The sequence below is a fragment of the Schistocerca nitens genome, chromosome 8 (genome assembly GCF_023898315.1).
Source record: "Schistocerca nitens isolate TAMUIC-IGC-003100 chromosome 8, iqSchNite1.1, whole genome shotgun sequence".
In the NCBI taxonomy this organism is placed as follows: Eukaryota; Metazoa; Arthropoda; class Insecta; order Orthoptera; family Acrididae; genus Schistocerca; species Schistocerca nitens.
This window is the reverse complement of record NC_064621.1, coordinates 287834029-288122386: the sequence shown is the minus strand read 5'-3', so window position 1 is coordinate 288122386 and position 288358 is coordinate 287834029. Positions and strand designations below refer to the sequence as shown.

General features: G+C 41.9%; 3 protein-coding genes across 3 annotated transcripts; 2 read left to right on the top strand and 1 right to left on the bottom strand.

The window, feature by feature from the left end:
- Positions 1-68005: 68005 nt before the first annotated feature.
- On the top strand, positions 68006-118382 carry LOC126198618 (peroxisomal membrane protein PEX16). The gene is made up of 6 exons (XM_049935073.1): positions 68006-68236; positions 68315-68555; positions 93993-94177; positions 116126-116244; positions 117099-117202; positions 117763-118382. The coding sequence occupies exons 1-6, from the start codon at positions 68113-68115 to the stop codon at positions 118010-118012; spliced, it is 1023 nt and encodes a 340-aa protein (XP_049791030.1). The 5' UTR covers positions 68006-68112; the 3' UTR covers positions 118013-118382.
- Positions 118383-152398: 34016 nt separating this feature from the next.
- On the bottom strand, positions 152399-156226 carry LOC126199527 (proline-rich protein HaeIII subfamily 1-like). Its single transcript, XM_049936448.1, has 2 exons — positions 156097-156226; positions 152399-153033 (listed from the first exon to the last, which is right to left on the bottom strand). Exons 1-2 carry the CDS (start codon positions 156224-156226, stop codon positions 152399-152401), a joined length of 765 nt encoding a protein of 254 aa, XP_049792405.1.
- Positions 156227-163799: 7573 nt separating this feature from the next.
- LOC126198776 (cathepsin O-like) lies at positions 163800-286994 on the top strand. The gene is made up of 7 exons (XM_049935339.1): positions 163800-164061; positions 223566-223801; positions 234623-234758; positions 258084-258232; positions 274451-274495; positions 284591-284859; positions 285034-286994. Exons 1-7 carry the CDS (start codon positions 163870-163872, stop codon positions 285069-285071), a joined length of 1065 nt encoding a protein of 354 aa, XP_049791296.1. The 5' UTR covers positions 163800-163869; the 3' UTR covers positions 285072-286994.
- Positions 286995-288358: the final 1364 nt, after the last annotated feature.

The window sequence follows — 288358 nt, the reverse complement described above, 5'->3', positions numbered from 1 at the left end:
ATAAATGCTGAACGTAATACAAATGTGTAAAAATAAATGTACACCAGTGGTCCAGAACTCATTTTAATGAAAATAATGCGAATCAGAGTGGTTCTTTAAAAACAGTGCTCATAGCATGATCGTTATAACAAACTTTTCTAACTAATGTATGGAGCCGAAATTAATTACGCACGAGTTGCGAAGAATATTGTTTCAGGTAACATATGTCACTGTTGTGCGCGGCTGATATTCTGTGGTTTTAATGATCATTTTGCTAAAGGTAACTGTTTCCATCATAATCCATAGTTGTATGGAATCTGTTGTATGAACTGTGATTTAGTGACACTTACATAACTTACAGACAACACTTTAACACGACGTTAACTTGGAGTTCTTTAGCAGCTTGATCAAATCTTTAGCCGGGAGAAAAATTATTTAGTAATTACTCAATGTAATAAAATAAGAATATCATTTCCATTTACAAATTAGTTAAATACCAAACAACTGAATAACACAGCAAACGCCACACTATGAACCAAATTAAGCAATAATCTTTCTTGGTTTTAAAGACTCATGGTTTAAAAACGTTTTTGTCAAAATATCAATTGCATACATAGTATACTAAGGTCTTCCTAGCTTTTACTGTGTAGGAATATGTAATCTGTGAAGTATTGATACTACAATGTTCAACATATTGGATCTAATTACTAGCGAGAAGGCGGCCGAATAAATTCATAAAAACTCCAATATTTCGACAAACAAAACCCTGTCATTTTCCATTTACGTATTGGAAAATGCTTTAAAATGAAAGGAAAGGTTACCTGTCAAGATATCGGTGGTTTTCGACGTTATCAGTCTTGAGTTATTGACAGAAGATGGTTAATTTTTTGCTTGTTCAATAAATCATAAATGTGTTCTCCCACTGTAATGTCGAATGAATCAGTTTAAACTGATAATGTCTGTTGACAGCGAAAAATATGATAATGTACTGACAGCTTTTATAATACTTTTTTTGCACTAGTGATTGCTTCCAGTAATTCTTTTTTATGCATCGTTTTTTACACTGAACTGCAGTGAAACACTCCCACATAAGCAGATTATACACATTTAAAAATTATGTGGAGTAGAAGCAGTTGTCAGACAAATACAATGATTTCGGTTTCGGTTTGAAGTTTATTTTGTTGTGTATCACATTTTTACTTATAATATAACCCAAATCGCAATAATTGGCAATTATTGCAATTATTTTCGATGATCTTGTCGTTACACAATCGTCATTTTGAAAAAAATAGTACTTGAGATAGCTGTGTCAGCTGTTCTGACGTTACACAGATTGCTGTAGAGCAGTGGACACAACCTCAGTGAAGTGTAGTAAAATTTCTCTCCTGTAGAAGACTGATTGATATCGGTTTTAAAATGTATATTCGTTCATAAATTTGAATGTATAATACGATGTACCGAAGGCAGATAACCTGATTATTGTCTGCAGCATCACATTTCGGCAGTCTCTGCCGCCATGCATGCACAGACCACACCCTCCAAACTTCCCCATTACTCTGCCTCTGTGCACAGAAGCGCCATCCTATGTGATGCAGGCTGTAGCAGCCATTCCTGCAAACTGTTTGCAGCTGCCGACATTCTACATACGAGCCACATTAATTTTGTAGGTTTTGATGACATTTGAGACAGACTGTTACAAGATAATGACACCTGTGAACATACACTCGTACGTCCATTTGTAAAAAATTTCCATAGGAAACGTTTCACTTTCTACTGTACTTGATTCTGGTAGCCCGGTTAATGTGTTCAATCATCTATTTGTCCAACTTTGCCACTATTAAGAACTAAATTAGAAGGAGTGATTCAAGGAAGGAGTGTAGATGTACTTGATCAAAATTGTTAGTTATCATGAGTTAGGTGCACAAGTTTTCTGCGAATTTTGTGATAGTTCCTCTTTTGTGAACAGAAGCAATTTTGGGTGTAGAGTTTCTGTGGGAATATAAAGCGATGCTAAATTTTTGCGATACTGAAGTAGTGTTACAAGTACATCATGTATCAGTATTGCTTGAATTTCAAGGATGGTTGACAAATAATGATGAAGATGTGAACTGTTTGTGTTTTCTCTTTCTGCTCAAGGCACAACACACAGTGAATTTGTCTGAGCATTGCATGAACGACATAACAGCATTTCATTGTAAAGTTGAACAATCTATTAGCATGGAACAACCAATTAAATAGAAAGTACTCAGAGATGAAATAGATTCTGATGCAGACACATGTGTATTATTCGAAATTTTAAAATCATATTCTGAAGTTTTTTCCCCACAAGACAGGAACTATACGAAATTTTCTTTATGAAATCAAATTTAAGGAACATAATAAATTTGGTGTCCATCTTACATTATTACATTGACATATAGAAAAAAAGTTAACAGGACATAAAATCGATACTAGATCAGGGAATAATTGAGCATGCTGTGAGTTCATACAACAGCCTGTTACACATTGTTAAAAAGAAGAATAATTCTGTTAGACTTGTTCTCGATTCCAGACAGATCATCACTATAATACAACCAGAAATAGATCGACCACAAACATTAGACGAATTATTACAGAAATTTCATGATGTAAAGATAATGTCTTCTCTAGATTCACGATCTTGTTTTTGGCAAATTGTATTACATCCTGAGTGTAGGAAATATACAGCCTTTCTCTGTTCAGTTCCGAAAATTACCATTTGGTCTCAATGTTTCATCAGGTTCATTTATCCAAGGTCTGAATACTATCTTACCAAAGCATTTGGAAGTCTGGATCACCACCTTTGTTGACGATGTTTTGAGTGCTGAAATTAGTGGACAGAGTACTGAGTGAACTGTTACAGACAATTCTTGAGCAAGGCATTACAGTCAATTTAGAAAAATCAGACTGTGGTAAAACGAAAACTAAATTTCTTGGTCATATTGCCTGTACAAAAGATATCTCACCCATTCCTGAAAAATTGAAAGTAATTGAAGAAATGCCCTTGTCTACAAGCAAATGGCAGCTTAGAGGATTCTTTGGCCTTTTGGATTTTTATCGATGTTTCATCAGCTTCGAGAAATTGTCTATCCCTAGACTATGTCAACTCACAGGTAAGAATACAGGTTGAGACTGGGATAATGTCGTCTATACCGATTATGATGAACTGAAAACTGCACTACTTAATGCAACCATATTATCACATCCCAATTTATCTCTTGATTTTTGCCTTTCGACAGATTTCTAAAAATCTGGTCTTGGTGTACACTCGTTTCAAGAAGTTGTGGAAAATGAAATTCTTATACAGGAAAGTATAGCTCTTGCCAGCTGGTTCTTAACCAAAGCCAAATGTAACTGTTCTGTCACTGGGCTTGAAACATTAACCATAGTTCGGGCATTTGATAAATATCATTACTTTCCATAAGGTAAACAAATTAAGGTACATACTAAACATTGGACACTTCATTTTCTTAAGAGAGCTAAACTAAACCATGACCACTTAAGACACTGGGTTTTGTTCCTTCAGGAATTCAGTTTCACTGCGATTTACATTCCAGTTCAGAAAACGTTATTGCTGATGCACTTGCAAGAGCACCTGTTGCTTTAGTCCAGAGTAATGAGGCAATAACAAAGAAAATAATTTTGGTTCGTTACATATGCATAAGGTTGCAAGGGGGCTTAATTAAAAAGAAATATTAATGAATAAATGCAATCATTTTACTAGCTGTGTGACCGGTTACGAATTACCGTAACCGGTTGGCCCTGACTAGTATTAGCATGCAATCTGGCTACATAAAATAAAAATAAAGAATGACAAGGAAATTCCATTAACACAATTGATTAATTAAGTCCCCTGCAACTATGAAAGCTAAGAAACAACAAAGCACAAGTTTAACTGCTCTGTGTGTGGTAGTGTGACTCCACGTACATGTATCTGGCGCAGTTCTTTCTCTATACGACAAAATATTGTAAACACCATTTACAATGAACTAATTGAGAAAGCAGAAATACTATAATTGCACATAGAAACCAGAATTACAAGTCTAATAAATGATCAAGAGCCAGATGCTTTGTTGGACTGTACCTGTGAGCAAGAGGGATTGTTATTAAAGAAGACTGTAATACCTTTTTACCTCATTATATATTGACAAAAATATTCCATTAGACCAGCATCATAAATCAAAAGCCCATCTCCTTTCTCAAATATATTCTGACAATTGCATCTTCTTCCATCTATACATTACACCAACCGAACAGTACAACATTTCAGTGAACACTCAGATCGTTTACTTTCTCGCCCAACAGAACAACGACTGCTCTCAACATTGTCTGAACTACTACTGCGCCTAGTGGAGGCGGCGGAATAATAATCTTTGGCGCAATCTCTGGCGCTGTGACTCAGTGTAGCCATTTCATATGCCCCTCCCCCACGGGCTAGAATTTGGAGGTAATTTTGTGAGCACTGGTGGTGAAAATACCACCAAATTCGTCCAAAAAACACAGACAAAAATAAAAGATGATATTAATAAGTAAATATCACCTAACTAAATAAATTTTGGTTTTGCACTGACCCTTCAATAACCTAATACATAAAAATACATAAGGAATACAAATGCTTACATAAATATGATTTTACATAATAGTTTATGCAAGTATCACATCTCGGAGTAGTTACACAGTTCAATCAATAGCACCAGCAATGACGAATAGGTGCAGATAAGAGTCTCATAACATTTCATAAACAGTAAATAAATCAGTTTACATAAATATTCACATAAAATCTTTGCAATAGTTCAATAAACAAGTAGCACTCCTCAGAGTAGTTGACAGTTCCAACAGTAGCATCCAGCAATGGTCAACAGGTGCAAATAGCAGTCCCATAAAATTTCATCAGCAGTATTTGAACAGCTCCAACAGTGGCACCCAGCAATGGCGAGCAGGTGCAGGCAGGAATGAGTGACATCTCGTCAGTGGTTGCGCAGTTCCAACAGTGGCACCCAGCAGTGTTGAACAGATGCGGACAGCAACAAGTTACATCATCTCAGTAGTAGCAGTTCTAACAGTGACACCCGGCAATGATGAGCAGGTGCAGGCAGGAATGAGTGACACCACATCAATAGTAGCAGTTCCAACTGTGTCACCCAGCAATGGCGAGCAGGTGCAGACAGGAATGAGTGACATCACATCAATAGTAGCAGTTCCAACAGTAGCACCCAGCAATGGCGACCAGGTGCAGACAGCAGCCCCATAAAATTCACCAGTAGTAATTAAACAGTCCATCACATTTTATCAGCAGAAATTAAACAGTTTGTCACATTTCATCAGCAGAAATTAAACAGTTCATCACATTTAATCAGCAGAAATTAAACAGTTCATCACTTTTCATCAGCAGAAATTAAACAGTCCATCACATTTCATCAGCAGAAATTGAACAGTTCATCACATTTCATCAGCAAAAATTAAACATTTCCAAGTGGCACCCGACAATGATAATAGGTGTAAGCACGAACAACAGTTTGATGCACACACAATTTCTGTTACAAAATCATTATCAATGCTCTTACACTAAACATACAAATTATAATAAATGCGCAAATGATATCAGATAATTATCATATTAATTATTACAAATACACAAATACCAGTAAACCAATAATATTTATGGGTCTCAGTACAAGCCACAACAAATAAGTAAAATAATATTTAGGAGGTAGGTTGGTACCAATTATTTGGATTAGGAAAGGAAAACACACAAAACACACTCACTCATCTTTCATCCACATACTAAGTACTATTGTGTAATTGAATAGTGTTAACTGTGTAAATGCAATTCTGTCAAATTTCGATGTGTAGCACATTTATCAAGATTAGTAGTGGCAGCAGTGTATAATAGTCAATAGTAGTTAGTCAACATCATAGTCATCATGTCAAGACCAATGTTGGCCAAGCCACATCAAAATATACGGTTGCTGAACAGTTGTCAGTTTGCCAACATATGCAAATACTTCTTCCCCCCCCCCCCAAAAAAAAATATATACTGCTTATTGATTTAACAATATGTGTGTGTAGACAATCTTCCTTCCACTGGAGTGTTCGAGTCTGCCATCTTCATCCTTCTTGTTCTATATAAACCAACAACAAAAAAATATATGCTCCTCACTTACCTTACCTCTTATCCACCAAAACTCCAATAATCATCAGCATTGCACACTCTCAATACTTCAATAATATCTCTTCAATATGTCGATATGTATAAACCTTATCACCAATATCATTTCACTTCCATAACAACTCTTTCCTCTAGTCAGTCTCCTCAAACAAGTATAGATAAAATCCTAGTGCAAACTCAATTCATCATCCCATACAATCCGAAGACACAATGTCCACACACAACCTGTGTGTAATCCACCTGAGCCAAATCTTCTACTCATTATGAATTATAAAATATACTTTGGTTATCTTATCCATCATAAAATAAAAGAAATGCATACATGACCTCTAACAGCCTTCAGTTTGAATAACTTTTAGTAAATAGGTGTGAGTATACAGTGTTAATGATCACATAAGAATTTGAATGAATAAATCGTAATATTTCACAGTGTGTACACTACTTCAAGAATCATGGCAAAACAGAAGCAAACATGTGGAGTACTTCTTTGTGTCAAGTGTCACTTGTTATTTCAATTGCTCACGAAGCATGCAGTGTAATGAATGTCAATAGTCTAAAGCTAGTGTTGGTATTTCATGTCGTCAGCTTCCTCTCTATAATAATGAATTTATACAGCTTCCATAAAACCTCCAGACCATGTGACTTCAATGAAGTTCAAGTACCAACGTAGTTCATAGAATTATAACAGTTCATTTTTTATCTTAAAATGTAAAGCACTGAGTGTAAGCAAAACATGCAATAGGGAGTAAATATACCAGTAGAGAATAGAATGTCAACAAGTCGATGCAGCACAATCCCTACAACAAGGCTCTGCCAAGCGAACAACCTATAATTAGTACCATAGTGTAACCTAAAGTCTATGTTTGTACACAGTATATAAGCATTTCTATATACTAAATTAAAGAGTAGTTATGACAACAAAACAGAAATGTGTAAATATGCTAATCATATGCAAAGCAGCAAGTATATATCTTACATAATAAATAAGTCATTAGCATCATATCAGAATAAGCAAATAAATGTTCATATTTAATCTTAATAACTAAACACGAAGGCACAAGCAGATAAATCGCAAAGTATAACTTACATAGAAAGCCATATCAGCACAACTAATCAGGTGATAAATATAATTTAAATAAATAGGCACAGCAGGCACATAATGAAAAATATTACATCAGTGAATAAGCATAGCAGCCAAGCGATGCATAATATACACAAGTAACAACCCTGTTCATTAATAAAACATTGTCAAAATCAGCAAATGTACGAAAGCATGTCGCTTCACAAGTAAATTCATAGAGCATAAAACTTAACACAAGGTATAAATCACATAATCCCGAGCAGCAAATTATGTATAAAGTACGTACCTAAGCAAAAATATGTCACCTGAACAATAAACTCAATTAATAGTTACCTTTTTAGTTTATTACTTTCTTCCTTGAAATTACATTCTTCCTGAAATTTTCTCGATAACAAGTCTTCTTAATGTCGGACACGCAGAGAATTTACCTGTAGTTCTTAAAGATTTTATACAACGGTATCCTGGAAAAACTGAGCATTAATAACATGATAAGTTATCAAGTCACTATAGCTTTATACTGTATTTAACCGGAGAAATTAGATTGTGTATTTGTTTACGGCTGTCAGTGCATTTGCACTGAGTGCTCGATCAGCTATAGGCAGGCGTGACACAGGAAGTAATTGTTTGCGGTCAATGGTTCCCTTGTGCAGCGTGCGGACTGATTGTCGCTTTGTGTATGTGCTGCCGCTAGAACACGGCGCGGTATCCCTGTGTTCTCTGCATGTTTACGTGTAACTGTTAATTTTCTCAAAAGTATGTCATTCCACAAAAAATTTAAGGTTCGATATTTGATGTATTCCCTTAGAGCGCCGTGATTTAAGAGTTTCTACTTGAACAGTGTTATCATGAATAATTTTGCGAACTCTATATGGACCGTTATAAAGCAGAAAAAATTTGCGACACAAGCCTTTTCCTTTGTGAGACAAGCGATGAGACTTAATTAACACCTTTTGACCAACTGACAAAGTTTTAAAACGACCAGGACGTTTAGATGATTTCTCTCTTCTAGCAGCTGCAGATGCAATATTTAGTAGAGCCAGGTTGACAACTTCAGAGTGCCACAGTTTCCTTGTAGGTGGAAAAGGAACGATTTCAGAAATACGATTTGTCGGTGCTGTATTTTTTAATATCAATATAGGTGGTAAAGAAGTTGAATCATTAGGGAGTTCATTCAGAATGTTTTGAAAAATATGAAGATACTGATCCTACGTTCTGTGATTATGATGACAATAAAACGACACAGTTTATCAAATTCCTTCATCCATCTCTATGATGTGTTAGATTGAGGGTGAAAACGTGAAATGAAAATTGGTTTAATCTTACGACGCCATAGAGTACGAATCCAAATTTTAGAGCGAAACTGTGATCCATTATTTGATATAACTTTATCAACATGACCCACTTCTTTAAGTAAATGTTTGATGAAGGCATTAGATACTGAACGAGCTGTTGCTTTTCGTGAAGATGTAAAATACACATATTTTGATGTCAATTCCACTACTACCATAATGTACGCAAAACCATTAGTAGAACGAACCACTGGACTGAACAAATGGGCTGCAGCCACCTCCTTTAATCTCGCTGGAATGGTAGGAAACAATGGTGCTCTGTGAGAAATAATTGGCGGCTTAGCCTTTTGACATAATTTGCATTTAGCAAGAACAAATCGAATACGTTTTCCCATGTTACTGAAGTAGCATATTTCTTGTAATTTATGAAAGCATTTTCTGGGACCAAAGTGTGTGTAGCTGAAATGTGTATACCAAATCAATTTATTAACGAACTCATCAGGAATGCAAACTAACCAAACAGAGTTGTCAACCATTTTCGTTTAAAAAGAATGTAATTACGAACTAAATAATACTGTCTAATCGCTATGCTTTCCTTTCTCCTCCACTTCTCCTTAATGTCCTTCCAGATTGGATCCTTGTTTAGCTCCTTAGCGATGTCCTGGCGCAAAGACGAAATGAAATCTACAAACGCAACATCTTGAATATACATCAAACATTAAGTGTTTTCTTTGCAGTCCTCCTCGGCACTTTGTTTCAAACCCATAGGTGCATGTGATAAAGCATCAGCAATAATATTAGAAGAACCCTGGATGTAAACAATACCAAAATCAAATTCCTGTAGATACAGTGCCCATCGCGATAATCTTCTATGTGTTAATTTTGTTGACATAAGAAATTCCAGAGCTCGATGATCGGTGTAAACCTTAGTATGTCTGCCATACAAAAAGATGTGAAATTTTGTGAAAGCCCAAACAACAGCCAAAACTTCAAGTTCTGTGATCGAATAACTCTTTTCTGATTTAGAGACAACACGACTTCCAAATGCAATAGTTTTCTGTACTACAACGCCGTTTTCTTCTATCTATTGAAATAAGTGTGCACCTACGCCTTTGTATGATGAGTCCGTTCCCAAACAAAAATCTTTAGATAAATCCAGGTGTGAAACAAGTGGAGCAGCAACTAAAGCATCATGAAGTTGTTCAAATTCTAATTGAGCTTTCTCATCCCAACACCAATTAGAATTCTTTACAGAAAGTTCATATAAACGAGGTATTTCCAAATTGTCCAACATAACAAAGCGTCTAAGAAAATTACAGACACCAAGGAAACTACGAACATCACGTTTAGTAGTAGGAACAGGATCAAAAGAATACCTTCTGTTGAAATAATATAGCCAAGAAATTTCACTTGTGAACGACTGAATTCAGGTTTTTCCAAGTTCGCTGTAATGCCAACTCTTGCAAAAATACATAATAATGAATCAAAAATTCTGTTATGCTCACTCCAAGAATGTTTAGCAATAAGAATATCGTCAACATATGAAGTAATATTGTTACAAAGATGTAAAATTTCATTTACGCCACGAATGAATGTTGCTGAAGATACAGTAAATCCAAATGGTAATTTCCGCAATCGATAACAGTTACCAAAGGCTAAAAAAGCAATGTATTTTCTACAATCAGCGTGGAGTTCAATTTGACAAAAACTTGCACAGAGATCAATTGTGGATAAAACTTTAATTCCATGGAAATATTGCAGAAGTTCATCTACCTAACAGATCAAAACGAAAATTTATGTTCCGACACTGACAATGTTGAGTGTTTATGGTAAAAGTTTTAGGCAATTGTAAAATGCGTTTTAGACAGGTACGTGCCGAGTAAAACTGTGAGGGACGGGAAAAACCCACCGTGGTTCAACAACAAAGTTAGGAAGCTACTGCGAAAGCAAAGAGAGCTTCACTCCAAGTTTAAACGCAGCCAAAACCTCTCAGACAAACAGAACCTAAACGATGTCAAAGTCAGTGTAACGAGGGCTATGCAAGAAGCGTTCAGTGAATTCGAAAGTAAAATTCTATGTACCGACTTAACAGAAAATCCTAGGAAGTTCTGGTCTTACGTTAAATCAGTAAGTGGCTCGAAACAGCATATCCAGACACTCCGGGATGATGATGGCATTGAAACAGAGGATGACACGCATAAAGCTGAAATACTAAACACCTTTTTCCAAAGCTGTTTCACAGAGGAAGACCGCATTGCAGTTCCTTCTCTAAATCCTCGCACAAACGAAAAAATGGCTGACATCGAAATAAGTGTCCAAGGAATAGAAAAGCAACTGGAATCACTCAACAGAGGAAAGTCCACTGGATCTGACGGGATACCAATTAGTTTCTACATAGAGTACGCGAAATAACTTGCCCCCCTTCTGACAGCCGTGTACCGCAAGTCTCTAGAGGAACGGAAGGTTCCAAATGATTGGAAAAGAGTACAGGTAGTCCCAGTCTTCAAGAAGGGTCGTCCAGCAGATGCGCAAAACTATAGATCTATATCTCTGACGTCGATCTGTTGTAGAATTTTAGAACATGTTTTTTGCTCGAGTATCATGTCGTTTTTGGAAACCCAGAATCTACTCTGTAGGAATCAACATGGATTCCGGAAACAGCGATCGTGTGAGACCCAACTCGCTTTAGAGCCTGCGAAATATCAGACCAGCTGTGTGGCTGGATTGAAGAGTTTTTAGCAAACAGAACACAGCATGTTGTTATCAATGGAGAGACGTCTACAGACGTTAAAGTAACCTCTGGCGTGCCACAGGGGAGTGTTATGGGACCATTGCTTTTTACAATATATATACGAGGTGTGGCTAGAAAAAAACCGGACTAGTACTGGTGAAACAATAAAACGAATGCAATAAGGCTGAAAGTCGCGTGGCCTGTCACGTGACTCTCGCTCCGCCTACTGCTCGAGTTTCATCTGCCTCCTGCACTCAGTCTGCCCGTGGCGTCTGTTTTAAGTAGTTGACGTTTTGTCTGTGCGTCGGAAAATGTTGAGTGTACAGAAAGAACAGCGTGTTAACATCAAATTTTGTTTCAAACTAGGAAAATCTGCAAGTGAAACGTTTGTAATGTTACAACAAGTGTACGGCGATGATTGTTTATCGCGAACACAAGTGTTTGAGTGGTTTAAACGATTTAAAGATGGCCGCGAAGACACCAGTGATGACACTCGCACTGGCAGACCATTGTCAGCAAAAACTGATGCAAACATTGAAAAAATCGGTAAACTTGTTCGACAAGATCACCGTTTAACAATCTGCTCTGATTGTTAAACGGAGATCTTGTCGAACAAGTTTACCGATTTTTTCAATGTTTGCATCAGTTTTTGCTGACAATGGTCTGCCAGTGCGAGTGTCATCACTGGTGTCTTCGCGGCCATCTTTAAATCGTTTAAACTAACACTAACATTGGTAGCAGTTACTTCTGTAAAATATCTGGGAGTATGCATGCAGAACGATTTGAAGTGGAATGATCATATAAAATTAATTGTTGGTACGGCAGGTACCAGGTTGAGATTCATTGGGAGAGTCCTTAGAAAATGTAGTCCATCAACAAAGGAGGTGGCTTACAAAACACTCGTTTGACCTATACTTGAGTACTGTTCAACAGTGTGGGATCCGTACCAGATCGGGTTGACGGAGGAGATAGAGAAGATCCAAAGAAGAGCGGCGCGTTTCGTCACAGGGTTATTTGGTAACCGTGATAGCGTTACGGAGATGTTTAGCAAACTCAAGTGGCAGACTACAAGAGAGGCGCTCTGCATCGCGGTGTAGCTTGCTCGCCAGGTTTCGAGAGGGTGCGTTTCTGGATGAGGTATCGAATATATTGCTTCCCCCTACTTATACCTCCCGAGGAGATCACGAATGTAAAATTAGAGAGATTCGAGCGCGCACGGAGGCTTTCAGACAGTCGTTCTTCCCGCGAACCATATGCGACTGGAACAGAAAAGGGAGATAATGACAGTGGCACGTAAAGTGCCCTCCGCCACACACCGTTTGGTGGCTTGCGGAGTATAAATGTAGATGTGGATGTAAATTTTGTGGACGGTCAGTTTCAGAAATGATGATATTATTTATCTGTCTGGAATCCAGAACCAAACGAATTGACCCATCCTTTTTAAAAACGACGTGTAATGGGCTGGTATAAGGACTGACTGCTGGCTCAAAAATGCCTTGATCTAACATGGATGGAAGTTCATTCTTAAACTTATCTCTATAAGCCAAAGGAATAGGGTACGTTTTTCCCCAAAATGGTGTGTGTTCTTTAACTTTAAATAAATATTGTAAGCCTTGTATAGTTCCTGTGTGCTGACTAAATGCTGTAGCATGTGCAGTCAAAATTTGGTGTAATTACTCTCTTGCAACGTCATCTGTCACTTCAGCTTTGTTAGCCTTTTCATTAATTAATTCTTCACTATTAATCACATCATCCATCGCGTTTCTGTATCTATTGTCGTCATGAATGAACACATTGTCGTCATAATACCCAGCGGAAACATCAGAAGTAAGAAACCTTAAACAATTTGTGTCTGATTAAGATTTCGTTACACACTCGAAAAATTTCAAACACCTCGCCATTCCGCCAACAGTCAAGTTCACACGTCCTTCCTTAAAGTTTAAAATTGATTTATATGTGTTAAGAAACTCCATACCTAATATATTTTGTGTACTAAGTAATGGAACAATAATAAAATTAGCAGAAAATTCATATCCTTGACAAATGAAATTTAAGTTGGTCTGTTGTTTGAGTTCCACAATTTTTCCAGAAATAGCTCCTCGAATTATGGTTTTAGAAACAGGTAACACAGGACAAGGAATAGTTCTTACACATGTATGAAAAACTGATTCAGTAATAACATTCAATTGGCTCCCAGAATCTAAAACCACAGTTAACTTATTCTTACTCACACATACTTCAATAACAGGATGTAAAAATGCGTCTACATTATTTTCCTTAAGGTCTAGCAAAATATCTCTCATGTCTTCCAAGCGTACGTAGTGTAAAGTCGTAGTGTCATTATTTTCTGAACTGTCTGTATTGCTGCCAGAAGCCGAAGCTACGAGTCATTGTCGATTGTTTACGACATGTCTTTGATTATTCGCGTCACTTCGCTGATCAATTTCTACGATTTGCACTTGTCTCTCTGAATTTCTGTCATGTGCAGGATGCCAATTAGGTCCTTCCTGTCTGTTAGATGTAAATTCTTGGTTGTGTCTGTTAATAAAATTTCTATTTTCATGGCTATCTGCATGACTACTTCTTGTGTAATTTCGACTGTCACTTCCGAAATTATTGTTAGGTCTACTACCCTGGATATTTCTGTAGTAAGAATTTCTATTATTGTGTGAATAATTTCTGTCTTGATGATACCGATTACTGTTTCCGTATGATTGATCATTCTGGAAAGAATTTCTGTTATTATAATTGTCTGTGTAATTTCTGTTAGAACGTCTGTTATTTTCATAAGGCTGGTATCTATTGTCCTGACTGTTTCGTCTGTCATTTCCAAAACTACCGTTACAACGTCCGCTCCGATCATTATCCCTTTTCTCTGAAAATCTATTGTGATCACCGTTACTGAAAAAATTACAAGAAGTTCCATCATCGTTGTCATACTCAAGTTCTTGTAGCAACGTCTTAAAAGCTTCAATGTCGTCTGTACATCTTCCGGCTAAAGCAATGTGTCTTATCGATTGTGGCAGCTTAGCTAAGCAAATACGAATTAATTCAATCGGGCTTTAAGGGTTGGAAAGGAATTGATCCCTCGAATCACGTCTTCAAGGTATTCTGCCAGCGTGCGGAACTCAGACTGCATAATAAGACTATGTTTGACTCTGTCTTGCGTGTTTTCAGACCAATATGCCGATGGAAATGCATGATGAAAATTATTTAAATTATTACAATCTCTAATAAGTGCGCCCATGCGCGTCGCCGGTTCGTTTTCTAAATATCCACACATAAATTTCAGTTTGTGACTTAGTGGCCAATTTGGCGGAAGTGCGTACATAAATTGATCTAACCATGAAAATGGATGTATGTCATTATTAGAATTGCGAAAGATCTTAAATTTCCGAACAGTTAAAAAGTGTTTATAGTCAAAGTTTTCGCCTCGTGGCGGCAAAGACCTACCGCGTCTGTCCCAGTCCGAATGTCGATTATTGTCAAGTTCGCACGCCTGGCGCTCTCTTGTTGCATCTCGTAAATTTAATAAATTGTTTTCTTCAAAACCCCCCGCTATCGGTGATTCTAAATTTCTTCTACTATCTTTTCCTATGATTTCGCTTTGTTGACTGTACCTGTGAGCAAGAGGGATTGTTATTAAAGAAAACTGTATTACCTTTTCACCTCATTATATATTGACGAAAATATTCCATTACACCAGCATCATAAACCAAAAGCCCATCTCCTTTCTCAAATATATTCTAACAATTGCATTTTCTTCCATCTATACGTTACACCTGCCGAACAGTACAACATTTCAGTCAACACTCAGATCGTCTACTCCCTCGCCCAACAGAACAACGACTGTTCTTGACATCGTCTGAACTACTACTGCGCCCAGTGGAGGCAGCGGAATAATAATCTTTGGCGCTATGACTCAGTGTAGCCACGTTTCAAGGTAACTTTTGAAAACCTATTTTTACCTCTGTTATGTGTTACTGGTCATGAACAGGACAAAGAGCCAATCTGGAAATACATTAGGGAGAAATGGCATCAGAAATCAAATACTATAATAAGACAGTTTTACCATGTACTTAACAACATTTTATTCAGATGTAGATATGTAGATGTTCTGACAATCCTATTTGGGTATTGCTCAACCCAGATGAACACGTCAACAAACTCATTTGGCACACATCTCAGTTAGACACACTTTGGTGCTAAGAAATGTTTTCAGTAATTATGGGATACATGGTAATTCAATAATTTGGATTAGTGAAATTGTATTCTCTTGGCAAAATGAAACTGTGCCAAAATGCAAAACCACCTACTGTTACGCACAGAACACCACTATTTCTAGTCATTCCCATGAAACTAAGAGAATTAGTTGCTGTAGACATTTGCAGTCCAGTTATGAGATCTAAACATGGTCATTCATTTGTTTTTGTGTCATTCACACATTTAGAGAAAGCAACTGCAAAATTTGTTTCTACAGCATTCCTAAAGAATTTTTTGAAAGAAAAATGTCATATTGACAAAGTAATTTCTGATAATGGCCCACAATTTCGTTCGAGTACATGCCTAAAAAACTTTGAGACATAGAAAAATTAATCCAATATTTATATCACGTTTTATGCCATCTTGTAATTTCAAACTCTTTATGAAAGAATTAGGTAGATTTACAGATTGCTAGTGTCAAAAGAGAAACTGGGATTTTCACTTGTCAGATTCCAAAACTACCAAATGATTCTACAATTTTACCTCCACTTCTGCATACTGAAGAATAAACAACCACTAGATTGTATAGAACAATAAAACAATTAATAGCCTTCCCTAAACAAAGAAGTTTAAGATGCAGTGAAGTAATCAATTTAATATTGAAAAACACCAAGAAAAGTAGAGAATAGAAGAAGCTATAGAATACACGAGTGAACATCAAAAGCTTATAGGTTGCTCAAAATGTGTTGCTTAAATCTCATCGTTTACCTCATAAAGGAAAGTCTTTAAGTAGCAAGTCTTTCTTTGTGTATGAAGATCATTTTGCATACAGCGAAACGCACATGCAAATACTGCAGACTTGAAACCTTACACACACATAAATCACAAGGTCCTCATCATGTATCGAACATCAAAGTATACAAACAATAGTTTGTTATGGAATTCACTGTTCTTTGGTAAGCATATGCAGTGGCGAGCACAGGTGCTCCGACTGTTGCAGTGTATTTTCTTACTTTAACTTTCACCACTGTTTCATACATTTCAACTACCCGGAACATCTGTTAATTTATCTTTTACTGTCACTCTACTTAATAGGGAATTGTAATAATAGCGATGATCTATGATTTGTGTTGCCTAGAAAGAAGTACTTTGAATCCGCTAAGCATAGTCTGACAAGCTGATAATACAGTGGAAGCAGACAATTCTTTGTATATATATTAGCGCTATGGCAATATGGAATCGTAAGCCATCTATGAACAATTGCATTCAGGTGGTATTATTCTGAGTTCACTGGTGAAATCTCTGATTGAAATGTAATACTGTTATCTTATTTCATGAGTTTAGAACTTTTCTTTTGAGATCTTGGTACAGCAGAGTGGATTTGGTTTTGAGGTTATAAGATAATCATTCCTTTTTTTTTTACACTTTCATGTTTTGTATGAGGGACGACAGGTACAATCAATAGCACAAGTGTGGGCTGTATACAGAAAAGGGATAAATGTTGATGTTGTATGTGTAGAAAACTAGGGTGTATGATTTTATGTTTTTTAGAACAAAGATTCTTTTATTACCAATGTATCTAATAGATCATACATGTAATCAATGAGTATTGAAATACTGTAAGAATATCCTTTTGTCTGTAATGTTGCGAGATGCACGGAAGGGTCTGACTGATTGGGTGTCGTAGCGCTGAGGTGCTCATGCAGAACGCGCCAGTACCTGCATAAGAAGGCGGGAGGGCGAGCTGACGTCGCCATGGGAGAGGCGACAGAACCGCGGCACTCCCCACTCCACTGCCGGTCGGGGTACACTCCACGCGCCCGCTACAGCAAGTCAACGGCATGGGGCGACACGCACGTACCACTGGCCATTCATAAGTTCCGCCACCCTTACGACTGGGGAAAGTATCCCGCCGAGGCAACGGCGGGTGGTTTCTTCTGCTCAACAGCTCACGCGGCGGTGCCATGGCAGAATGAACGACGCGGGGCAGAGTCCGGCGGGCATTTGTTACCAACAACTATTAACTAGTACTGGACTGTGGAGCCGTGAAGCAAGATGACTGCTCGTATGTCTCCATAAGGTGGAAAGTGAAGGACTGGTGTTTCCAGGTTGTGAGTGGTGGAAAAGATTTTGTCTTTAGCAGACAGGACGACCGTTTTGTTTTGTCTTGACCACTGAACGGTGGGATCCATAAACTTTTGGCAGTGACTTGTGAAGTGTGCTTTGCGAATTGCATGTGGGACGCTTGGTATACTTAAAGAGGACAGTTGTCGTTTGGTGACTAATTATTGTATGAACGCAACAAACTAAAGTGGGACATTGACATTTGCATTTGTTGTAGGAGACATTTCTTTAATTGGTGTGGGAATAAGTGCTGTTTGTTGGAACTTACGACTTTTAATTACACCATGAACTGAAAGGACAGAACCGTGGGTAATAGTAGTTGTAGGGCCATTTCTGGACGACCAGATTCGTGTGGATGGTACTCTGAGAGTGACTATGACATTTGTGTTTAATGTGAGATACAGTTTACTGTTCAGTGGGTGTTCAAAATGCCGATTTGAGTGACTTAAAGACTTTCGTCCGGGTAACAATGCGAGAGCTTTGACACCGAGACAGCGTTTCTGGGGAACCTGTCAGCAACTTTTTTGACCCCAAGAAAATCACAAAATGAAATGATTCCATGTGACTCGCAAGATATGGAATAATGTATTTGTACTTGTAATTGAGTAAATTTTTTTATATGTTTCATTCCTGAAGGGACATAAGTGTAACTGTATTTCATTAACATTTGTGTTTAGAATAGTTAGTGTTTTTTTTTGTTTGTTTGTTCTGGGCTACCAGTTCACGTAGCATGTTTATTAGAAAATTTGGTACAATGATGCTTTAATTATTAGCCAGTGGCGTAATACTAACGTAGCAGCTCTTGTTGCATAGGTCAGTAAGGTTGTCACAGGGGACAAGAGTTTGCATTGCACAACAAATATCGGAATTAATTGATGCATTTTGATGTCGTGGACAGTAATGATCTTGTTGGTGTGTTGACTGAAGCCACTTATTTTCATTATCACAGTGGTGATATTTCACATTAAAGTGTAACGAAGGCTAGTCGAAATGCAAGTTCTTGTCGTCCAAATGTGTAACAACAGAGAAATGAGCAGTAGAGTAAGATACGAGAGCTACTGGTGGATTCAAGCACTTATTGCTAAACTATTTACTGCGTGTATTGATCAAAGTTGATGGACTGGCTGGCTCAGCAGCAGGTATTTGTACTGGTGGACAAGGATAATGTTAAACTCACAGTCGAGTAGTGGTGGCAATTGCTTAAGTGATGATAGTTAACGAGGTATGACATGGTGTCTTAGGTTGACTATATTACGTAACCAGTATGTAACTTGTGGTATATTTCATTGTTTTTCTTCTCAGTTTTATTTCTCTGTAGGTTTGATGTATATTTTAGAGTACTGATATGGAGCCTGACTTCTACGTGTAACTAGTGTATGCAATGTTTTTCTTTTGTTGATTTTGTTTTGTATTTAGACATTGCCGTGTAAAGATTATTACAACGCAATTTATGAATGCCAGATTACTTGTTCTGTGTTTGGACGGTGAGCTATTTAAAATTTCATGAGTACAATTAGTATTTTTTTATTTGTCATAGAATTAGTGAAGTTTGGATTACACATAAAAATAATGAAGATCCCAGTAACTAAGCAAATTTTTATCTCAACATTATTTTTTATTTGTATGATGTAATGTTTTATTTGTCATTTGGATTGATGTAAATTTGTATGTGTATGGTACTCCGGATTGTGGAGAGTACAATAATGGAACAACTGTGTCAATAATTTGGTAAAGTAACAGCATTTGGTCGTCTATTTGAGGTCACCAGGGGCTAAGGTCTCCTCCTGGTTATTTTGATGACTTGCTACGTTTGTTCTAATACAGTTTTCTTAAAAAAATGTTCGGAACTACCCTCGCATTGCAAGGATTGTACCATGCCATTTTTTTCTGCATGGGTAGCCGGTGGTGAAAGGGTACAGTACCGTCCGACATTGAAAATAGGTACAACATACTTCATTATTTTTGTCAGAACAACACATTTTTTGTAAAATAACTCAATTTCAATTAATACAACGAAGCCGGGTACCAGTGTGGGAAAGAATGACAATTTATTTATTTAATTGATCACATGTGCACTCCCACAAAGTAAATCCCTACATCCAATTTGGTGAGATCTGTGAAATGAATGAATGCATGGTCGTCTGCTAACCGCAGATAGTGAATGTGAATATATGATCATCTTTGAGACGATCCTTTGGCCACCTTTGGTGGGACCGAAGAGATGAAATTTACCTTAGCTTTGAGCGCCTGAAATGTGTTGACCAATACGGTAGCAAGGTGCTCCCCCACTTCAGCAGAGGTGCGAGAGGACCTGAAGAATGGCCATGTTTCAGCACTATGCCACTGGATCTTGTGTTGTTAAGACCTGTCTTAGGTGTGCTCCGTAAAGACAAAAGAGTGGAGACATGGTATGCATGTGGAATATTTAAGAGTAGTTTGAAATAATAATTTCTCTATTTCAGGAACTTTTGTGGGGAGAATTAAATGTCAGGCAGGTAATATTAATGGGATCGTAGTAATCTTTGGAAGTGACCAACGGTCACAATGAAACCACGTGTAGCAATAAGTTGAAATACTTCTGTGTGCTTAAGTTAAGCTGAATTACTAGCGTGTGTACAATAAGTTGAAATATTTAAGAAATAGCGTGTGTACCATAAGTTGAAATATTTAAGAAATGGCGTGTGCAGGACTTGAAATTAGAGACGAGTACTTCCACGTGGTGAGTACTGTGTGAGTCTCAATCTGTGTATGAGACAAAGGATAAAGAGAAGTACTCGTCCATGGTATCAGTTGAGGACTCGCGTGTGTGATGAATATGTTCTTAATATTACTTTGCGTGATATGATTCCGTGTGACGCTAGATTCAAACTCTGAGAGAGAAGCAAGGTGAGTCGGCCGTCTATCCAGCAACGCCACTTGACTTGCATTGCACAGGAAGACGTGCATATATCTCCAGAGTTCATAGTAGGAAAGTAGAATTACAAAGTGGGGCAGTGTCGTGTGAAACTGGGATAAATACTAATTGAAGTGGGAAAGCTGAAAGTGATAGTGTTGTGACTATTTATTGTATTGTATTCCATGTTGTAGTGTGGTGTATGTCATGTAATTTGGGTATGTGTGGTTTGCATGGGAGAGTAGCAAGGTAGTTTCAAAAGATTAGTGGGTTTTGCTTGTTCCTTCTGCACCGCTCGATCTGGAGGAAGGTTTCGTGATGATGATTGTGAGAGTCGAAGTGTGAGATATAATAAAAGATCCACCATCCTATCCAGAAAGTGCACTGTAGCGTTAAATAATTACGAGACCATAAGGTAGAAAATCACCAATGTAAACCCATGCCCACTGGGCGGAATTACTCATGTGTTATTGTTGTAGGTTATAGAATTTGTGTGTTTAGGTTATAGTATTTATCGGAATAAATAAGATAGTGAAAAGAAAAAGATTGGTGGACTTTTCCTTCGAATTGTATGTTGTCATGATGTCCCGAATTTATAATGTGTGCGCCATTCATATTCAGTGCGGTGGCCACGTGTTGATAAAAGCCGTTAAATAAAAGACAAAAAGAAAATGTGGTATTGCCAGTGCGTAGTGAACAGTCAGAGTTCTGTAAATTACCGATAGTCAGATGTGCGTTTCCGTTGCGTATTATTCATACAGGAGGATAATTTGTAACTTAATTGTGAGTACGAGAGTTCACGTTACTCGATAAATAAGAATGAATCCACTCGCTTGGCAGACCACTCATCTTGCAGGCCTGACTGCTTGATGCCACAGTATGAGCAAGGCATGTGGGTGCCTCTCACCACATGTTTTTGATAGTGCTTGAAACAGCTCAGACTTAAATTGTCTGCTATGATCAGTAACTATTTGATAAGGTGTGCCAAATCTGGTAATCCAACAACTGTAGAAAGCTTGAGCTACAGCTTCTGCTTGTATATCCCGAACTGGTATTGCCTGTGTCCAATTCGTAACTCTGTCGATGCAGGTTGAGCAATACGTATATTCATCAGAAGGAGGCATTGGCCCTATCAACTCCAGATGAATTACTTTAAAACGTTCATCAGTGTCGGGAAAGTGTCTTATTGGTGAATGCACATTTCGAGATACCTTGTTTTTTTGACAAGCGTTACATACTCGTGACCAATTTACAACGTCCTTTTTCATTTTCATCCAGACTCATCTTGATATAATCATTTTTACAGTTGTCTTGATACCTGGATGAGACAAATTATGATAATGCTAAAAAATAGTATAACAGAATTGTTCAGGAATATAAGGTCGAATACTTTGTGTCGAGACATCACACCACAATCGCTTTCCTGTCTGAGTCAAATAGTATTTTAATTCAAGCGAAGTATTATTGCCAGATTGCAGTTGATGAAGTTCTTCGTCCTTTTCTTGTGTTTGGGCTATCTCTTTTTATTTATTTGGAACCAAGTCTTCAAACCTTGAAAAGCTATCAGCCACAACATTTGCTTTATGAGAAATATGTCGCAAATCTGTTGTAAACTGTGAAATATATTGGAGATAATGTAATTGGATTGACATTGCTTTCTCATTCTTCTGCTTGAATGCATATGTTATAGGGGCATGATCAGTATAAATAACAAAGTATCTACCTTCTAACGGATATGTGAAATACTTGACAGCTATATACAGGGTGGTCCATTGATAGTGACCGGGCCAAATATCTCACGAAATAAGCGTCAAACAAAAAAACTACAAAGAACGAAACTTGTCTAACTTGAAGAAGGAAACCAAATGGAGCTATGGTTGGCCCGCTAGATGGCACTGCCATAGGTCAAACGGATATCAAGTGCATTTCTTTAAATAGGAACTCCCATTTTTATTACATATTCTTGTAGTACATAAGGAAATATGAATGTTTTTGTTGGGCCACTTTTTTCGCTTTGTGACAGTTGGCACTGTAATAGTCACAAACGTATAAGTATGTGGTATCAGGTAACATTCCGCTAGTGCGGACGGTATTTGCTTCGAGATACATTACCCATGTTAAAATGGACAGGTTACCAATTGCGGAAAAGGTCGATATCGTGTTGATGTATGGCTATTATGATCAAAATGCCCAACGGGCGTGTGCTATGTATGCTGCTCGGTATCCTGGACGACATCTTCCAAGTGTTCGGACCGTTCGCCGGATACGTTATTTAAGGAAACAGGAAGTGTTCAGCCACTTGTGAAACATCAACCACGACCTGCAACAAATGATGATGCCTAAGTAGGTGTTTTAGCTGCTGTCGTGGCTAATCCGCACATCAGTAGCAGACAAATCGGGGGAGAATCGGGAATCTCAAAAACGTCGGTGTTGAGAATGCTACATCAACATCGATTGTGCCCATACCATATTTCTATGCACCAGGAATTGCATGGCGACGACTTTGGACGTCGTGTACAGTTCTGCCAATGAGCGCAAGAGAAATTACGGGACGGTGACACATTTTTTTCACGCGTTTTATTTAGCGACGAAGTGTAATTCACCAACAGCGGTAACGTAAACCAGTATAATATGCACTATTGGGCTACGGAAAATCCACGATGGCTGCGACAAGTGGAACATCAGTGACCTTGGCGGGTTAATGTATGGTGCGGCATTACGGGAGGAAGGATAATTGGCCCCCCTTTTATCGATGGCAATCTAAATGTTGCAATGTATGCTGATTTCCTATGTAATGTTATACCGATGTTACTACAAGATGTTTCACTGCATGACAGAATGGCGATGTACTTCCAACATGATGGATGTCCGGCACATAGCTCGCGTGCGGTTGAAGCGGTATTGAATAGGATTTCATGACAGGTGGATTGGTCGTCGAAGCACCATACTACGGCCCGCACGTTCACGGCATCTGACGTCCTCGGATTTCTTTCTGTGGGGTAAGTTGAAGGATATTTGCAATAGTGATCCACCTACAATGCCTGACAACATGCGCCAGCGCATTGTCAATGCATGTGCGAACATTACGGAAGGCGAACTACTCGCTGTTGAGAGGAATGTCGTTACGCGTATTGCCAAATGGATTGAGGTTGACGGACATCATTTTGAGCATTTATTGCATTAATGTGGTATTACAGGTAATCACGCTGTAACAGCATACGTTCTCAGTAATGATAAATTCACAAAGGTACATGTATCACATTGGTACAACCGAAATAAAATGTTCAAATGTACCTACGTTCTGTATTTTAATTTTAAAAAACCTACCTATTTACCAACTGTTCGTCTAAAATTGTGAGCCATATGTTTGTGACTATTAGAGCGCCATCTGTCACAAAGCGAAAAAAGTGGCCCAACTAAAACATTCATATTTCTTTACGTACTACACGAATATGTAAAAAAAATGGGAGTTTCTATTTTAAAAAACGCAGTTGATATCCGTTTGAACTGTGGCAGCGCCATCTAGCGGGCCAACCATAGCGCCATCTGTTTTCCCCCTTCAAGCTAGACAAGTTTAGTTCTTTGTAGTTTTTTAGTTTGACGCTTATTTCGTGAGATATTTTGCCCGGTCACGATCAATGGACCACCCTGTATATACTAAGTAGTTCTCTGTCACATGTGGAATACTTTTTTTGTGCATTCATGAACTTCTTTTGAAAAGAATCCAATAGGTTTCCATTGTTCATCTTGCCACTGTTGCAATGCAGCACCAGCTGCAATATCGGATGCATCCACAAATAATGCAAGTTGTCTGTCCAAACCCAGCAATGTTAAAAGTGTTACATTTGCGAGATCTTTCCATTTTTGGAACTGAGCAGTTGCCTCTTCTGTCCACTCACTATGTCTTCAGTGATTTTTAGTTGTTCCTTTTAGGTAATCATTCAACAAGGCTTGGTTTTCTGCAGCACGTTCTAAATATCTATGATAAAAATTGATGATTCCTAAAATTTTTCGAAGTTCGTGAGCAGTCTCAGGTTGCTTGTAGTTCATTAGCACAGACACTTTTTCTGGATACGGCTTAGTTCCTGAGGGTGTGATTAATTGTCCCTAGAATGTGAGTTCTTGCACTCCAAATACAGATTTTGCAACATTTATTATTAGACCATACTGATTCAATTGTTTAAAGAGTAAATTTAGACTCTCAATATGTTGTTCAGGAGATTCTGATGTTATTAAAATATCATCCAGATAGGGAAAGCAGGAATCCAGTTCTCTCACAACTTCGAGTTTAAACCTCTGAAATGTGCTAGGTGCATTTCAAAGTCCGAAGGGCATAAAATTAAATTCATACAGACCAAAATGAACAACAACTGCTGACTTTGGTTTGTCTTCTTCAGCTAAAGGAATTAGATAATATGTTTGTAGAATATTTTCTTATTCTGAAGCATCAAATTTACGTCATCTATTCGAGGGACTGGATACTGGTCTGGGAGAGTCTTGTCATTAATACAACAATAATCTTCACAAACTCGCCACTGACCATTGGATTTCATGGACTAGGCCATTGTGATTGTGATGGACATATAATACCATTATTCAGCAAAAACTGAAATTCTTTCTTACCTTTTTGCAATTTATGTGGGTCCAATCTACGAGTTTTACTATACACTGGTGGACCACTAGAAGTAGTTATATAATGCTGCACTTTATGCTCAGAAAATTTCTCTAACAGCCTTGAATACTGACATTTTGTATAGAGTGAGCTTACTGAATCTTTAGCATCCACAGCAGTTACCTCTGCAGGAATTTTTAACTTGGTAATGTTATCTAGAAGCTTTTTATTTTTCAGATCTATTAACAAACCAAAATGATGAAGAAAATCGGCTCCAAATGTTCCTTCTGATACTTCTGCTACAATAAATGACCATTCAAACTTACGTTTAAGACCTAAATCAATGTTTAAGATCTTTGACCTGTAAGTTTTTATTTCAGAACCATTTGCAGCATAGTGACTAAATTCAGAAGGTTCAAGCTTCTTAGTTTTTGCCGCTGGTATAACAGGCAAATCTGCACCGCTATCTACCAAATAAGATCGTCCACAAGTTCTGTCTTTAGCAAATAATCGATATTGATGGCATACTGTAGCAACCAGGGTAGAACATTCAGCCGCTTTTGAATCTACCCTTCCTTGTTTTCCTTATTTTTCCCATTGGCAAGGTTGTACACACTTTTCAGGTATACACCGTGAGCCAAATTTGAAGTGATTATATGGTCTAAGGAGCTGCAGTCATGGACTGTGCGGCTGGTCCCGGCGGAGGTTCGAGTCCTCCCTAGGGCATGGGTGTGTGTGTTTGTCCTTAGGATAATTTAGGTTAAGTAGTGTGTAAGGTTATGGACTGATGACTTTAGCAATTAAGTCCCATATGATTTCACACACATTTGTTTTGAAGTGATAATAACAATATTTACAATTTTCTTTAACTGTGTTCTCTTTCTACTTCTGCTGCATGACCTGGATCTATTTGATTCTCGGAGCATCCTAACTTCATTTTCTAAGTCATTAATTTTTACAAGAAGATCTTGGACTGATAAGGAACTGATTGGGATGAGGTAATTTGAAGCTCCTCAGCATATTGCATCTCCACTATACAATTGGCAATCTGTGCGATGTTGTCCATCGTTTGTTCCTGTATCACTATACTTCGACTATTACTAGGAAGTTTATTGAGCCACAATGTTTTTAAAGCGTTCTCCGACAAGTTGGTACCAGCATAGTTCCGCATTTTTCGTAATAACTGGCTAGGTTTCACATCACCAATTTTCAACCTACTCAGCAGTTTTTTTATTTTACATTCTTCACTTTCCTTGAAAACTGTTACGCGAATATTCATTATTTTCATCAATGATTACCAAATCCCAGATGTTTTCGACATATTTCGGTTCAGACTGGGCCAGCACGTAACTAAACTTAGTTGCTTCCATTGCTACGGCAGCGATTGTAAACTAAACCTTGGCTTGGCAAAACCAAATATAGGGCTTTTCTGCCCAAAATAGAGGAAGCTTTACACTTGCCTTATTGATTTCTGGATTTCGTAGGATTGTCCCCGTCAAGTCCACTTCCTGATTGCATCTTGAGTATTTTATTGAACTGAATTGCGCCGAATTCCAGCAAATTCCGCACTGGACAATTCGCCGATAATTACGCTGCATGGTTTGTTTTGTTTTCTCGCCGATCGCCTCGGGGTCACCCATTTGTCGCTGGTGTCTACCACAGGTAAACACACACACAAATAAGAATAAAACTTCTTTATTATAACATTTAATAAGACATGAATCGGTATGTTGCTTAGGCAACGATACACTTTACAACTCTCAAAAACAATACAATCTTCTTTTGTCTCGTGTGATATCACAGAACATATACACTCCTGGAAATGGAAAAAAGAACACATTGACACCGGTGTGTCAGACCCACCATACTTGCTCCGGACACTGCGAGAGGGCTGTACAAGCAATGATCACACGCACGGCACAGCGGACACACCAGGAACCGCGGTGTTGGCCGCGAATGGCGCTAGCTGCGCAGCATTTGTGCACCGCCGCCGTCAGTGTCAGCCAGTTTGCCGTGGCATACGGAGCTCCATCGCAGTCTTTAACACTGGTAGCATGCCGCGACAGCGTGGACGTGAACCGTATGTGCAGTTGACGGACTTTGAGCGAGGGCGTATAGTGGGCATGCGGGAGGCCGGGTGGACGTACCGCCGAATTGCTCAACACATGGGGCGTGAGGTCTCCACAGTACATCGATGTTGTCGCCAGTGGTCGGCGGAAGGTGCACGTGCCCGTCGACCTGGGACCGGACCGCAGCGACGCACGGATGCACGCCAAGACCGTAGGATCCTACGCAGTGCCGTAGGGGACCGCACCGCCACTTCCCAGCAAATTAGGGACACTGTTGCTCCTGGGGTATCGGCGAGGACCATTCGCAACCGTCTCCATGAAGCTGGGCTACGGTCCCGCACACCGTTAGGCCGTCTTCCGCTCACGCCCCAACATCGTGCAGCCCGCCTCCAGTGGTGTCGCGACAGGCGTGAATGGAGGGACGAATGGAGACGTGTCGTCTTCAGCGATGAGAGTCGCTTCTGCCTTGGTGCCAATGATGGTCGTATGCGTGTTTGGCGCCATGCAGGTGAGCGCCACAATCAGGACTGCATACGACCGAGGCACACAGGGTCAACACCCGGCATCATGGTGTGGGGAGCAATCTCCTACAGTGGCCGTACACCACTGGTGATCGTCGAGGGGACACTGAATAGTGCACGGTACATCCAAACCGTCATCGAACCCATCGTTCTACCATTCCTAGACCGGCAAGGGAACTTGCTGTTCCAACAGGACAATGCACGTCCGCTTGTATCCCGTGCCACCCAACGTGCTCTAGAAGGTGTAAGTCAACTACCCTGGTCAGCAAGATCTCCGGATCTGTCCCCCATTGAGCATGTTTGGGACTGGATGAAGCGTCGTCTCACGCGGTCTGCACGTCCAGCACGAACGCTGGTCCAACTGAGGCGCCAGGTGGAAATGGCATGGCAAGCCGTTCCACAGGACTACATCCAGCATCTCTACGATTGTCTCCATGGGAGAATAGCAGCCTGCATTGCTGCGAAAGGTGGATCTACACTGTACTAGTGCCGACATTGTGCATGCTCTGTTGCCTGTGTCTATGTGCCTGTGGTTCTGTCAGTGTGATCATGTGATGTATCTGACCCCAGGAATGTGTCAATAAAGTTTCCCCTTCCTGGGACAATGAATTCACGGTGTTCTTATTTCAATTTCCAGGAGTGTAGCTCTGAAGCCAACCTTATCGATGTCAAAACAGTCACTAACACACCAAAACACTATATGGAAGAGCATCCTGCTCCCACAATGGTTCCCATTTTTAAAAAATCACTTTAACCTTGTAATCTCCCCTCTTCTTCCTAATTCCAGTTATTGTCCACAATAAGCAAAGACCTTTATGAAAAATTTTAGAGGAGCGAAGATTACAGTGAACGTTCTAGTTTACTTAGCTTTTTGTGTAGAGTCTGCTGCAGTTCTTCTTGTCTAGTGATCTGATTCTTGAAGGTGAAATTCTTACATTTTAGGTCCTCATGATTGAGTTGATCTAAATAAATTTGAAGATTGTTGTTGCAGAATTTTTGTTGTTGCATTGATATATTTTGTCACATTTTAGTATATCATACAGTCTTTTGAATTTTCACATTAAAAAAGCTGAAATTACATTGGCCAAAATACAAAAATACGTCCTATCACATCATAGGCATGCTTACCACTACTTCACTGTGCAGTAATAATCATATTCCACAATGTTTACAGTTTTTCTTGACAAATGAATTTCTATTGATTTCGATTATTATTTCATAAATGAATCCAGAAATAAACAAATAAAGAGTACAAGATTGCAAAATTAATAATAGAAATTGTAAGTGTGCGAAATAATTCGTAATTTCAAGTGTTTCTAAAAAAGATTTAACTGTACATTCAGATTGTAACATCGCAAATAAAGTAATACCTTTTCATAAAGTTTAGCTTGAAATATAACATATTGTGTATAAAATTATATGAAAGTTTTAAGAAAAGCAGCTGTGATGGTACTGACCTATCCAAAAATGGAAAAATATTACTAGTATCGACAACTACTGTTAAGGAAAAGTAGTGCTAGAGGAGGATGTCCCATTACAACCTCCAAATCACCTAAAAAATCAGTTTCGGAGTCATAACGATTAATAGCAATGGGTGACCCTCTTTGCTACCTACAACTTCTATCCAAAATATTTTGCTGTATCTCACACTGTATACTTATACATTTGCATGTAGAATATAGAAAATGTGGAAGATATAGAAAGATATGTAAACAACGAAAAATATGAAAAATGTGTAAAACATCGAAAGACAAGCAAAAATTAAAAAAAAAATCTGGATACCGAATGGTATTAAATGGTATCTGTATTTATGCAAAGGAAGTAGTCGTAATTTGAGACATAAGGAAGAAATCAAAGTTCCAAAAGCATGACATGTTACATTACTTATGTATATGATAGCTGCAGCTGATCGGTATGTCGAACATTATTTTCAACTTGTATCTTTAGAATATATACGAAGCTTTGAGCCATAGTTGGCTGTATTCTGTGTTATTAACAATGAGCAGGTGTGGAATACTTTTTTACCATCCATCTCCGATAAAGACTCATCACCCTGTCATAGTATCTACAAAGTGAACTTCTTCCAAAATGTGTACCTGAAAAACTCCTGTAAACAATCATTGCTAGCTATCAAAAGCCAGCCCTCACATCGAGAGGTAGTGCAGTTATTAGGACACTGGACTCGAATTTTGGAGGATGATGGTTCAAATATGTGGCCAGTCACCCTGGTTTAGGTTTTCCATTATTTCTCTAAATCACTTAAGGCAAATGCTGGGATGGATCCTTCAGAAAAGAGCGCTGCTGCTTTCCTTCTCCATCCTTTCCCAATTCGAGATTGTGTTTCATCTCTAATGACTTCATTGCCGATGGACACTGATCTCCTCCTCCTACAGCCAGCAATCACATATACATTCAAACTCTTGGGTTGAAAACTCAGTTACAGTGCAATCTTATTACAGGAAGCAATGAGTCTCCCAATATTTACTGAGCCAGAATGTACCCTGCATATCCATTATGGTGTTGTGCAAGTTTGCGGTCCTGCACATAGTTCCTTATACATATTTGTATGACATGACTAATTCAAGTTGTAATTTATTAATCGTTTAGTTAAGGGCTGCTATAATTTGACATTTTGCATTCATTGCAGCACACTATATTTCATGGAGATAAATTTGGGCATTATTAAAATTTTTATCATGTAACATCTTCTCATTTATTATGAAGACTTAGAATTCGGTGGTAATATTAGTCAACTTTTCCTTTACTCATACTACTTTTCTATATAGTCTCCATCACATTTTGTGGCCTTACGTCTTGTTCTGTAAGAGCATATATTCCCTGCCAGTAAAGCGATATTTTCACTAGATGAATTATTCTCTGATCATCTTCAAAGTGCATCCATATAGAGAATCCTGAAGCGGTCTAAACAGATGTAAGTCCAATGGCACCAGGTGTGGTACATAGCTCGTGGTCATGCGGTAGTGTTCTCGCTTCCCACGCCCGTGTTCCCGCGTTCGATTCCCGGCGGGGTTGGGGATTTTCTCTGCCTCGTGATGACTGGGTGTTGTGTGATGTCCTTAGGTTAGTTAGGTTTAAGTAGTTCTAAGTTCTATGGGACTAATGACCATAGATGTTAAGTCCCTTAGTGCTCAGAGCCATTTTGAACCATTTTTGTGGTACATAGGTGAATGGAGCAATGATGTCCAACCCAAACTGCCGATATATTCTCCAGTTCTGTGACTTCTGTGTGGGCCTGCCTTGTCATATAGGAGCGAGATTGCTTTTGGAGTCTTGTCAGACTGAACATGTTGGTAACAGTATTTGAGTTTGTTCTGAGTCTTCACATATGCTTCTGAATCATTGTCTGACCCTGTTGAAAATATATCGATGAGAATGACTCCATCAATATTCCAAATAACCGTCATTGTGACTTTGCTAGCAGAGAGAACTGTGTTGAATTTCTTCTTTTTCAGTGAACACAGGTGGTGCCATTGCAGTGGCTGCCTTATGTTCCTGACTCAAAGAGATACACACAGATTTCGCCACCCATACCAGTCCATGACAGAGAGGCCTCTCCAGTGGCCTCAAACAGCTCCAACATCTCAAATGAACAGGCTTTTCTCTGAATCTTGTGATTTATTGTGAGCATTCGTGGAACCCAACTAGTGCACAACTTTGAATATCTGAGAGTATCTGTCATTACACATGCATCTCTGATAGTCACAGATATCTGTAGAGCCAACTGTTTAGCAGCGATGCGCCGGTCTACACGAATAATGGCACCCTTGCGTTTCACCATGTCAGAAACAGACGTTGTGATAGGTTGTCACAAATGTGGCCGATCACGGAGCATAGTTTCTGCACTCCCCGACACTCTGACTCTAACCATCGCTCAACAGTACTCCTATTAACTGCATCATTACCGTACACTTCACACAAACTGTTATGGATATTAACCACAGTTTCTTTTTACTCATCCAAGAATCGCATATAGGATGTTGCCATGTTGCTTGTAACAAATGTCTTGCATAGACACCATTTTGATGGTTCACAAAGACTCTGCTATCTGTAGGAATTGTTTGAAAGCTCACAAACATGTAAAAGAAGCGTCAGATTTGAACCAAATAAAGGGATAGTGTCCTATCTATATACACTACCTGACAAAAAGTGAAGCATCCAGAAAGAGAGGAGAAAACGAAATGAAACTTCATACTTTGAGAGGGTATGTGATGATATTTCAATGTTTACAAAGTCGAGTCAAATTCATGAACATCTCAGAAATATGCGCCCACTTATCTATATGACGTTGCACCCCTTCTGACCTGGGTGCATGCATTGGTGCGGTTGGAAGGGGTGTGATGATGTCGTTGTATCCTCTCCTGACACGACCAGGTCCACACAACTGTTGTAACTGGTCCTTGATATTCTGCATACTGGCACTAGGATAGGGTTGAGGTCTGAGATTCTCCTACACATGTTCTTATTGGGGTCTGATCTAGGGATCAAGTTGGACACAGGTGTACCTCAGTATCACACATATGGTTGATAGAGACAAGTGGCATGTGTGGACGAACATTGTCCTTTTGGAAAACGATACCATGATCTGGTCACATGATAGGACGGAGGCTGTCTGTGATGTACCATTGCGCCATCAGAATTTCGTCAATCACTACTAACAGTTACCTGGACTCATATCTGATGTCTCCTCACACCATGATGCTAGAAGTAACACTGCAGTGCCTCTGCAGATCATTGGAAGAATGGGAGTTCTACCCAGGTCTTTGCTATATTCACAGACAATAGTTATCTATAGTAGTACAGTTAATCACTGAATACAATGGGACACCATTCACATCAGCGGTCTGTGCTTCCCGGTCACAACATCACCACACACACAGTTTATTGTGTTATGGTGTTACCAGCAGATTACGCATGGGATGGTAATTCCCTAGTCTGTCTGCTACTGGTCTCCGACCAACGATGCAGAATGACACAGGATGTTGCAGAGGGTCCGTTACTTGTTCTCAGACACCTGACACAGATGTGATGGAGTTATGATGTGCTTTGTGCACAATACAGTGATACTCTTTTGTGATGTTGACCAGAACCTTGACAACAAGAAGTATGTCTGCCCTCATGTTCCCAAGCAGACCAACGTTGGGTTACTGTCACGTTAAAGTGGTCAGAAATCTGGATAGTGCACAAATAGACCAGCTGATCAAATAGAGACGCACAATGAGGCCGATAACGCTGTCTGACATGATTGCATGACATCTCCGTGTCCTTCAGAATGATCACTATACATCTGAAGCTGATTCACTCCCTTTATATGACATACAATGTGTGGTAACAACACTAATGGAATCTGGTCACCACTCTAACTGCCACAGGGAATTCCAATTCTAATAATTTACACTTTTGCCGATAATGTTTATGTGTCTGAGGTTACATTAACGGCCATGTCTTCTGGGTGATTAATTGTTTTGTTAGTTAGTGTTTATTAAGGCCTGTAAAAAATTTGGCGCATTGTTTATTGATCAGTACTCATACAAATGAGCAATAGTGGTCTCATTACACCTGAAACTATTTCTCTCTCTATGATAACTCTAGGATCCAATTGCAAACCTGGTTGAATATCTCGTATAAACGTAGACATCAATGTGGCACTGAAAAAAAATTTTCTAAAAAAGCACTGGATCTACTTTTTTATCTATGTAAATGACTCTTATGACATCATGAGTGAAGAACACATAGCATTATCAGTTATGCCAAGTTCTCCAGGACACTGACAGTTCCAGCAAGTGAACCTGTTCTACAGTTGAAAGCTTTTTTTGTTGATTTTAACCATAGCAGAAACCTATATTCCTTGCAGATCAATTATTTGTTTGCTGTTTACGATGGCTTCGACACCTGATGATATAACGAAAGTACGTTAATCCTGGTTTAACAACATTTTTCTGTCATCGTCTTTAGATTACATTTGTGTCGACTGTGAGAGCTGCTATCTACATCTGTTAATGCATCTCATAACATATCGTTTTCTGAGCGTGCCTGTAAGCAATTTCCTGTGGCTTTTATTTCTTCTAAAGCTAGTTTGCGATAGGTGTGAAAGCAGGTTTTCTCCAGCGTGGTGATGATGGGCTGGTGCTTACCTAAACCTCCTAAATAGGTTGTCTTGGAGTCCTATCTAGCCAACTGAAGAGCGAGTGGCCCCAGGATGGTTGCTGTTTCCAAGCACTGGTTGGAAATAAACATTTGAAAAGCCTGGCAGAAGCAGCATTTTGCAGTGGAGTGATTAGTGGTAGTAGTAAATGGACAATTAAATTATTTGAATGTGTCTGTTGACTCTGCCTGGCCGAAGAGCCTGCAGTGTTGAATAATTTAGTGAAGTTGTTGGGAACTCACGAAATCGGTGAGTCGACCGGTAACCCTTACGGATTTGAGGTGCCAAGTCGTGGGTCGTGGAAGGTGGAGCGGTTCTTCGAAAGTGTTTAACAGACTTCTCGAACTAGTGTTATTTCATGATGAACACAGCTACTTTTCATATATGGAAGGTCTAGAAGAATCTGTAGGGCATTCCTGTCCACAGGTCTGATAAGTATTAACTTTTATGGTCTTCTAGGTGAATATTGACTTTTAGTGAGTGTGCATCTACTTGATAGAAAAAGGTCTTTTATATCAGAGTGTGAAGCCATTAGGTGACAAGACGTAGCGATTACTGAGCAGAGTGTACTTGGAAAGGTTTAACTGATGCAAATAAACCCCATTTGTTTGGATGGCAAATTGAATGAGTCTTTGTGTGCCTTTTGACATACTGATGTTGAACGGCATTTTTGTTTTGCTGTTGTGGAGATTATCAGCTGAAGTTGCAAGGAACCACTTGGAGGCGGTCTACGAACTTTAGCGGTGTGTATATTAGAGAACAGTTCTATAGCTACAAGGCTTCGAAATAGTGAGAAATTTAATCTGTCTGACAGACACGGCCAATTCAAGAACATTTTCTCACTCAAGTAGCTTATCATCTGATGTCCCCCTCTCCTTCTTTTTTCTCGTATGGTTTCACTTTTGTCAATTTTCGCTACTAATTGTGATAAACATTATATACAAACCTTGCACTTGAGTGTCCCTCTCAGCTTGGCACCCAATGTGTCTGCTGCTAATTGAGACATCTAGTGAATAGAAACCTTGCAGTTGTGCCACTTGTGGTGATTCTTTCAGCTTGGTGCCCCCAGTGGCGGCTTATGTTATTTGTACCTTAAACTGGTCCTACTCGTGGGTCAAACTGAGGCAGAAAAATCTTATTTTGCTACAAATACTCACTTGGATGCCAGTAATAGCCTCGATTTAAATCTTTCAGGCATTGTTTTCCTGTATAAGAATCGCCAGATTAGTATTTCTGTTGGAGAGACAGCCTGTTGTCGACTTTCTTGGTTCATTCACCTTCAAGTGATTTTCTTTAATGAGAGCAAATTTTTTATGCCTGTGTTTTCTTTAACATGTAGCGATTCATGTCATACGAGAGTAAAAGATACATGCTCGAACAAGATATTATTTGAAGAGTAGTTGCGCGCAACTGACTGCGAGAAAGCAGCATTATCGCTGACGCTCTCTCTATTCCTTGAACTAAGAGAGTCTTGGTACGATGTTTATTGTGGAAAGATGTAGTCTAGCTTCTGACCTTAATGAGTATGGACGAAAGTATTACGGATTAAGAGAGAAGTCATTGTTCCGACACCGCTATCTTTAATTGCAAGCCATTTTCTGACTTTTTGCCAGAATAATAAGCCAATAAACCAGTTTCTCTACAGTATAAACAAGGTGTTTATTGCATAAATTATTCTCCATCTTATGGTTTCACATTTTCAAATATTTATGCATGCCTATCAGACATTTCTTTGAACTGTGGAAGCTCGAACCTGCAAACTCTATACAGTCATTAATTTAAAGACTTTTAAACAGATCCACTTCGACATACAGGCTTCCATAGGAAAGAGAATTGAACTGTAGTTAATGTAGACTAAGATTCCCACAGATTCGGCACACAGTTCTATGATCGGCAGAGACATCGGATACAGCTTACAGCCAGCATGCAGCAGCAGATCTCTACCTTGCACAATCCCCGGAACGTAAACATCGTCTAGTGAGCTATGTTAAGTTATTTATCCATTTCAAAGACCTATACTCTTTTCTTAGAGAGACTGAGTACTAAAGAACTAATTGCTTGAATCAGTAATAATAATTAAACCAAATCAGTAATTAAATGAATAATAATAATAATAAGTGCCCCGGGAAAAGAATAGGCCTTCGGTATGTTCTGCCAGTCGTAAAAGGCGACGAAAAGAACAAACCACTAATAGGGCTAACCTGAATTTTAGTGTGATTAGTTGGTTCAGGACAGAACTAATGAAGCCTTGGACAAGCGCTGTCATGGTCGGGGACGACGCTTGAACCATATGCCCGTCCACAATGGTAACGACACTGCTAGCCACATGGAAAATGATTTAAATCCAAATAGAGGTGTTTTGCAGGATATGCTTCCTGCAACCACTCTAGAAAGAAAGACAGAGGATGAGATGGTCAGATGAAGTTAACCGACACTTCATGTTCTGTTATTACCAAGCAACAAACTTAGGAACCAACACAACTGGATACAGATCACAAGTATCCACAACATTTATTACCAGATACCCAGAATTAAAATTTTTAACAGAACAACGACTAGCTGATCAGATACGTGTAATAATCAAAAATAACAGGATACCCCAGTCAGAATCAGAAAACATCAAACAACAAGTACAACAAATGCTGGAACAAAATAATGTGCAATCAGAAGAAGAGGAAAATACAGTAATTGACTCAAACATCCCAGAACAAACAAATAAAGAACACCATGCATCAATTAAACAATCAGAGGAAAACGAAATCTTAACGACAGCCACAAGAACAAGCACAAATAGAACATGAAGTGACACACATGTTAGATATAGAAGAAAAATTTCAGCTAACATATATAGAATACAAAGACACAAATACAGACATTAGACCATTCTTGCATAGACCACCAAATAACCCACAAGTCGAAACAACAATAACAACTATCAACACAATCATACACAACAAAATAAATGAAAATACAACTATGGAAGAAATACAACTACTGGTTTTTGTAGGAGCACTCACTACACTAAATATACACACTAGGCAGAGATCAGAACCAACCAACACACAGAAGAAACCCACAAAACCAGCATGGCAACACAGGCTACAGATCAGAACAGAAAAACTGAGAAAAGACATTGGACAGCTAACACAATTTATAAGAAATGAAATATCAGACAAAAAACGAAAAAGGTTAGGTAAAATCTCACAACAAAAAGCGATAGAGCAATTAGATGAAAAGAAGCAGAAATTACAAGCATTGGCCAAACGACTTAGTAGATACAAAAAAAGTGAAAATAGAAGGAAACAAAACCAAACATTCAACACAAACCAAAAGAAATTTTATCAGACAATAGATAACACACACATTAAAATAGACAACCCACCAAACATAACAGACATGGAACACTTCTGGAGCGACATATGGTCAAACCCGGTACAGCATACCAGGCATGCACGGTGGATACAAGCAGAAACAGACGTATACAAGATGATTCCACAAATGCCTGAAGTGATAATTTTGCAACATGAAGTCACCCAAGCAATTAATTCTACTCACAATTGGAAAGCCCCTGGAAAAGATAAAATAGCAAATTTCTGGCTAAAGAAGTTCACCTCAACACATTAACATCTAACTAAATTATTTAACAGTTACATTGCAGACCCATACACAATCCCTGTTACACTTACACATGGAATAACTTATCTGAAACCTAAAGATCAAGCAGACACAGCAAGCGCAGCAAAATATCGCCCCATAACATGCCTACCAACAATATACAAAATATTAACTTCAGTCATTACACAGAAATTAATGACACACACAACACAGAACAAAATTATAAATGAAGAACAAAAAGGCTGTAGCAAAGGAGCACGAGGATGTAAAGAGCAACTGATAATACATGCAGAGGTGACATATAAAACTAAAACTAAACAAAGGTCGCTACACTATGCATACATTGATTACCAAAAATCTTCTGATAGTGTACCCCACTCATGGTTACTACAAATATTGGAAATATACAAAGTAGATCCTAAATTGATACAGTTGCTAAACATAGTAATGAAAAATTGGAAAACCACACTTCATATCCAAACAAGTTCAAATAATATCACATCACAGCCAATACAGATTAAGCGTGGAATATACCAAGGAGACTCATTAAGTCCTTTCTGGTTCTGCCTTGCTCTGAACCCAATATTCAAAACGCTAAATAATACAAATTATGGATACAATATTACTGGAACATACCAACACAAAATCACACATCTGCTATACATGTTGATGATCTAAAACTACTGGCAGCAACAAATCAACAACTCAACCAAATACTAAAGATAATAGAAGTATTCAGCAATGATATAAATATGGCTTTTGGAACAGACAAATGTAAGAAAAATAGCATATTGTTGTTGTTGTTGTGGTCTTCATTCCTGAGACTGGTTTGATGCAGCTCTCCATGCTACTCTATCCTGTGCAAGCTTCTTCATCTCCCAGTACCTACTGCAACCTACATCCTTCTGAATCTGCTTAGTGTATTGATCTCTTGGTCTCCCTCTACGATTTTTACCCTCCACGCTGCCCTCCAATGCTAAATTTGTGATCCCTTGATGCCTCAAAACATGTCCTACCAACCGATCCCTTCTTCTAGTCAAGTTGTGCCACAAACTACTCTTCTCCCCAATCCTATTCAATACCTCCTCTTTAGTTACGTGATCTACCCACCTTATCTTCAGCATTCTTCTGTAGCACCACATTTCGAAAGCTTCTATTCTCTTCTTTTCCAAACTGGTTATCATCCATGTTTCACTTCCATACATGGCTACACTCCATACAAATACTTTCAGAAACGACTTCCTGACACTTAAATCTATACCCGATGTTAAAAAATTTCTCTTCTTCAGAAACGATTTCCTTGCCATTGCCAGTCTACATTTTATATCCTAAATAGCAAAACTCCTTTACTACTTTAAGTGTCTCATTTCCTAATCTAATCCCCTCAGCATCACCCGATTTAATTTGACTACATTCCATTATCCTCGTTTTGCTTTTGTTGATGTTCGTCTTATATCCTCCTTTCAAGACACTGTACATTCCGTTCAACTGCTCTTCCAAGTCCTTTGCTGTCTCTGACAGAATTACAATGTCATCGGCGAACCGCAAAGTTTTTACTTCTTCTCCATGAATTTTAATACCTACTCCGAATTTTTCTTTTGTTTCCTTTACTGCTTGCTCAATATACAGATTGAATAACATCGGGGAGAGGCTACAACCCTGTCTCACTCCCTTCCCAACCACTGCTTCCCTTTCATGCCCCTCGACTCTTATAACTGCCATCTGGTTCCTGTACAAATTGTGAATAGCCTTTCGCTCCCTGTATTTTACCCCTGCCACCTTCAGAATTTGAAAGAGAGTATTCCAGTTAACGTTGTCAAAAGCTTTCTCTAAGTCTACAAATGCTACAAACGTAGGTTTGCCTTTCCTTAATCTTTCTTCTAAGATAAGTCATAAGGTCAGTATTGCCTCACGTGTTCCAACATTTCTACGGAATCCAAACTGATCTTCCCCGAGGTTGGCTTCTACAAGTTTTTCCATTTGTCTGTAAAGAATTCGCGTTAGTATTTTGCAGCCATGACTTATTAAACTGATAGTTCGGTAATTTTCACATCTGTCAACACCTGCTTTCTTTGGTATTGGAATTATTATATTCTTCTTGAAGTCTGAGGGTATTTCGCCTGTCTCGTACATCTTGCTCACCAGATGGCAGAGTTTTGTCAGGACTGGCTTTTTTCAAGGCCGTCAGTAGTTCTAATGGAATGTTGTCTACTCCCAGGGCCTTGTTTCGACTCAGGTCTTTCAGTGCTCTGTCAAACTCTTCACGCAGTATCTTATCTCCCATTTCATCTTCATCTACATCCTCTTCCATTTCCATAATATTGTCCTCAAGTACATCGCCGTTGTATAAACCCTCTATATACTCCTTCCACCTTTCTGCCTTCCCTTCTTTGCTTGGAACTGGGTTGCCATCTGAGCTCTTGATATTCATACAAGTGGTTTTCTTCTCTCCAAAGGTCTCTTTAATTTTCCTGTAGGCAGTATCTATCTTACCCCTAGTGAGACAAGCCTCTACATCCTTACATTTGTCCTCTAGCCATCCCTGCTTAGCCATTTTGCACTTTCTGTCGATCTCATTTTTGAGACGTTTGTATTCCCTTTTGCCTGTTTCATTATTGCATTTTTATATTTTCTCCTTTCATCAATTAAATTCAATATTTCTTCTGTTACCCAAGGATTTCTATTAGCCCTCGTCTTTTTACCTACTTGATCCTCTGCTGCCTTCACTACTTCATCCCTCAGAGCTACCCATTCTTCTTCTACTGTATTTCTTTCCCCCATTCCTGTCAATTGTTCCCTTATGCTCTCCCTGAAGCTCTCTACAACCTCTGGTTCTTTCAGTTTATCCAGGTCCCATCTCCTTAAATTCCCACCTTTTTGCAGTTTCTTCAGTTTCAATCTGCAGTTCATAACCAATAGATTGTGGTCAGAATCCACATCTGCCCCAGGAAATGTCTTACAATTTAAAACCTGGTTCCTAAATCTCTGTCTTACCATTACATAATCTATCTGATACCTATTAGTATCTCCAGGATTCTTCCAGGTATACAACCTTCTTTTATGATTCTTGAACCAAGTGTTAGCTATGATTAAGTTATGCTCTGTGCAAAATTCTACAAGGCGGCTTCCTCTTTCATTTCTTCCCCCCAATCCATATTCACCTACTATGTTTCCTTCTCTCCCTTTTCCTACTGACGAATTCCAGTCACCCATGACTATTAAATTTTCGTCTCCCTTCACTACCTGAATAATTTCTTTTATCTCATACATTTAATCAATTTCTTCATCATCTGCAGAGCTAGTTGGCATATAAACTTGTACTACTGTAGTAGGCGTGGGCTTCGTGTCTATCTTGGCCACAATAATGCGATCACTATGCTGTTTGTAGTAGCTAACCTGCACTCCTATTTTTTTATTCATTATTAAACCTACTCCTGCATTACCCCTATTTGATTTTGTATTTATAACCCTGTAATCACCTGACCAAAAGTCTTGTTCCTCCTGCCACCGAACTTCACTAATTCCCACTATATCTAACTTTAACCTATCCATTTCCCTTTTTAAGTTTTCTAACCTACCTGCCCAATTAAGGGATCTGATATACCACGCTCCGATCCGTAGAATGCCAGTTTTCTTTCTCCTGATAACGACGTCCTCTTGAGTAGTCCCCGCCCGGAGATCCGAATGGGGGACTATTTTACCTCCGCCGGCCGCGGTGGTCTAGCGGTTCTAGGCGCTCAGTCCGGAGCCGCGCGACTGCTACGGTCGCAGGTTCGAATCCTGCCTCAGGCATGGATGTGTGTGATGTCCTTAGGTTAGTTATGTTTAAGTAGTTCTGAGTTCTAGGGGACTTATGACCTCAGCAGTTGAGTCCCATAGTGCTCGTAGCCATTTTTTTTATTTTACCTCCGGAATATTTTACCCAAGAGGACGCCATCATCGTTTAATCATACAGTAAAGCTGCATGTCCTCGGGAAAAATTACAGCTGTAGTTTCCCCTTGCTTTCAGCCGTTCGCAGTACCAGCACAGCAAGGCCGTTTTGGTTAATGTTACAAGGCCAGATCAGTCAATCATCCAGACTGTTGCCCCTGCAACTACTGAAAAGGCTGCTGCCCCTCTTCAGGAACCACATGTTTGTCTGGCCTCTCAACAGATACCCCTCCGTTGTGGTTGCACCTACGGTACGGCTATCTGTATCGCTGAGGCACGCAAGCCTCCCCACCAACGGTAAGGTCCACAGTTCATGGGAGCATAGTCAAGGGAAAACACACTAAACAAGAAGATTACATATTGGATAACCACAGCGACTGCATAGAAGCGATGGAAAAAGCATCTGCCTATAAATATCTAGGAAACAGACAAAAAATAGGAATAGATAATACAAATATTAAAGAAGAACTAAAAGAAAAATATAGACAAACACTAACAAAAATACTGAAAACAGAATTGACAGCAAGAAACAATACAAAAGCTATAAATACTTATGCTATACCAATATTGACCTACTCATTTGGAGTAGTGGAATGGAGTAACACAGACCTAGAAGCACTCAATACACTTACACGATCACAATGCCACAAATATAGAATACATCACATACATTCAGCAACAGAAAGATTCACATTAAGCAGAAAGGAAGGAGGAAGGGGATTTATCGACATAAAAAAACCTACATTATGGACAGGTAGACAATTTAAGAAAAATTTTTCTAGAACGAGCAGAAACTAGGAAAATACACAAAGCAATCACTCATATAAATACTTCGGCTACACCATTGCAATTTCATAACCACTTCTACAACCCTTTACATCACATAACATCAACAGATACGAAGAAAGTAAATTGGAAAAAGAAAACACTACATGCCAAGCACCCGTATCATCTAACACAGCCACACATCGATCAAGACGCATCCAACAAATGGCTAAGAAAAGGCAATATATACAGTGAGACAGAAGGATTCATGATTGCGATACAGGATCAAACAATAAACACCACATATTATAGCAAGCATATTATTAAAGATCCCAATACCACAACAGATAAATGTAGACTTTGCAAACAACAAATAGAAACAGGAGATCACATCACAAGCGGATGTACAATACTAGCAAATTCAGAATACCCCAGAAGACATGACAATGTATCAAAAGTAATACATCAACAGCTTGCCTTATAACATAAACTTATAAAACAACACGTTCCTACATACAAATATGCACAACAAAATGTACTGGAGAATGATGAATACAAATTATACTGGAACAGAACCATTATAACAGATAAAACAACACCACATAACAAACCTGACATCATACTCACGAATAAAAAGAAGAAATTAACATAACTAATCGAAATATCCATACCCAATACTACAAATATACAGAAGAAAACAGGAGAAAAAATTGAAAAATACATCCAACTGGCTGAGGAAGTGAAGGACATGTGGCATCAGGATAAAGTTGACATTATACCAATTATACTATCAACTACAGGAGTCATACCACACAATACCCACCAGTACATCAACGCAATACAGCTACATCCAAACTTGTATATACAACTAAGTAAATATGTAATTATTGATACATGTTTAATTACCCGAACGTTCCTAAATGCAATATAACATATACTGTACAGTTAAAAGGAAGTTACGCTTGATCAAGGTCCGCGTCACTTTCCATTTTTGACCAGACATAACGTCTGCGAAAAGAAAGAATAATAATAATAAGAGCAGTCAATTGAAGTTACTTTTTGTCTCCGAAAAGAAATTTTCAATTTAATACTATAACGATAACTGGGTTCAGGGTGAAATAATTACTCATCTCATGAATCATTACATCTCAGTAAAATTATAACAATTTACCTTTCATATGAGAGGGAGTTACAAACAATAAGAATGCACTTTAAGACTGTGTCTTAAACACACCACTTTTTTAAAATTTTCTTTACCTATACATGTATTGGTAATGTTTTATCCTCATCAGGGTTTTTTTTCTGAACAATAGGTAAATATCCCCCCCCTTGCCATTGGTGGGGAGGCTTGCGTGCCTCAGCAATACGGATGGCCATACCATAGGTGCAACCACAACGGAGGGGTATCTGTTGAAAGGCCAGACAAACATGTGGTTCCTGAAGAGGGGCAGCAGCCTTTTCAGTAGTTGCAGAGGCAACAGTCTGGATGATTGACAGATCTGGCCTGTAACACTAACCAAAACGGCTTTGCTGTGCTGGTACTGTGAACGGCTGAAAGCAAAGGGAAACTACAGCCGTAATTTTTCACGAGGGCATGCAGCTTTACTGTATGGTTAAATGATGATGTCGTCCTCTTGGGTTAATATTCCAGAGGTAGAATAGTCCCCCATTCGGATCTCCGGGTGGGGACTACTCAAGAGGACGTTGTTATCAGGAGAAAAAAAACTGGCGTTCTACAGATCAGAGCGTGGAATGTCAGATCCCTTAATTGGGCAGGTAGGTTAGAAAATTTAAAAAAGGAAATGGATAGGTTAAAGTTAGATATAGTAGGAATTAATGAATGTCGGTGGCAGGAGGAACAAGACTTTTGGTCAGGTGAATACAGGGTTATAAATACAAAATCAAATAGGGGTAATGCAGGAGTAGGTTTAATAATGAATAAAAAAAATAGGATTGCTGGTAAGATACTACAAACAGCATAGTGAACACATTATTGTGGCCAAGACAGACACGAAGCCCATGCCTACTACAGTAGTACAAGTTTATATGCCAACTAACTCTGCAGATGATGAAGACATTGAAGAAATGTATGATGAGATAAAAGAAATTATTCACGTAGTGATGGGAGACGAAAATTTAATAGTCATGGGTGACTGGAATTCGAGAGTAGGAAATGGGAGAGAAGGAAACATAGTAGGTGAATATGGACTGGGGTTAAGAAATGAAAGAGGAAGCTGTCTGGTAGAATTTTGCACAGAGCATAACTTAATCATAGCTAACACTTGGTTCAACAATCATAAAAGAAGATTGTATACCTGGATGAATCCTGGAGATACTAGAAGGTATCAGATAGATTATATAATGGTAAGACAGAGATTAAGGAACAAGGTTTTAAATTGTAAGACATTTCCAGGGGCAGATGTGGACTCTGACCACAATCTATTGGTTATGAACTGTAGATTAAAACTGAAAAAACTGCAAAAAATTGTGAATTTAAGGAGATGGGACCTGGATAAACTGAAAGAGCCAGAGGTTGTACAGAGTTTCAGGGAGAGCATAAGGGAACAATTGACAGGAATGGGGGAAAGAAATACAGTAGAAGAAGAATGAGTATCTCTGAGGGATGAAGTAGTGAAGGCAACAGAGTTTAATATTTTTTGTGTGCGATCTAAAATTTAAAAACCTCTCTCACACTGGCCTGATTTAACTTCACTGATCAGGATAGTAAAAACATGCGTATGTTAAGGGAATTTTCATTCACAAAGCAGGCTCATCACATTCACACAGTTCAATACTGTTCTATCCTGATTAAATTGAGCTTAACTTAAATTCCATAAGGCAGTGAAGTAGTTTCGAAGTCTCGGTGCGACGAAAATTGTCAGTCGATCTCCTGAAAACATTTGTAATAATTATTAACTTTCGGTGATCACATGGGGAAGACCGGAGATCTGCTGGTAAGATCGTGTCAGCCTATTTATTTGAAGTAACTGGATATCTTGAGCATACAAAACGGCAGGTTCGTCCAGTGTAAATCAGATGTTCCCCACTGATCCCGTGCAACACAGCGTAGTAAGCAGACACTGTCAATAATAATCAGTTAAAAAATATGCGAACACACTTACTTTAGTTTAATTAATGTATTAAATTCCTTCTCATACAGAATCTCATCAAGATGGCGACTAGCTCAACAATACATACATATACATCCTCCTCCTTTCACAGCTAATCGGCAAGAAGTCCTTCATTCTTTTTCATAAGAGAAAACATAGATAGCAGAGAAGCTATTCCATGGAGTAAATGGACGCTCCAAGGAATAATTGGGCTTGAAACTACTTTGCATTGATAATCGGTAAGATAAGAAGACATATTTCGAGATATGTACTGAGTTATATAATTTATAAAATTTCTGAAAATATCTCGGAGAGACCGCTGCAAGAGACATTACATCGCCCCTCACAGCGAGCAAAGTTGATATGTATCCACTTTGTGAGCTAACTATTGGCTTAGCTAACTCGTTAGAATTTGTGGAACATACGTTCCTATAAATTTTAAGAAGTTAGTAAGATATTTTTTTTGATTACAAGAATTGAAAGAGATTTGGTATCTTCGTTACCTAGATACCTAGTTGTTGCTTTCACGTGTACTGGGGCATACCCGCATCCCACGTGCACAACCAGGGAAGATGGACTTATATAGTTGTTAATCAGGTCTACGTATTCAGGAACTGGCCTTCACAGGGAAACACCGGAAAACCTGGAGGCTTAGACCCCCAACTAGGTATCACAGATGATAGGAAAGACAGAATAATTTAGAGATTTGAGAGATATTCTAGAATTCATAGGTAAGATAAAATCTGCCTCATAGCCAAAAAAAATCTTTACACATGCAAATTTTTTACAATCTTCTGAAAAATTTTCTTCATCGATGTCTTGCTGAACTGCGGTGAAACTGATCAAACAGGAACATGGGACCCGGGACGGACAGGCGTCGCATTGGCGTACCAGACAGGAGACATAACGGATTTGAGAGACCAGAAGGAACCTCAGGAACAGGTACTCAGGATTGTGGCATGAAACAATCGAAATTCGTCTATGGAATGGTCAACTATTAAAGATTCCTGGAAGAGAAGGGTTAGTCGAATTTCTCCAGATTCATTTTGAACTCAAATATGGACCTGATCCATCCAATCTTCCATCTGAGGAATGGGAAAGTCCATTCGTCTTATACTTTCCACACCTAGGTGTCTTAATCGATACTGTAGTTGCACAATATCACAACTCCAGATCGGAAAATAATTTTGAAAACATGGATAATTTCATACATCTTCTTGAGGAAGCCGAAAGGTTCTAATCCTGGTTTTAATTATGTATTTATTTTTTTTTTTCGTTGGCTTTTCCAGGTGGAAGTAGATCTGAATCTTTCCTAATTTGGTTTCAAGTTCGAATATGGATAGCATGTCAGAATGTTTAAAACTTTATTATTTGAGACTATTTCCAAAAAAATTATATCTTACTCATACACGACAGAAATGAAATTTTGCTGAAAGAGAATGTTTAATTAAGTCTTGCTGCATGACCTCTCCAGCTGAAATTAATCTATGTTAGTATTTTGATTGACGATCAAATTTTTCTCTTTTATACTCCGATTGCCGCATTTTCTCATGAACATATATGAATGCAATATAACAATAAACAAATTCAACTGGAAAATGACACATTATTTTAAATTCAATGAAGAACTTTCTTATTAACTCTAATTTTATAAATACACACTAAGCCAGTTAATTAAATTCTCTTGAATAGAATTTAGCTTGCGCCAAAAAACACCAGCTAGTCTTTATATCTGTGGACAGTAGCAATCGATTATAATTTCCTAACGCAGTTCATTTGTTCTCCTGTGAACTGTCAGTTTACAAGCACTAACTTCACAGGCAAGCGCCTATTCGATCACATAGTTTCAGTAAACTTATTCTCACTGGAGAATGTATATTATTTCTCACGCACAAACTTCTTTGGTGATCATTGTGTAGACAGATAATCAATAAGTCTTCACAGCAGCAATAGCTACAGTTCCACTTTTCTAAATATTCCTATACTATCACAGAAGCAATCGCTTACTGTTCATTAAACTATCACAGATGCTTGGCATGCTGTCATTTAACCTATCACAGTAGCTGCGGCATACTGTCTGATGTGTTGGTGAATGTGCCAACACCTTGTAGATAGAGGAGGCCGAAATGCACGCTATCTAACGCAGACGGGCGTGAATTCTGGAACAGGATAAGTAGTGAATTCTAATAAGAAAAGTATGCAGCTCCTCTAATACATAACTTTTATTTATCCTTGTTGTGAATACAGCATTCTTGATGAGACATTTCATACGATAACTATCAAACTATGTAAGGCTAATGGCGCCTTGCTAAGTCGTAGCCATGAACTTAGCTGAAGGCTATTCTGTCTCTCGGCAAATGAGAGCAAAGGCTTCGTCCGTATAGGCGCTAGCAACGTCGTCGTACAACTGGGGCGAGTTCTCGTACGTCTCTCGAGACCTGCCGTGTGGTGGCGCTAGGTCTACGATCCTGACAGTGGCGACACGCGGGTCCGACATGTACTAATGGACCGCGGCCGATTTAAGCTACCACCTAGCAAGTGTGGTGTCTGGCAGTGACACCACACTGTCCTTCGTACTTCATTTTTTTTAACACCCAAATACTTCATACAGACTTTTCATTTAATTTGAAACACTTTCCTTAAAAGTACCTCTTTAAGTCTACATGGGGAAATAATCCTTTTATTCTTCCAGAATCCGGATATGCTAATAAGTACACACCAGGATTCGGCATATCAACTATTATATATGGACCTGTATAAATTAGATTCCATTTTCTGATGGTCTTCTTCAACCTTGATGATTTGATGTGTCTTCTTAAAAGAATTTTCTGTCCGATATTGAAAGTCTGAATCCGTTTGAAGTTTCTATCATGGATTTCCTTTCGCTGTCTTGCTTTCTACGTAATATTAATGAGAGCATTGTGAATTTTTTCTTCCCATGACATTTTGGTGTCCTCGAGTTTAGGAAAGTTATCTACCCAAAAGTTTCTTTCGTTATCTCTGAACATCAGTTCATTCGAGGTAAAGTTTGTAGAACTATGAGGTAAATTATTATAAATCTGCTCAAGCTCGGTCAAATAGTTTATCCAGGTAGTTTGTTTATCATGACAGTACGTTCTCATCAATCTGTTTTGTTCTCGAAAAACCCGTTCAATTAAATTCCCTTCTGGATGATATAAAGATGTAAATATTTGTTTTATTCCTAGTTGTGATACTAATTTTCGCCATAAGTATCCAGTAAATATCTTCGCATTGGCAGAGATTATAGATTTTGGAATCCCTGCATGAGGAATGTAGTCATTTACAATCTTTACTGCAGCAGCTCTTGCAGTTGTTGATTTTATAGGATATAGTTTAACATATGTTGTAAACACATCACAGAATCCAATAATGTACTTAACACCACCTCTGGCTCTAGGAAGTGGTCCACAAATATCACATGATATAAGTGATCCTGGTGCTTCAGGTATTATTGAGTGAAGTGCAATTTTATTTCCCTTGTTCCCCGGCTTAGCCTTTTGACAGAGAACACATTTATATATGACTTTGTGCACTTTTCGCCTTATATTTGAGAAGTAACAATAATATCTAATCTTATTAGCACACTTTACAACACCAACATGACCCCAGGTCAAATGTGTAAACCAAATTAATCGTTCTTCATATTCTTCAGGTATGCAGACACACCACTTTGGATTCTCAGCCTTCCCAGATTTAAAAAATAAGATATTATTCACAAGCCGGTAGTATTCCAAATTGACCATAGGATTTTGTTGATTGAATTGTCGTATTATAGCATTCCATCGTCGATCCTTCTTCTGAAGCTGAGCCATTGTCTTACATAAATGTATATAATATAAATTGTAATTATTTTCTTGAAGAAGAAGCACTGGAAATTCTGCCTTATTATTTACATCCAGTTCAGGTGTTATTCCTTCTGGAGATCTTGACAACGTGTCAGCTATAATATTTTCTTTTCCGGCTACATGAATAATTTGAAACCGATATTCTTGCAGCGCCAGTGTCCACCTTGACAAGCGAGGATGCAGCAACTTACAAGTTTGTAAAAAGGCTAGTGACTGGTGGTCACAATAAACGGCCATCCTTGAGCCATATACATAATAATTAAACCTTTTCAAAGACCAAATAGCTGCTAAAGCTTCCAATTCCATAGTGGTATATGCTCTTTCACAGGTGGATAAAACTCTGCTAGCAAATGCAATTGGACAAAAGGTTTTTACACCATCGATGTACCTAATTTGAAATAAACAAGATCCTAATCCCACATCTGATGAATCAGTGGCTAAAGAGAATCCGACATTCATATCAGGGTGGTATAATAACGGAGCATTTATCAGTTGATCCTTAATTTCACAAAAAGCCTTTTTACAATCATTAGACCATTGCCATGGTACATCTTTCCTCAGGAGCCGGTTTAGTGCTTCAGAGTTCATTGCTTGAGTTTTAATAAATCGACGAAAAAATGAAGCCAAGCCTATAAAGCCTTTCAGTTGTCTTCTGTTTCTTGGAGTTGGAAAATTTTTTATCGCACTAATCTTCGCTTCTGTTGGAAGAATGCCTTTTGCATTAATCATATGTCCTAAGAATTTAATTCTCTGTAGAGAAAATTGGGATTTTTTTAGATTTGCAGTTATACCAGTTTGTTTGAACACAGCAAAAATCCTCATAATAAGTTGTACACGTTCCTCACAAGTTTTAGAGGCAATTAATAGATCGTCCACAAAAATTGTTATTCGACTACGTAGTTCTGGTCCTAGGGCATAGTCCAATGCAGAAATAAAAGCTCCAGAGCTGATATTGAGACCAAACAGAACGACCTTGAACTGATAGCTTCTCCCTCCATATATAAAAGCAGTATATTTTCTTGAGTCCTTGTCTAACTGGACTTGCCAGAACGAACTTCTCAAATCAATACTGGTTAAATAGGATACATCTTGAAATTTCTGTATTAACTCATCGACGTTCTCCGGATGTGTGCGCACTGGTACTATAATTTTGTTAATTTCCCTTGCATCTAATACCAATCGAACTTTTCCTCCTGGCTTTGGTACAACAAGCTACGGAGAACAACATGGGCTGTTCGACGGTTCAATAAGATTCCAGTTTAACATTTTTTGTATCTCTTCCTGAACTGGTCGTTTTAATCGCCAGAGAATGGGATAGTGTGTGCGGCAAAATGTCTTATGGGGCTTAATCTGTAATGTAAAAACATGTCCTCTAATAATTCCGGGCTTTTCATCGAAAACTGACTCATATTCTGTTAATATATTGAATAATTGTTCCTTCTGACTATCCGTTAGGCAATCTGACTCAGCAATCTTCTGTTCGACTGTTTGTCTGAAATCCTCTACTTGAATTGACTTGATCGATAGTCGGTACATATTATTATTTTCAGCACAAATCCACTGCACAGCAGCACCACGGAAATATCGGTCATACACTGCCTCCTTTCTCAGTAAGATCAGTGTAACAAATTGATCTTCGATTTTAAATTGCACCTTTCCTTCTACCAAGTCCAACTTGCAATTGCAGGCTTGCAAAGTTCCAATGCCAAGAATACAATCTACTAACAACTTTTCCACTACAAGGAATGTGCCTTGTTTAGGTACATTTCCCAATTTTATCTCTATAAGCGTTTGTATCTTGACGTTCCGGGATTTTGCTCCCACTGCACCTATAACTCGGCAATTTTGTACTGGTAGGACAGGGATTTTCTTAATTTTACTAATTCTGTGACAAAGTTCCGCATACTACGTCTGTAGATGAAGCTGTGTCCAATACAACTTTGGTTAGAATTCCTCGCACTTGTGTGATGATCTCAGACACAGGAACCCTTTCATCTTCGACTACACAGGCCTCTAAGTCTCTCGTCAATTCACAGCTGAACATTGATCACTCCTGGGGAGGCAGATCTGCTCAGTATTTGTGATGTCCTGTCACGGTCGCCAAATTTAATATTTTTTGTGTGGGATCTAAAATTTAAAAACATCTCTCACACTGTCCTGATTTAGCTTCACTGATCAGGATAGTAAAAACATGCGTATGTTAAAGGAATTTTCATTCACAAAGCAGGCTTATCACATTCACACAGTTCAATACTGTTCTATCCTGCTTAAATTGAGCTTAAGTTATATTCCATAAGGCAGTGAAGCAATTTCGAAGTCTCGGTGCGACGAAAATTGTCAGTCGATCTCCTGAAAACATTTGTAATAATTATTAACTTTCGGTGATCACATGGGGAAGACCGGAGATCTGCTGGTAAGACCGTGTTAGCCTATTTATTTCAAGTAACTGGATATCTTGAGCATACAAAACGGCAGGTTCTTCCAGTGTAAATCAGACATTCCCACTCATCCTGTGCAACACAGTGTAGTAAGCAGACACTGTCAATAATAATCAGTTAAATAATACGTGAACACACTTACTTTAGTTCATGTATTAAATTACTTCTCATACAGAATCTCATCAAGACGGCGACTAGCTCAACAATACATACATATACATCCTCCTCCTTTCACGGCTAATCGGCAAGAAGTCCTTCATTCTTTTTCATAAGAGAAAACATAGATAGCAGAGAAGCTATTCCATGGAGTAAATGGACGCTCCAAGGAATAATTGGGCTTGAAACTACTTTGCATTGATAATCGGTAAGATAAGAAGACATATTTCGAGGTATGTGCTGAGTTATATAATTTATAAAATTTCTGAAAATATCTTGGAGAGACCGCTGCAAGAGAAATTACAAGAGGATCAAGTAGGTAAAAAGACGAGGGCTAGTAGAAATCCTTGGGTAACAGAAGAAATATTGAATTTAATTGATGAAAGGAGAAAATACAAAAATACTGTAAATGAAGCCGACAAGAAGGAATACAAACGTCTCAAAAATGAGATCGATAGGTAGTGCAAAATGGCTAAGCAGGGATGGCTAGAGGATAAATGTAAGGATGTAGAGACGCATATCACTAGTGGTAAGATAGATACTGCCTATAAGAAAATTAAAGAGACTTTGGAGAAAAGAGAACTTGATTGAATATCAAGAGCTCAGATGGAAACCCAGTTCTAAGCAAAGAAGGGAAAGCAGAAAGGTGTAAGGAGTATATAGAGGGTCTATACAAGGGGGATGTACTTGAGGACAATATTATGGAAATGGAAGAGGATGTAGATGAAGATGAAATGGGAGATACGATACTGCGCGAGGAGTTTGACAGAGCACTGGAAGACCTGAGTCGAAACAAGGCCCGGGAGTAGACAACATTCCATTAGAACTACTGACGGCCTTGGGAAAGCCAGTCCTGACAAAACTCTACCATCTGGTGAGCAAGATGTACGAGACAGGCGAAATACCATCAGACTTCAAGAAGAATATAATAATTCCAATACCAAAGAAAGCAGGTGTTGACAGATGTGAAAATTACCAAACTATAAGTTTAATAAGTCACAGCTGCAAAATACTAACGCGAATTCTTTACAGACGAATGGAAAAACTGGTAGAAGCCGACCTCGGGGAAGATCAGTTTGGATTCGGTAGAAATGTTGGAACACGTGAGGCAATACTGACTCTACGACTTACCTTAGAAGAAAGATTTAGGAAAGGCAAACCTACGTTTCTAGCATATGTAGACGTAGAGAAAGCTTTTGACAATGCTGACTGGAATACTCTCTTTCAAATTCTAAAGGTGGCAGGGGTAAAATACAGGGAGCAAAAGGCTATTTACAATTTGTACAGAGACCAGATGGCAGTTATAAGAGTTGAGGAGCATGAAAGGGAAGCAGCGGTTGGGAAGGAAGTGAGACAGGATTGTACCCTCTCCCTGATGTTAAATCTGTATATTGAGCAAGCAGTAAAGGAAACAAAAGTAAAATGCAGAGTAGGTATTAAAATCCACGAAGATGAAATAAGATCTTTGAGGTTCGCCGATGACATTGTAATTCTGTCAGAGACAGCAAAGGACTTGGAAGAGCAGCTGAACGGAATGGACAGTGTCTTGGAAGGAGGATATAAGATGAACATCAACAAAAGCAAAACGAGGATAATGGAATGTAGTCGAATTAAGTTGGGTGATGCTGCGGGAATTAGATTAGGAAATGAGACACTTAAAGTAGTAAAGGAGTTTTGCTATTTAGGGAGCAAAATAACTGATGATGGTCGAAGTAGAGAGGATATAAAATACAGACTGGCAATGGCAAGGAAAGCGTTTCTGAAGAAGAGAAATTTGTTAACATCGGGTATAGATTTAAGTGTCAGGAAGTCGTTTCTGAAAGTATTTGTATGGAGTGTAGCCATGTATGGAAATGAAACATGGACGATAAATAGTTTGGACAAGAAGAGAATAGAAGCTTTCGAAGTGTGGTGCTACAGAAGAATGCTGAAGATTAGATGGGTAGATCACGTAACTAATGAGGAGGTATTGAATAGAATTGGGGAGAAGAGGAGTTTGTGGCACAACTTGATAAGAAGAAGGGACCGGTTGGTAGGACATGTTCTGAGGCATGAAGGGATCACAAATTTAGCATTGGAGGGCAGTGTGGAGGGTAAAAATCGTAGAGGGACACCAAGAGATGAGTACACTAAGCAGATTCAGAAGGATATAGGTTGCAGTAAGTACTGGGAGATGAAAAAGCTTGCACAAGATAGAGTAGCATCAAACCAGTCTCAGGGCTGAAGATGACAACAACAACAACAGGTAAATATTACATGAGAGCACATTCAGATTGAAATTGTAGTTATCACATTCAAAAAGTCTTAAGAAAAATATCTAGCTTAATAGCACAGTTTGCTGTTCATGTCACTGTCTGTCTTCTGCAGTTAGAACAAACCCCTTGGATATGCAATTCATATTTCATTCTCGCATCTGTAGAGAACATTACTGTTTGCAATGTGTATTTAGCTGTTCCAAGAGAAGAGATCGAACAGATATTTATCTTGCTTATGGCATCAGGGGTTGGTGTCAAACAAAAATCTGGATTAAAATACACATCATTTGTTTTTTTAGTTCAGTTAGACTGAAATACAGTGTTGACTTTTAATTTTATTTCGGTGTTTTCTCATCACAAGGCTGTTAACAAGCATTGTAGACTACACCACAAGAATGCTGTTTTTAAAAGAGACAGTTTTAACGCAAAACGAAAAAATTGACTTGCACAATTTTTCATAGCAGCCTATTTGCACAGTACAGACTAAGTGCTCACATGAAGTGTCTGAACTGAAGTATCAAACTGAATTGTACCTTTGCGCAAACAATGTTACTCCCAGAGATTTCTAGAAGCTTCTGTAAATCAAACAGATAACTGGTACAATTTCTGCTATTAAAAATAGAGACAAGTTTAAATGAAATTATATTTATCGTGATGGAAAAAATTCCCAGGAACATACTAGAAACGAAAGATATTGGTACAGTTAGGAAAATAAATTCAATAGCTTTTAAAACTTGTTTGTTTGTATTTAGCTTTTTCATCAAAGTAAGTTATTTTTGAAGAAGTGAACTATGACTTTGGAATATAAAAATGACTCTTTGTTCAGTGAACAATAAAGTTTTGTTTTACATCATATAAATTAACATTGGAAAATAATCTTATAAAAGTGATATTTGTTGTAGATCATACATGGTGATTTTTTTCACCATGTACAAACTATAAGAACTGATCGATAAGAGAATATGGAACAAAAAAGATCTAATGAACTTATGTCTGGAATTGCATGGTTTCCATGTTAGAGAGCATTTACTCAATCACACTTTGTTACACAGACTGTGGTATAATACATGCAGTAACATGCAGCCACAGTTACAGTATGCATGGTTTCCTCCTAGAGGGTGGTACTGTTCCTCATACATCGTGCCCTAGCGCCCTCTCCTTCCATAGTAATTGCTAATTTTGTGTCCAGTACACTTCTCTTTCTGACTCACCTTGTAATGGTGACTGTACACTATGGTTTCATATTCGAATCGAGAGCTTGCCAACATGATGATTACTTATGGAAAGACAAATAGGAATGGACAGTGGCCAGCAAGGTTGTATGAGGAAACCTACCCCGCTGACAACAACCACTGCATTCAATGACTGCAACAGTATTCCACCATCTGTCTGAGAAAGGGTCGTTTCAGGAAGCAAGCAAATCATAATGGACGCACCCGAAAAGTTCAGACACCAGATTTGGAGGAAAATATAATTAACACTGTGGAAGGCGGTTCTCGCATCAGTACCAGGCAGTTGGCTTGCCAGTACAGGCTAAAGGTATGTTGTCCAAGACGCGACGCACAGTAGCGACTGCGACGGGTCGCTACGTGACGTCAGAAGTTACCTGCTGGCGCATGCGCAGTTCGAGTTTGGGATGCGACGCGCGACTGTTGCAGCAGCTCCGCAGCACTGCACCAGTGAGCGAGCAGTGTTGCGACGGAAGTCGGACGACACAAAGACGTACGGCTGCCAGAAAGATGTCGAGCCAGTCAAGGAAAACTGAAATGAGCCACTCACAGGATGTGAAGCTCTGTGAGCTGGTCTCGCAACATCCTTGCCTATACGATTTGAAGACCCTAAATATAGGGACACTTTGTTCAGGGACAGAATTTGGGAAGAAATTGGTGCACAGTTGAAACTGGCAGGCGAGTGAAATATATATTATTTTCCCATTAATGCAAATTTTTCAGTCCTGTTATGAAAATCAGTATAATCCATGCAGATGTAGAATTAGAATAATGAAAATGAACTTGCAGGTCAATTTTCGCATTACTCTTTTTTTTACGATAAAAATTGAAAACGGCAAGTACATTATAAAATGAACAATCTAAAGTACAACGAGAAAGTTACATTTTACAATACCTTCACTTTGAAAGTAAAAGGTTGATTGGTGTCTTGATGATACCTTCCAGTTGTGAAAAACCACCACCAGATTGTTGTACAGCTTTCTGTAATCAATAGGTGTTCGTTTTTGAGGAAGGCGTTTCTCAGCAGATTGCGCAAACACTATGCTGCAATAAGTAATTTGTCACATTCACTTCAATTCATTGGTAGAAGATGGTGCTCAAAAACTTGTGCCAAAAGTGCACAACTGTTTTACAAGGCCCTTCTGGTCTGACACAGTCCACAATTGAAATTCGTAGTTTGTAAATCAAGGAGTCATCTTTTGAGTTCAGCTTGCCAAGATTAAATGTTCATGTCATCCATAACAATGAAAAACGTAAATTTTTGACATTTGTTGGTTTTGTTAGGGCGTCTACTTCTACTTGGGTATCCTCGTCCAGGTTCAGAAGAAAATACTAGAGGTGAGTAATTTATCCTCTTCCCAAGAATGAGAAGAAAATATATTGAAGGCAGCATGTCTTTACTTTTAAGAAACCTAATTTCGTGGCATTTTAAATGAAATTGACAAGAGCATATGGAGAAATATTAGTAACTCATACCGGAGAAATATATGACATAAAATGGTTTCATTAGGTCCAAATGTGTCAGCGAAAGAAAACAAATGCATTCTCTATCGTGTGATGACCACACGATTCACGTTGCGCGTCGACAGAACTGGCGGCTAGTAGCGACGCTCACGGAGATATATGAGCCCATATCTCGGAAACGGAGATCGATATCATTCTGATCTCAACTTTAAAAATAATTTCGATATGTTAGCTTCTTTTCATCGCAACAATGTATGACCTAACGTGAACCATACGCAAAGAAGCCAGCGACCACAGTTTTCACTGTACACAATTCAAATTTTATGCAGTAGGTTACTTGTAAATTAAGTATCGGAATAACTGTGACGAATATCGGAAAAATAGACACCTCATTATCAAGCTGTGATGTGAAACTGTAAGATACGCAAACACCAATTTTTTGTGCCTTTTACTTTCCTCACAATCGATAGAGAAGTAATATACAGCGAAAAAACACGCAAAACCGGAAGAGATAATTTTCAATTTTTTAAAGTAAAAGGAGAATCTGTATCGAAAAACTAACTCTGGGAGCCGATGTAACTTTGTTCCATTAACATACAGTATTTTTTACAGCAAGAAAATCGGAATTCTTATTTTTTTTATGTATTTGAATCCGCCGCCGCCGACCATGGCTTGGGAAACAGCGACGACTCCTGTCGTGTTGCGGCCGTGTCGCCGTCTGCCAGGGTGGGAAAAGAGGAGGGGGCAGCGTCGTAGTCGCAGCGAACTGTCGCGTCTTGCACAACGTAGCTTAAGCCAGACGACTGTGTGAAACATTCTCCATGACAGTTGTTACTACTCTTATCACTTATAGTTTGTGCAGGGCTTACTAGCGACAGACTTTCTACATCAGGAGTGAGTGGTATCTTCAACTTTCCTAAGTCATATGTGGGACAGTGTGAAGAACCCCCTTGGTATGGTGACAGTGAATCATCAATATTGATGCAGCTGGAATGTGTGGACCAGGATAATTGGCGACTGTATTTTGGGTTCAAATGGCTCTGAGCACTATGGGACTTAACATCTGAGGTCATCAGTCTCCTAGAACTTAGAACTACTTAAACCTAACTAACCTAAGGACATCACACACATCCATGCCCGAGGCAGGATTCGAGCCTGCGACCGTCGCAGTCGCGCGGTTCCGGACTGCGCGCCTAGAACTGCTAGACCACCGCGGCCGGCTGTATTTTGGGATCAGTCTTCTTTCCACTTTGCCTAACAGGCCGGAACTATGGGCGTTTCTTGTGGGTGGCTTTGCCTCCCCTGTTGGAAGAAGTGTCATTGGTGATTTGAAGGGTTATGAAGCTGTTGCATGATGGTGCTCAACTCCACTTCGCCGTTAACGTAGTGATGCATCTCAATCGTGTCTTCCCTGGTTGATGGATCAGAGGAGGGGGTCCAGTTGCATGGCCTGCTCATTTGCCTGATCTCAACCATGCGATTTCTGGTTATGGGACCATCTCAAAATTACCATGTATGAAGAGTCCATTCCAGATGTGGAGATACTGGAGTAGCCATAACTGTGGCTGCATAGTACAGTGCATATTAGACTGCAGTTTCTGTAACAATGTATGGTTGAATAAACAGAATAGCACGGAAACCATGCATTTCCAGACATAAATTCATTAGACCTTTTTTGTTCGATATCCTCTCATCGACCAGTCCTTAGAGTTTGTACATGGTGAAAAAATCACCCTGTACAATGTGAAATCTGTAGGATAATAACCAAAAACCTTTACATTGAAAGGTATTGCACAAATGATGTTCCATAAGGTTGCCTAATAATTTTTAAAAGTACATAATTTTTGTAAACATTGTAGTATAACATGTTGTTCCAACAGACATGACTCCTGTACCTTATAAATGTGATTAGAAAAAACATTGCCGAAAAAAGAGATAAGATCGCAGGTTTTGTTAACCTGAGGATGATATTGTGGCGACATATTATTGTGACAGTAGTCCACAGACGATAGCTGAGATGGCTGAGAAGTTCACCATCGTTGTTTATTCTTTGTAATTTATTGGTTGTCATAGTTCAGTGTTTATCAGAGTAATACTAAAGAATTCGTTTTTGGGTTTGAGACGAAACTATTAATCCAGTTATTTCAGAGAATAGTGAGTGCCTACAATGGTGACCCCAAACGAAAAAGGATACAGTGCAAATCACAAATAAAGAGCAGTGTAGCACAAAATGGAAGAGCAACAGGAAGATAAGAGTGTACAGTCATCTTTGACACAAATGACCGATTCCACTACAGCAACTGGAAGTACAACTACAACATTATGTGTGCCGAAATTTTGGACTACATTACCTGAAGAGCTGGATCTAATGGTTGAAGAAAGCCAGAGCATCACTAGTGCAACAACACAGCAGCAGGTGCCAAAGATATGGCAGCCATTGGCATTCTTTTCAAGAAAGCTCACACCAGCTCAAACTCTGTCTATAGGAGGTTATTGGCAATGTACGAAGCAGTAAAATATTTCCATACAGATTTAGAAGCAAGAACCTTCTCTGTTTATACAGACCACCGCCCACTAGTCAATGCCTTTGAGAAGATACACCAAGAGAGTTCCCCATGTCGCATCAGAAATTTGGAACTCATAGGTCAATTTATAAGGGACATACATCACGTCAGTGGTTATAACAACGCTGTGGCAGACTGTCTAGCAAGAGCGTGTACTGCAATTCAAGTAATTTCATGACTAGCTATTGCTTTGGTACTAAAAGTGGATGAACAACTGTGGAGATTAAAGGAAGACAAAAATTCGAGCAATGAATTGAAAGAAATTTATGTACTGGCCGCGCAAACGACATTTTGGTGCGACACAGTTCGCAGTCACATCCGCCCCTACAATCCTGAACAAAACCGTAAAAGCATATTTCACATGGTTCACGACCTTTCATATCCAGGAACTCGTGCATTGGTACACACAGTTATTGAGCATTTTGCTTGGCCAAACACGGGCAAGCATTGTCGACAGTTGGCAGGAGAATGTTTACAGTGTCAACAATTTAAGGTCAGATGGCATGCTTTTACACCAATTGGCATATTAGTACTTTAGCAACGAGATTTACCCATATACACTCCTGGAAATGGAAAAAAGAACACATTGACACCGGTGTGTCAGACCCACCATACTTGCTCCGGACACTGCGAGAGGGCTGTACAAGCAATGATCACACGCACGGCACAGCGGACACACCAGGAACCGCGGTGTTGGCCGTCGAATGGCGCTAGCTGCGCAGCATTTGTGCACCGCCGCCGTCAGTGGCAGCCAGTTTGCCGTGGCATACGGAGCTCCATCGCAGTCTTTAACACTGGTAGCATGCCGCGACAGTGTGGACGTGAACCGTATGTGCAGTTGACGGACTTTGAGCGAGGGCGTATAGTGGGCATGCGGGAGGCCGGGTGGACGTACCGCCGAATTGCTCAACACGTGGGGCGTGAGGTCTCCACAGTACATCGATGTTGTCGCCAGTGGTCGGCGGAAGGTGCACGTGCACGTCGACCTGGGACCGGACCGCAGCGACGCACGGATGCACCCCAAGACCGTAGGATCCTACGCAGTGCCGTAGGGGACCGCACCGCCACTTCCCAGAAAATTAGGGACACTGTTGCTCCTGGGGTATCGGCGAGGACCATTCGCAACCGTCTCCATGAAGCTGGGCTATGGTCCCGCACACCGTTAGGCCGTCTTCCGCTCACGCCCCAACATCGTGCAGCCCGCCTCCAGTGGTGTCGCGACAGGCGTGAATGGAGGGACGAATGGAGACGTGTCGTCTTCAGCGATGAGAGTCGCTTCTGCCTTGGTGCCATTGATGGTCGTATGCGTGTTTGGCGCCGTGCAGGTGAGCGCCACAATCAGGACTGCATACGACCGAGGCACACAGGGCCAACACCCGGCATCATGGTGTGGGGAGCGATCTCCTACACTGGCCGTACACCACTGGTGATCGTCGAGGGGACACTGAATAGTGCACGGTACATCCAAACCGTCATCGAACCCATCGTTCTACCATTCCTAGACCGGCAAGGGAACTTGCTGTTCCAACAGGACAATGCACGTCCGCATGTATCCCGTGCCACCCAACGTGCTCTAGAAGGTGTAAGTCAACTACCCTGGCCAGCAAGATCTCCGGATCTGTCCCCCATTGAGCATGTTTGGGACTGGATGAAGCGTCGTCTCACGCGGTCTGCACGTCCAGCACGAACGCTGGTCCAACTGAGGCGCCAGGTGGCAATGGCATGGCAAGCCGTTCCACAGGACTACATCCAGCATCTCTACGATCGTCTCCATGGGAGAATAGCAGCCTGCATTGCTGCGAAAGGTGGATATACACTGTACTAGTGCCGACATTGTGCATGCTCTGTTGCTTGTGTCTATGTGCCTGTGGTTCTGTCAGTGTGATCATGTGATGTATCTGACCCCAGGAATGTGTCAATAAAGTTTCCCCTTCCTGGGACAATGAATTCACGGTGTTCTTATTTCAATTTCCAGGAGTGTATATGTAGACATTGTGGGACCATTACCCTTGTCAGAAGGATATAGGTACCTACTTACAATGACTGACCGCTCTATGCATTGGCCAGAAGCTGTACTGATTACTGACATCTCGGCAGAGACGGTGGCTAGGAAGTAGAGTTCCATAACAGATCCTATATAATAATAACTATTTACCGAGCACATGCAGGAAATTATAATCTATTCTTAGATCATCTAGAAGCTCTTTAGGGTTATTTAACAGGAATAAAAAAAGAAATTTTGATTGCTGGTGACTTTAATACAGATTTTCTAATGAAATCTTCCAATAAATATTCACTGCAGTTAGTAATGTTGTCTTTCAATCTAACTCACACTGTAAACTTTCCAACTAGGATCACTAAATCCTCAAGGACAGCCATTGATAACATTTTTATAGACAAATCAAAGGAACAAAATCATATCATAAAACCTGTTATAAATGGACTATCAGATCATGACATGCAGCTCCTTGTTTTAGATGTAAATTCTAAGCAGATTACCAAGACTGCTAAATCTGAGTACAGGAGAGTAGTCAATCAACCAAAAATTGAGTGTTTTAGAAAACTGCTCAAAGATATGAACTGGAAAGATGTTTATAGTGCTCATGACATGAATGAAAAATATAACACATTCATGAACAATGTCAGTACCATGTTTGAAAACTGTTTTCCTCTAAAAGTTACTCAAATTAAACAGAAGTCTATAATAAAACCATGGATTACACAAGGAATAAAGATTTCCTGTAAGACAAAAAGAAAAATGTTTCTGTCGACCAAGAATAGCTCCAATGCTGATGATTTAGCTAAATACAACGAATACTGTAAAACATTAAAAAAAGTAATTCAGACGTCTAAACAAATGCTCTACGAGAAGAAGATAGCAATGTCAGGGAACAAAATAAAAGCAATATGGGATATAGTGAAAGAGCAGACTGGCAGAACCAGAAAGGAACAGGAGCAAATAGCACTAAGGGTAGATGACACATTAGTAACTGATGGGCATAGTGTGGCAAATCTATTTAACAAGTACTTTATATCTGTTACTGATAGAATGAGACTTTCAGGATCAGTAAATAATGCCCTAGAATATCTGAAACTAGCCTTCACAAATAGCTTCAAGGACATCAATATCTCACTCACTTCACCAAAAGAAATAACGTCGATAATAAAATCTTTAAAAACAAAGCATTCTAGTGGGTACGATGAAATATCAACAAAGTTAATTAAGGCATGTTCTTGTGAGTTTATTACAATTCTAAGTTACTTGGGTAACCAGTCAATTATAACTGGGACATTTCCTGACTGGCTAAAATATGCAGATGTTAAGCCTCTATTCAAGAAAGGGGATAAAGAGATACCATCAAACTACAGACCTATTTCACTTTTGCCAGCATTCTCAAAAATTTTAGAAAAAGTAATGTACAGGCAGCTGCTCAACCATCTGACCACAAATAACATATCATCAAGAACACAGTTTGGATTTCTGAAGGGTTCTGATATCGAGATGGCTATTTACACCTACAGTGAAAATGTACTTAATTCATTAAATAACAAATTACAAGCAGCAGGTATTTTCTGTGATTTGTCAAAGGCATTTGATTGTGTGAACCACAACATCCTTTTAAGTAAATTAGAATTCTATGGTGTCACAGACAGTGCTGCAATATGGTTCAAGTCATACCTCACTAACAGGAAACAAAGGGTGTCAGTGCAAGGGACTAGTGAATTAAGTCATCAGTCATCATCAGAATGGGAAGAAATTACATGTGGTGTCCCACAAGGATCCATCTTAGGGCCATTGCTTTTTCTTGTGTACATTAATGATCTCTCATCAGTTACACTGCCAGTAGCAGAGTTCGTTTTGTTTGCAGATGACACAAGTATTGCAATAAATAGTATGTCAAGTGTAGTTCTAGAAAGATCTGCTAATGATATTTTCATGGATATTAATAAATGGTTTAAAGCCAACTCACTGACATTAAACTTCGAAAAGACTCACAATATGCAATTCAGAACCTGTAAGAGGTTTCCACCCAGCATATGCATAAAATACGAAGAAGAGCAGATAGAAGAGGTTGACAGTCTTAAATTCCTGGGATTACAACTTGATAATAAATTCAGTTGGACAGAGCACACCACAGAACTGCAGAAACGCCTTAACAAATCTGTATTTGCAATTCGAGTGTTAGCAGACATAGGCGACATAAAAATGAAAAAGCTTGGATACTTTGCCTACTTTCATTCCATAATGTCATATGGTATAATATTTTGGGGTAACTCTTCAAGTCAAACAAAAGTTTTCAGAGTCCAAAAGCGTGTAATACGTATTATTTGTGGAGTAAATTCACGGACGTCCTGTAGAAACCTCTTCAAAGAACTGGGTATACTAACTACTGCCTCTCAGTATATTTACTCATAATGAAATTTGTCCTAAATAATATATCTCTTTTTCCAACAAACAGCTCGGTTCATACATACAATACCAGGAACAAAAATGATCTGCACAAGGACTTAAAAGCACTTACTTTAGTTCAAAAAGGGGTCCACTACTCAGGAACACTCATCTTCAATAATTTGCCAGTATACATAAAAAATTTAGTTACAAATAAAGATCAGTTTAAAAGAAGCCTGAAAGACTTACTAGAGGCCAACTCCTTCTACTCCATTGACGATTTTTTTAATAGAAACAAATGATGTATTGTATATATTCATATTATTAGTATTGTTATTTCAGCTAAAAAAAATTGACATGTTCCACATCCACGAGGATCTCCTCAGCACGGATCTATGGAACGAAACCTAATCTAATCTAATCTAATCTAATCCAACTTTTTCAGTGTATGCATCACCAGATCTGGAGTCCCAACCATGGTGTCAACCAAACGGGGATGTCAGATTGAGAGTGAACTTTTTTCAGAGCTTATGAGATTATGTGGAATTTCCCATTTGCAGACTACAAGCTATCATACTGACAGCCATGGCTCAGTAGAAAGGGTCCATAGAACTCTTAAAGCTGCACTCATGTGTCACCAAGAGACATGGACCAAAGCTTTTTCGGTAGTGCTTCTTGGGTTATGAACAGCTCTTAAAACAGATATTGACCTAGCACCAAGTCAACTGGTTCTTGGCCAGCAGAATGAAGTACAATACCTTCAGCTACTATGCAACAAGAATTCTCACAAAGATTACAACGTTCAATGCAAAAACTTCGCCTACAGGCTCCTCTGCGTCATGGTATAAAACCTGTATATATTCATAAAGACCTTCATAAGCATTCACATGTGTGGTTACGAGTAGATGCAGTCAAATCACAATTATGCCCACCATATGTAGGATCATATCTAGTCTTGAAGCATAAGACACATACTTCTGTCATAGAGAAAGAAGGGAAGGCCACGACAGATCTATAGAGAGACTAAAACCAGCCTATGTAGCACAGGAGCAGGACACAATGCAATCTACAACTGTCAGAACCATAAACAATCGACAGTGAGGAGAGACATTAACAGCTGACAATTCAGTGGTCTTTACAAGTGAGGGGAAAAGTAGTTCACATGCGTGTCAGAAAGAAGGGGACGAGCAGCCAGTTGAGCATACAGTCCAAGCAGAAAGTAGAAGGCAGGCAGGAAGAAAAGTTGTACCTCGACGCACCTACACTCCAGATGCCTCAGCAGCCAATCAACTGCAGTCATGGGAACAGCAAAGAAGGCCATGGGCACTGGCTGTGATACATAGTGAGACACCTCGATCAACAACAGGAGAGCGCAGAGAAGTGCTCTGGACGTCGGATTTATCTTATGTGTCTAGAGGTTCCAGGTGCACCATGGTTCCAGAAGAAGATTTTTATGGTCAGAAGAGAAGAAACAGAAGACACATACTCCAGAGAGTCGCCACAGAATGGTACCTGCAGGCCCACATTCAAAAAGGGGGGAGAGGCTACTGTGGTGACGTATTAGAGTGACGGTAGTCCAGAGACGATAGTGGAGAGGGCTGAGACATTCAACGCCGTTGTTTACTCTTTGTAATTTACTGATAGTCACAGTTTAGTCACAGTCTAATACATACAGTCACGTCCCTTTCTGGTATAAAAGTTGTTACCGTTTGACAGCTGGAGCAGCACTAGCGCTCCAGGTGGTGAGAAAGCAGACCTCACATGCATTGTAAGGATATTGTTTGTTTTTAGTTATTTTATCCTTAAATAATGAAATTTTTGTTATATTTTTGCGTTTCAGGCGTCAGTGAATTACGAAGAGACATGAATTACAGTGAAATACGTGTAAAAACAGCCGAATCACACTGATCAACGACGTAAGCTGCAACTTATTCATGAAGAAATACTTCCCAGTATGTGTATATTTGAAGCTTATTCTGCTGAAAACGAGAGACTATAAACACATATTTCACGCATGAGAAGCGTATATTTCTGTTGATGTCTGTTTTATTATCATAGCCACATTCTTTGACACTTAAAAAAATTGTGTGTAGTCTAATGATTCGCCCATTGTTGTGCTACACTAGTCTTTCTAATACACGAATCATTTTGTAAAAGTAATTACTTTTACTTCGAATGCGGATGTGTTGCAGATTCTTGCAGTTTGCGGCTCAGATTTAGCAACAGTTGTGCAATTGGTTTCTTCTGTGTTGGGGAACAGTTTTATTGCTTTGACGATTACTTATCACATTTGTATTGTCTTCCCTAAGAAACAGTTGTGGTGGCTTATTTGATAAGTGATTTCCTGTCAGGAAGGTCGCAGTTCGTAGTAATAGACAACAAATCATCGAGTAAAACTGAAGTGATATCAGGTGTTCCCCAGGGAATTCGATTACTCGATAAATACTACAATTCTCAAGACTGTCATTCAACTAAGTACCTGGGTGTTAAAATTACGAACAACTTCAGTTGGAAAGACCACATAAATAATATTGTGGGGAGGGCGAGCCAAAGGTTGCGTTTCATTGGCAGGACACTTAGAAGATGCAACAAGTCCACTAAAGAAACAGCTTACACTACACTCGTTCGTCCTCTGTTAGAATATTGCTGCGTGGTGTGGGATCCTTACCAGGTGGGATTGACGGAGGACATAGAAAGGGTGCAGAGAAGGGCAGCTCGTTTTGTATTATCACGTAATAGGGGAGAGAGTGTGGCAGATATGATACGCGAGTTGGGATGGAAGTCATTAAAGCAAAGACGTTTTTCGTCGCGGCGAGATCTATTTACGAAATTTCAGTCACCAACTTTCTCTTCCGAATGCGAAAATATTTTGTTGAGCCTAACCTACATAGGTAGGAATGATCAGCAAAATAAAATAAAAGAAATCAGAGCTGGAACAGAAAGGTTTAGGTGTTCGTTTTTCCCGCGCACTGTTCGGGAGTGGAATGGTAGAGAGATAGTATGATTGTGGTTCGATGAACCCTCTGCCAAGCACTTAAATGTGAATTGCAAAGTAATCATGTAGATGTAGATGCAACGTAGGTATTACATTCCATGCAGGTTTCCTACACTCTGCATTCACTGATTTGACTGAAAGAGTGATGAATAAAACTTTGCTTCGTTACATAGGTATAAGACATCTTTCTGCAAAAAGTCCGGTGTTCTGGTGCTTATCAGCAATCTTCTGTTATTAAAGGAAAACGATATTATTCAGTAACTGTCTGTACATTACCAGAGAATCGTAAATGAACTGTCCTGTAACGTATCGTTTCGTACCTCCAAGAGGCCTTAGGAAACTAAATAAGGACAAATGTGGTGTCGATTGTTATGTAGCATCATACACTCCCTATTGTAAAAACTACGTTATAAATTATTATAAACGCTAGTATTCGCACTCATCATCTATCGTATTATTCAGACGCATTCGGGAGGGCGACGGTTCAATCCCGCGTCCGGCCATCCTGATTTAGGTTTTCCGTGATTTCCCTAAATTGCTCCCGGCAAATGCCGGGATGGTTCCTTTCAAAGGGCACGGCCGCCTTCTTTTCCCCATCCTTCCCTAATCCGATGAGACCGATGACCTCGCTGTCTGGTCTCCTTTCCCAAACAACACCCCCCCCCCCCAACTCGTATTCAGAAATGTCGCTTTCTGGCCGCTTGGGGCCCTGCTGTCGCTGTGGGTGACAAAAACGAGACGAAGTGTCGCGACTCTTACGTTAGACTGTGATTTAGTGTTTTTCCGAGTAATAATAAAGATTTGGTTTTTCAGTTCGATACGAATCTATTAATCCAGTTATTTCGGAGAACAGTGAACAGCTACAATACCACAAACTGTAGCTGACATAGGAAATCCCATAATCTTGCGTTGTTATACAGTACAGTTGATGTTTTGACACAGCTTGTTCTGCAACTTATATAATAAGTATTTTCCTAAAGTACAGTGCTTTGTGTAGAGCGATATTTTTAGGGATAAAATGAAATAATTGACGTGTAGATAATTTTGATCTTTCGTTATTTATCTCATTACTACCATTTATTTCTTATTTCTACTGTCAAAATCGCTCCAATCATTATGTTTATGGAGTGTTTACTAGTTAACTGCATTGTTTACCAGCTGGTTTGTTGACAGGGCGTATTAAATATGGATTTTGTAAAAGTTGTGAGTGTGAGAAATGTTTATAATTTCTTTTAATGTACCAGTACTATTTGTGGTTTCCACTTTGTCAAAACTTTATGTACTGTACTCGTAAAAAGCACTTTATCATGATAGTTGAATGTGTCGTCAACAGAGGCGGCCGTGACCCAGTGGCAGCAATATTCATTATCTTTGGGCTGACTTAGTAAACAAAGATGAGTGGTAAAGTGGACTGGTTTGAGTACGTAGAAGGAAGAAAGACTGCGAAGGCATTTGTATATATATGATTTGGTAGTGTTAGTTATGACGACAATCGCCCGTCAGTTCTCAGAACTGTTCGAGTCGTACAGGCAATGGGTTTGCAACAATCCGCAAGTCGCAGGTGATGTTGAATCGACTGTCAAATGGGTTTCGTATTTTGTAGCAGGTGTGTATTTGGTTTTTGTGATTTCCATTTGACTGTGTCATGTAGCATGTATTGTCATAACATAATTTTCATTTCCAGGCAGAATCAGCCACTCCAGTGTACTTTCTGAACTGATATACTCTGTGTCGAACTTACTGGTGCTTTTCAATGACCGTATCATTCATAATTCGACATGTAAGATTAAAGGGGGACCTGCAGACAGGTTGAAGATATGGCTGACAGTCATAGAATATTCAGAGGTTTTTATTGAAGTAGCGGCAAGACGCCGTTGGGGATCAAGAGGAAAATGGACAGTGGCCGTCATTCTGCAGCTTATAAAGTAAGTGTAAATGTTGACAATTGCCAACAAAAATTCATAAAAAATGAAACAATGAGTTTAAGGTAATCTACATATGAACAATATAACAACATTGCTGTGCAATATCCACTTTCAGTCATAAACAAATGCAATGAAAGGATGGCAGTTATTGTTAAACGTGTCTCTTTGTGATATTCCTGCTGCAGGTACTGACTGCTCTCCTCACAAACAGAAAATTAAACTATCACAAAAATAGTCACATCCACAGTGAATCATGTGTTTTGTCTGTTTTAGTTGCCTTTAAATTACTTCGCCTGTACCTACTTCATGCAGTGAATCATTCTAGTGAGGCTAAGAATTTATTAAACACTATCGTATGCAACTATTGTAGTTCACAATGTCATTTGCGGCAGTCCTAAAGAAACAAGCTGTTAAAGTTATTCATACATACACCAGCAACCAATGCCTCCACACAAAACAGGTATTTTTGAAAATGTTTTAATGTGATAGGTCTTACCAACATAATTGCTTCAGCAGCCAGTCTTCCCACCTCCGCTTGAGGAACAAACGCTTCTGGTAACAAAGAGAAGTTAATCTTTGTTACGTATTTTATTTCCTGAAATCTTATGTGCTGTAAGTCACCTTCTGTTTTGTGGTGGAGCAACTTCTGGTACCACTATACCATTTTTTTGCCCATTGACAAATAGTAGTTCAGTGAAAACTACTCTCGATAAGCACAGGAAATGCTCCAGCTGCTGTTTCATTTTGCGAGACGTATGTGGGAAGATTTAATGTGTTACCCAACTCTTCCTAGGAAATATATTTTTAGAATTTACAATAATCCTCCATGGTGAACACCAGTTCTCTTGCAGTGTTTGCCGCTGGAGTTTGATGATAGGTCCATTTCTGTTGTGCATCATCTGTCATGTCAAAAACATAAATGGAAACTATGTACATAGAATGCACATCTGAAGGCATGCCCCCAGTGGTGTAACAATATAGTGCCAAAATTTCTATATGTTGAAGAAATTATTGTATTATTCTTGTTCTTCCCCATATTCTTGACATTAGCCCTGAAAGCACTCTCTTCCTATCCTCCCCCTCTGTTCTGGCCACCGTGCCCCCCCCCCCTCTCCCAATTCCCTTTTATATGCTTACTTGGCATCACATCTGACAGTGTCAAAAATTATAATGCTGCCTGACTTCCTTATCAAGTGAAGTGATAGTGATTAAGACACTGGTCAACAGATAGTGATTAAGACACTGGACAACAGAAATATTTGTTCAGATTTAGATTTGCCGTGGTTTCCATTGATGACTAGAAGTTATTTTTAGGACTTTTGTTTTTGGGGGGGGGGGTGTCATTAGTCTTCTGACTGGTTTGATGCGGCCCACCACGAATTCCTTTCCTGTGCTAACCTCTTCATCTCAGAGTAGCACTTGCAACCTACATCCTCTATTATTTGCTGGATGTATTCCAATCTCTGTCTTCCTCCACTGTTTTCGCCTTCTACAGCTCCCTCTCTTAGTACCATGGAAGTCATTTCCTCAGTCTTAACAGATGTCCTATCAGTGTTTTCCACATATTCCTTTCCTCTGCGATTCTGCACAGAACCTAATCATTCCTTACCTTATCAGTCCATCTACTTTTCAACATTCGTCCATAGTACCATATCTCAAGTGCTTCGATTCTCTTCTTTTCCGGTTTTCCCACATTCCATGTTTCACTACCATACAATGCTGTACTCCAGACGTACATTCTCAGAAATTTCTTCCCCAGATTAAGGCCAATATTTGATATTAGTAGACTTGTCTTGGCCAGGGATGCTCTTTTTGCAATTGCTAGTCTGCTTTTGATGTCCTCCTTGCTCCGTCCTTCACTTGTTATTTTATTGCCTGGGTAGCAGAATTCCTTAACTTCATCTACTTCGTGACCATCGATCGTGATATTAAGTTTCTCACTGTTCTCATTTCTACTACTTCTCATTGCTTCATCTTTCTTCGATTTACTCTCCCTCCATACTCATTAGACTGTTCATTTCATTCAGCATATCGTGTAATTCTTTTTCACTTTCACTCAGGATACCAGTATCATCAGCGAAACGTATCATTGATATCCTTTCACCTTGAATTTTAATTCCACTCCTCAACCTTTCTTTTATTTCCATCATTGCTTGCTCAGTGTATGAATTGAACAGTAAGGACGAAAGACTACATCCTTGTTTACACCCTTTTTAGTACGAGCGGTTTTGGTCATCAACTCTTATTACTCCCTCTTGGTTCTTGTACATGTTGTATATTACCCATCTCTCCCTATAGCATACCCCTACTTTTCTCAGATTTTCGAACATCTGGCACCATTTTGCACTGTCAAACACTTTTCCCAGGTTGACAGATCCTATGAATGTGTCTTGAATTTTCTTTAGTCTTCCTTCCATTATTAACAGCAACGCCAGAATTGCCTCTCTTGTGCCTTTACCTTTCATAAAGCCAAACTGATTGTCATCTAGTGCATCCTCAATTTTCTTTTCATTCTTCTGTATATTATTCTTGTCAGCAACTTGGAGTTTCTTCTTCTATAACATCAGACAAATCTTTCCCCTCATAGAGGCTTTCAGTATCTTCTTTCCACCTATCCACTCTCTTGTCTGCATTGAACAGTGGAATTCCCATTGCACACTTCATGTTATCACCCTTGCTTTAATGCTTATTGTTGTATCTACAGCCCTAGAGAACTTAGTGTATCTCGTGATCCCTTAGTACTTCTGTATCTCACTTCTTTGCGTATTGGTTCTTCATGACTGATATCTTCAACTTCAGTCTACTCCTCATCACTACTATGTTGTGATCTGAGTCTATATCTGCTCCTCGGTACACCTTACAATCCAGTATCTGATTACGGAATCTCTGTCTGACCACGATGTAATCTAGCTGAAATCTTTGCGTATCACCCAGCCTTTTCCAAGTATACCTCCTCCTCTTTTGATTCCTGAACAGAGTATTCGCTATTATTAGCTGAAGTTTATTATAGAACTCAATCTTTCTCCTCTCTCGTCCCTTGTCCCAAGCCCATATTCTCCTGTAACCTTTTCTTCTATCCCTTCCACTACAACTCCATTCGAGTCCCCTATGACTATTAGATTTTTATCTCCCATTGCATACTGTATTACACTTTCAGCATCCTCATACTTTCTCTCTCTCCTTATCTTCAGCTTGCTATTGAACTATCATTGTCAGCATTGGTTTGCTGTCAATTCTGATAAGAATAACCCTATCACTGAACTGTTCACAGTAACACACTCTCTGCCCTACCTTCCTATTCACAGCAAATCCTACTCCCGTTATACCATTTTCTGCCACTGTTGATATTACTCTATACTCATCTGACAGAAATCCTTGTCTTCTTTCCATTTCACTTCACTTCACTGGCCCCTACTATATCCGGATTGAGCCTTTGCATTTTGATTTTCAGATTTTCTAATTACCCTACCGTGTTCAAGCTTCTGACATTCCACACCCCAACTTGTAGAACGTTATTATTTTGTTGATTGTTTAATCTTTTTCTCATGGTTATCTCCCCCTTGTCAGTCCCCTCCCGGAGATCCAAATTGGGGACTATTCCGGAATATTTTGCTAAGGGAGAGATCATCATGACACTTCTTCAGTTACAGGCCACATGTCCTGTGGATACATGTTATGTGTCTTTAATGCAGTGGTTTCCATTGCCTTCTGCTTTCTCATGCCGTTGATCTTTGTTGATTCTTCTGCCTTCAGGGGCAGTTTCCCACCCCTAAGACAAGAATGCCCTGAACCTTGTGTCCGCTCCTCTGCCCTCTTTGACGAGGCTGCTGTTGGCAGAATGAAGGTGACTTCCTATGCTGGAAGTCTTCGGCCGCCAATGCTGATTATTAATCAAAATTTAAGCAGTGGTGGGATTCGAACCTGGGACCGATGACGTTTTGCATACGAATCAAAGGCGGTACCCCACGACCACGGGTACATGACAGAAATTAGGAAATGACTGTTTGAAGGATTAACCAGAAAAGTTACACAGGTCTCTTGTGACAGTGGAGTCATACTAGAATAAGACATATCTCTGTTTATTCTTGAAGTTTGTTACATTCATTCTCATCTTAAAAATCTCTTCATCTTTGAATCATGACCGACTTCCATGGCTAATACTTGTAATAATACAATTAAAAAAATCCAGGATGGAATAATGACAATATTATGAAAAAGCTACTCACCACATAGTGGAGAAGTAGCGTCACAGACAGGTATAAGAAGAAGATTACTCCCCCCCCCCACACACACACATTTAAGCAAATGCAGGTCGCACACATGACCATTGTCTCTGGCTGCTGGGGCCAGACTTAGAGCAACTGTGCATAATGGGAGAAGCAATCTGTGTGGTGGGGGTAAAGGAGGAGGGTGGGGAAGGAGGAGCAGGGTACTGGTGGGGGATGGTAAAGTGCTAAGTCTTGTTTGTGGGAGCATACAGGGATGAGGTGGAGAGAGGGTAGGGCAGCTAGGTGCAGTTAAGAGGTTAGACGGAGGGTGAGGGGGGGGGGAATGGGGGGGGGAAGAGAAAAGAAGAGAAGAAAAAGAAAAAAAACTGTGCATGTGCTTGTGGAGTAGAAGGCTGTAGAATGGCTCAGGGAAGGGGATAGATTGATGAAGGACAATGACTGAATGGTTAGCACACTGGATTCCCATGAGGGAGGATGACTGTTGAAACCCGCATCCGTCCATCCTGATTTAGGCTTCCCTGTTTTGCCTAAGTCGCTTCAGGAAAATGCTGGGATGGTTACTTTGAAAGAGCATAGCCAATTTCCTTCCCTAATCCAAGCCTGCGCTCCGTCTCTAATGACCTCGCTGCTGATGATATGATAAGAACTCATTTCCTGCTCCTGACAACAGCTAATGAAGCTTGAGGCTGTGAGGGTTACAGGGATCTAGGATATATTGCAGGGAGAGTTTCTGCCTATACAATAGAGAAAAGCTGGTGTTGCTAGGAGGGATCCAGATGGCACAAGTGGTGAGGCAGTCATTAAAATCAAGAACATTGTGCTGCACAGTGTGCTCAGCAAGTGAGTGGTCCAGCTGTTTGTAGGCTACTGTTTGTCAGTGGATATTCATGCAGACTGCTTGTTGGTTGTCATGCTCACGTAAAATGAAGCAAAATAATTGCAAATTAGCTTGTAGATCACATGACTGGTTTCATAGGTAGCCTTGCATCTGATGGGATAGTTGATGCTTATGATCAGACTGGAGTAGATGATGGTGGTGGTGGGAGGATGCATGGGACAGCTCTTGCATCTAAGTGTACTACAGGGATATGAGCCATGAGGCAAGGGGTTGGAAGCAGGGGTTGTATAGGAATGGATGAGGATATTGTGTAGGTTTGGTGGGCAGCGCAATACCACTTTGGGAGTGTGGGTAGGACATTCCTCATTTCAGAGCTTGGTAAGAGGTATTCAGAATCCTGACAGAGAATGAGATTCAGTTGCTCCAGTCCTGGGTGGTTCTGAGTCAAGAGGGGAATACTTTTCTGTGGCTGGACGGTGGGACTTTGGGAGGTGGTGGGTGACTGGAGAGATAAGGCACAGGATATCTTGTTTCTCTACAAGATTCAGAAGGTAGTTATGGTCTGTGCAGGCCTCGGTGAGACCATCAGTACCTTTTGAGAGGAACTGTTCGTCACTGCAGATGCAATGGCCACAGATGGCTAGATTGACTGGAAGTGACTGCTTGGTATGCAATGGGTGGCAGCTGTCGAAGTGGAGGTATTGCTGCTGGCTTGATAGATTTGATATGGATGGAAATACTGATGTAGACACCTTTGAGATGGAGGTCGACATTGAGGTAGGTGGCTTGTTGGGTTGAGGAGGACAAGGTGAAATGAATGGGGGAGACAGTGTTTTGGAGGAATGTGGATAGTATGTTCTCACCCTCATTCCAGATCACACAGATGCCATCAATGAATCTGAATCAGGTAAGGGGTTTGGGATTGTGGGCAGTGACAGATTCTAACCTATTCATGTGCCTTCTAGAGGGATCCATCGTAACCACTTAGAATCCCAAACCCCTCACCCGGTTCAGATGCATTGCACCTCACAAGGTCACAGTGCAAATGGCTTGGATTGTTTTCTGCTAAATGCTTTGTATTTATTTTCAAAATGACCTTAGAGTACAGTACTGAAAATCAGAAAAGTGCTAGCTAAAAATCTAATTACCCAGAAGCTGAAAAGGAAGGTAACTTTCATTTTGCAGAAAAGACCATTTGCTCTTTGTAAAATGGGGAGGCGCTAGAAATGTACTTTTTTTTATGACAAAACACAATGTGATGCATCTAATCAGTGTCAGTACAAAATTGGGAGTGATAGATATATTGGATTATAATGAAAACAAGGCTGGTGTAGACCACAGCTACCAGCTAATGGGCTGCTACACTTTTGATAGTAATCAAATAAAACAGTGGAAGAAACTTTTTTAACACATTTTCATGATGATTGAAAATTTATACATTTTACATAATAAGTCGAGGCATACTAGCAAACATCTTGTTAATTTTGTCAATGAATTGGCATCAGCTTTCATGAAAGAAGAAAGCCTGGTGGAATAAACTTCCACTCAAAATAGTTCACCTGTAAACCATCTCAGTGAAAAATATTGTAAATTGATTCCAACTACATAAACAACAAAATGCCCTCAGAGGAGACATAAGCTTTGCACAGAACAAAGCAAGGCAAAATCTGGGAAAGTAGCAAGAAAAGATAGCAGGTACTGTTGTGAAGAATGTGACACCAGACTTAGTTTTCCAAAATGTATTGAAATTTTTCATACTAAGGCAAATGTAACTAAGCTGTTTTCATTTAGAAACTAAGTTTTCAAACAGTTTTATTTTTAATACTAACAACTTCTAATTCTGTGTGCATTTAGGAAACAAAAGATTAAAAAATTGTTGCTGCGAAAACATGTTTTAATTTAAAATTCAAAGGAATGTCAGTGTTGGTCGTAATATTGATGTTTTATTAATAGCGGAATCGATTTTCGATCACATAGTGATCATCTTCGATGGTATACACATTAAACTCGGACACTGGTATCAAGTTATCAATAACCAAAACTGAGAAGCGATCACGTTTTAATTTTCACATAAAATAAATGGTCATAGAAAGGAAACTACTTCTTTCGAATACGATAAACTGACTTAAGTGCTATGCAGTGGAAACTGCTAGACAAAATTCAGAAAAGCTATGATAAAGCACAGTATCTGCTAGTTGAACTGCACGCTCACTGCCCAGTCCTCACAGTGTTAACACTCTTTTCTTCAAGTATCAACAATGTACAAAGTAGATACAGAAAACTGTAATACATAATGTAGAAATCTGAGTTTTTATGTGGTTTTTATGCACATGAATGGTAAATCAGTTACAGAAAATAGAAGGGGAGGAGGGATATTGTATTTTATAGTTTTAGCTGTGTCCTCATGGTATCCACAACTGTGCAGTTAGCATCTGAATACCCCCTCCTGTCCCCCCCCCCCTCCCCCTCCAAGGTGCGCTCAACTATTCTGTGAGTATGTATGTGACGAGTATGGGGCACAAAGCCATTGTGGCATTTCTTCGTTTCCTGTGCCACAGTGCTGTTTCATGATTGTCTCCCTGTCTTAAAATTAACTATGAATGCATGCCTTATTATATGTTAACTCAGCTATATGTATGGTCTTTACTTTCAGTTCCTGAATTTTATTGTTTAATTAAATCCACCCCCCTTTCCAGTTTATTTACAAATGACCCCTGTTCTCATATTTGACCTACTTTATTTTCAATTTTTTTTTTCAGTAGTGCGGGGACATAATGTGGAAAGTCACCCATTACCCAGCATGTTAGCCAGTCCATGTAAGGGTTAGTCAGGTACACTCGTAACCCCCATGACCATGCACTGAACATGCTGTTGAGGCATGCTGTGTTTCCTCCCTGTTAATACTGAAGAGTGCTGTCTCTCTTATTTGAGACACAGGGGCTCTGGGCAATGACCTATATGACGGGGCTATTGCTTAGGTGGATCCGAGTGGGTGGCCCCATGGTGGGCCAATTGCAATAAAGAGAATCAAGCTGAACTATGCTGTTGGATGGATGGCTTAGAAGTCTCATTAGAGTGATCCACATACACTGCCATTGAATACACATGCAAACATAATCCAGTGGAATTGTAATGACTATTGTCACTACCTTTACCGTACTGACCTGAAATATCTCCCTCATCAAATACAAGCTAAGATGAAAGCCAGTTTGTCACAGAAGTGGGGAAATGTGTGCTTTACTTTATGATCTGTACCAAGGCTGATGGTGAATCCTTCTTAAAGACTAAGCCATTATGTTTCAGGGGGGAAATCAATGACAAGTAAGGCAAGGTTACTGCAATAAACAAAACGAGGAATAGTCCTGTAATGATTCAACCAGTCGTACTCGCTAAATCTCAGGCATTGTTAAATTGTGACAAATTTGGCAACATCCTTGTCACAATTACTCATCACAGGAACCCAAGTACAGTCAGTGGTGAAAACTTATTTTCAAATGGATGAGAAATTCTTTAATTTAGAATGGTATGGTGTCCATTTTATCTGTTGGGCCCAAAAAAGCCTAAAGATAACGGATAAGATACTGGAGCTTTTATCTTGGTGTTTGAGGATGACTTGCTGCCAGATAAAGTTAAGATTATTGTTTACCTATGTGCTTCAAGTGCATGAAAAGTGGCCATATGACATCCAGTTGTATGAATATGTGTGGAGAATGCAGATGACCCCTACAAAGGAATGCCCCTATTTACAACTGCTTGCACCAATTTGGGAAAAGTCTCTCTCCTCTGGGCATGTAAGATTCAATAGTTGAAGGTATTTGATCTGTTATCATATCAGGACTCCAGGAATAAATACAGTTGTCTATTCCCTGTCTAGATTACAGCAAGCTACTTCATATGTATATCTGTGTCAGACTTGTTTCTAGGTATTCCTTGTACCAAATCAAAATCTAATGAGGAGGAAGAGGATACAAAGAAACAAAAGGTGAAGGCATTCTGGCAGCTCTGACTGCCCTGGGTTCTGCTTCATTACTACCAAAAACTTGCAAGTAGATGAGAACCAGCAGATGATAACCCAAATGAAACTGTGATTGCCAGCGAACACACAAGCAGATGTAGTGCAGTGAAACTGTAGTGGCTGTTTTCACTACCTTGCTGAACTGAAGCACTTGCTTTCACAGTACTTAATGTCTGCCTCTCACAAGGGACAGGTGACATATTGTGAGATCATCAGTTTGATCTCCCAGTTTTACCCCTATTTTCCTTTAGTGCGTGATTTTAATGCACATAACCCATGAAGAGGCAACTTCGAGACCACTGACTGTGATAATGCATTAGAACAGATATTTTTAAATCTTGACCTTTTTGTGCTGAGTCATGGGCCTCCACTTTAGTACTACACAAAGATCCTTTTTACCCATAAACCTTATGGTCTGTAGTGCAAGTGTTAACTTTCATATTCAGTGGAAGGTTCACAGTGACATTTGTGATAGCACCCAATTGTTCTTTCCCACACTGATACTCAACTAGACGCCCCCTGTGCGGCTTATAAAGAATGCCAACTGGTACACATTTAGCACTTCCTTAATGCTTGATATGTCTGCTCATTGGACTATTGAAGAAGCCCTCAACACACAAATGCCAAGATATTTCACACAGCAGAACATGCAAAACCACTTTCAAGATCCACTGATTGAAGGTCAAACCTGTGGGGGACACAAGAACATTGTGGCCATTATATGCCACAGAAGGGCATTCCAACAATATAAGTACCATCTGTTGAAAAATGCTCTTAACATAAAGTGTCTCCACCAATTCAAAGCCTGATAATGTGTAAAAATGCAGAGGAAGGAATCCTGGGAATCCATCATCAAAACTTGTACCTATATCTGAAAGACATGGACCAAATTACAGTATGGTCAACAAAAAGTGGCTGATTTCCCAGGCATTTGTTAGGCTGTCATAGTGAAATCCGACCCTGCCGTCATTGCCGACCATCTGTATTTTGCTCAAACATCGGCATCTGATAACTACATCCTCTTCCCCCTCCATCTTTCTTTCTGCATGATGGGCAAGTAGTGTCACTGTGTCTCTGAACACACAACATTTCAAATGCTATAACACCCCTTTCTCTGACAGAAAACACCTTAGTGCCCTTACAATGTGCCAGAATACAGCTCTGGGCCCTTATTGAATACATAATAAAATATAACACCAACTACATATAAATGCAAGCACCACATCTTTGCTATTTTTAACTGAATCTGACTTCAGTGTGAGTTCCCTCTATAGGGGAAAGCAGGTTAAGTCCATCTTACCAGAGTCGTTTGCAAGTGATTTGGACACATGTAAGCCAAATATGATACTGGACCCTCAAGACAAAGGACCTCTTGTCTACATCACAGTACTGATTTTGGGAGGGCTGGTTTGGTGGTGATCATCTGCTCCACCTAGAGTCTGTTGTCAGAACAGCATTTACCCATCATCAGCATCTTACAGCTGTCATCTTCGACCTGTGTGAAGCCTATGACACCATATAGCATCACTATATTCTCAATACCTTACATTAGTTGTGCTTCTATGACTACCTCTTGTATTCCTGCAGTGTTCCCAACCTACAGGAAAAAAAATAACACGAGGCTGACCTGAGTGTGACAGTTCAGTTAATAGTGATGAACAGATTCTATAGACTCTATAGTTCCACCATTCTTATATGCTGATGACTTCTGCATCTAGTTTATTTCTTCTAACATGAGGGTCATTGAATGACAACTACAGGGTGCTGGCTTCAAATTTATCAGTACCAAAACTTGTGCCATGCATTTTTTGCCAGCATACAACTATTCATCCATGCCACTCTACCCATATAATGAGCATCTTTCTGTGGTTGAGATAATCACTTCTTATATTTGATGACAAGTTAACTTGGTTACCCCATATATGACAGCTTAAGTGGACATTCCAGTTAAAACTCAGTGACCAATGCTGTCTCAGTAACACTGCTTGGGATGCAGATCATTCCACCATTTTGCAATTCTACAAAGCTTTCATTTTATCACATTTAGAATATGGAAGCCAGTATTATGGATTGCCAGTGCCATCAGCATTGTGAGCCCTAGACTAAATCCACCATTGTGGTATCAGGTTGTGCATGTTGCCTTCTGATGAGGGCTGTGGATAGCCTCCTGGTAGGGCCTGGAGTCCTCCCCTTATGGCTTAGGTGTCACCAGTTACGCCTCCACTATACCTTGCTCATTCATGCCTATGCAGAACACCTGAATCAATATCTGTTAACTGGTACAAAAGTGAGATTCAAGAAAAATGGCCTTGGCCAGGAATTTTGGTATCAGCATAGTGAGTCTCTGTTCAGACATTTTCTTGCCTATTCTCAATCCTCTCACTACATCGTACTTGAGAACAGTCGTATGATGCTTGCCTTACCCACAAATATGTCTGGATATTTTTCTTGGCCCAAATGATGTGATAGCCCATCAGTTTTTTGTCAGTTGTTCCTGTCAGTATGCAGTGAGTACCTAATTCAGATAGCATTTATGAAGATGGCTTCAGAATTGAAGACTGGATATGCTCTGCCGTTACATGCATCAGGAGTGGCGAGTAACATTCCTTATGTTGTGGATGCAGTGTCTTCACAGCAGAAGTGGTGTCAATCTTCAGTACAACCCAACCCATTCATATAGGTCTTTTCTAATCTGCAAAATAGTGCAATGAGTAGCCTGCAGGCTATAACCCACTGTTATTCCTGGCATCCACCGGTAGTGTCCTTATGAGATCTTCTTTTAGACCTTAGTGAGAATGAGAAGACAACAATATTCCTCTGCTCTCCAGTTAGATTGGGATTCCAGCGAATGAACTTGTGGATCTATTTGCCAAGGAGGATACCAGGAAGGATGCTCTGCAAATCAAGATACACAGGATCTGATGTGAGGACAACTGACTATTAGGAGTATGGAGTGGAGTATTGCATCAACAACAAATAAGTTATAGAATTTTTAAGTCTACAGATTTGTGGTGGTCTTACATTTTGACTGTCTGATAATGAATTCACAAACCTTTACTGCCTCTGTGTTGGTCATACCAATCTTACCCATTGACACACCCAGTGAAAAACAGCCCTATACTGCAGTAGTTGTTGCACTAACCTGGTAGTTGCCTATATCCTGTTGGATGTAGGCACTGGAAGCTTCACAGCCTGCTGAGCAAATTGTACCTAATGATGTCCAGGTGGCACATCATGTTTTAATTTTGTCCGTCAGAGTGTAATGTGAACTTTTATGTGAAGGCTTCATTTTAATTGTCATGCTGACTACCTTGTGGTGATTGAGGGACCTCCTGCCACATTTTTGCCCCAAGGGACATCTGGCAGTCTCAAATGAGAACTGACTTCATCCCTGACACACATACTCAGTTTTAGTAGCACCCTGAGTCTTAATTGCTTTTAAAAATGTGTTAGTGCTCCTATGGTGGGCAATCACTTTTGGTTGATATCCAACCTATCCTTGTATCTTTTACGATACCCTTGAAGCTTATAATAATCTGTTCTTGGCACTTGTTACAGCTATCTTACACCAGTTTTCTTTTACCCTCATCTCCTTTTGTTTGTGGTTTATAATCAAACTGCTTTTCCCATGTTATTGATGTATCAAGTAAAGGGGACCAAAGGTAACTTGATTCCTCCTCTGCCCAGTTACTCATACGAAATGGTGTAATTCTAGCTTACATTTGTAAAGGGTCATGCTGTTTAATCTCAAGACTTGAAGAATTTTGAGTATTTATGCCACTACACAACGGTGTGCCCTGCTTCTAACGGAAAGTCGTTTTAATGCTAACGATGGCATTAAATAGTCTGAATAAAGATGTAGCTTCTATTTTAAATAATCATATTGACAATGCCATACACATTTTGCAAGACAATGAATATCTTTTCAGAAACAAAAACAGTTTTTACATACTGTCTTGTAACCTTAATAAACTGTTTGGATATTCTCCCAAATGTTTATTTTTTATAGTTAGTTACATGTTTCATGCATCATTTGAATGATTCTTCATGTGAAATGAGTCACTTTACTGAACATGTACTTATGATGAGCATTGATGTTAATGAAAACATTATTTTTTAGTCCTATTCATGCAGCTACTCTTATACGGGGTTTTCATACAGTCTTCCAGTTTTTAAATAGAAATTCGTCCATATAATAATTGTCCAAGAAAAATGATTTTAGGTTAGGTTTAAATCAAATCTTGCTTTGCCACCTGTCAGACATTTTATGTTATCGGGCAAATAATTAAAACTTTTTATTGCTGCTTATTGAACTCCTTTCTGAGCCACTGACGGTTTTAATAATGGGTAATGAAGCTCATTTTCCCCCTCTAGTGTTGTAGGTATGGATATCACTGTTCTTCTCAAATTGTGATGGTCCCCCCAGGAGGCTTGTGGTTCTTTCGTGAGTTCGTGTATGGCGCACATGGGGCCCCAAGCTATTGCAGCTCATTCTTCCTTCCCGGACTGCATTTCCTTCCCCACACCCCTCCCTCTCCATCCTGGCTCCTTCCCTGCTGCCCCCTCTTCCCCTCTCCGTGTTTTTAATTTATGGCAACCTGGCTATCCACCTGGTTCCCTGTGTTCATTGAGATTTTGTCCCTCTTGACTGTTCTTTCATACTTTTTAGTGTTTTTTTCCCCCTTGGGGTTTGACCTCCACTTCTAAATTTTCTGTCTTAAATGTGATCCATTTTGGGAAGAACTCCTTCTCTGCGGCATGGATTCCCCCCCCCCTCCCCCCCCCTTCCTTCCACTGTTCCTTCCCGCCATAGCCCCCCTCTGCCCTATTAGGTCACCAGCACATGCAGCCAGCCCGTATGATGGGGCTGGTATGTACCCATCTGGCTGAGTCCCCTGACCGTACAGGGGTAGCTCTGCTGATACCTGAGCTGTTCCCACCACATGTATGCCAAGCAGTGGTTGCTTGTCATCCTGGATCATCAGAACTCCTGGCAATGGCCGCCATGCCAGATGGCCATTGCTGTGGTGGGTGATGCCTATGGGGAGAGTCCCTGATCGGAGTGGTTGATATCGGGGTGGACATTTGGCGCATGAAGCATATCAAGCTGCAACAATCTGGCCATTATCAAACGACCGGCTCTTCGAATGGTAGTGAATCATTGACAACCGATTGGTATGGCCCTGCAGCCTTCCCTTCCCTGGCTACCCTCGTGGAAGGGGGGCCAGGCTCACCGTCTTGGGATGAAACACTTTCTCCACTACCTGGTCTATACTAGGATGGATGGGGACACATTCACCACAGCAAAACTTTTTTTTTTATGGAGAATATCGAGAACAAGTTTTACGAAGTGGATTGTATTAGTAAGATGCGGTCGGGCTCCCTGTTGATCAAAGCTTCTTCTGCCTCCCAATCTGCAGTTGTTTGTGCTTTTGATTGCCGTGGTGGTTTCCTGGTGTCTATTACCCTTCACCAGCCTGTGGCCACCCACTCCATGAGGGAAGCCTGTGTTCCACCATCTGTGTGTGTAAACTGTTATGACTACCACTCTTCACGCTCACCAGATTGCCCAGTTTACAAGAAAGAAAAGAAGATCCAAGAGTACACGTCCCTGGATCACCTATCTTATGCTAAGGCTTGCCAGAAATGTGACCGACTCCACCTAGTGTTGATTTCTTCTACTTTTGCCTCTGTTACATTCTTTCCCCATCCTATGTCTGCCTTACCCCAGCCCCATTCCCTTTCATCTCCCCCTACCCTGCAGTTCCCACGCCCTCCCCTCTGGGTGCCTCTCCCTCTGAACAGCTCTCCAGCTGAGGAAGTGGCCCCCTTCTTCGGTGTTGCCAGTCAGCCCCCCCTCCCATTTCAGTACACTTCCCTCTGGCATCTGTCAGGCCGGAGGCTTCTGCTGCAACTCGGCCATGGGACGCACCATCTGTGCACCCTAGGTCACCCACTCTCTTTCATTTCTGGCTTTCGCAGAAGCCTGCTCTCCCTCTGTGCCCTGCCCTCCTCAACTTCTGAAAGAGGAGGAGGAGAAGAAGAAGATAAACATATGTACCAGGACAAGCCTCACCCCCCCCCCCCCCCATCCTCCTGGAGGTGGAGGTACCATCTTTCCCTTTGCAGACTGAGTCTGATGTCTTATTTGTGGAGGTCACGCCATCCTCGTCAGTGACAACCACTGTCGGCTTCTTTATGTCTAACCTGGACTCTCAGCACATGAAAATTCAGTGGAATTGCAATGTATATTACCATCACTTACCAGAAATACAACTTGTTTCCTCTTATTGTGCATTCTGTCTTGCTCTTCAAGCAATGCACTTCTGTGATGACCGCCACCAAGCTGAATCCTATAATGAACCTTTCACTGAATGGGTTTTCTTGCAGTCTTGTACCTCTTCGCATGACATGACATGACCCCAGTCCCGGATTCCATCCACAACCAGATGATCCAACACTTGGACATCACCCAGAGGCATAATCTACTCAGGATCTTCAACTGCATTTGGCTCTCAGATGTCTTTCCCTCACAATGGCGAGACAGCATAGTGTTATCCTTATCCTTAAGCCCAGGAAGAACCCAATGTCTCTTGACAGCTACTGCAAGATTAGCTTGACGCACATACTGTGTAAACTGCTCAAGATTATGTCGAGTACTTGATTCTCGGGCATTTTATGCCCATATTAATGTGGATTCTGGGAAGGATGCTGTACAGCTGACCATTTACTCTGATTGGAAACAGCAATCTGACAGACTATTACCAACTGCTGACACCTTGTTGTAGCCTTCTTCGACCTATGAGGCATAAAACACCGCTTAGTGTTGTCACATTTTAGTTGCCCTCCATGATTGGGGCTTTCATGGCTCCCTTCCAAATTTTATCCGTGAATTTGTATCCCACTGGCTCTTCAGAGTTTGAGTTGGCATTTAACTCAGCATCCCTCAGATCCAGGAAAACGATATCCCACAGGGTGTGAAGTCTCACATTCTTCCTCATCACCATCAATGGGCTTATAACCTCTGTTGGTCCCCTGGTTACCCCGGCGTTGTATGTCAATGATTTATGCACCTGGTGTGCTCCCATTCTGTAGCATCTGCTGAGTGCCAACTCCATGGCGCACACCAACAGGCCTTTGTGTGGGCCCTTGCCTCGTGGCTTCCAGTTTTCTCCCTCCAAAACACATGCTGTGCATTTTTGCCATTGACCCACAGTACACCCCGAACCAGAACTTTATTTAGGCAAGCAGCAGTCCCATTTCTTGGCCCTTATTTTTGATAAAAAGCTAACGTGGCTGCCCATATTCACCACCTGAAGACTACCTTCATGCAGACACTTAATGCTCTCTGATTCCTGGCCCACACATTGTGTTGTGCAGTCTGTGCTGCTCTTCTGTCTCTTTACCACACTCTGGTTTTGTCCGGACTAGATTTGGTTGTCAGCTTCTTCCACTCTGAAACTACTTGACAATATTCATCATTATGGGGTGCACATGGCTATCAGTGCCTTCCACACTAGTCCCGTTGACAGTCTCCTTGCGGTAGTGGGGATTCCCCCTCTACAAATATGACGGAGCCAACTCTTGGTTTCTTACGCATTCACTATTGAATGATTCCCTAACCATCCCGTGTACCCTGTCCTCTTTGCAAATGACGTATGACTCTGCCTCGATACCTGCCCTCGGGTGGGATTGCCACTTAGAATGCACCTCACTTCCCTCTGTTGGGATCTCCATTAGGACCGACCTATTCCCAGGTCCTAAGGTTTCTGTCGTCCCTATTATATTCCGGTGTCTTGTACATTCCATCTGGGAAGAGTCTCAGGGTGCTACCATCTTCTACACTGATGGTTCTAAAACAGTAGATAAGGCAGGATACAGTTTTGTGTCCTACTGGCATGGAACACCATTTACTATTGGGATCATGTAGAGGGGCGTTTGAAAAGTAGGTGCAAAGTCTGAGAGATGGCACCACTGGCACGTATTGAGGTCATATTTAGTTAGTAGCATCTTTGGAGAGAATGCACACCAAGTTTCAGTCGTATTGGTTTATTTCTTTGTGTTTGGCATTCGTGTAAATCAAGGAAGTCGTGTGATTGTCAAAAAATGGGCAAAAAAGAATTTTGTGTAGTGATTAAATATTACTTTATGAAAGGCAAAATGCCTCAGGAGACTAAAGAGAAGCTTGATAAACATTACGGTGACTCTACACCTTCGATTAGAACAGTTTATCATTGGTTTCAAAATTATGGGAGTGGCCATATGGGCAGAAGTGATGCTGAACATTCTGGATGCCCTGTGGAGGTTATGACTCCAGAAATCATTGATAAAATCCGTGATATGGTGATGGATGACAGAAAAATTAAAGTGCGTGAGATTGCTAGTGCTGTGGGCATCTCGAATGGACGGGTACATAATATTTTGCACAAACATTTGGACATGAGAAAGCTATCCGCAAGATGGGTTCCACGATTGCTCACGCTTGACCAGAAACGGAATAGTGTGAAATGTTGCAAGGATGGTTTGTAGCTTTTCAGGAAGAATCTGCAGGACTTCAAGCATCGTTTCATTACTGTGGGTGAAATATGGATACATTACTACACTCCTGAGACCAAACAACAATCTAAACAATGGGTTACCAAGGGAGAATCTGCACCAAAAAGGGCAAAGACCATTCCTTTGGCCGGAAAGGTTATGGCAACTATCTTTTGGGATTCGCAATGGATAATCCTCATTGACTACCTGGAAAAGGGTAAAACTGTTACAGGTGAATATTATTCATCGTTATTGGACCATTTGAAAACTGAGCTGCAAGAAAAATGCCGGCGATTGGACCACAAAAAAGTCCTTTTCCATCATGACAGTGCACCAGCACACACCTCAGCAGTTGTGGTCGCAAAATTAGTGGAAATAGGATTCCAACTCGTTTCACATCTCCCCCCCCTATTCTCCAGACTTGGCTCCCTCAGACTACTATTTGTTCATTTGTTCCCCAATTTGAAGAAATGGCTGGCAGGACAAAGATTTTATTCAAACGAGGAGGTGATTGCAGCAACTAATGGCTATTTTGCAGACTTGGAAAATTTCTATTATTCGGAAGGGATCAACAAATTAGAACAGCATTGAACAAAGTGTAAAAGTCTAAAAGAAGACTATGTTGAAAAATAAAAAAGGCTTATCGCAAACACGTAACTAGTTTTTTATTTTTGCACGGACTTTTCTAACGTCCCTCTTAGTGTGTTCACAGTGAAGCTGTTTGCCATTAATAGGGCCCTCCATTTTGTTTCTCAGGCCTCCCTCCACAGTGTTTTAACATGTTAAGATTCAATGAGCATCTTGCAGGCTATAGACCGTTGCTACTCTTCTCACTCTTAGGTCTCTGCTATCCATGACTTTCTCCCTCTCCTTGGCTGTGCTGCCTGCTCTGTTCTCTTTCCCTGGATCACAAGTCATATGGGTATTCCCGGGAATGAACTGGTTGACTGTTTGGCTAGAGAGGCAGATACTTAACCACTTATTCCCTTTCATGATGCCAGATGCAGATATGAGGATACACATCAAATCTCTCTTTGCCTAAAAGTGAAGTGACATGTGCTGCATTACTGTTCTCAATAATAAATTCTGCGCAATCGAGGTTACTACTGCAATTTGGCACTGTTCCTTCTGCACTTTTTGGAAGGACTCCAGTATCTTATATAGTCTATGCATCAGTTGTAGGAGGCCCACTCATTGTTTTCTCTTGGATAACGAGCCACCCCCACAATGTGGCTGTAGAATGAGACTGATGGTATCCCATATATTGGTGGAATGTCCCCTTCTTTTGGCCCTCTGTACTCTGTATAGCCTTCCAGATTCCTTATCTTTAATGTTAGTAGATGATTCACAGATGGGTGAACTGGTCCTCAGTTTGCTACATGAAAGTGGGTTTTGTTTTCAATTATAAGGTTTTGCTTTACTCCTGGAGCAGGGGCGGGGTGGTTTTGGTTGCGGTTTCTCTTCGCGTTTTCTAAGTCTGAGACCCATGACCATTCTGCTGTGCAACGACTGCTCTTATATCCCTCTGTTTTTCCAGTTTTTAGATTTCGCTTACCCTTTCATGCCTTCTGCTGTGCATGTTTTTTGTTTCCTCATTTTATAGTTTAATCCCTCTGACTGGATCTGACCATTTCTGGCAGTCCGTGTATCTTACACAAGTAACTTTTGAATTGCAGGATTGATAACCGTGCCATTTATTCCCATAACCCCCTCTGTCAGTCAATCAATCAAGTTGTGATGGATAGTTTGAGACAAACTTCGTTAGTGCGTATTTCAGTTGTGATGGCACAGTTGAAATGTCTAGCTCCTTGAAGAGGTATCTATGTGGTGTCGGAGGGGGTGAACACTACACTTTATTCTTGCCTCTCTTTTGTGCAGTCAGTACTTTTTTAATTGTATGTGGTTTCTGTCATTTCAGATAGGCACAATTTTGAATCTGCAGCTATTATGAATCAAAACACAAAGGAATTAATGACATTCAGCTGCTAGTGGGCACTGATTTATATCAGTGGGTAAAGTTGAAAATTTGTGCCGTGCCAGGATTCTAACCCAGCTTCCTGCATACTAGGCGCATGCTCTGACCACTAAGCTACTAACAAGAATAATGTACAGAAGAATGAAAAAGAAACAGATGGTCTGTTAGGCAACTGTCACTTTGACTTAAGGAAAGGCAAAGGTACCAGAGGCTGTTCTGATTTTGCTCTTAATAATGGTATCAAGACTATAGTCAGTGGCAACACAGCTCACAATGAATGCTGCATTGTGAACTTGACTGACAGTGCCCAGACAGCAACCACATTACGTTCCTGCATCTGGCAACATCACAGACCAGCTTGCCTGAATCTACTTCATATTTGAAGAATGAGTACATTATACAAATAAGGTCCCTTACCTGTTTGTGAAACACTTGGCACCCTCTAGCTGTTTAGCCATTATGAGAAAAGTTACAGAACACACAGAATACCACAGAAATCAGTCGGATATAGTTTCGTGCACGTAAACTTGATAGAACGCTCGGATATGATGGAAGTTTATACAGTACGAAATGCAAAAGCAGACTGAGTGCTGATTGGCTAGCTGTGCTGCTGTCTACTGCACCTCCCCAACCCGGAAACCATAAATGCTGTTGCAGATTATAAAGAATGATAGTCATTTTTGTGGGATTTGTCGTCTTGGAAAAAGTGTTCAATAGTTCATGGTGCAAAATGTTTGGAATTATTAGAAAATTAGGAGCAAGCTATAGGAAAATATGGTTAATGTTCAGTGTGCGCCTAAACTGAGAGGGAACAATAAGAAGGAAAGACCATGAACAAAGTACCCAAATTAAAAGGGTCTAAGACAAGAATGCAGTCTCTTGACCTTACTGTTCAATATAAACATCCAAGAAGCAATCACAGAAATAAAAGGAAGGTTTAGAAGTTTGATAAAAATTCAGGGTGAAAGGATATCAATGATAAGATTCGTTGATGTCATTGTTATCCTGAGTGGAAGTGAAGAAGAATTACAAGACATACTGTGTACTGAGCACAGAATAAGGATTGAAAGTAAGCTGAAGACAGGCAGGAATAATGAGGAGTAGCAGAAATGAGATTAGTGAGAGACTTAACATAAGAATTGGTTATCACGAAGTAGACGAAGTGAAGCAAATCTACTACCTTGGAAGCCAAATAATATATGAAAGATGAAGCAAGGAGGACATAAATAGCAGATTTTCATAAAGAGGAGATTCCTTGCCAAAATATGTCTGTTGGTATCAAACATCTGCATTAATTTGAGGAAGAAATTTGTGAGACTATAAGTTTGGAGCATTGATTGTATGGAAGTGAATCAGGAATTATGGGAAAACCACAAAGCAGAAAATCAAAATGTTTGAGATACGGTGCTACAGAAGGATGTTGAAAATTAGGTGGTCTGAAAAGTTCAGAAATGGGGATGTTTTCCATAGAATTGGCAAGACGAGAAAAACATGGATAACATTGACAAGAAGAGGGACATGTGCTAAGGTATCCGAGAATAATTTCCATGGTACTAGAGTGAACTGCAGAGGGTAAATCTGTAGGGAAAGACAGAGATTGGAATATATCCAGTAAATAATTGAACAAGTGTTACTCTGAGATGACCAGATAGGCACAGGAGAGGTATTTGTGGTGGGCCACATCAAACCAGACTGAGGACTGATGACTCCTCACCCCACTCCCATACTGTGGACATTTCAGCATACATCATTTGCTGTGGGGTTCCACAAGCATCTGTCCTCAGAGCTGAGCTTGTATCAAGAACGTTTTGTTGATAGAAGATAAATGCCTTCTGAGCATGGGGCAGCACTGATCTAGTGTTATACTTAGCAGGATGTACTTGATGATATGCACTTCAGTAAGCAATTCCTGATGTGGATACATCTAGAAGACAGCAGTGGTTAGAAGAAAGCCACCAAGATGGGTGCTGACTAAGGCAAATTGGACATTATACCTCCTGCTGGTTGTCTTTGAACATATAAACAATATCCAGGAATAGATATACTACATTACTACCAGATTCCAGCAGATTGTTTATGCATCCAAGCTAAAGTCTTATGGCCAGCTGCAAAGGTAGTTCATCCTTTGGTGGAATAGTGAGTGCTGTTCTGTTGTCAGGGACAGGCAGATGGCTCTGTGGAGGTTAAAGTGCAGGCTGTCTAATGAGAAACTTGCAGCCTTCTGGGTAACAAGGGCAAAATACCATCATATAATTAAGAAGAGCAAAAACAGTTTTTTGCAACAGTTCCTGAATTACATCAACCGATCTGCTAAACCAACAGATGTATGGGAAGGCATTTGGGGGATTTGGGGAAAAGATTGGTAGTGTCCTTGTAAGTTATTTGCATTTTCCGTAGGTCATGATTGTGAGCTCCCAGTATTATGTGGAATCTCTCTCTCTCTATCTATCTATCTATCTATCTATCTATCTATCTATCTATCTTTATACTATTAAATGTTTAGAAATTGTTCTACACTGCAGAATGATTCGTCAAGCAGATATGATTCCAGTTTTTATTTGAAGTTAATTTAATCTTTTATGTTCTTCACATCACTGGGTAACTGGTCAAATATTTCCTTTCTGTGCCACATTATGGCTGAATGGTGGATAGTGTAAGTTATTTGTCCTTCCATGCCCACACACTTGCATAGAAATGCAGTTGGTGTAAAACATGTTTGGAACAGTTATTTTTTAGTCTTAAAATGTGAAAGCATTATTTTCTTATTTTCCTTTTTTGTATACATTATAGTTAGAAGTTATGGAGCCTGCAAGTTTTGCCAAAATTTAATGATAATCCATCTGCCTGGAAGAACCTGAGATTTTCGAACAGTATCCTTTCTTCCAGGAGTGCTAGTTTTGCAAGGTTTGCAGAAGAGCTTCTGTGAAGTTTGGAAGGTGGGAGACGAGGTACTGGCAGAATTGAAGCTGTGAGGACGGGTCGTGAGTCGTGCTTGGGTAGCTCAGTTAGTAGAGCACTTGCCCGCAAAAGGCAAAGGTCCCGAGTTCGAGTCTCAGTCCGGCACACAGTTTTAATCTGTCAGGAAGTTTCATGTAATTAGGCAATTACTCCATAAGGGTGTTAATGCTGATTTCCATTCTTATGCTTTTATATAAAAAAAAAAAATCACCTTGTGCTTGTGCTAGTTGAAGACCATGTATATTAGAAACAACGAAGAGCTCAAAACATAATTGTTTAGTCCACGATGTGGGACCGTTTCAAAGTCTATTGCACTTTTAGTGGATATGGGTGCTTTTTATTTTCGTTTTAAGTGGTCTTTACAACACTGCTACTAAACAGCATGAAGCCATAGGCTGAAGAAATTGTAGGCCACTATCAATGAGACTTTGTCCATGGATGGTCAATTCTTGACCACATATTTACATTGTGGCAGCTGATAGAGAAGTTTTGCGAGTTCGATCAAAAATTACATCTTATCTTCATTGTTTTTCAACAAACTTGTAACAGTATTGACCACTCCATGTTGTGTAAAATATTAGAGGAATTTCATATTGCATCAAAACATATCCAGTTAATTGCCGCTTGCTACTCTCAATAAACTTGTTTGGTAAGGTTTGACAAACAAATATGACCGTCATTCAGTATCCAAAATGGATTGAGACAGAGAGATCCATTGGCACCAATACTGTTCTACTTGGCATTGGAAAAGTAAGCTGTGACACTGATCAGGTCAGATCAGAGAAATGGAGATGTTGGGAGCACACACAGTCCTGGAATTTGCCAACGATGTCATGGTTCTTGGTGACACTGTGAAGCAAGTATGCACAGATACTTCCCGATATGTCCATAGTGCAAAGAAAATTGGACTGGTGACGAATAAGGATAAAACCAAATATCTTAGTGTACCATGCCATTCAGCTCTCCTTCCTTCCGTTATTATCAGTGAGCATATCTGCGAATGAGTTCAGGAATTCAAAACCTGGGTTCCATGCTGACTAATAAATAAAGTGATGAAAGAAGTGCATCAACAAATAATAAACACCAATTGCATGTTCTTTAGTGTGAACAATTTATTCAAGTTACATCTGATATCACAAGAATAAGATTCAGCTTACATGACACTAGTGTAGCCAGTACTTTTGTGTGTTTGTGAAACAGTGACATCATCAGCAACAACTGAAGAAGCAACCTGTGCCTTTGAGAGGTAAGGGACTTCGAAAGATCTATGGGCTCCTCTGCAGTATCATGGAAGCAGAAGATAAATGGGAATGAAGAATGAAAGAGGACATGTACCAGCTGTTTTGAAAGTCACACATTTATTATTTATTTATTTATTTATTGCTCAAGCAGATAATGAACTATGTATTCTACAACATTAGATAATGCTGGTAGAATACAGATCAGCCTGTAATCAGAATGTTCTTGGCAGATTAGTGTTTGGTTAGAGGTTTAATGTGTCCCTTTTTCCAGGCCGGAATGGTTTAAAAAATGTAATTATCGATAGTAATGGGTCGATGAGGAAATTGATCATGTAATATTGTCGAGTCCTGCAGCTGCAGAATGAATTCGCACAATTGACTTCATGACTGTGTTAAGGCTTACTGGCTGCAGAAAAAATTTTTGGTTGTACCAACCACAGGTACTTCAAGGGATTCGAAGGTTTGCATCCTTGTGTGTTGGTCAAGTAGAGATGTAGGCATGGTGAAATACTCGTTTAGATTCTCGACTGAAACAAGAGGTTCAGATGCAGATTGAGAATTTCCTATTCCTAGCTCTTGTGGATTTTTCCACAAGACAGAAGGCCTGTGAAGGTCCTCAGTTAATGGGTGGGCGTACCTAAATCTTGCATTTCTCAGTGACTGGCTAACTCAGTTGTGTAGTTGTTTGTAGGCGAGATGATTGTCAGAGTTTGGGTGCCGTTTATATTTCCTGTGTGCTGTGTCTCTGATACTCGTATGGTGTCAGAGTTGATTGGTACGCCATGGTGCAAGTTTTTCTGACTCTTACAGTGGCAGAATGTTACAGCACAAGAGGCTACAGTGAATTGGCCATGCCCTTCGAGCTGATAAGTAAGTCCCATACCGAGTCCTCCATTCTCAGCCATGGGAACATCCAAGGATGCAAAGAAAGGATAGACTATTCACAATTCTGAAAGAATTGGGGCCATCAGCAGTGGAAGATCAAGCTGAAGGACAGCAATGATGGACTACCATCTGCAGTGGACATCTCCTATGTTGTGATTGACCGACCTCCTTTTTTAATTGGATTTTTTTTTAAAATATGGTGTTTTGTAATTTTTGGAAGGAGTGCTGTTTTTTCTCCTTTTGTAATGTGATTATGTCTCTTGGTTTTTGTGCTCTGGGCATTAATGCAATAGATGATTACGGTGATGATGAAAGTGTTTTATTGGCTGGTGCTGGTGCAGTCTCAAATGTTTCCTGCAGTAAATTACTTTTCAAGCATCTTCAGATCATAAAAGAAAGCAGTACACTTACATTGCTTCCTCTTCTTATCTGAAGATGGATGGCGTTGGTTGAAACCAATAATTTATTGTTGAAGTTATGTGATTGTGTCAGACAATAGACAACAATCACCGACATCTCCATCATAACCAAAAATTTATTCTTCTCAGATATTGAATTGTTTTACTAACAGTTTCTTATTGATACTGATGTCTGTTGTGTTCTTTGGAAGGGGAACTGATTCCTTTCAGATTTACATAAACTTTACTGAAAGCTGAGAGAGAGTGTTTTCATGTGCAACTACCATAAAAGACTTGAGGATCCTTGCATTTTACCCATACAGACATTTTGTAAATTCTAATTCAGTGCTGAATACATTACAGATGTGCTGCTAAACTGCATCTCCTCTTTAATTATAAAGAACATGTGATACAAAATCCACCAGTTCCTCCTGTAAGACGTAAAACCATTGAAGAGGAGAAAATTAGGAAAGAAGAAAAGTGGAAACTGGAGTCAATGTCTTTTGCTCTGAAAAGGTCAGGGAGGCTTATCAGGAAGGTTCAGGGCGGTAAGCTTTTATTAAATTGCAAATTCAACAATACAGTGTTCAGTGTGTTCTGTATCTGTATGTTGTTGTGGTGTCTTTTCACACGCATTCAATGACAGATATAATTTAAAAAATAGAATCCTGATACATTTAGTTCTTTTGTTAGTACTTAAGTTACATTGAAACTTTTCCTACATGCACTTAACTGCAACTGAGTTTTTTAATGACATTGTATTTATTAAATTCACTTTGCATGATTGAAAAGCAGTGCACCCAATTAGTTCCAGCTTCTGTATCTTCGGGTAGTTTGGTGAATACAATGTTAGTGAGAATGTGGCAGTTATTTCCTATACAATTGAATTAAAGTAAATCAAGAACAAATTGCGGTTTGTCAAATACCACCAAAATACTGATAATCATTAAGCAATGGATTCTGAATGCCAAAAATTAATAATGTTTTTAGGTGCTTATGGTTCAGTGCACTTGCAAAATTTAAGATCCACTGCATGCATTCTTTGGAGTAGATTACATTACAACAAACTATGTATATGAACCATGACCTTGCCGTTGGTGGGGAGGCTTGCGTGCCTCAGCGATACAGATAGCCGTACCGTAGGTGCAACCACAACGGAGGGGTATCTGTTGAGAGGCCAGACAAATGTGTGGTTCCTGAAGAGGGGCAGCAGCCTTTTCAGTAGTTGCAGGGGCAACAGCCTGGATGATTGACTGATCTGGCCTTGTAACACTAACCAAAATGGCCTTGCTGTTGTGGTACTGCGAACGGCTGAAAGCAAGGAGAAACTACAGCCATAATTTTTCCCGAGGGCATGCAGCTTTACTGTATGCTTAAATGATGATGGCGTCCTCTTGAGTAAAATATTCCGGAGGTAAAATAGTCCCCCATTTGGATCTCCGGACGGGGACTACTCAAGAGGACGTCGTTATCAGGAGAAATAAAACTGGCATTCTACAGATCGGAGCGTGGAATGTCGGATCCCTTAATCGGGCAGGTAGGTTAGAACATTTAAAAAGGGAAATGGATAGGTTAAAGTTAGATATAGTGGGAATTAGTGAAGTTCGGTGGCAGGAGAAACAAGACTTCTGGTCAGGTGAATACAGGGTTATAAATACAAAATCAAAGAGGGGTAATGCAGGAGTAGGTTTAATAATGAATAAAAAAATAGGAGTGCGGGTAAGCTACTACAAACAGCATAGTGAACGTATTATAGTGGCCAAGATAGACACGAAGCCCATGCCTACTACAGTAGTACAGGTTTATATGCCAACTAGCTCTGCAGATGACGAAGAAATTGAAGAAATGTATGATGAGATAAAAGAAATTATTCAGGTAGTGAAGGGAGACGAAAATTTAATAGTCATGGGTGACTGGAATTCGGTAGTAGGAAAAGGGAGAGAAGGAAACATAGTAGGTGAATATGGATTGGGGCTAAGAAATGAAAGAGGAAGCCGTCTGGTAGAATTTTGCACAGAGCATAACTTAATCATAGCTAACACTTGGTTCAACAATCATAAAAGAAAGTTGTGTATATGGATGAATCCTGGAGATACTAGAAGGTACCAGATAGATTATATAATGGTAAGACAGAGATTTAGGAACAAGGTTTTAAATTGTAAGACATTTCCAGGGGCAGATGTGGACTCTGACCACAATCTATTGGTTATGAACTGTAGATTAAAACTGAAAAAACTGCAAAAAGGTGTGAATTTAAGGAGATGGGACCTGGATAAACTGAAAGAGCCAGAGGTTGTACAGAGTTTCAGGGACAGCATAAGGGAACAATTGACAGGAATGGGGGAAAGAAATACAGTAGAAGAAGAATGGGTAGCTTTGAGGAATGAAATAGTGAAGGCAGCAGAGGATCAAGTAGGTAAAAAGACGAGGGCTAGTAGAAATCCTTGGGTAACAGAAGAGATACTGAATTTAATTGATAAAAGGAGAAAATACAAAAATGCAGTAAATGAAGCAGGCAAAAAGGAATACAAACGTCTCAAAAATGAGATCGACAGGAAGTGCAAAATGGCGAAGCAGGGATGGCTAGAGGACAAATGTAAGGATGTAGAGGCACATATCACTAGGGGTAAGATAGATACAGCGTACAGGAAAATTAAAGAGACCTTTGGAGAAAAGAGAACGACTTGTATGAATATCAAGAGCTCAGATGGAAACCCAGTTCTAAGCAAAGAGGGGAAAGAAGAAAGGTGGAAGGAGTATATAGAGGGTCTATACAAGGGCGATGTACTTGAGGACAATATTATGGAAATGGAAGAGGATGTAGATGAAGATGAAATGGGAGATATGATACTGCGCGAAGAGTTTGACAGAGCACTGGAAGACCTGAGTCGAAACAAGGCCCCGGGAGTAGACAACATTCCATTAGAACTACTGACGGCCTTGGGAGAGCCAGTCCTGACAAAACTCTACCATCTGGTAAGCAAGATGTACGAGACAGGCGAAATACCCTCAGACTTCAAGAAGAATATAATAATTTCAATCCCAAAGAAAGCAGGTGTTGACAGATGTGAAAATTACCGAACTATCAGTTTAATAAGTCACAGCTGCAAAATACTAACGCGAATTCTTTACAGACAAATGGGAAAACTGGTAGAAGCCGACCTCGGGGAAGATCAGTTTGGATTCCGTAGAAATGTTGGAACACTTGAGGCAATACTGACCTTATGACTCATCTTAGAAGAAAGATTAAGGAAAGGCAAACCTACGTTTGTAGCATTTGTAGACTTAGAGAAAGCTTTTGACAATGTTGACTGGAAAACTCTTTCAAATTCTCAAGGTGGCAGGGGTAAAATACAGGGAGCGAAAGGCTATTTACAATTTGTACAGAAACCAGATGGCAGTTATAAGAGTCGAGGGGCATGAAAGGGAAGCAGTGGTTGGGAAAGGAGTGAGACAGGGTTGTGGCCTCTCCACTATGTTATTCATTCTGTATATTGAGCAAGCAGTAAAGGAAACAAAAGAAAAATTTGGGGTAGGTATTAAAATCCAGGGAGAAGAAATTAAAACTTTGAGGTTCGCTGATGACATTGTAATTCTGTCAAAGACAGCAAAGGACTTGGAAGAGCAGTAGAACGGAATGGACAGTGTCTTGAAAGGAGGATATAAGATGAACATCAACAAAAGTAAAACGAGGATAATGGAATGTAGTCGAATTGTCGGGTGATGCTGAGGGAATTAGATTAGGAAATGAGACACTTAAAGTAGTAAAGGAGTTTTGCTATTTAGGGAGTAAAATAACTGATGATGGTCGAAGTAGAGAGGATATAAAATGTAGACTGGCAATGGCAAGGAAAGCGTTTCTGAAGAAGAGAAATTTGTTAACATCGAGTATAGATTTAAGTGTCAGGAAGTCATTTCTGAAAGTATTTGTATGGAGTTTAGCCATGTATGGAAGTGAAACATGGACAATAAATAGTTTGGACAAGAAGAGAATAGAAGCTTTCGAAATGTGGTGCTACAGAAGAATGTTGAAGATTAAGTGGGTAGATCACGTAACTAATGAGGAGGTATTGAATAGGATTGGGGAAAAGAGAAGTTTGTGGCACAACTTAACTAGAAGAAGGGATCGGTTGGTAGGACATGTCCTGAGGCATCAAGGGATCACCAATTTAGCATTGGAGGGCAGTGTGGAGGGTAAAAACCGTAGAGGGAGACCAAGAGATGAATACTCTAAGCATATTCAGAAGGATGTAGGTTGCAGTAGGTACTGGGGGATGAAGGAGCTTGCACAGGATAGATTAGCATGGAGAGCTGCATCAAACCAGTCTCAGGACTGAAAACCACAACAACAACCATGTATATTTACCTTTAATAGTTCAAGGTAAGTCCTTGGGCCTGATAAACTGTTAAATCACTCTTTTTCACATTTTGTGGTTTATAATTCCTCTTCAAACCAACCATGGCAAAGAACCAAATATCAAACACAAGGACAGACTGACACACATCCTGTGGCCATTGCTGCAGATCGTTTTATATGTTTTCAGCTGTTACTGTATTTCGTCTGTTATCAGTTACAATATATGTTATTACTAAGAAATTAATTTACAAAAGTTTTCATGTAGTAAAAAGCGTTGATCAACAAAAGTTTTGCATCACCCTCTTTATTTCAAAATTCATGGCACGTAAAACAAAAACTGGCTCTGAGCACATGGTGGAACATCCCCTTGCTCAAATGCATGTTTGAATCCATCATGGCATTCCATTGATAAGATCATAAAGCCAACTCTGGTCCAAATTGTCCCACTCACTGATTCTCTGTAAGTCATGCAAAGTACATGGTTATTTTCGACATCCAAAAATAGCTCATTTCAATCGATCTCACACGGGAGAACATGCAGGTCAATCCATTTTGGTCATCCCAGCATGCTGAAAAAATGTGTTCACAAGAACAGCATAACAATCATGCGGGTTATCATCCTCTAAGATTAAATTGTCACCAAAATGCTGACGATCTTTGCCCCCCCCCCCCCCCCAAGGGGCTTAGTACTCTTTGATGAGTTTGTGCTTTGCTTCCACAGGGCCCCTTTCCGTGTTGTATGTTATCCTCCTGCTGTTCTGTTACCCCTTCCAGGTGGGAAACATGTCTTGATAGTTTTGGGAATCCATTCTGAAGTTTCAATCCCCCGGCATCGGGACACTCCCTCATCTATTTTTTCTTTCTTTCTTTCTTTCTTTCTTCATTCTCCATCTCCTCCCCTTCCTCCACTTTGGCTTTTGCAGTTTTTCTTTATTTCCTCTTCCTTCCTGTGTGCTCCTGAATTTGCAGCTCCGGGTTGACAGTTAGGGTTCACACATACCCCCTGGTATATGCCAGGCACAGAGAGGGATGATTGCCTGTGCTATAACCTTCATAAATTGCCAATTGTTTCCTCTTGGCTGAAGTTCGGGAGGTGTGATCTGGGGTGCGAACAATCACCTAAGGCAGGTGAGCCCCCATCTGAGGGTGACCCCAGTTGGAAGGAGTGCGCCATTGGAGATGCTACCAGTCGTGGAGGATTTTTTCACGAGGAGCCAATCACCATGTCAGTCTACATTAAATGTAATGAGGCTAAAGATTCAAAGATTCTCCCAGCTGCTCCTCAGTTCCTCATGGTATCACGTGCTGAGGAAGGTCAGACCTTTGCTACAGTCAATCCGTTTGTTATTGAGGGGACTCTGCTTTTGGAGACCAGTTATGATTTTCAAGCCCAACAGTTGCTTACAGCTTTGCTCCTCCATGACTATCCTGTTTGTGTCAAAGTGCATTGTACGCTGAATTCTTCACGTGGTGTTAGTTACACTTGGCTGCTTGATGGTCTGACCGAGAGAGAAATCCAAACTTATCTCTCTGGTCAGGGCACCACTGCAGTCCATTGGGTACTGAAAGAGGTTGATTCAAACTTAGTGCCTACATTCTCTCTTTTTCTCATATTTGATTGAGTAGTGCTTCCATTGAAGATTAACGCATGCTGTGAAGTCATCACAGTCAGATTGTACATTCCAAACCTGATTTGTTGCTTGCTGTGTCAACGTTACAACTGTACTCGCATGTTCTGTCGAAACACGACCAGATGTGTTACTTGTGGTAAAGGTGATCATGAGGTCTATTTCCCGCCTCTTTCTCCCTGCTGTATCAGTTGTAATGGTGACGACGGCCCCTTATTCTGTGAATTCCCTGTATATCTCGGTAAGTGGGCCGTCCAAGAGATTGGGTTGAAAGAAAAAGTACCATACCCTGTCACAAGCAAGTTGAAAGCCCTGCGTTTTACCATTCAGCACATGTAGTGCTGTTCTTGCTACACCTCGCTCCATCAAAACATGGTCACGCAAACTTGCAACCTCCAATTCAGTAGTGCAGTTGTGAAATCGCTCAGTGTCACAATAGCATCCCCACCTCCTCCTACAGCTGAGCAACAAGCCACCAAATCTTCACCCCTGGTGGTGAAGAAATCACCTACTACACAACCGGCAGGCCAGAAAGGATAAAAAGGATACTCCTGCGAAATTTTTTTTACATCCCTCCAGCCAATAAATGTCTGAGTCTTCGTCTGCCAACCGTAAAGGCGCTAAGATATCAAACAAAGACAAAGGGTCTGTGATGGTCCGCCTACTTTTTTTCTTCTTCTGTTGTCCTCGGTGTCGACGTACTGGCTGAAAAAAAGTAGGGGGTGGAAGTGCAGTACGGTCTACTGTAAATGATGTAGCCGACAGGAGCACAGTTGTTTCACATTTGTTTATTTTCACTTTTCCTAACCCCCCCCATATACACATTTAATATGGCCAGTGCACTATTGTTTAACTTTCAATAAGCCTCATTAATAGTTTGGAGGCGAACATCCACGTACTGCTACAATAGTTTACTGTTGAATATCTGTAAGCAGTAAAAAACATAAGCACATCATTCACAGTTCTTTCAGAATAATCAGGTTTGTATGGAACACACACTGTAATTGTTTTAACACATGGACTAATTGTGTAACACTTATTTCACAGTTAAGTTGAAGCATCATTGTTGTTCTAACCAATAAAGGTTTCTCATCTGAAACTTGGTCATGGACGGACTGTCTCAGGACCAAAAATTGGTTCCTTATATATCCTCACAATAATAGGTACTAAAACTTCACATTGTTCAATGTTCAATTAAAACTTAATTCATTAAGTTAACTGAATACATCAAAAAATTGGTTCTTTTTAACAGTTTCTTCTACTACAACAGTTAGGACGAATTATTTGTTTAAATCATGAAATTAACATATATAGTTACACAAACAATACTTTTGATAAAACTGTTAATTACTTTGGAATTAATTAATGGCTGGCTTTGCTAACATGTTTTCAAATAGTCAAATATATCTTTTAAGAATACTATTAGTGGTTCCTCCAAATGTTTATAATTAGTACAGAATTTATATTTGTTTATAAGTCAACAATAGAATTTAAGTTACAAAATCATTACTGACTTCACCCTCTAACAAAAGATACTAACTGGTAATAGTCAAAATAAATTAGCAGATCAATTACATACCTAAAACTAAGCACAGAATTTGATCTGGCGTTATATTCTTTAAAAATGAGGGCCAACTGTTATGTCTGCACTGTAACACAACAAATATTCCGTGATAACCAAATTTATTTGACCTTCTGTCACTCAAAACAAAACTTAAGTCCGATTACACAACACTTCGCTGGCTGTAGCGCCAAGGAGAAATCAGAGTGATTAGTAGAGAATACAAGTCCAAACCACTGCCAACCAGTCGATACCGAAGCGTCGCAAGTTTCCAGCCAGGGAGGCCACAGTACAGTTCGGTCATCGTGAATCCAGCAGCAGGGTAGTACACAGTCATCGGCGAAGATTGAACTGGTTAAACGGGCTCAGGGAGCTCACTTAAATCCGCAGGTCCGGCCAATCAGAGTGTTGGTAGATGGTGCCCTTATACGGTTGCTCACTCTGGTGGCAAGGGCAGCACCGCCAGGGTAATCCGTATCTATAGTGGTGTGTACGCTGCCGCTAACCCCGTGACGACGTCTTTACTTGTGCCAGTTGTTGACATTGTGTGCGGAGCCAGCAGTCACAGGTCTTTACCTTCCTTGCTTCGGACACCTCTTCAACAGTGTCACCACATGATACCCTCACTCAGCTGACCTCTGTTTTACTGGCTTGCACCGCTGACCATTTTTCTGCCCTGGAATCCACAGGCTCACTTGAGGAGAATGCCGACGCTTCTGTAGGTTTCATGGAAGATCCTCCAGTCTTTTCACCATATAGCAGTGACTCTTCGAAGGCTGGCAGTTGGTAGCCACCGAGGTGACTACCTCAGTTTGTTCCCTCCTCCCCTTTCCCATGATGACTCTTCCCCAGTGGAATGTTCGCAGCATGAGATCTAACAAGGAGGAATTATGGCTGCTCTTGTAATTGCAGCGTCCAGTTGTTTTCTGCCTCCAAGAAACAAAATTGTGTGCTCGTGATTGCTTTGATCTCCCACATCTCCTTCTGGTCTGCTCTGACCTTCCCCTTGAGAACAGCATTCACTTTTGTGGGGGAGTCATATGCTCTTCCACGATGACATCTGTGGCCAAACCATGTCATTGAACACCCAGCTGCAAGCTCTTGCAGTCTGGATTTTCCTTCCACATTTCACCTTTTCTCTTTGTGTCATCTACATCTCTCCATCATCACTGTCACCAGGGCAGACTTACCTCAGCTTAATGGTCAGCTCCTGCAATCCATTTTGTTGCTCGCTGACTTTTAATGCCCACCAACCCCTTTGGGACGCTTTGAGAACATGACCGACAGGTTCCCTTTTGACTGACCTTCTCAATCAACTCAACCTCATCTGTCTTAACACTGGAGCACCCACATTCCATTCAGGCTCCACCCACACTTCACTCATTTTGCACTGCTCAGCTTGCCCATTACCTCAAGTGGTCCGTTCTCTCTGACATGTACTTGAGCGACAATTTCCCTTGTGCTATCCGTTTGTTGACTCCTACCCCACCTGCTTGTAAACCCAATTGGCAGCTTTCTAAGGCTGATAGGAGGCTTTACTCTTCCCTGGCGATCTTCGATGAACACCATTTCCCAAGTTGTGGTGACCAGGTAGAGTTCCTTAAAGACATTATCCTTACCACCACAGAATGTTCCATGCCTCGCACCTCATCTTTACCCTGCTGTTTTCTGGTCCCCTGGTGGACTGAGGCATGCCACGACACAAAGTGCATGTGGATACATGCTCACCATGTTTTTAACTGTCATCCTACAATGGGGAACCATATTTGTTATAAGCAGTTGTGTGCCCAGTGTCTGCCGCAATCGTTGGCATAGCAAAGAAGCTAGTTGGATTTCATTTACTGGATCTATTAACAGTTTCACTCTCTCTTTTGTCATGTGTGGCAACCTCCATTGGCTCTCTAGGACCCGGGTCCATTCCCCGATTTTTCAGCCTGACCATGGTAGATGGTGTATTTGTGGACCCTATAGCTATCTTCAACACCTTGGGCTACATTTTGTTTTGGAGATTTTGAGCCTTCCTCCCTCAGAAACGAGTGGAGGGGGGCTCGGGTGATACCCTTCTCCTTCCCGAATCATGAATGCCACAATGATGCCTTTACTATGAGGGAGCTAGACCATGCTGTCACTTCATACCGATCTTCTGCCCCAGGGCCAGACAGTTTTCACATTCAGATTTTGCAGCATCTTTCTCTTGCAGGCAAGCACTTCTTTGTTCATATGTACAATCACAATTATCCCCAGGGGACCTGCAGCTCTTTGGTGTGTTTGTGCTTTGCTACCATGGGGCCCCAGCCTTTGCAGCATCCTTTCCCTTCTGTGCTGCATGTCTGTTCTCTTGCTATTCTTTTCTCCCTCCCTTGGGGAACATGTCTGGGGTGTTTTTTGGAATGTGTTCCACATTTTCAGCGGCTGACATAAGTACAGTCTCACCACTGTTTTTTATCCTGTTTTCATCCTTTTTTTCTTTCTTTGTTCACCTTACCCCCATCCTTTCTTTGCTTTGGCATCTGAGGTTCCTTCTTCTTCCTCCCTGTGCACTCCTGAAGGCCGGCCCACACATCTAACTCGTAACAAATGACTGGGTAACACACAATACCCAGCCATGGGTCAACAGGTAAAGACTCTCTCATCTGCACCAAGGTTCCTTGTCGTTTCCTGTACTGAAGCCAGTCAGTCCTTTGCAATGGTAAATCCATTTATTATTCAGAAAGCTGTTGATGCAGTTGCTGTCAAATCTTGCTGTCATTTACACAATGGTACTTTGCTTTTGGAGACTACTTCTGATTCTCAAGCACAACACCTGCTTGCAGCTTCGCTCCTCCACAGCTCTTCTGTGTTGAGGCTGATTGAATGATGAATTCTTCCCTAGGTGCTATTTACACTAGGCTGCTCGATGGTCTGACAGAGACAGAAATCCAAACGTACCTCTTTAATCAGGGTGTCATTGCCGTCAGCCAAGTGATGAAAAAAGTTAATGCCTCCTTAGTGCCTACATGCACTCTCCTCACTTCTGATAGAGTGGTTCTTCCACCAAAGATCAAAGCACGTTATGAAGTTACCACAATTAGACTGTATATTCCGAACTCTATGCGCTGCTATCAGTGTCATCATTACGTTCATACTCGAGAGTCCTGTTGACACCCAGCCAAATGTTCAGCCTGTAGCAGGGATGATCATGAGTGTGATTGTACACCTCCTTCTCTGCACTCCATCAACTGCAGTGGCGACCATGCCACCTGCTCCCACAATTTCCAGTGTATCTCGATGAGCAGGCTGCCCAGGAGATTCAGATGAAGGAAAAAGTGCCTTACCCGGTTGCAAGGAAAAAGTGCCTTACCCGGTTGCTCACAAGTTGTTGGCTAGTCAGAAACCCTGCGTTCTACCATCTGGCACCTAAAGTACTGTTATTGCTACCTCTTGCTCCATGAAGGATATGGCCATACAGACATGCAACCTCAGATTCAGCTCTGAGGTTGTAAAATCGCCCAGAGTCATGATAACATCTCCGTCCCCTCATGCAGCTGTGCAACAAGCCATCAAACTCAGCTACATGACCAGCAGGCTGGAAAGGACAGACAGAATACTCCTGTGAAGACTTACTATGTCCCTCCAGCCAACCAACACCTGAGTCTTCCTCTGCTAACCAGAAAGGCTCGAAGCAGTCCAACAAAGGCAAATGATCTTTTTCGCCGACACAAAGATCCTCTTCAATGGTGTTGCCATGTGATACCCTCGCCCCGCCAGCCTCCATGTCTCTGGTGGGCAGTACCAACCATTTTTCTGTGGCGGCCTCTGCAGGCCGACAGCAGACGAAAGCTGATGCTTCTGTAGACCTCGTGGAGCAGGATCCTCGTGCCTCACAAACATGTAGAAGCGAGTCTTTGTAGGCTGGCAATCAGCAGCCGCTGACGTGACACCCCTTCATTTTTTCCTCATCAAGACTCCTCCAATGAAAAGTTTGTAGCTTTTGGTCCCACAAAGAGGATTTACAGTTGCTTGTAGAATCACAGTGTGCACTTGTACTCTGCCTTCAGGAAACAAAATTACGTTGTCATGACCGCTTTGAGCTTTCGCATTTCTTCCCGGTTCATTTTGACCTTCTGCCCAAGGTTGGCATTCCATCTCATGGGGGAGTCGTGTTGCTCATAAGGGATAGTGTTCATAGTCAACCTATCTTCCTGACTACCCATCTTCAAGGTGTTGCAGTTTGCCTTTTCCTTCCTCACTTGACTTTTTCCCTTTGTACCGTTTATGTCCCTCCATCATTCAGTGTCACCAGGGCAGACTTCTCCCAGCTTATTGCGCAGCTACTTCACCCATTTCTGCTGCTATGTGGTTTTAATGTACACAATCCCCTTAGGGGTTCTTGCAGAGCCTGTCAGAGAGGTGCCCTCTTGGCTGACCTTCTTAATCACCTTAATCTCTTCTGTCTTAACACAGGAGCACCCATGTTCCTTTCAGACTCCTCACACACTTATTCCCATTTGGACCTATCCTTCTGCACTGCCCAGCTTGCCCATCGTCCTGAGGGATCCGTTCTTTCTGACACCTACTGGAGCGACTATGTCCCATATGCTGTCTGTTTGCTGGCTCCTGCCCTACCTGCGTGCACACCCAAATGGCGGCTTACTAAGGCCAACTGGAGGCTTTACTTCTTCCTGGTGACCGACTAGCGAGATTTCCCCAGTTGTGATGACCAGATGGAATAGCTTACAAATGTTATCCTTACCACCTCAGAATGTTCCATTCCTTGCACTTCCTCTTTACCATGCTGTGTCCCCGTCCCTTGGTGGACTGAGGCATGCTGTGACAAATTTCGCACGTGGAGATGTGCTCTCTGCATTTTTAACCTTCATCCTACAATGGCAAACTGCATTCTTTATAAACAGGAGCATGCACAGTGTCGTTGTGCTCTTCAGGATAGCAAAAGAGCTAACTGGATTTCATTCACTAGTTCTTTTAACTGTTCCACTCTCTCTTCCATCGTTTGCGACAACCTGCGATAGCTCTCTCGGACCAAGATCCATTCCCCAATTTCTAGCCTGACAGTAGCAGACAATGTCATTATGTGCCCTATTGCTATCTCCAACACCTTGGGCTGCCGTTTTGTGGAAATTTTGAGCTCTTCTCACTATCACCCTGCCTTCCTCCATCGGAAACGAGTGGAGGAGGCTCTGGTGATACCCTTCTCTTCTCAGAATCGTGAGTGCCACAATGCCGCCTTTACTGTGGAGGGATCTAGATCATGCTCTCACTTCTTTCTGATCCTCTGCCCCAGGAGCAGACGCTGTTCACATTCAGATGTTGCAACACTGTTCTCCTGTGGGCAAGCATTTCCTGCTTAATACATACAACCACATCTGGGCAGACGGCATGTTTCCAGACGCTGGTGTGAAGCCACTGTCGTACCCATACCTAAGCGTTGTAAGGACTAACATCTTCCATCTAGCTACTGCCCCATATTCCTCACCAGCTGTGTTTTCAAGGTGATGGAATGTATGATTCATGCCCAGCTTGTATGGTGGCTCGAGTCTTGCAATTTCATACCCACTGCACAGCGTGGATTTAGAGTGCGCTGTTCTGCAGTTGACCATCTCATCGCTTTGTCCACCCATCTCATGAATGGTTTTCTGTGGAAATCCCAGACTGTTGCCATGTTTTTCGATTTGGAGGAAAACCTGACACACCTGCTGGAGGACTGGTGTCCTCCGTACACTCTACACATGTGGCTTCCATGGCTGCCGGCCTTGGTTCCTTGAGGAACTTTAAAAGATTGAGTTTTCGAGGTACGTGTGGGTTGTGCCTTATTGGACACCTTTACCCAGGAAAACAGTGTGCCTCAGGGCTGTCCTGAGCATCGTCCTCTTTGGTATTGCCATTAACCCTATAATGATCTGTCTCCCGTCAGGCATCTCTGGCTGCCTTTTATGTGGATGATTTTGCCCTCTATTGCACTTTTCCACAGATATGTCTCATTGAGTGGTGTCTTCAGTGATATGTTGATCATCTTTACTCCTGGAGCATCGATAATGGCTTGCATTTTTCCAGTGACAAAACCGTTTGCGTTAATTTCTAGTGGCACAATTGGTTTCTCCCACCATCTTTATATCTTGGGCTTGTTGCTCTTCTGTTCATTGAAACTACAAAATTCCTGGGGCTCCTGCTCGATACGAAACTCCCTTGGTCCTCCCCTGTGTCATATGTGGCAGCCCACTGTATGCAGTCCTTCAATGTCCTAAATGGTACTCCTTGGGATGCAGATCAAACTACCCTCCCCCATTTACACTGGTCCTGTTGCCCATTCGAAACTAGACTATGGGTGCTTTGTTTATGCATCTACAAGTCTGTCGCTCTTCGCCATTTCAATACTGTCCACCATCGTGGCATCCACTTGGCCACTGGCACCTTTTACACTAGCCCGGTTGAGAGTCTGTATGCAGAAACTGCCACCGTGACTTTCTCCTCAGCAGGTATGCATGCCATTTGTCTGTCATGCGTGGCCGCCCATCCTATGCCTTTTTCTTTGATGACTCCTTTGATCACCAGTATATGGTGTGTTTCTCTTCTTTGTTACCAACTTCACGCTTCCTCCAACTTTCCTGGTGAGTATTATACTTCCCCACCTTGGCTTCATGTGGCGATCCGTCTTCACCTTGGCCTTCATTCGCTTCCTAAGGACACTACTCCAGCCTCACTCTATCTCCTTCAATTTCACGACCTTTGCAGGCAACTTCACGATAGTACCTTTGTGTACACTGATGACTCTCAGATTGACCGTGGTGTCGGGTGTGCCTTTGTCATTGGCACAGACGATTCTCAGTATTGGCTTCCGCCCCACTGCTCAGTATTTACAGCAGAGCTCTTTGCCATGTATCAGGCCACGAAGTATGGTACATCCGGCAACACAGGCTTTTCAATTGTGTCATCGGCTCATACTCTCTCAGCACCCTTCAAAGCCTCTCTGCACTGTACACCATCCATTCTTTAGTGCAACGGAAAATTGTCACTTGCTCACTCTTGATGATGCCACTGTGATGTTTATGTGGTTTCCTAGTCATGTCGGTCTGACAGGAAACTAGGCTGGTGCAGTCCTCCTACCTCAGCCCACTAGTTCTTACATTTGCTCCGATGATCTCTGTGTTGTCATCTGTCAGGAGTTGGTGTCACTTTAGCATTGCCACTGGCCTTCCCTTCATGAGAATAAGCTTTGGTTTATTAAGCCTCTCCCAGTGGCTTGGACGACCTCCTCTCAGCCCTCTCTCCGCAAGAAAGTCATTTTAACTAGGTTGTTTATTGGGCACTGCCTTTTTAGCCATCGTCATTTAAGTGATGCTCCCCCACCACTTTGTGCACATTGCGCCCAACTTTTAACTGTTCGTCATTTCCTGACGGAATGCCCCCCTCCGCCCATCCCCCCCTTTTAAGGAAAAAACAGTTTACATTCCCATTTAGGTTTACTGTCTGAGTTATCGGCTGTTTTAGCGAACGACACATGGGCTGTTGACTTTGTTATACTTTTTATCTGTCATCACAATATGGCGAAGGCCATTTAATTTTTAGTTCTGGACTTCCATTTCTCTGTAGTGTATATTGTAGCCCTTTCTCCACGTCCCTGTTTTTAACTATCTTATCTTCTGTCGATTGAGATTGATGTATAGTCATTTTTAACTCCTCTCTTTGTCTTCAGTTTCACAGTTTTGACATGGGCGCGTATGACCCTAGTTGTTTTTGCACCTTAAAACAAAACAAACAGTTGCAGTTGGGAAGATGGCACGTTTCCCTGATGCTGGTACGAAGCCATTGTCCTACCCGTACCTAAGCCCTGCCAGGATATACACCTTCCTTCTAACTACCACCACATTTCTCTCACCAACAGTGTTTGCAAGGTGATGGAACGTGTGATTTATGGCCAGGTGGTATGGTGGCTCAAGTTTCGCTTCCTACTAACCACTGCATAATGTGGATTTCGATTATGCCATTCTGCAGTTGACCATGTCATCACTTTGTCAACCCATGTCTTGGAACGATTTTCTGCGGAAATACCAGACTGCGGCCATGATTTTTTGATTGCAGAAAGCCTATGACACCTGCTGGAGGACTGGTATCCTCCGTACTCTATGTGTATGGGGCTTCAGAGACTGCGTGCCCCATTTCCTTCAAGAATTTTTAAGGCTGAGTTTTCGAGGTATTTGTTGATTCGGGCTTGTTGGACACCTTTATCCAGGAGAACAGGATGCCTCAAGGCTCTGTCTTGAGTGTCGTCATCTTTCGTATAGTCATTCATCCTGTTATGAACTGTCTCCTGCTGGGCATCTCCAGCTCTCTTTTCATCGACAACTTTGTATCTATTGCAGTCCTCCACGAACTTGTCTTGTTAAGCAGCTCCTTCAGCAAAGTCTCGATTATCTTTGCTCTTGGGTGGGAGCATCAACAATGGATTTCGCTTTTCCACTGACAAAACTATTTGCATGAATTTGTGGCAGCGCAATGGGTTTCTTCCACCATCTTTACGCCTTGGGCCTGGTGCTTTTCAATCTGCTGAAACTGCGAAATTCCTGGGGTTCATCCTTGATAGGAAACTTCCTTGGTCCTCCCATGTCTTACCTGGTTGCACACTGTATGTGGTCTCTCAATGTCCTATGTGTCCTAAGTAGTTCTTCCTGGGGAGCGTAAAAGACCATCCTCCTCTGTTTGTGCCAATCCCTTGTCTGTTTGAAAATAGATTATGGATGTTTCGTGTACTCCTCTGCACATCCTTCCATCTGGGATTGTCTTAACACAATCCACCATTGTGGAATCCATTTGGACACTGGTGCCTTTTACACTAGCCTGGTTGAGAGTCTCTAGAAGCTGCCAAACTACCATTGTCATACCGGTGTGGTGTCCTTTACAGGGGTTACGTATACTGTTCATCTGCCATGCCCTGGCACCCATCCTATGCCCTCTTTTTTGATAACTCCCTTGAGAGACAGTATGGGACATGCCCTTCTTCTGTGTTACCGTCAAGAGTTCACTTTTGGGTACTGCTCTGGCAGCTTAACTTCATGCTACCTGCCACATTTCTAATTGGTGTGAACCCTTCACCACCTTGGCTTCATGTGGTGGCTCATGTTCATCTTGGACTTCATTTGCTTCCTAAGGACATTACTCTGGATTTGATCTATCGCTGTTGTGGGTTCCTGCCCATTCATCTCATATAAGGCGCTTAAAGGATGCTGCGTTCTTGGAATGCTATACAAAAAGTCAAGCAAATCACATCAATAGTTTTCATTACAATAAAGTAGACAATACTTAACTTTGTATTACAAGGACGCGTCGCAAGCGATGGCGACAGGCAAACAGTCAGTTTCTTTCTCTATATACTATGTCCATACTGCAGCATGGAGGGTAAAAATCGTAGAGGGAGGCCAAGAGATGAATGCACTAAGCAGATTCAAAAGGATGTAGGATGCAGTAAGTACTGGGAGATGAAGCAGCTCGCACAGGATAGGGTAGCAAGGAGAGCTGCATCAAACCAGTCTCAGGACTGAAGACCACAACAACAACAATGTCCATACAAGCAACGGATATGGATCACTAATAACTTATCATAATGCTCTCCTAGTGCCAGTCGAGTACGTTGCGGCTGAGGCTGGCAGGAGCGGTGCTTATATTTTCTTCTTGCAGAGACTGCTCTTGTTGTAGTGTGATCCTAGTCAGCGAACTATTGGCTGATGTCATCTTACAGCCTTCTCTGCTCTTGTGTTCTTCACCTTCGTACCGGCGCTTGTGGTTATGACAGAACATTCCTCTCCCCCAAAGTGACAGAGGGGACGTCAAGCTTCATGTTGTATCCCGCCATCCGGCCTTCGCTCTGGCAGAAATGTCCCCTGGAAAACGTGCAGGAGGGTACGCATCCACCTCCGATGCCATGAACCAGATGCAGAAGCTGTAAGTTTCTCGACCTTCACATGCGACTTAGCGATAGAAACTTCGTGTATCACAGTTACAGCAATGTGGTGTTTGACTGTCATGCACGTGGACACACAGGTGAAGGTGCACTCTTCTACAGGACCAACCCTAACATGTTGATGGTAGGCAACTTGTTACTCTATGTGTGTTGCACTTAACCATGTACCATTTTCTTGAAAGATATGAAGTGTAGAATTAGAACTATTGTCCTGCTTCCAGCTATTCTATTTGATTCATTTTTTTATTTTACATAGAACCTGAACAATTGCCTTGCACCCCCAGGAGATAAGTTCTATACCTGTAAGTGAATTTAGACAGCTAATGTTCTCACAGCTGCCTTTGCGTGAGAAAGTTGGTTACGAAAAGAGGTCGTTCGACACCTGATATTCTCATATCACAACCAGGCATTGGCAACAATAAAAATATATATTCATAACTTTACAGGTAATTCTGAGTGGTACAAATGTAAAAGATTGCTTTGCAGCTGTGATGGGGGGGGAAAAAAAAAAAAAAAAAACCTTTTTGTTTGGAGGTTATGTAATGTGGACAAAACGTGGTTTTAGACATATAAACAAAATGAAAGAAAAAACTGAAAATAATGATAAGTCAAAGAAGCAGGTTGTAGTTTCACTGCCACTTTTAGGCTAGGAGCAAATTGAGACGCGTATAGCACGTGTGACGTGACACGACACTACAGCGTGACACGCATGTGCCGCAAGAGTCGCGCGGGTCCAGCGCATATTGCGACGCGTACACCATACTTCGAACGCGCTGACTGGCGACGCTCTGCGCTGACAGAACTGAAGCGTGCGCAATCTGTTATCTTTCTCAAACAATTTTACAGAAACTATTCACTGAAAATATTTGATTTTTGCCTTACTTATAGCGTTATGTGGCGAAGTGCATATCATATCGCTAATGGCCATTCTTATTGTGATATACACATTTTAGTAAGACACTACGCAAAACTCAAAAAGTTTGCAACGAAAATTTTGCGTTTGGTGCATATTACACCATATGATGCTGCATATGAAATTTAGCTAACATGTTGAATTTTTGTTTAGACTTGGGAGGTGGTCTCTATCTGCCTCCGATCTCGAGAAAATGGATCCCATGTAGCGTGCTCACTTCCGATCTCACGCCTGAGAGAATGAAATACTCACAACATCTCTCATGTTTCCTAAACCGCTCGAGACATCGAAACGAAAGTTTGGCGGATGATAAGCACACAAGGAGGAGAGTGTTTTGCCAATTCTTAAACACACGGAACTTTCTTATATATGGCGATATATCAATACTTACACTTCCCTTTTTATTTATTTCACTCCAGCTGTCGATAGTTAGCGAAACAAGAGCTTCCTAGTATGAAAATAAATATGAAATTTCTTCTTTTATGCTACTGCAAACCGACACTGAGGTTTTTCGTAAGCTATTGAGCTCTGTGATTGCCAGTTACTTGTTTAATAAGGTACTCTGTTTCAGAATTTTTTTGCAATAGCTGCTGTGAGATGAGTTCGTGCTAATTACACTGTGTTTTGACAAAGGAAGTACAATTAAACCAGTCACCAAGAGAAATGTGGCCGTTACTCAGAAACGGTGATGCTTCTTCGAATGAGAAAAGTTAACAATTCGCACAAATATAGATTGCCAATTCTGTTGGAATTTTGGTGGGATCCACGTAACCCATCGTATTTTTAACACTGAGCGACTGGAATGGAAACTTACCAGAGGATTTTATTCCTTCTTTTGACCTCAGCAGTATTAAAATAATAACGAGCGTTCCTTCAGGTGGAATGATAGGCACATGCCAGATACTGGTTAATACAGATACTATGGCTTGCCAAACTGACAATGTGTGATCGCGAATAAAATAGTTGTTATTGAGAAAAATAAACAATTGATCTGTCGCACAACACAATGGTCAGTGTATTGTCAGCCGAGGAAGATAATGCGTGCGGCAGGAATGCACAAGCTAGCAATGTGTGCCTTGTGAGTTGCAGTTCGAAAAACATTGTCATGAAAGTAGATCTGCCTTTGTCAGCAGTACATTTCAACAAATTAAATATATCTAATCATGACACTCTTTTATGATATTCCTACTTTTGTAATAATACCGACCATTTTCTTCATTTGTGTAGCCTGTTGTATAATTTGTTTATTAATTCTGATAATGTGTATGGAACAATTGAAATGCTTTTTCTCATCGCAGCGAACCAATTAAAACATTGTTATTTGTGACTGCTTTTCGACTGTTTCTAGCTTGCAGCGCAAATGTGATGATGTTCACATGCATGTACTACAGTGTGTCGTATTACATTATTACATCCACATCCAAGTAATCACAGTGAGACTTCTATACGGTACTTCAGATCTTGGACGCTTTTTACCAGGAGCACAAAGGGATCACAGCTGTGGAGATCGTCCCTTTCTAAATTTTTGTAACAGATTGTACAGATACGCCAGCATACAAGGCAGCGAGAAGATAACCTTGTTTTACTTTCCTGCCTTGCTTCTTAATCACATGATTTTATAATATTCCGTGCTTCATTATTCACTACCCTCTGTCCCTTCTTGCGAACTGAAAAAATCGCGGAGGCATATGATACAATTCCAGCGGTCAATGGCTCACCAGTTATTGAAGTATGCCTTTTTTTGACAGAAGAAAAAAGAAAAAACTATACGGAAATAACAGAAAAGTTTAATGTACTAACAAAGAAAGCTGGAGCGTTTAAATGGCGAAATACGAAACACTACCCAAAGGCAATAAAATTTATTATACAGTAAGGCAAAATTTATCGTTTGGGCAATACTACCGCTGTTCATATGTTCCGTCGCGATGTGAGCATATGGCCGGGCTACTTTTCCGCTCCCCGCCTCAAATTTCCCACAGTACTAGCGAGACACGCACGCGACGCGCGGCGCGATAAACTGTGCCACAACCACAACGCCGCGCGACCTGGCGCAGGCGCGTGTCATGTCCCAGTCGTGTCGTGTCGCGTCGCGATTTGCGCGGTCCCATTTGAACTTCTGAAGTTACAAAAATGCACGCTGCGCTGTGTCGCGCCACAAGTGCTGTACGCGTCTCAATTTGTGCCTAGCCTTAGGAACTGCTAGTATTAAGGAGAAACTTAGTGCTACATACTGACCTTCAATGAGAATAATGTAAAGTTCAAAAAGAAACATGAAATTTTGTCCAAAATAGTAGACCAAATTTTCTTTTGTAGATACACCCTTACATGGACAAGATGAAAAGACACTTCAATAAATCTAGCAGTATTTAGAGTAAAACTTATTAGTAATTTGTGCATCACAATCATATTCATAGTTGAAGAATTACTTAGAAACAAATGCAAGGTGCAAAGTTGTTTCTAAGATGATTCTAAATGAGATACTTGACTGTCTGGTACATAGAGATAAGGGCAAAAATTAAGGAAAAGCTCCCTTTGTAGCTCTCATGGCTGATGACACAAAAGATGTTATGGAACACACACATAGTTCTTGTTCTATACTATACAGGTATACCATATTGAATGGAGAAATATTTGAACATTTTTGAGGATTCATTATTCCAGAAAATCAAACTGCAATGGCATATCAAAACGTGTTTTACAATAATAGGAGATAATTCTTCAAGGAAATGGTAAAAAAAACTGACAAGGCAAAAAGGCAGGAGTTAGAGCAAAAACCAGAGTAACGTATAGTAATGCACATTTCATTCACTGTTATGCACAACTACTTAATTTATTAATGAGAGATTAATGAAACAGTAGAATATTTTTTTCTGAAAGTTCTGGCTGTTGCAATATTCTTTCCAAGATCATCATAACGAGTGTCCATTCCCAAAAAGCATTAAGATATAAGCATTCCACATCCACCATGTACGTCCAAAGGAACTTTGCATCGTAATCATAATAACACAGGTACTGCAATATTGCATCTTCTAGAAGGCGCAACTTCAAAGTGCGAACCGTAAGACAATTTCATGAAAATTTGCAACCTTTAAAAAACAGGCTTACTGGAATTTAGTGATGTGAAATGCAGATCAAACCATTGCAGAAGTAATAGGAATTTTAAACTACCTGAATGATAGTAATTTCAAGTTTTGTTTAGAGCTTGTTCATAAGATGATGCCTCATTTTAAAATGATTTGCAACCAGATACAATGTCAAGAAATTACTGTGTTTAAAGCTAATGAATATATAACAGTATTCAGAACTATTATTTTAGAATTAAGGAACTCAAAATATTATGAGAATCATGCAAAGACTTTCATGATCAAACCTAAGGAAGTGTACGTATGTGTTGATATAATGGACAGATGTTCTTCTACTAAACATGTACCAGCTTCTAAATTGTCCAACAAGAAATGCTCCCAAATTTTAAGAGTGAACATCATACATGAGAAATAATACTGACAGCTGAAGCATATCCTGTGATTGACAAAGAAAAGTTTGAAACTGAACTTAAAGTGTACTGCACATCTGATATTCATGAATATTGGAAATGAACTGAGCTGCTAAATTTTATCTTGGAAACAATGTAGACATTGTTCTGAGTGAAATTATGAAACTGATTAAACTCCTCTTGACAGCTTGCATAACTACACAGAGGCAGAGAATACTGCTTATCAACACTGGAAAGCACTAAGACGAAAAGATTATATGCTCATGCAGTGCGTTCAGTGGAGAAAAATTTTCTCAATGTCTTCCAGAGATCAGGGAGAAAATTATTGATCTTTCTGTGCAAATTTAAACAAGAAGAATGGATTTTCTTTGTAAGTGAGCAGATCAAGCTTGAACTGTAACAATTTAGGTTAAAGTAAGTAAAAATATTGGTACCTTCCGATTGGTGCAGTAACAGTCACAATAGCAACATACCAGCATGACATACTGAGGTGATGCAATACATTTGTTGATGTGCATATTTACTATTTGTGTTTTTAATTAATAAAATTGTAAAATATTGAAAAAGTGATTAATTATAATTTAACTTGCAGCTCCTCCAATTCATTTGAGAGACTGGAAGCCACTTAAATCAGTGCCAGAGAATGGGGTATATGAACAGAATAGCCACAGTATTAGAGAAGTTCTGAAGAAGGAGACAGTAATAGCGGAGGTAAGAACTGAGTATAATGTTGTATTCTAGATAAAAATGCAAGTCATTATAGTCAGTTTTTTTTTCATTTAACAGTATGGGCTATGGAACAGTATGCAACAGGAAATTTACAAATATAAATCAGCAACATTTTATGCCAAAAAATGTGTGAACAATGTAGGTCAACTGTGTCACAAATTATGTGTGTTTTTAAAGTGTTGGTAAGATTAGATGCCAGTGATGGGTGGGACATGAGTAACTTTCATTTAAGCCAATGTTTGTGCTGACCAGTGTGGATCCTGCACAGATATTAAACATCTAATTCATATTATAGCACCCTCTGTAAGATAATGAGACTTCATACTGGCAGATGCTTCAATGTTTACTGATTTATTACTGTAGGAAACTAGTTTAACCCATAACATGTATCCCCTTAGATCTACATAATCCCTTCATGCAGATTTGTTGACAATTTGAGTGCATTCCTAATATTTTAGCCCTTTGTTACCACGTACTTCTTTTCTTTTGGTAAGTGACAGGTTGTAGCACAAGAGCGCCTCACCATCATTATGTACTATCAGTAAAGAGTCACTGCAGAAATATCTTGTTTCATTGATATTTCTTGAGACTTAGCTACAGACTAATTGAATATAGTGTTGAATAAAGTGCTACTCTTTCTAAATAATTTGTGTGGCTCGTAGCCATTTATATACCTTTGTGTGTGGTGCTCCTACACACTATATAAATTCCCAAAATAAGCCCCTGACATGATACTAATAAGTTATCTAATTGCACATGAATGTAATGGAGTTTCTTGTTCAGCTATTACTGGTTTTACCAATATTACGCATTCATTGTTTCTCCTTTTTGAACAGGTTGTGTATATTGTTAAGCCTCTGTTGCACCTTTACGCAATGTGGCGCCATGGGCCCAAATCCTGGAAACCATGGCTCATTTCACTGCTTGTTGATGTTGTCAGGTAAGACAATGCTACCTATTGTTGATACTCGTATAAGTTTTAATAAAATCAACCATCTGAGTTACCAAATTAGATTTAGTCACATAGATAGCATCAGTCTCAGTATTCATTTCACCACCTCCTCACACTGTTTGTTCTCATGGGCAGCTAGAAGCACATAGGGATTTTAATCTGTAAACTGTTGTCTTGTTAGTGCAGTTAATTCATTATCACCATAAGGAAGGTGGACTGATTGATTAGAGGGTCAAATTAAAGAATTTGTCTTCTTGCACACTTTTCACATCACAATGCAACAAGTGTAACAGATTTCCTAAAGCTCATACAAGAAATATTATGGTAAAATTTTCGAAAATCAAATGGTGAAAGATACATTATTCTGATCTATGCAACTGCTGGCAGAACTATTTGCACAAGAGGAAAGGTGGTGAATCAAACATGTAAAAGATAGTTACATTTCGACACCAAATATTTGTTGTAGATTTGTACATCTCTTATAAAATATATATATATATATATATATATATATATATTTTTTTTTTTTTTTTTTTTTTTTTTTTCAGCTTGTGTGCATACAGGAAGACAGTGCACAAACTTACAAGACAGCAGCGCATGGAGGTGTCACGCCGTGCCTTTGCTCTCATCCTGTACATATTACGCTCACCTTTTTATGAGGCTCACAGCCGGGATCGTATACAATCTTTCCTGCATGCAATGTCAGAGACAGTTCCCCTGACAGGCATCTTGTGCAGACCTCTTGCACAGTACCTTCCTGTTTGGCAGGATACATATTTCTATGTGTGGTCCTCATAGGTGGTGTTTCTTGTGGTGCACCTGTGATCTTATTTTGTGTGATTATTTCAGACTCTATGTGGTGGTTATTGTTACGGGGTATTATGGGCTCTTACTAATAAGCCAGTGAGTGATTGTGAATGTACATCGCACTGCAAAAAGTTATTTGTTTTATACTATCTTTTATACTAGAAATATATTTAGCAACAATTCAGTAGAAAGAGCTAAAGTAACTATATAGACTGTTACTAGTTTAAAGACCATTACTACTTAAATTGCTCAACTGTGATAAGTGTAAACCCCAGACATTTATTTGTTGAGCATAGTTCTTTTTCTACTGTCATTCTTGACCATTTTTATTTTGTAGTCCAAATTTGTAATAAGGAATAAATAAAACTGTAAGAACTACACAGTTATAAAAGAAAAAAAAAAAAACTAATGAAAACTAAATTTCTTGACTAAAAATGTGTGCAACATGTAGCCAACAATTTTGCACAACTTTCTCTATTCATATGTAATATTGTTGAGCAATAGACTTGAGATCTTTCTGCCAGGCCACCACTCGTGCTAATACATATTTCAAACCATGGTGCCTTACTTAAAGCTAGTTTAAAATTTAACCTCAAAAACTGTTCATATATAACTAGTAAATCTTTCATAATTATGAATATGATACTGCATTTTGAAGAACAATGTTCCATATGTACATGACAACCTTGAGTATAAGACCAACCTCCTACTTTGTAGAGGCTTCTTGAGATTTCCTTATTTTTGACAGATTTGGGTTAGTTAAAACGTTGACTGTTTGATGTAAAGAAATGCAAGATCTACAAAAAAGTTAACACTGTGGCATGCCAACCTTGTAAAGGCAGCAAATGGTTAAAATATTCTACGTCCCAGAGCAAAACTACCTCATTTACATTATTGTGGTGTCAACACAAGGCAGGAGCAAAGAATAACATTTCATTTCAGAGAGTGGGTCAGGGGAAAATGTAGCATCGGTGGTTCTGGCAAGCCAGACAGCAGATCTCAGTGGAAATGCAGTAGGCAGAACAGTTAGACAGGATCACGTCACCTGTGTCATGCGATGAAGGAAATGTTACTGCCAACACAACAATGCATGCCAGGAGATTTTACGAACCAGTCCTATACTACAACAAACTCATTAGGCAAGCACCACAGATGAGAACCATTGATACCTTTGTAACACAAAGGCCTGTGCACTCATGACAGTTGATATCAGCTAAATATTCACCATTAATTCACTTTATAAGTACCCCAGCATTTTAGCTTGAAAGGCAGTTAATCAGATGGACTGTTGGCACTTGTAATGATTGCACTCGATTCTCTGATTACAATAACACAACTTCTGGCAAACTCTGTTGTAGATTTCCACATGCAACTGAGCAACGACAGGCACTACTAGGAGAGACTGGTACCTCACCATAAACACCAGTCACAAGAGTTCACCACCACTGCCTGCCACTGGCAGATGGATGGACCCAGGGGTCTTCACTATCATCCCAGTTCAGGACACCAGCATTCCTGATAATTCGGCAGACTGACCAGTGCCTACATGAACAGCAGGCCAAGATAGTTGTACTACATGGCTACATGACAAGTGTTATCATTGTTTGATAGATGAAGAACAGCGTTGAGTGGGCGGGGTCAGAGGAACTTACTAGATTGGTGTGTATAAGTCCAAAACATATGCCACCTTCCCTCACTGCAGAGGCGTTGGGATATGGCGGCATCAGCTACCTTGAGAAGATCGAAGGCCGCTTACAATGCAATTCCTCGATGGGTATTGCCAGCCAATGCCAACAGTGAGTCAAGACATTGAGTGTAACGTATGGAAATAAATAACTAATACTGAATCTTATTCCACTGGGCCTGCCGGTGGCGAGAAGTCACCTCCATCCTTCTGAGGAAAACCAGCAAGGAGCAAACTGGGAGAGTGCCTCCTGTTACAGAACCATCACCGCTTCTGCCCTTGTAACAGTCTGCTCTTGTGAATCTGGTGCCCAGAATTGGTCGTGCTTCTGATGCTTGTAGCATCGCTATGTCTTAAGAAGTGTTTCATACTGGAGCCGCAGCAGTAATAACAATTGCGGGGTGTGTCACTAAAACTCTTTGTTGCTCATACAAGTAATGTTTTGGTTGTGATCATGTCCAGAATAGGACACAATGAGTTAAAAGTTACTTTCGCAAAGCCCAGTGAACCCATAGATGTATCTGAGTTTCAGGGGAATCATCGTGAAGTGTATTTAGTACTTATAGATTTTAAAATTTTAAAATGTCTGGCCACAGTGGACTCTGTGATAAGTTTATTCCTGTGATATGTTCCACTTGTGGGAATTATAGTCACGCAAAAGAGGATTGTGTTCAGTGTTAATGGATGTCAATAGGATGAAGTAGTAAGTAATTTTAGGTATTCATGATAGTGTATATTGTGTGTGGTGTATAAAGCTGTCTGAGATAGAAAAGGAAATTGCACAAATATGGCACAAATGTGAGCGACTACTACAGTGGACATGGTATCAGCTCTGATGGAGCAGATTAAATTATTAAAGGAACATGACTCAGCAGTTGCATAGTCAACTGAGAGATCCTTCACAATTAGGTCCTAGTGAAGTTAAGTCAGAACTGGCAGTTCCTTCCCCATTCATGGCTCTTGTAGCCGCTAGTCTTATTTCCCTTTTTTTCTGGCAAAAGATTGGAGGATGCTTCTTTCTTTCTTAAGTAATCTGAGACAAGTGCCAAATGAGACTGCATAAAGTTTTCAGACAGGGTCAGCAAGTTGACAAACAGACCAGATGCTGGTGAAATTTTACTGAGGGATGCTGAGGATAGGGCACTAGATGTGTTCCTAAGGGGGATTTCTCCAGAATTTTCTAGCAGAGTGAGAATGGGAAATCCATAAGACATAAGAGCAGCACTTTGTGTAGCCACTTATCTGCAAGAGACAGATGGTGCTACTAATAAGGGAAGTAGCTCGGCTCAAACAGGAATTTGGTGTTAGAGTTGTATTTAGAAGCTTGGCATACCACTGTGATTAGGATGGTGAAAGCATTCGACTGTATTACTTTAGTTTGCTCACTATTAGTTTTTAGAAAATTACATGAGGTTCCTCAACAGAATGCATGAAATAAATTGCAGAATCGCAGTAGGCACATTTGGCAGAAACAGTACCCGGACAGTCCTCAAAACCACAGTCTTGAGCCACTTGAATGACATTCTTGAATTCAGCAACATATGTGGGAATATTGTACTGAGCTGCTTGCCAGGAATGTTGAAGCATAGGGCGATGTACCAGAGCAGATAGCTGATTACAAATAAGATGATGCATTTTTAGTATGAAAATTCTGTTTCCTAATTTAGTGTAGAAGTCATTGCGGAGAGTCCTTACAGAGTCTGTTATCCTTCTTGTATATATTTTATACTGCCAGAAGAAATACACATCCAAGTGCTGTACATATTTTGTTTTTGCCAGAGTGATAGTGCACTCAGCATCTTTGCATGCAAATTAATCATTGTTATGTCCTAGGAAGCACTCAAAGAATCACAAAGCAGTATACATTTCTGGTTATTTGCAACATTATCATTAAAAACATTTATGAAAAAGGATTTTGAATGACCTTTGACATTTTCCCACTCATGCTAACCTCCAGTGTATGTTTGGTTAAAGATTATATTGAACAGCTTTTTTTACTTTTGGGCCAAAAGCTTTTTCCAGAAGACAAATATACAGTTTTTTTTTGTTAGATGTCCAGTCATTGAAAGTCCAGCATCCATTGTATAGCACATTAGTTGCATTATGTGCAGACTGGACCAAGGCAACTGTTGATTTTTCCACCTTTCGAGAAATAGTGTCATACCAGAAGTTTGTTCATAATGAAATACACTTTGATCAGTATTCCAAATACTGTGTGGCTGTATATGGAAACTTACAGTTTTTTGGTTTACTTCTTCAACAAAACAGGCTCCAGATTAGCTAATATCTTGGTCTTCCTGTACATCTCTGGCTGTCATGAAAGCAGTGATATGTCTACAGCACATTCTGTGTTCTTTCTTGAGATGTGCTATGAAAAGCTACAGAACATTTAAGCCTTTTGTACCCAATTTCTCTTTTTGCATTGCCCAGAATTTCAGATGCCAATAATGGACACATTTTCCTTCATTTTTTGCTATGTCAAATTGGAATAGAATGTGTTGTTTCATCTCCAGTTCTTTGATTGCCTTGCTTCCTCAAAATGAATGTTCATTACGTCTTTTTTTCTTCTCGTAATCAAATGTTACTTAGATGTTTGCAGTGCTTTCTATATATGGGTGTTCCTTAAATAATGAGATGCAGGTCGCAGCTTTACATGGAGGTGTATGATAATCATCATAAACATGTTAGAAGATGTTCTTCTGTAAATTTTGTTAAAATACTAACACTATTGGCTTTCTTTTCCAGTGAAGGCTCATAGTCACCAGAACTGTTAGCTTTTCTTTGGGAACTGTTTTTGCCATTGCCATTAGAACTACAATCGTGAACACTGTTAATCGCATTATCATCTATAAAGTTGTTTTCTTCATCAACTATCCCATCCAATGTAACTATCCCATCCAATGTAACTATGAAGTGAAAATTCATACTATGAATCATCAGTTCCTTCAAAAACATTGTAAAAGTATAATCATCCTGTCCTACATTGTCTTCTATTGGATAATACCTTCTCAACCTTCATGCTACAATATTTAAAACATTCCAGACATTAATGGTTTCATTCATTTTTGCTGTACATTATGACAATACTGACTCAAGTACACTAAACAAGTCAGCTACTTGCTGAGATGACTGATTGACTGGTGTGTTAATCCATCCTCACCAACTTCAAGCACTGTACAAACCAAGAGCAATATAATCGAATGCCGTGACTAGAAAGGTGAGGTGGGTCTGTGTACAAATGTTTAAATACAAATTCCTGTTAGAGCTGAGCCACATCCCTTGTAAGTCTCGGAATGATCAGAAAATGTTTGTGTCAGACAAAGAATGTTACCACTGTGGAAGAAACGGTCATTTAAAAGAACAGTGTCACCAACTGTGATATGTTAATTGTCAATGGGTTGATCATAAGGCACAGGAATGTAGACCAAAGAAACAGATTAACCATAATGGGAAAAAGAAGTCATCAAATGATAACGGGAATCTTCCTTCAGTCAAAAAGAGTTCCCATTAAATAGAAGTGCATTAAAAAGCTTGCAGAGACAGATCATTGGTGGCTTGCTTGAAAGGGAAACCGTATGAATTGTTAGTAGATCAGGGACACGTGTTGGTTGTCAGTCTGAACACCAAGGATAAGAGCAGATTACAAGATTGAAGGCATAGTTTGTGCACAATAGGTGGCAGTGCAGTTGATTCACTTGGGACAACACAGCTTGGGTTTGTGATAGGAAACAAGATTTGATGAGCAAATGGAAGTGTTGCCAACTGGGGGACAAAGTGTCCCTGTGATACTTGGGCTAGACTTTCTGGTTAGGCATTGGGCTAGAATCAGTTATTGGCAATGGATGGTTGAACTTCATGGTAAATTATTTCCATTGATTACCACAGTTGCAAATGTTTCTATATCATAAGATGCCCCCATTGCAAAGATGGCATCGACTAAACTGTGTATAAGAGCATTTAAATTTTGTTTTGCATGACAGAGTTCCATCAGGTACAGGAAAATTAGTCTGGAGAGCAGTAGATATTAACTTCCCACTGGATACAGTGTGTTACATAGAACCACTAGCAAGTAATAGCGTGTTGGACAAGCAATATTGTTTTGTACGTAGCTGTATATACGTCAAAAAAAGTTTTGCATCACCCCGGTTCCCAGAACTCCTGAAGATAGAGGTTGACTGTGGATATTGTATTACAAACAGTCCCTTTGCCTGTTCAGAGATGTCACTAAACCCACCCAAAGATGTAAACAACCATGCGTGAACAGCACCTATTAGATGGAGGGGGACCGACAGCTGATCAGTTCTAGACATTCCACCAGGAAGGAGGTACACGGCTTGTGTTGTCTGTAGCTCAACAATGCCTAGACAGTCAATACCGTGGTTCGATTGTGTCCGCATTTTTACTTTGTGCCAGGAAGGGCTCTCAACAAGGGAAGTGTCCAGGCGTCTCGGAATGAACCAGAGCAATGTTGTTCGGACATGGAGGAGATACAGAGAGACATGAACTGTCAATGACATGGTTCACTCAGGCCACCACAGAACATCAAGTTACAACTCAGACTGTGAGCAATAAGCTGCAACTTCACTCCAAAGTCCATGGCGAGATCCATCTTTGCAACCACAACACCATGCAGTACAGTTCAGGTGGACCCAGCAACATGCCGAATGGACCGCTCAGGATTAGCATCACGCTCTCCTCAATGATGAGTGTCTCATATGCCTTCAAGCAGACAATGGTCTGGAGGCAACATGGTCAGGTTGAACACCTTAGACACACTGTCCAGCGAGTGCAGCGAGGTGCAAGTTCACTGCTGTTGTGGGGTGGCATTATGTGGGTGCGACTTACGCCGCTGGTGGTCATAGAAGGCACTGTAATGGCTGTACAATGCATGAATGCCACCCTACAACCAATAGCACAACCATATCAGCAACATATTGGCGAGGCATTCATCTTTATCAATGACAATTCGCATCCCCATCTTGCACATCTTGTGAATGACTTCCTTCAGGATAACGACATCGGTCGACTAGCCTGGCCAGTATGTTCTCCAGACATGAACCCTATCGAACATGTCTGGGATAGATTGAAAAGGGTTGTTTATGGACAACATGACCCACCAACTGCTCTGAGGCTTATTTCACATCTATTTGGCACCCAGCACTGAGGGTGAGGTGCTTACGGGACGTTTCACACCAGGCCGACAGACTATGTGGACGGCTAAACAGCAGCAGACAGCTGGGCCGAGGCTGCAGGATGCCAGCGGCCCTCATTGTATGCCCATTGTCGGCACCATGCGGAAATACCAGCACAGGTGGTGGGGCATGCAGAACAGTAGAGCACTACACATTTACGTGAGAACTATCGTGTGCCGGCCAGTTGTGTTTTTCTTTGTTGGTTGTTCAATCTGTTTTGGACATTTCTAGTCTACTGTGTCGAGGTGGAAATTGATATCAAAATCTTTATAACATTAGTTCAGGAATGACCAGTTTTGTGGGACAAGACTGTAGGTGCTTATAAGGAAAGAATACAAACAAGAAATGCATTGATCGAAGTTTGCAAGGAACTGAACGGAAGCTTTGAACAGATGTGTGACAAAGACAGAGACGACTAAAGTAAGTACAAATCTTTATTTTTTACGTTAAATACAAAAGAATTTTTTACATCAGTGGCACATTAAACTTTTGATAATTGCCGTTTGACAGATCCCTCAGGTGTCATAAAATAATCTGTCAACATTTTTCGTACTTATTGGCAGAAATTCCGCCACGTACATGTTCACTTCTTGTCATACTTTCAAGTCCAGTTACTGACGGAGTATCCTCCGGATTGTAGCCTTCTTTTTTTAAGAATGGTATTGTGCAAAACAACACACACCTTGACGTTGTCAAGTGCAAAATCGGGTTTTAAATTTATGGCTCTGTGGAAAATCCTCGATTTATTAGTCAGTATCCCAAATGAACATTCTACATACCTCCAGGCTTTTGACATGCGATAATTGAACTCTCTTTTATCAACTGTTAATTGGTGTCCAGAGTAAGGCTGTAGAAGGTGTTAATGCAGTCCAAATGCTTCACCACCAATTAAAAAATAAGGACCTTTTGGCTTACTGTACTATGAAGGTGCCTGTCTTCAGGAATTACCAGTTTTTTTTCCATCAGTGATTTCCACAAAGAACAATCTTTAAATATAGCAGAATCACGCTCTTTGTCATAACCTCAAGTTTCCCTCTCTATCAGGAACAAGAAGCTACAAATGTTGCAGTAAATAGTCAACCACCAACTACCGACACACTGTATTGAGAACAAGCAGTGAAACAATTTTCAGGAACATTTTCTGGATCCCCACACTACGTAAGTATCTGAAAATTCAATATTGGGTTGCTTAATGTTTAATCAATGTTTTAATTTTTTAAGGTGATAACAAAAAAGTACATCCTTTAGGATAGCATTTTTTTTTAAATTTTAGCTGTTGTTTTCTTTCCCACTCAACTGATTGTAATTGCTAACATTTGTATGTGCTGGATACATTCTCGGAAAGATGTACTACAGCATTGAATGGAACTCTTCATTCGTGCATGTAGATTGTCAAAAGTTTGTAAAGTCATTCAAAAATAATTAAAAAATGTATCTTCATCTCTCCTTAATTCCTCGAAAAGAAAAAAGAATGCATCCACTTTGTCTCTTCTCATATTGAATGGATGGACCCAATGCACTGTTCTTCTTCTGGCCCAGCACCTATGCCTATGTGAAATAAGCCCGAGGGATCTATGCTGAATCGCCATTGAGGAGTGTGACAACCTGGACCAACAGTGTCTTGATGAACTTGTGGATAGTATGCCACGACGAATACAGGCATGCATCAATGCAAGAGGATGTGCTACTGGATATTAGAGGTACTGGTGCGTACAGCAATCTGGACCACCACCACTGAAGGTCTCACTGTATGGTGGTACAACATGCAATGTGTGTTTTTCATGAGCAATAAAAAGGGTGGAAATGATGTTTATGTTGATCTTTATTCCAATTTTCTGTACAGGTTCTGGAACTCTCAGATGCAAAACTTTTTTTGATGCGTGTATAACGTGTATAAGGGATGTTAAGAGTCAGTCTATGGTGCCAATAAAGCCGGATAATTTTGGGAAAGATAAAGTTAGTCTTCCAGAGTGATTATTGATAGTCATGTTATTGGCTATTGAAGAGGAATATATCTAGGATTCTAGGGTACAAGATAGAACAGACTGAACTATCAACATTTCTGCATTGCGAGGAGAAGTAAAGTATCTCAAGGATGAAGACAAATCGTTAATGAAATCGGTGTTAACATGATACAAGGATTTGTTCAATCCACAAGAAGTGTTACCTGCTGCACCAAACACACAGCATAAATAACAACAGGCAGTCATACGTTAGTATTTAGAAAATAGTATTGGTTACCTGAGCATGTTCAACTTTCAGTAGAGCAAATAGCAATTATAGCAGTTATCAGGTAGGATTGTAGAACATAGTGATAGTCCATGGTCAGTGAACGTAGTAATTGTACCAAAAAAAGTCATTGGATGGAACAAAGAAATATCGCTTTTGAAACTTCCTGGCAGATTATAACTGTGTGCCCGACCGAGACTCGAACTCGGGACCTTTGCCTTTCGCGGGCAAGTGCTCTACCAACTGAGCTACCGAAGCACGACTAACGCCCGGCACTCACAGCTTTACTTCTGCCAGTACCTTGTCTCTCCGCTGCAGAGTGAAAATCTCATTCTGGAAACATCCCCCAGGCTTTGGCTAAGCCATGTCTCCGCAATATCCTTTCTCTCAGGAGTGCTAGTTCTGCAAGGTTCGCAGGAGAGCTTCTGTAAAGTTTGGAAGGTAGGAGACGAGGTACTGGCAGAAGTAAAGCTGTGAGTGCCGGGCGTGAGTCGTGCTTCGGTAGCTCAGTTGGTAGAGCACTTGCCCGCGAAAGGCAAAGGTCCCGAGTTCGAGTCTCGGTCGGGCACACAGTTTTAATCTGCCAGGAAGTTTCATATCAGCGCACACTCCGCTGCAGTGTGAAAATCTCATTCTGGAAATATCGCTTTTGTTGCGACTATAGATTCTCAAACGAAAAAATGCTAACAGATGTGTACCTAATCCCTAACATTACTGACACATTAGATAAATTAGGTCAGTGCAAATTCTTTTCAACTCCAGATTTAAGAAGTGGATATCACCAAACTGATGTACACCCAGAGGATGGACCTAAAACAGCATTTATCACATCTTTGGGTCACAACCAATATTGTTGGATGCCTTTTGGGATGAAAAACACACCAGCTATGTTTCAATGTTTATTAAATGGAGTCCGCAGAGGTTTGAAACCAAACAAATGCATGGTCTATTTAGAAGGTATAATTATGTTTGCAAAAAGTCTAGAATGCCATGCTCAGCTTTTGGAGATGGTATTTGACAGGTTGGAAAAGGCTCGACTTATATATCGTATTGATAAGTGTCACTTTGCACAATCACAAGTAAACTATCTGGGGCATATAATAGGCCAAGGAGGAGTAAGGACACCTTACATCAACTGCACATGACTTTTTGGTCCCTCAAACAGTTATATAATTAAGAATTTTCCTTGGCTTAGTAAATTACTAAAGAATGTTCAAGAAAGGGTTTGCCGAAGTGATCAAACCACTAACAAAATGATTGCGAAAAGGTATTAAATTTAGCTGTACACCTGAGTATGGACAAATTCAATTTCAAAATTTAAGATAATATATTAACTTTGGATCTAGTTTTGATTTTTCCAGATTTCACAAAAGAATTAATTTTTTTTGCATGATGCAAGTGGTGCAGCTTTAGGAGCAATTTTTGGGGCAAATTATTGATGGGAAAGAACACCCAATCATGTGTGCGTCTCATTAGCCTAGTAAGGCCAAGCAAAATTATTGTACCACTGAAAAGGAGATGTTGGCATTAACATACAGTGTTTCTTGTTTTTGATGTTATCTATACAGACGTAAGTTTGAAGTGATTGCTGATTGTGCAGTATTAAAATAGCTACTAGAGCTAAAAGATCCCTCAAATTATCTAATAAGGTGGGCTTTGGAACTTAAGTGAGATTCAATACAATGTAATCCACAAGCCAAGTGTTAAAACACACAAACGTTGAGACACTTGGAAGGAAGACTGGGGCATTGCAAGCCTCTTTGATTGATCTCAAAGATCTGAAGAGAGTGCAAGCAAGTGATAGAATGCCAGGTGAATTGCATTCAATAGTTAATGTCACACAAGATGGGATACTGTGTAGATCAACAAAGTGTGAACCACATGTTGTAGTTCCAGCAACTTTGCAGACACGAGTGTTACAGCAAGCACATGATCATGTGTTATCACGTCATGGGGATAAGAGAACAATAGACAGAAGAGGAGCAGAAAGGTTCTGGTGGAGAACAAGACATGCTGATTTGCAACACTGTCAAGAACTGTATTCCATGTGCACAAAGTGCTGATTTATGCCTTCAAAGGATACAATTACAAAGACTACCAGAGTCTGATTACCATTTTCAGTTGCTAGAATTCAATATTTTGGGGCCATTTCACAGGAGTCAATCGGGTAACAAGTATGGATTAAGAATTATCAATAACTTCTCAAGGTATTTAGTAATGGTAGCAATACCGGATCAGAAAGTGAGCACAATACCTTATGCTATGTGAAATCAGAGGATAGTTAAATTTGAGGTACCACAAATGATTATTATGGGACAAGGGACAAATTTCATGTCCTATCTTATTAAACAGTAATGCCACTTATTGAAAGTTAAGAAATGACAGACAAGTCCAGTCCACCCATAGGAAATAGTTGTACGCAAAGAGTTCATAGGACTGTACAATATATGCTAAGCCAATATGTAAATTCTCAACACCAATGTATATTTTGATTTTGTGGTTAGTGCCTACAATTCAAAAACTCATACAGGAAAAGGGTTATCACTTTATGATTATGTATGTGTATGCAAAATGCCATCTCCGTTTTATATGACAGCCAAATTTGGGAAAAGAAAATGAAAACATTAAGGTATTTTTAAAAACTGTAAAGGAAGTCTGGTGACTGGTAGAACAGGCCAAGAAAACGGCACTAGAATGTCAAGAGTATATGAGGTTAAGCAAGAGGAGTTTACCACAATAATGGGTATTACTTGCAAACCCTTATGTTTCAAAGAGTAAGACAAAAAAAGTTTTTAACAAAGTCTTACGAGGAGGTTAAGATAAAGCTGCCTGTAAATGTAAAGTTACAATTACCAGGATGAATGTCGGTAGTTCATATTAATAGAATTAAGCATTTTCAAGGAGCCATAGATTCCTTTCTGAAAGTGCCAGTGGAATTGCAATGTACTGGAAATAAGAAGCAAAAGAGTAAAGAAATACCTGCATATGGGTTGAGGCGAAGGCATACATAGTCAGAGCTGTAGAGAACTTGGGTAATAGTAGGATTTTTTTCTTTGTTTTCATTGATTCAAGTAGTATATAAGGAGGGAGAAAGTACACGTAAATTGTTTACTCTAGGTGATGTCAAGGATGGCACTTAAAGTTAGGGAATGTTATGATCTTGCTCATTTACAGAGCAGAAGGAACTGTCATTAACCAGCCCTTGCAAAATGGATGTAGTACTCACAAACCACAGATGGTCATTGAGACTGGCATTCAACATCTGGGAGGTTAGGAACAAAGTGAGAAAGTTGCAAGATATGTTCATAGAACTGCTAAAGGAAGCAAAATGGGTAATATGATAAGGGAATATTATGAACTTAGATTTTAACTGAGAGAGGAATTGCAGCAAGTAATTGATAAAACCACATATTCTCTAGTATGGAGGAAGAGAGGATGGCTGCATGATATGAGAAGTAGCGAGACATACAGAAACGAAATAGTTGATTGGCATAGAACACAAATTCCTGGTGTGAAACAAGGATTATTAAATACAATTAAAATGATGCATAAAATAACAATTGAATTACAGCAATATGCTAATGATACAATGATTACCGTGATTAAAGATTCAGGTATAATACAGAATGATCTGAAAACATTTGGCAGCAAACGAGGGATAGTCAGGCTTATGAGAGAGTTACCAGATAGTTTAAGTGACACTAGAATAGAAATGGAAATGATTCAAGAAGCTGTCCATCATGCTATGCATAAACAATTAACCACTAAGCTGTGAACATCAAAAAGATATCTGCAAGGATTTCTGCAACCAGAAAAGGAATTTCCTGCAGGTTTGCAGCATGCTATTTCTAAAAATGAGAGCAGCATAGCATTTTACTATCTCGCTTCCATAATTAACAGTTCCCATTAACTAGCTTTAAGTCCCAATCTGAATGTTGTGCGAGTCATGGGATCCAACTGTATGAAGTCTTATTGACTGATGGATTAAATTCTTGGTTAATGACATGTTACTAGTATCCAAACAACAGGAAATGCACTTAGTTCTACCAGAAGAAGATCTTGGTAAATGTATTAATGAATTTATTACTATTAGTCCTGCGCAAATACTTCAAAAGAATAACCAGTTGTGTGAAGTACAACCAGTTTTGGAGAATATGAATGGACCACAGTCTAAGAAGATATTTGTAAACCATGAACACATTTTCAGCGAGTTGGAAATCATTGTATTTATTCTGTGTACAAGCCACAAATGGTAATAGTGAACTGTTAAAAAGGAAAAAAAAAAGAACTCTCACAGGAATGGCAAGAGTAGAATTGCAGCTTAGTGGTAATTAATCAGTGGAACAGAAAGTGATATAGCAGGTGTAGTCTTTCATCTATCAACAGCTATCACCAGTACTACAATAAGTACTAGTGTACAACCAACATGGTATTGGCCAGAAATCCCTTCATTATTTTACCTATTAAGAATATTTCCTTCCTAAATTACACACTAGGTACTATAGTACTAAAAGGCATAGACATATTAATTGCTGCAGAAAATGGGCAAATTGGTGTCAATAAAATGTTGAGACATTTGCAAAAATAGGATAACATTTTGTTTTTCCTAAAATTCAGTTTTTTTAAAAAAAAAAGCGGAGTGGTATGTTGCATGCCAACCCTGTACAAGGCAGCCAACGGTTAAAATTTTCTGAGTCCCAGAGTGAAGCTATCTCTCTTATATTACAGCAGTGTCAACACGTGGCAGGAGTGATGCATAACATTTCCCCACTGAGAGTGGATTAGGGGAAAACACAACATCGGCATTTCTGGTATGCCAGACAGTGGACCTCAGCAGAAATGCAGTAGACAGAGCAGCTAGAAAGGATCGTGTCACATTCTTTAAGTAATGAAAGAAACACTACTGCTAATGCAACAATAAATGTCAAGGCCTTTTACAAACCAGTCCTATCCTACAAGAAACTTGTGATGCAAGCACAGCAAAAGAGAGAACTGCTGATACCTTCATAAAAGCAACACCTATGTGGCCATGACAAGTGAAGTCTGGTAAACATCTGCCACTAATCACTCCATAAACATCCCAGCATTTTGTTCGTAAGGGAGTCAGTGAGATGGATTGATGTTACACATAATGTTCACACTCAATTTCCTGATTAGAGCAAAGCAATGCCTGCCGCAAGTCTGTTGTAAATTACCTTCATACTACTGAACAATGACAGCCACTACTGGGAGAAATGGCCACCTCACCATAATCACCAGTCATGGAGTTCAGAACTACTACCTGCCGCTATCGCAGGTGGGTGAACCCAAGGGTCTTCTTTACCACCCTACTAGTTCAGGACACAAGCATTACTGATACTTCGTCAGAATAACCAAGGCAAGCCTGAACAGTAGACCAAGAGTCTCTTACTACACAGCTACACGACAACTGTCATCATGGTTCGACAGATGAAGAAGAATGGCCATGACTGCGAGACAGAGGAGCAGCTCCCAATTTGGTGTGTGTAAATCCAAAACATGCGCCACCTGCATTACAGCTGCAGCATTGCAGTATGAGCCACTGTTGGCAGCAACCCCAATAGCAGCAGCCAGCAAGGAGTGGCACATGCAGTGGACTGAATGCCACTTACAATGGGATTCCTTGATGATAATCAACAACTGATGTCAGTCACTAATCAATGACTAATACTGAATCTTATTTCAGTGTGCCCGCTGGTGACAACAGGTCACCACCTTCCTTCCAAGGAAAACTGGCGAATAACAAACTAGGAGAGTACCTCCTGACACAGAACCATCTCTACTTTCGCCCTCCCAACTGTTGCCTCTTGCAACACTACTGATTATAAAATTCTCCCAATTATTGGTTGCTGAAATTATGCAGCTAGAACAAAAAAGTTTCATTCTCCGGAGCTCATGATAATAACATGTAAAATACCCTTTATCTGTAACACTGGGTATATCGCAATAAGTCGGTACCTCTTTACCGTTGTCTATTCAATTTAGTAAATAATCACGTTATTTCTTAACACATTAACAGAGAATTAGAAACACAGAAAAAAGATCCCAGAATGAGATTTTCACTCTGCAGCAGAGTGTGCACTGACATTAAACTTCCTGGCAGATTAAAACTGTGTGCCGGACCGAGACTCGAACTGGCAGAAGTAAAAGCTGTGAGGACGGGGCGTGAGTCGTGCTTGGGTAGCTCAGTTGGTAGAGCACTTGCCCGCGAAAGGCAAAGGTCCCGAGTTCGAGTCTCGGTCCGGCACACAGTTTTAATCTGCCAGGATGTTTCACAACAAAAAGATGTTATCTTAATAATGAAAATTAACAAGAAATTCAAAGATAGCAAGAGTGTTGAGCTTATACCTTAACACAAAGTAGAGGACTACAAAACTACCAAGTAGCACCCGAGTAGCTCTGTTCAGTAACAAGACTTCGAACAAGCACATTAAATATTACTTAGTGATTAATGGAAAAAATTGTCAGTTGTAGCTTCAAGATTGACAGAGGTTTCATTACAGTAATAGGGGTTTATGTTCCAGAGGAAGAAAGCCAGAGGAGTCTCACGACTTCAACAAGCATCTGCTGAATGTTGTTGACAATGCAAACCAGAATTATTGCAGTGAGAGCAGGCAACTGCTCAAAACAAGTTTTTAAAGGCAGCCACAAATCACACATGGTATGTTTTACTGACCTGTTTTGCTCTTGAATTTTACAAGAGCTTCATCAGAAATTCCGGAATTTATAGTTTAAAGTTCAGTGGTCAGCTGATAACTTTGCTGGCAATGTTTATACACTGGCAATGCCACTGAAGGGAAAACTGTTACAGCTAGGTTCTGACAATGGTGTAATTAATAGTGATAGATTTGTCTTGCCACTCTTGTTTGCCAATGAACAGGTGATAGTTCTAATTCTGGAGGTATACTACAACAAGCTTTGTTTGAACTGAATAAATTACTGAAACAGGAAAATTTTGAAATTTGGCTGCATAAAACAGAATTCAATGACACCTGGTGGATCAGTTCACATCTGCTGAATGTTGATCATTATTAATAAAGCCCTTAAATAAGTCAGCCAATTTACTTTGTTTGGTTGCACATTCTCACCTCTTGAAGAATTATATATTGAAAAATTGAAAAAAAATTAACAGAACGTTAATATAAAAATAAGTAAAATGTGAAGAAACATACAGGGTGTTTCAAAAATGACCGGTATATTTGAAACGGCAATAAAAACTAAACGAGCAGCGATAGAAATACACCGTTTGTTACGATATGCTTGGGACAACAGTACATTTTCAGGCAGACAAACTTTCGAAATTACAGTAGTTACAATTTTCAACAACAGATGGCGCTGCGGTCTGGGAAACTCTATAGTACGACATTTTCCACATATCCACCATGCGTAGCAATAATATGGCGTAGTCTCTGAATGAAATTACCCGAAACCTTTGACAACGTGTCTGGCGGAATGGCTTCACATGCAGATGAGATGTACTGCTTCAGCTGTTCAATTGTTTCTGGATTCTGGCAGTACACCTGGTCTTTCAAGTGTCCCCACAGAAAGAAGTCACAGGGGTTCATGTCTGGTGAATAGGGAGGCCAATCCACGCTGCCTCCTGTATGTTTCGGATAGCCCAAAGCAATCACACGATCATCGAAATATTCATTCAGGAAATTAAAGACGTCGGCCGTGCGATGTGGCCGGGGACCATCTTGCATAAACCACGAGGTGTTCGCAGTGTCGTCTAAGGCAGTTTGTACCGCCACAAATTCACGAAGAATGTCCAGATAGCGTGATGCAGTAATCGTTTCGGATCTGAAAAATGGGCCAATGATTCCTTTGGAAGAAATGGCGGCCCAGACCAGTACTTTTTGAGGATGCAGGGACGATGGGACTGCAACATGGGGCTTTTTGGTTCCCCATATGCGCCAGTTCTGTTTATTGACGACGCCGTCCAGGTAAAAATAAGCTTCGTCAGTAAACCAAATGCTGCCCACATGCATATCGCCGTCATCAATCCTGTGCACTATATCGTTAGCGAATGTCTCTCGTGCAGCAATGGTAGCGGCGCTGAGGGGTTGCCGCGTTTGAATTTTGTATGGATAGAGGTGTAAACTCTGGCGCATGAGACGATACGTGGACGTTGGCGTCATTTGGACCGCAGCTGCAACACGGCGAACGGAAACCCGAGGCTGCTGTTGGATCACCTGCTGCACTAGCTGCGCGTTGCCCTCTGTGGTTGCCGTACGCGGTTGCCCTACCTTTCCAGCACGTTCATCCGTCACGTTCTCAGTCCGTTGAAATTTTTCAAACAGATCCTTTATTGTATCGCTTTTCGGTCCTTTGGTTACATTAAACCTCCGTTGAAAACTTCGTCTTGTTGCAACAACACTGTGTTCTAGGCGGTGGAATTCCAACACCAGAAAAATCCTCTGTTCTAAGGAATAAACCATGTTGTCTACAGCACACTTGCACATTGTGAACAGCACACGCTTACAGCAGAAAGACGACGTACAGAATGGCGCACCCACAGACTGCGTTGTCTTCTATATCTTTCACATCACTTGCAGCGCCATCTGTTGTTGAAAATTGTAACTACTGTAATTTCGAAAGTTTGTCCGCCTGAAAATGTACTGTTGTCCCAAGCATATTGCAACAAACGGTGTATTTCTATCGCTGCTTGTTTAGTTTTTATTGCCGTTTCAAATATACCGGTCATTTTTGAAACACCCTGTAAAAGGATGGGAAACAATTCTGAAGTTCTGCAAGGTATGGTGATATCTGCAGTTTTCTGTGAGACTTAAGCTTAGATCACAGTTAGTGATGACAAAAGTAGTTTCCCTTCCTCTGAAATGTGATTTATTCACTTAACTGTGGGTTGACAAAGAGGGGCAGGAAAAAAATGAAGACATGTGGCAGATACTCAATGTTTGTAACTTAAACTTCAATATCTTATATTAGCATCAAAACTGTAAATCTTATATAATGCAGATGAATGATGAATGTTTGCCAAAGTTGGTAATAGCTGGTGTAAGCCTTCAGGGATCTGCAGTTTGAAGCTTTAAATTATATGTCACTTGCTGTTAGAAAATTCTTCTTTATCTCCAGCAACTTCATACCAATCTTCTCGAGTAACAAGGGAGCCTTAGCTGTGTTTTTCTGACTTGTAATGCCTGCTTACTCCAGTTAATAAAATCTTTTCCCCTTAAGTTTCCTGAATTTTTTTGCATTTAGGACTGCAGTTCATTAAAGTATTCTTTGACAGCCCCTATCACCTATGAATATTTGCTAAACTAAAACTAAACTTTGTCCTAACAGGCCTCGGAAGGCCCAGTGGTACTGACCAACCACCGTGTCATCCTCAGCCTAGAGGCATCACCAGATACAAATATGGTGGGGCCTGTGGTCAGCACATCGCCTCCTGGCTGTTGTGGAGGAGAACTTTATAGGCATACTGTATAAATGAAGAAGGTAAAATAGGAAAAAACAGAGTAATCAACATGGATAGTGGAGAGCACTGCAGCACATGCTTCCAGGATACGGGAGGCAACCCGGCTCCAGATTGAATCTGCCTCATGGATAAAGAAAAGAACTGGACTACTGTCCAACATGGACGTGATTTTTTAGGTGGTTCACCACATCCAGCTAGGCAAATACTAGGCTGGTACCCATGTCCCACCTCAGATGCATACTATACCAACACTTACGAAATGTTATTGCACTTAGACATGAGTGCTAGACTAGACAGGCAGACAAATTGAGTGCACAGATTCTTGCCTGGGGGCAGTGGTGGCATCAGCAAGGGTATACAGCTACCAAATGCTACTAAGTTGCCGATCCCATACAAAAATGGGAAAAGACAAAAGGAACAGGAAATAAGAAATTGAAAAAAAAAGAGCATTGAGGAAGAAAGATTAGTTAACACATTGACAAACATGGGCATGATGAGGGATATTACACAACTGGACCAGGCACACAGTGCTGGGCACGAGGCTCTGCTGTGATACAGTTGAGAAGTTGCAATGAAATGAACACCCTTAGCTGCTTACAGGCGTTGATATACGTCAACGGGGATAGATGAAAATGTGTGCCCCAACCCGGACTTGAACCCGGGATCTCCTGCTTACATGGCAGACGCTCTATCCACCTGAGCCACCGAGGACACAAAGGACAGCGTGACTGCAGGGATTTATCTCTGGCACGCCTCCCGCGAAATCCACATTCTCAACGTATTGTCCTGCACTACATTCGTAATGCCCCCGCCCCTTATACTCATTACTCGCGTCGCGTTGCCGATTCCCGTTCCGAAAGAACAGATACCATCTTAGTATATATACAATTGAGAAGTTTTCATAACAACCAACAGCCTGTAGTTATGTACTGCATTCAGTTTCTTTCCCCAAGAAGGAAAGTAATAAGTAGCATATTTAGAATCCAAAAAATACAGTTGCAAGAACAAAAAGTTCTGAGGTGTATTTTAAGACATGTCTCTGTGCCTAACACAGGATAGCTCGAGAATCTTGGAACACACTTTGTGAGTAATCAGAACTCATTTCCAAATTGATCTGTTCCGCAGTTAGTAGTGAAGCTGGTCTCAATCTGACTATTGGTTTGAGCACCACAATGCTTTACTAGGCTTGGTTGTATTGGTGGTGTGAATGGTAAAAAGAATGACTATTTGAGAGCTTATTTTGGCCTGTGATTTGACTAATTTGTCCAGTTATAGGCGCAAATTGTCATTTAATAGTCATAGGGGTCCATCAATGACACATGGCAGTTAATGTTTCTTTTCGGTATTATCACAATAGTGCATGGGCCAATTTGAACTTTGGATCCTGTAATGTATATCATTTGTAAACTGTATGTAAAAGTGGGCTAAAATTTTACTAGACTAAATTTCTTCATTTATGGCAAAATAAATAACACTGGCCAAAAATTTTTTCACATGCCAGAACAATATGCACTATTTCTGGAATATAATCTGCCCCTGAATCCGAATCTAATTTCAGAATATCTGTATTGGCCTCACTTTTCATGTAATGCTGTTTCTTGTAGCTGGTGATGGCATCCTAGGTAGTCATATGTATATGGCAAAATGACATATTCCCACAAGTCTTCCAAATGCAAACAGCAAAAAAATCTGTCCTTACACAAAGGAATCAAAGGCATGAATAACATAAGATTAAAGAAAAGTAAAGAATGTACTTAAAAATATTTCTTCCTCAATTTTCTGTGGTACTTTGAGTCAGCAACAAATAGAACAGATGTTAAACAGTCTTTTTATCACAAAGAAGAAAATACAATCCTTTTAATCACAAAGCTAAAAGCTGAGTCTGTCACGTACACAAACGTAAATCCTATTGGGACAAAAAGTGTGGTTAATTTGATTCACTCTTCTCACCCCCCCCCCCCCCCCCAAATATCTCTCTCTCTCTCTCTCTCTCTCTCTCTCATCTAGCCTTGCTAAGGGTGTAGTGGCATCATATGGTAAGCCTCTAGACAAGCTGCATTCACGAAGCTCTTTCTTGTGTGTGGTGACTTACTTTCTGCAAGTCTGTCCTGGTCAGGCTCTTAATCCAGTGTGCGCACTGCTGTAGGGTACATCCTTTGGGTCTTTGGCCATTAATTTTTCCCTCTTTGGTTGTTCTTTCCATTGCCACTTCCTTCTGGCAGTGTGACCTAAACATTGCCACTGATTTTGGTATTCAAGAGTTGATGGTCTTGTTCTGATGCAGAGCTGCCTCCGGATCAATTCATTAGTTCAATGTGCTGTTCATGGTATCAGACATAATCTTCTGTAGCACAACATAACATCAAACCTGCAAGGATTTTCTGTCTTCTTCATCCAAGATTCTGCTGCACAGGTCATTGTAGAGAGGATTAAGAGTTCGGGTGAGAATGAGCTTTGTCTTGGCAGTGATGGAGGTCACTTTCTAAATACAAGCAAATTTCACTGTAGAATTTCTCATGATCAAAATGCACCTGTGGGTCTTAGGCTTGCAATCCCCAGTATCAGTGACAACAGATTCCGAATATTCGAAGCGAATGATGACCCCATAGCCACCAAATCTTGTGACATTAGGTCTCTTGTCACTAAGTCGATGTGCAATAGTCACTTTAGTTTTATGTATTTACACATCAAGTTCTGTAGGACCAAATTGAGGAGCAAATCTCTAAGGTCATGGAACGTGTCAGCACACGAAATTGTCCGCAGCTCGTGGTCGCGTGGTAGCGTTCTCGCTTCCCGCACCCGGGTTCCCGGGTTTGATTCCCGGCGGGGTCAGGGATTTTCTCTGCCTCGTGATGACTGGGTGTTGTGTGCTGTCCTTAGGTTAGTTAGGTTTAAGTAGTTCTAAGTTCTAGGGGACTGATGACCATAGATGTTAAGTCCCATAGTGCTCAGAGCCATTTGAACCATTTTTGAACCACACGAAATTACAACATGAAAGTAATAACAGATAAAAATAAAATGTTCATGAACCCAAAAAAAGTCAAGCCATAAGTTTAAGTAAACACAATCAATAATATAACATAAGAATCAGCTTAATTTTTAAAGAAACTCGTCAACAGAATAGAAGGAGTGACCCATGGGGAAACTCTTCAATTTCAATTTGAAAGTGCGTGGATTACTGCTAAGGTTTTTGAATTCTTGTGGTAGCTTAATGAAAATGGATGCAGCAGTATGCTGCGCACAACATCCTTTACTACCAAGGTAGTCATTACCAAACAGAAATATTTTAGAGTAACCCGTAATACTAGATGGCATATCATTTATATAAGTAAGGAATAGGAGTGGTCCCAACACTGATCCCTGGGGCACCCTCTTTTGACCATACCACACTCAGACCTCAGACCCCACATCACAGCCATTCTCGACACTGTGAATAATGACCTTTTGTTGTCTGTTGCTAAAGTAAGAGGCGGACCAACTGTGAGCTACTCCCCATATTTCGTAATGGTCCAACTTTTGGAGCAATATTTTGTGATCAACACAATCAAATGCCTTAGTTAAATCAAAAAATATGCCAAGCATTCAAAACCTTTTGTTTAACCCATCCAGTACCTCACAGAGAAAGAGGAGTATAGCATTTTCAGTTGTTAAACGACTTCTAAAGCTGAACTGTACATATGATAGCAAATTATGTGATATAAAATGATCAATTATCCTTACATACACAGCCTTTTCTATAACTTTAGCAAACAGTGAGGGCATAGAAATAGGTCTAAAATTGTCTACATTATCCTTTTCTCCCCTTTTATAAAGTGGCTTTACTACGGAGTACTTTAATCGTTCAGGAAACTGACCATTCCTAAAAGAAAAATTACAAAATGGCTAAGTACAGGTCTAACATTTGCAGCACAGTACTTTAATATTCTGCTAGGCACTTCATCATATCCATGAGAGTCCTTAGTCTCCAGTGATTTAATTATTGACTCAATCTCCCCCTTTCTGCATCATAGAGGAGTATTTCAGACATCAATATTGGAAAGGTGTTTGCCAAGAGAGTTATATGATTCCCTATAGAAACTAAATTATTATTTAATTCACCAGTAATTCTCAGAAAGTGATTGTTAAATACTGTACATATATCTGATTTATCAGTAACAGATATATTTTTACTATGAACTGATGTTATATCATCGATCTTGCGCTGCTGACCAGACACTTCCTTCACAACTGACCATATGATTTTAATTTTATCCTGTGAATTAGCTATACTATTTGTGTACCACACACTCTTTGCCTTCTTAATAACATTTTTAAGCACCTTACAATACTGTTTGTGATGGGCTACTGTAGCTTGATTGTGGCTACTTCTAACATTTTGAAATAATTCCAGCTTTGTTTTACATGATATCCTTATCCCACTAGTCAGCCACCCAGGCTGCCTTTCACTGCTGGTATCCCATTTCGAATATTCTAAAGAAACTCTCAAAGATCATAAGAAATGTGTTAAGGAAAGCATTATACACACATCAAAAAATGTATTGCATCTCCTTGGTTCCGAGAGTTCCGGAACCTGTACAGAAAATTGGAAAAGAGCTCAATACAAACATCATTTCTGCCCTTTTTATTGCTCATGAAAACCACTCATTGCATGTTGTACCACCATACAGCGAGACCTTCAGAGGTGGTGGTCCCGACTGCTGTACACACCGGTACCTCTAATGCCCAATAGCACGTCCTTTTGCATGGATGCATGACTGTATTCATCATGGTATACTATCCACAAGTTCATCCAGGCACTGTTGGTCCAGATTGTCCCACTCCTCAATGGTGATTTGGCGTAGATCACTCGGAGTGGCTGGTGGGTCATGTCGTCCATAAACGACACTTTTCAATCTATGCCAGGCATGTTCGATATGGTTCATGTCTGGAGAACATGCTGGCCACTCTAGTCAAACGATGTCATTATCCTGAAGGAAGTCATTCACATGATGTGAAAAATGGGGACGTGAATTGCCATCCATGAAGATGAATGCCTCGCCATTAAGCTGCCAGTATGGTTGCACTATCAGTCGGAGGATGGCATTCACGCCAGCCATTGCTGTGCCTTCCATGACCACCAGTGGTGTACGTTGGCCCCATATAATGCCACCCCAAAACAGCAGTGAACTTCCACCTCGCTGCACTCGCTGGACAGTGTGTCTAAGGTGTTTAGCCTGACCGGGTTGCCTCCAAACACATCTCTGACGATCATCTGGTTGAAGGCATATGTGACACTCACTGGTGGAGAGAACATGATCCCAATACTGAGCAGTCCATTCGGCATGTTGCTGGGACCATCTGTGCCATGCTGAATGGTGTTGTGGTTGCAAAGATGGACCTTGCCATGAATGTCGGGAGTGCAGTTGCACATCATGCAGCTTGTTGTGCACAGTTTGAGTCATAACATGACGTCCTGTGGCTGCACAAAAAGCATTATTCAACATGGTGGCATTGCTGTCAGGGTTCCCTCGAGCCATAATCTGTAGGTAGTGGTCATCCAATACAGTAGTAGTCCTTGGGCAGCCTGAGCGAGGCATGTCATTGACAGTTCCTGTCTCTCTGTATCTCCTCCATGTCCGAACAACATCGCTTTGGTTCACTCTGAGATGCCTAGACACTTCCCTTGTTGAGAGTCCTTCCTGGCACAAAGTAATAATGCGCACGCGATCGAACTGCAGTATTGACTATCTAAGCACGGTTGAGCTACAGACAACATGGGCCGTGTACCTCCTTTCTGGTGGAATGACTGGAACTGAATGGCTGTCAGACCCCCTCCATCTAATAGGTGCTACTCATGCATGGTTGTTTACATCTTTGGATGGGTTTAGTGACATCTCTGAACAATCAAAGGGACTGTGTCTGTGATACAATATCCACAGTCAACATCTGTCTTCAGGATTTCTGGGAACCGGCGTGATGCAAAACTTTTTTTTATGTGTGTATTCGTCATATATGTTAGTGGCATTATAAACATACAGCCACTCTTGTTCCTTGATGAGGTTCAAAAACCTCGGTATAGCTTTTGGATTAGCTTTCCTACGCAGGTTGTAGTTATATGTGACATTTGTTTGAGTACAAAAGCCTTTTAGTGTTAAAATTCGTGCATCATGGTCTGAGAGGCCATTCACCCCTTTACTAACAGAATGCCAATCTACTAATGAAGAATGAATAAAAATATTGTGTATGGCTGTGCTACTGTTCCCCTGCACCCTAGTTGGAAAAAAACAGCCTGCATCGGATCATATGGATTTAGGAGACCTACCAAATCCTTTTTCTGACACCATCATATACAAAATTAATATTGAAGGAACCACATGTAACTTATTTCTGGTACTTCGTATGAAGTGAATCAAGAACACTCTCTAGCATGTGCAGAAATGCTCTGAAGTCAGAGTTAGGAGAACTATAAACAACAGCAATTAGAAGTTTAGTTTTACTAAATTCAACTGCCCCTGCTCAACATTCAAGTATCTGTTCAGTGCAGTGCTGTGATATGTCTATGGACTCAAATGGAATACTGTTTTTTACGTACATGGCCACTCCCCAACTCCGCAAGGAACTCCTTAAAAAACAGCCAGTTAATCTTCATCCTATTAAAGAAAGCCTCTGAATTGTCAAATTATTTAAGTGGTGCTCCGATATACCAATAATTTCAGAGTAAACATCTATAAGCAGTTCATTAACTTCATCTCTAAAACCTCTTATACTTTGATGAAATATGCTAATTCCTTCTCTAGTTGGAAATGTGGCGTCCTCTGAAAGTGATTCCTTAGTTAGAGGGACTTCATTTAAGCAGGTATATCTATCAGGTGACTTCAGTCTAAAAAAAAGGTTCAGCTCTAACACCAACTACTACAGGAATTTTTCCATAAGTGATCCCACCACCACCTGTAAGCTTTGCCAACCTCTCCTTCCCATACCTATTGAGGTGCAGGCCATCTCGGTGTATCCATCTCGATGAGGATAATCCGTAGCTTTGACCATTTCACCTTTTTTGAAAGCTTTTTTTAAAATCCATCATGCGCATGAATATCTTGATATTATATCCCCTTGCCTTCCCTATGAACTGTCAGATATTTAGGATCTGCTCTTGAGTTTTCTTGCCCTCTTGCCTGGAGCAATTCTGTTTTGTTCATCTGATATTTGCAGAAGGAAGAAGGTGTTCAGCCTCATGTTTAATATAGTGAGCAAGATTTTACTGGCTTGGGAGATGTGGGCTGTCACTTGATAGTTCACACAATTAACTGGAGAACTTTTCTTGAACAGTGGTATGAAAATGGAGTGGTACCGTAGGTCTGGCCGATTTCCAGACACCCACATCCTCTGACGTAGCCTATGCAGGATGTCCACATCCAAGTTACCCTTTTCTTAGGATTTCAGCAGTAATTCCATCCTGGCCTGGTACCCTCTGATTCCACAACTTTTTCAGTGCATGTTCCACTTCTCTAAGGATCAATAATTCACTGTCTGTTGTGTTCTGGGATCTTGACACTGACTGCGAGCTTCAGTGAACAGCTTGATGCCATATTCTCTCTGTACTTTTGCATCTCTGATGATGTTCCCTTGATTGTCTTTAATAATCTGAGGCCTGGGTGAAAACTCCCTTGCCAAGTATTCCACCTTGTTGTGTAGTTTTGAGCAGTGGTTCTGTCACATGTGCCTCAAACTCCGTGGAAATTGTGATGGCGACTTATACAGGTTGGCACAAAAAGAACGCATGAATGTTTCCACAAAGTTTCATTGGCCTGCAGTAACTCATTTGTTATGAGGCCATCTCAAACAGCGGAAATTCAATTGAAATCATTCTGTATATTTCCCCTTCCCCTACAAGCATTCTGTATGAGTTGAGAACTTGGGCAAATAGTATCTGTTTGTTAGGTGATGCAATACAGTGTATTAAGGTAAAGTGCTTCTATTGAAATGGGAAAATATAAGTATTCCATGTGTTCATATATGATTCGTGTATGAGTGTGTAGAGAATTCCTGATGTTCAAGTTCCTAATCAGAGCTTGATTCATTGACTGGTTAATAAATTTTGTGAAACGGGAAGTGTTCTTGACAAAAAACATAGAAAATCACGTACAGTACTCACAGAAGAAACCCTGGGTAACAATGAACATGCCCTGGAATGATCTCCTAGAAGATCAGTTTGACGCCTTTCTCTGCAAATGGTACTTTCCTGTGACTCTGTTCAAATGGCTACGAAGTTGTTAAAGTTGCAGCCCTATAAACTAACTGTAGCACAAGAACCTAAATTGGATGACCCTGCAAAAATGTTGCAGTTTTGTGAATGGATGTAGAATAGGGTATATGATGAAGAAATGACCCCATCGTAACTTTCTTTTCAGACCAGTCGTGGTTCCACCTGAGTGGGGATGTAAATTCTCAAAATAACAGTCATCAGAGTTCTGAAAAGCCTAAAGCAATACACAAGGAACCCCTGCATGATCAAAAATAGGAGTGTGGTATGCTGTCAGTACTGAGAGAGGAATAGGCCCTATTTTTTTTTTTACAGGAGACAATTGACAGTGAGACAATTGACTGAGAGAGAACATACTTTTATGGCCTCCGGCATGACTCTGCAATGGCACATACATCCAATTTCTCATTACAGGAAATTCATGAGGTTTTACAAGATATGGCTGCCTCATTCCCCCAAGCTAACCTTGTGCAATTTTTATCTCTGGGTGACATTAAAAATAAAAGAGTAAAAAGCAAATCTAGACACTTTTGGTGCGTTTAAACCAAAATTCATCACGAAATTGCTGCCATTTCTCATAGGGAAATACAGAGTGTAATGGGCAATTTCCTAAGTGCACGTCAGAAATGCGTGAACAATGAAGGGTGGACATTCCAGTATCTCCTTGGTTAATTTACATGACTGATTTAGTTTTCTTTTTAAGTGTTTATGTTGTGTTTGTTAGAAATAACTTGTGCAACAAATCTTACTATGTTTACAGCAAACCTCCTGTCACCAGCACTGCAGACACAGCAGCCAGCCTTCGCCTTGCCGACCGGTTGCACACTGCAAAATGATTGATCATTCTATAGAATGTCATTACATTGCTAGTACAAGCAGACTACCTTCATAAGTGGCATGAATTTGGTGCAGCAAAACAATTAACATTTGATACCTGGAATAAATTAGGCTCTTACCTTTCAAGAGCAAAATGAAGGGACATTTCGTTTCTTGACGACAACTGTTACATTTCAGATGAAGCTATTTTTGATGTCTGTGACAGCCAATGCTATTTTTCGATTTTATGTGGTGTTTTTATCATATTACTGAAACTCTTCCACAAAATTTTTGCTTTGACAACATTGCAAAAGAACTCTGAAAAATATTATTTTCATATTGACCAACTAGGAGTATGTAACAACTTCCATATTCCTCCTCTTTTCTTGTTGTTGCTTTCTGTTTTTCCAGTACTCCCTCCTTTTTTCCCTATGTTGTGTTTCCCTTTCTTCTGTCCACGTTGTTCTCTATTTCTTATTTGTTCAGCACTGAAAGCGCCACGCATGACCCATCCGCCAGAAAAGACTCATAGCTGTCGCTGCCAGAGTCATGCAGTGCTATGGACGTCGCCATTCTTGGATACTTGCATAGCTGCACCTGCATCAAGCTGAATTAAGCAGTCGCACACTGTTGGTTGCTTCTGTCACTCATGTCATATGAGGCAATCTTCTGAGAGGTATCTTTCCCCGTCAGTATATGCCTTTTGGCAGCATCGCAGATTAACTTTGCTGCAACACATGGGCCAAGTTATTGCTGACTATAAAATGGGATTGTTGCTTCAGTTGGCATTAGTTACACTTTTGTTTACTCTCTTTCATATTGTTTCTCATGCAAGAGTGAATAAATGGTATTAGTTATTAACAAAGCAGTTATTCATGAGGAAATAATCTATCTAAGTTTCCCATAGTGGTGAACATATAAAAAACAAAGAGTAACATTGCAAACATGTAGTACAGCACACAATGGATGCGTCGAAACAAATAACTGGAAACTGGGATCAAGTTGGAGCAGAACTTACCTCGTGACTCAGATTCACATCCTTCAGTTATTCATTCAGTGCAGAATCGAACTCACTAGGTGTGGGTACATATACTCAACATGAAAATTTTAAGCTTCCTGTGTTCTGGCCACACTGTGTTGAAGGAAGTGAAGTGGTTCACATTGTCATTAAGGCTGCCATTCAAAAAAAAAAAAAAAAAAAAACCCGCAAACATCAGCACAAACAGCAGCATAGGTGGAATTTCCACATAAGCAAAATTCAACAGCAGCCAAGACAGTGGCCCTGGAACATCCATGATTATGGAAGATGATGTCACTGGCCAAATCACACATTCTGCAGTCAACCAATCGCACTGACTTTTTATGTATAACTGTATATCGGGTGAAGAGTTTATGACTGCAGTTAACATGCACCTGGATTCCAAGTTCCACCCAATGTGGAACCAAAGTTGCAGGTGTGCCTGGCCCTATAATCACTGTACACTTTCTACATAACTTTTGTCTCATGGTTGACCCAGTGAACTGTTGATTGGTGCCAGTAACTGCGAAAAAGATACTGCCTGCTGCATCTTCCACACTGGGTCAAGTGCAATACAATGTTCCTGTGGCTTGCTGCATGGACATGTTCAGTACCTATGTGTCATCTATGATTTCACACCTGCAACAGTGTAGAGTGGTAGAGTGCACACTTGTATCACATGAGAAGAACTCGGCATGTCAAAATGATTCGTGTACTACCGATACTATCACATCACTGTCAGATGAAGTATTTTTTCATAACCTGCTTTAGGATTTTCCAGCACTCACAACCCTGTCAGAACCAACAGGAAAAGTAAACATGCTAACCAACATTATACCCACATGATGACAGTTTTGAATTCCGCCTGGAAGGTGGTGCGTGGGTCTGCTCCTGAAAACTGAAAGGTTGGCCGAAAGGTAGGAAGCTAGGAGGAGCAGGTGAGGTAGAACTCTCAGCACTGCAGTGTGAAATAAAATCACTTTTACTTAACTTTGTGTACAAGTAGAGGTTTGCCCACTGTGAAACAGAAACAACGTTGCTAGGTCGTCTCCTTGGAATCAAATGGGCTGAATCCGGAGCGACGCTCGTAGAGTTCCACAGCACCGCCTAGAGGCTGCTGTCGTCGGTGTCTCATAGTGCCAACTTATGAACTTGTACCTACGCCGTGAAATCGTTGCTATCGATACCACAGACAGGTCAACTGTTATTGATACCACACCCATCCCCCCTGAAACAACGCACCATCGTTGAGTATGGCTTCCGATGGTGGGTGGAGGGACCCAGGGGCGGCGCCGCTGAGGGGGCAGACAGCGGAACTGCCAGGGCGTGCTGTCCACCCGTGGCCCCGAATTGCTCACAAGGGGGCGAAGAAAACGCCCCATGGAAAACCTGCTCAGGGCGCACACCACCACTGGGTATACTCAGATGAGGAGGCAGAGCAATGACCTCCATGGGCGATGGCAGCGGCGGTATGACAGCAGCCTCAGCGTCTATCAGTTCCAGTACCACGCAGGAACACGGTGGCAGTAGCGGCGACGGCCAGAGGTGGGGCCGTGGCGGCGGCAAGAGGTGCCCGTCTGGTGCAGGTGACCAGACTGGCAGTGGCGACGATGGCAGGTGCACCAGTGGAGGCGCAAGCGGCAGAGACACCGTCGATGGAGGTGTGGGCTGAGGCGGCGGAAGCTGCGAAGCCTCCAATTCTGCTTGAAAACATCCAGCGGCACAAAACCGAGGACACCACAAAGAGATCTGGCTCCGCTGTCGCTTAACAGAGCCAGAGGGACCAGAAATGACAAATAAGGCGCGGCCAAGCTGGCAAAGAATGCCCACCTGCTTCCAGCGTTGCCTGCCAGAGAGATCACGATAGAACATCAAAGCATGTGGCACCAAGCCAGAACGAGGCGAAGCAGCGGGAGCGTACGGCGGCGGGTGCAATAGCTGCATGAGTGACATATGGGTGTGGCCATGTAGCAATTCCGCCGGGGGAATGGGTGCCATGTGGCTGAGAGCAATATGAATCGAGGAAAACTCAGAACGCGCGCTCGCGAGAGTGCGTGGCGCGCAACTTGCTCATCTGCAAATTAAACGTATGCACAAAGCGTTCAGACTCACCGTTTGACTGGGGGTGGAATGGGGCTGAGGTCAGATGGCGAATGCCATTAGCAGCACAGAACGTTTCAAACTCTGAGGACACGAATTGGGGGCCATTGTCGGAGACAATAACTTCAGAAAGGTCCTCAATACAAAAAAATAGATGTCAAAGCCCGAATAGTACTGGCAGATGTAGTAGAAGACATAGGTACAGCAAGAGGAAAGTTGTTGTACGTATCAATGACTATCAACCAGTGGGTGTCCCAGAAAGGACCCGCAAAATCAATATGAACTGCCAAGGCGCAGTAGGAGTCGGCCTTGCAAAGAAGTGCTGGCGGGGAGCAGATTGATGCTCCGTGTAAGAGTGACAATTAGCAAGCAAATTCTCAATTTGTTTATCAATGCCGACCCAAGTGCAGTGACGATGCGCTAATTGCTTCATCTGCACTATACCCCAATGACCAACGTGCAGCAATCGGAGGATTTCTGACTGCAACGAATGAGGTACAACCACACGAGCCTGATCATTGTCCATTTGTAACCAGATAACACCGTGGTGTACAGACAAGTTGTGACGTTGCGCAAAGTAACGACGAACAAGTGGATCACAAATCTGCATAGCAGATGAAGGCCAGTGAGTACAAAGATACTGCAAAAGAATCTGCAAAGAAGCATCGGCAGCTGTCGAGGCAGCAGTGCACCAAAAATCCACTGGAAAACCATCAGCTAATTCCTTATCTTGCGAATCAATAAACATGCAGGACAGTTCAGAAGAATCAAACACTTTTTCAGCACTGATAGGCAGACAAGACAAAGCATCAGCTTTGCCATGCTGGGCCGTAGGCCGAAGCAAGATTTCGTAAATGTAGTTAGACAAAAACAAAGACCAATGTTGCAACTTTTGTGCGGTACGGCTTTGACAGGTGAAACAACGACGTCAAAGGCTTATAGTTGGTTACCAAATAGAACTTGCGACTATACAAAAAAACCATGAAACTTAGTCACTCCATAGACAATAGCTAAAGCTTCTTTCTCGATTTGAGGATAGTTTTGTTGGGCAGAATTGAGCAACTTAGACGCAAAAGTGATCGGGCGATCGACAGAATTAATGCGATGCAAGAGAACCGCTCCGATGCCTTGAGAAGATGCATCGACAGCCAAAACAACTGGTTTGGAGTGATCGAAAGGAATCAAACAGTGGTCACTCAACAAAGCAGACTTGAGCTTGTGGAAAGCAGCATCACATTCCAAAGACCAAACAAAAGGAATGCTCTTATGCCGAAGGCGATGCAAAGGCGCAGCAGTCTGCGCTGCATTTGGTATAAACCGAATATAATATGTAATTTTGCCCAACACAGACTGAAGTTCTTTCAAGTTCCTGGGCGCTGGCAAGTCTCTAATCGCACTGAGATGTGACGTTGAGGGGTGGATATCCTGTCTGTTAATTGTATGCCCTAAATACTGAATCTCAGTTTGATAAAATTTTAACTTGTCTCTGTTAAACATTAGTCCTGCCTGCAAAAGTACAGTAAATAAGGCACGCAAATTCTGCAAATGTTCGTCAGGGGTGCGACCTGACACGACAATATCATCCAGATAATTGGAACAACCAGGGACAGTGGTACACAACTGCTGAAAATAAGCCTGAAAAATAGCAGGAGCCGAAGCACAACCGTATGGAAGGTAGCGAAACTTGAACAATCCAAGGTGGGTATTGATCACAAAATAGCACTGTGACTGTTTGTCGAGCAGAATCTGAAAGTATGCGTCCCGCAAGTCAATTGTGGAAAAGAATTTTCCCGCGCCAAGCTTATCAAAAATGTCTTCAGGACGCGGTAAGGGAAATGTAGCTACCACTGTCTGGGGATTTACTGTAGACTTAAAAGTCAGCACAAATACTGAGATGACCGTTTGGTTTCTTCACACACACTATAGGCGAAGCCCATGGTGAAGCAGAAACAGGTTGGATTACACCACTGTCTTTTAAATAAGTAAGTTCAGCAGCTATGGCGTCGCGCAGTGCGTGCAGTACCGGGTGTGCATGCCGGAAAATAAGCATGGCAATGTCTTTAACTACAACATGGGCTGCAAAGTCTGTGGCACAACCAAGGCCATCAGAAATTAGTTCAGCAAAATCATTGCATAGTGCAGCAACACTGTCTGCATGGTCACTAGCATTGATGCAAAGTACATTGTGCTGAACTGTGAGGCCAAAAAGTTCAAATGCGTCCATGCCAAAAATGTTTGTAGCATCACTAGAGGGAGCACATGGAAAGACACTATATGGGTCGTTGCACCATACGTGGCTAGCAAACTACACACGCCGAGCACTGAGATTTCCCTTCCAGTAAATGCAGTCAGCATGGAATGCGAACGATGAAATGGGGGCGAACCAAGCAATTCATATGTTGATTTGTTCAGTAAAGAAACTGACGCACCAGTGTCCAGCTGCATGCGAACAGAACGTCCACAAATGTGCAAAGTCACAAAATTTTTCCTCGCTTCACGCTGAATGTGAGACAAAGTGTCTGGCAAAACTTGATGCACACAAAGAGCTGTTGACGCACGTGAAGCAGAAGGCTTTGAATAAATGGCTGATGTGAATCATGATCATGGTGGTTGCCGTTGCGGTGATGCCCACACGAGTCACGCAAATGGGAGACAGGTTGTGAAATAGTGTTTCTCTTACTGCACACAGCTTGCACATGTCTTTTCTTATAACAAAAATAACACTGTGCTTGACAGGATGGGCAACTGTCCCGTGGGCGGGCATGTAAGCAGTTTGGACATAATTTCAGTTCTGAGTAGGTGCCTGGCTTGAAACATGTTTACGTGCGTGTGAGCGGCGTGATGCGGCATGCCGTGCTAGTGCCAGGCGGAAGGGCATGTGTTGTGCTGCGCTAACAGTACACACACCCGGGGTCACGTTGAATATGGAAGTAGCCATGTCTAATGTATCTTGTCTGTCTAGCAAGTCCACTACTTCCTGCAAAGATGGGTTTTTAAATTTGAGGATTTGCTCACAGATGCGGTGATCCACGACATCCTGTGCAGTAGCATCCCTAATCATTATATCCGCATATGAGCATCCACACGAGCAATTAAAGTCAGAATCAGAAGTTAGTCCCTGAAGGTCTGCTAACCAAGATTTGTTGGTTTTGTGGCGGCGTTCGTAGCGACAAACAATTCGCTGTAGAAACGGCTTACGAAGTCACCGCCACACTTTTAATAGCGGGCCGACCGGTCCGCTGGAACAGTGAACAGAAAGATGAAAACCCAAACACTCTGATTAAATAAAAGTCGGTACTTATCTTTATTAACGAAGATACAGAAACACAGTAGTGGACTCCGTGTCTACAGAAATCTGTCTAGTTCGAGTCGGAGCGGCTAGGTCAGCGTCGGCTGACGACAAACAACAAATCTGCTGCGATGAACACACAACTGACTAGCAAGTACACAATTCGGTGGCGAGTATACAACTGAGCGGCGAATACAGAACTGTCCTAGCGCTCGCGACTCCAGCGCTTAAGAAGCCAGAAGCCAGCGGTGGCGCGCGCAGACTTGCGGCGATTTCCTGTCTCGCTGGCGCTGCTTATGCGGACGGCGTCCGGACTTTGATGCTGCCAACCTTTTTGGCAGCAGGCTCGGGTGGCATTACTGGCTAGGATATAACACTCCTCCCCCCCCAAATCGCCGCACCGTCGTTGAATAATGACGTGGCGAGCGTCGACGGCGGGGGAGGGGGCTGGCCGCAGGCGTAGCAGAAGAGACCGGGGCGGAGACTGTTGTCGGTGGCAGTCCCCGGTCCGCACCCCAGCATTGGCTGCGCGGGGCCTTGGGAAACACCGACTGAAAACCGAGGTCAGGGTTCACGCCTTTGACCATGGGCGCAGCTTCTGGTACTGGACGCGACGGGGCGTCGGGACCCACGAAGAGAGGCAGCGTCTCCTGACGCTGCGTCGACGGCTGCTGAGTGGGCGCCGGACAAGGCGCTGCGGTGTCAGACTCCTTGGGGGTGCCCAAGGAAAGCGGCTGCAGGACAGGCTGCACAGCCACCGCTTGGGAAGGCGGCCCGGCTGAGGGGTCGACGTCCATCAGCTCCGAAGGCGGTGGCGACTGAAGAGGGACCGCAGGCGCCGGAGCGACCACCTGGGGTGCTCCCGGATGAAGCTGTGCGGGAGGCATCAACGGGACGGGCTGTCGGCGTGGTAGCGGCGACGGCTGCTGCTGCTGCCCTGGGGGCGGCAGCGAAGTCGGAAGGCGCGGCTGGAACCCGCCGCGGACCAAATCTGTGGACAAAGAGTGGGCGGCAGAATCCGGGCGGCCAGCGCGGCGCAACTGGTTCTGATGCCTCCTGTGCACCCCAGTAGCACCTTGAACAGTATAAAAACCGCGACCCTGGACACTTATCACGGTACCACGTTCCCAACGACGGCGACCGTGATAAACTCTGAAAAAAACGGCGTCGTTGCGCTGAAAACGCGTGCGATGCTCAGAAGCGGCGGGTCGATCCGGGGGGTGCAACAACCGTAGTAGGGTGCAATGACGACGGCCGTGGAGAAGCTCCGCAGGCGAAGGGCCGTCGCATGGCGTGGTCCGGTACGACGACAGGAACGTGATGAGGGCCTGCTGACGAGAGTGCGTAGCACGAAGTCGATCCATATGATCCTTGAATGTGCGTACAAAACGTTCCGCTGCACCATTCGATTGAGGGTGGAACGGCGGAGTAAGAACATGGAGAATGCCATTGGCAGAACAAAAACTTTCAAATTCAGCAGAGGTAAATTGTGGACCATTGTCAGACACTAAAACTTCTGGAAGACCCTCAATACAAAAAATTGAAGTCAACGCCTGTATAGTTTGTGCAGACGTTGTAGACTGCATGGGCACAACAAACGGAAAATTACTAAATGCATCTATCACGATGAGCCAACGAGAATTCCAATATGGACCAGCGAAATCAATATGTACTCGCTGCCAGGGACCGGCAGGGCGTGGCCACTCTAAATAGCGTTGAGGCGGAGCAGCTTGGTGTTCGGCACACGTCGAACAATCTGTAGATATCTGCGTAATCTGCTTATCAATACCGATCCATGTACAATGACGGTGGGCAAGCTGCTTGGTGCGGACCACTCCCCAATGACCTTGATGCAACAAGTCGAGGACCTCGGATTGGAGCACTTGGGGAACCACTACACGAAGCTGGTCATTCTCGGTGCGTAACAGCAAAACTCCGTGCGAAACAGACAACAGATGACGTTGCGGATAATAGCGACGAACCACAGGATCCGATATGTCCTTTGCCTTGGACGGCCAACCACGTTGAACAAAACGTAATAGTAAACTCAGATGAGGATCCGTAGCTGTCTCACGTGCCATCTGACGATAATCAATCGGAAAATCCAGGAGGGATTGATGCTCATCGGCGTCAATCTGATGGCAAGAGTCGTCAGAGGAATCGAAGACATCATCCGCAGCAATCGGCAATCTAGAAAGCGCGTCAGCGTTTGCATGCTGAGCTGTAGGGCGATACAGTATCTCATACTGGTATTGTGATAACAAAAGAGCCCAACGTTGTAGTCTCTGAGCTGTCCGCTGAGGAACTGGTTTAGACGGATGAAACAGTGACGTCAGGGGCTTGTGATCTGTTACTAAATAGAATGGTCTACCATAGAGGTAGTGATGGAATTTTGTGACACCAAACACAATAGCCAACGCTTCCTTGTCCAATTGGCTATAATTACACTGAGCTTTGTTTAGCAATTTAGATGCGAACGCAATAGGACGTTCGGTGTTACCGACTTGGTGAGACAACACAGCACCGAGGCCGAAAGAAGAGGCATCACAAGCTAACACCAGAGGCTTGTTAGGGTCGTAATGGACCAGACAACGATCATTCAATAAAGCCTCTTTAAGCTGCTGAAAGGCTGATTGGCAATCAGCTGACCACACAAACGGAACATTCCTACGGCGGAGACGATGCAACGGTGCAGCAATCCGTGATGCATTAGGTATAAACCTAATATAATATGTCAATTTGCCAAGAACTGCTTGCAATTCATGCAGATTGCGAGGGGCGGGCAAATCACGAATAGCTGCTAAATGTGACTGGGAGGGATGAATGCCTTGAGCATTAATAACATGTCCCAGATACTCCATCTCCGTAAGGAAAAATGAACATTTATCGATGTTGCAACGTAGGCCTGCCTGAGACAACACTGTAAACAAACACTCCAAATTACGGAAATGTTCAGCAGGCGTCCGACCGGACACAACAATATCGTCTAAATAGTTGCAACACGATGGCACATTAGCCAGAAGTTGTGACAAAAAACGCTGAAAAACAGCTGGAGCTGACGCACAACCAAAAGGCAAACGCAGAAAACGGAACAACCCCAACGACGTGTTTATGACAAAATACTGTTGTGATTGCTCGTCGAGGGGCAATTGCAAATATGCTTCACGGAGATCAATTTTGGAAAAGAAACGAGCTTCCCCTAACTTATCCATCAGCTCGTCCGGTCTAGGCAAAGGAAAAGAATCAATGACAGTCTGAGGATTAACTGTCGACTTAAAATCAGCACACAAACGTAACTTGCCAGACGGTTTCTTTATAATAACTAAGGGAGAAGCCCACTGGCTCGCTGAAACGGGTTGAATAACACCGTTGTTTTGCCAACGACGAAGTTCATCTGCTACAGGTGCCAGGAGGGCGTGAGGCACTGGACGAGCACGAAAAAATCGAGGCTGAGCATTATCTTTTAACGTAATATGATCGGCAAAGTTCGCAGCACAACCTAGTTCGTCTTTAAATATGTCACTGTATTGTTTACACAAATCGGTTATGCTGTCTTGAGGAACAACAACAGAATTAATTTGCAACACATTGTCTTGGATAGACAGGCCAAACAAGTCAAAACAGTCTAATCCGAAAATGTTTACACTGTCTGTAGCGCGGAGCACTGTGAATGAAACTGTTTTTGTATTGCCACGGAATGTGGCTGGCACGCTACATACACCTAACACAGGAATTTGTTCTCCACTATAAGTAGCCAAAGAATGTTTTGCCGCTGAAAGTTTAGGGCGGCCGATAGCCGCATACGTAGCACTATTTATGAGAGTCACAGACGCACCAGTGTCTAATTGAAAATTGAAGGTCTTATCCTGGATGCGTAGCTTCACAAATAGTTTATTACACTGTCTCTGGATCGGTGCAGCGGAGGCGGAAGACACAAAATCAGCGCGTTTAGCGCGTGTTCGCTGCTTACGACAACTCGTGGGTTGGGCGGGTGGAACAACAACTCCCGCTTCACTTGCAGTCTGTACATTACTTTTTTCAGCGTTTGAATTACGCTTGGGTCGCATAGCAGAGGGCTGGGTGGGTGGCTTATTGCGAACAAGTTTATTACCCACACGAACCGTGGAAGAGTCTTTAAACGCGACCTTCTGGGCGGGCTGGCTTTGAAGAACATGAATATCCATGGGCTGGGCAGCACTAGAATTGTTCTTGCGTTTACGCAAACAAACAGTCTGGATGTGTCCTTTCCTTTGACAAAAGTGACAAACCGCGTTTCTTAACGGGCAACGTTCACGAGGATGAGCAAGAACACACTTAGGGCAAGACTTAACTCTATCATTTTGCACACGCGGCTGACGAATGTGTTTAACATGACGCGGCCGGCTAGTGTTTACAGATGACTCTGCCGGTGGGGCCGCGGGCGTGACATAACTTGCTTAGCACAGGCAATTTGAGAAATACATGGCTGATCTAACTCACACTCAGCATAGTCAAAAGTATCTTGGGCTTCAATAATGTTCATCACAGTCTCTAATGACGGGTCAGGCAACTTTAAGATAGCAGCACGAATACGAGAATCTGCAATGTTTTGAGTAATAGCGTCTCGTAACATGACATCACTGTAGGAAGCTCCACACACACAATTAAATCGGCACTGACGGGTGAGGCCCCGTAAATCTGTTAACCACTGTTTATAGATTGATGTGGCAGTTTCTTTAATCTGAAGAACTTGAATCTGGCTGCTGCCACATGAACTCGCGACTCGAAATACTCAGCAAGCTTGTTAACAACAACGTCATAGTCTAAAGCTTCTGGCTTGGATTCCGGGAACAACTTACAAAGTAGTCGATAGACTTCCACGCCTGCAGTGGAAATTAAATAAAGCTGCCGCTCAGTGCCCGTGATTTTGTAGACTGTCATGTGCGCCTGCAACTGCGCGAAATATTCTCGCCATTCTTCTCTTGATGCATCAAAAGCACGGAAAGGTGGTGCTGCCTGTGCTTGTTCCTGTTGTGTTGGAGGATTAGCCGCTTGTTTGGCGATTGCTTCCACCAGACTTTGTATTTGCTGACTCTGTAACAAGATCAACTGTTGTAATTCGGCAGACATAGTGAACACAAATTAAACCAGCCCCCAAAATTTTATCGCTATAATTAGTATAACCAGAAACAAGTTGAACCAGCCCTGCACACGAGTTCGGAAGCCCTCGTCGCCAGTTTTGTGGCGGCGTTCGTAGCGACAAACAATTCGCTGTAGAAACGGCTTACGAAGTCACCGCCACACTTTTAATAGCGGGCCGACCGGTCCGCTGGAACAGTGAACAGAAAGATGAAAACCCAAACACTCTGATTAAATAAAAGTCGGTACTTATCTTTATTAACGAAGATACAGAAACACAGTAGTGGACTCCGTGTCTACAGAAATCTGTCTAGTTCGAGTCGGAGCGGCTAGGTCAGCGTCGGCTGACGACAAACAACAAATCTGCTGCGATGAACACACAACTGACTAGCAAGTACACAATTCGGTGGCGAGTATACAACTGAGCGGCGAATACAGAACTGTCCTAGCGCTCGCGACTCCAGCGCTTAAGAAGCCAGAAGCCAGCGGTGGCGCGCGCAGACTTGCGGCGATTTCCTGTCTCGCTGGCGCTGCTTATGCGGACGGCGTCCGGACTTTGATGCTGCCAACCTTTTTGGCAGCGGGCTCGGGTGGCATTACTGGCTAGGATATAACAGTTGGACTGAGTAGGGCTACACCGGAGACGAAAGAATTTGTAGCGTGCAGCTAACACATTTACACTAGCATGGAAGTGGGAGTTCAAAGCATCAATCACTTCGTCGTAAGTTTTATTTTCTGGGCGGGTGATGGGAAACAATTTCACAAGCACACGATTCAACACAACACCCGCGTTGGCAATGAAAAAAGCAAGCCGCTCTGTACCTGGTATGTTGTATGCTGCGAAGTGTGCCTCGAGCTGGGCGAGGTATTCTGGCCAGCGTTCAATGTCAGGATTGAAGGCACGAAATGGCGGTGCCGAAGTAGCTGCAGTTTGTAGTGTGACCAGTCCATTAATGGCAGCAAGCAGCTGTGTCATTTGCTGAGCCTGAAAACGTACAAGATCGGACAGCGAAGCCTGTTCCTGTGGCGAAGCCATGGTTTACACAAATGAAAGTCTTATAGTGACTGGGGGAAGCAGTCATAAGCCCACACGGTCTCACGGGGATATCACAAACAAGCTAAAGCAGTACCGAACAAAAAGGAAATGATAGGAGAGGAAAGGGAAATCCTCATCACGAGCTTTTGATATCCCACCTGGAGGGCGGTGCGTGGGTCTGCTCCCAAAAACTGAAAGGTTGGCTGAAAGGTTGGAAGCTAGGAGGAGCAGGTGAAGTAGAACTCTTGGCACTGCAGTGTGAACTAAAATCACCTTTACTTAACTTTGCGTACAAGTAGTGGTTCGCCCACCGTGAAACAGAAACAATGTTGCTAGGTCGTCTCCTCGGAAAAAAAATGGAATGAATCCGGAGCGACGCCCGTAGAGCTCCACCGCACTGGATAGATGGTGCTGTCGTCGGTGTCTTGTAGTGCCAACTTATGAACTTGCACCTACGCTGTGGAATCGTTGCTATCGATACCACAGGCAGGTCAACTTGTCACTGCCTGTCTGTGTTGGCTGCCTCCAGAGGAGGTTCTCATGGCACAGACAGAGACTGACTAACTTCTGAAACCAGGTATTGTGACCAGGTCTGATAATTCTTGGGCATCCCTAATCCACGTGGTCCTTAAAAAAAGATAATTTGTGGAGAGTATTTGGAGACTGTATGGTATTTAATGCCTGCATGATTCAGAATCACTATCCTCATCCCAATATGATGGATTTCAACAGAACCATTTGCAGTGGCAGAATATTCAGTGTTACAGAATGTTTCCATCTGGCCTTGGAAGCACTATCCAAACTTGGCAACAATTTGTGCATGAGTTACTTCACGAATTAAAATTCGTTTTTTGCTATGTGGACAATATTCTAGTGTTCTCCACTTCAGTAAAGCAACATGTGGGACCAGCAGCAAATTTTTCACTGTCTGCAATAGTATGGTATAATTATTAAGGAAACAAAGTGCGAGGTTAAATTCCTGGGACTGGTCTTGACTGTAGGTCTGTCACCATTGCCTGAGTGGGTGGAATCAGTATGATCCATGCCCTTTCCCTCAATTTACAAGGGTCTCTGCAGATTCCTAGGTATTCTGGATTATTACCAACCTAGCTGCTACCCTGGTGCCATGCACAGTACTATTCACTGGCAAATATGCTACAGGTAATCATAAAATAATGTGGTGTTCAGAGCCAAAACAGGTTTCCATGAACTAAAGAAACATCTGTCACAGGCAACATCATTGGGATACCCACAATTGGGCACTCCATTGATGCTTATTGTTGATGTGAACCAGACAGCAATGGGTGCTGTTCTTCAAGAAAAACTGAATCGCAAATAGCAACCGCATGCATTCTTTTCTAAGTACTTAATGCTGCAACAGCTAAAGCGGAGTGCTATTGGCCATGAGTTTCTTGTTATTTACTTTGTTGTGAAGCATTTCTGACCATTTGTTGAAGGGAGACACTTCATAAGAGAGATTCGCTTAAACTTGTCAGAAGTTCTGTGGTATGTTCATCCCAGATGAATTTACATCAAGTTTTAATCCTGAGAATTTAAAGCTGTCAGCTTTTTCCATCTGCTTGCCAGCATACTAGTATTTTAGGCTGGGGGAATTGTGGTAAGACAGGTAATTTTCTCATGAATAACTGCTCAGTTAGTAACTGATAACATCCATTCACTCTTGTTTCAGAAACAATAGGAAATAGAACAGTGTAACCAATGCCAATGGAAGCCACAATTCCATTTTATGGTCAGCAATAACTTAATTCACTCATTGTGGTGAAGTCAGTACATGATGCCGCCCCATCAGATATCTCTGTTCCTTTTTTTTTTTTTTTTAGCTATGTTTCCCCAGCATATGGGAAAATTTGAATTTGATTTGTCTGTGAATTCTCGTGAAGGCGGCTGGCACTGGTATGGGCAGCTCCTGTTCTGCAGGTATTGTTTTGATGTTCTCTACTGGTGCTGACAATTGAGCAGAAGTGTCAGCCTCCTCATTGGAGTGCAGTGTTGTGGGCTGAGTAAGGAAACCACCTTCATAAGCATATGTTGAATTTGTAGCTTCCTCTTGAGACTCCCAGATATCATCCAGAGTATGGCCAACAGCTATCTTTCAGTAACACACAGACCTCAACTAACCATGACAGTGCAGGCAGGCTGAGTACACTGCACAGTTCATGACTGGAGTGCATCATATAGCAGAAAAAAATCCTTGTCACAGATTGCCTATCTCAAAACTGTACCAGTTTAGACTCCATTCACTGAGCAGAGTTGGCATCTAAGCAACAGAAAGATCCTCTCTTATGCCATTTTATGTAGGAGAAGAGACCAATTTAAGGAATTGAGGATACTAACTACTGCTTCCCAGTGAATTTATTCTTTAGTAAAATTAGCATTAATAATATACCTCTTGTTGAAATCAAAATCTCAGTTCATGAATTCAGTAATTGAAATAAGTATAATCTTCACAAAGATTTAAAATCACTTACTTGGATCCAGAACTATACCCATGATTCAGGGACAGACATTTTCAGTAACCTTCTGGCAGCCATAAAAAGGTTTAATTACTGATAAAGTTCATTGTAAGAGGAGCCCTATATTTATGTTGACTCCTACTCCTCTGACGAATTTCTTAGCAGAAACAACTGTTGTGTATGCATTATCAACAATATCAAGTAATCAGAGTATACATGCAATGTGACTTATGTACAAATTCAGTGCAGCAAAATGGGGTTTCCACATGCAAAAAAGTGGTGCTATTTGCGACACCAGGATTTGTGTGGTGCCACTTGAGTGACACCACTTTTGTCCATGTCACAAAACTTATAATTGCTTAAACTTTGTGCCGCCACATTTTTTTCCCTCACCATCAATTAGTGTCGTTCGACTTATTTTGAAGCTCCAGCATAATATTTTGATTTTTGTGTCCCTAAATTTGCCGTGTGTTTATTTTACATACATGGCAAAGGAATAAAAAGAACCACCATAGTTTAATAATGAAATTCAGTGGATGCTGAGAAAGCAGAGGCTGTTGCACTCTAGGTTCAAAATGGGACACACAAATTATGACACACAAATATTATTAGAGATTCAGCATCTGTGGAAAGATCTGTGCTTGAAGCATACAACAACTACCACCATCACAGCTTAGTAAAGGGTCTGGCAGAGAACTTGAGAAAATTCTGGTCGTATTTAAAATTGCTAAGCGGGTCTAAGGCTTCCATTCAGTCCCTTGTTGGCCAGTCTGGCATGTCAGTTGAAGATAGCAAAGCAAAAGCTGAAGTTTTAAATTTCATGTTAAAGAAATTATTCACACAGGAGTACCATACAAACATACTGTCATTTGACCGTCGGACAGATTCCCGAATGACGACATAGAGATAAGCGTACCTGGTGTAAAGAAGCAACTTAAAGATTTGAAAACAAATACATCACCAGGTCCAAATGGAATCCCTGTTCAATTTTACAAGGAGTACTCTACAGCATTGGCCCCTTACCTAGCCTGCATTTATCGTGAATCTCTTGCCTGGCTTATTCCACACACTAGCATGGTTTTAGAAAGCATCACTCATGAAAAACTCATCTTGCCCTTTTCCTCACGATATACTGAGAACTATGGGTGAAGGGCAATAGGCAGATTCCATAATTCTAAATTTCCGGAAAGCATTTGACATGGTGCCCCCTTGCAGTCTGTTAACAAAGATATGAGTGTACGGAATAAGTTCACAGATGTGTGAGTGGCTCGAAGACTCCTTAAACAATAGAACCCAATAAGCTGTCCTCGACGACGAGTGTTCATCAGGGACAAGGATATCGACAGAAGTGCCTCAGGGAAGTGTGGTAGGATCGCTGTTGTTCTCTATATACATAAATGATTTGGCAGACAGGGTGGGCAGCAATCTGCAGTTGTTTGCTGATGATGTCATGGTGTATGGTAAGGTGTCAAAGTTGAGTGACTGTAGGGAGATGGAAGACAACTTAGGCAAAATTTCCAGTTGGTGTGATGAATGACAGCTAGCCTTAAATGTGGAAAAATGTAAGTTAATGTGGATGAGTAGGAAGAACAAACCTGTAACGTTTGGATACAGTAGTACTAGTGTTCTGCTTGGCACAGTGAAGTCGTTTAAATATCTGGGCGTAACGTTGCAACGCGATATGAGGGGGAATGAGCATGTGGAAGCTGTGGTGTGAAGACATAGGATCGACTTCGGTTTATTGGGAGATTTTAGGGAAGAGTGGTTCACCTGTAAAGGTTACTGCATATATGATGCTGGTGCGACCTATTCTTGAGTACTGCTTGAGTGTTTGAGATCCGTACCAGGTCGGATTGAAGGAAGACATCGAAGCAGTTCAGGGGCGGGCTACTAGATTTGTTACTGGTAGGTTTGAACAACATGTACATGTTACGGAGATGCTTCGGAAACTCAAATGGGAATACCTGGAAGGAAGATGACATTCTTTTCGAGAAACGCTAGTTAGAAAAATTAGAGCAAGGGCATTTGAAGCTAAATGCCGAACGTTTCTACTTCTGCCAACATACATCGCACGTAAGGACCATGAATATAAGTGAAATTAGGGCTCATATGGAGGCGTACAGACAGCCGTTTTTCCATTTGCGAGTAGAACAGGCGGGGAAATGACAAGTAGTGGTACAGGGTACCCTCCGCCATGCACCATACGGTGGCTTGCGGAATACGTACGTACGTACGTACGTAAGTATGTATGTAGATGTACACTACCAAAGGACTCGAAAAAGTAGTCATTAACGAAACCTGTGCAGGTTTTTTGAAGATTAGACCATATTCAGTTTTCGTTCCATAGACTGAAAAATGAGATGATTCTTGTGGGGGTGATATTTCGTCTTATTTAAAAGTTTTCAGAGCAAAGTAAAAATATCACCTTTTAAATGAGTCTTTAGGGCATCATAAATGTCATTCATCCAACACATCACTAAAGAAGTAGCACTTTTGAGAATGTAGTGTAAATGTCGGAAAGACAGTCGCTAGATGCCAAATAACGAAATGTCTAGTTTCACTCGGGCCAGACGTCTCTATCTATTATGAATATCTTATTTTTTAATAGATCTCGAGTCACAGCTCTAGAAGCACTCGAAGTCAGTTTTTATTTTTTTGAAGGAATTCGCGAATGGGTCTTCATTTACGAGTACTGCGTCCATTAGAAGTTTTTTGACTCCACTGTGATTTTTCTGCATAAAATTCACTTCCAAACCCAACATTTATACCTTCTCTTCTTCTTATTGGATACTTGGCTCAATTATATATTGGCAGTCATAAAAATAAGTGTCACTTAATTTCAACTTGCTATGGAGTCTCTTTTGTTGCACGTTTGCCTCAGTCGGGATTCCACATGCAACAAAAGTGGTGGCCGCCACTTGACTGGTAGCACTGAAGTCGCCTTTGAGCAACGTAAATAAGTATTGTAAAATGATTTTTCTGTTTGATGATGTATAGTTACAAAAGACTACGAATTAACAAAAGCAGCTGTGTGGAACGAAAACCACCTACATTTAATCTACTCTCATCTGTAGCACTTCGAGTAGGTGCAACGCGATGATCGATTGTCAGCAACTATCAGCTGCTCAGTGTGCGCGCGTGTGTTCAGTACTTCAGTGTTCAGTCCGCTATTAGGTCTTGACAGGTGACTGATGGTGTTATGGCTGTAGAATGGAAAACAGTTTTTATGACAGTTGCTGTGGTGTGTTTATGTTTTGTAGGCATTCCAATTAGAGTAGATAAGCCGATAGACACTGCTACTCAGGCGCTATTTAAGGATTACGTAAAGCGCTTTAATAAGACCTATGAGAATAATGAAACGGAGTACGTGCTGAGACTGCATCACTTCCAGGTAGATTTTGATCAATTTTTATTGTTTTGCATTTGCTACAATTAGTAGTGAAACATTTACATCTCGTCTCTTTATATAACATCTCGAACTTTAATTCCTACTCAAGTTTACTCTTTTCGGTACCTTGTAATATTAGCAGGTTGTCGTCGCATTATGTAACATGCATAGTACTAATATGTCTACGCGAATTTTTTTTTTCCTTTTCACGTTGTAAGTGACCTTTGAAACGACACTTGGCTACCGTTTTTGGGCTGTATGTTGTTGGTTTTGTCACTGGCTGCCTGAAGAAAGTTAACTACGCTAACAAGAGTATTACGTAATATACACACTACAAAATCGTATTCGTTTTAGTATGTGAATGGTAGCATAGTGTTGGTATTGATACATTAATCGACAGCTTGCCGTTGACAATGCTTAGTACTATACCCAACAATTAATGTGTTGTTGTTGTGGTCTTCAGTCCTGAGACTGGTTTGATGCAGCTCTCCATGCTACTCTATCCTGTGCAAGCTTCTTCATCTCCCAGTACCTACTGCAACCTACATCCTTCTGAATCTGCTTAGTGTATTGATCTCTTGGTCTCCCTCTACGATTTTTACCCTCCACGCTGCCCTCCAATGCTAAATTTGTGATCCCTTGATGCCTCAAAACATGTCCTACCAACCGATCCCTTCTTCTAGTCAAGTTGTGCCACAAACTTCTCTTCTCCCCAATCCTATTCAGTACCTCCTCATTAGTTACGTGATCTACCCACCTTATCTTCAGCATTCTTCTGTAGCACCACATGTCGAAAGCTTCTATTCTCTTCTTGTCCAAACTGGTTATCGTCCATGTTTCACTTCCATACATGGCTACACTCCATACAAATACTTTCAGAAACGACTTCCTGACACTTAAATCTATACTCGATGTTAACAATTTTCTCTTCTTCAGAAACGATTTCCTTGCCATTGCCAGTCTACATTTTATATCCTCTCTACTTCGACCATCACCAGTTATTTTACTCCCTAAATAGCAAAACTCCTTTACTACTTTAAGTGTCTCATTTCCTAATCTAATCCCCTCGGCATCACCCGATTTAATTTGACTACATTCCATTATCCTCGTTTTGCTTTTGTTGATGTTCATCTTATATCCTCCTTTCAAGACACTGTACATTCCGTTCAACTGCTCTTCCAAGTCCTTTGCTGTCTCTGACAGAATTACAATGTCATCGGCGAACCTCAAAGTTTTTACTTCTTCTCCATGAATTTTAATACCTGCTCCGAATTTTTCTTTTGTTTCCTTTACTGCTTGCTCAATATACAGATTGAATAACATCGGGGAGAGGCTACAACCCTGTCTCACTCCCTTCCCAACCACTGCTTCCCTTTCATGCCCCTCGACTCTTATAACTGCCATCTGGTTTCTGTACAAATTGTAAATAGCCTTTCGCTCCCTGTATTTTACCCCTGCCACCTTCAGAATTTGAAAGAGAGTATTCCAGTTAACGTTGTCAAAAGCTTTCTCTAAGTCTACAGATGCTAGAAACGTAGGTTTGCCTTTTCTTAATCTTTCTTCTAAGATAAGTCGTAAGGTTAGTATTGCCTCACGTGTTCCAACATTTCTACGGAATCCAAACTGATCTTCCCCGAGGTCCGCTTCTACCAGTTTTTCCATTCGTCTGTAAAGAATTCGCGTTAGTATTTTGCAGCTGTGACTTATTAAACTGATAGTTCGGTAATTTTCACATCTGTCAACACCTGCTTTCTTTGGGATTGGAATTATTATATTCTTCTTGAAGTCTGTGGGTATTTCACCTGTCTCATACATCTTGCTCACCAGATGGTAGAGTTTTGTCATGACTGGCTCTCCCAAGGCCATCAGTAGTTCTAATGGAATGTTGTCTACTCCCGGGGCCTTGTTTCGACTCAGGTCTTTCAGTGCTCTGTCAAACTCTTCACGCAGTATCTTATCTCCCATTTCATCTTCATCTACATCCTCTTCCATTTCCATAATACTGTCCTCAAGTACATCGCCCTTGTATAAACCCTCTATATACTCCTTCCACCTTTCTGCCTTCCCTTCTTTGCTTAGAACTGGGTTGCCATCAGAGCTCTTGATATTCATACAAGTGGTTCTCTTCTCTCCAAAGGTCTCTTTAATTTTCCTGTAGGCAGTATCTATCTTACCCCTAGTGAGACAAGCCTCTACATCCTTACATTTGTCCTCTAGCCATCCCTGCTTAGCCATTTTGCACTTTCTGTCGATCTCATTTTTGAGACGTTTGTATTCCCTTTTGCCTGCTTCATTTACTGCATTTTTATATTTTCTCCTTTCATCAATTAAATTCAATATTTCTTCTGTTACCCAAGGATTTCTATTAGCCTTCGTCTTTTTACCTACTTGATCCTCTGCTGCCTTCACTACTTCATCCCTCAGAGCTACCCACTCTTCTTCTACTGTATTTCTTTCCCCCATTCCTGTCAATTGTTCCCTTATGCTCTCCCTGAAACTCTTTACAACCTCTGGTTCTTTCAGTTTATCCAGGTCCCATCTCCTTAAATTCCCACCTTTTTGCAGTTTCTTCAGTTTCAATCTGCAGTTCATAACCAATAGATTGTGGTCAGAATCCACATCTGCCCCTGGAAATGTCTTACAATTTAAAACCTTGTTCCTAAATCTCTGTCTTACCATTATATAATCTATCTGATACCTATTAGTATCTCCAGGATTCTTCCAGGTATACAACCTTCTTTTATGATTGTTGAACCAAGTGTTAGCTATGATTAAGTTATGCTCTGTGCAAAATTCTACAAAGCGGCTTCCTCTTTCATTTCTTCCCCCCAATCCATATTCACCTACTATGTTTCCTTCTCTCCCTTTTCCTACTGACGAATTGCAGTCACCCATGACTATTAAATTTTCGTTTCCCTTCACTACCTGAATAATACAATTAATACGAACTTATTTTTCTGTTACTGCAAGAAAATAATTTGTGGAGAACTTATTGTATTAATGAACGGGCAAATTTTGTAAAATGATGAAATTTTTCACATTGAATGTACGATAGAGAATTTGTGCATTCGAAACTCCACGAAGTAATTGTTGTTGTACAGCACTGTCATCATCATTAAACACAAGTTAAAGAGAGATGCTTAAGCTCTTCTATGTATTTCCAGCTCAAGTTGTTATTATTTCTTGCAATTTTTGAGAGAAAAAATCCTTTTTTGGCATTTTACTTAGTTGAACATTGTTTGCCGTCATATAATTACACCACAATCATTTTAGTAAGGGAGGGGTCCCAGTGTGTCAGTTTTCCACAAGTATTCAGCATAGGTTCAACATAGATTTGCCTACTACCTGCTTCTGAGGAAAGCAACTTAATAGTGCATCTGCCGTCTGATACTTTGTAATCTTCTGTGCCAGTTTCAAAACAAGAGCAGTGTAACTAGGTATAGGATAAAGGTAAATTTTACCACTGTAGCACAAATTTGTTGTGCTGGCGTGTCAGTGAGAAAGCTTTAATCACAACAGTACAGTAGCTCTTGACAGCTGACTGGTGGTGTTATGGCGCTAGAATGGAAAACATCTTAAGTTTTCTACAGTGAAAATGAAAGGAATGACTGAAGAGAAACGTGGCAGTAGAGTATAATAGAACATCAGAGCTACTGAATGAATGAACTAGAGTTTTATATCCATGAAGTAATAGGTGCACCGTTTTCATATAGATTTTTAAAGTCATATGTGAGATGTTGATGTAAAATTGAATGTGATGAAAGCCCCTAACACTGTACAACTAAACATGGAGAATGATGTACAAGTAAAAATAAGTGGGGCCTAAAAGAAACCACTTGCTGGTGTTTATTGATAGTTAGCAGAGTCAACACTTAACATTGGCAAAAGAAATAATTCAAAAGCAAATTGTATGTGAGTGCTGTTACATGAGTAAGTACCACGTCAATCAGCTGTGACAGAGAGGTTGCCTTTCTTGGGTTTCTATTTGTTTCCGTGCTCATAATATAAGATAACTATGTAGCACAGCTCCTTCAGTAAAATAATAAACCACCTTTCTTAACAGAGATATAGCTAGGAAAAGCTGAAGTCAGCTGATACCAAATAGATGTCTGTCCTCATTTTATTTGTTGTTCTCATCTATTTACACTTAATATAATGTCATTAAATGTCATTTCTCTGTCCTGAGCAGTGGAAAACCATGTATTTCTTATGCAAAACCTCTTGGTGCCACTCGCTGCCTTGAAACTTAAGTACAGTTGGTTAGTAGAGCAAGTATCTACCTTCTTCAACAGAATTAATGAACTTTAGAAATATTTGCACTTGTTGTGTTGTATAACCTCATTCTCCTATACCATTGTGTAGTGGTCAGTGATATCCATTTTGATACAATTCAATAATGCTGCTAAGATAATGAAATGATCTTCGTCCTCTTCATATCACCATCGAAAGAGGATCCATTCTAGAGAAAGTTGTGATTTATCTGTGAAGAGGATTAGCTATTGACTGCTTGTGGGTCAAGTCCAATTACATTTTAGGTCAGGTTAGTTAATTTCGTATTCTATGAATCACTTGTACAATTAATGCTGATGCTGTGGGTGAGTCGCTCTACATTCATATGTAATATGGCTGGGTTCTTTATGTAGTTGGTTGTATGTGACATTTCTGTTTCTGATTTAAAATGGAAATTATCTACGGAAGTTCATATGTATTAACTGGAATTTTTTGTGAACTAAAACTACCCAAAAAAATGTTGAACCAGCTTTTGATGTCAGCGCACATACATCTGTCTTATCTGTAAACTGGCAAATAAACCTTCAGCCTGGAATAAATGTTTAAATTTTACAAAATGAATTTCATACCCACACAGTTGATGCATCTAAGGCAATGCAATCATCAGTGATGGAGTTTCATTTACTCCTGTCCTCAGCAGTCCAATCCACAATCATATTTTAGACACAGCTGCCACTGACTGAAGTTGGCAGAAAAACACCTATCATGTCTCAGCCTCTATATGGGTCTAGGAGTGTGCAAATATTAAAGTGCTACCAAACAGATAGCACAAAAAAGAAAAAAAAAAGAAAAGAAATAAATAAAAGTGGGGGAAAGGTCATGGATGCAGAGGAAAATGCATTGAGAACTTTAAGTCTTGAACTAAATATGTGTTAGTAGCAGAAGGCAATGTTAAAAAAGTCTAAAGTGATGTCAAAGCTGTATGAAAAACCAATCTTGAAAACTGTGAAACTTAACTTTAATGTTAAGCATTTCTAGGTTTAGATCCACATGTTTCAAACTAAAATAACTGGCAGTTTGTGAATAAAACTGGTGTTTGAGTTAAGGCTGCAGTGGCCTACTTCTGTGCCTGATGAATGGGAAAACTGGTGTTTCAGCAACACAAGCTTGATGTCCTTGATAAAAGGCAGCAGGAAATGAACACCTTAGTACGGAAACTAGTTGATGTAAAAGGTAGCTGGCTTGCACAATAGCAGCAGATATGATTACAGGGCGATATATACATATAACAAACAGGTAATATGGGCAACACAAAATGAAACAAGTAATAAACATTTATTACAACAATCTACCAAAAATGAAATGCTCTGCTTTGGGTCAGTCCTATATGCTAATCTAACCTAACACATTGAAAGAGAACTATATAACCTGTAGAAATTTAGCCTGGACTGCTGTATGTAACAGTTTTAAGTTCTGGCTCTGAAGAATAATATCATGTGAGACACAGCATTTACAGTCCGATGATCCCTCATTTATAATGGCTAGCTATAACAGGGACAACTGATACACTTTGGTTGGCTATAACTGTAGGCTGGAATGGTTGCTGCAGCTGTATGATCCAGAACTGACAATTTGTGTCATTACATCTCCATTTATCCATGACTTCCAGAATAATCTCGCATCATCAATCTTGTTCAGAAGAGCAGGAAGCAGTTCCTGGTGTCAGTGCCGTCTGTGGCAACTGACATTACTGTAGGTTGGTGGGGTGCACAGTTGGAAGGTTGCTTGGGGGAAGCATAAGTAGACTCCAGTATATGAACACTATCTATGTGACAACATATCATAGCTGAATGGTGTCAGGCATGGAGAGTGCCTGGGTGGTGGCACTCACTGTGGGTTTTGCAGTGTATAGTGAGAGACTGTGTACACAGAATCCTCCTCGCGGGGGGAGGGGGGTGTTCAAGATGATGAAACTTGGGTCATTGACTTCATGCTTCATTGCTTGCCAACTGCTGATATGGTGGCTGCATACGTTGCTCCCCTTGGCATTTTCCTGTGGCACCAAGGAAAACCACACCCAAAACCTTGGTGAGGGGGTGGTTGGATAAGTGATATGCCATGTCAATATACATTGGCTCATCATTGGGATACAGGTGATGTCAACATTCATCTGGTCATTATCAGTTGGCTCTAGCTGGATGCTGCTGCCAGAGATGAAGCCAGGCAGCTGCTGGTAGAATCTGTAGCCCCCCCCCCCCCCCACACCCAGATGGCTGGATGCATTTAAAACTTATGAACCTGAAAAGGAGAACAGGCTAAGAATTCTCTCTCTCTCTCTCTCTCTCTCTCTCTCTCTCTCTCTCTCTCTCTGTGTGTGTGTGTGTGTGTGTGTGTGTGTGTGTGTGTGTGTGTGTGTGTTTGTTTTTAGTCTTTTCTAGTTTTTATGGCAATTTACAACACTGTGCTGAGTTTCAGTACTAAAAATTATAATGTACAGGTGCTGTAAGACTGCTTGGTACCCAAGATTTATTTCTATACTTATGCATTGTAATGAGTACTGGATCATTTAGTTTAAAAATTTTTACCTGGACTGTTGTTGATGATCAGCTTATGGATGCACGAGTGGTTTTGAAGTTGACATTAAAGTATGATAGTCTCAGATGGTGTTTTTCAGTTGGAGATTTTGCATTATGTGGAGTGGCCCTGTACTGAGAGACAAAAATCAATAAAGCATTGTCCTTATTGTACTGCTGAATGAGCTTTGTCACATGTGACGTGAAAGTCCATACAAATCTATACATCGGTCAGTTGGCTTCAAGATGAAATATTAAATTGTGAAATGCCATTTCTTCCACAAAAAAGTGGAATTCTTGAGATGAAAAATGAGTGCCGTTAATCCGTGAAAATGGATTCCGACGCTCTATCAATGGAGAACACCCTTGACAAAGCCTGAATTCTATTCAGAGGTAATCAATGACATTTGATTCACAAATCAAAATTTTGAAAATGCTTCAATGATGATGAGCTAGTAGCTTGGTAAAAATGGTCTTGCAAAATTGACGTGTAAACATGACAGGTTCTGATGCCAATGGCCATGACAGACATTGTTGTGGCAGAACTGACTGGTGTTTTTGACATAAGTGGCATTTAGCCAGCATCACTTCTATGTTTTTATCCATATTTTTCCAGATATTCACAAAGATGAACTGAAAGATGAATGGGCTCAAGAAGGCGTCATGTATGTGTAAAATTCAGTGAAACAGGTAGATGGCTAAATGGTAGAAAGATTCCCCTATCCTTAAACAATCAGTAGCACAACACTTGCAGAACATGTCAAGGCAGGTTTCCTTCACTTAAATATGCAGCCTCATGTCCCCAATCCAGTGTGCTGTTCTAAATGCTAGCACTTTGGACACACCACTCTAGTGTGTAAGGGAGAAGCCATTTGTGGCAGATGTGGGAAAGCTACACAGGAAAGTATCATTTTTTCATTTCCTTTGAAGTGTGTTAATTGCTCTGGGTATCGCTCTGTCCAGTGTAGAGACTTCAGTGTCAACATTGAAGAAAGGAAGATACAGGGATTCAAAACAGTGATGCACATCCCTTATGAGAACAAAAATAGTGAACATGCCATGCAGCATCCCACTTCCACTACTACTTTTGCTTCAGTGTGTAAAAAGCCTATTCCAGAAGCCAGTTCCTCTTGACAAATGGATGTTGCTAGTGTCACACTACTACCTACGTTTATCAGTACAGTTGTGAAGGTGTGTTGGAAGCCCATAGCTCCTCCCAGAACATCAGAAAGACCATCGGTGTTGACATGGGGAGCTTCCACCTCCTCAAAATACAGGCTACAGCAAACAGACCATCACTGACCTACCATTGCCACAGTTGTTCCTATGAAGCCATCTGTGGCAAACTAAATGGGAATCATCAACTGCAGAAGAAGAAAGGTTGTGAACTGCCAGACTACACAGACTTCATTGTATCTAATGATGTTGCTTCAGAGACATGGAACACAAAAGCTGCTCAGGACAACTGTCTAGCTAGTGTTAGCACTAATGCCTGTGTTCATCATTGTACTTGTGTCGCTGCAGTTACTTCACAGCTAGTACTTCCTCCCAAAACAACTGACAAGTCTGTGGTCGGTAATGTTGCTGAGCTCCCTGCTCCCCCAAAATTCAGTGCTGCCATACTGCTGCTGCAGTTGTGGCTCCGAATCTTACCCAGAGCAAAAAATCAATGGCTGAGCGTGCACCAATGACTGAGTTGGGAAGTAAACAGTCAGATGATGTGGACATCATTCTACATGACATCTCTCTTGACTCTTTGGTAGAGCTAATGGACCTTGATGTTTGACTGGGGCAGTCATCTTGCACCAAGACTGAGCCTCCACCCATTACAGGCTACTCTCCCTGCTGAGAAAGACAGGATGAGAGTACAATCCCCATGATAGATGGCTCCTGTAATCCAGTGGGACATTGATGGGTTCAGGGCACATATAGACCTGTGTTTACAAGAAACACATTTTAAAGCTACTGACACTTCTGTGCTTACGTGGCTATACTCTTCACCAAAAGGATGACTTCACTGGGGACAGAGCCAAGAGAGGGGTTGTGTTTGTCAATAATGTGTATCACCCCTCTGCTCTCCCCCTGGATACTGACCTGCTAGCAGTTGCTGTTGAAGTTCATGTGTGTCGGTCGATCACTGTTTGTTCACTGTATCTACCTCCGCAAGATGTAGCGGACTCTGAGGCTGCCGTAGTGCTTGTAGAACAACTCCCGTGACTTTTTTTCCATACCAGGAGACTTCAATGCCCATCAAGTCTTGTGGGGCTCAACCTCTACTTGCCTTCAGGTTTTGGAGAGCCCCATGACATCTCACGAGCTGTGTATCCTCAGCACGGGTACTCACACTCATTTCTGTGCTGCCACAGGGTCATTCTCAGCCATCAACCTGTCTTTCTACTCTCCAGCCTGTACTGACCCTGACTCTGTTCACTGGGAAGTCACTGATGACCTTCATTTTAGTGATCATTTCCCACTCCACATTGATCTATTGGATGGAGTGTTCCCTGCAGAGAAGCCACGAAAACGGATGTTCAGCAAGGTTAACTGGATGTTGTTCAGCCAGTTGGCTGTGTTTGAATACCATGACAATGTTCAGGAATGGGTGGACCACATCATATGATTGATTTATCTTGCCACTGACCTATCAATCCCATAGTCCTCACGTCATCTTAGGAGGCGACTTGCTCCTTGGTGGACAGATAAGTGCCATTCAGCAATCCAGGACGGATGTGCAGCTCTTAAACGGTTCAAATGCTGCCCGATAGCAGACAACCTCATACCCTTTAGAGCTGCAAGAGCCAAGGCTGTACGAGTAATTAAGGAGAGCAAGTGTTCCTAGACTCTATCAATCGTTCCACTTGTTCTGCAGAAGTATGGGAATGATTCCTGGAAAACACAGTTGTTTACTGATAGCAGCATTGTTGAAACAGAGTGTCTCCAAACAATCCCCGGAGACATTGCTCAGACTCTGGCAGAGCATTTTACCAAAACTACTATCAATGCCAATCAGGATCCAGCATTTTGGTGCTACCATGTGACTGTAGAGGGGGAAAGCTGGACTTCAGATCCCACAATTCTAAGTCTTATGACTGCAGTTTCTCCATGTGGGAGCTGGAATTGGCACTGTCTGAGAATCACGATACTACACCTAGTCATGATCAAATCTGGTACTGCATGCTTCAAAATTTGCCAGCAGTGTCAAAGGAAATCATCCTTGAATGTTTTAATTTGATATGGCAGTCAGGTCACTTCCCCAACTTGTGGAAATAGGCAATTTTGATACCTCTTCTCAAACTGGGAAAGGACCACATGAGTCCCAATAGTTATATGAATATTGCCTTAACAAGCCATGTAGGAAAAACCCTGGAGTGAATGGTTAACCATCGTCTTGTCTGGTTGTTAGAGACCAGGAAACTCCGTAGTTGTTCTCAATGAGGATTCTGGAGATTTTGGTCCACTGTTGACAACCTGACCATGCTAGATTTAGCTATTCAGCAGGCTCTGCTACGTAAACATCACTTCATTGGTGTATTCTTCGATATCAGTAAGGCGTACGGTACTATTTGGAGACACTCTGTTCTCACATGGCTGCATCAATGTGACTTTCGTGGTCACCTCCCCATCTTCATATGATCTTTCCTGCCTCAGCAGCTTTTTGGGGCCCAAATTTGTGACACACTGTCAGATCTTTTTCGCAGGAGAATGGTGTCCCTCAGTGTCGTAACTGTGACTGTTCCGGTCACAGAGTTACTGTGAGGGAAAGTGTGGCGTGACCCCGGAGCGGCCTGTGAACAACAACACAAACAGGAGAGGACGGACACAACAACAAAGGACAACCAAACGAGACCTTACGAACAACAAGCAAGAAACAACGGAGTCACAAGAAAACCATATGAATCAACCATGTCCACTCGTACACGGAACAAAGTAACGTAAATATGCAGTCTGAGGCGAGATGTCGATAGACGCACCGCACGCAACAACTAGACTTACTAGCAGTACGAGAGGCAGGCACTTAAATATGTGAACGGGGACGCCACCATTGGCCGCTGAAACCACGTGTTCCACTGTGGTACCCTCACATTAAACGTGGGCCAGGAGGTGCTTGCCGCTACGGCTTATGGTGCAGAGACCTCCAGGGGTATTCGACGTCCATGCCGTCTGGCACAGATTCAAAACCCACGGCGTGCTGTCCAGATCCCCTCTCCCCTGAATGTTGTGTGTAGTGGCGGAAACGTCCCGGATGGTACCGAGGTGGGCGGCAGTGGGAAGAAGAGCAGGGCTCATCAATCGCTGTTGGCAGGGAGAAAGGGACACCCAAGGTATCCATGATAGCTGACCCTGAGCCCAGGGCAGCAGAGGGAGCCGCCGATCCACCCGGGGGCAGGGAGGGCCGGCGGCACGCCCACAGGGGAGACGGCAACCGGGCGACAGTGGTGGCGACTCGAGGACCACATCCGTACCTGAAGGAGGTAGGGGTAAAGGAGGCAGCGGCCTGAGTCCCGCGGGAACACCTCAGGTGGAGCTGATTATGATGGTGGTACTCCAGCCCTGTCAGTGTCTGCACTGACGTCACACGCGATGACCGTGGTGGGCATCCAACCCGCCTTGTGCCCCTTGTTGCGGGCCCACATGGCCGCGCCGAGGGTGTAACACTGAGATGGCTGGGAATGGGGGCAGGAGGGGGATGGCATCAGCAAATGGATCAGGGTCCACGGCTGTCGCCCATGAAGGAGCTCCGCCGGACTACGTCCATCAATTGGTGTAGTGCAATAGGTGCTCAAAAACAGGGGGAGGGTCGACGTGGTTGGAGATGTGTTGACCGGCTTCGTCAACTGCTGTTTAAATGTGCGGACAAGCCTCTCTGCCACCTCATTGGATGAAGGGTGGAAAGGTGGGGTACGGATATGTTTGATACCATTGGCCTGACAGAAGTCGTTCAAGGAGGACGCCTTGAATTGGGAGCCATTATCGGAGACCAAAGTGTGAGGCAGGCCTTCAATGGCGAGAACCTGGGCCAGGACCGTGAGTGTAGCCTCCGTGGTGGTGGATGCCATGCGGACGACATGTTTATTTGGAGTAGGCATCAATGATAAGTAACCACATGGACCCCAAAAACGGGCCCGTAAAATCGACATGGATGTGATCCCAGGGCCGGCGAGGCACAGGCCAGGGTGCAAAAGACTGAGGGTGGGGGGGGGGGGGTGCTTGCCTGGTGATGCGCACACACAGTGCACCCACGGACCTGGCGTTCAATATCGCCATCGATGCCGGGCCAATACACATGGCTGCAAGCCAATACTTTCATAAGGGACATACCCCAGTGCCCGCGGTGTAACAAACTGAGCACCTGAAGCCACAAATCCGGAGGGATGACCACCTGATGGGCATCAGACTCCGTGGCCAACAGGAGGACATCATCGACCATGGAGAGCCTGTGAGACAGGTGATGCCAGGGGCTGAAATCAGACTGCATCCGACAAGTAACATAGGAGGGCCACCCATGGACTACATAGTGGAGAAGCTGCCGCTAGACAGGTTCGTGGCAGGTAGCGTCGGCAATGTGAGCAGCCATAAGAGTCAGACCATCCAGCGCATCCCGGCAGGTGGAATCAATGTGAAAGCAGAGGACCTCCTGCTGGTCAGAGGCAGGATCGGGGCCTGCTGGGAGACGTGACAAAGTGTCCGCGTTAGCATGGTGGGCGGTGGGCTTATACCAGATGGTGTAAGCATATTTCGTAAAAATAACACCCAGCACTGTCGATGTTGAGCCGTCCGCTCAGGAAGGTGAGAGTGGGGTCCGAAAAGTGTAACCAATGGTTTATGGTCCATCAGGGGAGTGAACTTTGCCCCAAAGAGATAGGTGTGAAGTATTGGGACGGTGAACACAATCGCCAGGGCCTCCTTTTCAATCTGGGAGTAGTTCCGTTGTGCTGGGGGTCAACGTCTTAGAGGTATAAGCGATGGGCTGTTAGGAGCCACAGCATCCCGATGCGTGAGGACGGCCTCAATGCCGTATGCCGACACAGCAGCTGCCACAACTAAGGGGTGGTCCGGAGAGAAGGGAGTAAGGCAAGGGGTGGACTTCATCATCACCTTTAAATGGAGAAAAGCCTGGTCACAGGCAGGAGTCCAATGAAAAGGTACCCCTTTGCGATGCAAGTGATTGAGTGGTTGAGCAACGGAGGCAGCCTAGGGCAAGAACTTTAAGTAATATGTAACCTTGCCCCAAAACACCTGGAGTTCAGATAAGTCCTTGGGATGAGGAAGGGCCTCCTCAGTGGCCACGACATTGCGACCCAAAGGGCGAATGCCATCCTTGCTAAGCCAGTGGCCTAGGTATTCCACTTCCAGTTAAAAAAAACACTTGTCCAGCTGACAGTGTAAAACTGCAGATTGCAGAGTGTGAAATAAGGTGCTGAGATTTTGCAAATGTTCCTGGTGGGAACGCCCAGTGATGAAGGTGTCCTCCAGATAATTCACACAGGCGGGGATAGGTTGCATACGCTGCTCCAGGAACCGCTGGAAAATGGCCGGCGCTGAAGAGACACCAAAGGGAAGGCACTTGTACTTGTATAACCCGAAAGGCGCGTACTCATATAACCTGAAAGGTGCATTAATAACCATGATATTCTGGGACTCGGCATCCAAGGGTAACTGGCGGTACGCCTCAGCCAGGTTGATCTTGGAAAAGTACTCGCCCCCGGCAAGCTTGGCGAGAAGGTCTTCCTGTTGGGGAATAGGGTAAGTGTCGACAAGGGACTGAGCATTGACAGTATCGCTGAAGTCCCCACACAGCTGAAGGGACCCACTGGGTTTCCGTATGACCACCAATGGTGTTGCCCAGGCACTGTATGTTACAGGCTCCAGAATGCCAGCGGCCTGGAGCCGATCAAGTTCCTGCTTGAACACCAGCCATGATGTGCGCCTGAATATCGGAAGCACATCCGAGATCCGTTGCAAACAACGATGTGATAGCAGAGCACAGATCATCCAAGTCCTGAAAAGGAAAAGCCATAGAAACGACCTGAACTTCATCGGAAATGGAAAAGCCAAACAGTTGAAACGCATCCAGTCAAAAAAATATTCGAAGCCAACGGATGGTCCACGACAAAAATGGGGTAAGGAGCCAAGGAACATGTTTGTACGTCACCTGGACAACGAACTGCCCACGAAGGGGAATGGAACCGTCTCCGTAGGCAAGCAAACGCTGAGAGGGAGGTGTCAACTCAGGAGAGCCCAGGCGGGCATATGTCGCTATATTAATCAGGGAGACAGTGGCCCCATATCGACCTGAAAACTGACATCCTCAGTGAAAAGGCAGAGTGTGAGGAAAAACTTCCGTACGGACGGGTCATCCTGTGGAACGACTGAGTGCAGAGCATGGACGGTATCCTGAGGCCCAGGAGGGGCAGGACTGGAGCAAGTCGAGTGACTACAACAAACCGATTGGATGTGGCCCTCCTTGCGACACAGCATGCAAGTTTTCCAGTGATGGGGATAATCAGCTCGAGAATGTGCAGGAAAGCACTGGGGATAGGAAGGAAGGGCACCGTGTGCCCGGCGATAAGGGGCGATCGGAGACGTCGACGCCATAGAGACGTCGGACAAAGAGTCGTCCCAATGGTGCTGGCCACTGTTGGCCGGGCCACGGCGACATCACGAGGGCGGAACCCATCAGGATGTATCGATCGCCGCCACAAGACACTCATTGGCTGCCTCAGCGATTTCAAAGGAGTGGGCAATGCGGAGGATCTCTTCTAAGGAGGGGCTATCAAGCTTCAATGCCGCTGTGCGGACCTCAGGATCGGGAGCCAGCTGAACCACCACATCTCGGATCAGGGAGTCTGCATACAAAGCTTTACACTGCTTATTGGTGTACTTAAAATCACATCGATGGCTGAGTCCCTGCAAGGTTGTGACCCAGGAACGATACAATTGACCAGGCTGTTTATGGCACTGGTGGAACTCCAGCCGAGAGGCGACCACATGGTAGCGTTGGGAATAATAGTTCGTCAGCAAAAGGCATATCTCCTGGAAAGAGCGAGCCACAGGATTGGACAATGGTGCCAACTTGCGGAGAAGAAAGAACATGTCTGGGGAGGCCCAAGACAAAAAACAACAACCGCTGCAAGGAGTCGTCAGTGACTTGAAAAGCCGTGAAATTTTGTTTCAGTCAGTGTAAGTACATTTCACAGTCTTATTTAGCGTCATTAAATGGAGGGAACGACGGTGGACGTGGGAAAGCATCGAACCTCCGAGGACTCGGACACTGTTGTGGCGGTGAGTCCCTAGCATCAACTCTATCCATAAGCAATGACAGTGACTGCTGTAAGGTGTCTAACTGGAGCTGCTGCTGCTGCATGAGCTGCTGCTGTTGCTCCAGCAGACAGACCAACTTTGCCTCCATGCGAACAACGACCACTATTTACCTCATCACCAAAAATGTTGTAACCACAACCGGAACAGTCGTGGGGTTGCCGTGAGGGGAAGTGCGGAGGGACCCACGGAGTGGCCCGCAAACAACACCACAAACGGGAGAGGATGGACACAACAACTAAGGACAACCAACAATAAGCTAGAAACAATGGAGTCACAAGGAAACCACACGAATCAACCACGTCCACTCGTACATCGAAAAAAGTAATGTAAATATGCTGTCTGAGGCGAGATGTCGATGCATGCAATGATTAGACTGACTGGCAGAGCGAGAGACAGGCACTTAAATACATGATCGGGGACGCCGCCATTGGCTGCAGGGACCACGTGTTCCACCTTGGCGCCCTCACATTAAATGTGGGCCAGGAGGCACTTGCTGCCCCGGCTTACGACGCAACGGTGCAGAGACCTCTAGGGGTCTTAGACATCCATTCCGTCTGGCACGAATTCAAAACTTGCAGTGCGCGGTACCAGACTCAGGGCAGTGTTGTAAGTGTTACCCTCTTTCCCATAGCCATAAACAGTATTATGTTTACGGTAGGGAGTCCTGTACAGTACTCCTTATGTGTGGACGATTTTGCTGTTTTCTGTTCCTCCTCCAGTGTTGCAACAGTGAGCCGCCAGTTGCAACTTACAGTGTGGAGTTTAGAGTGGGCTGCAAAGACGGGTTTTCAGTTTTCTGCAGATAAGTGTGTGTGTGTGTGTGTGTGTGTGTGTGTGTGTGTGTGTGTGTGTGTGTGTGTGTGTGTGTGTGTGTGTTTCATTTTATTCATTCTCGTCATACTTTTAATTTACCTGCTTTGCATATGAGGAACACCATTCTACATTTAGTGACTTGGTGAAGTTTCTGGGCCTCGTTTTTTACTCCAAATTGTCGTGATTGCCACACCTGAGAGGCCTGAAGGCTAGAACCCTGAAGGCACTGAACTTTATAAAGTGCCTTTGCCACAGGTGTTGGGGAGCTGACAGGGTGCGTCCGCTCCAGTTTTATCGGGCTTTTGTACATTCATGGCTACACTATTGGTGCATGGTGTTTGGATTGGCAAGGCCGCCTTATTGGAAGATCATTGACATTGTCCACCATGAGGGGTTTGGCTGGCGGCCATGGGTGCTTATAGGACCAGCCTCATACCCAGTCTCTGTGCTGAGGCTGGTAGTCACCACTTACAATTTGACCACAACTCCTCATCGTGCATAGGCTTGTAAGTTCACTCGCAGCTCTGAATTCACTCGCATACCATACTGTTTCTTGTCCCCCTCTGGAATGTATTTTCTCCCTTTGTCCACAAACAAGGCCATTTGGGATCCTAGTGCGGCATTGCTGGAGTCACTTGCAGTGGAGCAAGTCCAAACCCTAATCCAGGGTTTTAACTGTCTGCCACCTTGGTTACTACAGAGAACCAGAGTCATTTTAGATATAGTGCAGTAAAGGAGAGATTGCACTCTTGCTTCTGTTTTTAATGCAATATTTTCTGGTATTTTATATGAGCACCACAACTATGTAGCTGTCTTTAAGAATGGGTCTAAACCTGGGGACTCCATTGTTGCTCTGTTGTTTTCTGGGATTGCATTCTCAAGGTCTGACTGCCTTAAACATTTACTGTCTTTGATGCAGAATTAATCCTACCTTGCAGGCACTGGAGCGGATGGGACATTCTTCCAGTGCTAAATTTCTTGTCTGATCCAATTCTCTGAGTGTTGTTCACTCTCTACGACTTTTTTACCCAGCAGATAAAGTATTCCAGAGTATCCAAGATGCCCACCTCCAACTAGAATGACTGGGAAAGAAGGTGTCTTTCTGCTGGGTACCAGGGCACCTAGGTATTGCAGGGATTGAAGGGGCAGGTCTAGCAGCCAAGGAGGCATGTCATGATCCTCAGCTATTTCGGTGTATCGTCCTCCTGCATGCTATAGCCTCACTATTGAAACCCAGAGTCTTGCATCAGTGGAAGGATGAGTGGCTGGAAGTGACAGACAATAAGCTCTATAACAATGAAAACAATCCATTATTGATAAAATTATTTAATTGGATAGATATAAAATCTACTCAGCAAGTGGCAGCAGAACACACACACATAACAGACTGTTCCCCCCAGGGGCTCCACAACTCTTTTGTGGATACGTGCGTGGCGAGCACGGGGCCCCGAGCCATTGCAGCCTTCTTTCTCTCCAGGGCTGCATGTCCTTTCCCTTCCCCTCCTTTCCCCTCCTTGCTCCTTTCCCCTCGCCCTCTCCTCTCCCTCTCTTGGTGTCCTTGCTTATGTTGGCACCCGCTATCCTCCTGGTTCTGTTGGTTTTCCAATTCGGCTTTGTTGCATAATCATCTCCTCCTTTTGGCATTCCTTGGTCCCCTTCTGGGGTTTGATCTCCATTACAAAATTTCTCCTCCGTAGTATGAGCCATTTGGGGAAGAGCACCTTACCTGGCGTCTCCGACGTGCGCCCTCCTAGTACATTCCACCTTTTCTTTCACGTTGTTGTCTGATACTAGGGTGCATAGCCAGCACGGTAGCCAGCCCGTGTGGTGGGGTCGCTATGTACCCTTTTGGTTGAGCACCCTGAACACACAGGGATCACACTTCTGATACCTGAGCTGTGACCTCCTCATGCATGCCTTGGAGTGATTGCTCGTCATCCTGGAGCATCGGAATTCCCGGCAATGGCCGCCGTGCCAGACGGCCCTTGCTGTGGCTGGGTGGCGCCCGTGAGGAGAGCCCCTGATCGGAGTGGGTGGTATCAGGGCGGACGCTATGCAAATGAAACGCATACGGGTCCAGAACTCTGGCCGTTCTTCTGCGGCCATCTCTCTGCGTGGAACTGATTCCTCAAGTGCTGCTTCTCTTGCCCCTTCGGCCTTCCCTTCCATGGCTACCTCCTGGGAAGAGGGTCTGGCCCGTCAGCTAGGGGCAAAACCTTTCCCCCGTTATCTAGTTTGCACCAGGACTGATGGAGATACTTTCACCAATACCAAACCTTTATTCTTTGTGGAACACATTGAAGACAAGTTTGGTGAAGTGGACTCCCTGAGCAAGATGCGGTCGAGTTCATTGCTGATCGGGACAATCTCGGACGGCGGGGTGTTCACTTTGTTCGGTGTGTTCAGAAGGGTCCTAAAGACAATCGTATTGATACTGGTGCCTTTATCCTGGCCTTTGAAGGGGATACCCTCCCTGAGAAAGTTAAGATTATGGTCTATCGCTGTGATGTGAAGCCGTACATCCCACCTCCTATGAGGTGTTTTAAGTGCTTGCGTTTTGGACACATGTCTTCCCGCTGTTCACAGGCCCCTCTCTTTGGTGACTGTGGACGTCCACTCCATGAGGGGAGCCCCTGTGTTCCCCCTCCTGTGTGTGTAAATTGTCATGGTAGTCATTCTCCACGTTCACCAGATTGCCCAGTATATAAGAAGGAAAAAAAGATACAGGAGTATAAGTCCCTCGATCGTTTAACCTACACAGAGGCCCGTAAGAAATATACAAGACTTCACCCTGTGTCCATGACATCTAGTTATGCCTTGGTTACATCTACACCCCTTCCTCCCCCTTCCTTACCCCCATCCCGGACCCTCTCCTCCCCCCCTTCCCCTGCGGCTCCCACACCTTCTCCTCTGGGCGCTGCTCCCCCTCCCCAGCCGGAGAAGTTTCCCACTCCTTTGGCGTCTGCCGGTCAAGGGTGCCTCTCCCGGGATGCCCCTTCCCGGCACCTTCCAGGCCAAAGGTCTGCTGCCGCGCGACGACCGCGAGAGCCGCGGTCTGTCGGCCGCCAGGTCGACCGGTCTCTTTCTGTTCCTGATCTTGCTGCAGCTGGCTCCTTTATGCCACACAGCCCTCCTTGATCTCAGCCTGAAAAGAAGAAGAAACATAAGTCCCGGGACAAAGAGCCTCTGGTGTCACCGGAGGTCCCTTCCCCCACTTCACAACCGGATTCTGACCTGTCGTTCATGGATGTCGCCCCCTCCTTGTCGGTGACGGGTGGGGACCTGGCAGTATGACTGGATTTAGCGTGTTCAGCCCCCATTTAAACCATCGTTCTGTGGTTCTCCAATGGAATTGTAATGGATACTATAGTCACCTTCCGGAATTGAAATCCCTTCTTTCGTCCTACTCTGCAGCTTGTGTGGTTCTCCAGGAATCTCATTTTACTGATGCTCACTCACCGACCCTCTGTGGGTTCCATGTTTTCTGTCGAAATCGGGTCGGACCCCTGCGGGCTTCTGGTGGCATTTGTACGTTGATCCGTACAGACATTGCTAGCACGTGGATTCCTCTTCAAACTACATTGGAAGCGGTTGCTGTTAGGGTCCACTTAGACTCTGCGGTCACAGTTTGCAATCTTTATGTCCCTCCTGACAGGACTCTTACACCTGCTGCCTTAACTGCCCTTCTTCAGCAACTTCCTCCTCCGTTCCTCCTCGGGGATTTTAATGCTCATCATCCCTTGTGGGGCAGTGCCTTTCCATCTAGACGAGGTCTTCTTATAGACCAATTTATTGCAGACCACGACCTGTGCCTTCTTAATGATGGCTCCCCTACTCATTTCAGTGCCGGTCATGGTACCTTTTCTGCCATTGATCTTTCTCTTTCTTCTCCCTCTCTCCTCCCTTCATTACACTGGTCGCCACACGACGACCTTTGTGATAGTAACCATTTCCCGTTGATTATCATGCTCCCTTCCCGCTCCCCGATGGACAGGTTACCTTGTTGGTCTTTCCAACGCGCTGATTGGCCTCTATACACTGCACAGGTCGTGTTTTCTCCCTCTTTGTCGGGTTGTATTGATGACGTCCTATGTGACGTGTCTGACGCGATTGTTCGCGCTGCTAGCCTTGCTGTCCCGCGCTCATCTGGACCATTTCGTCGCCGGCAAGTCCCATGGTGGAGTACGGCCATTGCCATTGCCATCCGTGATCGCCGTTGAGCTTTGAAACACTTTAAGAGGCACCCATCCGTAGCCAGCCTTACTACCTTTAAACGCCTCCGCGCTAAAGCCCGTTATTTAATCAAACAGAGCAAGCGGATATGTTGGGAACGATTCGTTTCTTCCCTTGGTCCTACTGTCCATCTGTCACGGGTATGGGCTACACTTCGCTCTCTCCAAGGTTTCCATCGGCAGTCCACCCTCCAGGCCTTCACCTCCCAGATGGCATTTGTACGGACCCATTAGTTCTTGCAGAACATCTTGCGACCCATTTTGCAGTGGCATCAGCGTCAGCCTCCTATCCAGCTGCTTTCCTTCACCAAAAACAGCGGGCTGAAGCTTCCACCGTATGTTTCACCCCTTGTGAGTCAGAATCGTACAATGGACCTTTTACTGAATGGGAATTTCTTTCTGCTCTATCTTCTTCTCATGATACGGCCCCTGGCCCAGATTCCATTCATAACCAACTGCTTCAACATCTCAGTGCTCCACAATGGCAACATCTTCTTTGGGTGTTTAACCATATCTGGCTCCAGGGTGACTTCCCTTCTCAGTGGAGGGATAGCATTGTGGTTCCTGTCCTTAAGCCTGGTAAGAACCCCCTATTTGTTGACAGCTATCGGCCAATTAGTTTGACCAATGTTGTTTGTAAGTTACTTGAACGGATGGTAGCCCGTCGGCTCAATTGGGTCCTCGAATCTCGTGATCTATTGTCCCCTTACCAGTATGGCTTTCGAGAGGGACGGTCTCCAATCGATCATTTACTTCGCTTGGAATCCGTAGTTCGGCAGGCTTTTTCCCAGCACTGCCGTTTGGTTGCAGTGTTTTTTGACCTTCGCAAGGCCTAAGACACGGCCTGGCGCCATCACATCTTACTTACCCTTCATCAGTGGGGTCTTCGGGGCCCACTCCCGATTTTTATCCGCCAGTTCCTGATCCATCGGTCATTCAGAGTTCAAGTTGGTACTGCTTTTAGTTCTCCACGGACCCAGGAGACGGGCATCCCACAGAGTTCTGTCTTGAGTGTCCTTCTTTTCCTCATTGCTATCGATGAAATTGTGGCCTCTGTCGGTCCCTTGGTCGCCCCTGCCCTGTATGTGGATGATTTCTGCATTTGGGTTAGTTCCTCCTTGATGGCATCTGCAGAACGGCAGCTTCAGGTAGCTATACGGCGTGCCTCTGCATGGACCCTCTCACACGGGTTTCAATTCTCTCTTTTAAAATTGCGGGTGGTCCACTTCTGTCGCCGTACTACGATCCACCCTGATCCAGAGCTCTGTCTTGCTGCACAACGATTGCCTGTGTTCCCACAGTTTCGTTTCCTGGGTCTTCTTTTCGACAACACGCTCACTTGGCTGCCCCATATCAGACTCCTGAAGATAGGATGTTTCCGTAAACTCAATGTCCTTCGCTTCCTTGCCCACTCCTCTTGGGGTGCAGACCGTTCCCTCCTTCTCCGTCTTTATCGTGCTCTAGTTCTGTCTCGTTTGGACTATGGTTGTCAAGTTCATGGTTCAGCTGCTCCTTCCACACTGCACGTGCTGGATCCAGTCCACCATCGTGGTATCCGTTTGGCCACCAGTGCCTACCCTACTAGCCCTGTTGATAGTCTCCTGGTTGAAGCTGGGATCCCCCCCCCCCCCCCCCCCTTTCTGTTCGGCAGTCCCAGCTTCTGGTGTCTTATGCAATCGCTATCCATTCCTCTCCCACTCATCCTTCCTATTCTGTCCTGTTCCCAGACCATAAACGTCGCCCACCCAACTCCCGTCCTCGGGCGGGTTTACCGGTTGGGCTCCGCCTTGCGTCTCTCTGCCGTGATTTTCAGCTTTCTTCTTTGTCCTGTCTTCCTCGCTCCCTCCCCTCCACCCCTCCTTGGTTAGTTCCTCGGCCTCGAATTCGGATGGATCTCCGCCGAGGTCCAAAAGATTCCATCCCCCCTGGTGGTGTTCCGTTCCTTTTCCCGCCAAATTTTATGGGAGTTTCGGGATGCTGTTGTTTTTTACACTGATGGCTCTAAATCTGCTGATCATGTTGGGTATGCCTTCACGTCCTCTGTTGGAGCGGAAAATCATCTGCTGCCACCTACATGTGGGGTGTTTACTGCGGAATTGGTGGCAATTTCCCAGGCCCTTACCTTTATTAAACAGTCCCAACACAACCGCGTTTTGTTATGTATGGACTCGATGAGTGGCCCTCTTGCTATTGACCGGTGTTTTTCGCGTCATCCCTTGGTCTCTGCCATCCATGACCATCTCGCTGATATTCCCCGTGCTGCTTGTTCCATTGACTTCCTTTGGGTCCGTGGCCATGTGGGTATCCCAGGTAATGAGCTCGCTGATCGTTTGGCTGGGGGAGCAGTCACTTACCCCCCATTTTCTGTAACCCCTCCTGCAGCGGATTTATGGCTTCACATCAAATCCCACTTCGCACTGTCATGGGCCAATTCTTGGGAGGCTACTCCCCTGTCTAATAAACTTCGAGCGATTAAGGTGACACCAGGCCCGTGGCGTTCTTCCTTTCCCCTCTCCCGAAAGGACTCGACCACACTGTGTCGTCTCCGCATTGGCCATACCAGGCTGACCCATGGTTTTCTTTTGCGTGATGAGCCACCCCCACTTTGTGGTTGTGCAGCCTTCCAGTCAGTAGCCCCCATTTTGGTTGAATGCCCCCTTCTTTTGGCTCTGCATGCTAAGTACAGACTCCCCCACACTTTACCTTTGATGTTGGCTGACGATTTCCGGATGGTCTCTCTGGTTCTTGGTTTCCTCTGGGAAAGTGGTTTTTATTCTCAGTTTTAAGGTTTTTATTCTATCTCTGGTGTTGGGGCAGGGCGGTGAGTGTTTGGGTGTCTCCCACTGTAAGCTGTGTTTGGAGATTCCCGATTCACCTCCCTGACCGAGATCCTCTTTTCTTCCCCTTTTACTCTGTTTTTACCTTTTTTTAAGGACTGGTTAGTCTCCTTTTCCCATACGTATTTCTACATTCTAGCGGTTGCGCCTTTTAAGTCACAGGTGGTCTTGCCTATGCTGCTTCAGCATAGTGTTGGGTTCGTTCTCTTGCCGACTTCCCTCATTTTGTTTTTACCAATGACAACATGACTGCCCCTTTACGTTTTTACCTTTTTCCGTTTTATTGTTCTGACTTTCCTCAGATGTCCCATTAACGGAATGGAGCATATTTGAAACAAGGGACTGATGACCTTGCTGTGTGGTCCCTTGAACCTCAACCAACCAACCAACCAACCATAACAGACTGTTGTGATTGGCAAGCTTTCGGAGCCAGTGGATCCTTCTTCAGGTAGAAGGGTTGAAGGGGAAGGAAGAAGCATGAAGGAAAGGGACTGGAGAGGTTTAGGAAAAGGGGTAGATTTTAGGAAAGTCTCCCGAAACTGCAGGTCTGGAGAGACTTACCATACAGGGTGAGAAGGAAAGACTGACAGTTAGGGACTGTCAGTAAGTAATAAATTTAAAACTTAAGCATGATGCAGCACTTTTTTATGCATGTTATTGTTTATGATGTTATATTTCCTGAACTGTAATAGGTAGGTGGTTTAACCCCATGAAGATTGTTGCCTGACAATAAGGGATATGTGTACCAAGTGTGGTTGAAATCGGTCCAGCAGTTAAAGAGGAGATATGGAAAACACCAAAACACACGAGGGATGCGCGCGCACACATGTACTCACCCTCTCTTATTATTTTATGTATGGATTTGTCAGATCACGATTAGGTTACAGCAGTGTCATTAATGGATTAGCTGGTACTACCTATTTCGAGATGTTAGATACTGTCAACTCTGAGGACATTCAGATATCGACTGGAGCCTATTGGACCAGTCCAGTTCAGAGTCTCTGTGAAGGAGTCGACTGGTGAAATACTACTCTTGATTTGGTGACATCTCCTTCTGGCCCGACAGACCCTGAGAATCATAGCATTGCCTCAGTTACTATCATTTAGTTTGGGTAATGACCTCAACTTTGAGCAGCTGTTCAGGAATCGGCCTCATGTGACCACGCTTTGGGATATGTGTTACTGACTGTCGCGCGGATCTGGATTTATCAGACTTCCGTATACAGGGGCAGGGGTGGGACCAATTGTTGCCTTGGTGTCTTCAGTGGCCCAAAGTGATTTTAAGCTTGATGCAGTACAAGAAAACTTGTACTCCAGGTTACATTCTTACAAATCTGTTTTCTTCAATTTTAAGTACATACTATGGCTTTATCGTTGTTCCCAGCAGGTGAATGCACTCAGTTGTTCATCTGTTTTCCCTGATAGGATTATCCGAGTACACCGAGACATCACTCTGCAAAGTTCATCATCTCCTCTGATCCACTCAGTAAGCTAAATGTGGTCCACTGCATGTATCCAGTAGACAGACTGATTGACTGTCCTCAATACCTTATAGTGGATCCAACACTGACGCAAGAATGTGGTCTTGTGTTTGCTAATGAACATATCAGGATACAGGGAAATGCCAAGGCCAACAAAGCAGCCAAAGAAGCATGTAGGGATGGTGCTGTGTGTGGATGTGCCATTCCCATGCAAGCTGTCATCTCGTTTGGCAGATGGATCATGCATCAGTGGGAATCTGAATGACTGGAAGTCACACACCACAAACTGCTCAAATCAACTACACTGGTGTGGCAGAGTTCATGCCAACCACACCAAAGGAAGTCAAGTGCTGTTCAGAAGACTGCGCATAAGATGTTGCCCACTAACACTCAGTTTCCTCCTCTGGTCAGAAGAACCACCACTCTGTGAAGTTGTGTTGTGCCCCTTTTGGTTCAGCAAGTTCTGGCTGGAGATTAACCCACCGTCCTTGCTGACATCAACACCAGTGTAACAATGGGATTTAAAATTTGAGTCCTGGTTGATGGGAGGTTAGTGTGCTCTGGATGGATACCTTGCCCACTCTATTTGGCATTTCTGTTAATCTGGTTTTAACTGTAGTAGTTTAGTGTCTCATGACAGCAGCATTGTGGAGACCGGAGGTGTGCGCAACTGCTCACCAGTTACATTGCACACATTCGTAGTTCTCCTGCACATCCCAAGACTGCTTCCTTGAGTGTTTCATGCCTTCTCAATCTCACGATCAAGTAATCCTCCAGTGGAATTGCAGCGGTTTTTTCCACCATCTGGCTGACCTATGGCAATTGTTAGGCTTTACACCTGCTTTCTGCATTGCCCTCCAGGAAACCTGGTTCCTGGCAATGCGGACCCCTGCTCTCCACAGCTATAACAGATACTACAGGAACTATAGTGACTATAATAGAGTGTCAGGTGGAGTTTGCGTCTACGTCCTGAACTCAGTGTGTAGTGAACCTGGGCCCCTTCAAAGCCCTCTTGAAGCTGTGGCTTTCAGGATAAGGACGACACAGGAAATAACTGTCTGCAATGTATATCTTCCTCCAGATAGTTCAGTACGCATGAACGTATTGGCTGCACTGATTGATTAACTCCCTGAACCTTTCCTATTACCCCCTGCGGGTTCGGGGGTAAGAATTGGCCCGCGGTATTCCTGCCTGTCATAAGAGGCGACTAAAAGGAGTCTCAAATGTTTCAGCCCTTATGTGATGGTCCCCTCTTGGGTTTGACCACCATATTTCAAAATTATTCCGAAGAGCGAGCCAATTGGGGAAGGGCGCCTTACTTGTTGCATTGTGTCCATCGTGCATTGAGATCTTTAGCCATCTTATTCGTCATCGCATTGCAGTCCTGCTCAATCTCCATCTCTTGGGTGAGGATATATTCCTGGGTGCGATTTCCACCATGCACTCTGCAGTGTCGCGTTTTGCGCTGATGACGACCATGGACCACTTGCCACCGAATATCCAGCATGGTAACCAGTCCTTTGTGGTGGGGCCATGTACCCTGTTGGTTGTAGCCCCCTGACAACACAGGGATCGCTCTACTGATGCCCGCGCCGTTAACTCCCCACGTATGCCAAGGAGTAGATGCCTATCTCCCTGGGGCATCGGGACTCCCGGCAATGGCCATTCTGCCAGGTGGCCCTTGCTGTGGCTGGGTGGCGCCCGTGGGGAGGGTCCTTGGTCGGAGTAGGTGGCATCAGGGTGGATGACACGCAATGAAGCATGGCACATCTTCTTTTGCTGGTGCCCAACCACCAGCAGTCTCTAAGCGTTAGAGGGCTCACTTTAAAGCAAACATGTATGACCCCAAATCGTTCCCCTCCTTGGCCACAACATGGGAGGAACGAAAGGCTATGAATGACAGCGAGACGTATTCGCCCCGGTATCTAGTCTGTATGAAAGCTGATGGGGAATCTTTTGTGTCCACAAAGCCTCAGTTCTTCATAGAGCATTTATAGTACAAGTTTAGGTAAGTGGAGGGATTGTCAAAAATGTGGTCCGGGTCATTTTTGATAAAACAGCATCCTCTGCCCAGTCACGGGCATTACTCGCTTGTAAGATGAGGGATGTTTCTGTTGCTATCACACCCCATAAAAGCTTAAATATGGTCCAGGGCATTATCTTCCACAGGGACCTTCTTTTACAGTCCGATAACAAGCTGCGCGCCAACTTAGAGTGACAAGGTGTCCATTTCGTCCAGCGCATCCACCAGGGTCTGAGGAATAATCAGGTTGCCACCGGTGCCTTCATCTTGGCCTTAGAGGTTGACACATTACCCGAGAAGGTGAAGGTGATGGTCTACCGCTGTGACGTAAAGCCATATATCCCTTCACCGATGCGGTGCTTTCCTGAAAGTTCGGCCATATGTCTTCCTGTGGTACTTCCAGCATCACCTGTCAGGATTGTGGATGTGCTTCACATCCCAATGCTACCTATGCCCTGTCTCCCACCTGAGTCAACTGCGGAAAGCACCATTTGCCTTGCTTGCCAGACTGCAGGATTCTCCAGGAAGAAAGAAAATAATGGAATGCAGGACCCTGGACCGATTGACCTGCACTGAGGCTGCCCCCCTTGCTGATGGGGGGCACTTCCCTCTGTGTTGCACCTGCACAACCTACTTCAGGAGCAACACCCTCCCCCTCCAACCATCTGGGACGGTCAGTCCCCACTTCTCAGCCAGAGAAGCGCAAGTCTTCTTCAGCTCCTCTCGCCAGGAAGGGATCCCTTGGTCACTCCCTTCCCAGGTTCCTACCAGTGGCAAAGCTGAAAACTGCCAGGGGCTGAAGAAGTAGTTGGTCATAGGGCTTCGTGGTCGTCTTCAGTCCCGGAGACTGAATCAAAGAAGCCCTGCCAGCAAGGGCAACCAAAGGAACAGCGTGACCCCTAACACCAAGGAAATTGTGGTGGCACCCACTCCACTGCTACCTACAAGCTCTGAGGATGTGGTGGAGATCCTGGCATCTGCTGAGGGCCTAGATCTTGCCAGTCCCTCAGACATGATGGATGTCGCTCCCGTCAGTACTCACTCAGTGGCAGCAGGTGACCCAATGGTGTAATCTGCCTCCTCGGTCCTTTCATGCCTTTCTAGGCCATGGACAATGTCGTCCTCCAGTGGAACTGCAGCAGTTTTTTCCACCATCTTGCTGTGCTCCAACAACTTCTCAGCCGTCACCCTTTCCTCTGCTTTGCTCTTCAGGAAACTTGGTTTCTGGTGATACAAACCCTCACCCTCTGTGGCTATCGGGGTTATTATAAGAACCGGGCAGCTTATGAGAGGGTATCTGGTGGTGTCTGCATCTATGCCCTTCACTCTCTTTACAGCGAGTCTGTCCCCCTACAAACACCTTTAGAGGCTGTCGCCATTCGGGTGTGGATGCCTCAGGCTGTTATTGTCTGTATTCTCTATCTTCCACAGGATGGTGATGTCCCACAGCATGTCCTGGCTGCGCTTATAGCCCAATTGCTGCCACCTTTTCTGTTACTGGGTGACGTTAATGCCCATAACCCTCTGTGAGGTGGATCAGTGGCAACAGGCTGAGGTAGCATCATTGAGCAAGTATTGGCACAACTCGACCTTTCTCTTTTAAATCGTGGTGCCTTCACACATTTCAGTGTGGCGCATGGCACATACTCAGCCATCGACCTTTCGATCTGCAGCCCTAGCCTACTACCATCTGTCCAATGGAGTGCGCATGACGACTTATGCAGTAGTGACCACTTTTCGATCTTTCTGTCACTGCCACAGCGTCACTATTATGGGTGCCCTTGCAGATTGGCTAGGAATAAGGCTGACTGGGACTTGTTTACCTCCATTGCCGCTATTGAGCCTCTTTCCAATGATGCCATTGATGTGGTGTTTCCCTCGGTCATCACCAGCATCATTACTGCCGCAGAATCTGCCATTCCCTGTTCTTCTGGGTCCCCTCGGTGGAGGACTCTGCCTTGGTGGTCACCCTAGATCACTGAGGCAATTAAAGATTGCAGGCGGGCACTCCAAGGTCACAAGTGGCATCCTTCCTTGGCACACCTCATTGCCTTTAAATGGCTCCATGCGCGAGCCCGCTTCCTCATTCGTCAACGCAAGCGGGAATGCTGGGAAAGGTATGTCTCCACCATTGGCCTCCGTACCTCTACATCGCAGGTTTGGGCCAAGATTAGATGACTCTATGGCTATTGGGCCCCCGTCAGCGTACCTGTGCTTTCACTGAATGGAGTAGTCGATACTGACTCAGACACAATTGCAAACTGCTTAGCAGAGCATTTTGCTCAGAGTTCCGGTTCTGCGAATTACCCACTGGTTTTATGCTCCCTGAAAGAGTGGTTGGAATGTTGGAGCCTTTCATTTCACACGTGCCACCCTGAATTGTACAATGCTCTGTTCAGTGAGTGGGAATTCCAAACTGCCCTAGCCGCTTGCCCTGATATGGCTCCCGGGCCAGATCGCATCCACCATCAGATGCTCAAACACCTCTTGGTGGACTGCCAGTGATGCCTCCTAGACCTTTTCAACCGTATCTGAGTTGAGGGTGAGTTTCCGTCGCGATGGCGGGAAAGCATCGTAATCCCAGTGTTGAAATCTGGCAAGAACCCACTGGAGGTGGACAGCTAGCGCCCCAGTAGCCTCACCAACATTCTTTGAAAGTTGCTCGAACGCATGGTGAGCTGGAGGTTGAGTTGGCTACTTGAGTCTCAGGGCCTTCTGGCTCAGTCTCAGGGTGGGTTACATAAGGGCCGCTCTGCCACCGATAATCTTGTGTGCCTGGAGTCTGTTATCCGTACGGCCTTTGCCTGCCATCATCATCTGGTCGCTGTCTGTTTTGACATGCGGAAGGCATACGATATGACATGGTGACATCACATCCTCTCTACGCTTCATGGTTGGGGTCATCGGGGTCCGCTCCCGATTTTCATACAAAATTTTCTGTCGCTTCGTTTCTTCTGCATGCAAGTTGCAGCCTCCCATAGTTCCTCCTGATTTCAGGGGTACCGCAAGGATCTGTCTTAAGTGTCTGCCTCTTTTTAATTGCAATTAATGGGCTCGCTGTGGCAGTGGGAACGTCTGTCTTAGCTTCCTTGTATGCTGACGACTTATGCCTATACTTTAGCTCCACGTGCGTTGCAGCTGCTGGGCGCTAGCTGTGGAGGAGACACATTGGTTTTTGGGATTGGTTTTTGATACCCAATTGACTCAGCACCCTCATATTTGGCAGCCTAAACAGACGTGCTGGCGGAATCTTAATGCTCTTTGTTGCTTGAGTCACACCAGCTGGGGTGCCGATCGGTCTACCCTTCTACGGCTGTACCAGGCATTAATTCAGTCCCGTCTAGATTATGGGAGCCTGGCTTATGGTCTGGCAGCACCTTCCGCATTGCAGTTGCTTGACCCCATGCTTCACAGCGGGATGCGACTCGCCACTAGAGATTTCTGGACAAGCCCTGTCAACAGCATACTTGTGGAGGCAGGCGTCCCTCCATTGCGGTTCTGGCGTCAACAATTACTGGCCGCTTATGCTACACACGTTTGTAGCTTGCCCAGGCATCCCAATTATCGTCTCCTGTTCCCTCAGTCGGTTGTCCATCTTCCGGAACGGTGGCCGTGGTCAGGGTGTAAGATCGCGGTTTGCGTCAGAGCTCTTCTCTCTGGGCTTGAGGTTTTCCCTCTTCCACCTCTTTTCTGGGCCTCTCTGCGTATACCCTCATGGTGTGTGCCCCGCCCATGCCTTCGGCTCGATTTGACACAGGGCCAGAAGGACTCAGTCCCTCCTGAGGCCCTTTGCCGCCGCTTTCTTTCAATCCTTGCCATGTTTCAAGGCTCTGATGTTGTCTATACTGACAATTCGATGGTTGCTGGTTGTGTCGGTTATGCTCTTACTATAGGGGATCATTGTTCTTATGCACAACACTCATTGCTGGCTGGCTGCAGTGTTTTCACTGCCAAGCTGGTCGCCATCTCTCGTGCCCTAGAGTATATCCACTCCTGCTCATGTGAGTCTTTCGTTATCTGTAGTGACTAGTGACTCCCTGAGAGGTTTACGAGCTATCGACCAGTGTTTCCCTCGCTCTCGTCTGTTGATGGCTATCCAGGAGTCCGTCCATACTCTTGCCCGTTGCGGCCGCTCTATGGTCTTTGTGTGGACCCCAGGTCATGTCGGCATTCTGGGAAATGAACGTGTTGACATGCTGGCCAAACAAGCTGTTGGTGCACCAGCCTTGGAGATTGGCCTTTCGGAGAGTGACTTCAGGTCAGTTTTGTGTCAGAAGGTACTTTGCACCTGGGGTGAAGATTGGCGCACCCTACCTTCACCCAACAAACTTTGGGCCATCAAGGAGGCTACCGGTATGTGGCGCACCTCCTTGCGGGTCTCTCGCAAGGACTCTGTTGTCATCTGCCGACTGTGCATTGGCCACACCTGGATAACACACAGCTATTTATTGTGCCGCGAGCACCCACCTTTATGCCACTGTGGATCAGCTTTGACGGTGGTCCACATCTTGTTGGACTGCCCGCTTTTAACTCCGCTCAGGCAGGCGTTTGCATTGCCTGATATGCTTCCTGCACTTTTATCAGATGACGCTGCGATGGTAGATTTAGTTTTGAATTTTATTCATGCACGGGGTTTTTATCGCTTGATCTAAGTGTTTGTCCTTTTTGTGTGTTGAGTCTGGCCTTTGGCCTACGATTTTAGACTGGGGTTTTTAGTGTGTTTCTTGGTGATTGGCTTTCCTTTTTCGTTTCTGGTCGGCCAAACACTGTCACACTCGATGTGAGTTTAATTCCTTTTTTTCTGGTCTCTGTCTAAGTCTTTCTTTTCCTGTGTCTTCTCTTTTCATCTCCATTGTTTGTTGTTATTCTTTGTGGGTGTTTAAAGTTCATGGAAAAAGGGACTGATGGCCTTAGTAGTCTGGTCCCTTCAATCCCACAAACCAACCAACCAACCTTTCCTACTTGTGGGAGATTTTAACATGCATAACCGCTTGTGGGGTGGAACCAGGCTTGCTGGCCAAGGTAGGGAGGTCGAAAATTTACTGTCACAACTCGACATCTGCCTCTTAAATACAGGTGCCCCCACACATTTCAGTATGGCACATATTCGTCCATTGAACTCGCAGATTGCAGCCCTGGCCTTCTCCCATCTATCCACAGGAGAGCACATGACTACCTGCGTAGTAGTGACAACTTCCCTATCTTCCTGTCACTCCCCTGGCATTGTGCCCATGGACACCTACCCAGATGGACTTTAAACAAGGCAGACTGGGAAGTCTTCACCCCTGCTGTCACCGCCGAATCTCCCCCACATGGTGGCATTGATGTTGTCATTGAGCAGGTCACTACAACAATTGTTTCTGTGGTGGAAAACGCGATCCCTCGTTCTTTAGGGTGCCCCCGGTGGAAGACAGTCCCTTGGTGGTCGCCTGAAGTCACTGAGGCAATTAAAGAGCGTCAGCAAGCTCTGCAGCGACATAAGCGGCACCATTCCCTAGAGCACCTAATAGTCTTTAAGCAGCTCCGTGCCTGTTTTTGCCAGCTTATAAAACAATGGGAATAGAAGGGTTACAGAGGTACGTGTCGACCATTGGGAGCAATACGTCACCTTTGCAAGTCTGGATGTAGATCACACACCTTTTAGGGTACCGGACCCCAAAGGGTATCCCTGGCATTAACATAAATGGCGTGTTATCTACCGAGGCAAACAAGATTGCCAAGCACTTTGCGGAGCACTATGCTCGAGCCTCTGCGTCGCAGAACTACCCTCCAGCCTTTCGCACCCTCAAACGACGGATGTAAAGGAAAGTTCTCTTGTTCACTACACTCCACAGTGAACCCTATAACACCCCATTTACAGAGTGGGAGCTCCTCAGTGCCCTTGCACATTGCCTTTGCACATTTCCCTGACACAGCTCCTGGGCTGGATCAGATCCACATTCAGATGATTAAACATCTCTCATCTGACTACAAGCTCCATCTCCTTGTCATCTTCAACCGGATCTGATGCGGTGGTGTCTATCCATCGCAATGTCGGGAGAGCATCATCATTCCAGTCCTCAAACCCTGTCAAAACCCACTTGATGTGGATAGCTACTGGCCCTTCAGCCTCACCAACTTTCTTCGTAAGCTGCTAGGGTGTGTCAGCGGTTGGGTTGGGTCCTGGAGTCACATGGCCTAATGGCCCCATGTCAGGACAGCTTCCACCAGGGTCGCTCTTCCACTGATATCTTGTGTCTCTTGAGTCTGCCATCAGAACAGCCTTTTCCTGACACTATCTGGTTGCCATCTTTTTTGGCTTACGTAAAGTATATAACACGACATGGTAACATCATATCCTTGCCACATTTTATGAGTGAGTGGGGTCTTCGAGACCTGCTCCCAATTTTTATCCAAAACTTCCTGTCGCTCTGTACTTCCTGTGACCAAGTCGGCGCTTCTGATAGTTGAGCCCGTATTCACGTGAATGGCATTCTGCAGGACTTTGTATTGAGTGTGTCTCTATTTTTAGTGGCTATTAATGGTTTAGCAGCAGCTGTAGGGCCGTCGGTCTCACCTTCTCTGTATGCGGATGGCTTCTACATTTCGTACTGCTCCTCCAGTACTGGTTTTGCTGAGCGGCGCTACAGGGAGCCATTCACAAGGCGTAGCCATGGGCTCTAGTCCACAGCTTCCAGTTTTCAGCCACGAAGTCATGTGTCATGCATTTCTGTCGGGTTCACACCATTCATCCAGAACCAGAACTTTACCTTAATGACGATCCACTCTCTGTAGTGGAGACATATCGACTGGTTTTCGATAGCCGATTGACTTGGCCACCTCACCTTCGTCAGCTTAAACAGAAATGCTGCAGCACCTCAGTGCCCTCCATTGCCTGAGCAACACCAACTGGGGTGCAGATCACCCTACGCTGCTGCAGCTCTATAGAGCCCTTGTTCTATCCCGCCTTGTCTATGGGGGTCTGTTTTACGGTTTGGTGGCGCCCTCAGCATTGAATTTACTCGACCCAGTGCACCACTGTGGTGTTCGCCTTGCGACAGCAGCTTTCAGTGTCCTTGTGGAGGCTCGAATCCCTCCATTGAAGGTTAGGCATGCACAACTGCTCGCCAGTTATGCTGCACATGTTCATAGTTCTCCTGCGAATCCGAATGACTTTCTCCTTTTCCCAAACACGGCGGTTCATCTCCAGCATCAGCGGCCCAGGTCAGGGCTTATGATTGAAGTTCGTGTCTGGTCCCTTCTGTCTGAACTGGAGTGCTTCCCGTTACCACCTCTCCATTCACCTACGCCTCCATGGTCTATACCTAGGCCGCAGATTCTTCTGGACCTTTCACATGACAGTCACGACTCCGTTAACCCTGCAGCTCTCCGCTATCACTTCCTCTAGATTCTCAACATATACCAGGGCAATGTAGTGATTTACACAGATGGCTCGATGGCTGATGCTCACGTAGGCTTTGTGTATGTTCATCAAGGACATACTGATCAGTACTCCTTGCCAGATGGCTGCAGTGTTTTCACTGCAGAGCTGGCAACCATATCTCGTGCTCTTGAGCACATCCTCTCATGCCTTGGTGAGTCATTTCTCCTGTGTACTGATTCCTAGACCAGTTCTGCTCTCGCCATCCTTTGGTAGCGTCAATTCAGGAGTCCATCTGTGCCTGGGAATGGTCCTGTCGTTCAGCGGTGTTTGTGTGGATCCCAGGACACGTCAGAATCCCAGGCAATGAACTTGCCGACCAGATGGCCAAACAGGCTATGGGGAAACCGCTTCCGGAGTTGGGCAGCTCCGAAACTGACCTGCATTTTGTTTTACTCCGCAGGGTTTTTCGGCTTTGGGAGACGGAATGGCATAATAGTACGCACAACAAACTGCGTGTCATTAAGGAGACTACGAATGTGTGTGAATCTTCCATGCGGTTCTCTCACAGGAAATCAGTTGTCCTCTGCCAGCTCTGCATTGGCTATATGTGGCGAATGCATGGCTACCTCCTCCGTCGAAGGACACACCTCGGTGTCATTGTGGCTCACAAATGATGGTCGTCTGCCACTTGCCGGACTGCCCACTTTTAGCCGCTCTGTGGACTTTCCCAGCACCCTACCTTCGGTGTTGGGCGACAATGCCTCAACAGCAGCTTTAGTTTTACGTTTTATTCGTGAGGGTTGGTTTTATCATTTGGTCTAAGTTTTGGCGCATGTCCTTTGTCCTGCTGTGTCCTCCACCCTAGTCTTTAATGGTGGACGTTTTAATGTGTTGCAGAGTGGCTGGCTTCTCCTTTTTGTTCTCATGGTCACCCAGCCATGGTAATCTGCTCTCTTGTTCTCATCTCTCCTACATGTTTCTTGCATTGGATTTTGTCCATTTTAGTGTTTGTTGCCCTTCTGTCATTCTTGTGGTTTTCTCCTTTCTTTCAGCTGTGTTTTGTATGTCTTTATTATTTTACTCTCACTCTTGTGGAATTATTGTAATTGGAATGAGGGACCGATGACCAATGACCCAGCAGTTTTGTCTCCCCCTCCCCCTATCACCCCCCACCCACTTTTAAACAAACAAACAAACCAACCAACCAACAGTGCAGAGGTAGTGGAGTGGTGAGTCGGTGAGGTGGGAGTGCTGGTCAGGGGTGGCTAAGAAAACTTTGGTGCCAGATAAAACATATTTTCTTCATCTTGGATTACATTGTCAGAATTTTGTGCTGCCCCTGGATATGCTCTCTGCAGGCATGTGGTCCACAGGTGTCGTCAGAAAGCCACTGCTGTCTGATGGCTGATTGATACCTGTATCCTGCTTTGCTGACACTGTTAACTTCACTCAGCAATGTGTATCTGGGTTAGCACTAAGTGTGAGCAGTGTAAGTTATGCGTATGTTCACTGAATTGTTGTAGGTGGTCATGGTTACTAGGTAAGGAGCTTGCCTCGGTATGGAGGGATGATGACTGTACTGCCCTGGTTGGGAACCACTGCACTCAAAGGCAGAAGTTCGGTGCTGCTGTGGCCACTGAGGGATGACTCCCCATTGTCACCCAAGTCCATGTTGGTGGAGTTAGTTGTGAGGTAGTCTGGTGGAGCTGACTACCAGACCAATATGGCTGCTGGCTAGCACATAGAGTGCTGGAAGCCAACATGGACTGATGTTGTTGTGGGTGGTACCAGACTGCACGTAACTGTCATAGAATCACATGGTATTTATAGTGATTAGTAGCACACTTATTTTCGCATTACTCTGCTATCAGGCATGTACAGATCAACACATCAGTGTCCCAAGGATGAGGAAATATAGACCAGGTCAGTCTGTTGTTCCAGTCTTTCTGTGATGTCACCACAATTGTGTGGCTTAACATTGCCACCTTGAAGTTTACAAACAGGCTCACTTGTGAGATACATATCATGCATCTCTGTGCTAAACTGCTTGCCTCGCAAAAGGCTACCGTGGTATGTTTCAATCTTATAACACCCAAATTTAGTGAAGGTGGTACAGTAGTCTAATATTGAGCTTTAGAATACATCAAAACTCAAAATGAAGAACTTTTTGCTTTGTAGTGACTCCACGAGCTACCTGTGTGGATTATATCAGTGCTATGTCCAAAACATTTTGGTTTGTAACACCAAAGACTTCTTACTGGACTGTCATAGTTATAGAATGATCATAATATTTATCTGGAAACTGAATCACCTATTCATACTGGAAAATGAACTCGTTGCCAAATTAGTTATAAAAGCAACTACGGTTCTTTCGTGAGTTTGTGCGTGGTGCACACAGGCCCCGAGCTATTGCAGCTCATTCTTCATTCCCTAACTACATTTCCTTCTCCCTGCCCATTTCCTCCTGATCCACGCTCCTTCCCCATTGCCAGATCCCTCCCCTCTCTCGGTGTTCTGATTTATGTCGATCTGGCTATTTCCTGGTTTCCTGTATTGGTTGCAATTTTGTTCCTTTTGCCTGTTTTTTCACCCTTTTGGCGTTTCACTCCCCATTTGAGGTTTGACCTCCACCTCAAAATTTCCTGTTTTTAGTGTGAGCCATATGGGGAAGAACTCCCTATCATCTACACTGTGGATTCCTCTGCCCCCTCCCTTCCCCACTGTAGCCCCCTTCCACCCTGATAGGTCACCAGCACGTGTAGCCAGTCCGTATTGTCGGTTATGTACCCATATGGCTGAGCCCCCTGACAACACAGGGATCACACTACTGATACCAAAGCTGTTCCCTCCCCAAGTATGCCAAGGAGTGGTTACTTATCTTCTTGGAGTATCGGAACTCCTGGCAACGGCCGCCATGCCAAACGGCCCTTGCTGTGGCAGGGTGGCGCCCATGGAGAGAGCCCCTGGTTGGAGTGGATGGTATCAGGGCAGATGCTTGGTGCATGAAGCATATCAAGCTGCAAAAATCTGTCTGCTATCACACGGCCATCTCTTTGAATGGTGAAGGATCCTTAAATTCTGCCTTGACCTGGCAGCCTTCCCTTCCCTGACTACCCCGTAGGAGGAGGGCCAGGCTCGCCAGCTGAAACCATTTCCCCGTTACCTTGTCTGTATTAGACACATTCACCGCCACAAAGCCATTGTTTTTCGTGGAAAATATTGAGGACAAGTTTGGTGAAGTGGAGTCTATTAGTAAGAAGCGGTCAGGCTCCCTGTTGATGAAAGCTTCTTCTGCCACCCAATCCGCAGCTCTTCATGCCTGTGATCGTCGTGGCAACATCCCAGTGTCTATCACTCCTCAACAATCTCTGAATATGGTCCAGGGTGTTGTTTTTCATAGGGACCTCATCCTGCAAATTGATCCACAACTCTGGAGCAACATGATTTTCATTTTGTTTGACGTGTGCAGAAGAGTTGCCTACATTCTGGCTTTCGAGGGGGGGATACCCTCCCAGAGAAGGTCAAGATTATGTGCTACAGATGTGATGTGAAGCCGTACATCTGGAGTGCTACTACTCAATAGTAATAAACTATGCACAATCAAGGAGTCTACTGCAGTTTGGGGCACTTCTTTCCGCCCCCTCTCAGAAGGAGGCCACTGTTTTATGCTGTTTATGCATTGGCCATACCCAGCTCACCCATTGTTTCCTCCTACAGAACGACCCAGCCCCACAATGTGGTTGTGACACCAGACTGATGATATCTCACTAATTGGTGGTATGTCCCCTTCTTTCGACCCTTCATGCTAGGTATAGTCTTCCTGCTTCCTTAAATTTAATTTAGCACACGAACCATGAGTGGTTGACCTGGTCCTCGGTTTCCTCCATGAAAGTAGTTTTCATTTCCAGGTATAAAGTTCTCCTTTAGTCTTGGAGCAGAGGCGCGTGAAGCCGTACATCCCTCCCCTATGTGATGCTTTCGGTGCTTGCGTTTTGGGCATATGTCTTCCCATTGTATGCCCCCCTGCGGGTTCGGGGGTAAGAATAGGCCCACGGTATTCCTGCCTGTCGTAAGAGGCGACTAAAAGGAGTCTCAACTGTTTCGGCCTTTAATGTGATGGTCCCCTGAGGGGTTTGACCACTCTATTTCCAAAATTTTCCATTAGTGCGTGCCATTTGGGGAAGGACACCTTACGTGGTGCATCTTAAATCCATCTTGCCCTAAGATCTGGCACACCTGATATTTTCATGGAGTTGGACTTATATCAAGCTTCCGGCCACATCCGCTGCAGTGTGTTCCGGATAGCATCCCTTCCCTCCATTGTGCACTTCCATCTTTGCCCTCGTGATGTACATGGATATTTCGACACCCGACATCCAGCACGGTAGCCAGTCCATTGTGGTGGGGTCGTCATGTACCCTCTTGGTGGTAGCCCCCTGACTACACAGGGATCGTACTGCTGATGCCTGAGCTGCTACCTCCCCACGTATGCCGAGGAGTAGATGCCTATCCCTTTGGGGCATCGGGACTCCCGGCAAAGGCCATCCTGCCAGGTGGTCTTTGCTGCGGCTGGGTGGCGCCCGTGAGGAGAGCCCCTGGTCGGAGTGGGTGGCATCAGGGCGGATGACCCGCAATGAAGTGTGGTACGTCATCTTTCGCTGGTGGGCCTCCACCAGCAGTCTCTAAGCGACCGAGGTCTAACCTCAATGGAAAGAAATTTGATCAGAGATCATTTCCCTCCCTGGCCACTCCATGGGAGGAACGTTTGTCCAAAGAAGGCAGTGGAGATTATTCACCCCGGTACCTTGTGTGTACGCGAGTAGATGGGGAATCATTTATGTCGACCAAGCCCCAGTTTTTTGTGGAGCATTTAGAGGACAAGTTCGGGGAGGTGGAGGGCTTGTCCAAAATGCGCTCTGGGTCAGTTCTCATCAAAACAGCATCCTCTGCCCAGTCACGGAGGTTGCTCACTTGCGACAGGTTGGGGGATGTTTCTGTCACCATCACTCCCCATAAGAGTTTAAACATGGTCCAGGGTATTATATTCCACAGGGATCTTCTTCTGCAGTCCGATGATGAACTACGTGCCAATCTAGAACGACGAGGTGTTCACTTCGTCCGGCGCGTCCATCGGGGTCTGAGGGATAATCAGGTAGCCACCAGTGCCTTCATCTTGGCCTTCGAAGGTGATGTTTTACCCAAAAAGGTCAAGGTGATGGTTTACTGCTGTGATGTGAAGCCATATATCCCTCCTCCCATGCGGTGTTTTAAATGCTGGAAGTTCGGGCACATGTCATCTCGCTGTACTTCCGGCATCACATGTCAAGATTGTGGACGTCCTTCGCATCCCAATACTCCATGTGCTCCGCCTCCCATCTGTGTTAACTGCGGAGAACACCATTCCCCCTGCTCGCCGGACTGTAGGATATTCCAGAAGGAACGAAAGATAATGGAATATAAGACCCTGGACCGCCTGACCTACACCGAGGCTAAACGGAAGTATGAGCGGCTCCATCCTGTGGCAATGACGTCGACCTACGCCGCTGCTGCAACAACGGTTCTCCCATCGTCACTTATTGTTGGCTCTAAGCTCTGTCAGAATCCACCGGCCCCCTTGGTTGTGGGGGGGGGGGGGGGCACTTCACTCCCTGTTGCTCCTGCTCCATCTTCTTCAGGAGCAACACCCCCCCCCCCCCCAACCATCGGGGACATCAGTTCCCCCTTCCCAGCCGGAGAAGAGTAAGACTTCTTCGGCTACTCTCGCCAGGAAGGGGTCCCTTGGGGACCTACCTTCGCAAGTTCCGACCAGTGGAAAAGCGGACACCTGCAAGTGGCTGAAACAACCACCAGTCCCTGGTCGTAGGGCCTCACGGTCGTCGTCCGTCCCTGAGACTGACCCAGTGAAGCCCTCCAAGCCTTAACCACCGAAGGCACAGCAAGAGAAACAGAAGAAGAAGAAGAAGAAGAAGAAGAAGAAAGTCCCCAAGGCTAACGACATTGCGGTGGCACCCATCCCACCACTTCCTACAAGCACTGCGTCTGAGGACGAGGTGGAGATTCTGGCGTCCGCTGAGGACCTCGATCTCGCCGGTCCCTCAGACGCCATGGAAAGCACTAGCACAGGTGCTCATTCGGAGGCAGCAGGTGACCCAGTGGCGTAATCTGCCTTCCCAGTCCCATCACGCCTTTCTCAGACATGGACAATACCATCCTCCAGTGGAACTGCAGCGGTTTCTTCCACCGTCTAGCTGAGCTCCGCCAACTTATCAGCCTTCACCCTTTCTTCTGCATTGCACTTCGGGAAACTTGATTTCCAGCAATGCGAACCACCGCCCTCCGTGGCTATCGGGGTTATTATAAGAACCGGGCAGCTTATGAAAGGGTGTCTGGTGGCGTCTGCATATATGTCCTTACCTCTCTTCACAGCGAGTCTGTCCCTCTACATACAGTTTGAGGCTGTCGCTGTTCGGGTGTGGACGCCACAGGCTGTTACTGTCTGCAGTCTTTACCTTCCACCGGATGGTGATGTCGCGCAGCATGTCCTGGCTGTGCTGATAGCCCAATTGCCGCCACCTTTCTTGTTACTGGGCGACTTTAACGCCCATAACCCTCTGTGGGGTGGGTCAGTGGCAACAGGTCGAGGTGCCACCATTGAGCATTTATTGGTGCAGCTTGATCTCTCGATTTTAAATGATGGTGCCTCCACACACTTCAGTGTGGCGCATGGCACATACTCCGCCATTGACCTATCGATCTGTAGCCCTAGCCTCGTACCGTCTGTCCAATGGAGTGTGCATGACGACCTGTGTGGTAGTGACCATTTTCCAATCTTTCTGTCACTGCCACGGTGCCACTCTTCTGGGCGCCCTAGCAGATGGGCTATGAATAAGGCTGACTGGGACTTGTTCTCCTCCATTGCCGCTATTGAGCCTCTCTCTAGTGACGACATTGATGCGGTGGTTCACTCAGTCACCACCAGCATCGTTACTGCCGCAGAATCTTCCATTCCCAGTTCTTCTGGGTCCCCTCGGTGGCGGACTGTGCCTTGGTGGTCGCCTGAGATCGCTGAGGCGATTAAAGATCGCCGGTGGGCGCTACAGTGTCACAAGCGACATCCCTGCATTGAACACCTCATCACCTTCAAGCGGCTGCGTGCGCGGGCCCGCCGCCTTATCCGCCAAAGCAAGCAGGAGTGCTGGGAGCGGTATGTGTCCACCATTGGCCTCCATGTCTCTCCATCGCAGGTCTGGGCCAAGATCCGACGCCTCTATGGCTATCGGACCCTTGTCAGCGTCCCTGCGCTCTCACTGAATGGAGCAGTTTCTACAGACTCCGACGAAATTGCCAACAGCTTGGCAGAGCATTTTGCTCTTAGTTCCGCTTCTTCCAATTACTCACTGGCCTTCCGCTCCATTAAAGAGCGGATGGAACGTCGGAGCCTTTCTTTTCGCACCCACCATTCTGAATCCTACAATGCTCTATTCAGTGAGTGGGAATTTCACAGCGCCCTTGCCGCTTGCCCTGATATCGCTCCTGGGCCAGATCGCATTCACTGTCAGATGCTGAAACACCTTTCAGTGGACTGCAAGCGACGCCTCCTCGACCTTTACAACCGTCTCTGGGCCGAGGGTGAGTTTTCGTCGCAATGGCGGGAAAGCATTGTCATCCCCGTTTTGAAACCGGGCAAGAGCCCTTTGGAGGTGGACAGCTACCGCCCCATTAGCCTCACCAACGTTCTTTGCAAGCTTCTCGAACAGATGGTGAGCCGGCGCTTGAGTTGGGTACTGGAGTCTCGGGGCCTTCTGGCTCCGTCTCAGGGTGGGTTCCGTATAGGCCGCTCCTCCATCGACAATCTGATGAGTCTGGAGTCGGCCATCCGTACTGCCTTTGCCCGCCGTCAGCACCTGGTCGCTGTCTTTTTCGACATGCAGAAGGCGTACGATACGACATGGCGTCATCACATTCTTTCTATGCTTCATGGATGGGGTCTTCGGGGTCCTCTGCCGCTCTTTATCCGAAATTTTCTGTTGTATCGTACCTTCCGCGTGCAAGTTGCGGCCTCTCATAGTTCCTCCCGAGTCCAGGAGAACGGGGTACGACAGGGATCTGCCCTCAGTGTCTGCCTGTTTTTAATCGCAATAAACGGGCTCGCTGCAGCGGTGGGAAATTCTGTCTCCGCTTCCCTGTATGCTGACGACTTCTGCCTTTACTACAGTTCTACTGGCACTGCAGCTGTTGAACGTCAGCTACAGGGCGCTATCCACAAAGCGCAGTCTTGGGCTGTAGCGCATGGTTTTCAGTTTTTGGCTGCCAAGACCCGCGTTATGCATTTCTGCTGGCGCCGAGCTGTCCATCCTGACCCGCGGCTTTATCTTGCCGACGAACTCCTTGCTGTGGTGGAGACCCACAGGTTTTTGGGTGTAGTTTTTGATGCCCGGCTGACTTGGCTGCTTCATATTCGGCAGCTTAAACAGGCGTGTTGGCGGCATCTAAATGCTCTGAGATGCTTGAGCCACACCCGCTGGGGTGCCGACCGATCTACCCTGTTACAGCTCTACCAGGCGTTAATCCAGTCCCGTCTGGATTATGGGAGCCTGGCTTATGGCTCAGCATCCCCATCTGCATTGCAGGTGCTGGACCCAATCCTCCACAGCGGGATACGCCTTGCCACTGGTGCTTTCCGTACCAGCCCTGTGGACAGCATACTAGTGGAGGCAGGTGTCCCTCCACTGCGGTTACGGCGCCAACGTTTGCTGGCCGCTTATACTGCCCATGTTTTCAGCTTGCCCGGGCATCCTAACTATCGGCTACTATTCCCAGAGTCGCACGTCCATCTTCCAGAACATCGACCCAGGGCTGGCAGTATGATCGCGGTCCGCGTCCGAGAGCATCTCTCCGGGCTTGGGGCCTTACTTCTTCCGCCTCCTTTCAGGGCACCTCTGCGTACACCCCCATGGTATGTGCCTCGCCCTCGCCTTCAGCTGGAATTGGCACAGGGCCCGAAGGACTCAGTCCCTCCGGAGGCCTTCTGCCACCACTTTCTTTCCCTCCTTGCAATATATCAGGGCTCTGGCATTGCGTACACTGACGGCTCGATGGTTGCTGGTCGTGCTGGTTATGCGCTTACTCTAGGGGACCATTCCGAACAACGTTCACTGCCGGCTGGCTGCAGCGTTTACACTGCTGAGCTGGTCGCCATCTTTCGTGCCCTAGAGTATATCCGCTCCTGCTCAGGTGAGTCTTTCGTGATCTGTAGCAATTCCCTGAGCGGTTTACGAGCTCTCGTCCAGTGTTTCCCTCGTTCTCGTCTGGTGATGGCTATCCAGGAGTCCCTGCATACTCTTGCCCGTTGTGGCCGCTCTGTGGTCTTTGTGTGGACCCCTGGTCATGTCGGTATCCCGGGCAATGAATATGTTGACCGCCTGGCGAAAGAGGCCATCAGTAAACCATCTATGGACATTGGCCTCCCAGAGACTGATTTGCGAGCAGTCCTCCGCCGAAAAGTTTTTGCGCTTTGGGACGCTGAAGGGCGCGATCGGATCACGCCCAATAATCTCCGTGCCATTAAGGAGACGACGACTCTGTGGCGGTCATCCATGCGAGCCAACCGCAGGGACTCAGTCGTCCTTTGTCGGCTCCGCATTGGCCACTCTTGGCTGACACACAGTTACTTACATCTACATCTATACTCCGCGAGCCACCTTACGGTGTGTGGCAGAGGGTACTTATTGTACCACTATCTGATCCCCCCTTCCCTGTTCCATTCACGAATTGTGCGTGGGAAGAACGACTGCTTGTAAGTCTCCGTATTTGCTCTAATTTCTCGGATCTTTTCGTTGTGATCATTACGCGAGATATATGTGGGCGGTAGTAATATGTTGCCCATCTCTTCCCGGAATGTGCTCTCTCGTAATTTCGATAATAAACCTCTCCGTATTGCGTAACGCCTTTCTTGAAGTGTCCGCCACTGGAGCTTGTTCAGCATCTCCGTAACGCTCTCGCGCTGACTAAATGTCCCCATGACGAATCGCGCTGCTTTTCGCTGGATCATGTCTATCTCTTCTATTAATCCAACCTGGTAAGGGTCCCATACTGATGAGCAATACTCAAGAATCGGACGAACAAGCGTTTTGTAAGCTACTTCTTTCGTCGATGAGTCACATTTTCTTAGAATTCTTCCTATGAATCTCAACCTGGCGCCTGCTTTTCCCACTATTTGTTTTATGTGATCATTCCACTTCAGATCGCTCCGGATAGTAACTCCTAAGTATTTTACGGTCGTTACCGCTTCCAATGATTTACCACCTATGGCATAATCGTACTGGAATGGATTTCTGCCCCTATGTATGCGCATTATATTACATTTATATACGTTTAGGGAAAGCTGCCAGCTGTCGCACCATTCATTAATCCTCTGCAGGTCTTCCTGGAGTACGTACGAGTCTTCTGATGTTGCTACTTTCTTGTAGACAACCGTGTCATCTGCAAATAGCCTCACGGAGCTACCGATGTTGTCAACTAAGTCATTTATGTATATTGTAAACAATAAAGGTCCTATCACGCTTCCTTACGGTACTCCCGAAATTACCTCTACATCTGCAGATTTTGAACCGTTAAGAATGACATGTTGTGTTCTTTCTTCTAGGAAATCCTGAATCCAATCACAAACCTGGTCCGATATTCCATAAGCTCGTATTTTTTTCACTAAACGTAAGTGCGGAACCGTATCAAATACCTTCCTGAAGTCCAGGAATACGGCATCAATCTGCTCGCCAGTGTCTACGGCACTGTGAATTTCTTGGACAAATAGGGCGAGCTGAGTTTCACATGATCTCTGTTTGCGGAATCCATGTTGGTTATGATGAAGGAGATTTGTATTATCTAAGAACGTCATAATACGAGAACATAAAACATGTTCCATTATTCTACAACAGATTGACGTAAGCGAAATAGGCCTATAATTATTCGCATCTGATTTATGACCCTTCTTGAAAATGGGAACGACCTGCGCTTTCTTCCAGTCGCTAGGTACTTTACGTTCTTCCAGAGATCTACGATAAATTGCTGATAGAAAGGGGGCAAGTTCTTTAGCATAATCACTGTAGAATCTTACGGGTATCTCGTCTGGTCCGGATGCTTTTCCGCTACTAAGTGATAGCAGTTGTTTTTCAATTCCGATATCGTTTATTTCAATATTTTCCATTTTGGCGTCCGTGCGACGGCTGAAGTCAGGGACCGTGTTACAATTTTCCGCAGTGAAACAGTTTCGGAACACTGAATTCAGTATTTCTGCCTTTCTTCGGTCATCCTCTGTTTCGGTGCCATCGTGGTCAACGAGTGACTGAATAGGGGATTTAGATCCGCTTACCGATTTTACATATGACCAAAACTTTTTAGGGTTCTTGTTTAGATTGTTTGCCAATGTTTTATGTTCGAATTCGTTGAATGCTTCTCTCATTGCTCTCTTTACGCTCTTTTTCGCTTCGTTCAGCTTTTCCTTATCAGCTATGATTCGACTACTCTTAAACCTATGATGAAGCTTTCTTTGTTTCCGTAGTACCTTTCGTACATGATTGTTATACCACGGTGGATCTTTCCCCTCGCTTTGGACCTTAGTCGGTACGAACTTATCTAAGGCGTACTGGACGATGTTTCTGAATTTTTTCCATTTTTGTTCCACATCCTCTTCCTCAGAAATGAACGTTTGATGGTGATCACTCAGATATTCTGCGATTTGTGCCCTATCACTCTTGTTAAGCAAATATATTTTCCTTCCTTTCTTGGCATTTCTTATTACACTTGTAGTCATTGATGCAACCACTGACTTATGATCACTGATACCCTCTTCTACATTCACGGAGTCGAAAAGTTCCGGTCTATTTGTTGCTATGAGGTCTAAAACGTTAGCTTCACGAGTTGGTTCTCTAACTATCTGCTCGAAGTAATTCTCGGACAAGGCAGTCAGGATAATGTCACAAGAGTCTCTGTCCCTGGCTCCAGTTCTGATTGTGTGACTATCCCATTCTATACCTGGTAGATTGAAGTCTCCCCCTATTACAATAGTATGATCACGAAACTTCTTCACGACGTTCTGCAGGTTCTCTCTGAGGCGCTCAACTACTACGGTTGCTGATGCAGGTGGTCTATAGAAGCATCCGACTATCATATCTGACCCACCTTTGATACTTAACTTAACCCAGATTATTTCACATTCGCATTCGCTAATAACTTCACTGGATATTATTGAATTCTTTACTGCTATAAATACTCCTCCACCATTGGCGTTTATCCTATCCTTGCGGTATATATTCCATTCTGTGTCTAGGATTTCGTTACTGTTCACTTCCGGTTTTAACCAACTTTCCGTTCCTAATACTATATGCGCACTATTTCCTTCAATAAGCGATACTAATTCAGGAACCTTGCCCTGGATACTCCTGCAGTTTACCAATATTATGTTAACTTTTCCTGTTTTTGGTCTCTGAGGACGGACGTTCTTTATCAACGATGCTGATGTTCTCTCTGGTAAGCCGTCAGGTATTTTATCGTTTCGCCCAAGGGGGGGTCCCTCTAACCTAAAAAACCCCCGTGTGCACGCCACACGTACTCTGCTACCCTAGTAGCTGCTTCCGGTGTGTAGTGCACGCCTGACCTGTCTAGGGGGGCCCTACAGTTCTCCACCCAATAACGGAGGTCGATGAATTTGCAACCATTATAGTCGCAGAGTCGTCTGAGCCTCTGGTTTAGACCCTCCACACGGCTCCAAACCAGAGGACCGCGATCGACTCTGGGCACTATGCTGCAGATATTAAGCTCAGCTTGCACTCCGCGTGCGATGCTGGTTGTCTTCACCAAATCAGCCAGCCGCCGGAAGGAACCAAGGATGGCCTCTGAACCCAAGCGGCAGGCGTCATTCGTCCCGACATGTGCTACTATCTGCAGCCGGTCACACCCAGTGCGTTCAATAGCTGCCGGAAGGGCCTCCTCCACATTACGGACGAGACCCCCCGGCAAGCACACCGAGTGCACACTGGCATTCTTCCCCGACCTACCCGCTATTTTCCTGAGGGGCTCCATAACCCGCCTAACGTTGGAGCTCCCTATAACTAATAGGCCCGCCCTCTGTGACTGTCTGGACCTTGCCGGAGAATCGGCCACTGGCCCAACAGGCAAGGCATCCTGTGGTGGCTCGGAAACGATGTCATCACCACTAGGAAGCACCCCGTACCTGTTGGAAAGGGGTAAGGCAGCTGCCACGCGGCCAGATCCCACCTTCGCCTTTCGGCCAGGCACGCGCGAGCCCACCACTGTCCGCCATTCACCCTGGAGTGATGGCTGACCGGTAAGATGCTCACTGCCGGAAGACGCAGCGACATCAGGGGTTCCATGTGATTCCAAGGCCACCGAAGTAGGCATAGGTCTCACCACAGTTGCCCCAACGCCACTACGAGCCGACGCCTGCGCTTCTTGCTCGATGAGCCTAACAGACAAAGCCTCCACCTGCCCCCGAAGAGTGGCCAATTCTCCTTGCGTCCGCTCACAACAACCACAGTCCCTACACATGACTATGTTTACCCTACTCTATACGGTGACAAATTCCCAAGATAATCTTCTGATGAGCTACTCTGATAATCAAGAAACACTCACTGAAATACGAGACGCGAAAACTACGCTAGGTTTTCCCAGAAAAACTATTTAAAAGCTAAGCGCAGCAAATAAGTACAAAGTAAATTTCTCTCCTAACGATCAAGAACTGTTAGTTTCTATGCAGAGCAGATAAACACAAATAGAATCCCTTCCTTAGTGGAAGGTCGTAAACAAAATGCAAAATAAACGCTTTATACAAACAGTACTCGCTGCTGCTGGTGCTCTCGCTCTGGCTGTCACAAGACAACTGCTGATTCAAGTGACTAGTGGCTAACGGCCGCGAAACAAACAAAAGACGGTTTTAGGGCGCTTTCTGTTCTAAACGATCAAGAAAACACTAAGAAATCTAACACGAAAACTACGTAAAGTTTTATCAAGAACTGTTAGTTACTATGCAGAGCAGATAAACACTAATAGAATCCCTTCCTTAGTGGAAGGTCGTAAACAAAATGCAAAATAAACGCTTTATACAAACAGTACTCGCTGCTGCTGGTGCTCTCGCTCTGGCTGTCACAAGACAGGAGGGAGGACCCTCCTCTGTGTCGCTGCGGGGCGGCTTTGACAGTGACCCACATTTTGTTGGCCTGCCCCCTTTTAGCTGTGGTCAGGCAGACATTTGCGCTGCCTGATACGCTCCCTGCCCTTTTAACTGATGACCCTGCTATGGCTGGCTTAGTTTTACGTTTTATTCAGGCAGGGGGTTTTTATCATTTAATTTGAGTGTTTGTTTTATTTTATTGTTTTGTGTTGATTCTGGCCTTTGGCCTACGGTTTTAAACTGAGTTTTTAATGTGTTCTCGGTGGTTGGCTTTTCCTTTTTTATTCAATGGTCGGCCAACCACCGCCACACTCCGTGTGATTTTAATTTGTTATGTCTGTTCTTTGTCTGAGTTTTTCTTGTCCTGTGTTGTCTGTTGTCTCTATTATCCGTTTTTTTACTCTGTGTGGTAGTTTTTAAGTTTTGTAACAGGGGACCGATGACCGTTGCAGTCTGGTCCCTTTAATCCCACAAACCAACTTCCCATTGTATGGCAGACCCTTTGTGTGGTGACTGTGGCCACCAGTCCATGGGGGAGGCCCCTGTCTTCCACCGCCTGTCTGTGTCAATTGTTCTGGTTGCCACTCCCCTAGCTTGCCAGATTGCCCGGCTTACAAGAGAGAAAAGAAGATCCAAGAATACAAGACCGTGGATCACCTGTCTTATGCTGAGGCTCGCCAAAAGTATGAGAGACTCCATCCGGTGTCACTGTCTTCAACCTTTTTTTCTGTTGTTTCCTTTCTTCCTCCTCCTCCTCCTCCTCCTCCTCCTCCTCCTCCTCTTTCCTTGTCCTTACCCCAGCCCCACCTCCACATCCCCTGCAGTTCCCATGACCTCCTGTCAGGGAGTCGGCCCCTTCCCCAGCTGAAGAAGTGTCCCCCTTCTTCGGCATCTACCGGTGATTGGGCTCCCTCCCAGGAACCCTCTCCCTGGTCTCTCTCGAGCCAGAACACACTCACCACCACTCAGCCACAAGGTGCACCATCTGTGCGCGCCAAGGTCGACCACCCTCTTTCTTTCCCCGGTCTTGCAGACACCTGTACTCCCCCTGTGTCCTGCCCTCTTCCACCACAGAAAGAGAAGAAGAAGAAACATAAATCCCACGACAAGACGCCTCCGGTGCCCCCGGAGGTGCCAACTCCCCTCTCGCAACCTGAGTCTGATATCTTATTTATGGATGTCACCCCAGCCTTGTCGGTGTCAACTACTGACAAAGTGACCTGACCTCTTCCTCGGCTCTTTCGTGCCTACCTTGGACTCACGCCACACGATTATCCAGTGAAGCTGCAACGGATACTATAGTCACCTACCAGAAATGCGACGTCTCGTCTCCACTTATTCTGTGTTCTGTCTTGTTCTCCAAGAAACGCATTTCCATGATGACCACTCTCCAACTTTCCTGGGTTATCGGGCATTCTGCCCAAACCATGCTGGCCCTGGGATAGCATCTGGTGGGGTCTGCACTTTGGCTCGCTCCGATGTCTGTAGTGACTGGATGCCCCTATGTACCACCTTGGAAGTGATGGTTAGAGTGCAAATGACCCCGGCAATCACCCTTTGCAATGTCTACCTCCCTCCAGGTCGACCACTTGCCTGTGTTGCACTATCTACCTTAATCCAGCAACTCCCCCCCCCCCCCCCCCACCTCTTACCACCGTTTCTATTGCTTAGGGATTTCAGTGACCACTTTCCAGTGGCACTGCCATTGCCTTGCCATTGCCAGGCAGACAGGCTCCCATATTAGGCATTCTGCTATCTATTTTGACACCTCCCTCTCGAATTCCATTGATGTAGTCATGTAAGGCATCTCTGCTGCTCTTCTTCATGCTGCTGGCACTGCTGTCCCTCTATCCAAAGGGCCTCCTTGTCGTCGGCCGGTACCGTGGTGGACAAAGGACGTCGCAATCGCTGTCCAGGACTGCTGATTTTAGTGATACCCTTCCCAGACCAACCTCTTCACTTTTAAGCGTCTCCGTGCTAAGGCTTTTTACCATATTAAGCGGAGTAAAAAGGAATGCTGGGAGCACTATGTTTCCTCCCTGGGGACATATGCCTCTTCATCGCAGGTTTGGTCAAAGCTCCGTAGTGTTCTGGGCTGCCAGCAACAGTCAACTGTCCGGGGTCTGAACCTCCGAGGTGCTCTGTGCACTGATTCACTGTTCCTTGCGGAACACCGTGTGACACACTTTGTGGTGGCATCATCGTCTACTTCCTGCCTTCCTTCCAGAAACGCTTAGTTGAACAGACCCCCCCCCCCCCCCCCCCTCCATTTCATACTGCATCACATTGAGCCCTATAATGCACCTTTCGCTGAATGGGAATTGGTGCAGGCTCTTAACTCTTCATGAGACACAGCCACAGGGCCTGATTCCATTCATAGTCAGATGCTTCAACACTTGGATGTTCTCCAGAGACAGCAGCACCTCAGGGTCTTCAACCACATCTGGCTCACAGGTGCTTTTTCGTCACAATGGAGAGACAGTATAGTTATCCCTGGTCTTAAGCCCGGGAAAAAACTAACGTCTTTAGACAGCTACCACACCATTAGCTTTACGAATGTACATTGTAAATTGCTGGAACGGATGGTCAACTTCAGATTATGTTGGTTACTCGAATCATGGGGCCTTTTGTCACAGTATCAGTGTGGCTTATGGGCAGGGTGATCTCCAATTGACCATTTACTCTGATTGGAATCGGCTATCTGACAGGCTTTTACTCACCACCGGTGCCTTGTCGGAGTTTTCTTTGACCTTCATAAGGCATATGACGTTGCTTGGCGCTATCACACTTTATTTATCCTCCATGACTGGGGCTTCCGTGGTCCGCTTCTGATTTTTATCCGTGAGTTTTTGTCTTACTGGCTCCTCTGGTTTCGAGTTGGCACTTCACTCAGCATCCCTCAGATTCAGGAGAATGGTATCCCACAGGGTTCTGTGCTAAGTGTCACACTCTTCCTCATTGCCACAAATGGGCTTGTGACCTCTGTTGGGCCTATGGTTACCCCGGCGTTGTACATTGACGTTTTTTGAATCTGGTGCGGCTACCATTTGGTAGAATCTGCTGAGCACCGGCTCCAAGGCAGAATCTAACGGGCTTCTGCGTGGGACCTCTTCCATGGCTTCCAGTTTTCTCCCTCCAAAATGCGGGCTATACATTTTTGTCGTCGACTCACAGTATGCCCCGATCCAGAACTTTATTTAGGTGATCAGCTCCTCAATGTTGTAGCACAGTGCCATTTCTTGGGCATTGTTTTTGATGAAAAGCTGACATGGCTGCCCCATAGTTGCCACATAAAGACTACATGGATGCAGAAGCTTAATGCTATCTGCCTCCTGGCCTGCACATCTTGGGGGTACAGACTATACCAGTCTTCTCCATCTTTACTGTGCTTCGGTCTTATCCAGAATAGATTACGGTTGTCAGGTTTATTGCTCAGTGGCTCCTTAACTTTTTCAACTACTTGACCCTGTTCACTATTGTGGGGTGCATCTGGCTATTGGTGCCTTTCGCACTAGTCCTGTTGACAGTCTGCTCACAGAAGTGAGGACTCCCCCTCTACAAATACGATGGTGCCAACTCCTGGTTTCTTATGCAATCGCCATTTGCGAATTCCCTGACCGTACTGTGTACCCTGTCCTCTTTGCAAATGAGGGATGTCTCCCTCCTGACAACCGCCCATGGGTGGAATTACCGGTTGGAATGCGTGTCACTTCCCTCTGTCGGGATCTCCATCTCCACTCAGTGGAGTGCACCCCATGTATTTCCTCCCATACCCCTGTTGGATGGTGCCTAGTCCACGGATTAGGACTGACCTGTTCCAGGGTCTTGAGGTCTCTGTTGCCCCTACGTTTTTCTGGCACCTTCTATTTGCCATTCTTGCAGAGTTCCAGGGTGCTACCATTTTCTTCACTGATGTTTCTAAGACAATCGATAAGGTGGGGTACTCTTTCACATCTCCTACTTGCTTAGAACACCATTATTGCCAAGATCGTGTAGGGTGTTCACAGCAGAGCCCTCCAATTTGTTTCTCAGGCCTCCCTCCTCATTGTTTTAAATTTTTTTTTTGACTCAATGAGCAGCCTGCAGGCTGTTGACCGATGCTTCTCTTGTCACCCTTTAGTCTCTGCTATCCATGACCACCTCTCTGCCCTTGGCCATGCCACCTGCTTAGTTGTCTTCGTCTGTGTCCCAAGTCATATGGGCATCCCAGGAATGAGCTGGCTGACCATTGGCTCGAGAAGCAGATACTCCCCCCCCCCCCTCCCCCCTTTCCCTTTCATGACTTCAGCTGCGGAATTGTGGATCTATGTCAGATCTCTCTTTGTCCAGAAGTGGTATGTCATGTGGTGTGCTACTGCTCATAGTAATAAACTCTGAACAATCAAGGAGTCTACTGCAGTTTGGCACTCTTCCTTCTGCTGCTCTTGGAAGGAGTCCACTGTTTTATGCCATCTATTCATTGGTGATACCAGTCTCACCTATGTTTTCTCCTGCATTTTGAACCAGCCCCACAATGTGGTTGTGGAGCCACATTGTCAGTATACCACATTGGTGGAATGTCCTGTTCTTTTGGCCCTTCGTGCCAAGTATGGTCTTCCTGATTCCTTAATTCTAATATGCCCCCTGCGGGTCCGGGGTAAGAATAGGCCCGAGGTATTCCTGCCTGTCGTAAGAGGCGACTAAAAGGAGTCCCTCCCCCTCAAGGGGGTAGTTAGCGCCTGCGTCCGGAGACGGACGGTTCAACGACCTCTATTTGCGGTCATTTTGCTTTTTCACTTCTCGTTTCTTCCTTCCTTTGGTTGGTTCCTTTCTTTGCTCTTCTCCACCTCACTGTCTTCCTTACTCTTTCCCCTGCATAATCTCCTTGCCTTCTCATTGCCTTCTTCTCCTTGCCTTCTCTGGTCTCCGCCTCGGCGTTTGAGACACTGTCCTCTCTCTCTCTCTCTCTCTCTCTCTCTCTCTCTCTCTCTCTCTCTCTCTCTCTCCCTCTCTCCCTCTCTCTCCTTTTTCCTCTTCTTCCTTCCTCCCTGTGCGCGCCTGAAGGCCGACCCACGCGTTCGCACGCGTAGCCGGTGACGGGGTAACGCGTAATTCCCCGCCCTGGGTAGACATGTAAGGCACGCGCGTACCCCCTGGTAAAGGCCAGGCCCGGGGAGGGGTGATTGCCTGAGCTGATACCTTCTGACCATGCCGATTGGTCCCTCCGTCTGTTTCTCGGGAGGTGTGACCTGAGGTGTAAACATTCACCTAAGGCGGGAGTGCCCTCTGAGAGGGTCCCCACAAGGAAGGAGCGCGCCATCGGAGACGCTGGCAATCATGGGGGATTCCTCCGCAATGGATTTCACTCAATCTCTCTCGACTTCTGCCCAAAAACGGAAACGTGACCAGCTACCAGTGACAAAAGTACTACCGCCTGCCCCACAGTTCCTCATCGTTTCTCGATCTGAGGACGGAAAGGATTTTTCCTCTGTCAACCCTTTCGTTATCCAGAAGGGCGTCGATGCCATAGCCGGGTCTGTCAAATCTTGTACCAGGTTGCGTAACGGTACCTTATTACTCGAAACTGAGAGCGCCTTTCAGGCACAAAAACTGCTTCGGGCCACACTCCTGTAGACATTCCCTGTCCGGGTGGAGGCTCACCGAACTTTGAATTTGTCTTGTGGTGTGGTCTATACTAGATCCCTCGACGGCTTGACTGACGAGGAGATTCAATCTTTCCTCGCTGAGCAGGGCGTGACGGCTGTCCATAGGGTCATGAAAAAGGTCAACAATGACCTTGTACCGACCCGGACACTTTTCTTGACCTTCGGTAGTGTTCAGCTGCCATTGCGCATCAAAGCGGGCTACGAGGTTATTTCTGTTCGCCCCTATGTCCCGACACCTACGCGCTGCTACCAGTGTCAGCGTTTCAATCACACTCGCCAGTCTTGTTCCAATGCGGCTAAATGTGTCACTTGTGGCAGGGATGCCCATGAGGGTGACTGTCCACCTCCGTCTCCTCGTTGTGTGAACTGTCAGGGTGACCATGCCGCATCCTCCCGCGACTGTCCTGTCTATAAGGAAGAACGCTGTATCCAAGAAATTCGGGTCAAAGATAAAGTGTCCACCTCGGCTGCTCGCAAGCTATTGGCTAGTAGGAAGCCCACACTGCTCCCAGCGGGGAAATACAGTACTGTCCTCGCCTCTCCTCGGACTACCAGGGAGGTGGCAACCCATACATGCGATGTGACCTTCAGCACCACGGTCGTCCGTTCGGCCAGTGCTAAGATCGCGCGGTCGACGTCTCCTCTTCCTCCCATCACCCCACAGACACCAGCCCCTTCATCAGCTTCTGCTAAGACGAAGACCCAGAAGTCAGATGCACGGGCCTTCAAGAAGGAACCGTCCCGTGCAGACTTCCTACGTACCTCGACCTCCCAGCCTTCGACCGGTACTTCCACCAAACGACCTTCCAAGAAGGCTAATAGGAAGCACAGTTCTCCTTCTCCGCCATGGCGCATTTCTTCTCCTGCGCCACCCAGCGGTTGCCGCCCCAGGCCGTCATCCGTTTCGCCTGGCCGCACCGCTGGTAGCCGAACATCTGGCCATTCACCGGCGGAGGAAGCTCCCCCTCCCGGCCATCTTCCCAAGATGGCCGATGAACCTATAGACCCAATGGACGCTGACTGTCCGCCTACTGATAGCGGCGGCAGTGCTCGTTCGAAGCCAGACCCTCAGCGGCCTTCGAGGTGACCCCTTCTTTCATCTTCCCTTTTTTTTTTCCCCTTACGATGGCACTTATTCACTGGAATATTCGCAGCATTCGCTCCAACCGAGAGGACTTGAAGTTGCTGCTCCACTTGCACCGTCCGCTCGTCGTAGCCCTCCAGGAAACGAAGCTACGCCCATGCGATCAAATTGCCTTGGCACACTACACCTCTGTGCGTTTTGACCTACCCCCTGTGGTAGGTATCCCAGCTCATGGAGGGGTTATGTTGCTGGTCCGGGATGATATTTACTACGATCCCATCACGTTGCACACCGGCCTGCAGGCAGTTGCCATCCGCATTACTCTCCCCACTTTTACATTTTCCATTTGTACCGTTTACACTCCATCGTCGTCTGCCGTTACCAGGGCAGACATGATGCAACTTATTGCTCAGCTACCTGCACCATTTTTGTTAACTGGAGACTTCAATGCCCACCATCCCCTTTGGGGCTCTCCAGCATCCTGCCCGAGGGGCTCCCTGTTAGCAGACCTTTTCAACCAGCTCAATCTTGTCTGCCTCAATACTGGCGCCCCTACTTTTCTTTCGGACACATCTCACACCTATTCCCATTTAGATCTCTCTATATGTACTCCCCAACTTGCACGCCGGTTCGAGTGGTATGCACTTTCTGATACATATTCGAGCGACCACTTCCCGTGTGTTATCCATCTCCTGCAGCATACCCCCTCTCCGTGCTCATCTAGTTGGAACATCTCCAAAGCAGACTGGGAGCTCTTCTCTTCCAGGGCGACCTTTCAGGATCAAACATTCCCAAGCTGCGATAGTCAGGTCGCACACCTCACGGAAGTCGTTCTCACTGCTGCTGAATATTCCATCCGTCACCCTACTTCTTCTCCACGTCGCGTACCGGTCCCCTGGTGGACCGCAGCATGTAGAGACGCTTTACGTGCTCGTCGACGTGCTTTACGCACCTTTAAACGCCACCCTACGGTGGCGAATTGTATCTATTATAAACGATTCCGTGCACAGTGTCGTCGTATTATTAAAGAAAGCAAGAAAGCCAGCTGGGCTGCTTTCACAAGCACCTTCAACAGTTTTACTCCTTCTTCTGTTGTCTGGGGTAGCCTGCGCCGGCTATCTGGCACTAAGGTCCACTCACCAGTTTCTGGCTTGACGGTCGCGAATGACGTCCTTGTGGCCCCTGAGGCTGTCTCCAATGCCTTCGGCCGCTTTTTCGCAGAGGTTTCGAGCTCCGCTCATTACCACCCTGCCTTCCTCCCCCGCAAACAGGCAGAGGAGGCTAGGCCACCTAACTTCCGCTCCTCGAATCGTGAAAGTTATAATGCCCCATTCACCATGCGGGAACTCGAAAACGCACTTGGCCGATCACGGTCCTCCGCTCCAGGGCCTGATTCTATTCATATTCAGATGCTGAAAAACCTTTCTCCTGCGGGTAAAGGCTTTCTTCTTCGTACTTACAATCGCATCTGGATTGAGGGACTTGTTCCCGCATGCTGGCGCGAGTCTATTGTTGTCCCGATTCCTAAGCCGGGGAAGGACAAGCACTTGCCTTCCAGTTATCGACCCATCTCGCTTACCAGCTGTGTCTGTAAAGTGATGGAGCGAATGGTTGACTCTCGATTGGTTTGGCTGCTCGAGTCTCGACGCCTCCTTACCAATGTACAATGTGGATTTCGTAGGCGCCGGTCTGCTGTTGACCATCTGGTTACCTTGTCGACCTTCATTATGAATAACTTCTTGCGGAAGCGCCCGACCGCGGCTGTGTTCTTTGATCTGGAGAAGGCTTACGACACCTGTTGGAGGGCGGGCATTCTCCGCACCATGCATACATGGGGCCTTCGCGGTCGCCTCCCTCTTTTTATTCGTTCCTTTTTAATGGATCGACAGTTCAGGGTACGTGTGGGTTCTGTCCTGTCAGACACCTTTCGCCAGGAGAATGGGGTGCCACAGGGCTCAGTTTTGAGCGTCGCTCTCTTCGCCATAGCGATCAATCCAATAATGGATTGCCTCCCAGCTGATGTATCAGGCTCCCTTTTCGTGGACGATTTTACCATCTATTGCAGCGCGCAGCGTACATGTTTCCTGGAGCGCTGTCTTCAGCGTTCTCTTGACCGTCTTTACTCCTGGAGTGTCGCCAATGGCTTCCGTTTTTCTGCCGAGAAGACGGTCTGTATTAACTTCTGGGGCTACAAAGAGTTTCTCCCACCGTCCTTACGACTCGGTCCCGTTGCTCTCCCATTCGTGGAGACAACAAAATTTTTAGGTCTTACATTTGACAGGAAACTTAGTTGGTCTCCACATGTGTCTTATTTGGCTGCCCGTTGTACCCGTTCTCTCAATGTCCTCCGTGTTCTCAGTGGTATGTCGTGGGGAGCGGATCGAACCGTCCTACTTCGCCTATATCGGTCGATCGTCTGCTCCAAGCTGGACTATGGGAGCTTCGTATACTCCTCTGCACGGCCATCCATCTTACGCCGCCTCAACTCCATACAACATCGGGGTTTACGACTTGCGATCGGAGCGTTTTATACTAGTCCCGTCGAGAGTCTTCATGCTGACGCTGGTGAGTTGCCACTCACCTACCGGCGCGATATACTGCTTTGTCGGTATGCCTGTCGGCTACTGGCAATGCCCGACCACCCGTCTTATCGTTCCTTTTTTGATGACTCTCTCGACAGTCAATACGGGTTGTATGTCTCCGCCCTGCTACCCCCTGGAGTTCGCTTTCGTCGCCTCCTTCAACACCTTAATTTTTCACTCCCTGCCACCTTTCGAGTGGGCGAGAGCCACACGCCACCTTGGCTCCAGGCTCAGGTTCGCATCCACCTTGACCTCTGCTCGCTCCCGAAGGAGGTTACCCCCGGTTCAGTCTACCACTCCCGTTTTGTCGAACTTCGTTCGAAGTTCATTAATATGACCTTCATTTATACAGATGGCTCTAAGACCCATGACGGGGTCGGGTGTTCTTTTATTGTCGGGGCACAAAGTTTCCAATATCGGCTCCATGGCCATTGTTCGGTCTTCACAGCTGAGCTCTTTGCCCTCTACCAGGCTGTCCTTTACATCTGCCGCCACCAACATTCTGCATATGTCATCTGCTCCGATTCCCTGAGCGCTATCCAGAGCCTCAGTGATCCGTACCCGGTTCACCCTTTCGTGCACCGGATCCAACGCTCTCTTCAGCAGCTGGTGGACGTCGGTTCTCCGGTTAGCTTTATGTGGGTTCCTGGCCATGTCGGTATCCCTGGGAACGAAGCTGCAGATGCCGCGGCCAAGGCTGCGGTCCTCCAGCCTCGGACAGCTTCTTGTTGTGTCCCTTCGTCAGATTGTAGCAGGGTAATTTGTCGGCGCATTGTATCGCTGTGGCATGCCGATTGGGCTGCACTTCCAGACAACAAGCTTCGGGCCTTGAAAGCTCTTCCCGTGGCTTGGACGTCCTCCTCACGCCCTTCTCGGCGGGAGGAGGTAGTTTTGGCCCGGTTGCGAATTGGCCACTGCCCGTTCAGCCATCGCCATCTGCTGACGGCTGCGCCGGCGCCGTTCTGCCCATGTGGGCAATTGCTGACGGTCCGCCACATTTTAACGTCGTGTCCGGATTTTAACACCCTGCGTCTCGATCTTGGCCTGCCATGTACTGTAGAAGCCATTTTAGCGGATGACCCACGAGCAGCTGCTCGCGTTCTTCATTTTATCAATTTGACAACCCTCTCAAAGGACATTTGATTATGCTGTTTTCTTTTTTAATCCTATGCCTGTCAGTATGTCTTTCATCGTGTTTTCCGTTTCGTTGCTGTTTTAAACTTGTGACTCACGGTGCATTCCTAAAGTAGTCTGGGCGCTAATGACCGTTGACGTTGTGCGCCCAAAAAAAAAAAAAAAAAGAAAAAAAAAAAAAAAAAAAAAAAACTTAATTCTAATATTAGCAGACAATGCACAGATGATTGAACTGGTCCTCAGTGTACTCTGTGAAAGTGGTTTTTATTTCCGGATATAAGGTTTTGCTTTACTCCTGGAGCAGAGGCAGGTTGGTTGTGGTTAGGACCTCTGTTCATATCTTCTCGGTCTGGGACCCCATGACCAATCCCCCATGGAAAGACTGCCCCTTTTTTCCAGTTTTTAGATTTGTTCTCATCTTTCAAGCCTTTTACTGTTTGTTTTTTAACTTCATTATTTTATAATTTGACTCCCTTGACTGGACCTGTCCACTTTTAGCAGACCCTCTTTCTTCTGTGAGTAACCTCGGAATCGCAGGACTGATGACCTCGCTGTTTGGTCCCATAAACCCTCTCAATTAATCAATCAATCTGACAGCCAAATGAGTGTTTTTCAGTATTTATCTTTATTTAACTTTATACTTTGTTTTATGCCTATTGTACAACAGTCACTTTTCCTTTTGCAGTTTCTTTACAGTGGCTTTATATCATGGAGGACCCCTCCCACTATTAACTGTTCTACTACATACATATCTGTCCAGTGCTTAGTCAACTACTTTTCTAAATGAGAGCCAAAGTTCCTCTACATTCCCTGCACCATTACTTATTTTACTGTCCACAGAACAGTTTACCACTTGATGGAGAAACATCTAACTGCTTCTCCACCCTCTTTACTTCAGTATGTGCAGTGACATCTGTTTCAGAGAAAGCAGTTAATTGTCACTCCTTTAACCATTGTGTGAAAACACCACTAATTATTTGTCTTTTATTTACTTTTGTTTCAGGAATCCTTGGAAATGATTCAGAAGTTGAACAGTGAGAGGAAATCAGAAGCCAGTGCTCATTATGGACTAACAAAATTTTCCGACATGTCACCTAATGAATTTTTGCATCATCATCTGTATGTTGGCCTTCAAAGTCACTTGATGAAATGCAATCATTGGAGGAATAGGACACATCATTCTCATGAGCGTAAGGAGAGAGCAATAAAGCCCGTATCTCTACCAGAACGTGTTGACTGGTAAAATAACATTTCTTTTTTACTGTATATGTACAGATAAGCTATATTTAGTTGAAACATCAAAAAGGATTCGCAAATTCTGTGACTTCTTGAATCTGACTTTTTTTTTAACTTGAGGGTTGGGGCTTTTGTTGAATAATGATGACATATGTATGTATGTATTGATACCTCAAAAACACACAAATGTTTACATAAATATTGATATAATCACTCGTCCAGGAAAGACTGAATTTCTCAACCAATAAGAGTGCCCATGGGTGATAAACTCGAGCATTCTGCAGCAACGGTGCCCGATTTACAAAGATCCTGAAATGGTTAATCAGTTTTGGGAGTTTCTCTGAACCGATGAAATTTGCCATTTTCTCTCTGATCTTTAAAGAAGAAAGAAGGTATACCCAACAGAATGTAGACAAGTTGATTGTCACGCGGAGGTGCACATGATTTTACCTTGGTAGCTTTTGCTGCAGTAATAGCAGAACACCAATCGTGAATTTCAAAGTAAATTGTACAGGAATGTATCATAACCTATATATTTTGGTGGAGCTTTGTCGTAGTTAAGAGAGCTAATAGTTAGCTGGAGGAGGATTTGCTGAAAGAAGTAGATTTGATGAGATTTATTGAAGTGGGAATTTTTTCAGTGGAAACTTGAGTGTTTGTTTTTGATGTTTCCATCTGACAATCTTATCTAAAGGCTTTTTCATTGCTGAGACTCTGGAGGATGTTGAAAAAGACCAGATGGAGGTTAAATGGAGATTGTTAGGTTTTTATGGTTCCAAGCCAATAGTCAGTGGAATTCATCAATATGCATTTGGATTGTTGCATGGCTGTGATCAGTTGTGTAAAAGATGCGACCATTTAACTTTGTTCCGTGTTTTCAGGAGAGGCTGGCAGCCATTATTGAAAGTGATTTCGGTAATATAGCTGTGCAAAAGGTCTGCCAATGAAGTCCCTTCTCTGATAGTAGCATTGTTAAGTTGTGTAACAGGATCATGTTGGGTTGCATCTTATAGGTCACAACACAAATATGCTTTCATATCGTCTTACTGTAAGTAGAAAATTAGTGTGAATTGTTAAACCTTCAATATTTTTTCATATTATTAATTAATTTCCATTATATATATGCTTAAAACACTCACAAAAATGCCATTGGAATTTAGAGTTTGAATTTGTTTTTAATTTAAAATTATTGCCTAAGTGCATAGAAATAACCATAGCTCCAAATGCTGCTCACAGTTGATAAGAGTGTGGCTCATCCCCAGTTTCAGAAGTATCCCCGAGGGAGGCATCAGTAATGAGTATTTGATGAAGTCTGGTTTAGGTAGACTATTGTGTTAATGACTTAACAATTAAAATACTATGAAACATATTACTTAAACATTTAAAAATCATAATAAATACTGTTCAATATAGGTTTAAAAATGGAATATGATATTACCAGGGGATAGAACAAAAAAAGTTTTTTGAAAGATGAGTACTCTACTTTATACATGATACATTTGTTCAATTGGAGGCTCCATTGTTGTTAATGTTTTTATACACATAACCATCTTGTGGTATTGCAGTTCTTCTTATTTCCGTGCTTGCTCTGAATATAGGACAAGGAATTCAACCTTATGCAAGACACCTTTTCAGTTTCATTTTACCCAGACATGTTTCAGCACTTTTTGTGCTATCTTCAGTGGGTTATTTTATTTTCTTACTGTAAAATTATTGTCATAAATTAACATTTAGAGGAACTTTTGGTACTAAATATTTATAATTGTGAATGAATAATTGTAAAATATTATACATCATTTGTTTACAGTTCACAGTTGAGGTATTACATTATGTCTAAAGTTCTAGTTAGATCTTAATTGGCAAAAGAGTGGATGTATGCATTAGTTTACATACCTTACATGAAGCTATTGGGTATTTATGTTGGTAGCTAGTCTGCTACACAATCTACAACTTGTCATATGCTAACAGCAAAACATAATTTCTATTTTCCTGTTTGTTATGCATTTACAAACAGAAATGAGCATTTATTATGTTTTTTTTTTGTGTAACTTATGGCTTTGATGTTGTAGTGTTTTCTCATATGTTTTGACGAGGTGAAGACACTGATTTTTGTGACTTTTCAAAACATGGAAAGAGTTTTCGCCACCATTAAGTGTTGTTGTTGCTGTGTAGTATTCATTTGTTTCATGGCGTGTTTGTCTGGGTGAGAAGCGCAAGTTTGAAGTGTGTTTGGTGTGTGTGTGTGTGTGTGTGTGTGTGTGTGTGTGTGTGTGTGTGTGTGTGTGTTATTTTATCTACTCTCTTTGCATCATATGCATTCTCCTGTGCAATTTGTTTTACGTTCTTGTGTGTCATCATTTTTGTTCATGGGTGTTTTGTTCAATCTGTGTAGTAAATATGTGAAGCTGGCTTCTTTGTGAGTTATGGGGTGATAGGATTGGTTATGAGTAATGGTGCTGGTGATTGTTAGTTTCCTGTAGATTGTAAATTCATGTCTGTTGTGTCTCTTGTGTATGGTGAGATCTAAGAAATTAAGTTTTCCATCTGTTTGTGATCCAATGGTGAACTTTGTGGTTGGATGGAATTTATGTTGTCATGAAGTTCTTTTATGCAAGGCTGTGGTTCACCTCTTAAGCAAATTATGTCATCTACGCATCTGTACCAATATATTATTTTGTACTGTTTTGGTATTACTTTTTTGTCAAAGATTTGTTTTTCTATCTGATTGAAGAAAATGTCAGCTAGGAGTCCACAGATAGGGGATTCCATGGGTAGTCCATCTTGTTGAGAGTAAAATTTGTTTTTGAGTGTGAAGTAGTTGTGCTCTGTGATGAGCCTGAGTGTGGCCGATATTCCTTGTATGTTTGTTGTGGGTATGTTTCCTTGTAGTTGGAGGTTCCTTTCTATGATGTTAATGGTTACTTCTGTTGGGATGTGTGTGTACATGGAAATTATATCAAATGAAATTAATGTTGCTGTGTTTGGTACGCTTTCATTTCTTATTTTTTCTATTAAGTCACTTGAGTTCTTTAGACTTCTATTTTCAGTGTATTTGTATATTGTCTGTAGTAGAGTGTGTATGTGTTTGGCTAAGTAGTGTATTGGTGCTTTGGTAAAGTTTATCAATGGACATTTAGGTATTTCAGGTTTGTAACTTTAGACAATGATTTTAGGGTGGGGGCCTTGGGATTTTTCTGAGTTATTCTTTTAATCTGTGTTTTTGTGAAAATTGTTTCTATGTTTCTCAGGGTTTTCTGTAATTTGGATCACTTCTTAATTCTGTAACGTTGTTGCTTTGGATGAATTCTAATGTTTTGTCAATGTATTCCTGTGTGTTTAAGACCACAATCGAATTACCCTTGTCGGATTTTGTGATAATGGCATTTTCTTGTGTTGTTTTGTAGTTTTCTGTAGGTTTTTTCTTCAGCAGTCCTTGTATTTTCTTTTATCGTGGTTTTTGATTATGTTTCTTATTTGATTATGTTTCTTATTTGATTATGTTTCTTATTTGATTATGTTTCTTATTTGATTATGTTTCTTATTTCCTCAGAAACTAGTTCTCTTGCTAGACTTGCATTGTATCCAGGTGTGTTTAGTTTTTCTTGTTGCTTTATGATGTGTTCAGATTCTGTTAGGATATTTTCTATTTTCCTTTGTGACACCATTGGGTTTATGTTATGTTTGGGACTGTTTTTATACAATTTGCAGTACTGGTTGACAGCTCCACTCTCATATTTTTCTCGACTTTGTCACCAAATCGGCATCCTTTCATGTCCCAATACACATGTGAAAACAAGAAGAAATTGCACAGAGCTTGGTCAGGTGGCAGAAGTGGGACTGGAAAGTCATGCCAATTTTTGACCAAAAAAACTGGCACACATGAGGGTGATTTGGGAACGTTATGAGTGAAGGTATTGTGCGACAGTGAGTGTGGTATCTTAAAACTGGTAGAACAAATATTCATGATGAAGAGAGAAATGGTAGGCCTTCACTTGTGCCCAGAAAACTCTAGACATTTTGAAGCAATTCAAATGGGACTACATGTATCATCCCCCCCTACAGCCCAGACTCGATGCCAAGCGACTTCTCTCTTCGCTCACATGAAGAAGTGGCTTGCATCACAGCACATTATGTGACAATGAGGAACTTGAAAATGCTGTGGAAGACTGTCTATATGCCTAGGACCGCAGAATTTGTAAATTAGTAAAATGAAATGACAAATAATGATTGTTGAGAAATAGCAAAAATTCTAGGTTGGAGATGTATCTAATAATTTTTTTTTTTTTTTTTTTGCTGTGCAAGTTTCTTATTTACATCCAAATGGAGATTACTTTCCAAACTTCCCTTTTACATGCAGAAGCAATGTCTTGGTGGAAAAACAGCCACAAGTCAGGCCTTTTTTATGATACAGACTATTACACAATATTCTTAGATCCTCCCGTACAAAGCTTGAACAACATTATGACTTGTTGGAAGGAAGTCTGCCTGCATTAATCCTGCACTAAACAAATGAGCAGCATCTGGATGTTTGAATTCATTTGGAGAGCTGTTTTTATGCAAGATGACAATATCTTCCTTCGGATTGTTTGCTTTCGTGGTCATAACCATAGCACCATGACTGACACCAGTAATGATTTTTGCAAGAAAAAAAAAATCATCAGTTTGGAGCTTTTCTTTTGATATATATCACCTTTTTTAAAACAAGATAACCTCTTGTACCCTGGATTTTTTCCTTTATTGTCGTCTTTGTAAGCTGTTGTCAACATCACAGCAGTTTCTGCGTTGTTCCTCCCAAGCAGGAAGCAAAATTTCAGTGTTGTGCATAGTTCAGTTACACCTGCCATTGTAAAAAAACGAGGAGAGCAAAATAGCTGTAGTAAAAGAAATTATCATGGGACAGACAAAACCTTCTTGTGCAACACCAGAGGCAGTACTGCACTTGCAGCGAGTTTCACAAAACATCTCCTGAGAGAAAAATGTGAACTATGCTCAGGACTGTTCAGGGAATTTTTGGTACCGTCTTATATATTGTAAAGATCAACACAAGAATACAGTTCAGAAGTTTTGCTCTATAACAACATTATTGGAACATAAAAAGACAATTAGGATATATCTCCAAACTGTGCCGTATGAGTTTATTATTTTTTTGACAAAATATAGCAAGCTAGATATGCAGTTCCTTGTCCTGACCTAGGAGGAAAGATGGGTAACAAAAAACAAGTTTATGACGAGAAATGAAAATTTGGACATAAGTTGGAAGAAGTAAACAATCAAAAACATTTTATGTGAAATTTGCAGAACAGGTAAAGATTTTAGCAACTATCGTGCCCATCTACAGATCAGCTTAGAGGTGTGACATGGTTGTTGAGGTTTCTTGTTGTAGAAGTACCTGAAATACAGATAACAAGCCTGCATGACAGTGAGGAAATTAAGACCATCGTGGTATGCTTACTGCGGATGTCATCCTCTTCTTACCTACCCTTCAAGTTTTTGTGAATTCATATTGACTGTTAATTAAAAAAAATTGCACTATTGGGATATCTTTCCATGCATAGGCTTGGATTCAAGGGAAGCAAGGAATGAATAAGCTCAAAAATATTAATTTTACTGCAAAAGCTAAAGATAAAACAATGACCAAAATAAAGGCAATGTGTTTGGTACTGCAAATATTTCTGTATCTGTGAAATTAAAATCTGCTGCTGGGTAATATTCAATACTGTGTCCAATCTGAGCATTTTAGCATGTTTGTATTTTCTTTGGCATGCAGTTCACAAGGTGATACACACATCAGTATTCATACCTGTCAGATCCTTAGATTGCAGCCCTCCTGAGGTGTGTGGGAACAGTTCCTGTGATTAAACCCTACTGAGCATGCTTGGGACCAACTGAACATGGGTTCAGTTGGTCCCAAGCATGCTCAGTAGGGTTCATAGCAGCAGATACTACACAGTTGATACCTTCCTTCTCTATGAGGTGTTAATTAGTTGGGCACAGTGTCCTTGTGCTTTATGGTCTTGAAAGATGAATGTGTCACAGAAATTTGACTGTAGGGTTGGACAACAGGTTGGAGGGTCCAATCCTGATTCTGCACAACCCTCAAATTGCCCTCAAAAGTGATGAGATGTGTCTATCGTCCTCATGTGACACCAGCTCAGAACTGATGACTATCCCTGCGGAACCTATGGACTGGCATACATGAGGCAAGCATTGGTACTTGAAAACCTCCAAAAACTTCTGTTATGTTCATTAGGTGTCAATTGAAAGAGACCCAGACACCACTGATTCATGTCTCATTCCAGGTGTTCCATTGTCCACATTGTTCATGCTCCACATTACTGGCTAGGGTTTGTATTGTTGTTTGTAACTGAAGTTAGAGGATAACTGGTTCAACTAAACCGCAAAGTTGCTTCCAAAAGTGCAATGCACAGATCTTTTACATTCTTCTCAAGGTATGTAAGAGTCATAATTTGAGGGAAGTAGCTATAAGTTGGTGTTTACTGTGACCAAACATTATGAGGCAGATCTTCAGGGCTTTTTGTGTCACGACAATGGCTGAATGTTTGAGTGTGTAATTTACCTTGCTACAAGGGATATGTATAACATGAATTAAACACAATGAAACGAATGGATCCTTGCTGCAATGGATATGTATGACATGAATTAAACACAATGAAATGAACGGATCAGTAGACATTAAATCAGTGACGTGCTATTCCCATGTATCACATGGGAGTATATGCGGTAGTTGCAGTTGGAAATCAGAGGTGGAAATATTAGTTGCAACAGAAGTTTGAGTGGGGGAAGCTACACACATGCTCAGAAATTAAGGATAATGCTGATACATGGTGAAACAATGCTCTGGTGGGTGGTTTGCGGGTTTAAATCACCTCTGAGTATGACCATGCGGTGCATTTGACCTGTGGTCGTCGCACGGTGGTGCTGGCAGCAGTCCACAGATGCAGAAGTGTGTTGGTGCATGTCAGAGTACCGTGCAGCAAGTAAGGGTGCAGACATTTTCAGACGTGCTAATGGTGACTGTGTGTTGAAAATGGCTCAGAGATCACATATTGATGACATTATGAAGGGTAGAATACTGGGGCGACTGAAGGCTGGTCAAACACAAGCAGGTCGTAGCACGGGCCCTCTGTGTGCCACAAAGTGTGATCTCAAGATTATGGCAACGATTCCAGCAGACAGAAAACGTGTCCAGGCGCTACAGTATGGGACGTCTACAGTGTACAACACCACCAGAAGACCGATATCTCACCATCAGTGCCCGCAGACGGCCACAGAGTACTGCAGGTAGCCTTGCCCAGGACCGTACACACAGCCACTGGAACAGTTTTCTCCAGACACACAGTCTACAGATGACTGAACAGACGTGGTTTATTTGCCTGGAGACCTGCAAGGTGCATTCCACTGACCCATGGTCACAGGAGAGCCCATAAAGCCTGGTGTCAAGAACACAGTACATGGTCATTGGAACAGTGGTCCCAGGTTATGTTCACAGACGATCCAGGTATTGTCTGAAGAGTGATTCTTGCCGGGTTTTCATCTGGCGTGAACCAGGAACCAGACACCAACTCCTTAATGTCCTTGAAAGGGACCTGTTTGGAGGTCGTGGTTTGATGGTGTGGGGTTGGATTATGATTGGTGCACATACACCCCTGCGTGTCTTTGACAAAGGAACTGTAACAGATCAGGTGTACCGGGACATCATTTTGCACCAGTATGTCTGCCTTTTCAGGGGTGCAGTGGGTCCCACCTTCCTCCTGATGGATGATAATGCACGGCCCCACCGAGCTGCCATCGTGGAGGAGTACCTTGAAACAGAAGATATCAGGCGAATCAAGTGGCCTGTCTGTTCTCCAGACCTAAACCCCCTCGAGCACATCTGGGGTGCTCTCAGTCGATGTATCACTGCACGTCTTCAAATCCCTAGGACACTTCTGGAGCTCCGACAGGCACTGGTGCAAGAATGGGAGGCTATACCCCAGCAGCTGCTCGACCACCTGATCCAGAGTATGCCAATCCGTTGTGCGGCTTGTGTACGTGTGCATGGTTATCATATCCCATATTGATGTCAGTGTATATGCACAGGAAACTGGTGTTTTGTAGCACATGTGTTTCGGGATGGTTTTCTCAACTTATCACCAATACTGTGGACTTACAGATCTATGTTGTTTGTGTTCCCTATGTGCCTATGCTATTAGTGCCAATTTTGTGTAGTGCCACGTTGTGTGGCACCACATTCTGCAATTATCCTTAATTTATGAGCATGAGTGTAGATATGTACTCAGATGGCTTTATGGTTAAGGTAGTTGCTCCAATTAAGCAAAAAATACAAGTTTGAGTCTGGTTCTGACAAAGATTTTAAATTGTCACTGTACATGCATTATATAATGGAAAGTCCAGGTGGGAATTGAACAATAACATGAAAAGGATAGATTGCTTCTTACCATAGGGGCGAAATTGATTTGCAGAGAGGCACAATAAAAGGATTGTTACACATTGAGCTTTAGGCCAAAAATTTATTCAGAAAGGAGAAAACACACACACACACACACACACACACACACACACACACACACACACACACACTCTCTATCTCGGCCAGAATACAGATGCTGGAGTGGCTGGAGATACACCAGTCGTGTGTGCATAAGGTGTGCTTGCTTGCTCGTGTGTGTGTGTGTGTGTGTGTGTGTGTGTGTGTGTGTGTGTGTGTGAAACAAACATCTGTGATTTCATGAAGCAAGTCTTTAATCAACTAGAAAGATACGAATTAAACTGTGGGCTGTTCTAGACTTATCTAAAGCTTTTGATGTCGTCAATCATAATTTGCTGTTTAGGAGATTATACAGATAGGTTCTGATTGGAATTGCCTCTAGATGTTTTGTTTCATTTTTCTGGCTGGTGATAGAAGGTAATAGATCTTGAAAATAGAAATCACTTTGCAGGATACAGGCAGTTTAGTTTTTGAGTATCTCATGACTCTGTATCATGCTCTCTGTTCTTTATTTTTGTGAATTATGTACCATACCACTTGTCAGCAACAGAGTCAGTATTTTAATATTAAAGGACACAAAGAAGGAAATCTGCAGCAGATGTGTGTGATAACAAATAGCAGGTTGTTTGTTGTGAAAGTAAGGTAGTGTGGATGGGCTTTGGAAATAAAAGAACAAAGGTTAAAAGCAGAATTATCGTTTAGTGAGGGGCTGTAACAGTGATTAATATCATTAAACTGCACAAAGTATGAAAGCTCTTCAGTGCTGATGTCGCAATGCTTTGCTAGGTAATTTTATCTTGATATTTAATTTTTCAGTTAGCACATATGATTTCCATATCTTCTCTCCTGTTCTTGAAGTAGTGCAGTCTTTGTTTTCCAACAGCTCATCTTCCTTGAGGATGTTCTGTACATACTTGACAGATTTATGTTTCTTCTGTAGCTCAAAGTGCATGCCCAATCCAGTGAAGTCTCCTAGCTTTAATTTAAGTCTCCTAGCTTTAATTTAAGTCTCCTGGCTTTAATTTCTGGTTCTCAGTATAGGTCACATACAAAATTTTCATTTCAAAGCTTCTGATTTTGCTGCTTCTGATTTTGTTAATGTCCATGTCTCATAAGTGTATGCCAGAATAGGTATTATAAGAGTTTTACGTGTGCAAAACTTTCCATTTCTGAAATAATTTTGCATTTTATTATGTCCAGTAATGTGAAATAACATGTGTTGGTTTTTTAGATTCTGCTATTTATTTCTTTTTTTTTTTTTTTACATTGTTATCTGTAGTTAACAAGGTTCCAAGGTAAGTGACTTGAGTTACTCTTTCATTCCCTCTGCACCAATTTTTAAGGTATGATCTGCTTTAGTTTGCCATGAGACAGAATATTTGGTTTTACTGGTACTAATTTTTAATCCCATTCTAAATAAGCTGATGTATTCAATATTGTGGTGAACAAATTAATTTAGTATTTATTTTCTCCTAAGATTATGATGTCATCTGCGTATGTGTGTATGTTGAAACTGTGCTGTAGTTTTGTTGCAAGTTGAGATAATTTTATTTTTGTGTTGGTTTACTCGACAATGAGGTTGAAAAACGATGGTGACAAAGTTTTTGTTTTTTAACTCTGAAATTTTAGTTTTGAATGCACTTTTTTACTTGCAGTGCTGGTTTGCCTCGGATTAGAATTTTTTCATACTCGCCAATAGGTAGTTACTGTTAATGCTATCAGATGCTTTCTTAAAGTCTGTGAAAAGCATTTGTGCAGTCAGAGTATATTCAAATGTCTTCTCAAGTAGGATTTGTAAAGTGAAAATTTTGTCATGTACTGTTGATCTGTTGCTCCTAAATAAGCTTGTGCATCATCAATGATTTCTACCAAATGTGATTGTAGTTTTGATAAAATTATGTTCAAGCATTTTCTATGTACCGTATGTAGGGGGGGGGGGGATGTGTTGAATTACCGAACAAATGTTCTCTCTTAAGAACTACTGCAAATATATGTGTGTGTGTGTGTGTGTGTGTGTGTGTGTGTGTGTGTGTGTGTGTGTGTGAGTGAATATTCCCATCCTGTGTGCTAGGCTGTACACACCTTTAGAATGTGACTTGTCCATATTATTGTACAAAAATTCAAAGGCTGAAAAATTATATTTGGGTTGTAAAAAAAGTCTCATTAATATGTTGTTTGATTCACTTCTTTGTTTCCGTATAGGTCATGTGTAAACTAAATTTAATTCATTTCTGAGAATGCCTTTATTTCTTTTAACTATTGCAGCATCTGTTTGTTCTGTTCCATACCATCACAACCTTTTCATCTCTTTCCAGGCGTGAGAAAAATGTTATTGGGAAAATCAGAAATCAAAAGACATGTGGTGCTTGCTGGGCCTTTAGCACAGTTGAAACTGCAGAAGCAATGTACGCATTGAAAACAGGAGTTCTTGAAGAATTTAGTGTTCAAGAGGTACAGCATATATAATATCTATTATATCATTATATATATTATGATAATATATATTTATAATTATCTTACTTATCACAACTAAAGGATTATTGTAAGCACTCCTGCTTCTCTGAATTACACCCCATGTTTCCATTTTCTGAATTTCTTTCTCTACATCTTTCCTTTTTGAAAATGGTATATTATATGGCTTGAGAAAGAAAGGTTGACGATCTCTAAGGTAAGCTATGCACTGGTAGCCTTTCACTTTCCATGGTTTTTCAATAAACACATTTCTAAATTCCAATTACAAGTTCCTAAGTTGTTCCTTTTGTATGTCACTAAGAGTCATAGCTTCCCTTACTTTAGAATCTACTACAATTTCAAAATCCTGATCCTCAGTCTCATCAAACTCCATATCATCATCAAACACCTGGTACTCACCTTGGTTCACAATGTTTTGCAAAGAGGTAAAACTTTTCCCACATTTTAAAATACAGAAATTAGTTTCCACATAAGTATTACTTTTAGGTTCAAAAATAAACAATTCTTTAGCATTCCATCCAAAACAAGCCTCAACTTACACTGTCCAACCCATATCAAGAATTATATTTTCTTCCAGACTAGGGATAACTAAGCATCTGTGTTCAAAGCTTTTGCCTTCTATACTAAATGTTAAAAGTACCTGAGATTTTACCAGTTTGCTTTGCTTACCTATAGCTCCTCTTATCTTTACACCTACAATGGGCATTTCCACAAAATTCTTACTATACTCGATTTTGTCTCTAAATTGTTCGGATATACCACAAATTGGGCTACCTGTATCAGTCAAACAGTTCCCTTCCCACTGATCAATCTAAATCTTAATGTAAGGACATCCAAAACCTGAATCATTGTCTCTGTTATTAGACACCTCATGTAAAAGATCACTTTCAATTTCATCAAATTCTATATCTACACTGTTTTTGCAGGGTTTTATTAACTTTACTGGTATCATAGCATTACTTTGGATACTCACGTTGTCAGGTAAAGATTGAACACAGTGAATGGATTCCATAGCACAACTAACATTAGGGGACTGATGACCTCAGAAGTTAAGTCCCATAGTGCTCAAGCCAGAGCCAACTAACATCACTTATTACAGAAGGAATACAAAATATGTTACTGTCGCAATTACATTTCCTACTTAGATCTTCTTTAACTTCATTCCACTAAGTTGGATACAAATTTTGACTAACTGCAGCTAACTTATTCCAGAACACACATTTATCTATGTTATCATCAATCTGGTCCCAAACAGATGTCAAAAAGGTTTCATTTTTATTCTCTATGCTTACAGATAACTCACCTTTACTTTTTGGATCATAACTCTGCATGACATAAATGAAAAACTGCTTTGATTGGACTGTATTCCGTGACTATCACAAACATCACTTACCTTACCTGTATTCACAAATAACTCTGAAATTTCATTATTCTTAAACTCCACAAATAATTCATATTCTTCATCATCATCATCATCATCATCATCTTCTTCAAAAATTACTTCATCAATATCATTAACAACACAAGTCTCATCACTATTAAAGTCAAACTCCTTACTTACATTCATTTGCGATAAGCTACCACTCTCAGACTTACCACCCTCAGTCATTTCACAGCTCTCATTCACATCTACTTAAAAAATACCACCTAATTCAGATCCAATACAGTCATCACCTGTTTTACATACATCAATAACACTGTTTTCTGACCAAGAGAAGAAATCATTAGTACACACTACATCAAAATTCTCATTACTCTCATATTCTGGTTTGTGATTAGTACCTACATCACTATAAGTAAACATAGTATTCTAAAACTTTTGATCAAAACATAAATGACAAATCTGATATTCCTTCTGTTCAATTTCAAATACCTGTGCCACATTATTAATACTGTTATTATTGTCTAATTGAGAGTGTAAATTGGGGGTCCTGTACTTGTATTTCCTCGCCCCAAAACTGTGGACCTTCATTGAGGTGTACCGCTGTTTCCCAAATAGTTACCTCTATGATTGGTTTTCCTATTATATTGCACATAGTTATTCTGATTGTTCCTATTCTGCTGATGTTCAAAATTTCTGTCTATTACCATTCCAACCCTGATAGAAGTTATCACTGTCTGTGTTTCTGTAATTACCACCATTGTGATCCCTATAATTTCAATGGTTACGGTACAGGCTTCTTTCTACTGTCCTATCCAGCCTGTCAATATACCGTAAAAATTGTTTAAGGCAATTGTCAGCTCCATGTACTAAATCCCACTGCAATACCTCTGGTAATCTTCTTTTTAGTGCATCAATCTATGTCATTTCGTCAAATGCTGTGTCAAGGTGTGTTAATTTCTTAAGCTGATTCTTACAAAATTCTTTCAGAGCACTGTCACTATTCCTTTAATTAGGACCACTCAGAAATTCACTTTCAATTCTCCCTTGTTCAGCTCCTGATCAAAATGTATTTAAAAACTTTTTTTGAAACTTTGATATGTCACCCACCAACTTAAATTTTGATTTATCCAAGACAGAGCTTCACCTTCAAGACATATTTTAACAAATTTAATTTTTTGATAGTCACTCATGCCTGACACAAAACTGTCTCTACAGTGGTGCAGAAAAAGAAAATCCACTGTATGTAAATCGTCTGATGGAAAACTTTTGATTGGAATGTTGGTCCACGCAATACCATTATTTGAATACAGATTGTTGTGAATGCAGTTTTCCTGAACTACCAAAATTTTTTGATCTAAAACATTTACATTAGTTAGCATATTGTTTTCGACGTTTAAAATTTTTTGATATAAACTACTATAGTTCTGTTCTATTTTTTCCTCTAAGGCCTGTTGAACTTTGACGTCGTTAACATTGTTCTCCTGATTTGCAGATTGGGCAACTAACTCGGTTTCCAAAACAATAAATTTATTTTCTAAGACATCGACTTTTTTGTTCACACTTTTTAATCCATCCGACAACCCATTTTACAGCTCCGAAACCTGATTACTAAGTCGCTCTATTTGGTATTGCAACCTGTCCATTTTACCATCGGTTCCAGTTTTCAGCTCATTTTATTGTCCTTGTAGTGAAGTAAATTCTTTGGTTAACTGATCATTAACTGCATGAAATTTGCTATTGTTATCCGTTTTTCTTTAATTTAACTTATCATTAACTGCACGAAATTTGTTGTTATCTGTCTTCATTTCCTCTAATTTTGCTAAAATCAACTGCAAAATATCTGTTTTCACTGTTTCTTTGCTGACTACACTTTCACTTGGTTCAAACATGTTCTGGTTGGGTCCTACAGCTTTCACTTCATCACTGCAACCCTCGTCTCTATCCACTTTCCTAGCAATCACGCAAGTCCACTGAAAAACATTAATTTCACAAATGGTTTGTACTTATTTTTTTTCTTATTGATGCCCCTCGTTGTAGTTGTAAGATCTGGTCCATCATTGTTGATAGTATCTCGTTGCTGTTGATACGACTTTGTTGGACAGTCCTCGGGTCTTCTTGTGTCGCGTGATTGGGGACTTCATTAATATATAAACTGCAAATGATACAAATCTTTTCTTCTTCTTCTGCAATAGACAAAACTTTGAACAGTCAACAGATCCAGGATGCGCCCCCACTTGTAATCTTACCCTCCCACACATCGCCATTAAAGTTCTCTTTTCTCTGAAAGTTTCAAGAGGCATAAGATGTGCAAAAGAATAACTTTCTACTTATCTTCATTTTCTCTTCTTGTTGTTGGCTGCAGTTCTTGCATTTAGGGGTACATTCTTGAGGCTGTATTTTTTTTTTTTTTTAAATAATGTTGTGGGTTCCAGAAGACTAAATAATTGATGAAGTACTATCCGTTGCTAAGATACTTCATAGTTTCAAATATTTCTAAGAGAAGAGTAATTTTAACTGTTAGTACCTATCGATTATAACACATTAATTTCTTTTTATACATTTCAGCCTGAAATATAATACGTCGGGTATGAAACCATATGAAATTAGTTTAGTTAAACAGCTGAGATAATGTTCACCTAATACTAGTTACTTGGTATCGACTATTTCTATAAAAAAAAGATAATTTTAGAGGAGGGTGTCCAATTAAAAGTCCCAACATTTTCAGTTTAATTCTGTTTAAAATTTTGTGTTTTATACAATGTCATCCATTTGCTGTAATTCTGATTGTGTTTTTTCCCTCACGTAGTGTGACATTATAAGAAAGTCAGGAAAATTTTCTTACTTTTCTGGATTCATTGTGGCTTCATATGTATCCTGAGTTTGAGGTACATACTGGTGACACTATGAGCTGGTTTACATACAAATAACATTTGGTCTACTAAGGTTGGATAACCAATCTCTAAGATGTGATCTGATTCATAAACACGTATAAAATCAATAAAGTTGAAAAATATGTGTTTACTTTGTACACACATAGTTCATACTATTCAGCCACAACAAATGTGGGTGGTGCTTGGACAAATTTTCATTCTGTATTTTTGTAATGAAACAAAGATGGCAGCATTATGTGTAGTTTTAATAGTGCTATAAAAGTTTTGAAATTATGTCAACAAAATTTTGTCTGTCATTTGGGAGTGATTTCATCCTAACACTCAGCATTGATTTTAAAAGTGTTTTCACAATCACCAATTTCAGACTGTTATGGATATAATTTGAAAATGTCATCATAAAATCATTGAAAAGCTACTATGTGAATTATACCTTTTATTGTCAGTTAATTTGTCAAGTGAACATTATTTGATAGACATCCTTCATCAATTTAGCAATTAATATAAGATAAAATAATTTTTTTGTCATTGGGCCATTACAGCAAAAGACAATTTTTTTATATAGCGTAATCATTACCGTAGTAAATAGAACAGTACAGCCTGTCAGTTGTTAGCTTACAATTCCATGTTTCAGTAAAAAAAAAAAAGAAAAAAAAAAACTCCTCTCATTCATAAAAGGGGTTGGCAACAAGTCATTTATTTAATGTGTTCCTAAATGAACGCTCTGGAAGCACTTGAACCATCTGCACAAGTGTACTGAATAGTTTGTGGCCCACTAGCTCTTAGATATTGTCTTTGATAGTCTAAGGTATGACTTACGTGTGGACTTACTTTTTCTTGTATTGTGAGTGTGAAAATTATTCCTACGTTTCACTTCACACTGACTCTTTTTGTGTGGATTAACTCTTGGTATGTATACAGATTTATAGCAACCATTTAGAGAACGAGGCCTTACAATCTGCTTTGTGTTGAGAACATGTGATTACTCTGATTGTTTTCTTTTACAGGACTAATTCGTTTTGAACTTGGCTAGAATTTCCCCAGAGAATAAGTCCATATGACAAAATACTCTGAAAAAATTCAAAATAGTATGTTTTAACATAGCCTGCTGGTTCACATTTCATAAGAAATCTTAATGAATAAATGACTGTAGACTGTTTTAACACTAATGTATTTTATGTGTTGCTCCCAGGATAGTTTGTCTTCTAAATATGTCCCTCCAAGAACTTTATGTAACTGGGTTCATTGAAACAGCTTCTGTCCTTTAGGCTAAATACCATTTTTTGTGCTTTGTTCTTGTTCAGGAGAAACCCATTTGACCCAAACCAATATGATGCTTGGGCAAGTGTATTATCAACAGAATCTTTTAACTTATTCAGATCATTGTTATAATGAGGAAGCTAGTGTTGTGTGCAAATAGCACTATATTGGATCTTATAAAGGAGGGTAGGTCATTGATCATTACCAAAAAAATAAAAATAGCCCCAATACAGATCACTGTGGAACACCCAACTTAGTTGATTTCTCAGTAGACTCTTCTGTGCTAATACACACAACTTGCCAATGGTTTTGGAGGTAAGATGTTAATAGTTTTAGGCTGTTATCTGTGATGCCATAGAAATGGAGTTTCTGTAGAAGCGTGTCGTGTCCTACACAAAGGCTTTGCTCAAGTCACAGAGAGTGGCCTGAGCAAAGCCCTTCCACTCAAATACTTTAAGAACATTTTTTATTATAGTCTGCTGCATCAATTGTTGATAGTTTTTTTTGTAAATCCAAATTTTGCTGCATTAAATATTCAGAGTTTTTCAAAATGAGCAGACAGTTGATGGTAAATAATGTATACAATCATTTTGTCCAGGACTGGAACTTTTGATACTGGTCTTAAACTTTCAGTGTTACCTTTGTCGTCCATTTTTTATGCAGGAACCACACTAGATAATTTCAGCTCCTGTGGAAAGTATCCCTCTGGTATAATTTATTTATCCATTGAGTCAATGGATAAACAATCGATTTTCTTCAGCAAGTTGCAAGACATGTCATAAATATCACCGCTACCTGATGACTTGAAGTTTCTCACCATTTTTAATAAAATACTAGCGAAACCTTAGAGAAAGTAAAGCCTAGTTTACACGACATTGGGTTGTGCCACTTGTTGCGTGGAATGAGTTGCATGCAAATGGTTTCATATTTGACTGTTGACACAGTGAAACCAGTATACACTTCAGGTTCGCCGTTTTATGGGTACCTGAGTCGCGTCTGAAATGAAAGTTTTGGCATCTGCATGTCGTACGAGTTGTGATGGAGTTAAAGCTTGTTGTGGGGGAATCACTGCATAAGAAAAAAAATAAGAAACATGTTTAGATTCATGAGTGGATGAAGAAAAGACATCATCTTGGTTGCTCAGCATTCTTGCTGAAATAATTTGTAATGGAAGACACAAGAACTTCTTTTAATTATCTTAGAATGTCACCAAAACTGTTCACGTTTCTTCTAAATAGAGTTAATTTTGCGATAAGGAATAAAGATACTAATTAATCAGGGGAAACATTCCACGTGGGAAAAATATATCTAAAAACAAAGATGATGTGACTTACCAAACGAAAGCGCTGGCACGTCGATAGACACACAAACAAACACAAACATACACACAAAATTCAAGCTTTCGCAACAAACTGTTGCCTCATCAGGAAAGAGGGAAGGAGAGGGAAAGACGAAAGGATGTGGGTTTTAAGGGAGAGGGTAAGGAGTCATTCCAATCCCGGGAGTGGAAAGACTTACCTTAGGGGGAAAAAAGGACGGGTATACACTCGCACACACACACATATCCATCCACACATATACAGACACAAGCAGACATGATGTCTGCTTGTGTCTGTATATGTGTGGATGGATATGTGTGTGTGTGCGAGTGTGTACCCGTCCTTTTTTCCCCCTAAGGTAAGTCTTTCCGCTCCTGGGATTGGAATGACTCCTTACCCTCTCCCTTAAAACCCACATCCTTTCGTCTTTCCCTCTCCTTCCCTCTTTCCTGATGAGGCAACAGTTTGTTGCGAAAGCTTGAATTTTGTGTGTATGTTTGTGTTTGTTTGTGTGTCTATCGACGTGCCAGCGCTTTCGTTTGGTAAGTCACATCATCTTTGTTTTTAGGAATAAAGATACTGTAATGCATGAAGTACTTCGCCAAAACTGAAATTACATATCACATTGCGTGCATTACAATCGAGAACACTCGCCTTGCTATAAGATGCGGATTTAGTTGGTGATGGCACTTTTTCATTAACACCAATAATTATTAACATTAACAATAATAATTATTAACATTAACAGCAGTAATTATTAGAACAGGTCACATTAAGAAGAGAATGGTTTGCAAACTACTGTCTTAAAGATAGATCTGTACTGTGGCAATATTTCAAAATTCAAACGTGTGAATGGGGAGCATTGCTGCGGCATTTTAAATGGATGAATATTGAATCAAGAGTGCACCTTTTTGATTTGTGTAGTCTTCCCCCCGTGTCAACAGTATGCCTTAAAAAAAAGTCGGCCAACTCGAACAATGGGATTTTAGTCTTGTAGATGAGAGCATTTCCACAGCTAGAATTACATTTGCTTGTATTTTTATTAATTCAGGTGTATATCTGCTTCTAATTCAATAAATTTTGCCCTGCCGCTCAGATATTGTCAAAGTTTCTATGTTCTGATTGCACATGAAGGTCTCAGGAGCCGCAATATATTGCTTATTTTTGTAATCAACATCACTGAAATCCCACAAACACCTATGCAAAGCATAGATATCCAAAAAGCGAACATTATTCTCCTTTCCTCACTGCATAGTTCAGTTTGTCTTCACTCTACACACGCACACACACATAACCTCAAAACTCATGCAGCTAGTGTTGCCAAAGTTGGAACACGCCAAAAGTGTTTAGTTTCACCGACAAGTTGTGCAAACGTGTGGTGCGCGTACGCAGTGGACGGTAGTGAAGTTGTGTGCAACCTAGTGTCGTCATGTGAACTAGACTTAAGAATTTTACTGTAGGTTGCTCCATGATAATTTTTTCTAAGAATTCTGAAGGACTTGTATAGGGTTTACTGGTGCTTTTACTTACTTTCTTCACGTAATTAATAAAATAATCAATAAACTCTGGTGGAGAGAGATTGATTTAGACCACATGTGATTCCTTGGCAACACTGTTAGAGATTCCAAACACCTCTGCATTTATTGTTAGAACTCGCAATGCACTAGGCATTGTGTGACTTTTTGCTTCAATAACTGCTTTTTTTTTTATAATTGTTTCTTTGTCATACATACAAGAATATTGCATTTTCAGACTTAGTATTATTGTGTGTATTTGACATCATTATTACATGATCTTTTGTCTCCGTGTTTTACTGTACCAAGAATTTTTCTTTCTTGACACCTTTCTACAGCCTCTGTCTGGTACTTTACGTCTTCTAATTGGAATACTATCATTAAATGTTTGCAGAAATGAGTTAACAAATATTCAAATTTCATCTTAACTGTCTCATTATTTGATAGGCAATAATTACCATCATTTCTTTGGGAGATTTAATCTCTGTCTGCAAGGGATTTCCTGAACTTTCCAATTTTTCCGCTGCTCATTGACCTAGTGATCACCATTTTTTAGCTACCCAAGGCACCACTGAGACTGACCGAGCTTGATCCTATTAACATATATTAATGACACTAATTTGTGGTCAGAAAAGGGGAACATTGTTACATCACATTGATCTTGGGCACACTTGTAATTAACAAATACATTGGTCTAAATGTGCTAGTTCTCTAGTGGGTCTATAGTTGACACACTGTAGATTGAACAGTCATAATAGGTTTTTCAGATCACTAACACTGCGCTTATCAGCTGACATGTCAAAATCAGAATTAAGATGACAACCTATTATGATGTCATAGTTGGTAAATCTGTTCACAGTGACTGCGCATAGAAGGATGTCCATTTTTTCTAAGAATAGACTATAAATATCACTGGGAGAAGTGATAAGACTGAGCTTCATACTGCTCATAACAATACCAGTAGCTTCAGAATTCAGTTCTTCACTCAGATAATCTAGATATACCTTAACCATCAATTGGTCTGCTAATATAGATTGCTACATCACTATTTTGAGCTCTTCTGCAATAACTGTTTAAGGGGCTCCGGAACGCCCTATACTTGCAATGTTAAAATAACGCTTATAAATTACATCTTTCCTCACAAAGTATTTGAGGTAGGAAGTTGAAATTTTTACAGATTATTTATTGGAATATGGGCTACAACTTAACACAGGGATTTTACAAAATTTTAGTTCAGTTATTAAAGATGATTTTTTTTCAATTGTAATGAAAATTCACAACATTTTTTTTGCAATTTTTTATTTATATATTCAAAAATATACAGTTTTTTTGGAAAAAGGCTGTGTTAAATTATGCAGAAGGTACTGTGTAACATTTACTGAAAGTTTGAAACAAATATGTTTGGAAGATCCTTAGAAAACATGTAATTAGTATGAGAAAATAAAAGTTTTGGGAATCGAGCGACAAAGATTGGATTAACTTTTTAGTGCATTCCAGGTCCATAGGATGGATTATCTTCATCCTCTGCAAACTCCTCCTCCAGCTTCCTCGTGTTCCTCCTCCTGTTTACTCTTGCTTGTATTTCTAGACTCTTTACAGCCCTGTCTGCAGCCCGAAGGCGTTCCTTGTCTAAAGCAAGCATCGCTCGTACCATGTTAGAACTTATCTTCATTCCCATATTTCTAAATACCTTGCACCTTACAATGTTGCCATCATTGAAAGTCGCAACAGCATCATACACACCAAAGTGAAGTGTTTCTATTCCAACAAATACAGTCTTGGGGATTCTCGACCATATAACACTTTTACACTTTCATTGGGGTTTTGAGTTTTTCCGTGAATACACTTTTTCAACAGTTCAGGTGCTGCTAAGTCTCTGAAAATAGGTTTTATCACCTCAATTATTGCATGAGGCAGACTATGCTTATGAGTGTACACTTCACCAGTTAGCAATCCTTTGTTATATTTACACCAACTGTCTTCTTCTTTGGGACACAAGCTATGTTGGAGATTTTCATCGGTTGAAGAAGTATGAAAAAAAAGAGCCCAAACAGCCTTCTTCATTTCGTCGACACTTTGTGTATTTTGCCTAATAGCCATTCCATAATAGTTCTGTATTTTGTCAATTACACCGTCAGTTAACCTTCCCTTCCCATCCAACCCTTTACCATCACTGAGTTTTTGTTTTTTGTATGAAGCTTTCAGTCGCCGAAGTCTTGTTCCCATTCGCTTCTGTACGTGTCCAATACACTCAAATTTCTGCACTACAACATCATCACCATAGGGCTTCAGTCCTTGAACATGTTTGAAACTTTTAGAATCACCGTCACCAAGGTAATTAACATATCGCACTTTATCACACGCCTCAGAACGCTGGAATATACTGGCAACACCAGCCACTTCCATTCCTCCACTACTGCCACTATAGTTAGCTTTGCAATTATTTTCATGTGTACCTTTATATTTTTGTGGACATCTACAATACTTTGATATTACTGCTACATCTAAAACTTTCCCTGTATACATACTGGTGGCAGATACTACACCATGAAGAGATGTGTGTCCCCGTTTATGCCAGGTACCATCGAACGCTGCAGTCAAATCTCTGTTACCATTATTTTCCATTACTGCCTCTTCCACAGCGTTCTTCATAGATTCTTCTTCTTCTTCTTCTTCTTCTTCTTCTTCTTCTTTTACGGCCTCATTGGACCACTTCAGTCAATCATTTCTGGTCCTCTTCTTTGGTATTTTCCCCTTCCGAGTGGCCCAGTATCTCTTCATTCGTTCCGATGCTTTTCGTCGTTCCTTATCTGTAAATACCCTTTTCATTGTATGTCGTTTGTCAATTTTTGGTTTAAATCTTATTTCTGTGTCCCTCAACTTCTTTAAATTTGGCGTTTTGTTCTGCAAATCATCCAGAGTTATTTCCAGTTCTTCCATATCCTCTCTTATTTCCTTAAGCCATCCTCCTTGTTGTTTCAAATTGCAGAGTTTCTCAATAATTTTCCTTGATAATCTGGTTTCTGGTGTCCTCAGAATGTGACCACAAAAAGAGATCCTTTTCTTTTGTATAGTATCAGTGATGGGCTCCAGTTCTCTGTATACCACTTCATTTGGAACTATCCGCCATTGCCCAGCTTTTTGATATTTCTTATTTATGCATGTTCTAGCAATTCTTCTCTCTACTTTTAAAATTTTGTCAATTCTGTTTTTCTGGGTGACTTTAAAAAGAGTTTCACTTCCGTATGTAACCTCTGGTTGAACCACCGTCTTGTAATGTTTTAATTTTGTTTTAATTGATAGACATTTTTTATTGTACGTAGACCATGTTAGTTTTTGAGCTTTTATCATTTTATTAGTTCTTGCTCGCCATGCAGGTTTCTCGTCCAATTTATGTGTTATAATTTCACCCAGGTATTTAAATTGTTTCACTATTTTAATTTCCCTATTGTTCACTGTGATGTGATCTATTACAAGTGGATCCGTTACCATTATTTCAGTCTTTTCAAATGATATCTGGAGTCCTAATTTTTGTACTATATTTTGTAAGCTTGTTATTTGTTTCGCGGCTTCCTGAATATTATTAGCTAGTAATGCTAGGTCATCAGCAAATCCCAAGCAATTTAGGTTTATTTTATCTTTCTTAGTTCCAATTTTAATATTCATAGGATTTTCCTTGTACCATTCTCTCATTACATATTCAAGAGCACAATTGAATAGCAATGGTGATAAACAATCTCCCTGTCTCAACCCTGTTTTAATCGTAAATGGTTCAGATATTTCTCCTCTAAATTTTACTTTGGATTTGGTGTTTGTTAAGGTTAACTGTATCATTTTTATTAATTTAGGATGAAGTCCAAAATTCCTTAATATTTTCATCATTGAAGATCTATGGATGCAATCATATGCCTTTTTGAAATCTACAAAGGTTATGACTAGTTGTTTTTGCCTTCTTTTGTAGACATCCATAACTAACTTCAAGGTGATTATCTGTTCTGGGCAGCTTCTCCAGGGTCTAAATCCTCCTTGATATTCTCCCAGTTCCAGTTCTAGTTGATCTTTACAGCGGTTGTATAGTATTCTTGACATGATCTTATACGTGTAGTCCGAAAGGGAAATTCCTCTATAGTTGTCTGGATTTGATTTTTCTCCTTTCTTATGTAATGGATATATTATAGCAGTAGTCCAATTTTCTGGTAATTTCTCTTCATTCCAGATTTTTACTATGCATTGGTGTAATGCTATCTTTACTGGTTCTGCTGCATATTTCCAAAGTTCAGCAAACGTTTGATCTTATCCACTTGCTTTGTAGTTTTTGAGTTCTTTCAAAGCTCTGTAGACCTCATTAATTGTAGATGGATTTATATTTTCTGCTGGTGTTTCAATTGGGGTTTCTGTGTTTATCTGAAGAAGTTCTGGGGGATCTTCACAATTTAGTAACTTGTTAAATGTTTCTGCTAGAATTTCTGTATTTTTACTATTGCTATGGGCTAGGTTATTATCTTTATCTTTTAACATTAATGTTGGAGGATCATATCTTTGTAATTGTCTGCCAAATATTTTGTAATAGTCTCTTGAGTTTGTTTTTTCACTATTTGTTTCTATCATTAGAAGTATATCTTTTTGGTTTTTTGTGTTGTCTTCCTTTGTTTTGTGAGTTCCAAATATGATTTTTCTGTTTTTTTCATTTTGATGCCTTAACCAGGTTTGGTGTCGATCCAACACTGCTTCATCACATTCATCGTTCCACCACTGGTGTTTTTTCCTAGGATTTATAGGGGCAACTTGTTCAGCTATTTGTTTCAATTTGGGAATTATTTCTTCCAGATCATCTGTTATTTTTATATCCCTGGTTTGTGCTTCATAATCCTCATTTTGTATCAGTTTATGAGGGTCATAGGTTCTCTTCAGATTCTATACAGACGTCTTCTACTTTAGACCCTATTAATTTATTATAGGTCGTAAATTTGGTTGGGGGATTTGGAAGATTCATGATGCCACAGAAAATTGCACCTGCAGTAGCACCCTTACCAACTGAATGCAAGGAATAAACAAATCTAATGTTGTGTTCGTAGATTTTGCTACCATTTTCTTCAGTTGCAGTTACTGCAACACTGTTCCAAAAGGTGGTCATGTATGAACACTTATCACATTTCAGTTGTATTTCACTAGCAAGTCCTACGTGCTTTATTATGGAGAGTTCCAGACCAACTTCACTACAATGAATACATCTTACACAGTTTGAAAAAATTCCTTTGAGAACTGACATATCAAATATTTCATTCACATCCGATTCGCCCATAAAACATTCATAGTTTTCACTCATTGAACCAAGCTTTTTCTGTGAAGTATTTTCTTTCCCACTTTGACTGCTATGGGCAGGTGTACTTGAGAGGTTAGGTTCACTCACTTGGTTATCGTCTTTATTGTTTACAGAATAACACATACCTTTGGCTTTCCAACATTTCTCCTTTTCTTAAAAGCCTTCAGAGGATTTCTAATAACTTTACTTTTACTCATTATTATACTTCAACAAAACAGAGACTCAAGAAACAGAATTAATTACGAATATTTTCGAGATAACGACAGAGTAAATAAACATGAAACAATCGACAATCACACCAGCGATATATATTGAACCATCACAGGTTAGCCACAACACATACTTTATCTCACATCACTAAAATGTACCTGATGAACACGGACGTTAATAATAACACCATTTGACAGCAGTTTAACAGCGCCACAGTGGGTCACGCCCATGTAGAACACATTTCAAAAAAAATTTAAAAATAGTTGTAGTCTTCGGAATTGAATAAATTATATATCTATTAAAAGGTAATAGTCTGCAGATTCAGAAAACGCAAAAAAGTAAAAATTGAACTTTTCATGATTTTGAGCCTTTCCGGAGCCCCTTAATAAACTACAGTTTTCTAACTTACAAACTGGAAGATCCAGGATGGAATGTAACAATATAATGAGAAGGAAAGTTGCCACACACCATATAGTAGAGATACTGAGTCTTTTTGTTGTGCCTATCTGCTACTCAGCATCTCTACTATATGGTGAGTGGCAATTTTCCTTCTCATAATATTGTTACAAACTGGAAGTTCGTCTTCGGTGGCCAGTGTTCAGTTAAACTTGAGAGGTCAAATTTATTCTCTGATGAAAGGCCATTCAATACCAATTCCTTATTTTTCAATTCTTTGATGCTTAAAAAATAAATTTTTTAGATCTATATTCTACTCTTCATCTTTTTTTTTGGATGATACTTATTTTTGGATTTTTTTTTGCTGGTTTATCCAGTTTTTTCACTCTCATCAGGCCATTTTAGTTTCTTTTTTTAATTATTATTTTGCAAACATCTGTAAACATCCTGCTTAACATTAGAGACACCATTCTATTTCGATGCAGATCGTCCTTTCCTAGGCAGTTTCCATTTTGGAATTTATTTGTATCTGTGAACACTGCTCCAAACCTATCACATTGTTATTTTGTGACACAGTTTATTTTGCAGGTATATTTATCAATTATGGATCTTATTTTAATTATTCCACTGATTATGAGCCAGGAACCTGCATAGACACTTCTCACTGAGCGAATAAAGTTTCTTGTCTCATTGGTGATTTCTTCTTCATTGTTACTTTTTATCAAATTTGCCCCAAAATGTAATAGTACACACCACTACTTATGCTCAAGTTAATTTTCTGCAGTATTTTGTTTTGAGTTTCCACATTTTTATAATGCTTGTTAAGCTGTTATATTTTAATTTCAGGTTGCACGTCTATTTTGCATCCTGGGATGATGACATTTTTCAGTTAACGAATCGCCTGTCAATGGAAATTCAGTTTCATTTCTTTGTACACTTCAGTAACCACCTTTTCTTTTAGTGTGTGTTACCTACTTCCCCGTATATTTATATACTGAATTTTGGCTTATTAATGTGTGTCAGTGATTCATTGGGCACATCTGGTATATTAGACCTAAAGTTTTGATCATTAGTACTGCTAATACATGCATGCAAGTTCTCATGGTATTGTTTTGTTTCTGTTACCAAGCTTTCACACTCACTGGACTGTTTTTCTCTTACTAACGTATTATTTTCTTTACATGGAGCTATAATGCAATGTTGTATTGTTTCTGTTTTACAGCTTTCGGACACACAGAACTCTTTCTTGTAATAATTTATCATTTCCTTACTTTAAAATTGAGATTTCGTTTTTCGGTACCTCGACATCACTTAGCAGTATCTTGATAATTTCACTTTTTTCAAGTTTGGACAAGCCCATAAAAAATCACCAGTGTTGTATTTTAAGTTTATTTTGGCACACTTTTTGTGCAACCAATGGTTGCACTTAACATATATGGCTCCTTCTTTTTATGTTCTTTACACAATGAACTGTTCGCTTTTCCATTTTTGATGAGAGTGAAACACTTTCCTTTTTTATGGGCTCCATCTTGCAGATCTTGCATTATTCGCACAAGAAATCTCTCGGCATCAAATACAGATACTTAAAGCATTTATTAATGAGTCTGTCAACAGTTGCAGTATTCATATTAGGCAACTAGTTTCAAACTGTAAGGTTCATTTTGAAGCTTGGCTTACTGAGGTTGCACTGACAGTGCCTGAAAAGTGGCAACACATGCATTATTAATGTTTGCAGAATGAATGCCACAATCTACATGTACCTCTTTCCAAGTCAGTATCAATAGTGTTTGATTTTGGCTTGGTAAGAGGCATGTTTCGATTGTGACATTCACTCTGCAAACATTTATAAAACATGTGTTGCCACTTTGGTGTTTATTATTAAGATCAGGCACTGTCATTGCAACCTAAGTAGGCCAGACTTGAAAATGAACTCGTAAAGTTTGAAATGAGCTGCTTAATATAAATACTACAACTGTTGATAGAATCATTAATATGGTAAACACTTTAAGAAATTCAATGAATTTACTGGTTCCCTGTCAACAAAATGTTAAAAAAACTACACACACACACACACACACACACACACACACACACACACACACACACAAGAAAGGCTTTCATCCCAATGTATATAATGAGCCTTTATTAGTCTTTATTTAGTGTCGACAGACATCCAATCACCACAGACATCCAATCACTAGAATATTTTGATTTTGTTCTGAGTATCCTATACACACACGTCATAAACTTTTTATATTTACTGTCGCATGGTATCAGAGCCAGTTTATCTTTTGGGTGGTTCATAATGTAATTTTTGTGATCCTTATAGGCTTTGGAGCATTGTTTTCAGAAAATATTTTAATTACATTGAAACAAAGATCCCATACATCACCATCATTTACCCTCACCATGACATCTTTACCCTATTGAAACAGTTGCCTAACTCCTTTTGATGACTCACTGAAGACTTTGAATTGGTATTTTATTTGGGAACACTAAAACAGTCCTTAAGAGACTGAACATTCTTAGCACTGCCATTTACTCACATGACTGTGAACTAACATGATTGAGGGTTGGTTTTTAATTAGGTTGCAAAATACAGAAATATGATACGAAACAGTTGTTGCACACTCTAAACGTGAAACCTAAGTGTGTTACAGCATTGAGTTTATTTTAATGTATAAAATATGAATAGGTTATATCTTCAGGAAAAACACATGAGAAAGTTTTATGGGCTCCTTCCTTTGAGTGGTGAAATTATTGTTTTGTCTGCATTCACATCATCCTATACCAAATAGTACTAGCCTGTGAGACTGGACCTATACAGAGAAGGACAGCACAAATCGTCACAAGTTTGTTTGACTTGTGGGAGAGAGTCTCGGAGATGTTAAAAGAACTGAACTGGCAGGCTCTTGGAGATAGTTTAAATGTATCTTGAGAAAATCTACTAACAACGTTTCAAGAACTGGCTTTAAATTAAGAGTCTAGGTATATACTACAACCCGCTACATACCACTTGCTAGCATAGGGATCGTGAAGACAAGATTAGATTAATTACAGCATGTACAAAGTCATTCTTCCTGCACTCCATATGTGAATGATACGGGAAAAAGCCCTAGTAACTGGTACAGTGGGATGTAGCGTCTGCTGTGCACTTCACATTGGGTCACAGAGTGTAGATGTAAATGTGGGTGTCAGTGAAAAACAGTACAGGAATGTTGAACACTAGGTATCTGAAAGTGAGCATATTTTCTGTGGTTAAAGTCTAATACATTTCGGTGTGGTGGTGCTTAAAACACAGTGAGGCACAAACGTCAGTGTTTGATTGCTTGCACAACCATTTGATGCCCTTCCTTTTAAAATTGTGTTCTGTCTGAACAAAATTTTTTACTAGTGAGTAGTTTGTGTTTGCAGTAGGATAGTGTCTTCTCTGGAAAATGATGTGCAATACTACTGCCAATTTTTGTCGCTGAAATTGCTTGTTGCTGATAAAATCTCCTCCCTTAGCAGCCAGTTTCTTCCCTCCTGTGTTCAGGTAGTCTAGTGGGCAAAAGTTCCTTCCAGTCTTTTCTTTTTATAAAATAAAACTGTTGACTGTTGACGTAGTACATAAGAGGACAGATAATTTGTCCTTCCTCTTCATTCTTTCAACTAATGGATGGAGAATTGATGCACTCTGTCAACATCAGTTTTGTTTTTATTGTAATTAATGACAGTCTAGCTTTATGATATCTGCTACTGTTCCTCCCATGGTTCTCAGTAGAATTTCAATGCTAGTCATCTTATGCTTTGTGGAAAGACAATAGTTTCATTCTGATGTCCATGTGTCTGCCAAGTTTTCTTTCACTTGGAAATAAATGTGAGTCATCTTGAAAGCAAAACTCTTCATTGTCTGTTTCTTCTATTTCTGATCCTAAATCTCTGTACACAATATCCAACATCTCCAGTTCTAGCAGCTCGTTATTCACCATTTCTCTCTTTGTATGCACCACAGTGGGTTCTCTTTTTAGCTGTCTAAATCATCATGAGAATGAGAGATCTGGTGAGTGCACTCTTCTTGCAACAGAACAATGAACTGTTCCCACATTATGAGAACAACTTGCTTCGGCAACCCACTGAACAACCTTCAGGCAGTACATGCTCTCCTATGCATACAGGAAAGCCAGGGCATACATACCTGTATGGTATATGGGTATCATGATGTAATTGTTAATTTCTGTGATGTTTTGCAGTCAAAAAGTGACAGATGGCTTTTGCAGGATGAAATGTCAATCACGTAGCAATCTTACTTATCTAGTGGTTAAAACTTTAAAATGTTTCTGTGGTGTGGTTAGTAGAACTGCCAAAACAGTGCTTCAGTTAGTGTTAATACCAAAACTGATATTCTGCACCAGTAAAATGTGACCTGTTGTGTGCACATGTTTCAATCTTTTTATCTTATATTATCTTGGTAAGTTGTGTCAAGATATATAAAGTCACTGGTGCCAGTGCTTCATTAGTAACTCTATTCAAATATTATGAAGTACTTAAAATAAGGGAAAGGCAACCACTTACCTCTAGAAGATTGGTTGGAGTATACAGATTCATACACATAGAGCTTGAAAGCTAGTGTTAAATGTGTCCTGTTATGGGCTTCTGTGTACCACACTTCAATCATATAAAGGTTAGTGGTTGCCTTTCCCTTATTTTTTGTACTTCTCCATTCAGGAATTTGTTAATACACAGACACCCTCACGCAAATGCAACTCTCACACAAGATTGCAGTCTCAAGCAACTGAAACCACACAGCAAGCATCAGCATCAGTGCATGATGGGAGTGGTGACTGGGTAGGGTTAAGGACGAGGCTGGGGTGGGGAGGGAGAGGGGTAGTAGGGTAGGGGTGGCGGACAGTGAAGTGCTGTAAGTTAGATGGAGGGCAGGGAGAGGTGGGGAGGATGTGTGGGACAGGTCTTGCATCTAGTCTATTACAGGGGTATGAGCCATTAGATAAGGGGTTGGGAGCAGGGGTTGTGTAAGGATGGACGAGTATATTGTGCAGGTTCGGTGGATGGCGGAATACCACTGTAGGAGGGGTGGGAAGTATAGTGGACAGGACATTACTCATTTCAGAGCATGACGAGAGGAACTCGAAACCATGATTGAGAATGTAACTCAATTGCTCCAGTCCTGGTTGGTTCTTAGTTACGAGGTGAATGCTCCTCTGTGGCCGGGCAGTGGGACTTTGGGAAGTGGTGGGACACTGGAAAGACAAGGCATGGGAGATTTGTTTTTGTACAAGCTTGGGAGGATAATTAGGGTCTGTGAAGGCTGCAGTGAGACCCTCGGTATATTTAGAGAGGGACCACTCGCCACTGCAGATGCGACGACCATGGGTGGCTAGGCTGTATGGAAGGAATTTCTTGGTATGGAACGGGAGGCTGCTGTCGAAGTGGAGGTATTGCTGGTGGTTAGTAGGTTTGATATGGACGGAGGTACTGATGTAGACATCTTTGAGCTGGAGGTCAATATCTAGGAAGGTGACTTGTTGTGGTGAGTAGGACCAGGTGAAGCAAGTGGGGCAGAAGTTGTTAAGGTTATGGAGGAATGTGGTCGGGTGTCCTCACCCTCGATCCATATCGCAAAGATGTCATCAGTGAATCTGAACCAGGCGAGGGGTTTAGGATTCTGGGTTTTTAGGAAGGATTCCTCTATATGGCCATGAATGGGTTGACGTAGGATGGTGCCATGCGGGTGCCCATAACCGTATCCTGGATTTCTTTGTAGGTAATACCTACTCCCAACCCCTTACCTCATGGCTGATACCCCTGTAATAGACGTAGATGCAATACCTGTCTCATACATCCTCCCACCACCACCACCACAACCACCACCACCACCACCAACACCTACTCCAGTCCGGTCACAAACCTCACGTATCCCATCAAATGCAGGGCTGTGTGTAAGTCAGTCATGTGATCTACAAGCTAAGCTGCAACCACTGTGCTGCATTCTATGTGGGCATGACAACCTGCCTTCATGAATGGCTACCAACAAACTGTGGCCAAGAAAAAAGTGGACCACCCAGTTGCTGAGCACGCTACCAATCATGACATCCTTCATTTCAGTGAGTGCTTCAGTCTATGCCATATGGATTCTTCACACCAACACCAGCTTTTCTGAATTGCGCAGGTGGGAACTTTCTCTTCAGTATATCCTATGTTCCCGCAACCCTCCTGGCCTCAACCTTTGTTAGTCATTGTCCTCTCCCATCCAGCCCCTCCTCTGGTTCCATTCCAGCACTACACAGCACTCATTCAACCATCACACTCAGTCTTTTCATTGCCCTCCTTTTCTGCTACCCTGCCCCCTCCGTTCTCCACCTCTCCCCTGGCCTCTGTCTTACCTGCAGCACTTCGTTGTCCACCACCCCTACCCTAATATCCCTCCCCCTCCCTGCCCCAGCCTCCTCCTTACCCCCACCCAGTCGCCACTCCCATCATGCACTGGAGCTGCTGCTTGCAGGTTGGTCTCGGTTGCTTGAGACTGCAGTTGTGTGTGAGTTGTGTTTTCATGTGTGTGTGTGTGTGTGTGTGTGTGTGTGTGTGTGTGTGTGTGTGTGTGTGTCCCATGACTTGCTGTTAGGTGTCAATGCTGGTACAATGATGTAGGGTTTAAACACAAGCATCAGTGTACATTGCACTTGCAGAGAATCAACATTGGTCGGGACAAGTGAGAAGCATTTTACTTGTAAAGCTCTTTTATCAAAACAACAGCAATATTGCTGCTGCTCTTCATGAGTGTAGACGCATTAAAGGAATATGTGGCTGAAGAATGTGAAGTTTGAATTAACTGGTGATGTGGGAATTGCTCCTGGGAGAGACAAATGGCCAATTGCTCAACAGATTGTCGAAGAAGTTACTGTTGCTACACCTGAGAATGCTGGATGCAATGTGCAATCTGCAAGCAGTGCGTAAGCAGTCTCAGGACAACTGAACTTCGTGTGATCCGCCATTCAAAAAATGCTGTGAACAATTGTCTTGCAATCTCTAGTATAGTTCCTTGCCATTGTGGATGCAGATGGTAGTCACATTGAGCAACGACTGTAACCTGGAACGTAAATGTGGTACTCAGTTATCAAATGTTACCCTTTCGGATGGAAATTCAGATGTATTTCTTTCAGTGATTTATTATTTCTCTTCTGCATGTCATTACAATTTTTCAGCAAAGTTTCATTTTCCAAAGATCACAAGTTTTTCATGGGGATCCTTCAAGTAATGAAAGTTTCCTTATAACAACCCTGTATTACTAAGTTCTGAATTTGTACAACTCACCCTGAATGTGTCAACACACTCTTTTCTAGAAGTGACAGCATAACCTGTAAACAATTGTAGAGCTTTTGACATCATTCACTAAGTTATTCATACACATTAAGAGCAGCAGCAGCAGTGCCTTAATACAGGCACAGCTGATTTTCTGTTCACTCTGATACTCTAAAGAATGCAAAAATATGGGACGAAAATGGATTCAGCCTAATTATTCGCTGAAAGAGGTGCAGATCAAACAGGAACCACCTGCTTTTCTTAATGTGCCTTGCATCACCACCACATCACCGGGATTCAGTGAGCCTCGCAAAATCTTTTTTACCCTAAATATAATATGAACAGACACTGGTAAATATTCTAACTTGTTATATAGAGAGGAAAAAAATAATTTCTCCTGAGTGTTATAGTGGAGGTAAAACATTTAACCGAAGAGTGCCCATTAACAGCTTTCAGTGGTGAACACTCCAAATCCCTGTGTGCAACTGGAAAGGTGGTCAAATATTCCTGTAGTATGAACATCTGGCTTCAGTTATGGTTCTGTGTATTTTGTGGTTTTATAAATTTTATGTATTTTTATATCCATCCTTTTTCTCTTTTTGTAGGACTTTCTTTTATATGCACACTTAATGTTTGTGTTTTAGACCATTAGTATACAACTAATTCATGTGTTGTCGTACACCATACATTAAATAAATAAAACAGGTCTTATGATACTCCTTCTGTAATTGCATAATAGTGCTTACCTGACAAGAAATTATTTGTCCAGCCTCAATTTTGATTAAATATGCTCTAACTTAATACATTACTACACAGTAATTTCACATTACACCATACAAGTAAATTCCCGAAACACTGATTTGACTGCCATTGGCTAAAGTTTCTGGACCTTGTGAATAAAAAGTGAAATTAATTTTTTTTAATGTATCCAACATTCTTGATGAGTTTGCAGAGGAGTTTATGTTATTAGAGGAGTTTATTTTATTAGAGCATCAGAGGTGTTGTATATTTCTACAGTGAACTGACAATGGTAACAGAGATGCATAACTTTGTGATTCAGTTGTACAGTTGCATTGAAAATCATACACGCTTCCATAACAAGCCAAATGACCTTCAACAAAACGTACCCTGGTGTATGACTATGCCATCACATTCTTGTACAGAGCAACACTTTGGGCATTGTTGCATATAGCCCTCAGTAGGGTGATGCATCCATCATTACCCTTGCACTTAGTCAGATGGTCTTTGGGAAATGGCCACCAGAAATAATTGTTGGTTTAGTACATAATGCAGCCTAACAGTTCATGCTCAGGTGCTTCATTTTTATTTAGAGATTTATTTCTGTTTCTGTTTATAAACATATTTCTAAATTCTTTGTATTCACTGTTTTTTGCCAAACATGCTTACAACAATATTTTCTCTCTGTACAAACAGAAGCCTGGAATTTTTGTCACATTTGTAAATATGTTGTTGATTTTAGATGCAAGCCAGAAGACACTGCTGACCTTTTATTCCTTCCCATTTTAAAATTTTGTGTAGATGTGAGAATTTTAATGTAGTAAGTTGATTAACTTCTCATTTTTTCTGTTTAAGTAGATATGTTATTTTTTTATGTTTTTGTAATATCGTATTTATATTTTAATGACTATTTGTTTTTAAACTTTTGCAAAATTTATTTTCAAGGTTATATTATTTTTTCAAAATTTTTCAGATGATTGATTGTGCTCAGAATGGGAACATAGGGTGTGATGGTGGTGATACATGTAGTCTTCTTGAATGGATTGTTGCAAAAAATATTTCTATTGAGTTAGAAAAACAGTATCCATTAACTCTGGAGACACAGACATGTAAATTAAAAGGGTATGTTTCTCAAGAAATATTAAAGATACTGACATCTAGTTTTTCTGTTAGCAAGAGTTTTTAGTACATATTATCCCTGAACCTTTGTTACTGAAAATCATTATGATCACTGATGAACTTTTTGTGTAACATTTATAGGAGTATTTTAGCTACCACAAAAGGAGATTACTGCTCATTGTGTGAAATTTTACAGTATATATGGTAGTTCCCATGACAGACAAATTCAATTGAGACATAAAAGGGAAGTAACACATTCTGAAAGGGTAATTCATTGAAGTCATATGTAGCCTGGCACTGTAGGAAACATACCACACTAAAAACTCAGCTGGGGGCAAATATACTGTTACAACAGCATCAAGAGAAGTGGTGGTGTTGATAAGACATTGGACCTTTGTGTTGGAAGACTGGGTTTCAAATCACCTTCCAGGCATCCACATTGGGGTTAAATGCCAGTTTTTCTTTATTTTGACACTTAATGCGAAGTATAACCCCTTTAAGTTTTTGGTTTCCATGAGCATAAATGAACGTATATGTTTTAGTACATGAATTATTTTGAGCTTCACATTGTCTCAAAGTTTGCTGTCAATAAGAAATTTGAACATAAAAGGAAAAGCTATACCTTTGCTTATCGTGTGTCTCACTGACATTTATTCATTCATTTCTTCTGTGTGTGATGTTGCTTAACATTCAGGAGTCTGGAAGACTTGCCAACAACATAGCCATCCTCCCAATTCAACAGTTATGTTGGCACGTTGTCTGCACTGTGTGCTGCCACCTCTGTGATTCTGAAGCTCCAACAACTCTTTCTTTCTTTTTTTTAAATAGGGGTACTTGTTCAAAAAATAACATTGAGATCAAAATATTTATAGAGATTGAAATCATGATTTGCTTGATATCAGCTCTCATTCAGTTGATGATAGAATGTTAAGTCCCAGTCTTTCACTTCTGGAGTGAATTCACTATCTCCAATGCAGAGATACATTAGATCTTCAAAACATTAGCACAGGTGAGACATATTAGAGCTACAAAGTTCATTTGCTCAGACTCCATGAGTCCAATTGAAGCCATCCAGTGCGCATATCCATTCACGTTGTCCAGAATACTCTCCTTACTTAATTCATGTAAGGAAGAAGGTAACTTTTTGTTGGGTACCAGGGCATGTAAGAATTTGGAGATAAAATAGCAGCTGCAGCAGCAAAGGACACCTCCATGATGTCTACGGTGGGATTTTGTGAATACCTCCTATATGCAGTGAACTCGCTGACGAAATACATGGCCATGTGATTATGGGAGGTGGTAGTGTCAGACAAAAAGAGTTTGTCACTGTACTTAACCAATCAGCCCCATTATGCAATTCCTTCAAACCACAGAGGCATGATGAAGTGTTGCGTATTTGTGTCAGGATTGGACATAGTTCACTGATGCATGTGTTCCTTCTGTAGGAAGAGGACCAACCATTGTGTCATGCTTGTGATGTAGAAGTTTCAGTATGCTGTATTTTAATTGAATTTATTTTCTATCATGAGAGGGCAGCAACTGGTTTTCCAGCTGATCTGTCAGCTATTTTGGGCAACAATGAGACAAATGTGGAATAAAATTTGAGGTTATGCGTGGTATCTGACCTTCCATGTAATTTGATATGCAGGAGATTTTAGGGTGTTCTCAGGTTGCCTGGTTGATAGATTGTTTGAGAGATCAGCTTGCCACTATACACAAATTACTTTTTAATTCACTTGAGAAAACTAAAACTGAGAGACTGAATTGTTGGCAAATACTTATCTTCAGGATGCAAAATTTCAGTATTGCTAACAAAAACTCATAAAAGTACAAGCACTATTCTAGCTTACAGAGCTAACAGTTCCTTCCTTAGGGAAGAGAGAAGGATAGCTTAAATATGTGCTATCGAGCTGACGTTTTTGGCTATATCTGGGGGTGAAACTGGTAATTGATAAAAAGACATAATTTTAAGTTTATGTCCACCCTTCAACTAAGTCTTGCCCAAATAATGTAACCCATTGCTTCAATTTCTATCTTGGTGGTTTTAAGTTTCTTGTCTATTGGGACAGATACATCACTACCATTTCCCATTATCCTACCCTTTTGATATAGACATAGATTCACTGCAGCTTTCTGTGCCTAGTATTCTGTGAGCTCTACTGTGTATTAGGACTGCTTCAAACCTTGGCAGTTTGTTGTGAATGTCTTGGCAGAGTTTCACTAATATTTTAATTGTCTTGTCTGTGGTGTGCAGGGAGAAGGGGAGCCAGTTATTTGGATCTTCCACTAATACTGTCTGGTCTTCTCCAGGTATCGTGCACAAAAAAAAAAAAAAAAAAAAAACAACTTTTGTGCACTTCATGTACAGTTATTTACCTGGCTAGCAGCCTCTTTTGGGTAGTTCATCTCTGATCCATCTAGGAAGACCCTCCAGTCATGTGACCCAAGAGTAGGAAGTTGCAGTCTAGCTTGTCACAGCACTTTCAAATTCTCTCGTTCAACCCTTTCACTCAATTCAAAACCAAAGGGAGATACAACAGTTCCAGAGACAATGCTACAAATTGTGAACAGCATTGAAGCTCTGTGAGAGGCTAATCTCAGCCTTCTCTACCTGTTGCTGGAGTGATCAAAGTATGTTCTTGGAGCCCAGATGACAGGCATAATTTATTCCAACAAATGCCACAATCTGCAGTTAGTTGCACCCTACTCCCTCTGTGGTTGCTGGAGCAATCTTTTCAGTTTGTTGTCTAGGAATGTTTTGGTAAGGGGGTAATACCAACACTATTGGTGAACCTAGCCCCCTACAACCACAAAGATTTCACAAACTTTGTTATTAATTATAATCTAGCAATTACAATTCAAGATGCATATAGTAGCTTTGTTCAAGCTCAAAGAGAACCTATCAACAGAAGCAGTGGGCTAAGTTTGCTAGAAGGACCCAACAGTTAGCTGCCTGGAACCTTCAGCTTCTATGTGTCTAAAATATTCACATTTAGAAAAGTGTAGCTGTAGGTAAACATGTTTGATGGAATGACAACCATACTTCAATGGCACTTAGAGTTCAGCACATTTGGAAGAACGGAGATTGTTTGCTGAGGAGGTCTAGAGTCACTTTAAATTTACTAACTAGAACAAAGAATGTGCTCTTGCACAAGTTTTTCCCTTAACTTTTTATAACATTTTAAGTGTGTTGCAGTTATATACCTGTGTTCACCAGTGCATTTAAGCAGGTTGTAATATGGCTGTAATGTTACAATGATAAAATATAAAATGTGTCTTGTTGCAGAGATAAGTTTAATATGTCTGCCTTTTTGTCTCTGGTTTGGTAACATATGTTTTTGTGGCTACTGGACTTGAGTTTGGTGGCTTTACTGAGAGAATGTGATTAGTCACGAAATAATGCTGACCATGTGCACAAATGTCTCCTATACTTTGCAGATGTTAGTTTGTTAATTAAAAGATGGAAAATGCCACTTCAAGATGATAACAGTATAAGTCAAATTACTTGTTTTTATTGCCATTTCAGCACATAATCCACTTACACTAACAATGCCTAAACACATCCAGTCTTGTGTTAATAGTTAAGCTTGTTTCACATTCATACTGATGTAACCAATGCCATATTGCGTTTCCACATTAATCAGACAGGTAAACCGCTGATAAGCCTTTCTTACCTATGTTAATCGTAATGTGACCTGATCACGGAGTTACTGATTAACAAATGCACTACTCTTTCAGCCATAATTCTTCCAACTAGCCCCTTGTGCCTTTCCTCAAAATAACTGAATTACTCAAACACTTTTTTCCTACAAACCAACATAACACTTTCAACTCTTAGCAGATTCTTCATGCTGTTTGTCTGCTATGCCTCAGCCACTCTATACTTAAGCCCGACGACGACTCTGTGCACACTGACTTCCCATATGACCAGTACCACTGGGGGATTGTTGATGTTAAATACAAGAAAATGCTCCCTCCAGAGAAAAGGCGCACTCAGCTGTGAAAATTCCAGAAGCCAGCCATAGGCAAGGAGTACAATATTGCTAAGTCTTAACATCAAAGACAGCTGTACTCCTTACAAGGTGACTTTCTGTGCTGCTATGTGTTTTCGTTAAGATATCCCCAAGCTTTGTTTTGCTAATTTTTTTGGTGCAGTTGGGAGGGCAATGGCATGTTTGAGCTCTTCCTCATCTGCTCCAGTTTTCTGCATGCGATTCAAGCTATACAGTGCATGTATGCAGTAGATAAAAAAATCCTAAATATCAAAGACTATGTTCTAAGGTTTCAAAGTTTGAATAATGAGGTGCCCTTCTGCTGGCACAGAGGCACATAAGTATTCCAGGATACAGTAACCAAGGTAGTATGCACAGCAAATCCTGTGATTCATTGTGTGATTCCCTTCATGCATTTTGCTTGCTATTTGAATAGAATTGCTGGTAAGAAGAGTGACTGGAAGTCGTGCAATTAGCTGTGGCCTGGTGACGCCAAGATCTAGTCCTTCTGGGCATTCACATTTGTGTAAACAAGGCGCAATCTGTTTCAACAAGAAGACCTATCAATGTGCAGTGCCTATAATGTGCAGATTTCAATATGATTGTGCTGGGAGAGTGGGCTTTTGTAAGATGTCTGATCTGCATCCTAATATGGTAAGGAGGAGATTTTAATGCCATGGTGACTGGCTGATCCTCTTTTTTTAAGTGATCACTGCATCACACTTCCGTGATGCCTTACTTTAGCCATTGTTATTCTGCGCCGTCCATGGATTTAGGAGATTTCGGAACAGGTACTATGTTTACTGTTTTAATAGGGTGTGATTGATTGCGATCAACCTGTTAGTGTACAATGACGGATTTACCCATCATTGTATGTACAGAGACAGGTACAGCTGCCACTGTGCAGTCACCTTGTTGTGCAGTGCTTAGGCATGTACTGCATTACTGTCAGCTATATTTTTAGTTCAGGAAGCTTGTTAAAAGATAGCACCTTTAAATCTTCTAGAAATGTTCAATTGCAGCAAAATATTACAGTGCAAAGTTGACACTTTTTTTATATGTTCAGTAGTGCCTCTTGGCCTGATCCGTATGAAATCCAAGCCGAAAGAATAGCTTGATTTCTTGAAGAAATGATTTGTGAGAGATTGATGGAGAAATAGATCCTGAAAACAATGAAAACACAGAATCATAAGTAAGTGAAAGCACAGAATCAGAAGTGAGTGACAACAGTGGTCGTGCTGACAAAGATGATTTTTCCCTCGACAATTGAGAAGCAATTACATTACCAAGAGCAGTATTGAAGGCGAGGTAGACATTATTATTTGCAGATCCCTAGGCCAAAACCTTTCAGAAATGCTTGTAACTCTACGGTTTTTTGACGCCATAGTTCTGGGAGTCAGTGGTCAAGGAAATAAATTTATTTGCAGCTGAAACATGCAGAGCAAAGAATTAAGATTGGCAAAGCACATTGGTTTCCTGTGACAGTAGAAGAGATTAAGGCCCACTTTGCACTCTGCCTACTTATGTCCAAAAGAAAGAAATGATCTGTACAAGATAACTGGGTGAAGAGAAAAATAATACAGACTTCTATTGTTGCTAAAACCATGCCTTTTAGGAGATTCAAAGCCATCTCAAGGTATCTTCATTTTGCTACTTATCCTGCAGATACGTAGCATGACAAAATGAGAAAGGTCAGACCAGCAGATCTGTCAAGAAGAAGAGTGATATCTTCTTATTGACAGATTTCTGAGGGTGTACAAGCCTGCAAAATTTTTGTATTGATGAGAGCCTGTTGAAGTTCAGGGGCAGATTGTCATATGTACAATACAGCCCTTCAAAGATGGCAATATTTAGTTCAAAAATATATAAATATTGCCCATTTGACATTCAATACTATTACAGTTTCAAAATTTATACAGCTCTTGAGGCAGAAAAAGTATTCAGCAGCCTGGCCAGTGAGGAAGTTGTTTTGGATTTGTGTGAGACTTTACTGGATGAATGGACAACAATATACATGGATAATTGGTATAGTTCTCACACCTTCTTTCTAAGGCTGTTGGAGATGAAGGCATATGCAACCATACGGGAAGTACATGCCATCAGAGTTCAAGAACTCAGTGCTGAAAAAAGGCAAACTGACTTTTGCATCAGTGAATAAAGTTAACATAAAATGGGAAGACTAAGCTGAAATCTAATTGCATCATTGATTGTAATTGAGAAATGGACGGAGTTGATACACATGACCTTAGCATCATATCCTCTTATGAAAAGATACGTGAAGGGATATAAAAAAATATATTTTTATATGTTAGACATGGCAATTCTCAATGCAAGTATAGTACACTCTATGATGAACACCAGTAAAGAAGAATGTGGTTCACAGATTTTTGTCTCAACCTGACAGAACAAATTTTGAAAAATGTTTAGACTTCCTGATTACAGGATTTAGACGCTTAAGCCAAGAAACAAATCCATTAATACAACAAGGAATATACTGGGGACATTTTCCCACCCAATACCTCCATCGGACAGAAAAGCAGCACCATCTAGAAGTTGTAAGGTCTGTTACAACAGAAGAGACTGTGGAGAATCCTGCTTTGAGTGTGAAGAGTGCAAGATTTTCATACAGATGGATAAGAGTTTTAAGCTTTATCACACTCAGAAAGACTATGTATGATTATATTTCATAGTGTAATAGAGAAACACAATAAATAGACTGCTAGACGGCTCTAATATAGCTTATAGTATGTTGCTCCAGAAATGCTCTAAAAATGAAATAAAATGATTGTATGGCATTTATTGGCTGGGATATCCCCTTTGGGGTTCGACCGCCTTATTGCAAGTCTTTTCAGTTGATGCCACTTCGACGACTTGTGTGTCAGTGTTGATGAAAATGATGATAGACACACAACACCCAGTCCCCTCTCAGGAATCGAACCCAGGCCCCCTAGCATAGTATGCAGTAACATGTTCAATTTATTGGTCATAACATTCTACAGTAGTACATAATTTTCGACTGACATTTAAAAGTAATAAAACAAACTAAAATTAATTGCAGGTTCCTTGACATTTTAGAAGAAACCCAAGTCTAGACCAGAAAGTGATGGTCGTCATTTGGTCATACATGGTTTTCCAAGATCAGATTGTCTCTCGTTTCTCCATGTTCTGAATCACATCATCGAAAATTGGAGTTCACATGACGGTTCTTCTGAGGAAGTTGGCATATGAGCTACAGAGGCGGACAGGAAAACGGCTGAAAAATAAGTGTACTGCTGTGTCACAATGTCAATAAACAGGGTGTATACAACATGAGACAACCGGGAAATCCGGAAGAAACCGGGGAATTTTTTCATCCAGGAGAAAACCCGGGAATTTTTCTTTGTTTTAGTTTTCTGTTAAAGTTTTGTAATTTTGACTGGCAAGAATTGATACTCGAGCAAAAAATGTTACTGTATCTTGCTACTCGAGAATAATACTGCTACACAAATGAGAGAGAGAAAAAATAAAACTTTAGTTGCAAAGGAAATGCGCCATTTACAACAACAAAACACTGTGCACACGCAAGTGTCTGCAAGCAGAAAAATATGTCAAAAGCATTAGGGTGAAGACTATGTATTACTTCGTAACAATAAACTGCTTTCTATGAGTGTGGCTTCACAGCTGTTTACATTAGATTCATTTGAACAGTTGCCAGCAGGCTTATGCGGTTACTTAAAGTGTAGCTGTATCGGCAGTAGCAGCAAGTAGGCAGATAATGAGAGAATTTTTTTCTCGCGCACCCTAGCTGCCAGATTTCCGCATGCGCAGAGTTTTATGGGTTGTAGTGAGAAGGGGCTTAGTCTCCACGTGACCCGTGTTTGCATGAAGTGATTTCGCTGCTTCTCTTCATTTACAGCTCCCATGTCAAATGAAAACAAAACTGCTTTCTGTGGCCGGCAGCTATCAAGTGAATTAAAATAATTCACATAAGTACAGAAGGCAAAAATATATTATTATTTTCAATTTTCTGATTTTATTTCCAAGTCTTGAGCAGTCAAGCATTAATCGGCTTGCAGAACAATGAAGTTATGTTTGTCAGGTTGCTAAAGAAATTTGGCTTCGTTAATCTTTTCTGCTGAGGCAATCAATTTATTTTAAACAAAGTGTTTCATTCCACAGTATTGGCTAGTTCCAATTGTTCGCTGAATTTCAAGTGAACATTATCATCTTCTGTCATGTATGGCATTGTGCCATAATATAGAACCAAACATGAGATAGTACAGTACTGGTACTCCAAGAAAATATACATGCCAAAAACCACACTGAAAAGCTTTATATCAGGTGGGACCTACTTCATTGTGAATCTGGGCAAACCGATGTGCACTTCTAGCCGAATTATGCATTTTAGTATGGTTTGCGAAATTCCAATGCTCTTGGAATATCCTCTGATGTCCTGTTTCTTTTATGGCGTAGTGTAAGATCTGTTAATGCTTTATTCATACGAACACGCCGGCTTCCTACATCACTGCAGCTACACACGCACAATAGTGCCTGTTTTCTGGCACTCTCTGGCAACTGCTAAAACGAATCTATTTCTAACAGTCTTGGGATAGTATTGTGAATGATGTTTTGAAAGGCATTACTTTCAAAGTAAATCTCTTTTTGTGCAAGATGAATTATGTTACATGTGAGAAAGTGGGATGAATTTCTTAAATCACAGAGCGTTTGACTCTCGTTTAAAACTGAACACTTTGAGGACCAGCCATTTAGAAGAATTTCGAGCACAAAAGACCGAACATTTGTGTCATTATTTTAAATTTACTGACACTTTTGTGTGATGTATCTTATAGTATAACACGCGCAAAAAAGATCAATATTACACACGAAAGCTTAGCTTCTCTTATAGGTTAGTAATCTTAGAGATCCACATTATATGTGAAAGCTTAGCTTTTCTTGTTGCTACAGTATGTATATTAATGTAAACCGTTAACTTTTCTTCTTTGTGTGTTCGCACTACGTAACAGTGTTTCTGCTATTGGCTGACTAAACATGTGTCCTATGCTCTGAATATCTGCTGTCATCCTCTGGCAAGATGACGTGGCATGAGATATGATTAGCTTACAAAAGGACATCGCAATCTTGGTTTCAACACTCTGGAAACTAACATGCTGTGTTTGGTGCAATTCCAATTTATACTTTCGTAATACAAAAATGTGGAGTGTGTATGTTGCTGCACATCAAAGGTCTTTCCATAAACTTCTCCCCCCCCCCCCCCCTCCCCCATCCCCACCCCCACCCCCCTAAAGTGCCGGGAAGTTCTACACCAGTGTATAAAACATTAACCATTCAACAAAGGATTGATAAGTTTTTGGAAAAAGTGTATTTTCGCCCGGGAAAAATTTTATTTTTTAATAGGGATATCTGGGAATTTTTTTTCCTTGTCTTCGTATACACCCTGATAAAAAAATTGTATGACAATGGGTTAAGTAGATCAAATAGGAAATAGGACTTTTTGTGTGTGTGTGTGTGTGTGTGTGTGTGTGTGTGTGTGTGTGTGTGTGTGTGTGTGTGTGTGTGTGTGTTAGTTCAGGAAAGGTATTAATATCCTCAATGTCAAGTGCCCTAATTCTGTGCACACTGTAATTAGTTAATCTTATCTTTGCGATCCCTATGGGACCAGCACATGGGGTCGTAGTATAATCATGTATGCCTCACTTAGAGCTGTTTCAAGAAACTTGTAACTAGCCTTGCTCAGGACACTTTGTGTGTACGTTCAAACACCTCGACGGTTCAAAAACACTTGTGGCCAGTTGTGCTGCCTGTCTATGAATGCATTCAGTATTCCCTATTACTTCTATTTTGTGTGGGTCCCACACTCTTCAGCCACATTGTAGGATGTGTCACACAAGTATCTTGCAGGCAATCTCTCTCTTGTAAAGTGACTGTATTGTCATAGAAACCTACCAAAGAAGTATATTTTCCTAGTATCCTGGTAATGAAGTCTGTCATCTGCTTAATATACTACTAGAGCTGCGACAATGTTTAAAACTAGTAAGGTATGTTAGATAAAATATTATAACCTTGGTTTTAAACTGTCTAATAGTAGGTACAATTAGTACAATTGGTTAGATTGCCAATTTCAGTGTGCATAAAGAAAAATAACACATTAAAAATGGTGCATCAGGTATTTTATGCCTTAGATACAGTCCTTAGTCCAAAACATAGAAATACAGTAGGATGTGACACGTAACTTCAACTATTGGGTAAACTATACTTGAAATATTCGGTACAGAATATACATTATAAGAAAACATTGTCGAATATCTGCCCCACATAAGCCACTGTACTTGATAGTAAAATATAAAGAATTAGCAGGTCATTGAAAAAGCACAAAAACAAAAAATTAAGATTTGATTTCTGGAAAACATGTAAATATACTTCCTGATAGTCTCTTATCATAATAGTAATAAAATTTTTCCTCACACAATCATCTATATACCTGAGGCTCCACTGTATAGAAACAAGTTTTTAGTTGTACCTGAGGACAGTCTGTTATAATGTAATGTGAATTTGTCTATGAGCTGACCAGTTAAGCTCACTTGCTGCTGAGGGAAGTGGTGCATTCAAAATACTTGGAGCATGTGAACAAAGTTGGGGAGCAGGGATGCTCCAAGTGATGCAAAATTTCCAATAACAGCACCACTTTCATATCCCAAGACTTCACTCATTGTTGCGATAAAGTCTAGTACCTGTTCTTCCTCCTGACTGACAGTTTCCTCTTTAAAACAGGGATCCATCATATTTGCCACTGCATAAATTGTTCTACATGCTTACCTGTGCTTCAGTGTCATAGCACCTTTAATGAGAGACCTGTCTACTGGAGAGTATATTACATTCTAGGAGTGCAGTGTCTGCTTCCCTAGCAGTGCTGTCAAACACTTCATGTACTTCCGAAAATACAGCATTATCATCTTCAACCTTGTGTATGGCTTCTGACACTATTGTAAACGATGCTATGTATCTTCAAATTGCTGCCACGTTTCATCTGCTAACACAGAAGCTTTAACTGTTCTGTTGTACTGCACAGTTAAGCACAAAGCTCCCTCATTATTCTTAAGTAAACTGTTCAATAAAATCACATTACCTGCCTAACAGGTTGGTGATGGAAGCTTTAATGTCAGAGGTATGACCATATTTTCTGTTTCTCTTTGTTTTCAATAAAGCATGGCAGACATGGCACACCAAAAAGAATTTTACTATTTTCTTCACTAGATGGAAGCACTCTGCCAATGTTATCCATGACATTATATCCTTTATTAGTAGATTAAAGATAAGTGCTTCACAACCTATGCAGAGTGTGTGTGTGTCTGTGTGTGTGTGTGTGTGTGTGTGTGTGTGTGTGTGTTTTGCTCCTCTACTATTTTCCGTGAAGCACGCATATTTCACACATCATCTGTGACCTCTGTCTCCACACCTGTTTAAGTAATAACATCAATTAGGTGCAAAGCAGTATACTGTGCAGTTTCCCTTTCCTCACCAGGTCATATACTTTTAAAGAACGTTGGCTGAAGTATTGTCACAATAAAGTTCACATAACTATTCCCTGATACATCAGTCCACTCATCTGAAATCAGAGTAAGAGCAGTTGAACAGTCCAACTTCTTTGTGACAAATGTCACCATACATGATGATATTCAGCAGAAAGCAAAGATCGTCTAAGCAGGTGGTGACTAGGAGGTTCATAGCCAGGCTGTATTTTCTTAAATGTTTCCCACTGATATCTGGAATTCAGCATAGGTAGTGGAACAGGCAAAGCATATATAGCCCTAGTAACAATTTCGCCAGTATCACTATTAGTTGCTTGATACGTATCCTTATGCCTGGATGAAGAATATTGTGGTTAATCTGTCGTAAGTTGTTTACTGTGAGAAGAACCAGAAGGCACTGACAATAGTGTAATGTAATACTTCAATGTTCTGCAGTCCATTGTTTGCTAACTACTTCTTCTCTTTTTTTTGCATTGTCTAAATGATGTTTGGTCAAAGATCACATCTGATAAGATGTTCTTTTAATTATGATGCCAGGGCACTATTAAATTTAATTTTACAATATTTACATGTTGCCCCTGTCGTACCATCAACTTGACTTACATCGAAGAGATTCCGCACCTTTGATTGAGTACACATTCCACAAACTAAACTTTCTGATTTGATTGTGTAAGATAGTTTGGCATAATGTTGAATGAGGCTTGTCAGCATTGTCTGGCTTTATACAGACCTGTGGCCTGAGACCCTAATTTTTATGTGTTTCCAGACTCATTCCATTCATTCCAGTATGAATAGCCCCTGCTGCATATGCAATGCATGCAGCTGTATGCTATAGCAGGTTACATGACAGCAGGGATGAAAAGAACCATTGATACCTTTCTTAGAGGGTTTTAAATGGTTTAAAGTAACATGCTTATCAGTTCGACAGTATTAAACGTATTTTTAAATTTCTGCCTACTACGAACTCGGTGATTGTTCAGTTTTGTATCACAACAAATTGTTATATCTTGGTGTAGTGTTGGCAGAAGAGCCAACACTGTTTTTCTAGAGGAGGCCGAAATGCACGCGTTTAATTACACGCTGACTGGCGTTAGGTCTGGAACAGGTCAGAGAAATAAGACTAGCAAAACAGGAGGTAACTGGTAGAATACTTAACTTTAATCCACAATTGTAGAACATCTCTCGCTACGGTACATGCTTCATAATATTAATTATCAATTGAATATGGCGCCTTGCTAGGTCGTAGCAAATGTAGCTGAAGGCTACACTAACTATCGTCTCGGCAAATGAGAGCGTATTTGTCAGTGAACCATTGCTGTGAACGTCGGCTGTACAACTGGGGCGAGTGCCAGTACGTCTCTGTAGACCTGCCGTGTGGTGGCGCTCGGTCTGCTATCACTGACAGTGGCAACACGCGGGTCCGACGTATACTAATGGACCGCGGCCGATTTAAAGGCTACCACCTAGCAAGTGTGGTGTCTGGCGGTGACACCACATTTGGCATTTGTATGAGTTGACTGATTCTAATTGTGACTCATTGATAGTGTAACTACAAGTTTTTCGTTTTGTGAAATTCAGAATTTTACATTTATGAATGTTTAAAGCAAGCTGCCATTCTTTGCATCACTTTCAAATTTTATCAAGATCTGACTAAATACTGTCTCACATCAGTAATACATAATCTAATGATTGGGATTGAAGCTTCATTCAATCAATCCCAAGCGTGATGACCCAAAACCACCATGCAGTGAAGCTGATCAGCATATTACGTACAGTACCTAAAGCCACGAGATACATAGTTCATGAATAGTTGGCAGACTATCATAAAAATTTTAATATTCATAATAAATACAGGATGTTTCACATTCGAGGTAAATGCTCTCTTGCTTGATGATAATACTGCAGCTGGTTATCACGACCTGTGCATAATGGAGAGGTAGATACTAAAAATCTCTTTTTACCTGTTGGTAAAACATGTGCATTTGTAGTGTATGCAAACTTTTAGATCAATAATGTTTCATTTCTGAAAATCCTCAAGAGTTACATCAAGAGTGTCTACATGACATGAAAACATGAGTATAGTTAGCAATTAGTGTAACATGGATTATTGTACAGATATTTTTCCACCAAACTATTACTCTCAAGTGAGATAGTGCAGTGGTTAGCACACTGGACTTACATTCAGTAGGACGACAGTTCAAACCCCCGTCCTGCCATCCTGATTTAGGTTTTCCATGATTTCCCTAAATCGCTTCAGGCAAATGGTGGGATGGTTCCTTTGAAAGGGCACGGCCAATTTCCTTCCCCATCCTTCCCTAATCTGATGGGACTGATGATCTCGCTGTGTGTCCCCTCCCCCAAGTCAACCAACCAACTATTATTTCTGATTGGTATGTGAAAAATTTATTGCAACCTTTTTCAGAAAACTAACAGCTAATGAAAAGACCTCTATTTATTTAATACAAGTCAGTGATACAGCACACATCACCAATGAGTATGATGACACAAACTGTCCTAATGAGTCGTGAGCATGTTGTTTTAAACTGTGAGCAACTGCAGCCAAATTTCTGCATTTTAAATGAAATGATTTGAACTGGCTGTAATATACTTTCCATTAAGTCATGACAGATTTTGTGTCAATTGAATATGCATCCTCAGATTCACAGTGCAAAGGTAACTGCCTTAGAGTCACTCCCTGTCATTCATGTCAAGTTTTAAACCAAGAGCATGCTAAACCATGTACTACCATAGTTAAAATGAAGGAGATAGTAGAACCATGCCTTGAGCAGGAAGGTTGCTTAGCAGCAGTAGCAGGCAACCCTTCTGATGATACCGAAGAAACACATTTCTACGTGCTACGTTGCTTTATAAACTACATTTTTATCTCCCACCAGATTTCACATGTGTATTTGTTTTTTTTTTTTCCCATTTTATGTGTACAGGTAGGGTAACTTTCAATGGCTGTACCTCAGAAATGGCTACAGATATCAAGGAAAGTTCCAAGGTTGTTAAAGATCAGGATCTTAGAACTATATTAGAAAGATTTCAGCCATTTGACTACATAAGCCTCTTAAGGTGCACTGTAGACCACATCAATGCAAAAAGAACCAACTGAATTGCTCCACTTGCCTAAGCTGGAAGTGTGTAATATTCAAACTTTGACCCTTTACTGCAGGATAGTTACAGTAAGATGATCCTTCTTTTTGGATACAAATGCTCCCTAGCCCAAGGGCTGTGCAAAACACTTGACCCTACTTTTCCAACAGAAATTTATAAAAATACTTTGTCACTAATTTTCTTCTGTAATGTGAATCTCCTAAGTGCCATATTGCAAAATAAAGTGAATTACATGAAATTATTAACTAGTGAGTTATTTATTGCTGTGTTTAATATGGTTCAGAGAAATCTTATCAAACTTCACTTCACTTCAACAATCATGAAGTGCACTTTGTTTGAAATTATTATGAGAATGACTTTAGAAGCAACCTGGAGACTGTGAAATGGTCAAATCATTGACCTATCTCTCAGCAGAAGTGAAGCTCAAATTCTTGTCCAGCCAGACACATTTAAAATATCTGTAGTTTTCTTAAATTACTCTAATAATGTCAGTGTACCTCTAAACTTCGTTCTTCCTTCCTTCGTGGAGGTTAACTTTATTGAGTTTGATACAGGAGATGAACATTGTCAAACACTGTACAAAAATTTTCCTTCTTTCCCAAAGTAATTCACATTATATATGGTGCTTAGACGGTATGAAAATAGTGTACTTTGTATTTTGTGGAAATAATTATGCCATTACAAAACTGTGAATGATTCGAGGAACTGCATGAGATAAGTTCATTCAGTTGTGGAGCTATTTTTTCTTCTTCTCTTCCCTCAGTTTTAAAGACTCTTTTCATTCAGTAACTGTGAGATACTGTAGTCCAGACATTGGGAAGTCTTTCTTCTCCTACAGTGATGCTTTCTTCTCCTACAGTGATGGGGAAGATATACTATATGTCTGTGTGTCTGGAACTATGCCATGTTGACTAGCAGGAACATCAGATAGAGGAGCTAACTAATAAAATTCATTGCTGTTATCCTGTTCTGCTTCAATCTTTCATCTTGTTGAAGCAGTACCAGTAGTTGATAGAGCAGGCTGGACACTTGGAAGTCAGCATCATATGTCTTCTCCTCACTTCGAAAGTGAAATGTACTAATTTTCACTGGTTAGATTATTTGATACAGACCCCCAAATAAAAGAAATTTCTTTACATATAATTATCAGTAGAGTTATATGTTATTTTTTTATATGATATGTCGTGCTACATATTAACGATGTTGTGATGTATTTGATTATGAGAAGATTGCTTCTGATTTATCTGCTTGTGAATGTTACAGATAATCTAATTATAAAATGAATACAAGGCTTATTTTTGTTTGCCAGTATTGTTAACAAAACTCTAGAAGAATGTTTAATGTGCATAGAGTACATCAGCTACGTAAATATTGTGCCTTCGTATTGTAAATTTATATTCAGTTAGCAGTTCTCTGTTTTAGAATCTCTTTGTGTGTGTGTGTGTGTGTGTGTGTGTGTGTGTGTGTGTGTGTGTGTGTGTGTGTTGGTTGGTTGGCTGGTTTTGAAACATGTTGATATTATAGTAATATGACTAGCAGAATTTGAGCATTATATGTATAATTATGCACCATTCTTCACTTTACAGGTCTGGTAATGGCATCCATATTGCCCCAAATTTTACATGTGACTAGTAAGTACAATTTTCTCTTATTATATAATAACCAACATATCAGGACAACAACTTATTATTATTATTATTATTATTGTTCTTATTATTATTATTATTGTTCTTATTATTATTATTATTATTATTATTATTATTATTATCATTATCTACATAACTTGTCTGCCAAATTGTTGTGGTATTAGCAATGAGAAATTATGTAATAATCTAAGATGAAGGCTTTAAGTTAGATGTGCAAGCCAGTTATCAATTCATTATGATTTTGAAAACCATGAGATGTGTTTGTCAAGAATGCTGAGCAAATGGATATGTCACAGATGCAAGCAGAAGCTTTGGGAAAGAAACAAGCAAGAAGAAACAGGGGTGGTGTCATAAGTCAAAAGTGTCTGTAATTAGTAGTACATTTCCATCAACACCTTACATTTGGCTAGAATCCAGACAGGAAATACACAGTTTTAATATAAAGTTATTGTTTTTCTTGCCTGAGTAACTTGTCGAAACAGAGCAAACTTTTGACAACTCACCTGGTTGGTACCACAGAACTCTGTTTTGGTTAAACTATACAGGAAAGACAGCAAGGTCAGAAATAGGCTCCCCCTAAATAGGTCAGGTGTGCACTACACATCAGAGGCTGCTACTCAGTTAGCTGACTATGTGAGGTGCGCCCAAGGGTTTTTTACATTTAGCAATTCTCCATCCAATCCAAATAATGATAGCAGTAGGAAATGCAGAAGTATCAGTGTAAAATTGAAAGAAATGCCTTCCACAGGTGAGAGTATTAAAATCCTAATGGTAAATCTGCCAAGCATTTGCAACAAAGTGCTAGAGTTTGAAGCATTCATGAAAAGCAGTGAAGCACGCGTAATACTATGTACAGATATCAGGTTGAAACCTGGAACTGATAGCAGTGAGATCTTTGGGAAAATTTTGAATGTATATGAAAAGAAGCAAATGGGAAATAGAGGTGGTTTATTTGTCACAGCAGACAAGAAACTCAAATTCTCAGAGATAGAAAGTGAAGCTGTGTGTGAGATTGTTTGGGCAAGACTCAGTATCATGGCTCCTTCTGTCACCCACTAGACTCATCTCCTGATGTAACGAAAAACTTTATAGAGAACCTCAGTTCACTTGTACATAAGTTCCCCAATCATACTGTAATCATTGGTGCAGACCTTAATCATCCAACAAGTAATTTGGAAAATTACAGTTTTGTTAGTGGTGGGTGCCATAAGACATCCTGTGAAACATTACTAAATACCTTCTCTGAAAAGTACCTAGAACAGATAGTTAGGAACCCCACTCATGATGGAAATATTTTGGATCTGATGGCAAAAAATAGACCTGAAGCCTTTGAGGATGTCCACAGCGAAACTGGTATCGGTGACCAAGATGTGTTTGTGGCAACAATGATTACCAAAGTACAAAGAACAACTAAAACAAGCAGAAAGATATAAATGTTCAGTAAACTATATAAAACATCAGTAGTGTTGTATCTCAATGAGGAACTTGAAACTTTCAGCATAGGGCAGGAGCATGTAAAAGAGCTCTGGCTCAAGTTTAGAAGAATAATTGACCATAATCTGGATAGATATGTATCGAGTGGAACACTTCATAATGGGAGGGAACCTCCATGGTGTACAGTCACTGTAAAGAAACTTCTGAAGGAAACAGATTAATGCATAATAGGTGCAAAACAAAGCATCGAGCTATAGACAGAGAGATGCTGAATCAAACACATTTGGCTGACGAGAGCAATACATGATGCCTTCAGTGACTACCATAGCAGAATACTGCAAATGACATTTCACAAAATCCAAAGAAATTCTGGTCATGTGTAAAGGCTGTTAGTGGCACTAAAGTTGGTGTCCAGTCCCTAGTGAATGACATAGGAACTGAAATTAAGGGTAGCAAAGCAAAAGCTGAAATGCTTAACTCCATTTTCAAATGTTCCTTTACAAAAGAAAACCCAGGATAATTGCCCCAATTTAATCCTTGTACCACTGAAAGGATGAATGAAATAAGTATAGTGTCAGTGGTGTTGAGAAACAGTTGAAATAGTTAAAATTGAACAAAGCTCCGCCGCCCAATGAAGTCCCCGTCAGATTCTATACTGAATTTGCTGCTGAGTTAGCCCCTCTTCGAACTATAATCTATTGTAGATCGCTCAAAAAAAAAAAAAAATGTGCCCAGTTCTTGGAAAAAGGCATGGGTTGTGTCCGTCTACAAGAAGAGTAGTAGAAGTGATCCACAAAACTACTGTCCAATATCCTTGACATTGATTTGTTGTTGTAGAATCTTAGAATATGTTCTGAGCTCAAACATAATGAGATGTCTTGAACAGAATGACCTCCTCAGTGCCAACCAGCATGGATTTCAAAAACATCAATCATTTGAAACACAACTTTCACTTCTCTCACATGACATACTGAAAACTTTGGATCAGGGCAACCAGGTTGATGCAGTTTCCTGATTTATGAAAAGCATTTGACTCAGTACCAGACCTATGCTTATTGTCAAAAGTATGATCATATGGGATATCAAGTAAACTTTGTGAGGGATTGAGGACTTTTTGGTAGGGAGGACACAGCATGTTATCTGGGATGGAGTGTCATCAGCAGTTGTAGAAGTAACTTTGGGTGTGCCCCAGGGAAATGTGTTGGGACCCTTGCTGTTCATTTTGTATATTAATGACCTTGCAGTCAATATTAATAGTAAAATCAGGCTTTTTGCAGATGCTGCAGTTACCTATAAAGAAGTACTACCTGAAAGAAGCTGCATAAATATTCAATCATATTTTGATAAGATTTCATCGTGCTGCAGAAATTGGCAACTTCCTCTAAATGTTCAGAAATGTGAAATTTTGCACTTCACAAAATGCAAAAACATATTATCCTATGGCTGTAATATCAATGAGTCACTGTTGGAATCGGCAAACTTATACAAATACCTAGCCTGTGGGTCCGGGGGTTAGAATAGGCCCAAGGTAGTCCTGCCTGTCGTAAGAGGTGACTAACAGGAGTCTCACACGTTTCGGCCTTTGTGATGGTCCCCTGTAGGGTTTGACCTCCATTTTTCAAAATTTTTCTGAAGAGTGTGACAATTGGCAAAGGGTGCCTTACATGGTGCATTGTGTCCATCGTGCATTGAGATATTTAGCCCACTTTCTTGTTGTTGCATTGCAGTCCCACCCATTCTCCATCTCTTGGGCAAGGACGCCTTCCTGGGTACATTTTCCACTTCTTTGTACCTCTTATTCAGCACGATAACCAGTCCATTGTGGTGGGGCCACCATTTACTCTGTTTTTTAGCCCACTGACAACACAGGAATCCCTCTGCTGATGCCTGAGCCACTAACTACCTGTGTATGCCAAGGAGTAGATGCCCGTCACCCTGGTGCATCGGGACTCGCAACAATGGCGATTCTGCCAGGTGGCCTTTGCTGTGGCTGGGTGGCGCCCGTGGGGAGGACCCCTGGTCGGAGTGGGTGGCATCAGGGTGGATGACACATCATGAAGTGTAGTACGTCATCTCTTGCTGGTGGTCTGCTGCCAGCAGTCTCTAAGTGGGCAAAGTCTAACTTCAATGCTAAGAAATATGACCCCAAGTCATTCTCCTCCCTGGCCACACTGTGGGAGGAACGCCAGGCTAAGGATGGCAGTGAAGCTTATTCGCGCCAGTACCTGGTGTGTACGAGAGTTGATGTGGAATCTTTCATGTCCATGAAGCCTCAGTTTTTGGTGGAGCATTTGAAGGACAAGTTTGGGGGGGTGGAGGGCTTGTCCAAAATGCACTCTGGGTAAGTTTTGATAGAAACAGCATCTTCTGCCCAGTCACAGGCATTACTCGCTTGTGGCAGGTTGGGAGATGTTTGTTAGCATTGCATCTCATAAGAGCTTAAATATGGTCCAGGGTATTATATTCCACAGGGACCTTCTTTTGCTGTCTGATGATGAGCTGCGCACCAATTTAGAGTGACGGGGTGCTCATTTCACCGGCGCGTCCTTCAGGGTCTGAGGGATAACCAGGTTGCCACCAGTGCCTTCATCTTGACCTTCGAGGGTGACGTATCACCCGAGAAGATCAAGGTGATGGTCTACCGCTGTGATGTCAAGCCATATATCCCTCCCCTGATGTGGAGCTTTAAGTGCTATAAGTTCGGCCATATGTCTTCCTGCTGTACTTCCAGCTCCACCTGTCGAGATTGTGGACATCCATTACATCCCCATACTCCATGCACCCCGCCTCCCATCTGTGTCAACTGCAGAGAGCATCATTCACCTTGCTCTCCAGACTGCAGGATTTTACAGAAAGAGAGGAAAATCATGTAATAGACCCTTGACTGACTGACCTACACTGAGGCTAAGAGGAAATTTGAGCGCCTACATCCTGTGGCTATGACCACCTCATATGCTGCCGCTACGAGAACAGTATTCGTGTCACCTCTCATAACCGGGAGACTACACCTGCCCCCCTGATGGTGGGGGGCACTTCCCTCCCTGTTGCTCCCGCATCACCTACTACGGGAGCAAACCCCCCCCCCCCCCCAACCATTGTTGATTTGTCCCCACTTCTGAGTTAGAGAAGTAAAAGTCTTCTTCGGCTCCTCTCGCTAGATAGGGGTCCCTTGGGTCACTCCCTTCCCAGGTTTCTGCTAGTGGGAGAGATGACACCTGCCAGTGGCTGAAGAGCCCAAACGCAGGTGGTCGTAGGGCTTCACACTCATCCTCAGTCCTGGAGACTGATTGAGTGAAGTCCTCCCAGCCAGGGAAACCCAAGGAACAGTGCGAGAAATCGAAAAAGAAGACCTCCCCCTCAAGAACAAGGAACTTGCAGTGGTACCCACACCACCACTACCTACAAGCTCTGCATCTGAGGATGGGGTGGAGATTCTGGCATCCGCTGAGGGCCAGGATCTCGCGGGACCCTCAGACACAATGGATATAGACTGCTCAGGCAAAGAGTCGGTGGCAGCAGGTGACCCTGAGACGTAAACTGCCTCATTGAATGCCTTCCCAGTCTCATGATGATGTCATCCTCCACCGGAATTGCAGCAGTTTTTTCCACTGCCTGGCTGAGCTACGGCAACTGTTAAGCTTTACACCTGCTTCCTGCATTGCCCTTCAGGAAACCTTCTTCCCGGTAAGGCGGATCCCTGCTCTCTGTGGCTATAAGGGATATTACAGGAACCTTAGCGACTATAGTAGAATGTCGGGTGGAGTTGGCATTTATGTCCTAAACTCAGTGTGTAGTGAACCTGTGCTCCTTCAAACCCCTCTTGAAGCTGTGGCTGTCAGCATATGGACGATGCAGGAAATAACTGCCAGCAACGTATATCTTACTCCAGATGGTGCAGTACCCCTGAATCTATTAGCTGCACTGATTGATCAACTCCCTAAACCTTTGCTACTTTTGGGATATTTTAATGCCCGTAATCCCTTGTGGGGTGACACTGTGCTTACTGGTCGAGGAAAAGGTGAAATTTTACTGTCTCAGTTCGACCTTTGCCACTTAAATACTGGGGTCACCACACATTTCATTGTGACTCGAGGTAGTTACTCAGCGATTGATTTATCAATTTGCAGCCCAGGGCTTATCCCATCTGTCCAATGGATAGCGCATGTTGACCTGTGTGGTAGTGACCACTTCCCATCTTCCTGTCACTGCCCTGCCGTCAGGCCCACCGATGCCTGCCAGATGGGCTTTAAACAAGCCGGACTGGGAAACTTTCACCTCTGATGTCACCGTTGACTCCGCCCCACACGGTAACATTGATGTGATGGTGGAGTAGATGACTACCACAGTCGTTTCTGTGACAGAAAACGCAATCCCTCACTCTTTAGGGTGCCCCTGATGAACGGCAGTCCCTTGGTGGTCGCCGGAATTTGCTGAGGCAATTACAGTGTGTGACGAGCTCTACAGGACATAAGCAACACCCTTCCCTAGAGCATCTGATAGCCTTTAAGTGGCCCCATGCCCATGTACGCCAGCTTATAAAACAATGGAAACAGTTGTGTTGGGAGAGGTAGGTGTTGACCATTGGGTGCCATACATCACCTTCCTAAATCTGGACGAAGATCAAACATCTTTTTGGGTACCAGACCCCTACAGGTGTCCCTGGCGTTACCATCAATGGCATGGTATGTACCGATGCAAACACAATTGCCAAGCACTTCGCTGATCACTATGCTCGAGCCTCTGCGTCGGAGAACTACCCCCCAACCTTTCACAGCCACAGACAGCGGATGGAAAGGAAAGTCCTCTCGTTCACTACACGCCACAGTGAACCCTATAACACACCCCGTTTACAGAGTGGGAGCTCCTCAGCGCACTTGCTCATTGTCCCGACACAGCTTCTAGCTCCTGGGCCAGACCGGATCCACGGTCAGATGGTTAAACATCTCTGGTCTGACTAAAAGAGCCATCTCTTCGTTGTCTTCAACCAGATGTGGTGCGATGGTGTCTTTCCATTGCAATTTCGGGAGAGCACCATCGTTCCAGTGCTCAAACCCGGCAAAAACTGTTTTGTCAGCCTCACCAATGTTGTTTGTAAGCTGCTGGATTGTATGGTGTGTTGGCAGTTAGGTTCGGTCCTGGAGTCACGTGGCCTACTGGCTCCATGTCAGGGCAGCTTTCGCCAGGGTCGCACTACCACTGATAATCTTGTGTCCCTTGATTCTGGCATCCAAACAGCCTTTTCTAGATGCCAACACCTTGTTGCCATCTTTTTTGATCTATGCAAAGCATATGACACACATTCTAGTTCTCCTGAGCATCTGAACTACTATCTCCTTTTTCCACCCATGGCAGTTCGTCTCCCGCATTGGCGGCCCGGGTCAGGGTTAAAGATTGCGGTTCGCATGCAATGCCTTCTGTCCGAACTGGAGTCCTTCCCTTTACCACCTCCCATCGAGGTCCATCCGCATACACCTAGGCTGCAGATTCATCTGGACCTTTCACATCACCCTAAGGACTCAGTTACTCCTGCTGCTATCCGCTGTCACTTCCCCTTGATTCTTGATATGTTCCGGGCCTCTGAAGTGGTTTACACTGACGGCTCAATGGCTGATGGTCATGGTGGCTTCGCCTACATCCACAGAGGCCATTTTGAGCAGCATTCCTTGCCTGATGGTTGCAGTGTATTTACTGCAGAGCTGGTGGCCATCTCTCGTGCACTTCAGTATATCCGTTCATATCCTGGGGAATCATTTCTTCTGTGAACTGACTCCTTGACCAGTCTACAAGCTATTGACCAGTGCTACCCTCACCATCCTTTTGTTGCGTCCATCCAGTAGTCCATCTATGCCCTGGACTGGTCCTGTCATTCAGTGGTGTTTATGCGGAGCCCAGGACACATCGGCATCCCAGGCAATGAACTTGCTGACAGGCTGGCCAAACAGGCTATGCAGAAACTGCTTCTGGAGATGGGCACCTCTGAACCTGACGTGTGTTCTGACTTACGCCATAGGGTTTTTCGGCTTTGGGAGACGGAATGGCATGACAGTATACACAACAAGCTGTCGTTAATGAGACTACAAATGTGTGGAAGTCTTCCATGTGTGCCTCTCGCATGGAATCAGTTGTCCTCTGCAGGCTCTGCATTTGCCACTCTTGGGCAACCCCGCAGTTACCTCTTGCGCCGTGAAGACCCGCCTTAGTGTTGGTGTGGTGCCTGGTTCACAGTGGCCCATATTCTGGTGCACTGTACCACTTTGACTGCCCAGCGACGAAATCTTGGGTTACCAGACTCGTTGCCGCTAATTTTATCTGACAACGGCTTATCAGCTGATTTAGTTTTACGTTTTATTCGTGAGGGTTGGTTTTATCATTTGATCTAAGTTTTAGCACATGTTCTTTGTCCCTCTGTGTCCTCCACCATAGTGCTTGTAGTGCTTCTTCATCCTGTTTCTTGCGTTTCTATGGTTTTCTTGACCCCTTTTGTCCATTTACATGTTTGTTGCTCTTCATCGTTCTTGTGATTTTTCCTTTCATTCCATTTTGAGTTGTCAGTCTCGTTTGTTTTATTCTTACACTTGCGGCATATTTTATTCGGAACAAGGGACTGATGACCTCATAGTTTGGTCCCTTTACCCCTCTTTTAATCCAACCAACCAACAAATACCTAGATTTAACACTTCATAGGGATGTGGTATGGAAGGATTACATAGCCTCAGTTGTGGTTAAAGCAGGTTGTAGACTTCGGTTAATTGGTAGAATATTGGGGAAGTGCAATCAGTCTATAAAGGAGATTGCTTACAAATCACTTTTTGACTGATTCTAGAAGATTGATAAAGTGTGTGGGAAGTGTACCAAACAGAACTAATGGGGGATATTGAATGTATATATAGAAGGGCAGCACAAATGGTCACTGGTTTGTTTAATTCATAGGAGAGTGCCACAGAGATACTGAAAAAACTGAACTGAAGACTCTTGAAGATAGACATAAATTATCCCGAGAAAGTCTATTAACGAAGTTTCAAGAATCGGTTTTAAATGATTACACTAAAATGATTACACTAGGAATATACAAAAACCCCTATGTATCACTCACATAGGGATCTTGAAGATAAGATTAGAATAATTTCTGCAGACACACACACACACACACACACACACACACACACACACACAGAGAGAGAGAGGCATTCAATCAGTCATTCTTCCTGCGCTCCATACGTGAATGGAACTGGAAGAAATCCTAATAACTAGTACAGTGGGACGTACCCTCTGCCATGCACCTCATGGTGATTTCCAGAGTGTAGATGTAGGTGTAGATGAAGAAATACACTCATATCCTGCAGAAAAGCCCATCTTGGATGGCAGACAGCTAAAATGCAGAGCAAAATAATTATCTAAGGGACAAGTAATTGATTTATTGAAATAGTTAGTTTGATGAGGGAGGAACTGGGAAGAATTGGTTCAAAATTTCGGGGAGCACAGGGTCCAAGGAAGAGCAGTGAGAACAACCTTGCAGCATAATGTAAATAAGCTAAGAAGGAGTAATTAGAAACATGGGAGAAAAAGTTTCCCTGTGTGCAATTTAAGGGAAAAAAGGAGATATGAAGTGAGAAAATGGAATAAGTTTCTGGAATATGTGAACAATGGACTAGGTTTTGATGACAGCTATCTTGTAATGTTCCATTGTTCCCTTCTATTATCAGTCACATCGCTAGCAATATTTGACAAGAATGGCTTTGCCAATTATCTTCAAATTTATATTTATGTCATATGTAAGTGGTGGTAGGTACAAGTTGGTTACTACTAATTAAGAGCTCGGTAGTGGTTGTGACATAGCCATGTTTCTATATGAATGTAAAATGATTCATCTGACATCATTCTGATAAATCATAAAAATGATCCATGGAACACAAAGCTAACTAACAAAATATTACACTTAAATATATACTTTCAAATAATTTTATGGAGATTGCAAGTTTTCTGTAATGTTTAATGGAACTTGCATACATATGTGGTTACATTGTAATTACTGTGCCATGAACTGAGTTTTGATAAGTCAAAAAACTTGGTGTTAAATGTCCAGAAACAGGTAATTAAGCTGCAATTCTCAGAGATAGGTGTTTCCACAGATAGTGGAAGGGAAATGTCAGCATACATTTGAGCCATTTAGTTAATGAAGTAGTACTTCTATTGAGATGTGATTTTACAAAAATCAGCCCTGCAGCAAGACAATTTGCTCATATAGCTTAAGACACAGCACCTTATCTTGTGAGATAGTGGTTAGCAGAGTAGGATCAGGTCCATGTGGGTGATTAATGGCTGTCGATTTGTTATACTAGCATATCTGAGTGTCACTTTTAGGTGGTTTTCCATTCATTTAGGCATTGTGTGGTGATTCCCAATTTCCAAATCAGAAAATATAATACACAAGCAGTTAAAATACAAGAACACACAGAATGAAGTTTACACATTTCACTGACAAATTGCAGAGCTTCCCTCCCTTAGGTTAACTAATGACTCTAGTGTCAGGAAGAGCACTTGATCACAAAATAAAATATAAAAGTGTATGGGTGCGGGGGATTGGGGTGGGGTTTGATTCCTTGCAGAATAATGACATCATGTTTATAATCTGTTTATCTGTTTCAGCTTAGTTGGAAATGAAGAAGAAATTCTATTAATGCTAGCGAATCATGGGCCTGTTATTGTTGCAATTAATGCCCTAAATTGGCAGAATTACTTAGGTGGAATTATTCAGTTTCACTGTGATGGCAGTCCTGTACACATAAACCATGCGGTGCAGATAGTGGGATATGATAAATCTTCTGCTGTGCCACATTATATTCTTCGGAATTCTTGGGGGCCAGATTTTGGTGATAAAGGATATTTGTATATTGCTATTGGTGAAAATCTTTGTGGTGAGTAATTTATTTCCATATAACATTAAATTGTTTCCCTACAAAGGAAAGTTTTTGGTTTTTGTATTGTCATTTTATACCTGACTATTGGACAGAATAGATATTCTGTATATCTTTAAATAAATATAAATTTAGCTTAGCATATTGCACTAAATACATTTTTCATTTTTTCAGGATTAGCAACGGAAGTTTCATCACTAGATGTATTATGAACATCCTTCTGAGATACACTTCACATTGTTCTCTTCCATGTCATAAAAGTAAAAAAAAAGGAATTTTTTAGAGTTCTAGAGTAAATGTGAGCTGTAAGATACTATATTTTAGACAATTTTACAGTAGGAGACAATAGCATAGTGTAGATAAATGAGGATTTTGTTTTGTTTCTTTTATGAGGAGAGCATTTAACTTTTATCTTATTGTAAAAGTGCCCTACACAGAACACATGGGCAGCATGCAATCCGTCCAGTACTTTTACGTATAACATTTCAAACCTAGGGCATCTTTTATTCCATAGAATGAGGTTGTATGACCTTTTTGTGGTGCCCGTGTTATGAATGTGTAATGAATAATCTGTCCACTGCTCATGATAATATTTTAATTTTTTAGCATAAATTTTGAAAGAAAAGTGTAGTTAGTAACATCCAGCACAGAATTTTTTGCTTGGATTCTCGTGTGATTCAGATTTTCGTGTGCAAACACATGGAAAAGTATTCAGTCCATTTTATAAGGGATTTTTTTTTTTTTGCAAAATTTGATCTTGGGAGTCAAGTGTGGAGAATCGTGAATGTGTTAATTGTTTTCAGTAACATTAAATGAATAATCAGATAGTTCTGATATAACGGGGGTAATGTGCTGCCCAAAGTGCCATATAAAAGGAATATTTTAAATATCTAGTACTTTTTAAATTTTATAGCATCTAAATAAAAACATTTCTACATTTTATATTAGCAGATATTTTAAAATAATGTGCTGCGTATTTTCAGACTGTAAAATGTTTTGAAAGAAGACTGTTACTTGTGTACAAGAGTCATATAATTTCAGCCTGCAGATTGTGCATATAATGTTTCTAACATTTGGAAACAGTGATCTATGCAGCATCGCCAGGTTGTCCGTAATCCACTTAGCTTTTAGCTGAAGTTTAGGAAATGTGATTTCATAAAACTGAAACTTTGGCATCATTTGATACCTTTTCGTGTACCATTTTTAGACAGTGGAATGGCAATAAGAACAGCTTGTGTGAGGCATTAAGTGAAGTTTCATCTGTTTGTGGATTAGAAGACTTTATTAGTTATTATTATTGCTAGAGTTTTTGTTTTTTATGGATACAGTTTGTAAATAACCTTTTTATAATATTTCAAATTCGTTTCAGTGTATTTGTTGTTACTTAGAGATCTACCATTCACTCTAAGAACTTGTTTATAATATCGAAGAAGAAACAGTACAAATACACCAGTCATTTTTATGAAGCAGGGTAGTGGGAAATAAGTATTTTTTATCTGTTATCTGTCAAGCCATTCATAACCAGCTTACTGGAATGCAAAATAAAACAATATTAGTAATGATGATTGCTATGACATTCATAATAATGGCTGATGTGTTTCTTGTATGTCTGATGGTGTAAGATTTGATGTACTATAAAACCTTCCTCATAAACGTGGAACGTAGGGTTTACCTGACACAAGTTTATGTAACTCAGTGCCACCAGGAGAGTGCAAATAAAAATTTATGATGTCCCCTCTCAGCAATATATTCAGAACAAGGTTATATTTGTACAGATTAAATAATGTGCTTTAGGTATAGTTGGTTTAAGGCCATTTGTTGTCAGTAGCAGGTGTTTTGATTGCTGAATGAACATTATTGTTATGCTTCTAACTGTGGGACACTTTTTGGTATTACATTGTGATACTTGGCTTCTCAACCAAAACTGGTGCTTTTGACAATTGTGTTGTGGCATTATCAGTCTTTCCTATGAGTCATGTACAAATTCCAAAATTGAAGGAGTCACACAAGAGTTTTTAAGGAAATGGAAGTGTGTGAATTAATGTACAAGATAATAGAAAGTATATGTTAGTGCATCTCCATATGTGGAACACAGTGCATCTTTCACAAAATAAAAGGGTCAGGTAAATATTGTACATTTTGTTCAACATCTTGATTGATCTTGCATGGAAACAACAATTAGAATATGTCCAGAGTCATCCTGTTACTGGGGGAGAGATTAATGTAAAGTTGTCCTCAATCAGAAGGTTGGTGGTTCAAGACTGCAGTGCTGTACTAAGCATGGTCCTCCTGAAAGCAGGGTACCTTGCTTTCTTGCAACCTACAAAATGACTTATCCAGCCATTTTTATGGAATTTACGTAACAGGAGAGTAGATACATCACAGCCTGTTGAATTTCTCAGACTTTGGCAGGATGCGTATAAAGAATAGTTCCTATCATAAAAACAGCTGGTAATACTGTCATAGATCCTTGATGTTGTGTAGTCATGTACTGTCCTCCATGAAATAACCAAAGGTCTCTGGAAAAATGTTACATTGGGTTGAGGATGTCGATGTTCGTGAATTCACTTACCCCAATAAATGCTTCATCAGAGAAAGAGATTATTTCAGGATCAGCTTCTCCATCATGCACAGACTACAGTAGCCAGTTGCATTGCTAATGTCAAGCAGGGATATCTGAATCAGTTAAAGCAGTACCGTTACTTTGTAAAGCTTCAGTTCAAGTTTGTGAAAAGCTTCAGTTCAAGTTTGTGAACAGCTTTTGAGCAAATACTGAGATGCCAGTCTGAAGTGCTGTGTTCCGCAACAGTTTTCTTGGACCTCTCTCCATGGCTGTTCTTAACTGGTCTAGTTTTGCTAGAGCAAAGAATCGACCTGCCAAAGTTTGATGAATGGTGATGGTTGAAGCCTGTCCTCTGCCCGCCCCCCCCCCCCCCCCCCCCACCCCACACTCATCCCTTATTTCTTCATGCGTATTGTGCCCATTCCCAAACATAGTACCTACTTGTGCCATATGCGAAATACACGGTACTAAAAGTGCTATCTTCCACAAGGTAAGTGGGGAAGGCAGTGGACAGTAATCAATAATAGAGATAGTAAATCTCCCCTTTTTCAGCAAGCATTGTTCTTGGGCCATTTGTTTTTGGCACAAAGTTTCAAATTCTTTCTTTGACTTTAGTGACTTTCTTTGACTTTAGTGATCAACTAGAACCTGAAAACAATGTAATGAACTGCCAATACTCCCACCCCATCCCCACTTCTCTTTCCCTTTTCTCTCTGCTGTTTGATTTGTAAAATGCTTTACATATAGTAGAAATTCTAATCAACAACTGCTCATGACTTTCAAAAAAATACTGTTAAACATTTCCGAAATTTTTTGTGAAAGAATGGTTGTAGTGAGAACTGTACCTCCATCATGAAACATATTTTGAAATGGATTTTTTTCACAAAAAGAAATGTCACTTTCTCTGCCTTCCCCAGTGATGAGCTAGTATAACAT

What these genes read in the sequence shown, in the direction of transcription:
- LOC126199527 (XM_049936448.1), bottom strand. Translation starts at nt 156,226, where the DNA reads ATGGATATTCATGTTCTTCAAAGCCAGCCCGCCCAGAAGGTCGCGTTT. An exon ending in CTCTGCTATGCGACCCAAGC is followed by an intron (nt 153,034 to 156,096) that starts GTAATTCAAACG and finishes CTTTGTCCACAG; the next exon opens with ATTTGGTCCGCGGCGGGTTC.
- LOC126198776 (XM_049935339.1), top strand. Translation starts at nt 163,870, where the DNA reads ATGGCTGTAGAATGGAAAACAGTTTTTATGACAGTTGCTGTGGTGTGT. An exon ending in TGAGACTGCATCACTTCCAG is followed by an intron (nt 164,062 to 223,565) that starts GTAGATTTTGAT and finishes CTTTTGTTTCAG; the next exon opens with GAATCCTTGGAAATGATTCA. An exon ending in CCAAATTTTACATGTGACTA is followed by an intron (nt 274,496 to 284,590) that starts GTAAGTACAATT and finishes TATCTGTTTCAG; the next exon opens with CTTAGTTGGAAATGAAGAAG.
- LOC126198618 (XM_049935073.1), top strand. Translation starts at nt 68,113, where the DNA reads ATGACGACAATCGCCCGTCAGTTCTCAGAACTGTTCGAGTCGTACAGG. An exon ending in TATCAGGAAGGTTCAGGGCG is followed by an intron (nt 94,178 to 116,125) that starts GTAAGCTTTTAT and finishes TTTAACTTGCAG; the next exon opens with CTCCTCCAATTCATTTGAGA. An exon ending in CTGCTTGTTGATGTTGTCAG is followed by an intron (nt 117,203 to 117,762) that starts GTAAGACAATGC and finishes TTTTTTTTTCAG; the next exon opens with CTTGTGTGCATACAGGAAGA.